General features: G+C 37.2%; 4 protein-coding genes and 1 pseudogene across 7 annotated transcripts; 2 read left to right on the top strand and 3 right to left on the bottom strand.

Moving 5' to 3' along the window:
* Nucleotides 1–34,221: 34,221 nt before the first annotated feature.
* On the bottom strand, nucleotides 34,222–34,452 carry LOC124989891 (uncharacterized; annotated as a pseudogene).
* A 24,537-nt stretch (nucleotides 34,453–58,989) lies between these two features.
* Wasf1 (WASP family member 1) lies at nucleotides 58,990–120,328 on the bottom strand. Of its 3 annotated transcripts, none has more exons than XM_047557079.1 (9): nucleotides 120,237–120,328; nucleotides 76,301–76,461; nucleotides 70,163–70,297; nucleotides 68,212–68,365; nucleotides 67,042–67,159; nucleotides 64,746–64,918; nucleotides 63,072–63,251; nucleotides 61,126–61,754; nucleotides 58,990–60,226 (listed from the first exon to the last, which is right to left on the bottom strand). In XM_047557079.1, the coding sequence occupies exons 2-9, from the start codon at nucleotides 76,431–76,433 to the stop codon at nucleotides 60,069–60,071; spliced, it is 1,680 nt and encodes a 559-aa protein (XP_047413035.1). In that variant the 5' UTR covers nucleotides 76,434–76,461; nucleotides 120,237–120,328; the 3' UTR covers nucleotides 58,990–60,068. The 3 variants fall into 3 exon arrangements, with proteins under 3 accessions (XP_047413035.1, XP_047413036.1, XP_047413034.1); XM_047557080.1 differs by lacking the exon at nucleotides 120,237–120,328 and adding an exon at nucleotides 119,772–120,206 and having other exon boundaries at nucleotides 64,746–64,915; XM_047557078.1 differs by lacking the exon at nucleotides 120,237–120,328 and adding an exon at nucleotides 119,772–120,205.
* Nucleotides 105,361–105,897, top strand: LOC124987969 (actin-related protein 2/3 complex subunit 3-like). The gene has a single exon (XM_047557081.1). The coding sequence runs from the start codon at nucleotides 105,361–105,363 to the stop codon at nucleotides 105,895–105,897; it is 537 nt and encodes a 178-aa protein (XP_047413037.1).
* A 241-nt stretch (nucleotides 120,329–120,569) lies between the features above and the next one.
* Nucleotides 120,570–163,210, top strand: Cdc40 (cell division cycle 40). Its single transcript, XM_047559142.1, has 15 exons — nucleotides 120,570–120,964; nucleotides 132,931–133,017; nucleotides 135,327–135,456; nucleotides 140,568–140,651; nucleotides 142,032–142,171; nucleotides 143,307–143,403; nucleotides 144,781–144,920; nucleotides 145,744–145,818; nucleotides 147,942–147,987; nucleotides 150,207–150,308; nucleotides 151,662–151,777; nucleotides 152,013–152,146; nucleotides 158,760–158,836; nucleotides 160,187–160,331; nucleotides 161,308–163,210. The coding sequence occupies exons 1-15, from the start codon at nucleotides 120,776–120,778 to the stop codon at nucleotides 161,483–161,485; spliced, it is 1,740 nt and encodes a 579-aa protein (XP_047415098.1). The 5' UTR covers nucleotides 120,570–120,775; the 3' UTR covers nucleotides 161,486–163,210.
* Nucleotides 163,211–168,535: 5,325 nt separating this feature from the next.
* Nucleotides 168,536–265,991, bottom strand: Mettl24 (methyltransferase like 24). Of its 2 annotated transcripts, XM_047558134.1 has the most exons (6): nucleotides 265,595–265,991; nucleotides 231,439–231,537; nucleotides 224,245–224,384; nucleotides 214,702–214,930; nucleotides 173,996–174,124; nucleotides 168,536–172,633 (listed from the first exon to the last, which is right to left on the bottom strand). In XM_047558134.1, exons 1-6 carry the CDS (start codon nucleotides 265,910–265,912, stop codon nucleotides 172,553–172,555), a joined length of 996 nt encoding a protein of 331 aa, XP_047414090.1. In that variant the 5' UTR covers nucleotides 265,913–265,991; the 3' UTR covers nucleotides 168,536–172,552. The 2 variants fall into 2 exon arrangements, with proteins under 2 accessions (XP_047414090.1, XP_047414089.1); XM_047558133.1 differs by having other exon boundaries at nucleotides 168,536–174,124.
* Between the last annotated feature and the right edge of the window lie 22,367 nt (nucleotides 265,992–288,358).

The following is a 288,358-nucleotide window of genomic DNA, read 5'->3' as shown; positions in this document are numbered from 1 at the left end:
GACCTGTGCTGTCTGGAGCCTCATGCGGCACGTGGCAGAAGCTGGAAAGGGCAAGGCGGAGCTTTGTCACAGTAAGGGCAGGGAAAGAGAAGAAAGCTGCTAGGCAGGCAGCCCCTGAGCGGATCCGGATCCCCAAGGAGTGCACCGGACTTCCTCCCTGGCCTGAAGCCCCCTAAGGAAGGCCAGACCACCCTCCATGCCCCTCACACACACGGCCCCCAAGCTGCTTCCAAGTCCCGCGTGCTATGGACCTTCTGCCCCCTAAAGCCCTTTATGTTATTTGGAACCCAGGAAAGAGCTGTGAAGAGTTTGATGTAGTCAGAATCAAAGGTTTTTAATTCATTTCAATCCAGCAAATCTCAAGCACCCACCACATTGCAAGTCACTGTCCTGGGTGACAAGATCTTCACTCTTGAGAAGTGTATAAGGATACATTGGACATGTCACAAATGTCCACAATTCCATGTAACACGCAGTAAATGCTTTCCTGGAGAAGCAGGCAAAGCATTCTGGAAGCAGAGGGGAGAAAGCCCCCCACCCCTACCCCACTAGACAGGGAATCAATCGGGGACAGCTGCATGACAGAGGCAGCACTTGTCCTGGCCCTTTGTGCCTGTCTTATTTAGTGTTCCATTGAATTTAGCAAGTTCTGGTTAAGTAGTGAAATAATAAGGTGTTCTGAGGACCTGGTTATTGCCAGTTGCTGAGGGTAGCCTGCAGATGCTGCGACTTCTTTTGTCATTGGGGAGTCACCCAAAAGGTGGTTAGAGGACTAAGACCTCAGAGTACAGACACCTAGGACCCTGCAACCTTGCACCCTGCTGGTCTTTCCCCTTCTTATGAAGACCTCAGGGCAACACGGGTTCCTCCACCCACTTGGGTACGGAAATAGGAGCACAGCCTGTGGCAGCACGTAGTGGTGAGTTACTGCTTTTAAAATGGTTTTGAAATGCAAGACAGTGTCAGCCACTTTCCCTGAATGCTATCAGCATTTTGTCATCAGCACAGGGGTTAATTGCTAATCGTTTTTGATGGAGAACACAAAAGGCAACCTTTCTGCATTCAAGGGGCAGCTAATCTGGAAGATGAAGCAAAGGGGATGTTTCCACCCTGACAGTTCATATGTCTGGAGAGAACTCAGGAGAGCAGGTGAGAGAAGGTGCGAGAGTGTCTTTAACCTGGAGATCTTGCAGACCCTAGGGGCAAGAGGAAACTGGTCAAGAAAATAACCCCACACACATGCAGGCATCCTCTTACATGCTACCAAAGCGGGACTTTCAAGAGTGTCTGGAGTTTAAACCTAGGCACTGGAGCTTGGGTCAGTAATGTCTGAGTCCATCCAGGCTGCACTTAACAAAGGCCTCTAAGGGTCCCTCCACCATCTCCGGTCACCAGGAGGCCCCAGGCCAGAGGCAGACACTCAAGGGACTTCCTCTCAGGGAGCTCACACCTGCTTCTGGTAGAACACCACACTCCGTGCTACAGTACAACTCAGCTGGAGTTTTACCCATGGACTAGATAAGGTGGGTAACCAAGGAGTCTGTGAAACCTGGGAATGCTGGCAAAGCTCTTTGCTGAGAAAATGGTTTGTGAATTGTGAAGTGCTATATAAATGTCAGGGCATTTTTGTTTTAAGGAAATTAGTGTCAACGTTCACTGCAGTTTGAGCAAGCATTGGTGGCCTCCCTCTTAGCAGCTAGTATCATTTTCCTTTCCACCGTTCCCACTGAAAATCAATCCCCTCCTGTGTTCCTTTTCTCAGTTCAGTGAAGACATGTTTATTGAGCACCTATTGTGTGCTAGGCAATGGGGCCCCCACAACAAAGACGGACAAAGTCTTCCAGTAATTCTTAGTCTGACAAAAATGTTCTAAAGATACCAGTGATGTCAAATCCATGGAAGAAAGTCAGAAAGGAAATAGACCAGGAGTATCTTCCTCTGAGGAGGAGAAGGATGGGGTGTCATCGAATTTATTACCAAGGAAAAACTTAGTAATAGTCCCAAACAGACCTCTGGTTTTGACGAATGACTCTGTGTGAGCAGAGTTTTCACAGGCAACCAAAGGAAAATGGGCTTGATTTTTGATTTTGGAATAAACTCCTGTTTCAATTAGAAGTTTCGTACAATGTTCCCAGCTGGCTTGCTAGTGAATGTCCCAACTCCGCAGGCTGCACAGCACCAAAAAACAATTAATTAGTTCCTACTTCACAAGGTCTACACAGAAGCTGCCTGGTCCTGCTTCACGTGAATGAAGCTACTTGGGCTCCTTTTAGAGAGAGTCTCAACTTCCTGCTGACCCAAATCCCTCTCTGGCCCAGGGGTTGAGACTCTGTGTTCCAGTTACATCAATTCCAAGTCTCAGAATAGCCACACGTGCTCATGGCTCTTTACCCAGTCCCCAGGCCCCTGAGTGCAGCTGTCCTGCTACCTCAGATGAACACAGCTTCACTTGGTCCTCCTGTGTGAGCCAGGATCAAGAAGGCTAGGAAAGTCCCCAACAGAGAGTGTCAGACGCCCCCAGCCTGGCTTCCTGACTCACAGTGCCTTTATAGGACTTAGGGGAAGAAGACTTCCTATGAAGACTTCTCTGAGAAGTTTTAAACATAAGCAAAAAAAAAAACCACTTAACGGTGGAATTAAAATAGAATTCATTGGTTCTTAGAATATGGTCCCAAGATCTGCAGCATCAGCATTACCTGAGAACTCTGGAGCAATACAATTCTCAGGCCCCACCCCGGAACTGCTAAATCAGAAACCCTGAAGTGGGGCCCAGCAATCTGTCTTGTATCAGGCCCTCCAGATGGTTCTAATACATGCTACAGGTAGAGCAGCACTAATGTGATTATTTGAATCTGAGATGAGCAATGTTTGGCTCCGGTGCACAGAACTTACTAAAAAAAAAAAAAAACTGCTCAACTTGACTGCCAACTGTAAGAGTGTGTAAGTGACCATTTCCTCAGACATGTAATTCTACAGATGAGTTAACATTTGAGAGTTATGTTCATTTGCCTTGGCTGCCATCACAAAATACCACAGGCGGGTGGCTTAATTGGGTGCCAAAATTGTTAGAAATACCAAAGTGCCGCTAGAAATCAAACATGTGCTCAAAAGTAGGTCAGCAAGGCAAAATTCCACGTCTGCAGCAGGGTGCGCCCCCAAGGGGAAGCCAGTGAGCAAGCACACCTGGGCGAGCAGTCTGCAGTTATTATCCCTAACGAAGCACTGCCCCTCACTCTGATAGGAAGTGTTCAGGGTACAATCTATGCCATTAGCTAATTTAAAACTGGGGAGAGCACCGAAACCAGCTATAGTCGTGATTGATACCTGTTAGAGAATTTTAAAAAGACTTTGTTCTGACCACATGGTTTCATAACTTAAGATGGCTCCATTATACATTTAAAATTTAGGTAAACATGCCTGTGTTGCAACACAGGTTTAACTTTGATAGAAAAGAAAACATAAACCTTACAATTTCCCCCCTGGATCCATATAAATTCTTTTCTTCATATTTGGGTAACATCTTTTGACATTCATGTTTAACTGTATCTAATACAGGAGGATTGTTTTGATATGGGACTGGAGTTTGTTGAAAGCCAACTCCATCAGTATTGAATAAGACCACTCATATGTGGAATTAAGCAACATCTAATTTCTCACTGTGGTGTGAACATACTTCCCAACCTTGAATTATGACCCCTCCCAAGAATACTTGTCCTAATTTGTGGTCTGTGCTTTAAGACAATAATTATAGAAAGTCAGTACTGGTAGGGACCTTTGCACACTATCCATCCTGACCCTTTATTTCCAACAATAAATTTGCAGCCCCACAAAAATATAAAATTGAATACTGAGCCCCTAAGCAGCATGTCTCCTTGTGACTGCCTGAACCCCAATTTCCCTGTACAAATGCCAGGCTGTTCCTGCTGACCTACATTTTTTACTTGGCAGAGACCAGAAAAGAAATTCTCCCTCTGTCTCACTGCCTTCTCAGAACCTTCAAACTTTGCCAGGCGTGTCCTATTATCACCTTTGATTTGAAAAGAATTAATTTCCTAGCACATGGAGCTCTCCCAAGGAGCCATGCCCACATGACCAAGGCCTTCAAACTGGAACACTGGAACACCAGTCCATACACAAAACTTTAGACCAGCCCCCATCCCACCCACTCCAGACTGGTCAAACGGTCACTCCCAAAGTAGTTTTGGTAACTAGGAAGTCGAGGGCTCACGGTTCCTGTATCTCAGCAAAGCAAATGGGGATTTAAAGTCATGCCAGGCCTTCTTTGCCCTACTGCCCAAGCTGAACTGAGAGCTCCCTGGATCAGGGGAAGTCTCATACAGGCCTGTCTTATCTACATATGTCTCCAACACAACTGCTAACTACAAAGCTATGACAGGAAGTCTCTGCTTTACTTCTATAGACACAGCAGCAAGAAGAGGTGGACTAATCCTGAAGGGACTGGAGTTTTAGTGCCAAGATGCCTCATTTCAAGGATCTGGGAAAGGAGTGTTCTAGCAATGCACTTATATGCCATGTATTTTTGTAAACTATGTAGACTTAAACCATCTTAACCTCAATGAAGATTCTCCCTCCTGACATCCTGTGTTAGTCAGCTTTCCACTACTGTAACAAATATTTGAGATAAACGAACTTAAAAAGAAGAAAGGTTTATCTTGATTCACAGTTTTGGAGGCTTCAGCCCATGGTCAGTTGACCCTGTTTCTTTGGGGCCAGTGAGGAGGCAGCACATTATTGCAGGAAGAAAGTGGTGGAACAAAGCTGCTCACCTCATGGAGACCAGAAAGCAAAAAGAGAAAGAGGAAGAAGAGGGGCTGGGGCTCCAATAATCCCTTCAAGAACATGCCCACGATGAACTAAGAAAGTTTTAAGTTACCTCTTAAAAGTTCCACCATGGGCTGGGGATATAGCTCAGTTGGTAGAGTGCTTGCCTCACAAGCACAAGGCCCTGGGTTCAATCCCCAGCACCACAAAAAAAAAAAAAAAAAAAAAAAAAAAAAAAAGTTCCACCATATCCCAATAGCACCAAGGTGAGGACTGAGTCTTTAACAATAGGCCTTTGGGGGACATTAAAATCTAAACCATAGCACAATCTCTCCTTCAATGTATTCTCTTGTAGAGTGATGGAGGACCTTCTGGGTATCTGGTTAAGGGAGAATGAAGAAAGAGAAACTTTGATTTGGGTGTTATGAAACATTTTATGTGGTCCATAGTTACTTCCTGAGTTGCTATATTCACACTAGCTGTCTTGAGCAATGACTTCCAGGAAATCTCCAGGCATTCCCACCCGCCCTCTTGCCTGGTCCTCTGCCCAGGGGCTGTGCAGCAGCGTGCACAGGCTCTGAATGTGTGGAGAAGCAAGAAGCAAGTCTGTGGGAAATCCATCCCGTCTTACAGCGCACACACAAAAGAAGCTCGAGAGCAAACTTCGGGCACTCGACGACAAGCCTAAAAATGTACATTTCATTGCCAATAAAGAGTTATGAACCTGGACGAAAAGGAAAAGGAAAAATTTAGTTCAGCCTAGTTTGAGGGAAAATGAATTTTTTTTATTTTCTCTCCATGAATTTTATTTTGGTGATATGTCTGATTCGTTATGACTTCTTTTCTCATTCTAAATAAATGCTTCAGAACTAGTTTTTAATATGTATTTTTAAGAGGATCCCCAAATTCTCAGGACCTGCAAAACTTGGATCTCGTTCTGGTAGGATTACTAAGGCAACAAACTAAACCCATCAGAGAGAAGTCAACCATGTAATGAAAGCAATGACATCCTCCCTTCTCAACCCCAAATAGCTATTACACTTAGGAAAGGCAATTTAGCAAGGAGAAGCTGTGGGCTCGAAAGTACTACAAAAGAACATGGTTAAAGGAAACAGTCTCACTTGCAGATGGATAATGCACACTCATTTATATGACTTAGCAGTTGGGACCTTAAAAGGAAGGTGCCATCCAACATCAAGTGAACTTGTCCTCCATTCTGGCAGAACAGGTCTGAGTTGTCCTCAGGGGAAGAAGGGAATTCTTTTCCCTGCAAAGAAGTCTGGAAGAGGGGCTGGGGATATAGCCCAGTTGGTAGAGTGCCTGCCTTGCAAGCACAAGACCCTGGGTTCAATCCCCAGCACCGCAAAAAAAAAAAAAAAAAAAAAAGTCTGGAAGAATTGGGAACTCCTTCTGAACTGGGGCAGGGAGGGGAAGACCATCCTTGGAATGATGGTCCAATTTCGAGAAGAGGTATGAGTGCCCTTAATCTCCTGAGTCTTCTCTGACAGATCATTTTTCCTTGACTTTCATTTTCTTTTCTTTTCAAGTTATTTCATATTTGGGGAAATAGACATCAATGAATAAAATCAACACAGCATAATCCTGCAGGGTGCGAGAGTTGCTGTGAGCTGGTGCCAAAGGGGACAGGGATCTTAACAAGACAGGGCCCAAGGAGGGCCCAACCTGACAAATGGCTCCCCCATCCTCTATTTTCAATGCTCAGTAGTTTTTTGTTTTGTTTTGTTTTGTTTTGTTTTGTTTTGTTTTGTTTTGTTTGCAGAGCTGAGGAGTGAACCCAGGACCTTGTGCTTGGGAGGCAAACACTCTACTACCTAAGCTATATCCCAGCCCACTAGTTTTTTTTTTTTTTTTTTTTTTTAAATAGTTTTTAAAATTACTATAAAAAAACTGAGCAGAGGCTGGAGCTGGAGCTCAGTGGTAGAGCGCTTGCCTCACACCTGTGAGGCACTGGGTTCAATCCTCAGCACCACATAAAAAAATAAAGATATTGTGTCCATCTACAACTAAAAAAAATTTTTAAAAGAAAAAAAAAAAAAAAAAGACTGAGCAGGGTGGCATGTGCCTGTAATCCCAGCAACTTGGAAGTAGGATCCCAAGTTTGAGGCCAGTGTAGCAACTTAGTGAGATGCTATCTCAAAATAAAACTAATTTTAAAAAAGACCAGGGATATAGCTCTGTGGTAAAGCATCCTCAGGTTCAATCCCCAGTATATGTTTGTATGTATGTATATACATATAATAAGGGAATAGCTATGTACATATATACATACATACATATATATGTACATACATATGAGTGTGTGTGTGTATATATATATATGTGTATATGTATACATATATATATATATATAGAGAGAGAGAGAGAGAGAGAGAGAGAGAAACTTCAACACAGGAAGACTCTGGGAGTCTTAAAGCTCTGTTTTCATGGTTTCTTACAGAAGATTGGAAAATAAATGCCAATTGCCCCTATCAGACACTGGCAGAGGAAGTGGGAAGGGGAGGCCAGGCAGGAAGTTCTGTCCACCAGGCACCACAGCCTTCACATTAGGCATTAGGTACCTCTTAGGAGCTGCCTAAGATCTTTAAGCTCTAAGTCTTCCTGCCCTCACTATTCATGTTCCCTCTGCAACCACTGCAGTGACAGATTCTGCCAGGCAGTTCCAGAGCTTGAGGCCAGTCCATCTCCTCTTGGGCCACTCCCAGACTCCTGTGGTTGGACTGGGGACTTAGAGCATCAGCTCTTGTTTCTCAGACCTTTGGACTCAGACTGAAGGACACCACCAGCTTTCCTGCATCTCCAGCTTGCAGACAGCATATCTTGGAATTTCTCAGCTTTCATAATTGCATGGTCCAATTCCATATATATGTATATATATATTCACTTCTGTCTCTCTAATACCAAGAGTGTTGCACAATTGGTTAGAATTGAACCATTTGGAATTGAAAGATCTAGGTTCAAATCCTGGAGGAGAGTTCACAAACTTTTCTAGTTATTGCTCTTCATTAACAACCACTCTGAGACCTTCCTCAAAGATGAGTTTCTCTCATTCGTACACTGTTTTCATATGCAGCAAAGCACAGTGGCTGAGCTTTCAGACTTTTGGACTCAGCTCCTAGATCCATAAGTTCCAACTGTGAAAACTGGGCAGGTTACTCAAACTCTCTGTGCTTCAATTTCACCACATATAAATGAAGACACTAATGTGCCTCCTCATAGGGTTTGGTGAACCTAAGAGAAATCAGAGCCACCCATGATAAATCCAGACATAACCAGTTTCCTAAGACATAAAGATCTCTTGCATAGGACTTAGTATATGATTAGCATTCAATAAATATTAGTGTTGTTACTGATTATTTTTATTCCCATGCTGAGCACAGAGGTATTAGTAAATGTTTTGAGAAAAAACTGAATTTGTGGAGACCTAAATCACATTCAATGACATAGAAGAAATCATAAATGCAAATCAAGGAGGGGTGCTTTGTCCCAGATTGATCATTGTGAGAGCTCACTGCCCATCTGTGTCCTTCAGGGATGCGCCTGTCAGCCTGCAGACATTCACAAGTATCCCTCAAGCTCAAAATGGGCAGTTGCCATGCTGTTTGTTGACCACCCTGATATGGATAGGCATCCCACGCAGTCTTTAGGATGTCCACGAGACTAGCAGACTGTCTGGGTTGCTTTCACTCTGAGGGTTGAACCCCTCTATTGGTGAAGCATCAAGAATCTGAGACTGTTGCTATTCCAAAGTGAGGAGTATAATTCCTAACCAATGACAAAACTCCAAGTCATTTCTCCCCATCCAGATGTTCACTATGAGCCATCTGGGTACAGGCAGCCCCATGGCAGCCAGACTATTGCACAGAGGCTGACTCCACACCGAATCCCTCCTCAGTCAGAGGACTTGGTCCTGTCTGGCTGTCCAGAGCAGACATAGCGAGCCTCAGCCTTATACCACCCAAAGATTCCCTCGGCTCAGGAGAGCTGGGATCAACCGGTGCCAAGAGTGTGGAATCTGAATCCTTGGGTTTATGCTTCCAATTTTGGCTCCATTGCTAATTACATGGTCAAGTTTCTGTCTCTGAAACTCCATATCTTAATCTGTCAAATAGACATAGCAATAATCTCCACCCCACAGAGGATGATATGGAATAAATGAAACAGTTCCCACAAAAAGCTTTCAACAGTGCCTGGCACATAGGAAGCCCACAGTCAATGCTTACTATCAACACTGCTATTTTTATTTTTGGCCTGGGGCACACAAGAAGGCCACAATGTGTGTCTCGGTGTTGTCTTCCCTTCTTCCTACATCCATATCTGACCTGGACCAGTCCCTTCAGCCCCATAACCCTGCTGGCTCCATCCTTATCACTAGACAGTGGCACATACTGGATAGGTCACCCCTGGGAAACTCTCCCCACAGCTCACCACCTACCTCAAGTGAGACCCTCTGTTTTTAAATTAAAAGCAAGGGGAAAGAAATATTTCAAGTCATGATTTAAATTGAACTTGAACAATCCATGTAAACCCAGCATTGCCTTCCTGTGTTCCCAACCCTTTCCCCTCAGAGAAAAGAACACAGTTCACTCTGGAGGAGTGTAATTTGCCAAATAGTCTTTTAGTAGGTGCTGGCTGCTAAGTGCTGGGGCCAGGAGCCCTGCCCTGCACTGGCTGGCCGCTCAGCCTGAGAGTTTCTTAAAAAGTCCTGTGATCAGTGTCTAACCCAGAGGCAGCAAGAGCACGCCCTCCTTGAGCCGGGGAACAGGACTGTCTAAAGCAGGCCAATACTGCCACCTGTTGATCATCCAGAATGCCTACTTAAGGCAAGAAAAATTCAGGAACTCACAGTTTTTGGACTCATCTAGGGACTGAGGATGCGGCTTGGTGGTAGAATGCTTGCCTATCCTGCAGGAGGCCCTGAATTTCAACCCCAGCAACACACACACACACACACACACACACACACACACACGACAATCCAGTCTCTTAGTAGTGCTGAACACTTGGAAAATACAGTAACCTTTATTTTGGGAAAAAAAATACACATATAATGCATAAATAGAGTTTTAAATTACTTTTTCACTTTTAAACAACTAGATGCTTATTTCATACACGGGTCAAGTATCCGTTTCTGAAATGCTTGGCACCCGAGTGTTTCAGATTTTGCATATGCATCAATGAGGTATCCTGGAGATGGCCCACAAGTCTAAACACACAACTCATTTATTTTACATAAAGCCTGAAGGTAATTTTGCATAATGTTTTAAAAATAATTTTGTGCATGAAATAGATTCATGGAATTTTTCACTTGTGGTGTCACACAGGTGCTCAAAAAATTTTTGGGTTTTGGAGCATTTCAGATTTTGTTTTTTCAGGAATGATCGATATCCATGTGTGTGTGTGCACATTCACCTGCATACATGTGCATGTGCATGTGTGCGTGTGAGAGAGAGAGAAATTTATGTAGGGTCAAATGAGTAAAGAGCTCTTGAACCTCAAGTCTGGAGTTCTGGGCTCTGTCCTTGCACAAGTAGCTGTGGGACAGGGCAAATCTCTGCTTCACAGTCTCTCTGGCCTTTACCTGGGGGATGCGAATTCCAGCTCCAATGCTGCATGATTCTGGTAACATGAAATGGTGAGACATTAGGAGTGAATTAAGTCTAACATCAAAAATTGTGCAGAAGACCTATCAAGAAAATTACCAGAGACATCTTCCCCAGTGTAGTGTTACTACACTGCTATAGTCCATTGAGCCCACAGAAAAGTACACCAAGACAGAGAGATTGACTAGGGTAACAGCTACACATCCACCCACCCTCTGTGTTAGCGGAATAGTTCGCCTCTCATCCTTTCTAACAGAGCAGGCTCTGCCAGAACCACCCTAGGTGGCTGCTGCCTCTAGGGTACAGTCCTCCAGGCAGAGCACAGAAGCAGGGACTTTCTCCAGCCTGAGGAACCCTTGGGGCCATCAGCTGGAGACCCATGGGAGCTTCACCTTTGACTGACAGCAAACAAGATCAGTCCCTCCTTGCCAGCCTGACACCTGTGTACATGCCCAGAGGTTTTCAGATGGGCAGCTACAGTTAAGACTTTTTCTCACATCTAGGAAAAAGGATCTTGCAAGTTGGCCAGTGAGCCTCTAAAATAGAGAACTAAGGGGATCTGAAGGTGCCTATACAGTCCTGATGTTACATCTTAAAATAAAAATGAAGGTTGCACATTTGCCAAAATAAAAAGTCAACTATAGATTATATTAATCAAAGGGGAAAACCTTATATGGTAAAAATTTTCAAACACTATCACTCCCATTAAACACATCAGTTATTTTTAACTGATGCTTCCTTATTTCACCTCACTCATTCTCAGATGTACTATTTCAGAACAGGGCTTCATTATACTTTGCCTCAGACTGCAGTGTTTAGAGTCTAGTTGAAGGGACTTGTCACTCACACTCACCATCAGCAAATCTCTGTTCTTAGTTAAGGCCATTCAGCCTGAATTGTGAGTCTGAGGTGTATTGTCCCTGAAGGAGAGTCTCTTTTTTTCACAGTTTCTGTCTTATCTTTCCACACCCCTATCCAGCTGCTCCTGCAGCCCTCAAAACTGGGTTGTACTGGGAAAGTTTAATGACTTGCTCTGGGGGAACAGGAAGTCCTGGTGTGTATAGCATTTGAAGATTTCTGTGTTATAAATATTCCTTTCAAGAACAATGAGCCCTGAAAGACACACACATATTTTCCCTATGCCTTTATTCATTATTTTAAATTTTTTTTGAGACAAATCTCACTATGTTGCCTCAGTCAGTCTCAAACTTGTATGTTCAAATGGTCCTCCTCCCTCAGCCCCCTGAGTAGCTGGGACTCCAGACACACAGTGCTGCACCCAGCTATATTATACCTTTTTTCTTTTTAGATGGAGTATAAAATAACATTCATAATATAAAACTTAGTATTTTAATAATCTGCAAAAAAGGTTAAGTTGTATTTTTCACACATACCCCGAAGCCTGGGAGTCTACACCATCCCTGCTGACTGCCAACCAATGTACGGGGGAAGGGGAATCACATGTTTTACACTCGAAATCAGGAAAATGAGACAAGAGAAGTCTGGCAAGTGAATACACATGCAGATAAGGCTGAAGAGGAGCTGGGGTTGCTGAACGTCTGGAGCTGGAATCTATCAAGAGCATAGATAGCAACACAGTCTGCAGTCAGGAGAGGCCGCCAGGGCACCCATGGAACCTTCAGGAAAATGAGATATGAAGAAGCTGAAGAAAAGTCCCAGGGACTCCATGAAAAGATGAAAATCAGTATGATTAAGCCCAGCAAAGTGGCAGCTTCTGGCAGATGGCATGCCCTGCTCAGGTCCTTCCTGGGCCAGGCAGGATTCTGGGAGAGAAAGGGCCCCAGACCAAAGTGTGAGAAGGCAGACTGTGTTCACTGTCCCACTCGGTTCCCTTCTTCCATGCTAATCCTCTCTCCTCTCTCCATTTGCCAAGCTTTGGCCGCCTTCCAACTAATCCACACAGGCCAGAGTCCGAGCAGATCTGCTTCCACTGAGAATTCCCTTCAAAAAGCAATTTGCATTTTATTAATGGATTCATAGAGACAGAGAAGCCTTCAAGAAATCAGCAGTCAGTGCAGGCGGTTGGGGGATGGGAGGCCCGGACTTGGGTCCGGAGAAGGCAGGCCAGGCAGAGGTGACTGAAACACAAATCCAACCATCGGTGTTCATATGAGAGTGACAACCTCCTCTGGAGGACCAAATAGGAGGCAAATGAGCTCACATTTCAGCACACAATATATAGTGGACCGAGAAACAAACCCCAGTAATAACAGTAGTTATTTTAAATGATCGAGCACTCTGGAGTGGGCTTTCCTATCATTGTGGTTTACTGCTAATTCCCCCCACTTTTCCTCCGAGGTGCTGTATTTTTAAAGTTAAACTGATTAACATATAATTTTGCTTGTAGAATCATCTTTTAAACTTCATCACATGGTGAGACATCTTCAGGCACCATTTGGAAATGACACTAGTTTTTTAAAACCTTGGCACAATGCAAATTTTCAACATCAACATGATTCAACAGAAACTTCTCCAGCAATGCATCTGTTCAAATGACTTCCATACAGCTATTTGAGTTCCACACACACGTATTTGATTATTTGTTCATTCATTTAAAAATCGTATTCCCTTATCTTCATACCAGTCTCCTTTTCTTCTCCCATCACTTTCACAAATATTCCAATCTTTTTCACGTACAGATGGCCCCTGACATACGATGGTTTGACTTAATATTTTTACTTTGATTCAGTAGAAGCTGTACTTTTGAGTTTTGATCATTTCCCAGGCTAGTGAAGTGCAGTACAATACTCTCTCTTGATTCAAGAAGCAGCAGTGAGCCCCCCCTCCCTGTCTGCCCCAAGGAGGGGCTGCGGGGTGACACCAGAACCACTGTGTGCTGTGTTGCTAAGCTATAATGTTCAGTAGGCAGGCATACTCCGTGCGTTTTCAACGTGTGATCATATTTTCAACTTACAACATCATAAGTTAAGGAGCAGCTATTTGTATTTTTGCTCGTCTGTGTTCCTATAAAATTTATGTTGTCGTTTTGTATATTGATACTTTATGTGAGTGACATTGTATTCTGTAGCACTGTCTTTTTTTTTTTTTTTTTTAAGTGGCATTGGGATTGAACCCTGGGATTTTCTACCACTGAGTTACAGTCCCAGGTTGGCCCTTATTAATTTTTTATTTTGACACAGGATCTTGCTAAGTTGCCCAGGCTGGCCTTGAACTTGGGATCCTCCTGCTTCCTCCTCCCCAGTTGCTGGTCTCACAGGCATGCGCCACTGCACCTAGCTCTTTCTTACTTTTTTTATTGAGCAGTATATGTTCAAGATCCAGCCAAGTTACTGAATAATAATAACTTGGTTGGGTAAGCTGCTGCAAAATAACCCAGGCCCTATCACATCTCACCTCTCTGCTCTCTGTGAGGAATGCCAAGTTCATTTCCAACTCCTTGCCACCACAAACAATACTATAAACAATCTCCTTAAGGATCTGACAAGAGTTTCTTTGGGATAAACATACAGGAGAGAATTAATGGGTCATGGGGGATGCACATGCTACATTTTTCAAAACAGGACCAGATTGCTCTCTACAGAAGGTTTGAACTAGTCACTGCTTCCCTCCAGCAGTGCATATGAGTTTTTACATTCTTATCAACACCTGGTGTCATCCAACTTCATATTGGTATAAATTAGCTAATTGGTATGGATTAGTATCACATTTTAATTTGCATTGTTTGATTGCTAATTATTTTAAGCATCACTTCATATGTATTACACAGCAGTATATAATCCGTTTTTGAAGCAGCCATAAATTGTCAGTTGGCTTCTATGGTGACTGTAAATTATCCCTATCCTTTAGCCATTTTTCTACTGGGGCTTTTGTCTTCTTATTTTTTATTTGCAGTAGGTTCTTATATTGTGTCAATATTAATCCCAGGTCTAGTTTAGCCATTGAAAATATTTTCTTCTACCCTTTAATCTCTTAACTTTATCTTTGGCATTTTTCTCTGAACAGGGAATGTTTAATTTTGATGACATTCAATGTGTGACTTTTTCATCTGTTCATTCTTTTTTTGCAATGTGACTTATGCCTTGGAAGTTTTGTTCAAAAAGTCTTTCTTTGATTTGAGGTCACAAAGTTACCTCCTCTATTTGCTCTGATTAACTTAATAGTTTTATCTTTTACATGTTAGGTTCTAGTCTATCTGCAGTATCACAGGGACATGCTGTCGAGTAGGGATCCTGTTTTTTTTTTTTGTTCTCCATATAGAGTCAGTCAAATTTCCAGATACAATTTTACTAAACCATCTGTCTTTTCCCTATTGATTTGTGGCATCACCTCTATCCTGTATTTGTTTCCACATGTACTTGGATTTGTCTCTGAGCCTTCCAGTCAGCTCCAATAAAGCAGAATGCTCTGTTTTTACTCCAAAACTACACTTAAATATTAATTATGGTAGAACCAAGGATGAAGTTCCATGGTAGAGTATTAACCTAACATGCATGAGCCCCTGGGTTTGATCCCCAGCATGATATAAAAAATAATAATAATTATGACCCTGTGTGGTGGTGCATGCATATAATCCCAGCAGCTTGGGAGGCTAAGTTAGGAGGATTACAAGTTCAAATACAGCCTCAGCAACTTAGTGAGGCCTGAAGAGACTTAGTGAGACTCTGTCTCAAAATAAAAAATAAAAAAGGCTGGAGATGTGGCTCAGTTGTTAAGTACCCCTGGATTCAATCCCTGGTACAAAATAAAAATTGATCATGGCTTTGTCGCATGTCAGTATCTAGTAGGAGTAGTCCTGTCCTCTTTCTACTCTTCTTTATTTGGGTAGATTAGTAGTCTTGAATTGTTTTTCTTCATACAAATGGAATTTAATCAAGTGTCTCAAAAATACCAAGTGAAATTTTGACTAAAATTGCATTTTATTTTCAGCTTGATCAGGGTGATAATTGGCATTTTACTAAATTGTGTTACCTCATTCAAGAATGTGGACTGCCTCTCCATTTATTGACTCTGTTTTTAATAGTTTTTTTTTTTTTAAGTATTCTGCTGTGAGTTATCATGCAGTCTTGGTTAAGTAGACTCTTGGATACTTCAGTTTTTCATTTCTGTTATAAATGAAACTTACTTTTGATTATGTAGTGTAAAGGATGCTAACTTTATAGGTTGAGTTTTATCCTGCAAAATTGCTGAGTTTTTATGACTGTTAATCATTTATTATTTCTGTTGGTTTCTCTAGAAAAAGGGTTTTCTCTTCTGAAAATATTGCAGGTTCTCTTTAATCTTTATACATGTTATTTTTAGTTCCTTTCCAATATTACGTAGCTTCCCCATCCCATACTCTGTAAGACAGCAGCCTTAAAGGGGGCATTATTGTTCTGACCCTTATCTTGGAGGAAATGCATCTAAACTTTCTCCATTATGTAAATATGTATTTTGCTATAAGATTTTGGTATATAAGCATTATCAACTTAAATAAGTTTTCTTCTATTCTCTAGTTTAATCAGTTTGTTTGTTTTTCAAAATAAGCATTAGACTTTTATAACTAAGTATTGGCACTTTTCAAAAACTTTTTATGCAATGTTTGAGATAATTACACAATTGTCCTTTAATCACTTAATTTGGGGATTTATATTGATTGATTTTCTGACGTTGAGCTGTCCTCTTATTACTCGGATAAGACATTTGATTTTAATGTTATTTTTTAAATAAGCTGTTGTGTTCAGCACATGTTTTGTTCTCTGGTTGTGCATCTACATTCATGAGTGAAACGAGCCTATAATTTTCTTTCTCTTCCATCTGTGGAGTCAAGATTATACTAAATTCAGAAACTGAGTTAGGCAGCTTTTATTTTTCTATTGGTACAACTGTAACAGAGTTCCCTTAAGATTAAAAGCCCCAAATTGTTTTTTGCTCCCTGATTTCCTGATAACCTGTATTTCTCCACCCCAGCTTCCTCTTGCTGAGAATGGAAAATGAAAAGTTGACCCCTGGCCTGGGCAGGGACCCATGAAAAAGGAATTGTCTCATACCTCTGGCTAGCACAGGCTGTCCAAATCTACATTATGTATTTTTCCTGACTTTTGTTCTTATGAATTATAACATTTCTATAGGATGGGTGGAGGTAGATAAGCTGCCTTTCCAATTTGGGCCAAACTTGATTACATTCATTTTCCCTTTTTTTTGGTCTTCTTTTAGTTCTGATGTGGGCAGGTGACTGAATCCAGCCTGTGGGAAACCCAGCAGGGCCTCTGCCCAAGGGTGCCAGTAACACAACTTGTATAAGATGGGAATCTGTTTTTCTAAAGTTTGGTAAAATTTCATCTGTGGATTGAGCCTGTGAGTTTTTAGAAGTGGAGGCCTCTGGCTTCTTTTTCCATTTGGTTAATGCCTGTTGGTCTAGTTCAAGCTCTCTATCCACCCCTCCTCCCACCCCATACTAAGGTTAACTGACATTTCATAGGGGCTGAGGTTGTGGCTCAGTGGTGGAGCACTTGCCTACCACATGTGAGGCACTGGGTTCGATCCTCAGCACCACATAAAAATAAATAAAACAATGGTAATGTGTCCATCTACAACTAAAAAAACAAAAGTTTAAAAAAAAGTCATACTTATTCTATGAATTTATTCTTTTCATCTATCTAGACTTTAACAGGCAGTGTCCGTGTACTCTTCTATGCCATTTTAATCTTTGTGTTATATTTAATTCCCTCTTTCTGTTCGGTATTTTAGAGGGTACCTCTTTTTTCTGTCTTTCTCTCTTTCTTTTTCTTGATTGATCTTTTCAGCAATCTGTCTCCTTAGTGCTTCAAAACATATTTTTTTGTTGGTCATCTTGTCAATCGTTTGGCGGTTTGTTGGTGGACAGCCCCAAACCCTACTTCAGGGCTGTTGACCTGAAGCAGCCAGGCAACTCTGGTCAAGGTTCCATCTTCAAACCTTTAGGATAAGACAGGTTTGGGAGGAGGTAGCTCTGGCCCTGGGGTGTGGAAAGGGAGAAGGTAAGGGTGGTTTCACAGCCCCTAGAGAGCTTTCGTGCTGCCATGAACTTGCCCGGCAGACACCTACCCTGTGTCCAGTCCGCTGTCACTGCACTCTGCAGGTAAGCCATGAGGGCCGTGAGGCTGCCTCAGGAAGATGCAAGTTCAGCTTCCTAACGGCTTTTCTCCAACCAGCCCCTTCTCCGCTGCCTTTGGTCCCCCTCCCTGGGGCTACAGCCCCCTCCACCGACTACAATTGCAGACAATCTTCCCAACAAATTATTGGGGCTTTTGTTTGTTTCTTTTTGTTTGTTCATTTCCCCAAGTGTACATTTCCTTCTTGCTTCTGTTTCTACAGGGTTAATCAGCCATCAGCCTGATCAGTTCTCCATCTTGGTAGGAACCTAACTGCATAAATATTTAATAAATGTTTGTGATCGATTCGCAAAGCTAACAAAGAAGCATGTCTCCTCCACGTTTGTTATTGGCTTGACTTTTAACAGGAAAATGTTTTCAACTGGTTGCAAGGTTCAGGTGGGTCCCCGACAAAAGGACACAGGAAAAGAGAAAGGAATGGATTTTATTTTTATCATGCACCCACTAAATGCTGAGCATTTGCTAAGAAATGTGTGTGGTGGGTGTGAAATGTACTCTACAAAAGATGTTTCATTTCTTAATTTCTCTGAATCTGGGAAACCACTCTGGGCCCCATCAACCTGGCTGGTAGAAAAATCCCATCTCAGTGATAGAGGGAGCTTTCCCTCCCTTGGATCATACAGGAGTTCCAGGACAATGAGTCTTCCGCAGCCTAGGATGCACCTGAAAGGGCTCTGCTTGTTAGTCCCCACTGGTCCCCTCTGGGGGCCTCTGCAGCCTGGAGACTGTTGGTGGGATGGGGGAGTTCCCTGAAGTTTCCAAAGCAACTCATTCCAAAATGCACATGGCAACTACAGGGGTTAAACAGAAGCAAGATGGGACCAAATGTCAGAGTCCATGTCCCCTGATCCTCTCCCAATTTTAAAGAATCCCTCTTCCCCTCAACCCTGCACTTTAAAATCTGGGCCATCTCCACCTCCCTAACTCTGAGCCTGGCCTCCATCCCCTCTGGGCTGGGGCCGTCCTGTCTCCTTCTTCTAAATTAGTTTGAAATCTAAAAGTTTTTTCTCTCCCCACAGGAAAGAAAAAGTAAGGACCACTCAGTATTTTAGAGACATAGCCCCACTTTTTTCCAAGGATGAGGCTGGCAAAGATGAGCCAGTGAGTTTGTTGTCATTGTTAAATGCTTATCTTACTATGTATGGGTTATGCCGTGATAGTCCCTCCAACAGCCCTGTGGGAGTTGACACAGTGCCCAGGCCTCCTCAGCTGGAGGGACAACGCGGAAGGAGGGTGCTGGAAGATCATACCCTCTCCTCAGGGGCAGCCAGTGTCCAGGAGCTGACAGACAGGGGACTGTGGGTGAGGCACAAAGGTCCTGTTATTCAAGGTGGTACAACTCGGAAATGCTATCCATCAGGCATCCATGACCTTGGGTGACAGCTTGTCCCTGATTATCCCAGCTGTTCCTCTGTGCTTCCTCCCCTGCAGGTGTTGGCCCCATCTCTGTCGCAGAGTCTGTTCCCTTGGTACCAGACCTAACACAAACCTGAGAGATAGAGACCAATGTTCCCATTTTATAGATGTAGAAACTGAGACTCTGGGTGCTTAAATAACTTGGGCAAATGGTATTTGATTATCAAGTCTTCCTGAACTCACATGGGCAGGAATGTGGAGTGATAGCCGTTTCACACCTCAAGCCTACACACACACACACACACACACACACATGCACACACACTTCTTTGTACCATGCTTTCCACTTCTCTCTTGTCCAAAATTCCCAAAGGGAAGTGGGACGCTCCAGGCCACTGAGGTATGTTTCAAACACCTTTACAACTTCAGTAGCCAAATACAAGACCCAGTGTCAGAAGGTCTGGCTGACTCAGCTGCCCCTCAGCCCTGAGGCTGTCTTCTCCTGCAGGGTTCTAAGGAGGAGAGGCCACCAGAAGGGCTCCAGAGATGGCTGTCTCAGTCACAGCTCCTCCGCAGCCCCTGACTTCCTCACCTCCCTCTCCATTCCTGAAAAGATCAGAGCCAGGGCTGCGCTCTTCTTCAGCTTGCATGACGGAAGCAGGCGCTGGTACATTCTTTAAGAACAAATGCCATCTGCTGTCAGAGGCCTGCTATTGACTCTCCTTCTGGGGCCTTCAGTACAGCACATTCAACTCACTCACCTGCTCACTCTCGTTCCCCCTCAGCCCCAAATTAACTTGCCAGGTGCTAAAACATTTTGTAGGTATAAACATGGTCATCTTTGCTAGGACCTTTTAAAGAGGTGGTTCCATTGGTGTAGCAAGAACATCATGGGCCTGGTTCAGAAAAGAGCCCTGATGTGACACCGAGAGCTGAGGGCCTGCTGAACCCACAGCAAAGCCCTGGGCTGTGGGAAGAAGATACAAGGAAGTCCCTGCTGGACCTCACAATTGCTGCTGGACTGGACCGTGGGTGACTGCCATCCTGAGACTGCCTGGCTGCTCTGGTTCTTCTCTGAGGGAAACCCCCAAGTGTCGGAGCAGAGGGGGAATGTGCTGTTGTTCTGTGGGGAATCCACAGCCAGCGATGTCCCGGACAGAGGCTCAGGGTCAGCATTTTGGCACTTGGAACCCAGGCCTTGCTCCTCAAGGCCGGTCAAGTATCCACAGCTTTGAGGTATAGTCTCCTCTCTTGGCCATGGAGGTGAATGTCCTGCTTGCTTTTGTTTTCCTAAATGTCTTTACAAAGTATTGAAAAAACAAGAAAGTTTACTTTAAAAGTTTGGAAGAGTTCCACCATTTTGGTAGCAGAGAAGACACTACCAATGTCACCCGCAATGTCAGAAGTTTGTGGGTACCCCAGTCTCAGCAGGATGGGCCAGCCATGGCTCCCCTAGTCCGTGTAGCCCCCTCCTGCTCCTCAGGACCCCGCCCAGGGCTGTGGAGCTGGGCAGCCGCCCTCCTGCTCCCCGAACACCCCCGACTCATGCGTGTGCTCAGCAAGATATTCACTGAGTCCCTATGTCAGGTTGGGAATGCGACAGTAAGGGGAAAAATAAATTTAAAAGCCATCACAGAGCTTACCAAGTCTAGGGCAGAAGACCAACACTATTTACTGAATTCGTCAAAATTATAACTGTACCAAGTGCCAAGAAAATGAGATACAGGGGACCTAGAGAGCATGTAGCCAGGGGACCTTAGCTAATCAGGCTTTCCTAAGAAGTGGTGACTGAGCTGACACCAAGGGAAGAGCTGACAATGCAGGGAAGTGCCCTCTAGGCAGGGGCGTGGCATGTGCTAAGACCCTAGGGCAGAGTTAGTGTGGCCTGCAGGGAACTGAATGAAGTCCTGCGGTGAAGGCAGAAAGGGGAGATTGATGGTGACATGTACAAGCCTAGGATCAGGCAGAACACTAGAGAGGGTTTTTGGTTTTGTTTTGTTTTAGTATCAGGAATTGGACCCAGGGGCACTTCACCACCAAGCCACACCCCCAGCCCTTTTTTATTTTTTGTTTTGAGACAGAGTCTCACTGCACTGCTGCAGCTGGCCTCAAACTTGCCACCCTCCTGCCTCAGTCTCCCAAGTCACTGGGATTACAGGCATGCACCACTGTGCCCAGCTGGAAAGTCTTTAACGTATTCAAAGTTGTCACATGACATAATCAGATTTGCATTTTAAAAAATCACTATTGACTGCAGCAGAGAACAAAATAGAGAGTGAAGACTGGTCAGGTAGTTACTACTTGGACCAGAGTTGTAGCTGTATGGATAGAGAAGGAAGCAGGTATCAGAGACCTTTATGAAGAAGAATCAGCAAGACTTGGTGGTAGATTTGATGTGTAGGGAAGGGAGAAAAATTCATTAAGGGTGATACGTGGATTTTGACTTCATAACTGGTTATGTAGAAAAAGAGAATCAAGTCTGGGAGAAACTAATGACATGTTTAGCTTAAGGTACTTGGTGATATGCAAGTCATATAGTCAGAGGTGGTTGGGTATCTGTGACAGGAGTGCAAGGCTAGAAATCCCATTTGTGATGAGGCCCCGAGTGTGGCTAAGTTCACAGGGAACACTCAGAGTGGGAGGAGAGAGCCCGGGATGGTGGAGGGAGCCCCGCAGTTCACCGCTAGCCAGAGGAGAAGGAGCCTGCAAAGCAAATGGTGGAGCTTCCAGAGAGCCAGAGACAAGCAGGAGAATGGCAGGTCTCAGACGTATCTAGAAAAGACAGTGTTTCACAAAGAAGGCTTCACTTGTGGCCATAACGCACTACCAGGGATCAAATTTACGCTCCCGCCTTAAATATGAACTAAAACGAAAAAAACCTATGGTTTTCAGACACTCAAAAACAGACAGCACAGGACCATGATCCCTGAGAGAGGAGAAATATATGAAGTGAGTCTTATAATTGACACAGTCGGCTGCCTGGCTCTCGGCAGGGAGGGAGAAGCTCAACAGAGCCAGAAGTTCTTACGGAGCTGAGGAGACAGAAAAGAGAGTTTGGGAGAACAATTCATTCTCTTCCCTCTCTTCTTCCAGAAAACTTAAAGTACTTTGAACTCTGTCTCACACTGGGTCCTCCCAAGGGTGCCATGGAAGACTATTTGGAACTAACTGCAAATAGCCCAGTTAGCAGGTAAAGCAGGACACATTGCCTTGGTGGGAGAAGTGACCAAAGAACCCATTCTGCCTGGAGAATGCACGTCCAGTGGGGAAAGTGGCTGAGTCTTCCATGGGGTGGAAGGGTTGGCTGGGCAGAGTGGCGTAGGCTGAGAGATGTGCACGGCCTCCAGAACTTCCAGGGTGCCGTCCAGGGAAGGTACCTCCTTCTTTTCCTGCTGGTGGTTGCTCTGATTTAGGTTTGTTTTTGGAACTCTTGTCTGGAAATTCAAGGCCACACTTAACACTTGTTGACAATGGACAGAAACTCACCCACCAGGCCCAGAAGCCCACCCCTTTGAGAAGAGAGATATGGCTGCCACTTCATCCAACTTTTACCCTCCAAACCACTTTAGCGTGTTTTGATTTACTCAGTCCTCAAGCTGGCCCCTTCCTGGTGGCAGCCCATCCTGGCATACCTCAGAGGTGGTGAAAGGTTAAAGCCCTCCTTTCTTTGGCATCTGTCACTAGTGAGGACAGAACATCTTCTGTCTACCTGAGGGCACAAGGGTAGAAGTCACAGAGCCAGTGCTACCATCAACAGCCCCTCTGCAGCAGTGCAACCCAGAAGGAGAAGCAAAGCAGAGCCTCCACCCGAGAGTCAGCTCAGAGTGACTGGACCACTTCACTGTCACTGAGGTAACCCAGGAAGGACAAGAGAGGATGGAGGTTGGGAACCTCCAGTCTCAATGGAGGGAAGAATCATGCTGAGCTCTGTCACCAATCAAACACTGCAACACCGAGCAAACTACAGTTCCAGTCTGTGATTGGTATGTGTGTTTCCTTGAGAGCTTGGGTGAGGGGGAAAAAGGCTATGTAATGTTCATATAATGTGCATCATCCACTACATTAGTCTTCTGAATTTATTCTTAGAACTTTGGTGCCTGTCAGATAAAACAGGACTCAATTAATCCCCAAACACCATCAATTCCAGTCATTACAGTTGCACAAACAATAGAAAAAGCTCAACAATGAGTCTGATTTGAAAATTAACTTTCAAAGATGCTCACAAATGAATCATTTCATCTACAATCAACTTCTATTTTATTTTTTCTCCTAGAGAAAGAAAATAGATAATTACTGAGAAAAAAAAAATTGGGGGAATTTTCCACACCCATAATTTGTATCCAGAAACAGAAACAAACATTTCTCTGGAATGTACGAAATGATTCCGTATACAATCTGCTATCATTGTAGAAAACCTCCTAACGTGGATTCATGCAAGAATTCCTACTTGAAGAACATCTGTGATCTCAGGCATGTCAAACTTGAAATATGTATGTGTGGGTGTGTGGGAGTCTGTGTGTGCTCCCCATAAGAGAGTCCCTGTACGTCTCACTGTCTATGTGACCCGTGCAGAAGTGGGCATGGAATGATTAAATAACAAAACCCCAAGCTGCTGTACCCACGAACGTCTAATAGAGAGACACAGAAATCTAGTCAGTGGGGAAGACTTGGTAGCTATAGCAACTTGCTTTAGAAGTTGTTCTTTCCTGCCAAAATCAGGTAGACCCTGTAAGCCCTCCTACGGTCTCTCTGCAGGGAAAGAAGAACCATTGAGGAATGCCAGCTGTGCAAAGGCACCCAAAGGGAAAAAAAAAACGCCTGAAGTTTCAGCACTGCATGGGTCTCTGAAAGAGCAAAGTGGGAACAAGAACGAGGACAACTGAGGAAGGCTGAACATAAAGGGTGTATTTTAAGCCCTTGCAAACAGCATAAGGATTCTTTGTAATGAACACATCAGACCAGCGGAGGCCATTCTAATGTAAACTGGCATGGAACCCAGGAGATCAGTGCACAATCAATAACCAGGACAACTAAGAGGACCTAGACAGGATAGAACCGTTTCCCTCAGGCTTCCGGATAAGCCTTAGGAAGGAGGAACTGGAATTAATACCAGAACTCCACCAGGTACAGGTAGATTTTTGTAGTTGCGGCAATTTTCTTTTTTTTTTTGGTGCTGGGGACCGAACCCAGGGCCTTGTGCTTACAAGGCAAGCACTCTACCGACTGAGCTATCTCCCCAGCCCGGCAATTTTCTTTTTTAAAAATGTTTAACTGTTAGTAAACAGCAGATAGTGGATTCCATAGGTCAAGTTCAGATCTTCTGACCAAATCCTTTACATGTAATTAGAAAGACTGGAGCAAAAAGAGACCCCCACATAGGGTTAGACAAAGGTTCCTGTGCCAGGTGAACCCCAGTGACCTCAGTACTCTGGTCTCTGGAGTGAGCAGCAGATTAAGCATCCTACCCTGAGCCGGGTCTGGCGTGCTGTATGTGACATGAACTTGGGCTCGGTTCACTCCTCTCACTGTGCGTCTGGAGCAACGATCACTGGAAGCTCTCGGCTGCGTGACTCAGTCTCCAACTCTCCTGCCACCTCCCTGGCTGCTCCAGCTCAACCCCCCCAGTATAGGACCCTCCTTCTTTTCCCTAACTCTAGGTGACCAAAGTCTTGAGAGTTGTCCCCTCTCATTGGTCCCATTCTCTAGGGGACCCCATTTAACATCATGGGTCTAAGCACACCTGCATGCTGATGACACCTCTGTAGACCTGGCACTTGAGACTGGCACTAGCAGCTACCTTCTTGAATGTCCCGGTGGATGTCTAACAGGCATTGCAAGCACAGCGTGCCCACCGTCTTCTTTAGTAAATGGGCAGCTCCATGCACAAAGCACCTACCACACAGGCCCTCCTCAGTCCCTCTCACTCCCATCCTGGTCCCAACGGCTGCTCCTGCTGTCTCTCACGGTTGCTCCCATGATCTTCCGAGTCCCCTGCCTCTGCCCCTGCTCTTTTCTGCAGTCTGTTCTCCACACAGCAGCCAGAATCTTTTAAAAACACAAATCGGATGCTATCACTACCTTGCTCAAACCCTTCCAGCATCTTCCTGTCACACTAAGAATAAAAGCCAGAGTTCTCGCCCCGCCTCTGAGCTCTGCATGATCAGCTGCCCCTCCCCGCCCTTCGCTCCCCCTGCTCCAGACACTGGTTTCCTCTGCTGTTTCAAACATGGCCTCACACTTGCTGTTCCTTCTGACTGCAATAGCTCTTCCCTCTCTCCCTGTTCTTTCTCCCTATCACCCCTGGCCTGCACCCCACCACCAAAACCCTCCGGGTCCTTCCCTTTATCCTGCTTTGTCTTCGCCACACTAATCACCACCTGTACTGCCACAGGTAATTTGTCTTTCCCAGCCTAATGTGAGGTTCATAAGCACAGGAACTTCTCGTTTGCTGTTTTTCTTTCCCCAAGGACACAGAACACTGTAGGGCCTGGCACATGGTGGGTGATCAGCAAATATTTGTAAATGAGTGAATAAACACATCCAGGAAGAAAGCAACTGCACATTTGTGAAACGTGTTGGTCAGGTATTGGTGTGATGGTTTTTAAACACTTGATTTTTGTAGCTAGATGATGTGGTTCCTTTAACAAATCTGGTTGTAGAATAAGTCACTCTGCCAGAGAAACTAAAACTTTGGGGATCAAAACATAGCACTACCCCCATGCCTCTGATATAAAAGAGATTTCAGAAAAACTTAGCTAATAGAGGGGTCTGAATAGATTGAGGACAATAGGATTTGGGAGCTAGACAATTTCTCCCTATGCCCTCCTCTCCCGAGAGCATCTAATATAAATGGTTCCTCCCAACCTGTGTCCTGTGGGCTCACCTGCACAGGCTCACTCACCTCTCAGGACAGGGGCCTGTTGTAGAGGAATTCTCCGAGTTGACAAAATAAATAAATTCCCTCCATATCATCACAGAATTTTCAATAATAGCTCACATTTGGAGCATTAACTGTGTCACACACTTGACATTCCCTGTTTAGTCCTCAGAGGGGTGCTGTGGGGGTATTATTAGTCATCTCACCTCCCAGACAGGGAAGCTACGGTCTGAAGCGGCTGACTGACTTGTCCAAGGTTACAGAGCTAGTAAGAGATGGAGCCGGGGTTCTACCCAAGGAGGTTTGATTTCAACCCACGCTTTTCATCACCTGCATGGGCTCTCTAGAAGAGGCCTTATGGACCCCTGGGTTCAAGTCCCTCATTTTAACAATGAGAAAGTTAAGGTAAGAGAGGTCGAGTGACTTGACCAAGGTCACGTGGCAGGCAGTGAATGGGTGATTCAGGGTAGGAGTGGGGTCCATGTCCATGTTCCCCGTCCTTTCCATTCGACAGAAAGATCCCAGTGAGCGTGAGATATTACTGTCGCTGGAGAGTGGGCAGCAGGGAAGTTTTATGGTAGAACCAGTCCTAACTGCTAACTGCCAAACAGAACACCATTGGCAGAAACTGCCTTAAGCATACTAGAAAGGGGAGTAGGAATAAATAAAGCAAATATATGGAACTTCATCTCAGCTCCATTTAAGTGGAAAGTAAGCCTTTTCTATTTGGAACATTTTTTTCCTTGTTACTTCCTTCATACAAGGTATTGCTTAGTGTCTAGGTAAAAAAAAAGTATGCTTTTAACTAAGTTTTCTTCCATTGTTTTCAATGAGTATTTATATTTATTTTAAATCTAGCACAGACTATATTCTCTAGGTCCTTTTAATTTTGCCGCATTCAAAGACCAGCTACCATGTGCTGTCCCTGAGAGTCGTGGTGACTGAATAGCATTGCCAGACACACACTAAGCTTCCAGTAAGTACCTAAACACACAGATGTGACCCTGAACAATTCATTTAACCTCTCTGGGTCCCAGTCTAACCCAGAGGGATGGAGCCAGATGTTCTCCATCTTACTCTCTGGTGTCTTGTGTGTCTCTCATAGAATAACTACCACAGTCCGGTGTGATATTCATTTAACTATTATGAGGCACTGTACTGTTTTATGTGCATTTCTCATTAACTCCGCACAGCACCACTATGAACTAGGTACTGTTATTCCAATTTTACAGACAAGGAATCTAAAGCTCAGATGTCAAGAAATTTGTCCAAGATCACACAAGCAGGCAAGTGGCAGAGCTAGGTGCAGATCCTATACTACTATACTACTGACCAGCTTGAGGTGGAGGGCGTGCCCCCCTGGGACCCTGAGAAGAGCGCCCACAGAGCTCCTCCCTTCATGGAACAGGTCCCTGGTCACACTGCCAGGCAGTAGAAGAGCTGATGTGAGTTCTCGTCTTGGCTGTTTACTAAACTGTCCGATATATCAGGTGGATTCTGGAAAATAGACATCTTCCCCATCAATTGACTTCTGATTAGACTCTGAGCCTGGCCAATTCGCCTGTTGTTCAGGGCCATATTATAAAGATTTTTGGAAGCTATATGCAGCTGCCATGCATTAGGTTTATACATTTTCATGATAGACTTGACCTTCACCCTGTGTGTCCATTTTTTTTTTAAACTAAAATTTTATTTGTAATTCAGATTCAGAATCCTCTCTGGGTTTTACTAGGAAATTATTTGGTTGTCAATATGAGATTCTAGTCCTTTGCTACAAGAACTTTCCCCAAAAGTGCACTGAAAGATGGGTCTGCAGAAGGTGGAATCTGAACTTGAAACACCCACTGCTAACTCCCACCCACATCTTCTCCACATGCTAACAATCAATGTTCTCCATCACACCATCTATACAGACTCTTGAGTCTAAGGCCACCTTTAGATTAGAGCAGAGTTCTCAATGCTGGCAGCATACTAGAATCATCTGAAGGACTTTTTAAAAATAGTCATAATTTGGTACTCACCCACCATTGAAACTGTTGGAAGTTCAAAAACCATTCATTGCATGTGTTTGAGTGGGAACGTGATATGGGGATAATATGTTTCAGGAATGCTGGCTTGGTTGCTATGTCACAATTAGATGGAGAGACTTGAAGTACTTTCTGAAAACATCCAGGTCTGCTTTCTGCTTAACTCCCACTGTAGGGTCCTCAGTTGTAGGTACCCCAGGCACCTTACCTTCTTTCTATAGGTCCCCCAGGCACTCATCTTTTTTTTTTTTTTTTTTTTTTTTTGGTACCGAAGATTGAACCCAGGGACCCTTTACCACTGAGCCACATCCCCAACTTTTTTAATATTTTATTCAGAGACAGGGTCTCACTGAGTTACTTTGGGCCTTGCTCAGTTGCTGAGGCTGGCTTTGAACTGGTGACTCTCCTGCCTCAGCCTCCCAAGTCATTGGGATTACAGGAGTGCACCCCCGTTCCAGGCTCACCTTTCTTTTTGGAAGTTCTCACTCCACATAAAACAGTTTATGGAGAAGTAGTGTCTTTATAGTGTTCTCTCCTTGTTTTTTTAAAAAATTAATTTTTAAATAATGTTATTGTATTTTTTATACCTTTGTTTTATTTATTTTTATAGGGTGCTGAGGATGGAATCCAGTGCCTCACACGTGCTAGGCAAGTGCTCTATGGCTGAGCCACAACTGCAGCCCTTAAATTAATTTTTAAAAGATGTTCACACAAGATCAAAAAGCATGTAACAGACTGCATTGTGAAATGTAGTCTGCAAAATAAAAAGAAAGATTTTAATTAAAAAAAAAAGGATATAACAGCATAGAGTAAAAAATGAGTCCCCCTACTTCCCCATCTCTCAGCCTCTTACAACTCCAGGGAGGTGTCCCTTCGGAGATGGTTTATGCACATAAGAGCAAACATTGTGCACCAGGAGTACCCTAGATAGCAACCTTTTGGACACTGCTCAGTGACTTGCTTTTTTCTCTTTCTTTTATCCCTGCAAACTGAGCATGCAGGCCCTTCTTCTTTGAAGTATTTTTAAGGAGAATGAAGAGGACAACAATAAAGTTGCAGAGGATCCAGAACCTCCCAATTCCTCAGAGTGCTATCTCAGCTCCTGTTCAGTGGCGCCTAGTGGCTCTTGTTAGCTTCCTTTCTTGTCTGTATTTGAGGGTGGAGCTCTTCAAATCTTACCCTTCTTGCCTCCTCCAGCCTCCTGAGTCCCTGACCCCACTCAGCATTGTGTTCTGCCTTCTCTTTGTGAAGGCACCTGTCACTGAGAAGTGGGCCTTCATTTACAGCAAGGGCAGAACAGCCTTTAGGGATAACAGGCCATCATTCAGGAACTTCCTAATCTCATTTGGAAATTGTACATCTCAAAGGAACTTATGATCCATGATCACCTGGAACAACCTTGCACATAGTACTTTAGGCACATGACAGGGGTCTAGGCCATGATGTTAAAAGTTGGAATCCAAAAGAAAAGGGACAAATAGAAGAAACAATGCAAAGAGAAATGCAATGCAACTTGATAGGTGACCAGGTTCAGGGAATGGAGAGAAAGGAATGAACAACTCTCTGTCTTAGAATCAAAACTTCAGGCTCAAGTGACCAGAAGAATGGCAGGATCATTGTCAAACAAGACATTCTTTGTAAAGGACTTTCAAAAGCCTTATTTTTTTCTAGGTTGCATACAGTACTCATCAAATTTCAGAGGTGGCCAGGCATGGGAAAATCTGTGAGGCGATGGTTTGTCTCTGGCCCTTCTCCGTACCTTTTCTGTCTCACCCTTCTGAGGGATCCCAGGGCCCTTCCTCCACGGGGCCACCCATCATCAAGCTCCTCCTGGGGATGAACAGTATCAGGTGTGGGCTGATAGAGGTAAAAGTTATGCCTGTCCTGGGGGGGAAGTTACATTTTAAAAAGAAAGAAGAAATAAAGCCCCGAAAGAAAAGAAAGAAAAATGCATTTCCAAGAGTGAAATTAATGGGCCCAGGGTTAATTTCTGTAGACAAGCTGGTAGTTCCTCAAATCACACAGTGTTTGGTTAATCACAAGGTTAACTTTGCTATTGGGATCACTTGATTTCAAAGCCTTTTTTGCCTGAACACAGACAATTGCCGACTGACGGCATATTAGACCTATTACGGTATGAAGCTCATAGTTATCTTCTAGCCAACCATTCAGTTATTTTAAAAGTCAGAAAGAGAGGTTGCATAATTCAGTTCCATATTTCCTTAGTCTCTTTTGGTGGGATTTTCTGTGGTTCATAATGGGCCTTCCCTTACTGGAACTACGTAACATTTAATGTTTTTGTAGAAGAGTGAGAAAACCCCATTTCTACATCCAAAACTTTAATAGAGACACATGGCTCTTCTGAAGAGACAATTCTCCATTCCCTAGTCAGTCGACAGTAACTGAAACAGCTGATCTGTTATCATGGCCATGTTCACTCAGACCAGAGCCAGGAACTCAATGAGGCCGTCATCAATTGCAATCCAGCTGGCTTAACAGAGGCCCAGCTAAAGAAGATACTCACTGCTTAACCCCCTCCGGGCAGTGGAGGCTGAGAATGTTCACGTTGTATCAGAAGCAGAATGGGCTTCTGGAGGAAGCATGGGCACTGGAGCCAGGCTATTTGGGTTCAAGTGTGAACTCTATTTTAAAAAAAAATTATTAACAACTCATATTAATTGTGCAAGTTAATGGATTTGCCTGTGAAATTCCCATACACGCATATATGGTACTTTGATCGCATCCACCCTCCCTATACCGTCTCTCTCCCTCCCCTCCACCCACATCCTTTTCCCTAATAGTCCCTCTCCTACTTTGAGGTCAGGTTGGGTCATTTTTTTTTCTTTTTTTTCTTTTTTTTTTTACAGTTTCCACATATGAGACAGAACATGTGATACTCATCTTTCTGTGTCTGGCCTATTTTGTTTAATATGAGGTAACATGATGACTTCCAGTTCCATCCATTTTCCTGTAAATGACTTGATTTTGTTCTTCTTTAAGGCTGAATAATACTGCATATATATGCCCTATTTTCTTTATCCATTCAACTGCTGACAGGCATGTAGGCTGGTTCCACAACTTGGCTATTGTGCACAGAGCCACGAAGAACACAGGCGTGCAGGTATCTCTTATGTGTGCCGACCAAATCTCCTGGGAGTGGTATTTAGTTTTTAGTGTGTTGAGATCCCTCCATGCTGATTTCCATAGTGGTTGTACCCATTTAATCTCACTAACAGCATAGATGGGTTCCTTCCATCTCACATCCTTGCCAGCATTTGTTATTTTTTTGTTTTGTTGATAATAGCCATTCTGACTGGGGTGAAATGGAATCTCAATATGGTTTTGATTTCTGTTTCCCTGATGACTAGAGATGTTGAGCAACTTTTCATATATTCACTGGTCATTTGTATCTCTTCTTTTGAGAAGTATCTGTACATATCATTTACCCATTTTTTTATTATATTACTTGTTCTTTTGTTGTTAAATTTATGAAGCTCTTTATATATTCTGAATATTAATTCTCTGTCAGGAGAAATGCTGGCAAAGATTTTCCCAGTTTGTAGATTTTCTCTTCACTCTGTTGTTTCCTTTGCTGTGCAGAAGCTTTTTAAGATGACGAGATCCCATTTGTCAATTGTTCCTTTTATTTTCTGAGCTAATGATGTCCTATTTAGGAAATTGTTACCAAAAGCTAACTCTACCAATAGCTATTTAGACAACCTTGTGACACTTATTTAACCTGCTATGCCTTGGTTTCTGTTAAGTGGGCACCTACACTACAGGTGGTTGAAGATGAAATGCTATAATACATGTGAATCATACAGTTAGTGCCATAAGAATGTTGGCTGTTCATGTTTTTACTTAATAACTGAAATATTTCATATTCAGGTTTTGCAGACGATTTGTAACTAATTTTAGTTTACTAAGATGTGAGTTTGAAAAAACATTAGCTTTTTTTCATTGCCATTTCCCCTTCTTCTACTATACAGTTTCTCTCTGATGTCCCAAGTTCTAAAAATGTCATCCCTGTGTGACAAGGAATCCTAGGTAAGTCACACACCAAGTGGCAGACGTCAGGAGCTCTGTCAGTCGTCTTTAGATTTCCACTGCCCATCAGGGAGCCATAAACCTCCTTTTTATACCCCTTCATTATCACAGTGCACGCTGGCAGGAGATCCACTTTCTACTGAACTCAAGCCAATGATGAGAAGCTGTTGCTTGTCCTTTTCATGCAAGTTCCTGGCAAGGGGACAGTCCTAAGCCACTGCATAGGACATACATTCCTCATTCATGTCATATCATTTTTTAAAAAATAAATGTGTGTACTTAAGTAAGTTTTTAGAGAGGTGACATGTAAACATGAATTCCTTCAGATAAAGGGGTCACAAAGCTCATCTGAATATCATCTTAATGAAAGGCAGATCTGTGATACCTCAGGATTTGGAGAAAACTGATACCATTGAGGACTTGGGTGACATCTGAATAGATACAGGATGAATGGGTCTTGTTCATCACACTTTTTTTTTTTTTAATTGAACCATGGAGCTATACAAATATTTGTTGAATATTTATGCTATGTGCTTTCTCTTTATATGAAATGCCTGTCACATAAATGTTAATTAATGTTTGTTGATTTGTTGAAGAGTCATGTTAATCTCCAGCATTTAAATTGGGAGGCTGAGAATATTTTATTTAAAAACATCTTCATTTAGATATTATGTCTTCTTGTGTTTGGGCATTTACCTAGAATGTCTTTTTTCTAAAATACCATTGCAGGAAAACTTTATATATATTCCATATTATTTTGAACAGTTTCTATTTTTGTGGAGATCAGCAGGATTCCAGTAAAAAAACAGTGAGTTTAGTACTTTTACCTTTTAACTTAGCTAACAAACATCAAATTAAAGTCACATATTAGCTTAAGACAGTTGATACTGCTATTGATAAAAAAATTGACTTTGATAGCATTATTTTTAGGTATTAAAAATAGAGCATTTTGAAAGAACTCCAGAGACTGCACATTTTCTTTGCAAAGACAAATCATTTCCTGCTGAAAATACAGGGTTGAATCAAGTAGTGATGTCAGAAGTCTAATAAATCTTGTTGATAAATTACAGAAGCACATAAAATATGTCTAAAAAGGTAGCTCTTGCTAGCAGAATATATTATATAAATCTACATGTATTTTATATTTATGAATATATGTATACATAGTTTTTTTTCCCTTTAACTTTCTGAGAAAGTGAATGAAGTATTTTAACTTTGAGTCATCCTAAGGATGGCTCTGTTTCACACCCTGTTCTTCTTTTCTAATCTTTTATTCTTTTAGTCTATTTCTAAAAGGAATAGATCTCATATTGGGTAATGGACTGCCTGCCATGATTTATCCAAACATTCAAAAGGCCACACCCAGACTATTATGAGTTTTACCAAAGAAAAATACCTTCTTCAAGGTCATAGAATATGCAACAGTGGGTTTGGAAAGCTCAGCTGACCACCACAGCTGGATTAAACACGATCGATGTTCCTTCCTCCAGAGCTGCACTTGATGTGACGTCACTTGTAGGCTCAGTAGGAAAAGATAAGACACCTCCACCATAAAACCAATCCACAATCTCAGCTCTTGGGCATGAGCTGAGAGGCATCCAGTAAATTTTGGCCCCAAACTTTTTTGAAATGCCAAAAATCACCTGTTAATTATCATTCTCTTGATTTAGCTTTTCTGGTCTTTAGTATCTTCTGTTGAAGATCCTATAGATAGTAAATTATTAGTGATAAAACTTTTTGGTGACTAGATTACCGATAGAATACAATAAAACCCCTGGAGCAAAGGAAGAGAGCTGGTGAGCTTGTTGATGAGATGGGGCGAAGCATTTGCTTCTGCTCAGGGAAGACAGAAATGGTGGATGCAATGGTGCTAGAAGGCTACAGAACAGTGCTGAGCATGTTTGAGGTAGATGGTAAGGGAATGTGGGGGGTGAGAAGACATGGAGAGGGGACTTGGGAAGGGGAAATTTATTCTGGAAAGAGAGAAATCAAAGTAATCAAAAGTAAAGTCTCCCTCTCTGCCTATACATATGCATGCACATACACATACATATATGTGTGTTTCTTCTTTCCCACCCCAGGCTGGATGTAGCTGGTGATTCTAACCCAGCATCAGTGTTGTCTTTAAAAGATATTCTTAAAAACTCTTAAATATGGTTTTAGAGTTTTTTGAAATGTTTTTACATGGAAAATGCATATTAACTTGTAGAAAAAAATAATCCCATGTTCTTGAAATATTTCAATATATCTAAGTGTTCTGTTTATATGTGCATAATTAGGATTATGCCTATAAGATTTTTAAGAATCTGAATATATATTTTGACTCTTAAAAAATCATTGTTTCCTTCCTAAAAAAGGGAATTATGATTATCTTCAATTTTTAAAAAATTTTTTATTGCAAAAATATGGACTGCTTCAAGAATTTGCATGTCATCCTTGTGCAGGGGCCATGCTAATGAACTCAGTGAGACTCTGTCTCTAAATAAAAATACAAAACAGGGCTAGGGATGTGACTCAGTGGTTGAGTGCCCCTGAGTTCAATCCCAGACCAATAAATAAATAAATAAATAAACCCCACTTCTTCTGTGTTGTTTCAATTTTAGTGTATGTGCTGCTGCTGAAGCAAGCACTTCAATTTTTTTTTTAAACTTTTTTTTTTTAACCTTGTGATAAAACCTAAGGGCTGCTTCCCAGTGGCATCCACTTTCCCCAATGTCTCGCCTTTTTGTCATGGTTAAATCATTTGCTTTTGGTTTACTTTTAGCTGCTATTCATGAGTCACCCCCCTTGTCTCCCCTCCCCCATCAAAGGGTGGCAGGGTAAATTCTTCCTATGAACTCCCTTTGGGTTCAGGATTTTTCTTCAGTTTCTCTTCTTAGTTGAACCCCCACCCCTTCCTCTTCCTCTGTAGCAAGGTGTGATTGTGATCTTTACTGTAGTAGGAAGTACATCTTCAGTAACAAACTTTTGGGGCAGATTAGACTGGTTCAGACCACCCTGTGCTTCTCTTTCCTAGTTTTCAGCCTTGTGGAGGATGGGATGGGAAAGGAAGGTGCAGTTTGCTTGCCCTGAGTGCTTTTTAACCCTGTGCTAGGTTGTTCTCCCTTTCAGACAGATTGCCTTTGTGGAAAAGAAGGATATTTTCCTGAGCCCAACCCTTTGACATCCAACTGCTCTCCATGCTGTCTAGCTCAACCTGCCTGTTACCTTCTGGGCTCTCCTAGGATACCACCCAGCAGGCCTTTCTCCCCTGGCCCCATGCCTGCAGCTCCTTACCTAAGGTAGCAGTCAACCATAGTGGTTTATAGCCTATAACTTTATTCTTCCTTGTCTGGGGGACAGGGAGTGAGGAGAGTATTGAACCCAGGAAGCTCTACCACAGAGTCTCATCCCAACCCATTTTTTCTTGAGACAGGGTCTCTAGATGAATTGGTCAGGCTGGCCTCCGATTTGCAATCCTCCTGCTTCAGCCCCCCAAGTCACAGGGATTACAGATGTGTACCACCATGTTCTGTTACTGTTAGGTTCTTACAGGAGTGAGCTGAGCGTCCCCAGCCTCTCTATCAGAATTCTCTCTCTGGTTCCCAGGAGTATAATTCTAGGCCCACATCTCTGAGTGTATCCCTGGTGCTGTACACCACCATCCCTGTCCTTGGAATATCTAAGTCATGCCAGGGAGCCCCATCCTTCACAAGTGTCATATTCTTCACATATGCATGAGAATGTTAGAAAGTTAATCATCTTTTCCTGGAAAACCAGAAATTTCATATGGCTCAACCTAAAAAATGTCATTAAGAGGAGAATAAATAAATCAGTTGCAGTCTATTTTCACACTGGGATATTATTCTGACAGTGACAATGAATGAACTAGAGCCATCATCACTGATGAAACTCACAAACCTATTGTTGAAAAAATGCAAGCCATATTTGTACCATGAATACAAAGTTTGAAAACTGTTCACAAAAAATGCTTCATATTTCTAAGGAGTATGCACCAACATTTTCCTGATCTATCTACATATACACACATATTATGAAATGTAATTTTGAGTACACATGTGTATATATTCATAATATATATATATATAGGTATGTGCATAACAAAATATTGGTTAGTGTATATTTCTTAAGGTAGGTAGATGATATACTCATAATACAGTTGATTAAATTTTATGTATAACAGAAAATGCCTTCCCCCTTTTTCTGTAACAAAGTAGTTGAGATATTTTCTTAAAGTTAGATAAAATTTTGGTAGAATAATATATTATTTGCTTTAACAATGTAAAATTATGGTAAGAAGTTCCTGCTCTATTTCTTAGGAAGATAGCCTGTGTCATTTTAAGTTAACTTGACATTCTCTTTTTCTTGTTTAAGTACATATCACAGCAGGGAACTTTAATCCTAATTAAAACCAGCTCTTCTTTTCCTTAAAATGAGCTGTGGAATTAATGTGGATCTGGCACTAAGTCTCTAAACTAGCACAAGCAACCTGGCTACAATTTCTGCCCATCTCTATCTACGTTTCAGTGTTATAATTCATTAAAATATTCAAAGAATATTTTCTATCTTTTTTACTTGACATTATAGTGGTGCCAAGGACATGTGCAGAGTTCCAGATAATTAAAATAATTAATCTCAATTATCAACTGGTTCATTTTAACCTTTTCTTTAACCTCCTTTTCTTTTTCTACATATAAGACTGGTACCATGCAGTTACTACAGGCCATAATTAATATAATTTGTATAGTGTTAGCATTTGCAAATGTTTTCAATGTGAGATAATCAGTTGAAATTCTTTTGCTGCAGGTTTTTAATACAAATCATACATTACCAACATACATAAAGTTCTTAAGAAAATTATTAATATTTAAAAAAATTTTTTTTTAATTATTCCAAATAATGGTATAAACCATCAAGCTTTAAATTATATCTTAATCTAAGGGAGGAACAATTTATTTTGTTTTATTACAATTTTAACATTTAATTAAAATTGTTTTATTACAATTTTAATGGCACCTCAAAAAAACATGTTTTGAAGACAGTAATGTATTATATTCACATGGAACCATAATGTAAAATGTAAAATTCCTGTGAGGTAGGAATGGTCATTTCCTTGCTCACACCCTCAACTACCAAGTTCCTTAGGTTCTCAAAGGCAACCCAAGTACATAAAACTTCAGGCTAGTATTATTTGCAACAGAATAGAATTAGGGAAAAGGTTGATCTCAAGTGTAAGCTTATATACAAAAATAAATGGTCTGAATGTGTATCACTCCCAGGTTTGTTTAAAAAGTGCAAATGATGATTCAGGAGGCTGAGGAAGGAGGATTGCAAGTTCAAGGCCAGCCTGCGCAATGTAGTGAGGCCCTCAAGTAACTTAGGGAGACTGTCTCAAAATAAAAAACAAAAAGAGCTGGGATGTGACTCAGTTTAAAGTGATTTTGGGTTCAATCTCCAGTGCCCACTCCACCTCACAAATGCATACAGGTACCTGCACCCCACACATGATCACAAATGTAGAGTAAATGATAAGAGAAATTAGGTAAGAAGTAAATAATAGGTATATCTGGATTAAGGTATAGGGCTGTTCTTTGTGCTATTCTTACTCTTGTAATTTTTCTGTAAGTTTGAAATTACTTCCAAATAAAACTTTAAGAAACAAAGTTAATGGCCCACTTTTTCAGTTTGGGGGGGTGAGGGCAGGAGGCTTCTGAAAATGGGTAGATGTTGTTTCCAACCTAGACCCCTGAGGCCTAGACCCAAAACAAATTCCAGTTCTAATACTGTCTGTCTTCTTTCATTTATTGCAGGAAAAAAAGATTGTATATAGCCATGTTTCCAAGGGAGAAAGTGTTCCTTTCTGGTGTGGGTTTAGAGACAAAACATTGGTTCTGAGAGTAAGGCCTCTATGATAAGCCCAATTTTCAGAATCTTCATGGAATGATGCAGAAAGCCTGAGAATAAAAAGGGAAAAGTCAATCATATTTGATGGATCCAGTTCCAAGCAAATCTCAGACAACCTGATCAACAGGATAGTCATGGTTAGTTGAGTATATCAGAAGGGTCTATGATTTTATTCTAATTTTGGGTTAGTTTCATGGATGCTGACAGAAGACCTGAGACACCTGGGTAAGAAATGAAAAGATTTCCTTAGAGTAAAAGCAACAGTCAGAGTGTCAGATGCTTGTAATGATTCCCTGAACTCCAATTCCCACAGGAATATAGAGAACTGGAAAGAAGAAATATTTGATGAGACGATAATGGCTGAGAAGTTTCTAAAAGTTCCACAGATGATTCTGATGATCAGCTAGGTTTGATAATCACTGGGTAAATAGCAGGCTATTCCTCCTCACTCTATGAACTGACAATGTAAGTGAACCAGAGGGTAGATAGAAGCTAACCAGAAGTATCTGCTATGCACTGTATTAGTGATGAGGCAAAAATCATGCCAACAGGTCAATATAAATAGAACAGTAAAGAAGAGGATTCTGTTTAAAACCAGAAAATTCCCTATGATAACCTCCCTAAAAGAGGTTCAGCTGTATACTAGCTTCAGTCCTCCATGAGAAAATGGCTAGAAGACACTTTGAATCTGTTTCTCTTATTTTCAAGCACACGGCAGTCTTATATGCCCAGAATATAATAACTATTAGTAAATATTAATTGAATGTTGAAAGAAATCAGCAGAAAGAAAAAAGCTACCTGGAACTTTTCTCAAAGAAAACAAGTTTCAAGAACAAGGATTGAAAACACTACCTTATATTAGATTTATGCACAATAATCTACATCTATTTCTACTTCCATATTTTTAGCACATCCCAGTAACTAATTTTGATGATAATGACACTCATTCATCCAGTTTTTCATTATTTTAACAGCCATTTACTGAAAGCCTCCTATGAACTATGGCCTATGCTGAGGTCTGAGAACACAAAAGTGATTAAGTTCTCAAGATTCTCAGTCTAACAGAAGACAGTAATACAAATAATTATAATACATTCTAATAAGTGCTACATTAGTTTCATTCTTAAATGGAAATAATGTCTAAAATATTCTTTTTATAAGTCCAAGAAATTGATAGTAGCTTTCAGTAATAATAATGCTTTTGGTCAAGAATTGTAGAGTCTGAGCTGGATTCATATCTAGGCCTTATTCAGTCCCTACACGATATAAGCTATGGGACATGAACCATCACAGCTCTGGACTGCAACTCCTTCATCTGTGAAATGGAGATTAAAACCATTTCTTATCTCATCGTGTTGTATGAATAAACTACTTGGAATAGTGCCTGAACAAAAATTACAGATTGTTGGTGGGGGTTGTTGGTAGTAATGATAGTAACATTTCCTTTACAGTACAAAAAATTTTAATCCTTAGTTATCTGAAAAGGAGATTTATCCAGAATGGTTTATTTCTCAAGGATTCTAGATAGCTAATATTTTAACATGCTTTGTGCCAAGAACTAGGACAGGAAAGATGAGAAAGACTCAGTCTCTGCCCTCTAGCAGAAGTTTTATCAGTGATACCTGTTAGGAGATCATTTGTAATCAACAAAGATTCTAGAGTCACTAAAATGTTAAAACAGTAGTGAAGTATAAATGATATTTCAAACACATTAGCCTTTCCTTGAGCAAGAATGCCTCAAAGTGAAGTGCCTTGGGGGATTCTGATTTATGTTGAAGTTTTTCCAAGTTGCACAGCTCCAAATAGCAGTCTAAGTCCCAAGCAGTAAATTTGGAGTCATTTGACAGGTCTGTCACTTCATTTTTTTCTTATTCCTCAAAATACTCCAGGGATGCACTGTCTCCATTTATATAAGCCTCTGTGTTTCTGCTTTTGAACAATTTGCTTTGTTAGTTAAAAATAACTTGATTGTTCACAGTTCTCTTTTTGTTTTGATGTGTCTTTAAATGCAGCTGCATACAACATACTGTTTACTTGTTAGTTTAAAGAACTCAGTTAAAAATTGTAAACTGCATTTTGTGTAACTCATACTTAAGATAAAAAATGCTTGGTTATTAATATTACTTTGTAGAAGAAGCAAAAAAGGGCTTTACACATTAATTTCCTTTTTGTTGACAACTGGGTTAGCCAAGGAATTTGGACTTACCCAATTGAAAAGGGCAATGAGAAAATCTGGAAAAATATTAAAGATAGGTGCTTCAAACTACCTGAGGGATAACAAGATAGGAAAGAATTACCAAGTCAAGATTTGGGGGTATAAAATGGTTCAGTATTTAGTCACTTTTCTCCTGGATGAGTTTAATGATTTCTGAGCAAGCTCTTGGGAAAATAAGCAGTACTTCTGTCAGTCTCAGGCTGCAAGGCGGATAGAAAGTGGTGTGGGTCTGGTCTTAGTGGGAGGCCAGAGGAACTTTCCTACTTTATATTGAGATCCTAAAGGGTTGCACAGGAATTATCAGATTCAGAGATTGTAAACTAGCTATCCTTACTATGTTCAAGGAGATAAAAGGCAAGATTAAAAATTTTGATAGAGAACTAGAAAATAGAACTAGAATTTTCTTTACAAATAAGAAATTCTAGAAATGATAAATACATAACAAGTTAGGAATTCAGTCGATGAGTACAATAGCAGACGCAACACAGATTAAGTAAATTATAAAAGAAGACAAAAGAAAACATTCAAATAAAACAACAGGCAAAGGGATAGACAATATAGAACAGGGAGTAAGAGGCAAACAGGAGACAGTGAGAAAGACTAACATGTAGGTAACTGGAATTCCAGGTGGAAAAAAAAAGAAAACAGAGCAGAAAAATTTAAGAGATAAGGACTGAGAAGGCTCCAAAACTGATGACAGATATCAAGCCACAGATTCAAGAAGCCTTTTGGATTCCCAGGACCATAAATAAAATGAAACCTATACTATCACCATATTCTAGTTATTACAAGGTCAATAAATATGTATTATTAACAATTTTATGCCAATAAATTCAACAAGTCAGATGACATGGACACAAATGAAAATCTTAATTTCTGTTAACAAAATTAAATCTTTTATATAATTACCCCATAAAGGAAATAGTAGGCCTAGGTGGTTTCACTGGTGAGTTTCATTAAACTTTTTTTTTAAAAAGAAATAATATGAGTTTTACATGAACTACTAGAAAACAGAGGTGGGAACACTTTTATAAGGCCAGTGTAAAACTAATAGGAAAATCTGACAAAGACATTTCCCGAAAAAGAAAACTATTATTTCTCCTGAACAGCAATACAAAAATCATTAATAAAACATCAGCAAATCAATTCCAACAAAATAAATCAAATCCAAATATATATGAAGAGGGTCATGGATAAAGTAAGTGTTTATTCTAGAAATGCAAAGTTCATTAATGTTTGAAAATCAATGTAACCAATCCTATTAATAAAATAACAGAGAAAAACCATATCAGGAGTTCAAAAGATACAGAAAAAGCATCACACAAAATTCAACTCTAAGTCAAGATAAAAACTTTTAGCAAATTTGGTCCAGAAGAGAACATCCCCATTTTGGTAAAGGGCATGGATAAAAACCCTGCAGCTGACAGCCAGCTTCTCCAGGTTCTCCGAACGGAACTGGCCAGCTAGTGAGAGCCTTTCTGACCAGAACAAGCTCCGAGTCCCGGAGCCACTGCAGCGCAGCGTACTCCGGCAACGAACCAGCGGAGAGCCTCGATCCGCAAGCAGCCTCTGGGATCAAGGCAGGGCAGCCAGAGACCTCTTCAGGCGGCTCTGCCCACTCCGGCTGCAGGCTCTCTTCACGGGGCGATCCAAGATGGCGGCCTAGAGGGAGACTGCACCCCCAGTCGCTCCAGAACCCAGGAGTTAAGAAGGGGAGGCATTGAGAGACTCGGACTGAAATAGAGCCACGGGTGAGTCTGCCCACTGGGTAAAGCTCAGCCCGGGTGGCAGGCCCAAATAGAGGTGGCTTATTGGAGCTGGGCAGGGCAGCTAGAGTCTTCCCAAGATAGCCTTCCACACTCCGGCAGTGGGCTCCTCCCACACGGCCAGCTGCACGGTGCAGGTCCACAGTGAGAGCATTTCCGCACAGAGCCAGTTCCAAACCGTGGAACCAGTAGGGGGCTAGGGGCAGTTTTCTTCGGATGAGCTGCTTTATCAGATTCCTCCAAGACATCAGGCTACTGAAGGCTGGGAGGTGATACACTGGAAATCGACCGGGACACTATAAGCCAATAGCGGAAAACTGCAATATCTCAGGGTCCCACTGACAACTGACCAATATGAGAAAACAAGGGAAGAAAATGTCCCAAACAAACCTAGATACTACATCAATAAAACCCAATGACAGCACAGCAGAAGAAATGTCAGAAAGGGAGTTCAGAATGTACGTAATTAAAACGATCAGGGAAGCTAATGAGGAGATGAAAGAGCGAATGCAGGCATTGAAGGAGGAGATGAAAGAGCAAATGCAGGCATTAAATGATCGCACCAATCAACAGTTAAAAGACCAAATACGGGAAGCAAGAGATCATTTCAATAAAGAGTTAGAGATACTGAAAAAAAACCAAACTGAAATCCTTGAAATGAAGGAAACAATAAACCAAGTTAAAAACTCCATAGAAAGCATAACCAATAGGATAGAACACCTGGAAGACAGAACCTCAGACATTGAAGACAAATTATTTAATCTTGAAAGCAAAGTTGGCCAAACAGAAAAGATGGTAAGAAATCATGAACAGAATCTACAAGAATTATGGGATATCATGAAAAGGTCAAATTTAAGAATTATTGGGATTGAGGAAGGCTTAGAGAAACAAACCAAAGGAATGAACAATCTATTCAATGAAATAATAACAGAAAATTTCCCAAATCTGAAGAATGAAATGGAAAACCAAATACAAGAGGCTTATAGAACTCCAAACATACAAAATTACAACAGACCCACACGAAGGCACATTATTATGAAAATACCTAACATACAAAATAAAGACAGAATTTTAAAGGCCGCGAGAGAAAAGAATCAAATTACATTCAGAGGGAAACCAATAAGAATATCAGCAGATTTTTCAATCCAGACCCTAAAAGCCAGAAGGGCCTGGAACAACATTTACCAAGCCCTGAAAGAAAACGGATGCCAACCAAGAATCTTATACCCAGCAAAACTTACCTTCAAATTTGACGATGAAATAAGATCCTTCCATGATAAACAAAAGCTAAAGGAATTTACAAAAAGAAAGCCAGCATTACAGAACATTCTCAGCAAAATATTCCATGAGGAAGAGATGAAAAACAACGATGCAAATCAGCAACAGGAGGCACTAGCCTAAAGGAATAGCCAAATAAAGGAGAAACCAAATCATGTCAAAAACAAATATGAGTCAATTGACTGGGAATACAAATCATATCACAATAATAACCCTGAATGTTAATGGCCTGAATTCATCAATCAAAAGACACAGACTGGCAGATTGGATTAAAAAGAAAAATCCAACAATATGCTGCCTGCAAGAGACTCATCTCATAGAAAGAGACACCCATAGACTAAAGGTGAAAGGATGGGGAAAAACATACCATGCACACGGACACAGCAAAAAAGCTGGAGTATCCATCCTCATCTCAGATAATGTGGACTTCAAACCAAAACTAGTCAGAAGGGATAAAGAAGGACATTACATGCTGCTTAAGGGAAGCATAAATCAGCAAGACATAACAATCATAAATATCTATGCCCCGAACATTGGCTCATCCACGTACGTCAAACAAATCCTTCTCAATTCCAGAAATCAAATAGACCACAACACAATAATTCTAGGTGATTTTAACACACCTCTCTCACCACTGGATAGATCGTCCAAACAAAAATTGAATAAAGAAACTATAGATCTCAACAACACAATCAGCAATTTAGACTTAACGGACATATATAGAATATACCATCCAACAAAGAACGAATACACTTTCTTCTCAGCAGCACATGGATCCTTCTCTAAAATAGACCATATTTTATGCCACAAAGCTACTGTTAGCAAATACAAGAAGATAGAGATACTACCTTGTACTCTATCAGATCATAATGGATTGAAATTAGAAATAAATGACAGAATAAAAAACAGAAACTTCTCCAATACCTGGAGACTAAATAATACACTATTATATGAGGAATGGATAACAGAAGACATCAGGAGGGAAATAAAAAAATTCTTAGAAGTAAATGAGAACAAAGACACATCATATCAAAATCTCTGGGACACTATGAAAGCAGTACTTAGAGGAAGATTTATTTCATGGGGTGCATTCAAAAAAAGAAGTAGAAATCAACAAATAAACGACAACACTACAGCTCAAAGCGCTAGAAAAAGAAGAGCAGACCAATACCAAAAGTAGTAGAAGACAGGAAATAGTTAAAATCAGAGCCGAAATCAACGAAATCGAAACAAAAGAAACAATCGGAAAAATTAACAAAATAAATAGTTGGTTCTTTGAAAAAATAAATAAAATTGATAAACCCTTAGCCACACTAACAAAGAGAAAGAGGGAGAAAACTCAAATTACTAAAATTCGGAATGAACAAGGAAACATCACAACAGACACGAGTGAAATACAAAACATAATTAGAAGCTATTTCGAAAATCTATACTCCAACAAAAAAGAAAACCTCGAAGACATCAACAAATTTCTAGAGACATATGAACTACCTAAACTGAACGAGGAGGACATACACAACCTAAATAAACCAATTTCAAGCAATGAAATAGAAGAGGTCATCAAAAGCCTACCAACAAAGAAAAGTCCAGGACCAGATGGGTTCTCAGCTGAGTTCTACAAAACCTTTAAAGAAGAGCTCATTCCAATACTCCTCGAACTATTCCATGAAATAGAAGAGGAGGGAACCCTACCAAACTCGTTCTATGAAGCCAATATCACCCTGATACCTAAACCAGACAGAGACACATCGAGGAAAGAAAATTTCAGACCAATATCCTTAATGAACATTGATGCAAAAATTCTCAACAAAATTTTAGCAAATCGCATACAAATATATATTAAGAAGATAGTGCACCACGATCAAGTGGGTTTTATCCCAGGGATGCAAGGTTGGTTCAACATTCGGAAATCAATAAATGTCATTCACCATATCAACAGACTTAAAGTGAAGAATCACATGATTATTTCAATAGATGCAGAAAAAGCATTCAATAAAATACAACATCCCTTCATGCTCAAAACACTAGAAAAAATTGGGGTAGTGGGAACATTCCTAAACATTATAAAGGCAATCTACGCTAAGCCCATGGCTAATATCATTCTAAATGGTGAAAAACTGAAAGTGTTCCCCCTAAAAACTGGAACAAGGTAGGGATGCCCTCTTTCACCGCTTCTATTCAACATCGTCCTTGAGACTCTAGCCAGAGCAATCAGACAAACCAAAGAAATTAAAGGGATACGAATAGGAAAAGAAGAACTCAAACTATCCCTGTTTGCTGATGACATGATTATATATTTAGAGGAACCTGGAAATTCCACCAGAAAACTTTTAGAACTCATAAGTGAATTCAGTAAAGTAGCAGGTTACAAGATCAATGCTCATAAATCCAATGCATTTTTATACATAAGTGATGAATCTTCAGAAAGAGAAATTAGGAAAACTACCCCATTCACAATAGCATCGAAAAAAATAAAATACTTGGGAATCAATCTCACAAAAGAGGTGAAAGACCTCTACAATGAGAACTACAGAACACTAAAGAAAGAAATTCAAGAAAACCTTAGAAGATGGAAAGATCTCCCATGTTCCTGGATAGGCAGAATTAATATCGTCAAAATGGCTATACTACCTAAAGTGCTATACAGATTCAATGCAATTCCAATTAAAATCCCAATGATGTACCTTGCAGAAATAGAGCAAGCAATAATGAAATTCATCTGGAAGAATAAAAAACCTAGAATAGCTAAAGCAATCCTCAGTAGCAAGAGTGAAGCAGGGAGTATTGCAATACCAGATCTTCAACTCTACGACAAAGCAATAGTAACAAAAACGGCATGGTATTGGTACCAAAATAGACAGGTAGATCAATGGTACAGAATAGAGGACATGGACACAAACCCAAATAAATACAATTTTCTCATACTAGACAAAGGTTCCAACAATATGCAATGGAGAAAAGATAGCCTCTTCAACAAATGGTGCTGGGAAAACTGGAAAACCATATGCAATAGAATGAAATTAAACCCCTATCTCTCACCCTACACAAAACTCAACTCAAAATGGATCAAGGACCTCGGAATCAGACCAGAGACCCTTCATCTTATAGAAGAAAAAGTAGGTCCAAATCTTCAACTTGTTGGCTTAGGATCAGACTTCCTTAACAGGACTCCCATAGCATAAGAAATAAAAGCAAGAATCAACAACTGGGATAGATTCAAACTAAAAAGCTTTCTCTCAGCAAAGGAAACTATCAGAAATGTGAAGAGAGAGCCTACAGAGTGGGAAAATATCTTTGCCAACCATACCTCAGATAGAGCGCTAATTTCCAGAATCTATAAAGAACTCAAAAAACTCTACACCAAGAATACAAATAATCCAATCAACAAATGGGCTAAGGAAATGAACAGACACTTCACAGAAGATGTACAAGTAATCAACAGATATATGAAAAAATGTTCAACATCCCTAGTAATAAGGGAAATGCAAATCAAAACTACCCTAAGATTTCATCTCACCCCAATTAGAATGGCGATTATCAAGAATACAAGCAACAATAGGTGTTGGCGAGGATGTGGTGAAAAAGGAACACTCATACATTGCTGGTGGGGTTGCAAATTAGTGCAGCCACTCTGGAAAGCAGTGTGGAGATTCCTCAGAAAGCTTGGAATGGAAACACCATTTGACCCAGCTATCCCACTCCTTGGCCTATACCCAAAGGACTTAAAATCAGCATACTACAGAGATACAGCCACATCAATGTTCATTGCTGCTCAATTCACCATAGCCAGATTGTGGAACCAACCTAGATGCCCTTCAGTTGATGAATGGATAAAGAAACTGTGGCATATTTATACAATGGAATATTACTCCGCAATGAAGAATGATAAAATTATGGCATTTGTAGGCAAATGGTCAAAATTGGAGAATATCATGCTAAGTGAGATAAGCCAATCTCAAAAAACTAAAGGACGAATGATCTCGCTGATAAGAGGATGAGGACATATAATGGGGGGTGGGAGGGGCTAGCATTAGGTTTAGGGTTAGGTTTAGAGTTAGGCTAAGGAGAGCGGTAAGAATGAAGGAAAGAAGGACTGTGTAGAGGGAAAAGAGGGGTGGGAGGGGTGGGGGCGAGGGGAAAAATAAAATAAACATCATTACCCTATGTAAACGTAAAAAAAAAAAATAAAAAATAAAAAAAAATTAAAAAAAAAACCCTACAGCTAATATCACACTTAATGGAGAAATAAAGAATGCTTTCCTACTGAAGATGGGATCAAATAAAGAATGTCTGCTCTCAGAATCATATCACTTTTATTCAACACTGCACTGAAGGTCCTATCCAGGGTAATAAAAGAAGGACAAGAAATAAAAGACACCCAGATCAGAAAGGAAGCACATAATGTCTATTTATAGATGGCATGATTGTTTACATTAAAATTTCTAAGCAAACTACAAAACAACTATTAGAATAAATGAGCTTATTAGTTAGTTTATAGGACACAAAGTTAATAAAAATCAACTGTACTTTTGCAAATTAACAGCAAACAACTAGAAAGTAAAATTTCAAAAATCTAATTACTGCTAAAAACATTTTAAAAAGGAAGAAAGAAAAAAAGAAGACATGCGATACCTCTATGTTGAAAACTATAAAACACAATGAGAACTCAAAAGAACTTAAACAGAGATAATCCATGCTCAAAACCTGGAAACCTCAAAAATTGTTAAGCTGCCAAATGTCCTCCAAGTTAAGCTATAGATTCAGTTCAATTCAGTCAAAAATGCCACCAATTTTTTTTTTTTTTTTAACAAATTGTCAAGCTTACTCAAAATTTCATATGGAAATGCTGCTAAGGACCTAGAATATCTAAAGCAATCTTGAAAACTAACAAATTGGAGGGTTTATAGTACCTGACTCCAAGACTTAGAAAAGGTACCAGTAATTAAAATTGTAGTGCTAGCAGAGGATGAACAAACCAATAGAACAGTAGAGAACTCAGAAATAGATCCACAATCATACAATCATTTGATTTTTGGTGAAGGTCCAAAGCAATCTATGATGGCCATGAAAATGTACCATTCACATCACCTGCAGAGGAAAGCATAGTTGACTGATGGCCTTGGCTGTTGGCCTTCTGGATCTACCATCACATTCATGTCAAGGCTAAGCTTGGCAGAGCACAGAGCAGGGTTAGGAATACTAGTCCATTCCTATAAGAGGCAACTTTGGCTTCACGACTCCCCATAGGCCTTGCTAAAACTTTCTTAGCACTGCAGTCTAAGACACTTTGCAATCAGTTCTCCTTTTCCATTCCTTTTCTTTGGCATATGAAGGTTTCCACATCCCTTTTCTGGCTGCTCTACCTTTTTTTTATCATAGGCACTTCTGTAATAAATTCCTTCATATGGAATCCTACCTCGGTATATTCATCTCTAAGGACCTAAATTAACATAGGTGGTGGCAGGAGTAGTCTGAAAATTTAAGTGTTAGAAAAGAATTTTATACTATCTTATTCATTGCCTGGTGGGCAAAGTGGGTAGCATCTTGGAGTTCTGTGGGCATGGAGTCCCTCCCAAGATAGTGGCCCAATTATTAGATTTCACCAATTTGTTGGGGAAAAAATGCTGGAGAGGAGAATGCCTTCCTATGTGCAATGTTTCAGCAATTTGAATGGAATGGGGAAAACAATGCCTACAAGGACAATGGGGCTGGCTGCTTACTGCTAAGTTGTGAGGCTCTGCAGAGGGATGAGAAAGTGAGGACTGTTAACAAGAGGTCAAAATCTAAGTGTGAAAGCTGAGTTTGGTAGCTTACAAGGAGGCCCTTATTTGTTACTGAGGAAGAGTCAACAGAGCTGACAAAAGATCTGCTCATTAGAGGCAGAGAATTCTGGAGACATTTAAATGTTCAGTTGAGGTAGGCCTACTGTACTAAGGCCAGAAACATTTGCATGGATATATAAACAATGAATACAGTGGCAAAAATGAAGGCTATATAATGGGCTCCCACTTACCCAAAGCCAATCCATTGCTCTGCCTCTGAATGTTAAGGAATTAACTTCCACCTGATTTTAAAATGTATATAAAAAAGTAAAGAACCAAGAATAAATTTGATTCTAGTCAATGGTCAAGAAGCAATGAAGAACCAAGAATAAAGAATAGTAAAGATAATCTTAAAAGAAAAACAAGAAGGACAGGTTTGCTTTCTGGATATCAATTATTTTAAGGCTGTAACAATTTTAAAAATGTGATACTGGTGTTAAGGAGAGACCAATAAAGTCTATAAATAGACTCGTGTATTTGTATATGTCTATGCTGTCATCATTATACAATCCATATTATACAGTCATATATCAGCGTAAATATATATTTCTTATCTGTATTTATGTATTTTTGATAAAATAGCCCTGGAGAACAGTGGAAAAAGGATAATCTTTTCAGTAGAATGACAATGGCTTGATTGGATACAAAAACAAAACAAAACTTCTACCTCACACCACACACACAAGCAAAACAATTCCAGATGGGTTATAATCTAAATGTAAAAGATAAAACAATAAAATCTCTTGAATACAGACAATACAGGATAATCATTTGTAACCTTAGCACAAGAAAACATTTCTTAAATAGGACACAAAAAGCACTACCCATAAAAACTGATTAAATGGTCTACATTAAACTTAGTAATAACCTCTTTTCAAAGGGCACCATTAAAAGAAGACAGCTGCCAGAGAGAAAGAAGATATGGCTAAAAAACACTTAAAAAGATACTCAACATTATCAGTAATTATGTAAAAGAAAATTTAAACTATAAGATAATGCCACATGCCCACAAGAATACCTAAAATTAAACAGAATAATTCCAGAGGGTGGCAAAATGTGAAGCAACAGGAATTCTCGAACTGCCAGTGGGAGTATAAATTGGCACAACTTCTTTGGAAAACACTTTGGCATTATATCTTAAGACTGAAGATATGCACATCTTATGATTAATTTCACTTCTTGGTATACTTAACAGAAATGTCTACCCATGAATAAGAAACACTCGCAAAAATGTTCAAAGCAGTCTTATTAGTAAAAACCCCCTAGTGTAAACTAAAATATCCATCAAAAGAATGGATAAATTGTGTATTTACATCATGGACCATGAAGATAAACAAGTCAGTTACATGTAAGAACATGGCCGAATCTCAGAAACACAATGAAGTAAATCAAACAAAGAAACAAACAAAAAGAACAACATATAATGAACTGATTCATTTCATTAAGCACAAAATTTGGGCAAAATTAAATGACAGTATTCCAAAACACATGCTTAGGTTGTAAAAGTTTAAATAGAAGCAAAGTGATTATCACTGAGGTTAGAGTTAGGGAAGAGGTGGGAATTAGGAGGTGGCATTCTGGAGCGATGGCACTATTCTATGTCTTGACCTGGATAATGGTTATACTACAATAGAAAACAGTTGCACCTTTCTGTACATGTTACACAATAAAAAAGATTAAACAACCAAAAGGACACAAACAGCACTAACCATAATGGATTGGTCTTTGATGTTAAGATGCAAAACCTAGTATTGGCTAGTAGGCCTTCTCTGAGTTATTTTATAATAAAGATAAGTAGTTTACATTGAATTATCCATATTCTTTTGCTGAGACCCTTGGCAGGACATTTCTGAGAAAGCTTGCTAAGGGTAAAGAATTTACTGCCAAAGAGCTGTGGAAAGTTAACCAATCCAAGAATTGAACCTTAAAATTTGGCCTCATCTTAATATGCTCTAAAACCCAAGGTTAATAGACTATAATATATAAGTATCATCTGAGTTAAGGGATACGTTGTCAAAAGAAAAAGGATTCCTGCTGACAGAGTACAATTAGGCAGATGAGATAACTCAGACATGAAAGAAAGAGGCAAGTGTCAAAATTCCAAACAGTCTTTTTTTGCTCCTCCTTTGTTTCAAATTACATAACCTTCATGACAGAACTGTCTCTGGAAGAATATTTAGAAGATTTCTAGATTGGAAAGATAACTGAATAAAGGGTAGTTAAACACATTAAAATGAGAAGATGTAAGTTATACAGGTTTAACAGGATAAAAAGGAGGGGCTTCATAATGAACTTAAGTAGAAAGAAAACCAAGATGATGTTGAGTTTAGGGGAACTAGAACAAAGTATTACAAAGACAGGAAGATTTGTCTGCATGACTGACAATCCAGGAGAACCTGTAAATGTACTTGATGAGAAAAAGAGATCAACGTTGCATTACAGCAATTTAGATAAAAAGAATCTCAACCCGGGAGTTCAATCATGGGAGTGAGGTATTAAGATCAGTCAATGTTCCCTAGAGATTGTCCTTGCATCCCACTCAAAACCCCAACCTGATGAATTGTTGTCTGACAATTGTCTTCAGAGTGCTGAAAACAAAAAGTCCCACATATTGTTTATTGAAGTCACTATAAATACATGGTCGCCAACCTCAAAATTGCTTTAATTCTGTCTGATAATTTCCTATGTCCCTAGAAAGCTTTCTCATTTTTAATAAGAACTATTTCACACCATCTCTACTTTTCTTAAAACTGTCAACACTCCTTCTGTTCCTCAATCATCCGGAGCACTGTTGTCATCTACAGAGGAAAACAGATGCCATTGTCTAACCATTTTTGGTATCAGATCTTCAAGTCTAGCTGTTCACAACTACCCTTTCTCTTTCCTGCAGAAGTTTCCTTCCACAAATAAAAGGTTCATGACTCCAACCACATCAGTGATCCTCTTCTAGTCTTAAGTCCCAAACTATATCACCCAACCTTCACGTACTTGCTCCTCCCCTAACATTCCTTATATCATTAACTCCAGACCCCAGTTGTCATCTTTGACTCCCATTTCCAATGACCAAGTCTAGTTTATTCAAATTATCTCTTGGATATCCTTATCTAACTCCTCTGCTACCAGTCTAACTAGCCTAACTATCCCTATTACTTGTCACCTGTTCTAACAGCTTGACTGGTCTCTTCTCAAAGCTGACTTCCAATTCATTCACCACTTCACAGTCATTCTAATGTCACGCCTCCAATTTTATTGCCTGTGGAATAAAATACAAACCCTTTAACATGATTCTTAAGATCCTCTCATTATTTGCTCCTGCTTACCTTCCTGATCTACTCCTGGCCCTTCCACTCCTGCATGCTCTGCACCAAGCCTTTCTAGATATCTAGGCTAGAAGATTCCTCAACATTGGTCTGTTTAAAAGTGAACCTTAAAACCACAGTATCATTTCCCTTAGAAGGCCTTTCCTGACTTCTTAGACTACATTTGATCTCGGTGCATAAAGCTTCCCTAACATAACATCCATTGTTTTTTGTTAATTTATCTGTATCTCAGAAAGGAGGGCTCTGTCTATTCACTGCTGTGGCCCCAATACCCAGCACCAGCAGTCTCAAAACTCTGTAGGCATCCAAAAATTTTCCTGAATATGTGGAAAGAAATATAATAATATATAATAAAAATAAATCATTAATAAGAGGAGTTATGTTCCTTTATTTGGAATGGTCTAAATAGTTCCTATGTATTTTAAAGTACACTTCATGGCTTTCCTAGGTAAGAATCAAATAGATGCTTTAAGTAATACTGGAAGATGTTATTATAGAAGACATATTGTGATTTAATGGCTTTTGTGTCTTTTAACACTGTTTCCAGGTCAGAGAGGTAGATGGGAAATTTTAGTACTTCTGAAGACATTTGGATCCTATATCAAGAGTAGTATTGAAAAATCTAGTCTAAAGGCAATATGGATAAATAAGAAATTTACCAAAAAGTCTTTGAATATAATATACAAATGGCCCACAAGGATCACATTCATATTGATATTCAAAATCATTACCAAATTTACAGAAAAGAAACTAAAGTATCCTAAAAAAGATGACTTCAATACATGCTGTTGTTTCTTTTTTTTCTAAAGGGGAAAAAAGAAAAGTCAGAGCAGCTGGCCTTACAATAATAAGAAAAAGGTATTGATAACTAGCCCTTAAAAAAAAAAGTGTCTGAAATGTTCATTCAAGGCTGGTATTCATTCTTTATTCAGAGTCTGTTTGTCAGGCTTGAAAAGCAACAGAAATGACTACTGAATTTTATAGCCAAGTCATACAGAACATAAATAAAACTGTTCTCAATACATCAATGAATAAAGGAAAAAACTTATTCTTTGTATTACAAGGCCCTATACATTTCATCTGTTTACAGTTATAACTTTAATTAGTCATATGACAAAACTTAGAAAGTCCATAATTTGATATTCCATTTCATTAGTTCAATGCAGAAAAGATATCTTTAAATCCTGATTTTTACATAATGAGCATCTTGTGTTGATTTATTTGCATTTAAAATTTTTTTTAAATATATTTTTTTTAGTTGTAGAGAGACACAATACCTTTATTTATTTTTATGTGATGCTGAGGATTGAACCCAGGGGCTCAGATGTGCCCAGTAAGCCTTTACCACTGAGTCACAAACCCAGTCCCAATTTACTTGCATTTCTATTAAGAGAATATTAAAGAGATAATGGATTCTAAAAAGGAATTTCTTGAACTATTTACAAGTTTTAAATATTTTATACTTGCTTCAATTTAGGGAGGTGGTTTCTTTTCCTTTTTTAAAAAGCTAGTATCAAGAAAATAAACAAAATTGATAAACCCTTAGCCACACTAACAAAGAGAAGGAGAGAGAAAACTCAAATTACTAAAATTCGGAATGAACAAGGAAATATCACAACAGACACAACTGAAATACAAAACATAATTAGAAGCTATTTTGAAAATCTATGCTTTTAACAAAATAGAAAATCTCAAAGACATCAGCAGGTTTCTAGAGACATATGAATTACCTAAACTGAATGAGGAGGACATACACAATTTAAATAGATCAATTTCAAGAAATGAAATAGAAAAAGTCATCAAAAGCCTACCAACAAAGAAAAGTCCAGGACCAGATGGGTTCTCAGTCAAGTTCTACAAAACCTTTAAAGAAGAGCTCATTCCAATACTCCTCAAGTATTCCATGAAATAGAAGAGGAGGGAACCCTCCCAAACTCATTCTATGAAGCCAATATCACCCTGATACCTAAACCAGACAGAGACACATCGAGGAAGGAAAATTTCAGACCAATATCCTTAATGAACATTGATGCAAAAATTCTTAACAAAATTTTAGCAGATCGCATACAAAAATATATTAAAAAGATAGTGCACCACAATCAAGTGGGTTTTATCCCAGGGATGCAAGGTTGGATCAACATCTGGAAAGCAATAAGTGTAATTCACCAAACCAACAGACTTAAAGTTAAGAATCACATGATTATTTAGATAGATGTAGAAAAGTCATTTGATAAAATAGAGCATCCCTTCATGCTCAAAACACTAGAAAAAATAGGGATAGTGGGAACATTCCTTAACATTGTAAAGGCTAACTATGCTAAGCCCATGGCTAATATTCTAAATGGTGAAAAATTTAAAGCATTCCCCCTAAAAACTGGAACAAGGCAGGGATGTCCTCTTTCACCACTTCTATTCAACATTGTCCTTGAAACTATAGCCAGAGCAATCAGACAGACCAAAGAAATTAAAGGGATATGAATAGGAAAAGAAGAACTCAAACTATCCCTATTTGCTGATGACATGATTATATATTTAGAGGAACCTGGAAATTCCACCAGAAAACTTTTAGAACTCATAAGTGAATTCAGTAAAGTAGCAGGATATAATATCAATGCTCATAAATCTATTGCATTTTTATACATAAGTGATGAATCCTTAGAAACAGAAGTTAGGAAAACTACCCCATTCACAATAGCTTCGAAAAAAATAAAATACTTGGGAACCAATCTAACAAAAGAGGTGAAATACCTCTACAATGAGAACTACAGAACACTAAAGAAAGAAATTAAAGAAAACCTTAGAAGATGGAAAGATCTCCCATGTTCTTGGATAGGCAGAATTAATATTGTCAAAATGGCCATACTACCAAAAGTGCTATACAAATTCAATGCAATTCCAATTAAAATCCCAATGATGTACCTCACAGAAATAGAGCAAGCAATCATGAAATTCATCTGGAAGAATAAGAAACCCAGAATAGCTAAAGCAATCCTTAGCAGGAAAAGTGAAGTAGGGGTATCACAATACCAGAACTTCAACTATACTACAGAGCAATAGTAACAAAAACGGCATGGTATTGGTACCAAAATAGACAGGTAGATCAATGGTACAGAATAGAGGACACAGACACAAACCCAAATAAATACTGTTTTCTCATACTAGACAAAGGTGCCAAAAATATGCAATGGAGAAAAGATAGTCTCTTCAACAAATGGTGTTGGGAAAACTGGAAATCCATTTGCAACAGAATGAAACTAAACCCCTATCTCTCACCCTGCACAAAACTTAACTCAAAATGGATCAAGGACCTTGAAATCAGACCAGAGACCCTACATCTTACAGAAGAAAAAGTAGGTCCAAATCTTCAACATGTCGGCTTAGGATCAGACTTCCTTAACATGACTCCCATAGCACAAGAAATAAAAGCAAGAATCAGTAACTGGGATAGATTCGAACTAAAAAGCTTTCTTTCAGTAAAGGATTCTATCAGCAAAGTGAAGAGAGAGCTTACAGACTGGGAGAAAATTTTTGCCACTCATACATCAGATAGAGCACTAATTTCCAGAATATATGAAGAACTCAAAAAACTCTACACCAAGAATATAAATAACCTAGTAACAAATGGGCTAATGAAATGAATCGACACTTTACAGAAGATCTACAAGCAATCAACAGATACATGAAAAAATGTTCAATATCTCTAGTAATAAGAGAAATGCAAATCAAAACTACCCTAAGATTCCATCTTATCAAGAATACAAGCAACAATAGGTGTTGGCGAGGATATGGGGAAAAAGGTACATTCATACATTGCTGGTGGGTTTGCAAATTAGTGTAGCCACTCTGGAAAGCAGTGTGGAGATTCCTTAGAAACTTGGAATGGAACCACCATTTGACCCAGCTATCCCACTCCTTGGTCTATACCCAAAGGACTTAAAATCAGCATATTAAAACAATCAGTTTTAACCTCTCCTTAAGAAATGGCTTCTGAGATATGATTTTCAATTTGGGGCCAGAAGATTCATTCCTACACTTTCTACTTATTAAAATACACATACAAACACACACACAGAGTTCTGATGAAATTAGGACTAATTTAACATCTACTGGTTTACTGAGTTTAGTGGAAAATGAAATTTCAAACAAGAGCAGTGCCTAGGAAGGAAGCAGCAAGAAGGCCTTCCACCAGATGCTAAACAGAAACTGGCATCATCCTCTGGAAATTCCCAGCCTCCAGAACTGTAAGCCACATAAACTTCTATTCTTTATAAATTAAAAAAAAAAAAAGAAAAAAAAAAAAAAAAAAAGCCCACAGGCAAGAATGAAAAAGAGGGTATTTCTGAACCTGTTTATAAGAAGATATTTTGAATTGCCTATTTAATAAACATTTCAGTTGTCTTGGGAGTAATCTATTTGGCAGTTTCAAGTAGATAACAACTGTGATGCAAAATAGTACAACCTGAGGCAGGTTTATAATAAAAGAATTAGAAAAATTCAAAAGGAATATGAATGTCAGTTATGGTGATCAGAGATGATTTTGTGAAAATATGGATGTGAAATAAGTTGGTAGAGAAAGGGTAAGATTTTCTAAAAGTGGAAATGGAGGTGTTTCATAATTTACATAGCACAACCCAAATGAATATTATTCTTATTTAAATATCTTCTAATAAATATTTATAACCTGAAAATGCTTTTGAAGTCATCTCATCTGCCCAAATTAATTTTAAGTTGGGAAAGGTAGCAGTGATAGCTTAAAATGCGTCACAATATGAAGCTTATGGCTATCCCTTACTTAGAAAAAGATGTAGAGACTTTCCCTCCACAATGACTGCATTTCATCCCACATACCACGGCTGCTAGGTACTGACTGCCCTCTCCCCCTTCTATTATTGGGAAGGAGAAAAGGAAGAAACAGTGTCACAAGTGTCAAGAAGGACTGAAAGTCTTGAAGAGGCAGAATAAACAGAATAGAGAATAAATAAGCACTAATGTATTCACTGGATTTAGTAATATGGGCATAAATGGATGACCTCAATCAACATAAGTGAGGCCAATTATTACCCCAGAGTACACAATTTTTTTCTAGGTTTATGTGTAACTTCCTGAATAATGAAATATTTCAATGATAAACAGCTAGCCATTATCCAGTTTCTTTCTTCTTATAGTAATAAAACTGACTTGAATGATTTGCTGCAAAATTATTTCAGCAGGTTAAGCTGAATATCTAGATTAAAAGATTATTCTGATTTTATAGTAAATACTACATATGTGGCCTCTTCAGCCTGCAGGCACTTTCTTATCTCCCAGAAAAGTTCTGAAAAAAAAAACAAAAAACCAAAAAAAACCCACCAAAATCTATCATTACCTATTTAGGATATATAATGCTAGGCTTTAGTGATTAATGCCTCTACTTTTACTATTAGAAAATCTTTGCCAACTTCCTTTCTGTTACCCTTAACTACTGCAACACCAGTAACAATATGTTTTCATTATGTGGCTGTAGTTGAGCTTTATTAAAAAATATATATATAAGTTGCCAGCTTTTAACCATAAGCACACTTGGGAAGACAGACTTTAATTGTGTCATATTTTCTTCAGTTAAATTTGAACCTGCATTTTTGTAAAGTTAGAAACAAACCTTGAATGACTATGTAGGCTCTTGGTGTAAACTAAGCTACCCAAAAGAGCAAGTCAAATCCTATTTGTTGAAGCCATGTGTTTTTTATAACCAAATTGAATTAGTACAATTGAACGTGGTTCCTTATTTCTGTTCTATGAAGATAATAGGTCATTAATTTTTTTTTTTTTGCCTAAATAACCAAGTGATACAAGTCACTTGATAATAATATTGAACATGTATCAACTATTTTCATTTATTTGGTACCAAGGGCTGAACTCAGGTGTGCTTAATCACTTAGCCAAATCCCCAGCCCTTTTTTATTTTTTAGAGACAGGGTCTCTAAGTTGCTTAGGGCACCAGGGCCTCACTAGGTTGCTGAGGCTGGCTTTGAACTTATGATTCTCCTGCCTCAAGTCTTCTGAGCTGCTGGGATTACAGGTGTGCACCACTGCACCCAGCTCAACTATTTATTGCCACAATAATGTTGCATGAAATAATTCACCTCAAAACTTAGGTGTAAGAAAATTAGCCTTTATTTTTGTGCATGAGTTAATGGGTCAGTGGTTAGGCTAGGCTAGGCTTGTCTTTTTTTTTTTTTTTTTTTGTGGTGCTGGGGATCGAACCAGCCTTGTGCTTGCAAGGCAAGCACTCTACCAACTGAGCTATCTCCCCAGCCCCTAGGCTTGTCTTGAATGGGCTTGCTTACCTGTCTACAGTCAGCCAGAAGGGGATCTTGGGCATGGCTGGTCTTACTTGGTATAACTCTCTTCCATGAGGATTCTGGTCTTCAGCAAGTGAGCCTGGGCTTACTCTCAGGGTAGAGAGAGAGTTCTGAGAGAGTTAACTGAAACTTGGAAGGCCTCTTGAGGCCTAGTTTAGTATTGGCATATTATTTTTGCATAGGGTAACGGCCAAAGCAAACCTTAGGGATACCCAGATTTAAGGGAGCAGGAACAGTACTCACCTCTTGATGGAAAGAGCTGTAAACTGTATTGCAAAAGAGGCAGATACAGGCAAGGGTGGAATACTGCAGTTACTTCTAAAATTCATTTACCCAAACTTCATTTAGTTTTTCAAACTAGATAATCTGATAATAATGGTGCTTCCCCTTGAACCCTGAATCTGCTTGTGTATATATTAACAACTCATATTATCATTATAAAACATAAAGAATGCAGTTAAAATGAAGACAAGGTATGCTGAAATTAGATGGCAAGTTGAGTTTTAATTTAAGATCACAAGAAGTCGGAAAATATAGATTTTTTAACCTAAAAAAATGACATAAAAGCTACTAGACAATATGAATATGTACAACAGAAAATTATATTGCTGAAGTAGTTTTTTAAATTTTCATTTATTATTTATTATTAATAAAGGAGATTGAATCCAGGGGCACTCTACCACTAACACATCCCTAGCCTTTTAAAATTTTATGTTGAGCCAGGGTCTTGTTAAGTTGTGAGGTTGGCCCCAAATGCAGTCCCCTTTTGCCTTGGTCTCCTAAATTGCTGGGATTATAGACATGTGCCATCGCCCAGCTTTGTAGTACTTAAAGCTACTTTGGAGTTTTTGATAAGTGGTCAGAAGCAGTTTTATTCAAAGAGCAACACCCATGAACCTTTAAAATGAACCATTTATTAAATCAGACTGTTATTGTTAACAGTTATGTAAGTTACATGTATGTTTAATTCAGAGTATTTCACATGGAAAATTTTTAAACTCCTATAGGCAAGCAAAATTGTATCACACAATATATAAGTGGGAAAGGAGTACTGCTAAACATTCAAATAAGGCAAGTATTTAAAACAATAAAATAATAATAAAAAATTTAAGCATTCCTTTAAGAGAATTCAACACTACAAGCTAAATGTACTTTCTGAGTGTATTCATATAATCAAGGCAGTGTTTCTTCTTTTAAAACATCAGGAAATGGAATAAGGCTCATTAACATTACAGCTGCCCTCAAGATTTCAATCTCATTCGCTTTCTTTAAATTAAAATTCACGAAGTGCACAATTAAGATATATCAAAAAACTGAATCTGCTACTCTAACAACAGCTGCCCATGCTTAATACTTAGTGGTTGTTGGACCAAATTATGTCTTTTCAGGGAAAAAAAAAAAAAAAAGATAAACCACTGTAAAATATTTAGTTTGAAATGTATGCTAATACTTTTCTTCAAAATCAAAAATTATGGAGGAAAAAGGTTATTTATTATAAGGAATAGAAAGCAAAACACTATAATGACCAAACATTTTCAAAGAACAAGCACCACAAAGGACATTTGCATTCAGTTTTGTAATATTTATCAATGCATTTTTCTTATTCCAACCAATCTACTTCATCAAATTCTGAATCATCTTCTGAATCACTATATTCCACAGCAATACGGCGAGACAGGATGGTGGCAACATCATTTTCAATGCGTTCATGCTTAGCTTCCTGTTCACGCTGTTCTTCTACTTTGCGTAGCTGAATACCTGATATAGTAAATCCAAACCATTCATTTTAAATCAAAAATGCTAAACACTAGACAGTATTAATATTTCTGGCATAAAATTAAATACATATGAGAAATACTATTAGGAAAATAAAAAAGCAAGATCTATTAAAATAATATGAAGTAATCATATTGAGAGAGGCATTAAATCTTTCATTACATCATTTATGAGTTAATTAGTAAAATTCACCCAACAGATATCTACAGTTCATTTATCTATCATGGTCTACTGAACTTCCATATTTACTACCCCCTAAAAAGTTAACCAGATGATACATTTCTTCTATTACCACTATGGTCAAATAAATTAAACACAATATATTTTCTGTCACTTTACTATCCTCTGTACTTGAAGGAAAAGCACTATTATTCATTTTATACTTCTGATGCCTGGCAAACAATAGCTAATTGAATAAATGAATAACTATCCTATCAAAAAGTCTTTCTTTTGTAACTAAGGGAAGAACCTTAACCCTTTACAGGCATCTAGAAGAACAATGTTAATGCTATCCCAAATGAAGAGCATTGACACTGAAGGAAAAAAAACATTTTTAAATGGGTGTGTGTGTGTATATATATATATACACTAAGCAAAAGAATTTAAGTTTCTATACATTTACATCTGATGCTTTAAATTTCTCATTAACTCAATAAACACTTTTTAAGAACCCCTAAATATGAAAATAAAATGATTAGATGTTTTAAATATTTTGTATTTAAATTATTTAAAAATAATTTAAAATATAAGTTGGACATAGCTTTACTTTTGTATAAAAACAATCAACTAAAATTTTATAAATGAGGAATGCATTGTTGTCTTAAATATTTAGAAAATTTTCAATGCTACCATAATGCTTTTGATGGCCCTGAGAAAATTACCTTTTCGTATTGCTTCCAGTAGTACACTCCTTGCGTCACTGATTACAGGTAGGGTTGATGGATGACGCTTTGGCTCAGAAGCAGGTATAACTTGTGATGGAGGAGATGGAGGCATTAATGGAACATGGGGACCTGGGGCAGTAGATGGTGTTGGATGTAGCCCAGAGGGAGGATGAGCAAGAGCTGCAACTGTGACAGGTGATGATGGTCGAATGCCAGGTGGAGGCAGAGGAGGCGGTGGTGGGGGTGGAGGCAGCCCCTGGACTTCACCTTGTGGGAGTGGATGAACTGGTACAGTCTCACAAACTGGGGCAGCTCTAGCTACTGGTGGAGAGGGCTGTACTAGAGGAGGTGCGATTGGAGGAGGAGCTGGGTGAAGAACTCCAGGGGCAATCTGAAGAGGAGCTGGAGGTGGTGGTACAGCTGGAGCTTGCAAAGCAGTGGTTGGAGGTGGAGGTGGGGGAGGTACTGGAGGGGGAGGAGTTGAAGTCATTGAAGCTCTTAATGAAGAAGTTGACAAGGCAGATGGAAGAGGTGGTGGAGGAGGTGGGGGAGTAGGGCTCACAAACACAGGTGTTCTGCCTGTGGCTGGTGACTGAGGGCGATTTTCTATCAAACCTGTAGCAGAACTGTAATGATAAAGAAATCCTAGCAAGTTATTAAAACAGAAAAACTGGAAAAAAAAAAAGCCCTACAGAAACTATTATTATTATTAATTATATCAAAGTAGATGCATAAACATGTTCCTGTAGAAATTTTAAATTCTTTAACACTATTTCAGAAGAAGTGAGAATTAAAAGTACATCAGTGAGAAAATTAGGGGGTGGTACTTTGGTTTGTAATATTCTATTTAGTTTTTTATACCTGGGATTGTACCCTAGGGGCAATTAACCACTGAACCACATCACCAGTACTTTTTCTTTTCTCTTCTCTTTTTTAGACAGGGTCTTATTATGTTGCTGAGGTTTGCTTTGAAACTACAGTCCTCCTGCCTCAGGCTTCTGAGTTGTTGGGATTACAGGCATATGCCACCATGCCCTGCTTGCTTTGTAATATTCTAAACAGGCTCATCCTCTCATGCACCTTTCATATCCACTCAAGCATTTTATGCTTACTTTGTCGATAAATAAAATTCTCAATTCTACTGATGAGTCTCTGCAATGACTCAATATTTATCATATTGCAATATTTATAGCAATATTTGTGACTAATACAATATTGTACTTATATTGCAGCTATTAAGACTCATCATATACCTTTTCAGTGAAGTCGATGATAGCTAATTAAAACCACAAAAGCAAATTTACAGCCTCTTTCTTCTTGAGGCTGGAGCAACAAATGAGCCAGTAATAAAAGGTTAGTTTTTTAACTGAAAATTGTGAAACTGATCTCTAAATTTCTTTAATATCTATTAAAAAATGTATACTTGGATAACTGAAGAGGATTAAACTTCAGAGTAGCAGTACTAAAAGATTATAACAAGCAACTGCTAATTGTCTTTGCCATTCTCAAACTATTATAAGTATTCATAGCCACATCTTTGGTTCCCATTTCTTAGATCCTTATGACATTCCAAAAAATTCTTATTTTTTCTTAATGATATGCTTGATAACAAAGCTATAACAAAATCAAACATACCTTCTTTAAAGCAAATTCTTATTAACTAAAATTTCCCTGGAGAATATATCAGCTCTAATCAAAGGAAAATTACATCCCACATGCCAAATGTGACCACTTCTTCATTTCCATAAGTAAAGTTTTACTGAGACACAGACACATTCATTCGGGTATATACCATGTATGGCTATTTTCATACAATGACAAAATTGATTACTTGTGACAGAAATCATACTCCCAGAAAGTCTAAAATATTTAGGATCTGATCCTTTAAAGAAAAAGTTTACCAACCCTTAACAATAAAACATCTTATGCTTGTCCCAACATACCTGATACAGGTGGGTATGGGTTTTGCATCTCCTGTTCCATGCATGGGTGGAGGTGGAGGTGGTTCATGTGGTCTAACTAAGACCCTTTCCTCAGCTCTAGTCAGAAGCTCACTCATCTGACTAAATGGCAAGGCAGAAAGTGAATAAGATCCATCCATATGATCCACATATGTCTGAGGTCTAAAAGAAATACACAGTATCAGTGTACTTTCTTGAATTACTGGAGAAATAAAGTGCTCTAAATAAAATATTTAGTTTACCTTTGAATACCAGTAGTTTAGCTATTTTTAAAAAACTTCTTACAGAAATGTATTAATAAATCCTGCTTTTAAAACAAAGAATGCCATTCATAAGGCAATATTTACTTGCTAATTTAATCTTATTATGGTGATCATCAGTTACTTTATTACTTTATAATGAAATATTAATTTAGTTTTCAAGAATTAAAAGCATTACACATATAATCAACACCAAAATAATTAACTTTGGCAAATCATGTTTAAATTCTGCCCATATTTCATTTTTTTCTTTATAAGAAGCTGCCAATGACAGCTTGAATATGAAAACTGAAATTTTCTCCACTATTTTTAAGAGAACTTGTTCCCTTAAACTTAGAGCTTCCAAAAGGCCTCCCTGAATTCCAGCATCACACAGATGACTAGCTCAATTCTTTGTGTCCTTTAAGTGTTTCAAAGGTGGGAAAGTCCTCAGAAAATAGCTGAGTAACATAGCAACATGCGATCCAGATCAGACTTAAGCAAAATTTTATCTTGAACATGTAAAGTTTTATATTTACAGATTGTAGTGCCATCTGGGGACAAAGTTGGATTTAACAGATATACCCAGATCAAGTCAGAAACACCTTATTTAGCTGTAATAGAAATATTCTGTATATAGATTATTATTTTAAAATCTCAATTCTTTCAGTTTCTTTCAATAATGCATATAAATATAATCTCTCAGATGTGTATTTCTCTTAAAATAGGCCAAAATATTTCACACTTATGGTCTAATAATTTACATGTATTATTCAAAACAAAACAATCAGTTCTTTTACATTAAATAGTCAATATGAAAACACATAAATTTCTTCAGAGGCATGCCAATGCAATGTGTTTGCTATGGCAGCTTGTTACATAGACAGGGCCTGTTGACCACTGACAACTGGAAAGGGCCAATTCTATATTTCTGCAAAAGAAGATGAGTAAATTTCTTTAAAGGTCCTGATGTGTCTGAGGTGGGAAATGTAGCTCAGAAAGGAAGTCAGTGGACAGAAAAGGACAAAACAGAACCCCTCTCAATTACCATTTTATATGCAATAAATCAATAAGACATTAAAAAAATTCCAGATCCTACTCTACTGTGAAATTCCAGTAAACCTGAAACATTGAAGAGTTAAGACTTCAGATGAAAGTTAAAACAACACTGAAAATCATTGACTCCAACTACCTCTTACAGATAACAAGACTAAAGTCCAAATACAAGAATGACCTGCCCAAGGTCAAAATTCAGAAGGCTCAATGGTCAGGGTCTTGATATGATTTTTATATTTACAACAGGGTCTTCCAGTTTAACAGTTGAGGACTCAAGACTCAGCAGTACAGATATTGTGAATTAAGCCAATGTTTTATCATTAATTTAAAAATAACAACAAATAAAAGAAATAAAAGAAACCTTGTTTCAAAATGAGAGGCTGGGCCATTAGCAACTTCAATATGCTTATGTAAGAGATTAGCATCATCTTCAGCCAGCTCTGGACCTTGGGCCAGCTTCTGCCATTCTCTCCTCCTGTCATGAGGTGCTCTTGGCACTTTTTCTGGTTCATGAGGACGATCTAGATTTTTCTGCTATAACAGATGTATTGAAACAAAGCCAAATGCTGAAATGCCAATTTTTAAAAAGAGATTACACCTATCAAAATAAAATTTGAAAAGTTCAAATACTGAAAAAGACAGTATCATAATATAATAAAAGTAACATGGACAGTTCACTTACACATTCAGAGTTCAATTTTACCTAGTTTGCTGTTATTTCAGTTTCTTGTCCTTTTTTTTTTTTTGCAATACTGGGATTGAACTCCCACATGCCAGGCAAGCACTCTATCACCAAGCTACATTCCCAGCCCTTTCTGTTCTTTTATTTTGAAATGAAGGTCTCACTAAATTGCTGAGGCTGGTTTCAAACTTGCCATCCTCCTGCCTTAGCCACCTGAGTAGCTGGGACTACAGGTGTATGGCTCTGTCCTTGCCATGTTTCGTAACCACAATTTTGAATTGATGTGCTGAATATATCAGAGTATGCTATTGTGGTTTGAATATGAAGTATCCCCCAAAAGCTCAGAAGATAATGTAGCAATGATCAGAGGTCAAATGATTCAGTAATCAAAGTTATAACCTAATTACTAGATTAATCCATTTGATGATTAATAATTTGAAAGGATTCCTATACTGGGTGTCCCAGTGTGAATGCAGGAAGTAGGTCATTGGGGACATGCCTTTGAGGTTACATTTTGTCCCTAGCACCTTACTTTCCCTTCCTGCTCTGTGGTTGTCATGAGATGAGCTGTTTTCCTTTCCACACCCTCCTGCTATGATGCTCCACCATCACATCAGGCCCACAGTAATGGAGTGGGCCAACCATGGGCTATGCCTCTGGAACTGTGAGCCCAAAATAAACTTTTCCTCCTGCAAGTCGTTATTGTCAGGTGTTTTAGTCACAGTGATATAAAAATGATTAACAGGTATGTCTGAGTAACAAATGGGAAGGTCAGAAATTTCTTTCAGGTGAAAACAAAACATCCAAAAACAAAAACTCCCTCTCCCCCAGATCTACTGGCTTAAAATTTCTGCCATGAATTAAATTGTTTGTCTCTAACCAAAATGTGAAAATTTACTAAGGTTATGCTAACTGGGAAGTGACCTATTAGCTGACTAACACATGGGGAAAAAAATCCTATTGTCCAACTAACCCATAATTGTGTCACTCAAAAGAACACAGGATATTTAAACAATACAACACAAAGTAGTTCAAATTAGGAGAGAAAAGTCTCGAGTAGTATAACAAATATCAAATGCCTAAAGGAGCCAAGCAGGTAACACACATGAATGAAGCTAGTCAGGTATTTGATGGGGTAGGCAATGAACTAGATAGACATGTCCATCTAAGAAATTCCAGTTCAAAAAATCTAAAATCCCTCTTTTTGGCAAATGAAACCTACCCAAAGGCATATCTGGTTTGCCAGTCACCAGAACACAGAGATACTGTCTAGCACAGAAGATGACAGCAAGAGGGCATTATAGGGACTGGAAAAGTCAGAAATAGCTACAGGAGAAACAAGAATGATGAAGACAGATTTTGTCTCCTTTACAATTTTGCCTAAATCCAAGATGCTTCTTTCGTCTATATTTTCTATTATCGTTAATGTTAAAAAAAAAAAAAAAAAAAAAAAAGCAGATCCAAGTAAATGTATGAAAGTGGAAAATGACAACACAAGAGACAGCTAACAGGAGTTTAGTAAGAATCTAACTTCTCCAAAACATTTGGAAAACATTTAAGATGTGCTCCTTGGCAAGAAAATATTAGCTTAATTTACTTACTTTACCAATATCTGCATACAATATTCCTTTATTTCTTCATACTAGAATGCTCTTCTCTTCCATAGTCCACTTAATTTCCATTTGTTCTACAAGATTCTTTATAAAAGCTTTGTCTCCTGGCTAAAGCAGATGCTATTTTGTGTTACCCAAACCCTCTATGCAAACCTCATTATGGCACTTATTATACCATACTGTAATAGTCTAATTGTTCATCACTTCCCCAGGAGACTTAGCAGTACAGTTATAATGATTTCGGTATAGGGACCCAAATAAAATAAAACTGTCTAAGTACACACGATTAATAAAGTTTCATACATGCAATAAAACATAAATATACAAAAAATAACTTCAATTTTTAAAATCTCTTATAATACCTTCTGTTTCCTCTTTTCCTTCCTCTTGTCCTCTGTGTCCTGCAACATTTTTTCTTTCCACAGATCAAAGAAATATGAAGGATTGGTATAAAACTTCAAACCTTCTTTACCATCATCTCTGAAATATATTAATTGAAATATATATTAGTAAGGCAAAGAGGCAATCATAATAGAAATAATTTTACTGAAATGTTTGTTCTTCTCACATTAGTAAAATATAATGTGTTAAAATATGGCCAAAATAGAAAATTGCAACAATACAATTTTTTTTACAAATGAGGAAGGAAACTAAGGAAAATGGAAAACCAGATACTTTCCAGAGTGAGTACTAAATAATTAAAAATATGGCTGGGCAACTCTCATCTCTAACTTCATTGAATACCAAATTTTCTAAAAGTTCTTTGAGAAATTTCAATAATTACAACAGTTCTGTCAAAAATAAAAGCCTGAAAAGGCAGTAACATCATTTAGAATAAAACAATTTTACTGTTACTTCCAGTAGTATAATTATTTGTAAATTTAATTTTCTAAACTAAAAGATGTCACCTAATAGTCATTTTAATAGTAACATTTATATCCAATAGCTTGCATACTAATGTACAGTTTTAAATAACTACTTTAATACCATTTTATTCAAGATATGCATTGTGCATCTTAAATTACACATTCAATAAATCGTGAGAGAACTCCAAAGAAAGGCTGAATAATTTTAGATTTTAAGTGGTAAAAAAAATTTTAAAAACAGATACTATATATTAATTATGCAAAAAGTTAACATATATATAGATATATATATAAATTTAGAGTAGACAGAACAAGCAAAAATAATAATACTTATTTTGTTAGTGTAGTGGAATTTTGAGCTCTTTATATTTTATTTGAGTAAAAATTAAGTTAAAAGGACAATAACATTTCCTTGACCCTTCATATGAAAAGGTTTGACAGTGGCTTTTTCAAGTAATATTTGTTTAAACAATCCCCTTGAATGACTTTTTCTTTTGTATGCCGGAACTCACCTACTTACTGAAACAAAGGTTTCTGAAGGTTGTGGGTAAGAAGGGCTCTCTGTTGGTCAGAAGCACAATAAAATTAAGAATGTGTGGGGAGTTTAGCATTTAAATCTGCAGTCTGAGATAAATAACAGGGCTTCTTATTTATTAACCTACTGACCTATAAGGAGTGAGTATGTTGAGAGGTGGAGGTTGTTCACAAACATCATATGTCTCTTGTAATGGAATAGGTAAAGTCTTGCGGTCAAAAAGCTGCTGATCTTGAATTGTAGAACTTCGAAAGGCTTTTCTCATTGTTATGTCTTGCAAAGACACTAAAACAAACAAAAACCAAGAATTCATTTTATTTTCCTAAAATAATTTAACCATAGAACAAATTCATATTCTGTATTTGTTTAAAAGTCAGAATGGTTCAAAAGGTTATGACCCTAGAGGCTTATGAATCAGGAATCATTTTAAATACTTTATCATTATATTTATCCCTATCATTCTGTGCCTAATTTTCCCATAAAATATGGGTTTTAACTCAACTCTTTGATTTCTAAGGCTAAGAAGGGCCTGGTGATTCCTGATGTGCAGCTAACTTTCCACCAAATATATCTTTTTTTTTTAATCTTTCATTTTTAGTCTGTACCAACTTAGATTCTCTTCTTTTCCTCTATAATCTTCTTTCCTATCTCCCTTTATTCCTTCTTTTTTTGCTGATAGCCAGAAATAACTCTGAAAGAAATACATTGTTGACCTCTTGCTAAAAGTACTATAAGCATTACACAAGTACCATAAAGGTAAAACAAACTTTACTATAAAGAAACTGATTTTCAAGTACAAGGTGATCTACATTAGTCTCTATTTCACTTTTATATGTACTATAGAAATTTTTACCTACCTAACCATAGCTTCTTGAAGACTGAGACTATCTTGTACATCAGAATCCCCAGTAATGGGCACAGCCCCATCACATATGTGGTGAATTAAAAAAAACTTCATTTACTCATTTTCTTTTGGACTAACATGTATAGCATGATAAAATAAAGAATGTATTGAGCTGGGCGTGGTAGTACATGCCTATAATCCCAGCGGCTCAGAAGGTGAGGCAGGAGGATCAAGAGTTTAAAGTCAGTCTCAGCAAAAGTGAGGTGCTAAGCAACTCAGTGAGACTCTGTCTCTAAATAAAATACAAAATAGGCCTGGGGCTGGGGATGTAGATCAGTGGTCAAGTGCCCTTGAGTTCAATTCCTGATACTTAAAAAAAAAAAAAAAAAAAAAGTATGTATTGAAATGCTGCATTATTAATTTTCAGAGTGATTTCCTTACATTAAAAAGTAGATTATTTTACATATTTAATATGGCTTTAAGTATACAGACAAATGCTTTACACCATAGTAGTAGATAAGTGAAAATTATATTCTTGGTAGTTCCATTGCTTTTTATAAATTAAAAAAACAGAGGCATTTGGGACATAACAGCATTCAGGGTGTTCTGCCAAGGCATGAATGTGCTTTTACCACTAAAGTTTCTTCCATAATTTTATCCAGTAGTGTGGTGGTTCCCCCCCATTTTTTTTAACCTGATATCCCTGATTTAATCTTGGCATAGAACATTTCTACCCTACATACTGGCAATTTGTTTTTGAAATGTTCATTTAAAGTGGTAGTAATATTCAATTAAACAAGTAGATGAGACTAGCAATAAGCACACAATAATAATAATAATAATAATAAGCACATTAAAAGGAGTCACATTCTTATAGAAGCAAACCTTAGGATTTCAGATACTTTTCAAATTTTTTTTATTTCTAAGACAAAAATACATAAATAAATTATAAGGAAGAAAAGAGAAAGAACTGAAGAAAAGGTCTGGTTAAAATGTCTTCTTCATGTCAAAAAATTAAGAGCTAAATGGTATATGAAAGAAAGAGATTTTTTAAAAAGGTAGAAATGAAAAGCCAGGAAAGTCCATTGATGGCATTTATAGATAATACCCTGATTGATTATAACATGTATTACAACAGGTAAAAAGATTTATAATAAATTCATGTTTAATACCATTCTTAAATACAATATTCATCTAACTAAAATATATACATGGAAGAAGATAAAATATGAACTTACATTCTTCTTCTTTAGGGTCAAGCTGTGTAACACTAACAGATAAACGGTCCACACGTTCCTGCAATGAGTTAACTCTGAAGGAAAAACTATGTGCTTCATTAAATAATTCTCCAAATATATCTTCAGCATATTTACCTAAGTAAAAATGAACATATTTCATAATATTTAATGTGATCATGATCATGGAGATAAATACTGAACAAATAGAGTACTGTCCTGTTAAATTTGTCATTTATTTGGAAATATTTTAAACTTTAAATCCTACCCTACAGGCACTAAGTCATGACAGAGTGGGAAAATAAACCCACAAACTCTGGGAAACCTAATTTTATATCCTGCTCTACCACCTCTGTTCAATGACTTGTGCCTAAAGTGGAAATAATCAACTTGCTTTACTGATATCTACCTACCTGATGAGAGTTAGGGAAGATTATGATGTAAAAGTACATACAAACGTTTCTTTTAATCCCAAATCAACATTTATACAGACTCCATACTAGTCTCAACTGAATTTCAGGACAGGTGGCAGAATGCAAGATTCTTCTAGTGGATGCCCTGTCTCAAACATGTCCAAGCCCAAGACACAGATTCAGAACACTTACAAGAGATATTTTGCATTCTTATAAAAATTTCTTTAAAAAATCATCAAAAACTTAAAAACCGTGTATTTCTCTAGTCACGTAAATTCCTCTTATTGAAAAAAGCAAGTTGAAATAGAAGGTTTCTACCTTTGGTAAATTTTGAACAGAGGGAGAAACAGACATCTAAGTAAATATGAAAGGCAATTTAATAAACAAATCCAAATCACTCTGAGACCTTGATACCAAATTTCTTATCTGTAAAATAGGAATAAAAATGTATGTCTCAAAAGGAAATTATAAGAATAGAGCAAAGGGTCTGACATTATACTTGATACAGAGTAAGAGCTCAACAACAGGTAAAATCACAAAACAGTACCTAACTTTTGGGAGTGGAAAGGTGTTCAAGAATTTAGTTTAACACAGGGAACCTTAAGTTTTAGTCTATGTACCACCTGAAATTATAGACAGATTTATAATGCATTTGCACTTCTCTGGAGAGTGGGTTAATAGCTTTTTTCATAATTAAAGAAAAAGTTTAACAGCCCCCCTACCACATTTAAATGCCAAAGCAGTTTAGCAGGTAAAATCCCATTCATTCTTTTTAAATCTAACTCTGCCTCCTCTCCCAGAGAAGTGAGAAACAACTGTGTACATATCTGAATTTCAACTCTTACATTATACCACTTCTCTACTCAAGAACCTATGTCTCATTATCTATGAAGTTAAATCGAATTCCCTTCACCTAATGTTCTACCTCCTCCATAGTCAGTTTCCACCACACTTACCTAGTATCAGTTGTCTTTTTAATCCCCCTTATATACATATATTTCTTTTTGCCTCTATTTGTTTACCTAGGTCACACATGCTGAAATGTCTTCCTTCGCCATTCTTTTCAAATTCTTTTGGTCCTTAAGGGCCCAATTTACCTTTCATTTAGCAGGCCTCCCTTAAGGATTTCACCTATGACTATCTCTTTTCTATCAGTTCCTATAATTTAAAATTCACAATGTTAATATCTGCTCATACCGTTCAGAATGTTTACCAATCTAATTTGTGTTATCAATCCAGTCTATCTATCCATCCTTCTACCCTTCCAGCTTATTACCTATCTATATGCTGTGGTTTAGATATGAACTGTCACCCATATGTTAGAAGCTTGGTCCTCAGTGTGGTAACATGAAACAGTTAAGAGGTGGGGCTGTGTGCAAGACAATTACATCATGGGGGCAACACTCTCAGAAGGGATTAACATTGTGTCTCACAGAATGAGTTAGTTCTAGAGAAAACAGGCTATTATAAAGTGAAGCCACCCTATACCCTAAGCTTCTCTTGCATTCGGCTTATTACCTTTCTACAGTATTTCTCAATCATGTTCAGTTCCAGTAAAGAGGTCCCTCTCCAGAGGCTGAATGAATGAAGTCACTTAATCTTGGACTTTCAGCCTTTTAAACTGTGAAATAAACCTCTTTTGTTCATAAGCACCCACATTCAGATATTTTGTTACAGCAACAGAAAATAGATGAATATATTATCTGTCAAATTATCTATGATTAATTTGGAAGAAGTAGACTTTATTACCTTCTCTTGGTAGCACAAACTAACTATATTTAACAAGAGAAAAGCCATGGGCAGAGAGAACAGTAAAAAAAAAAATCCCTGAAATAGAGTCCAAGTGGTTAAGATAATAAAATGGGGAAGAGGAAATTTACATTAAGTGAACTTTGGGTTTTCAGTAATCATCTGTTAAAAAGCAAAATTATTTTCTAGTAGGAAAAATTTCATAAATACTGGGATGTACACTTTTATAAAGAGACAAGATTGTCTAGCTGAGAGTGTCTAGCTCTAAGCCTATATTCTTTATTTTCATTACTGTGTTCTCAAGAACTTTTGGTGCTAACAGTAGTGCTGAAGTGAATACTTCAATTACTGAGAATCCTCTTAGATAGCTGTTTTCTAAGTAGTTAAGAGTATATTAAATTCATTAATTATTATAACTACTTTGGATAAAAATTGTTATGAAACATTCTGAGCTTGTCTTCTTAAATGGAATACAAAAATGAAATATAATTTCCCCTTTTCTTGAAAACTCATGGCTATGAATTAATTATAAAAATCAATTATTTTAAGTTATTTTTTAATCCAAGCCAGAAACAGCCTTGAAAAGTAGAAGTTATGCTTTTACATTAAATGGTCTTCTTCCAGTTTTTGGGTTGTTTTGATCAATTCCTCCCTTTGCTGTAAACTACCATTTCTGGTTGGCTTCTGTGATGCCTTATTCTATTATGTGCTCCCTCTACCTTCTCTTTTAATCTTCTGAAGCATAAATGTTTGGAAATAACATCATCAAATCTGTCTGAACTATCAAAGTAAAAGTAAACACACTCTAAGAGAGGGATTAATTGGTTATTTTTATCTTTAGTGTGTGGGATTATTTATTCTGGCTATCTAGAGGCCTTTTAGACTTAATTCCAGGTTATCAATCACATCAAGTGGAAAAACTGCCAGGAAAATTAATTTCTGGGTAATCACTTATTGTGACACTTTGCTACACTACCTTATAGGTTTTTCCTCTGTTTTTGAATTTTTACAAACTGCTTAGAAAACATCTATTTAGTCTCCTATTCTAAATATGAATATTCTAAAACTAAATTTAGTTATATTTTACAGTATGTTTATATTTCCAGATTTGGCTAGCTTACTGACAGATGTTGCTTACATGGACTCCATTAGACAGACTTGAAAATTCCTTTTATTGTCCTCTTTAGATTACACAAAAAAATGTTAATTATTGTAAATTAACACATAGTCATATTAGTTTTAGATTCTATATTGTGTATAAACAAAAAGCAAGTACCTACCTGTTAGACTGAAAATTCATTTTTTGTTTAAGAAATGTTTTGTCTAAAGTTATTAATATCATTTTTATGCTCTTAACATGTATCTTAATAAGTTGATGTTCTCACATACACATAAACATTTTGTATAAAGTCATGTTACATTAGACCAATCATTGCTAGGCCACAAAAAAGTCAGCAAAATATCTTTAAATAATATGGTTAATTATAATGTTAATATTGTGAGTTAAAAGACTTTTCTTTTGACTAGACTCAAAAGTACCAACCATGTTATATGCATGTATAAATATACCACGGTGAAACCTGTTATTCTGTATATTTGAAATGTACTAGTTTAAAAAAAAGATGGAAAGAAAAAGAGGTACATTGCATATTGACTTTCCTATTAAAGAAACACTACAATATCTGAGTGATTCACTATCAATAACTAACCTGAAAAAATAACCACCAACAGGAACAAGGAACATAATTAAAACAAATTCAAATAGTCTTTTATTTATTCTTACATCTATTTCATAGACAATGCAAAAATTTAGTATACCCCCAAAGAGCATTCAAATACAGAGATTCTCCAACTTATGATGGTCTGATTTAACAATTTTTCAACTTTACAAAGTGACATGCATTCAATAGAAATCATACTTGGAAATTTGAAGTTTGATCTTTTCTTAGGTTAGTGATATGTGGTACAATACTTTCTCATGATTCTGGGCAATGGCAGTGAGCAACGGCTCCCAGTCATGTGATGATGAGCCATGTAATAGTGTACTGTGTTGCTAAGCTATGATGTTGGGTAGATTGGTTAGGTAAATTAAATACTTTTTTTTTTTTTGGTACCAGGGATTGAACCCAGGGATGCTTAACCACTGAGCCACCTTCCCCACCACTTTTTATATTTTATTTAGAGACAGGGTCTCGCTGAGTTGTTCAGAGTCTCACTAAGTTGCTGAGGCTGGCTCTGAACTTGCAATTCTCCTGCCTCCGCCCCCAAGCCTTTGGGATTACAGGCAGGTGCCACCATGCCTGGCAATTAAATACATTTTTGTCAAGGTATTTTCAAGTTATGATGGGTTTACTGGAAAATAATCTCACGGTAAGATGAGGAATACCTGCATAAGCACATAACTTTTTATGATGTTCTAGCTACAAGGATATATGACCAAACTCTCACCTAAAACAAATTATATTAACAACTTCTCTTTATCTTGTGCTAAGTACAGTTGGCCCTTCAGATTCTGTATTCATGGGTTCAACATTGCAAATTCAACAAATTTTGGATAGAAGATACTTGCAAAAAAACATGGTTCCATCTGTATTGAACACATACAGACTTTTTCCTTTTTAGTTTATTCTAAATAATACAGTATAACAGATATTTATTTAAATAAGCATTTACATTATATTAAGCACTGTAAGTAATCTAGATATGATTTAAAGTGCAACATATGGGAGGATATTTGTAGGTTCCATGCAAACACAATGCTGTATTATATAAAAGACTTGGGTATCTATGGATTTTGGTATCTGAGGGGGGGTTCTGGAACCAATCTCCCATAGATACCAAGGGGTGACTGTACTCAAGTTATAGAAAGGGAAGACAAAATTTAAATGGAAAAGACAGGCCAACCCTGATATTAGGAGAGTCTATGCTAATGGGTATGACTGATATGAAAAATCTTGGACTCCTTACAGAATATATTTAGGCCATGAATACCTTGTTATATCTTTAAAATGAAGTGTAGGTGTCTTATTAAAAAACTAATCCTTTAATTCAAAACTAGATTGGATTTAGTTTTAAATGTTCTACCTGATTAAATTTAGAATGGGAAATAATCCCTTAACTAGCTCTGTTCTGTAATCTTTTTTTCTTTCTCTTTTTTGGTACTGGGGATTGAACCCAAGGGTGCTTTACCACTGAGCTACTTCCTAGTCCTTTTTATTTTTTGAGACAGGGTCTCACTAAGTTGCTTAGGAACTTGTTAAGTTGCTAAGGCTAACCTTGAACTTGGATCCTCCTTGTCTTAGCCTCCAGAGTTCCTAGGATTATAGGTGTGTGCCACCACATCCAGTTTCAGTTCTATAATCTTAAAATGGGAACACACTGCATGACTCCTTTTCCCCTACTGAACCCTTCTATAAACCTTTCTATGGCTAATCTGTTTGCCTTCTACCTGCCAGCAGCCAAATTCACTTGCTTTTTCACATTTTTCTTTATATCAGACTCTTGATTCCCATTTTAATGTCCCTTAGACAAAACTCACTTGACTAGCCCAATCCTTTCACTTTAGATCTTTGATGATATGAAAACATTTTCCTAGGCTAATAAAGTACATATATATATATAGAGATACCAGTGTCCTCAAACACAAATAGTTGAAGCTTCTAAAACTAGTAAACACAGGTAACAATCAAGCAAGAGTATAACTCTGGTCTTACATTCATAGACTGGATCATATTTTTAAAAAGATTTTAATAATTCTTATCCAATATGTGATTATGTTCCAAAGATTCTGCCTGTATTTCCCTTTCCCAGAAATAATCCTAAAACTCATTAATTTTATTTAAAATGACTACATTTTTCAAGACAACTTTATAACTCTACCACATATCCTCCCTACAATTAATTGCAAGCACATTTTCTTGAAAGTCTAAAGCATAACATTCTGGTTTGTAAGTAATTTTTTAATAGATATAAAACTTACTTAGGCTACTTAGCTGTCTAATTATATTTGCCAAAGAAATATTGGTTACACATTCCAGTTCATTCTTAATGCCTCTAGGCAGTGCTGTGTGGCACAAGTGCCTAGGATCGATGTTTCTTTTCACTAATGGCATCTTGAGATCAATCTCTGTGCCAGTTCACCTGTAGGAAATCAGAAAAGAAATTAACATTATTCAACTTCAACCAACATAGAGACTCTATCACATTTAAATAAAGTTGTATGCTTGTATGAAGACAAGAAAAATAGTTATCTGACTAAAAGAATCAAAAGTGACTTGTTAGCTTTGGTTTATTTTCAATTATTAGAACATCAATATAACATAAAACACTTTTTAAAAAAACTTACTTTCAACATCAGATGCTACATCATGGTGAATTTACAATTACCATTCCTATTATTCTCCTAAAATCATTTTTTCTATTTACTACATAAATAGAAATTTACTACATAAATTTTGCTTTAGAAAGTTGGTGTCAGAGCTCCTCTCTAAGAAATAACCTAAGAATCTTAAAGAAGTTAGGTACTATCAAATTTACAATTTCATATAAAACATATCAGGTGTTCAACAGGTCAGAGATCAAATAGTCCAAGTGCCTACCTAGCACCTAAACTCTCATCAAACCTGCCAAAATTTTAACTGATAAAAAATTCATCTTTGAATTATAGGTTGTCTTCACTTTGTATGCTTCCTATGTGTGCCAATTTCAGCAACCAATGTTAAGTTAAACAGCAGCAGTCTCCCAACAACATGGTTCAAATTTCACTTAAAACAGTCTATGAACTCTACCTGCATAAATACAAACTTCACTGTTAGCATTCTAGTCCACAAATCACTGTTAATATGAATGTGCATCATGATCAGTGGCCAATCTTTCCAAGTCAGTTGGTTTTGTCAGACTTCATGTGTTATTCAATTCTACCACAGATGGCAAAGTCAATACCTGTTTTGACTTCTTCTTGCTTCCCACTGCTAAACCCATATGAAATTTTATAAGACAAATAGTAGAAAAAGGGAATTGGCTAGTAGAGACGAAAGAGCAGCAAAGAATCAAAAATTGTTAACACTGGGAATGAAATTCGTAAGTGGAAGAGCTGAGAGTGAAATGTTGCTATTATAACATACAACATTTAGCATGAAACTCTAGATATGCAGCCAGAGGAACTTAGGGAAGGCAAACTTACAGTCACAAGTGAGGAATGTGGTTTTGACAAAAAGAAGGAATATGTCCCAGGAAGGGATGCTGGGAAAAATTAAAGAAATTCTTGAAGTTATTTCACCGCACAGGAAGTGCAAAAGATAAAATGCCTTAAGTAGATCCAAATTTAGTAGGAAAGGAGTGTTATAATTTGCCAAGGCACAGAAAAGATGCTTCAGCTGTTAGTTGTGGCTCTTTTAAGTTACACAAGATAAACACTATTCAAAGTGCTCATTTTTTTTTTAAACAAGAAAAAACAATATTGTTTCTAAAGTTGTAAATTACACTGAACTAAATAAATGTTTTATTTTTAAAAAAACTTTCCTTATACATCTTAACCAAGAGTTTTTAATGTTTTGACAAAAAAATTCAAGAGCATGGAACAATTATAATTTTCCCATGACAGTTTTTCTGTCTTAACTTGAATGATCATGTTTATAGTCCAGCCCAACTGCTGAAAGTGAGGACTGACTGCCCATACTTACCTACTGGTAAACACTGGTTACTTTATGAAGGAAGAAATTTACTATTTACTGAGCTTTAATGACTAACAAAACAGTTCTGGACAAATTTAACTGCACTGAAGTGGTACTTATACAACACTTCAAAAGCATGTCAATTAACATACTTTAAAAAAAACAAATGAAATTTGTCTCCTTTGACCTATCTGCACAGCACTCTGAACATTTTAAAATTGTGCAATATTAAGCAAACAGAAAAAAGGCACGTACAAATTGTATAACTTAATAATTTAAGTAAATAGTCATATAACTCCATAAAAGAAATAAAACATGCCTGGACCTCAGGACTCTTCTACTTTGGTCTCCTTCACAATCATCCTTGCTCACCTCCTTCTCAAAGATAATCTTTTCTTTAAAAAAAAAAATATATATATATATGTATATAATATTATATTGTATATATGTGTATAAAATAAGCATTTTCTTGTTTTCTTTATATTTTCACCACCTAGGCAGGCAACTCTAAATATGAGTATTTGTTTTGATTCCTTTCTGAAGTAAAGGGAATAATATCATATATATTATTTTATTCCTTGCTTTTTCATTCAACATTGTATTTTTATCATTCATCCATATTGCTTTGTATAGATGCTGGCTGTTTGTTTTCATTGTAGTGTAATACTCTACTGGTCTCATTCAAATGTTGGTATGATTTGTTTTCAGTTTGAGGCTGTGATGAATAGTACTATAATCGACATTCGTGTACATATGTCTTAGTATACATATTTCTGTTGTGAATATACTTTAGGAGGAGAACAGTCTGGTTAATGATAGGCAGTGTAAGAGGCTACTGCTGCCCCACATTCTTTTTTTTTTTTTTTCTAGCTATTTTTTTTTTATTGTAAACAAATGGGATACATGTTGTTTCTGTTTGTACATGGCGTAAAGGCATACCATTTGTGTAATCATAAATTTACATAGGGTAATGTTGTTTGATTCATTCTGTTATTTTTTCCCTTCCCCCCCCACCCCTCCCACCCCTCTCCACATTCTTACAATACCTCATACTTTCAGTTTTTAAAAACCATTTGTTTTGGAGAGTATGTAGTAGCAACTTAGTTTAGTGTTTTCCTAATTACTAATAAGTTTAGCATCTTTTCATACCTTCAATGATCTTTTGGATTTCTCTTGAGGAAGTACCTATTTGTTGTATAAGGACTCATGGGATATGAACCACTTAAAGATTACATATGATAAAATATCTTCTGTCACTCACTGGTTCTCTCTTTTAATAAACAGATGTTTCTACAGTTAGTAGGCTAAAATTTATCATCCTTTTCCTTTTAGGTTTAGTATGAAAGCCTAATTTTTGAAATCTTTTTTATACCAACAGCATAAATATGATCATCTATATTTTTTCTTAGTGTTGTTGCTTTTGTCTTGCATTTTAAATCTTCGAATGATATGGAATTAATTTTTCTGAGTGGCATGACACTGCAGTCAAGTTGCTTATAATTCTTTCAGTACTTTTGTCATAAACCAAGTTACTATATTATGATTTCTGAATCTATCCAATTTTAGACTTTGTACTATTCCACTGAAGTCTCTAACCTAGAGCTAATGATACACTATTTCAATTAATGGGGCTTTGTATAAGTCTTGATATACAACAGGGCAAGCTCCACCTTGTTTTGTTTAATCTTTGTATTTTCCTGTAAATTTTTAGAGTATTAAGTCACATATACATACATACTAGGAATCTGGTTGGAACTATACTAAATCTATAGATCACATTGGGGAGTACTAACATACATTTCTTCCTATATATGAATATAATATATCCCTCCAATTATTTCAGGATTTTTAAATGTCTCTCAATGTCTTATAGTTTTCTGAAAAGCTTCCAAATCCTTAGATTTGTATATATATTATTTTTTATTATACTGAAAATACTATGTTTTTTCATGTTATTTTCTACAGAAAATAAATTAATTTCTGAATATTTGCCCTATATCCAGACACCATTCTAATCTCTACTAATTATTTTGGATTTTAAAAGTATATGCAATTATATCCTAAGTATTAACTATCTATGCCCTCCTTTTCAATGTATCTTACATCTTTTGTTTCTTTTTCCTGCTTTATCACACTAACTAGAACCTTTAATACAATGTAAAATAAAAGTGACATCAAACAAATGGATGCTGATCCATAATGGAGATAGGGTAGGGAAGAATGGAGGAACTTTGGACTAGGCAGAGTTGAATAAGGGGAGGGGGTTTGGGGGTAGGAAGTATAGTGGAATGAGATGGACATTATTACCCTACACATGTGTGATAACATGATCTGTGTGACTCTGCACCATGTACAGCCAGAGGAATGAGAAGTTGTGCTCCATTTGTGTACAATGTGTCAAAATGCACTCTACTGTCATGTATAACTAATCAGAACAAATGTAAAAAAAAAAAAGGTGACATCAAGCATACTTCTATTTTTACTGAACTCAAAGGAAAAGCCTTCAACATTTCATAAGACTAGGGTTTCTGTTACACTGTTTTGTAGACACCTTTTAATAGATTAAGGAAGTTCCTTTCTAGTTCTACTTTACTAAGGCTTTTTAAAATTATGAATGTTGATTTAACTAAAAGTTTTTCCTATATTTATGATGGTAATCATATGACTCTCTTATTTTGTTAATGTAGTAAACTATATTGATGTTTTTCTCTCATTGTTAAACAACTTTGCATTCTTGCAATAACCCAAACTTATTTATAGCCTTACTGATTTTTTGTTCTGGTTCTACCAGAGAGCTATGTTAACATCTCCTATGATGACAGAAGATGTGTTATAAATTCTTGATATGATTTCTTATTTTAGACTATAGTATTAGGTATATTTAACTTTAGGAAGTTCCTTCCTCTTCATCACTAATAATATGGTCCTTTGCTTAAAAGTCTACTCTGTTTGATACTAATATATACCAGTTTTCTTCTGGTTGTGATTGCTTCATATAGGTTTTCCCATTCTTTTCCATCTTCATGTATCTTCGTGTTTTAGACATGTCTCTTGATAGATTCAATTAGGTGTTTCTTTTATATTTACTTTTCTTTAACTCAGATTGATAACTTTAAACACTTATTGGTATGATGCTAATAATGTTCCTGCTGCCCAGGATACTCTCCTTGCTCACAGGCTCTCTTTTCCCAACTTTACTTTTCTTTAAATTTCAGCTCAAATTAGAGCATTCCCTGATCCTCCAGCCCTGACCAGATGTGGTCCCTCTGTTAAAATTCTCTCATAGCAATCTATCATTTTTCATTATAACAACTGCCTCAGTTTGTAATTATACATATCCATGATTGATTTGTCTCCTTTATTGGTCAAAATGCAGGTTTTGTGTAGTTTTTTTTCTCACAGTATGTTGGATGCCTAGTATATGCTTGGCACATTAAAAAAAAGTGAACATGTATTTGTTGAGTAGCTAAAAAAACACTTAACTACAATTCAAATTCCTCTTACTAAGCCACAGATGTGCCTATGCAATTGCTGCCTGGACATCCATACATGTATGTCCCATAAGATACATCAAATTCAGCATGTCCAAAATTAAACTTACTGTATTTCCTTTTCAAATCTAGGCATCACCTTGAATTCTGCCCTACCTGCTAGAATCTCTACCTATATCCAATAAGAGATCAAGCCTTACTAATTCTGTCTCATTAACATATCTCATATTCTGACCTTCCTTTTCTATACTTTTCAAACCCTAGTCATCTCTCACTTGGTTGGACTAGAGTTTCTTTTCCAGTGTTATAGTTTCTCCATTCCATATATATCACCATTCCCACCTATCCATCCCACACCACAGCTTTAAGAACATAATTAAATTTTAAATTTGGTAATGTCCTTCTGCAAAAATAAACCCTTCCATGGTTTTTCATTGTCATAAGAAAGTCCAAACATGATATACAAGGTTCTTCAGATTTGAGTCCCCACTTCTTCCTCTAGTCTCACTTCTCACCATACTCCTACCTTTAAACACTCTTTTACAGTCTTGCCTTTTCTCATGCTTCTCTTTGCAGAGAAGGTCTCTCCCTTTCTTATCCTCAACAGAGAACACTTAATTGTTTCATACTAGACTCAAGCATCACCTTTTCTCTGAAGCCTAACTAAATCCTCTAGTCAGATGTGGCAATCTACTTTTGGTGCCCTCAACATAGATCCACTTTTGCATCTACCTAAATTTTACCAATTATACTCTATTACACTGTACTTATTTGTTTATATATCTATGCTTAAATGATAGACTCTAAAGGGAAAAATCTTGCCTTATTCAGCTTATATATCCAAGATTTAAAAAACAGGAGATAATTGATAAGATCAAGATCAAAACATAAAAAAAGAGAAAAATCATGAAGTATAAGGAGGAAAAACAAAACTTTAGGTAACTTACACACACACACAGTTGCTTTTCTAAAGCAATTACTAAATTATGGTTTAAGGAACTGCTTGCTTTATTTGTATAGAAAAGGAATATATTTGAGAAAAATTAATACCTTACAACTGTATTGTGAAATCACAGGCTTGCTTGTGTTTCACCCTCCCAAGAGAAAGCTTGGGTACTATCTTACTCACTTCTGCATCTTTAGGGTCTAACTCAGAGTTTAAGGTATAGCAATCATACCAATTTCAACTGAGGACATGGTGAACAGCAGATAAGGTAGTTTTAAGGTACTATATTCTAATCTCAAAAGAAAAATGAATTTTGTTATGATTAAGAGTGCCTTTAGGTATAATGCAAAAGCTTTCTGGAGAGAAAAAACTTTCCTCATTTTTTCCTTCAGTTGTAATACCATATTCATTTTCATATTTTTCTATGATTTTTTTCTCAAAAATCTTAGTAGCAAAAATTAAAACCATACAAAAATTTAAATAAAGTCTAACAAACTTCATCTCCTACGTCCTGAAAAATACCTGATCCTTTGTCATATTAAGAGTAAAAATTAAACCCTAAATTTAAAGGTATAAATTAATTATCAAGTAAATAAGATCAAATTTATTTTAGTATTTTTAATACTGCAAATGATATATTTTGTTTAAAAGCAATTTAAAAACTGCATAGAAAAATTGCACCAATCACCTACAATATAATATCTTTTAATCTATCAATGCCTAACTTGCTTATTCAGGAGCAACTCATTTATCTATAAGAAAGCTAAAATATACCATGCTAATACACAATTTTTTAAATGGTTAATCTACTCCATAGGTGACAGTTAAAGATACTAACACAGCAACCAAAACTTTCCCAATTAATTTATAACCCATTTGGTTCTAAAAGTAATTGAGCTTATTGGAGATGTAAAATGCTAAACCAATTCTCAGGTTCCTTAATGTATTTTCAGCAACTGAACTGTCAATTACTGAAGCAAAAATCAAGAGATTGTTAGAACATGCAAAAAGAATATATCATCTAAAAGAAGCAGATTTTTAAAATTAATTTTAGGTTAAAAATTTTACCTAGAATCTCAACAATATTTTTAATTATAAACACTTTTTGTGGTTATAATTTTAAGTACTGGTACAGGTTTTAAAATTAAAAATAAATTAGCTACAATAATACTTAAGACTTCATGTTCATTAAACTAGTAATTGAAAACCCTCTTGTAGGAGAACAAGGAAAATGAAACTACTGAAATCTACAGCATTCTAAATTAAAACATTATTTTGGTGAGTACTGTTAATATTAATTTGTTTTTTAAGTTATTTTAAGAATGTCTTCTTTTGAACCCAAGTGAGGCATATATGTGTATAAGAGCATAAAGCAATATGTAAATGCTAAAAATATCTCAAGATCAGACATTATGATGCTATGACTTTAGAAAAATCAGAAAAACAATTTATCAAGTTCTTATTTTCAGAATTCAAAAAACTGCCTCTAAAGCTTATTTTAAAAATTTAAAGGATACCTTATAGTTACTAATGCAGACAAAAATAAAATTGTTTCTGATTTTAAAATACCAGAAAATTGTTATAGTTATATCACATATGGAGTACATAAGAAGTTTATATATAACTAAAAATCACAATTTTTTTTTTTTTTTTTTTTGTGGTGCTGGGGATTGAACTCAGGGCCTTAGTGCTTGTGAGGCGAGCACTCTACCAACTGAGCTATCTCCCCTGCCCAACAAAAAATTTTTAAAAAGAAGTTTAAGAAAATTATTTTATTATATATTCAATGAAAGGTATGTGATGACAAGCAACTAATTCTTTAAACTAATGTCAATGAAATAGCCTATGCTCATTTAAGGGTATTTCCAAATTTTAAAAATGGCATTGACAGAAAATGAAAAAAATATGTGAAATCATAGAGATACAGTATTCAATTTTCATGACAGTATTAAATTCAAACTAAAAGATTCAATTATATGATTGAGGGAACAGGTTAGCATAAAATAACTATTCAAATAAAAGCTAATTTCAATATTTTATATACTTTTAAGAATTTTTGAGAGAGCAAATACATTTTAAGAAATGCACCACCTTCCTTCGAAGTTACTTAATTAGGCATAACAGACCAATTAAATAATTTGGGCATGGCAGTAGTTAAATGGAGACACAGTCTTCACAGAAATAGTTTTATTAAACTACAATCAAATGACAAAATGATGTATAATTCTGACACACAAATGATTAAACACAAAAAATTTAAAAGAATGCATGAAATAAAGAAATTCATATTAACATAGATTAAATCTATTTTAAAACAATTATGTAAAATCATAGGTCTTTGAATAGTATTATAACGTATTTTAAAAGATATTACTCTGAAGCATATCAAAACAATTTTGTAACTTCCCTCTATATCTTTAATGTACATATTCCAAACTTTTATTATTGTGAATAAGTAACTGAGTTTACCAGTGGAATAACAAAAGCTTGTGCAATATAACCTCAGGAAAAATAATAAATTTCTCTTTCATTCTGAGCAGTAAACTTTAAAACTACTTACTATTCCTGACTCTTTAAAATTCTTTACACAGGGAGATGACAATGCCAACTGAGGTACTTGCAGGTCTAAAGAACTATTAATCATGCTGAATATCTCCAGTAACTTGATTGCTCTGACATGCTGGGGCCTTTGCTTAAAGAACCTGCCCTAAGAACAGTGCTATCATTACAAACAATAAATAGATAATTACATTTTGCATTGCAAGCCACAAGAGCAAAGTATTAAATTTTGATAGGCTGAGGTTGAAAAAAGCACACCGATATACAAACTTAAGTAAAAGAAAATGAAATAAGTTACACACTCAGCAATTCACGACACTGAAAATGCTGACAGATTTAAGAAAACTGGATGCTAATAAAGTAATAAATAGTATTAGACACCTATAGAGGGGAAATGAGACTCAGTATAGTCAAGTTGTAATAAGATACACTAGGTTACTAGCTTATTCTGAGATTCCAAGTTACTCTCAAAGAAAATATGTATTTCTTTCAAGTTAATGCAACCACTACTAAAACTGACAAGTTTATTATGTAAGCATAATACTGTATCAAGACTGTTTTGAGACGTTAATTTGAAATTTGAAATATTTATATCACAAATTCAGAATTAAATCATTTAAAAAACAAGATCAAGGGTTCTTTATATTAAAAAGTAATACCTCTAAAAAATATTTACCCATCAAATGTACTATATGTGAAAAATGGCAACGCTGACACATTGCCATCCATCTACTGAATACCAGTGATTCAATTACTGTGCTAAGTGCTAAAAATAAAGGGGTGAGCAAAAACAAATAGCTCTACATGGACTAGCTAGAATCTAGTATCTAATTACATAAGACCTGGTTCCATGACATTTAAATTCAGACCACAAGGATTATTAGTAGTTAGTTATGTTGGGGCAACTAAACTGTGTGTATGCACATGCTTTTACTCTAATCCAGAAGGTGTATCATATGCTAAAGGCCCTAAATTGGGAAGGGGTTTGTGAGTTTGAAGAACTGGCAGATATGAAAGCAGGCCAGTATGTGTGAAGAGATTGCAGTGCTAGGAAGGCGTCTGTTCAAGTAGGACCCTGAAGGTCAAGTGGAAGATTTTCACTGTTATCCTAATCGGCAGCCTTAGAAGGATTTTAAGCCAACGATTACCAAGATCAGGAGTGACTATTCATTCTCTCTATGGAGACTTGGGTAGTGGGGGTGGCAGAATAAAGAGGATGTAGGCCAGTTAGAAGACAAATGCAGTAATCCAGGTAACAAAGATGGTAGTCACTGGGACTTAGTGATACAACATCAGTGAGAAGATACATCCCATAAGTAGAAGGAAATAGGACTGATGATTGATTAGATGTGAGTGAGGCCCAGTTCTTGGCATAAGAAACTTTCTAGAGATAGCTAACTGAGATCATGGAAAAAGTGAGAAAGTAATTAATGGTATTTAGAGTCTGGGATAGCAGAAGAAAGATAAGTTTTAAAGCCAAAATCAATTGGGAAGGCCAAAGAACATTAAGTGGTTTTATTTCCTTTACTTCCCTTTAATTTTTTCCTTATATGATTCTAGGCTCATTTAACTCTTTTGTTTCTACATTGTTCCTATTTACTATATCCTGTAACTTGAGTCCTCTGGACTTCTAGACAACACAGCCAAGGTGAATATAATATTCCTAGCAATTTACTTTCAATGCCACCTCAACCTGTATGACATGTCCAATAACATCATCTTTCTGCAGGGAACAGCATGGCAGAATACTATTTGCATTACTAACAATTTCTCCAATGTTTAACTGTACCTTTCTTTCACATATATGTGAAGAAAATACAATGAAATAATGAAAACAATGGATGTCATATAGCAATACCTAACTATTCTATGGACACAATGGGACAAATTTCATTTATCTTTTGTTGAAATTCAAAGTAAAGAGTTAAAATAATTCCCTGAATATCTTAAGGTTAAGATAGTGCAGTAAAACACAGTATTGAGAAAATTTTAATGTTTACAAATTTATAAAAATCTTTCAAGATTGCTGTATTAACTTCAACTATTTTAAATAGTTTACTTAAAATTATGCAAACATAAAACCAGTATAAAATCCTCATAACCCTTATACAACTATAAAACCAAAATAAATACAACAAAACTACAAACCAACAAAATTCAAAATAGCAGCATTTAGTTAATATGAGGAAATTCTTTTGAGCTAAATCATTGTTTGCCATATGAATCTTGTACAATCTGCCTTACTTTGTTCATGCCTGTGCTGCTATATGTAATCATAGCCTTTTCTCTGCTTGAAGAAATTTTATTCCTACATTACCTGGTTGACGCTAATTAGGTTTACTGTGTGCAAATACAACCATTATACAGCAAGCATGCCTGTATATAGTTAGTAGGCTGAAAACAATTCAAGTTATACTGTTTGATACTGGAGCTAAGCTAAACATAAACAAAAAGAGACACAAACGAAACCAGATATTAAGATTACTTGACAGGTGTACTTTCGAAAGACTGAGAATGTTTTCATTAAATCCTTTAAAAACCAAAATTCTATTTTCATAGAAAACTCACAAATATCCAAACATGTGCTCAGGATGAGAACCACTCTAGGCCAAGCTAAAGACATGACTCAAAGAGGAGAAATGTGTTGCTGAAGAAGTAGGGTTAGGAATAGAACCTTTTTTTTTTTTTTTTAAATCACACTCTATTGCTTCTTTCATATTAAGCTGAATTTATACAATGTACACTTTATGAAAACATTTTAATAGTTCATTATTCAGGGAATGAGCAAGATTTCACTGAAAAGAAGAAACACAATTATTCTTTTCATCAACCAAAACAGAGGAACACATAATTTTTTAAAGTAGCAATGTACATCAATATGCATCAGAGATGAGAACAAGTCCACCCACAGACTCCTACACATGATTTTTGCCAAGAAATGGGAAAATTACACCTCCCCCCATCCCCTGGTCTTTCTCTCATCTTCAGGCTAGGCATCCTCTTTTCTGTGGATATACATTTCCAAATATTGGCTGGTTGTCTCCTTCTCAATATCTCTATGCAGGGGAACACCTTAAAATCAACAAGCCTGGGGCTGGGGAGATAGCTCAGTTGATAGAGTGCTTGCCTTGTAAGCACAAGGCCCTGGGTTCGATTCCCAGCACCCCCCCCAAAAAAAAAAAAAAAAATCAACAAGCCCTAAAGTTATATATCCCCCCAGCAAAATCCTGGCTCTTTATTTCTTATATTAACAGTTCTATCAAACAATAGCCAACTCAGAAATAATGTAATCCTTTATCTTATTCCCATCTTTCCATATCTAATTTGTACAAAAAGATTCATTAAATTCTCAGCAGAACTGTTGGCATCAAATTACTGACATATGCTTTAATATTTTTGAAATGTTGACAATCACTCAAAACTTTTCTATGAATTTATACCTTTCACATCCTCAAAATCATGACAGGGAAACTACTTTTTGATTCCTACATTAAATGGCTGTGAAATATGCCATAATTTATTTAACATTTTCCTAATGCTGGATATTTTCTTGACTTTTAATTTTTTACTATAATAAATACTAGGATAAGCTTTCATTATATAATCTTTGTTCAAGTTTCTGGTCACTCTTCTTAGAATATGAAAAACTCAAGGCCTCTGAAACATTTTAAAATTACTTCCCCTAAGACTACACAATTTTGATTCTTCTTAATTTCTCATCTCTATTACTTACTATCTATGAAACTCTGGAAAATTAACTTCTCTGTGCCTCAGTTTCCTCATCTTAAGAACAAGGATAATGACACCACCTACTTCAAGTGGTTTAATGTGAAGATTAAAGTGGTTAGTTAATACATGTACAGTTTTTAGAAAAGTCCCAGATACACAGTAGGTACACAATAAATACCACAGCTATTATAATTTATCACCAACAATGAATGTTTGGAGATAAAACTGGTAGTACTCTGACTCACTTTAAGTGGGAATAATGTTTGGAAGCGAAGATCTTTTCCAAAATTAATATATGTGGGGACGCAGGGATACAAATAATACATAAGATGGTGTGGATGAAACTAATTTTAGGTCAATCTTTATATAAGTAGATGAGAAATTTAAGCTTGGAGAAAAGACTGAAAATAATTACATGTAGGGATGTTTGCAGGTAATAGAAGAAGAAACTCTCTGAAACACAGTGGAAGGATGTGAAGAAATAAGTCAAATGAGGAGTGCTGAACGCAGTATGAGTTTGTGAGTTCAGAATATTTAAAAAAAACAAAGGCAGCTTGTCCTTTTGCCACTTGATTGAGATAAACTGACATGAGGCAAAAAAGGATTATTTCTAGGTCTTCTGAAAGCATACAGACATTCTCCTTGGTTTATCTTATGGTCTGAGGATGCATGCCATGGTACACAGAAATAAGTATCCTTTCATACTTTACAGCATGTAAACAATCAACTAATTATTGGTCCTGCAGGGATAGGGATCTCAGTTGTGACCTCCAATTCAGTATTTCCTTCACTACAACATACTGACACTGTCTCCTAAATCTTCTTTCTGAATTTACTAACTAATTACTTGGAATATACAATCATTTAAATTTGATTTTATAATTCCTTAGTTTTATTCATTGACTGCTACAAAGAAGTTCATTTGCTATTTTCCTGCCCACTCATAAGTCTTTTTAGATCACATATTTTGTCATCTTGGCATCTCACTACACAGAAGGGTTTTATCATTTCAAACCTGGGCATTTTGATGTGTACTTTCTCTTTCTGAACATTTTCAAAATATAAAATAAAAGCAGTGCCCATATTAATTTTTTATTGTTAATAGTTTTCAATTCAGAAAAGCCTATCATTTTTAAGACTGGTAGAGATATTAAAAACTAAATGACTCATCTCTTATTTTGTAGTTAAGCAAACTTACCTGAAAAAGTTAAGAAACTTTTTTAAATTCACAAGATTAATAGCAGAGCTGAGACCAGATTTTAGGTTTACAAATTTTATATCTACTGCTTGCTCAATTCTCTATCTGTTACTATTTTTAAATTCATTTTACTTTCTTAACAAATCAGTCTACCAAATGTCACAATCTCCTAAGACTTTCCAAGGTATTCTGGGTATTTCCAAAACCCAAATGACTACCTTCCTTCAATACACATTTGCAGATTATATGCTAGGATTAAAACATAGGTAAAGAAGATTTAAAAGAAGTAAAATAGCTTCATCACCCAGAAGTTTACAAAATAATAAGCAAACATGTACCAAAAATTTAAAAATAAAAATTCACATATGACTAAAGTCTAAAATAAAATGATACCATTAAGTAAGGAGAAAAAATGAAATCAAACCAACCTAAGAGGTTAAAGAAGATAATGCTAACATAGACCTGTGCTATCTAATACAGTAATTATTAGTTATATGTGACTAAATTAAAACTTTAAAAGTCCCCCGTTCCTGCTGATGAGCAGAATCACAGGTCTGTGACAGGAGTCCCCCATGTTTCTCCTTTGTTTCCTTCTTTTTCCTTTCTTTTAAACAAACAAATTTTAAAAGTACTTTAAAAATCAGTTCCTTAGTCACACTAGCACATTTCAAGTTCTCAAAAGTCAACATGTGGCTTATGGCTGTCACAGTGAATAGGGTAGTAACAGAACCCGATCATCACTATAGAAAGTTCTATTTTAAGATGACCACATGATCCCCAGTCTCTAGTGCTACTCCTATGATGGATAAACTGACAGGGACTGAGAATATTTTAAGTCAAGAATAAGAGGAAAGTTGGGCATAGTGGCATACACCTTTAATCCCAGCAGTTTGGGAAGGTGAGGCAGGATGGTCTTGAGTTTAATGTCAGTCTTAGCAATTTAATGAGGCCCAAAGCAACTCAGAGAGATCCTTGTCTCTAAATAAAATATAAAAAAGGGCTGGGGGGGCTGGGGAGATAGCTCAGTTGGTAGACTGCTTACATTGTAAGCACAAGGCCCTGGGTTCGAACCCCAGTACTGCCAAAAAAAAAAAAAAAAAAAAAAAAAAAAAAAAAAAAAAAAAAAAAAAAAAAGCAAAAATAAGAAAACTAGCTTGAAAGGAATACAGAAGAATAAAATATAAACAAAAAATGCAGCTAAATTTAAGACTGAACTTTGATATGCAATGAAGAATAAATAATTCTCTTAAAAAGGAGTAAAAGATGACAAACATTTGATCTTAAAGAGATTATACACAAAAATATGCACAAATTTAGCAAATACTGCCAGTTTTCCTAAGCGCTTAAGTCAATTTATATCCCTACCAGCAATTATGAGAGTTCCATAATGAAAATCTCAGTTGTTGACAACCTTGGTAACACTTGGTATTATACATTAATCTCATCATCCTCATAAAGTTTTATTTTATTTAATCTATTGAAGCTCTTAAATTTCTAAGATCTTTGGCCATTAAATAATAATAATAATAAATTAAATATTTAGTCATTTCTGGGAAATAAATAAGGAGTTGACAAAACTTCTTAAATGCCATAAGAAGAGTATTCCCTGCATTCTGTAAATTAAGAATTCTATAAAATTGTCTGGGCATGGTGGCCCACACCTATAATCCCAGCAATTCGGGAGGTTAAGACAGAAGGATCACAAATTCAAGGCCAGTCTCAGCAATTTAGCAAGTTCCTGTTTCAAAATAAAAAAAATAAAAAAAAAAAGGACTAGGGATATAGCTCAGTGGTAACATACCTCTGGATCTGATCCCCAGCACACACACAAAAAAATTCTTGAGAATTCCTAGACTGTCTAAACAATAACAGGATCAACAAAATGCCACCTGCACTAATTCCTCTATTGTAAAAATTTAAACAACAAAGTAATAGGAATTTTTAAATATTAAAAATTTATATGCTATAGAGGGAAAAGAGGGGTGGGAGGGGTGGGGGGGAAGGAAAAAATAATAGAATGAATCAAACACCATTACTCTAAGTGAATGTATGATTACACAAATGGTACGCCTTTACTTCATGTACAACTAGAGGAACAACATGTATCCCATTTGTGTACAATAAAATAAAATCATAAAAAAATTTATATGCACAGCATTTACCTCACAGTATGCAAAATCACAAATTTGAGTCAGGAATTTAAGAAACTAACAAAATCACCTGTTTTTGTTTGACTTTTAGCTACGTCCTCACCTTTCTATTGTTCATTCTCATCATAGGTAAAAGAAAATACAAACATAGAAAAGATACTAAGCATACTATCCTCTTAGATTTATTCCATGATTTGGCCATGGAAATACTATGCTGAATCAAAGCAGTGAGAATATCAACTTACATCTTGAGTTTCACAACCATTTTCTTTGTATACAGAGATTATTATATCTTTTTGTCCTGTTTTTAGAAAATATATATACTTTATTGAAGTATACTTTATAAACTTTATTTACACTTTATATATGTTAGCACAATGTAAGTCATTCGGTAGGCCAAATTTTAAGATGGTCTATCTCTCTAGCCCCTAGTGCTACTCCTATGATTATGTCATATTACAAGTTAAGAGAAATTTGAAGACGTAATCATAGTTGCTAATCAGCTGACCTCAAAATAGGGAGAGGATCTAAATGGGTTTAACAGAATCTATTACATAAGTGGTTTTTTTTTTTTTTTTTTTTGGGGGGGTGCTGGGGATCAAACCCAGGGCCTTGTGCTTGCAAGGCAAGCACTCTACCGACTGAGCTATCTCCCCAGCCCCTACATAAGTGTTTTAAAAGCAATGTTTTCTCTTGCTCCAAGAGAAGAGGAAGTCAAAGATTCAAAGCATGAGGGAGATTCAGGATACCACTGCTGGCTGGACTATAAAGGGTCACTTGAAAAGAACCTCAAAGTGTATCTCATCGCTAAAAACAACCTTTGGTTAACACTTGAGGGAAGAAAAGGAACTTCAACCACTAAGCCTATAAGCTGATTTCCCTTTTTCAGTCTACAGAAAGAAATGCAGCTCACTCAATGCCATGATTTTAGACTTATGAGTTCCTAAGCAGGGAATCCAGCCAAGGGCACAGAGACTTCTGACCTATAAAACTGAGATAATTAACAGGGGTGTTTTAAACTGTGGCTAAATTTGTGGTAATTTGTTAAGCAGCAATAGAAAGTTAGTAAACTGAACATTTGATCAATTTTAGAAGTTTAAAAAAATTTTTTTAGTTGTAGAAGGACACAATACCTTTGTTTATTCATTTTTATGTAGTGTTGAGGATAGAACCCAAGCACTCTACCACTGAGCTACAATCACAGCCCCTTAGAACAGTTTTAATACAGCTTAATACTGTGAAATCACCAAACATCCCCAACATTTTGTTTCCCTTTGAAATAACTTCCTCTACTCATGTCCCCAAGTACCACCAACCTAGCCTTCTGTCATTATAGATTAATTTGCTTATTACAGAGTTCTATATAAATGGACTTGTAAAGAAATTATTCATTTTTGTACCTTCTTCAGCCTAAGGATGTTGAGATTCATCCTTGTTGTTGCATGTATCAGTAATACATTCGTTATTATTGTTGAATAGTAGTGTTTCATTGTATGAATGTGTCATAACTTGCTTACAGACATGAAGGTCATTTTCAGTTTTCGACTATGACAAAGTTACTAAGAACATTTTATGTAAGTATAGGGGGAAAGGTTTTTTTTCTCTTGGGTAAATATTTAGGATTAGATTGGTTGGCTTATGTAAGTACGTATTCAACAATTTTAAAGACTACCAACCAGACTGTTTTCCAAAGTAGTTTTACCATTTTATATCCCCAGCAACAGAGTTTCAGTTTCTCCATATCCTCATCAAAACTTGGTATGATCAATCTTAATCTTAGCTAATCTAATGAGTATACAGTGGTATCTCATTATAATTTTAATTTATATTTTCCTATCCTTCCTAAAGTTAGTAGTAAAAAAAAGTTAACTTCTTCTTTTACAGCAAAATTTATGCTATAAGTTTGCATATAAATACTTCATTAGATATAATGGAATATTGAAAATTTTTGATAAAATGAAATGTCTAATTTAAATATGAAAACACACATTAAGACTGCTTTTAGGAGGGGAAGTATTGAGACTACTTTGGAGTGAAAAATGAGAGAGATTTCTTTGAGTTCCAAATGTAAATTTCAGGAGAAGTTGCAAAATCATCTTTTCTATAACTGAAAAAATGGTAGAGGAAATGAGATTCTATAAACTCTCTCACTGACAGTGGCAAAGAAAAAAGACTGAGAGGCAGAGACCTAAGTTTCTTTTTCATAAAATCTACTCTCTCTTTTTTCTTTGGTACCAGGGATTGAACTCAGGGGCATTTGACCACTGAGTCACATCCCCAGCCCTATTTTGTATTTTATTTAGAGACAGGATCTCAGTGCCTCGATTTTGCTGATGCTGGCTTTGAACTCATGATCCTCCTGCCTCAGGCTCCCGAGCTGCTGGGATTGCAAACATGCGCTATGGCACCTGGCATAAAATCTACTTTTTTCTGACACATTTTTCAATGTGCTTTGTTGTTGTTGTCTATATATCTAAAATAATGTAATATCAAACAGATTACATTGATGGGAATAAAAAATGAACACTCCATGTTCTAAAGTACTTAACAATATCTACATATATAAACATGGAACTTAAAAACAGCTTTTAATATTTAAGTAGAAGAAAACAAAGTAATTTATCAACTTCTTTTGAAAAAGAATGCTAAAGACAATACCAAAAATATACTGATATAATTTGAGCCAGTAAAGTAACTATGCATTACAAGAAAGTGCCTTAAAATAAATATATAAACAGAAAGTTCTACAAAATTTCACTTAATTGAATTTTCATAGGGAAGCAATGAGGATTAAAAACTAAAGTGTTTTGTCCCAAGTTATCTCCATTAAGTTATTATTCAAATAAGAAACACTTTCTGCTGATTAACTATTCAAATGATATATTGAATATATAAGTGACATACCTTTATATATTCCAATATATTTATGATATATACATTTATGAAAAATATATATTTACAATAAATGATAAATATATATATATGTAAATATATCTCCATCAAAGGTAGATGTAATTTGCTGTAAACAGAGGCAACCAAGCATTTTACAAATTTAGAAATGTTGCAAGGGATCCTTTTCTTCTATCTCAAAGATGTTAAAAGATTTTTCAGTCATTGCTTCTAATCTAACTTTGCTGTGCTAGGAAAAAAACAAAAACAAAATACAGAATTTGGATAAAAATTTAAATGCAAAAAAACTAAAGGGATACAAAGCTTGACTCTTATGTAAAATTTTCCTGGGTTAAAGTCAGGCATATGTATAAAATTCTGCTAAGAACATCCTAATACCTAATAAGGAACAGAAGGACATAATATGCTGCAATTACAAATTAGATGCCTAGTATTGATGAAATAGCTCTTAGACACCTTCATAGTGGATTACTTCTTGTCAAGATACTCAAAAGCTATGAACTGTGCACTCATGTAACAAACCAATTAGACTCTACAAATTCCCAATTATATCCCAATTCTCAATTTCATCTACAGTGAAATAAACATAATTGATTGAATCTACAGCTCTTGAATATTTGGACTTAACATATTATCACAGTGAATATTTAGTCTTTTTATCTGATATAAGGTCAAACTGGTTCAATAGAAACTAAGAGGGCAAGTTTGGTTAAACTCTTTTGTCATTACTGTTTCCTGATTTGGAAGGAGGTTGAGAGTTCTCTTAAAACAAATATAGACCAAAAGACAAAAGTGATGAGGAGACATTTAAGCTGGACATAAGAAAACTTTTAATATCATATATGTCCAAAAAAGAAATAGGTTGCCTCTGAAACAGATGCTTTTACTAGATGAGAAGTTGTACTACATTATTTCTAAGATGTCTTCTTGTTTTAAAATCTCTTATAATATAAAAGGGAAATTTTAGAGGATGAATAGAGAAAACTTCACATGAATTTCACTGACTCCCAAGATAAAGTTCACTAAGATTATTATTCACTAATAATTCACTCAGGTGGGTTATTTGACTCACCTCAGCAAATTTCTTAAAATGATCTAATTCATGTTGGAGTTAATGAAAATTAGAACCAGCTATTATTCTCTTGAGAAAGGATGGCTACTTTCCTCATGTAGCTCAAGCCAATTCATTCTTCAATGTCCTGAATAAATTCTTCCTTCATCATGAAAATCTTCTCAATATACCTAGTTCATGAGTTATTATTTACTTAATCTGAATTCATAGTTCTGTTCTCTATGCCACTTATTATTATTATTACTAACCAAATAAAGACTTACTGCCTTATAACCTTTCTTGAATTGTTTCTTACTTTATTGCAATTTTCCAAGCTAAGCTCCCTAAAGATAATGACCATATCTTAGTATTTCTTTTCATGTACCACAGGAACTAATAGCATTTTGCATTTTGACTATTTAGAATTGGTGCAATAAGAAAAGGAAATTACAGATTACTTTAAAAACTGAAAAGAAAAATTTGGTAGAAGAAAGAACAGATAAAGAGAAAAGAGAATATAAGTAATAATTATGTACAGGTTAGTAGCTAGAGTCAACCTTGCATTGAGAGAGAGAGAGAGAGAGAGAGAGAGAGATGCTGTTTGTTGAGTTGAAGAAAGCAGAATTCTAACCAAGTTCCATATGATCTTGTCACATCATTTGGTAAAGAACATAATAAATTTGAGAACCACTGATATGGGGGATAAACATGAGATACTTCCAGATTCTGAGAAAAGAAATGTTATCAGTGAATTGGAATGACATTACAAGACTCTTTCCACATCTTTGATTCCATCTTTTGGCATTTAATCGGGGTCTTCAAGTATCAAATCCCATGAAACCAGATGGTATCTGGTTGAGCCTAATATTTGGCCATGAGCAGCAAATTGATAAAGTGGCATTACTCATAAGATCACAATCACTTTGGGAAAAACTTATTTCTTTAAATGGTTTTAAAATAACCATGGCTTCAGCAATTTTTCAACTCATATTTGGTATTATAATAACCTTCAAGAATACCATCTTGATAGTTTTATTTAATTAGAATACTGTCTAATTTTAAAAGATACTTTTCTAATATGTATGAGAAAGTTATATTTGAAACTAAAAGTTATACTGGTTTAAAACAGTATTTATAAAATAGCAATACAGTAAGAATGTTGATTCAAAACCAAGTGTCCAGTGAAAACTACGAGCAAAAGAATAATATGTTACCTAATTATAAGACAGATAAAGTAATTGAAAAACTGGATATAGGACCTTATGGGGGGAAAATTATATTTTACAACTCATGAACTGATAAGGATTTGAACTAAGACTGCTGCCAGTTGGAAAGAAGGGGAAAAAAACTTTCAATATGGAATAAGGAAGATTTGCACCTGAGAGACTAGTGCAACCTTTATAAGAAATGGAGAAAATTGAGAAATCAGTTTCAAATCTATTTTTAAAGCCACTAACATATTCTGTCACCATACACTTAATTTTGAAAGCAGATGTTTCCAAGACTATTTCACTTTTATTAATACATAACTTCTAAAGTAAAATTTAGAACTAATTTTAAAATGACACCAACTATCTGGAGTTGTTATTGAGACAGAGTACTCAACTTTATCTTGAAGATTTTGAAGTTTTTTTTTCAGTCATAGCTATCATCAATAGCTGTTTTAACATACTGAGTTCTACAATTTTGAATAAAAATGAGAATTAAAAATCTAATATTTATTATTTTTTTCCCTCATACTCAAAGAAGCAATTTTTTTCCTTTGAGTAAACAGGACAATGAAATAAATGAGGTCTAAGGAATAATTTAAGATTAATCAATTATTTTTAGTTATAATAGAAACTAGAAGATCAATATAGTAAAATCATAATTAATAATATTCTATCAATTATGAATTGAAACCAGAAGTCTGATATATGTTTTGCTTGGAAAAATCTTTAGCTATTACTACTAAGGAATTATCTGACTCAAAAACCATTAACTCTAAAAATCAAAGCTCCAAAAGTCAAAGAATCCTTTCACTGAGTCTTTTTCCAAGTTCTAAGTTGAGAAGACAAACTGTAGTATTCTATATCCATTCATTTAACAAATACGTGCTTTTTATTTTTTATAAGTAGTTTTTTATTCATGACACATCGTTGACTACAACCATGTATTTATTTTCAATCCACTAACCTCATTTTACCTATTAATATCATCTTATTTAGGAAAAATATATTTATCTAGAAGAAAGGTTCTAGTTTAATGTTTCAGTTAACTGGCAACCTAGAAATTTAACCTAGAAACCCTATCAACAGCTGGATGACAATTTGGGTATCTTCTCTTCCCTGTGTTGGTCCCCAGAATATGTTCATTATGCTCAAGTAAGCTTGTTAGATAGAAAAGGATCCCCAGTCAAGGGAACATTTAGCCTATTGCCCAGATATTTTTACCTGCTCAAGATTTGCAAAATGTTCCTACCTATTTACAGCACTGCATTTATGTTCTTCCTAAAGAAAACTGATGTATATTGTTGCTTTCCATATCTTCATTAATTTTGTTTTGTCAAGAAAAACTTTTTAAAAACTTGTAGAAATGTATTTCCTTGCCATTCAGTAAAAAAATTAGGAAGCAATTATACCTTTTTGCATTATTATAATGATGTCTGCATTCTGGATTTCTCACTTACTATGATGAACAATGTAATTTTGTCCTCTAAAACCTGGCTACATGACAGGAAGAACCATGTCTCAACTTGACCTCTATGAAAGGACCACATTTCAGCTGAAATCTAGTATGTGAGGAATCTTCAATTATTATGTATTATGCACATAAGCATATAAAAGAAAAGGGGTCTTAAACAAAATACACAACAGGGGAAACTATGTTATCACCAGTGAGCACAAAAAATATAAAGCATGTTACCAAACAATTTTTTAAAGAGCTATAAGAATGGTGCAATTCAGAATTCTATCTCATTGACATATTGGGCACTTCAGAGAATATATTTAAGAAAATACAGTCAATATGTTTTTAAAGAGTAAAAGTAATATGAACATATCATATACTACTTATGAAAAACTTTTTTTGATTTTTTAAGGACAGGTTCTAGAATACTTTTCCTGTGAGAGTCTATTCAGATCTAATCACAATTTAACTTATTGTTCAGAATTCTTAAAACAAGCAAGACATAAACCAAGATTTATCACTCAAGAAGCGTATCTCTTGCTTCAAGTCATAAAACAAAACAAAACAAAACAAAAAAGTCATAAAACAAAAGACAAGCAGAGGGAATGCTTCCTAACTCAATGTATAAAGACAGCATTATCCTACTACCAAAAACAGACACAGGTAATACAATAAAGTACATTTTTTTGAACACAGATACAAAAATCCTCAACAAAATATTAGCAAATTGATTCTAATAATGCATAAAAAGAATTATACACTAGGACCAACTGGGTACATTACAGGTATGTGAGGCTAGTTCTACATCTGAAAATCAATTAACATATTTCATTGTATCAACAGGTTATAGAAGAAAAAAACCACATGATCATATCAAGAGATACAGAAAAAGCATTTTACAAAAACCAACACCCATTCATTCCAAAAACTCTCAGCAAATTAGGAACAGAAAAGATCTACAACAAACCTACACACCTAATCATACATAACGAAGAGAAACTAAAAACTTTCCTGCCAAGAAATTTCGTACCAGAAATCTCAGTATATAGATTGGGAAAGAAAAATAAATTCTTTGTTCACAAATAACATGACTGTATACAAAAAAATTGACAGAACTATTCCTGAAACTAATAAGCAATTATATAGTAAGGTTGCAGATTACAAAGTTGCTATACAAAAGTCAACTGCTTTCCTATGTTCTAACAATAATCAAGTGAAATTTAAAATTAAAAACGTTATTTAGGAAAAAAAATATATATATATATTCACACTGTACTCCCCCCCAATTAAATATGCAGAAACCTAACAAAATATGTAAAAGATTTATATGGAGAAAACGAAAAAAAAGATGAAGTAAATCAAAGAACTAAACAAATGGAAACATATTTCATGTTTATGGATAGTGCCTTATTTTGGGTACTGTAACAAAGTATCATAGACTAGGTGTCTTGCAACAACAGAAGTTTCTCACAGTTCTGAAGACTGGAAGTCTGAGATCAAGGTGTTATCACGTTCAGTCTCTAAGGAGGGCCCTCTAGGTTGCAGACTGTTTAGTTAACATGTTATGGAAGCAAGAAAACAAAGTTGGAGGACTGACACTATTCAACTCCAAGACAATTTGGAGCTATAGAATTTAAGACAGAGTTTGGTTCACAGGCAATACAATGGAGAAAAGACAGTCTTCAATACAGTGTGGAACTGGACATCCACACGTTAAAAAAAAAAAAAAAGAATCTAGACACAGATTTTCACAAAAATTAACTTAAAATTTATTATATATCTAAATGTAAAATGTAAAACTATAAACTCCTAGAAGGTAACAAAGGAGAAAATCAAGAAGACCTTGGGTTTGGTGATGATCTTTTATATAAAACACCAAAGGCACTATCTATGAAAAAATAATGGATAAGCTGGACCTCATTAAAAATTTGAAATTTCTGCCCTTTGAATAGATAGGAAAAATATTTGCAAAAGACTATTAATTGGCAGTGCTAATTTAAAGCATGGTCCTTAAACCAGCATCAGTAGCATCAGCCTCACCTGGGAACTTGTAAGAACTGCAGAATTCTGGTCCTGCCCCTGATCTTCTGTACCAGAATTGGCTTTTTAACAAGATTCCCAGGTACTTAGAATGTATGATAAAATCTAACAACAATAGACTAGAAGACTGAGCTTTAGAAATAAAGAAAGCAAAATGCAACAAGTAAAATAGGTCGAATTTTTTAATAAACAGAGAAGAGTATGCAAAACTAAATTTAAAAGGTTATGTGGGGGAGGGGAAAAAGGGGATGGGAAGCTTGCTAAGGGTATTGTTGAGAAAAGAGCAACATTCATGAGAAAAATCACTGATAAACCAAGTTTAAACAGAACAAGTCATGTATCGTACATTATATAGGGAAAACAGGAAAATAGATGAACACTTACAAAAAAGAAACGTTTTGATGGATAAAGAAGCTACGGACAAAGAAGACTGGGAAGAAGGATTACTAACAAGAAAAATGACGTTGATGTCTCCTAATCTGAGTTCTCATTTTGACCAGAATATTTCTGAACTCTTTTACCCTCTATGGATTAGATTATAATGTTTTAAAAATATCAAGGGTGTTCCCCATATTATATTTATACAACAAAAGTATAGTCTTTATGTATAATATTCAGACTACGAGAGAAGTTAGTATCCTCATTCTATGGAAAACAAGACTCAAATTATGACCAGAGACACTAAAAAGATAACATGAAATGAAACCTCTCAGATTTGGTGTCACTTGCATTGTTAAAATAATAAACAATATTGCCACTTTATACTTTCTTAAAAAAATGAAGACTGTGGAACCAACCTAGATGTCCTTCAATTGATGAATGGATAAAGAAACTGTGGTATATATATATATATATATATATATATATATACACACACAATGGAATATTACTCAGCTATAAAGAATAATAAAATTATGGCATTTGCAGGCAAATGGATGAAATTGGAGAATATCATGCTAAGTGAGATAAGCCAATCTCAAAAATCCAAAGGACGAATGATCTCACTGATAAGCGGATGATGACACATAATGGGGGGTGGGAGGGGGGCAAGAATGGAGGAAGGAGGGACTGTATAGAGGGGAAAGAGGGGTGGGGGGGGAGGAAAAAATAACAGAATGAATCAAACATCATTACCCTATGTAAATATATGATTACGCAAATGGTATGCTGTTACTCCATGTACAAACAGAAACAACATGTACCCACTTGTTTACAATAAAAATAAATTTAAAAAAAAGAAAGGTTAGATTCTAAGATCAGAGACAAAAATCCCTAATTGTAAAACATACTCTCAGAAATCCCTGTGTAATTTCCTCGTTCCTGTTTTATAAATTATTTCTATATGTTGATAAAGCTTCCCTTGTCTATTAAAAAAAAAAAGAAAACATTTTAATTTACTTTGTTCTCTAGCAAAAATACTGTTAGCTGTTCTTAATCTATAAAATATAAAAGGCAGTGCTCTAAAATGTTGGGAGTATTGAGTCTGAAGACAGGGTTTGAATCCTGGCTCCATTTACCATTTGTGTTAAGGACCTTAAGGACCTCCAGAGTTAATCCTACCTACTACTTCTGGTCATTTAAGAGGATCAAATAAGATAAAGACTAGCATAAAGCCTGGCTCACAGCACAGAAGAACTCAAAAATATATATTTTTTGGAGTGGGGGATGAAAAAAATGTTGAAAGTTTTTGTTTGTTTTTGGTACAGGTCATTGAACCCAGATTCCCTTAATCACTAAGCCACATCCCCATCTCTACTTTATTTAGAGACAGGATCTTGCTGAGTTGCTTAGGGCCTCACAAAGTTGCTGAGACTGGCTTTGAACTTGCAATTCTCCTATTTCAGCCTCTCTTCTGAGCTGCTGGAATTGTAAGCAAGTGCTATCGCACCCAGCTGTTGAAAGTATTTCTTAAAGCAGACTCTCCCATGGATAAAGGGGCTATTCTATCTTAATATAATTGGAATTGTTTGAAAGGACAATATTTGAATCAAATCCTGGATTTCTGCCATCTTCCCTTTTACGAACTATTATTTTGCATGACCACAAAATCCATTATGTAATAAGCTTGTAAAAAAGTGCTTCATCAAATCTTCAGACAGATTGTTCTGATCTTTAACATAATCAATAACCAAATCTGAATGCTAGTTTTTAAGACTCAGCAGAAGAGAAGCAATTTTGGAATTAAAATGCATATATACTTTAGTCATTTATCCTTGTATCTATATTCCTAATATTTCAAATGTTTATTTAACCAAATTGCCTTAGAGGCTATAAAATCAAGAGGTACTGTTAAATTTTCACTTTGTTTTTCTATCAAGTGATGACTAAGTACAGAAAAGAGAGAGAAAGATCCAGTTCTCAGAGTTCTCAAAGTTCACTTGCATCTAACCTGCCTTAAGACAAAACTATGAAACTTCTCTTTTGTGAGGATTCATTCCTTGCAAATTACATTCCTTTGGGCTAGTATAAGTTACTGAAGCCATTCTGTCCCATTGTTTCACATGTGGAACACCTATAAAAATTTAAATATACCACTTATGGCAACTTTGAAATAATATTTGAAAATTTATTATGTTCAAAGAATTGAAAAGTAAATGCCTCAGTCCCAATACTCTCATCACCTCCCACATTGCCTCAAGGCTATCTATGGCCTCTTGTTTATTTAACCAAGTAACCCAGTCATTTTTTTGTTCTAGTCTGTAAATAATTATACATTATTACTTATATGGTTTGCATAATATTTGAGAGTGCTCCACAATGATTCATATGATGTATTAAGAGGGCATAAACTTAATCCAACAACACTCTTTAGAAGTGAGGTCTTTAGAGGTAATTAGGATTAGATAAGGTCATCAGGGCTGGGCCTCCATGATTCAATACTGATAGCCTTATAAGGATAGAGACATATGGATATTCCCTGTCTCTTGCCATGCAATGCTTTGAGTTACTTTGAGTCTCTGCCAGCAAGAAGTCTATCACCAAATACTCTCAATCTTGGACCAGCACCATGAGCCAAAATAAACTCTTCTCTTTATATGTACCCAGCCTTAGGTATTTCATTATAGTAACAAAAAGGAACTAATACACTTACTCAGAGGAAGTGTCCAGCTTATGAAATCTTAAGTGCCTTAGAACCTATAATAAATTTAAAATGGTCACAAATTCTTTGCAACTCTAATAAATTATTTCCCATGTTCTGGAATACAAGTTATCTTATGGCTTGCTTTGACTATATCTTGTGGTAAAAGTAACATCATTCAACTTGCCAGCCTAGGCCTCAAGAGACCTTGCAGGTCCTATAATTGCTCTCCTGGAGTTTTTCCAGATAACCTGTTTGTCCTCTCAGAGATACGTGGCCCCAATAATAGCCAGAACCAACTGCCAGATATAAGAGTGAGGTCTTCCAAGACTATATAGCCTTAGTTAAATCAACTGATAACTGCAGCTATGTGAGTAACCTTGATGAGATTAGGAAAGGAACTGCTCATCTGATCCCAAGCCAAATTGCTGACCTGCAGAATCACAAACAAAATAGTTGCTTGGGGTGGTTTACTACCCTATGAGATATAAACTTTTAACCCCCCTACTAAAGAAATGAGATTATTTCTATGTAGAGCAAAACTGATGAATTGTACTATTTTGCCTTCCATGAAATCAAACTTGCTAATATGATCACGCCACTAGATTAGTGTTTCATCTAAAAACAGACACATATGACAAGACACAGGCCAATAACATAGAAAGTTGACGTGGCATACAATTTTGCCTCCATAGAAGATTCAAATTCTATCAAATCTTTCATTAGGTAAAATGAGGGCAAAATAAACATTTTAAAAAAATGGGTCACTGAAGCTGCTACTGTGTCCTGAACAACCTAATGTAAATCCTAATCCTGTAATCAACAGGACTCAGGGCTATATGTATGCTGAGCCTCCTTACTTCCCTGTGTCCACTTTAGAGTGGACCTGAACATTTCTTTTCCTTACCACTTGAAAGGACTTAATATATCATATTTATTTCAAGGTAGTTACTATTTATTTCTAAATAATCTCTTTGAGAAACATTGCATAGTGGACAAAGCCATGGAGATTTAAGTGCAACCATACTAACTGCATGATTATTAAGAGTTAAGGATTAAAAACCAGAGAAATAATAGACATTTTTCTTCAAAAATATATGGCAAATTATACAGAATTCAAAAAATTCTATTACTTAATAGGAGTTTTTAAGGACATTGATTTTTATCAGTTGATTTTTGTTAGATAATAAACACCTCCTCAAATTTACAGTTTAAAACAACTGATTTCATGGGTCAGAAATTGAGGCTGGACTCAGGTGGGCAGTTCTGCTAATCATGCATGGACTCACTCAAGAGTTTGGGGACAGCTGCCAGGTAGATCATGGACTAGCTGGTCTAAGATGGCTCAGCTGGGATGGCTTATCTCTATTCTTCATGATCTTTCATCATCAATTTGGCTAGCTGAGGCTGATGTATCATGTGGAAACATACAAAGCTTCTTAAGGCCGAGGCTCAGAACTAAAAATATTACTTCCATCAAATTCATTTGTCAAAGCACATGAAAAAAGAAGATCAAGACTTAGAAGGGGAAACCTGGCAACACCAAGATGCCGGCTTACCACTCTTCTTTCATGGACCCTGACACCAAACTCTTTGGAAAAATGTCCCTGTTACCTATCAGAAGTCAGTTCAAAGGACCTGCCCCCAGAGAGACAAAAGATACAGATATTGTGGATGAAGCCATCTATTACTTCAAGGCCAATGTGTTCTTCAAAAACTATGAAATTAAGAATGAAGCTGATAGGACCTTGATATATATCACCCTCTACATTTCTGAGTGTCTAAAGAAACTCCAAAAGTGCAATTCCAAAGGCCAAGGTAAGAAAGAAATGTATACCCTGGGAATCACTAATTTTCCCATTCCTGGAGAGCCTGGTTTTCCACTTAATGCAATTTATGCCAAACCTGCAAACAAACAGGAAGATGAAGTCATTCGAGCCTACCTACAGCAGCTAAGGCAAGAGACTGGACTGAGACTTTGTGAGAAAGTTTTTGATCTTCAGAATGATAAACCCAGCAAGTGGTGGACTTGCTTTGTGAAGAGACAGTTTGTGAGCAAGAGTCTTTCAGGACCTGGGCAGTGAAGAAAGTCTGGGCAGTCACTGTCTCCAGCGCCTTGGACAGCATTTTACAGCAAGATGTATACAATCCTTTTTCTTTATTTCATAAAGTTTTATACAGAAGAGAGAAGAGAGCATGTCTTTACTTGAAAAGTTCTTGATCAAGAATTTGGGGGTGTGGGGGTGATCTGTTGAAAAGTGATTTGAAATTTTCTGTAGTATTAAGCTGGTGCTTAATAAGAATGAAAAATAATAAATTTCTAACTTCATGTCAAAAAAAGACTTAGAAGGTAGATGAAAAGAAGATAAGCTGAGAACATATACAATGGACTATGACGCTTTTAAGGATGAAGAGTTTTCTTTAATTCTGGAGAAAAGGAACAGGAAGATGGAAAAGTATCTTTCAATTCAGTGAATATACTTTGGCCTACTTTTTTTTAATTAGAATTTTTTTTTAATTTTTACAGACTGCATTTTGATTCACTGTACACAAATGGGATACAACTTTTCATTTCTATGGCTGTACACAATGTATTCACACCATTCATGTAATCATACATATACATAGGGTAATACTGTTTCACTCTACTATCTTTCTGTTCTCCATCCCCTCCCACCCCATTTTCCTCTACACCATCCAAAGTTCCTTCATTCTTCTCTTCCCCCTGCCATCCCCCCCGCACTGTTATATATCATTATCCGGTTATCAGAGAAAACATTAGGCCTTTGGTTTTTTGGGCGTGGCCTATTTCACTTAGTATGATATTCTCCAGCTTCATCCATTTAAAATGCCATAATTTTATTCTTCTGTATGACTGAGTAATATTCCATTGTTTATATATATACCACAGCCTCTTTATCCATTCATCAATTGAAGGGCATCTCAGTTGGTTCCACAATCTAGCTACTCTGAGTCGAGCAGCTATGAACATTAACGTGGCTGCATCACTGCAGTATGCTGATTTTAAGTCTTCTGGGTGTAAACCAAGGCACTGGATAGCTGGGTCAAATGGTGGGTCCATTCCAAGTTTTCTGAGGATTCTCCATACTTCTTCCCAGAGTGGCTGCACCAATTTGCAACTCCACCAGCAATGTATGAGTGTGACTTTTTCCCCACATCCACACCAACACTTATTACTGCTTGTGTTCTTGATAATAGCCATTCTAATTGGAGTTAGATGAAATCTTAGGGTGGTTTTAATTTACATTTCTCTAATTACTAGGACTGATGAGCACTTTTTCATATATTTGTTGATCACCTGTATATCTTCTGTGAAGTGTCTGCCCAGTTCCTTAGCCCATTTATTGAATGGGTTCTTTGTATTTTTGGTGTAAAGTTTTTAAAGTACTTTATAAACTCTGGAGTTCAGTACTCTGTCTGAGCTGTGTGTTGAAAGATTTTCTCCCACTTTGTAGGCTCTCTTTTCACATTACTGACTGTTATCTTGAGAAAAAGATTTTTAGTTTGAATCTATCCATTTATTGATTATTGCTTTTATTTCTTGTGCTGTGGGGGTCTTGTTAAGGAAGTCTGGTCCTAAGCCAACATGATGGAGATTCGGGCCTACTTTTTCTTCTGTTTGGTGAAGTCTCAGGTCTAATTCCTAGATCCTTGATCCATTTTGAGTTCAGTTTTGTACAGGGTGAGAGAGAGGGGTTTAAGTGCAGGATATAAAATCAACATGCACAAATCTAAAGCATTTTTATTCATAAGTGATGAACATCTGAAAGGGAAATGAGGAAAACAACTTCATTTACAATAGCCTCAAAAAACAAAAATAAAATACTTGGGAATAAATCTAACCAAAGAGGTGAAAGATCTCTACAATGAAAACTACAGAATATTAAAGAAAGAAATTGAAGACCTTAGAAGATGCAAAGATCTCCCATGTTCTTGGATAGGCAGAATTAATATGATCAAAATGGCCATATTTCCAAAGGTGCTAAACAGATTTAGCACAATTCCAATTAAAATCCCAATGACATTTCTCATAGAAATAGAAAAAGCAATCATGAAATTCATCTGGAAGAACACAAGATCCAGAAGACCCAGAGCAATCCTGGGCAGGAAGAGTGATGTAGGAGGTATCACAATACCAGAACTTAAACTCTACTATAGAGCAATAGTAACACAAATGGCATGGTACTGGCACCAAAATAGACAGGTAGACCAATGGTACAGGATACAAGACACAGAGACATATCCACATAAGTACAGATATCTCATATTAGACAAAGGTGCCAAAAACATACAATGGAAAAAAGATAGCCTCTTCAATAAATGGTGCTGGCAAAACTGGAAATCCATATGCAGTAAAATGAGATTAAACTTTGTGCCTACTATGGAATTCCAGACTTCTATTCATGCCATCCTCTCTTCACAGAATGAATCCAACCTCAAATGTACTCACCTTTATGACTGAGGGACATTTAACAACTCTGAGCATCAGTTTCATCACAAGATTTCTGCTGGAATTTAATAATGCACATCACAGCCTAGAAATTAGGTGCTATGTAAACATCAGTCATTGTTACAATTTACAATGTAACAATGGAATTGTTGGAATAGGTGGAATTTTAACAAATTACTTCAGTCCTTCTTTTATACTGTTTGTCACATTAAAATGCCTCCACATGACCAATTCATGTTTTCTCTCCCTCACTAGCAGGTACTAGATCTCCCACAACTTTACACTACCCATAGTATATATAAAAACTTAAGCAATTCAATAATATTTTTTCACAATTATTACATGTAGGTCATTGTGCAGGGAGAACCAGAAATGAACAATAAGTTTCAATTTTCCTTCCTTAGGTAGCATGTAATCTTGTAGAAGCAAAGAAATATTATTTAGTGTAAATGACCAAAGGCCATAATAAGGAAACAGATAAGCTTGCAATACTGGTGCATGCCTGTGGTCCCTCCCAAGTACTTGGAAGGACAAAACAGGAAAATCGCCTGAACTCATGAGTCTGAGACAAGCTTGGGCAACACAGTGAGAACCTGTCTTAAAAACAAACAAACAAACAAAACAAAACAAACAAACAGCTGCCCCCACAAAAAGAAAAGAAAAAAAAGAGAAACAACCTAACAGATAAATGGGCAAAAGATTTAAACAAATACACTGATAAAGAGCATACAAAAAGACAAGTCAAAATCATTAGTCTTTAGGGAATTGCAAATTAATGTGAATTAAAGCCACAAGGAAATACTATTACACACCTCTTAGAATGGCTAAAATTAGAATAGTAAGGTTATGGACCAATCAAACTCATACCTTCCTTGTGTGGTAAACTAATATTACACAACCATTATGAAAAACAATTTAGTAGTTTCTTGCAAAATTAAAAACATGTCTAGTACATGACCCTGTCATTCTATTTCTAGGTGTTTATTTATGAGTCATGAAAGTATATATCGAAAAACATGACTTGTAATGAATGCTAAAAGCAACTGTTTTGTCAGCAAAACCTGAAAACAATCTATATGTCCATCAACGAATGAATGGGTAACAAACCGCCATCCATTGGAATAGTATTCATACAATGGAATAGTACTCAGCAATAAATTAAACTAATTCTGTAGCAATACAGATGAATTTCAAAATCATTACGCTAAAGAAGTCAAACAAAAACAGGTATATTCTACATATCCCATTCATCTAAAGGTTTTAAAAGTACAAATTAACCTATAGTGGCAAAAAGCAGATTAGCTGTTGTTTAGGGAAGGAGTTGAGGTTGGTGGAAGAAGTAGGAAGAGGTAGGACACAGGGATTACCAAGGGGAAATAGAAACCTTTGAGGGTTCATTATCTTGATAGGTGAGTGAATCCAAAAGTCAACTGTACAATTTATTTCCTAAAAGTGAATTCTCAGGAAATTGATCCAATTGTACAGTTTATTATATGTCAATTATATTTCAACAGAACTTTCAAAAATCTACTTAATAACATTAACTATTTATTTCAACTATAGACAATATTCATGCTATAAAATGCTTATTTTCTATTACCCACACACAAAAAATGAGTTGAACATATTACTACTAGACATCAACTTTAAATGTTTAAAAGGACACAATATAGTATTTCAAAAATATTTTCAGAAATACACAAGCAGAAAATCTTGGATTCTAATGGATTAAAGCAAATTCACACAAGCTCTCAGGTAGACCAGAGAGCTTTGTTATCTTCTACTTATAACCAATGGTTAATTCTCAGGATTCTCACTCAATCTACTAACAACATCTGTCATAGTTGTTCAATCCTTTAAGCATTTTCTTAGTTTGGCTTTCTGAACACTTCCAGTCTGTGGCTTTCCTTCTATTTCATTCTCAGTCTGCATTCCTTGAAAATACACAACGACTTTAGACCCGGTTCTTTTCTCTTAATTTTATGTACACTCACTCAAATGGATTTCTTAAAGTGAGATACATCTTAAGACACACATCTCTAAAGGTAAATGTCATCCCCAAGTAAAGTCAATTACAGATAAATTCTAATATTATTTGATGAGGCAGTTGCAAATGAAAAACAATTCAAATAAGCACACACAAAATAAAAATAAGAAACAATTTTCAATAAATCTCACCACCTTTAAGTTCAACATGACTGGTGCAGAGTCACTTAAAATTTTAAGGTAATAAAACTAAATTGATAAAAACAAAATCAAATATTCATTATTTATTCTAGTCATTAGCTATATTAGAAACATTTAAATGCCATGCTGGATATTTCATTAAAAATGTAAACTATGGCCCTGTCTATGATCCTAGTCCAAGGGCTTAAAATAAATCAGTAGCACCCATGTTAATATACTCATTTCAAAAGCCCTTTTTAAAACAATTATTTTCTTTACCTCCAAAGATTTCATAAAGAGAGTAAACACTATTTTAATCAACATATTTTGGTCCTAACATGTCCTCTCCTATAACAGATTTTCAATGAGTGAATTTAATGAATTTAAAATTAGTTGAAGAGTAGGCAAAGTAGTACACACAAATAGTCCCAGCTACTCAGGAGGCTGAAGTGGGAGGATAACTTGAGCCATGGAATCCTAGAATTTGAGACTAATCTGGGCAACAAAGCAAGATTTTGTCTCAAAAATAAATAAATAGAAGTGCCCTCAACAATGTGGTCCAGCATCATCCAATCCATTGAGAGCCTGAGCAGAGCAAGAAGGTGGAAGAAGGGTCAATTCTCTTTCTTCTTGAGCTGGACATCAGAGATAATGGGTTTTTTTTTTTTTTTCTTCTTTTTTTTATTTATTTATTTTTTTTTACGTTTACATAGGGTAATGATGTTTATTATATTTTTCCCCCTCCCCCCCCACACCTCCCACCCCTCCCACCCCTCTTTTCCCTCTACACAGTCCTTCTTTCCTTCATTCTTACTGCTCTCCTTGGCCTAACTCTAAACCTAACCCTAAACCTAATGCTAGCCCGTCCCACCCCCCATTATATGTCCTCATCCGCTTATCAGCGAGATCATTCGTCCTTTAGTTTTTTGAGATTGGCTTATCTCACTTAGCATGATATTCTCCAATTTCGACCATTTGCCTACAAATGCCATAATTTGAGGGCACTTCTCTTTACTCCATCTACTGGCTCAAATGCTAATCCTTTCTGGAAAAACACATAATATGAAAGTATATCTCGTATAATTCTTTTTTGTAAATATTTACAAATCTCTTTACATAGATATGCACAGCAAAAGTACAGGGGAGAAAAATCACACAGTTGTTAACTCATTGAGATGAGACTGTAGATCTTTTTATAACATTCTGAGCTTTCTATATTCATTATGATAAAAATAATTTTTATAATCATAAAAGTGTATTTTCATATGAAAGTTACATTCTTTAGCAGTCTGATTTGTACTCAACTTTCTGTATTATACCTATTGAATCAAAAATAGCTTTGTTTAGGGCTGAGGTTGTGACTCAATGATGGAGCACTTTCCTGGCATGTGTGAGGCACTGGGTTCAATCCTCAACACAACATAAAAATAAATAAATAAAATAAAAAAAAATAAAAAAAAATAAAAAAAAAATAAATAATAAATAAAATGAAATTAGTTGAAGAACTCATAAATTTATTCCTACCTCAAGAAATACATATTAAAATTCATGTTCAACTGATGATACAATGTTATCTTTCTGTACTTAATATGAGCTAAAAAAAACTTACTTAAATGTAGACTTAAATGAGTTGTAAATAAACTTTAAAAACTCTAGGGCAACCACTATTTTTTTTTTAAAAAGAAGTATAATTGATATGCAAAGAGTAGAGAGAAAATGAAACTTTGAAAATATCCAAAGTCAGAGAAGGGTTAAAAAAAAAAAGGAAGATTTTTTTTAAAAGGAAACAGAACAAATGTGAAGAATGCAAAACAGTTACAAATATGAAAGCTATTAATTCACTTATATCAAAAACCATTTAAAATATGAATGGTCCAAATACAACAGCTAAAAGCAGAAATCATCAGTAAATAAAAAAGGGGGAAAACAGACCTAACTATATGCTGTCTACAAGAAACCAATTTTACATATAAAAACAGTAGATTAAAAATAAAGGGATGAAGATATCTTTATATACCATACTAACATGAATCTAAAAAAAGTTCGAGGTATAGCAGAATCAATTTTAGACAAAGGAGATTTCTGAAAAAGGGAAATTTTCAGGGATTTAAAAAATGGATTATATTATGATAAAGGGGACAAATTCTCCAAGACAACATAACAATCCTTAATACACACACTCTTTAACAATTATATCAAAATATGTAAAGCAAAAACTGATAGAACTGCAAGGAGAAATAGCTGAATCCACTATCTCAGTTGGAAGTTTTGACATCTTCTATTAGTAACCGACAGATCTACTGGCAGAAAATCAGTAACGATACAGTTGAACTAAGTAACACTATCAATCAACAGGATCTAATTGACATGTACACAGTTCTTCACCCAACAATAGCTTGAGTTTCTTTTCAAGGTCACATGGAACATTCACCAAGACAGACCACATTTCAGGTCATAAAATGCACCCAAATTTTTTTTAAAAGAAAAGAAACAATACACAGTATGGTCTCAGAAGAGATGATGGAATTAAACTGGGGAGCAATAGCAGAAAAATAGATGGAAAAAATCCCAAAATATTTGGAGATTAAACCCCACACTTCTAAATAATGCATAGTTCAAAGTCTCAAAATGTTTTTAAATACTATGAATTAGATGAAAATGTAATTTAACAAAACTTGTGTGATTTATCAAAAGCTGTGATTAGAGGGAAATTTATAGCACTGAATGCCTATAGTAGAAAGAATTATCTAAAATCAACAATATAAGTTCCCACCTAAGGAAATCTGATAAAGAAGAGTAATATAAACATTAAAACAAGAAGAAAAAAATAATAGCAAAAATTAGGACAGAAATCAAGGAAATTGAAAATAGGAAATCAACAGAGAATATCAATCAGATCAAATGAGGATTCTTCAAATATATCAATAAGTGACAAAAGTTCTAGCCACATATTATATTACACAGAGCTTTTATTTTGATTTTTTTAAAATGTGTTAGACTTTTCCTCCACTATACTACAAAATGCTCCACCTCTTCTTTTTGCTTAACCTTTCCACAGTTCTGACATAACCTCCAATACTTCTGTTATAAAAATTTATGAGAAAGAAGAAAACAGACATCACTATGAAAGACTACAAAAAGCTTACTTTTGTAGCAAAATATGAAAAACAACAGACTTCATAATTTTTGGTAGAGAAGCGAAACAAGTGAATGTATGTCCAACACATAAGCCTTTGTTCTTCTTTTAAAATGACTTACAATCATTACAAAACACTTTAACTTATTGGAGCAGACATGAGCAACTGCTACTCAGGAGGAAAAGAACAGCAAGAAGCTTGAATACTGTCAAACATGTACACACAAACCAAACAAAAAACAAACAAAAAATCCCCACAAAACTTTGCTGCACATCATCCAATAGATATCAACACACCCAAAATCCACCTCTCACAAAGACACCAGAGTGTCTCTTGAAACTCTATCTCAGGACCATGGACAAAGGCACATGCAGTCAGGACTTTGCATGTGCTTCTCTTCTTATCTAGTTCATGTGGCAAGAACAGGCCAATTAAAGAGTTTCAGAATTTTCTATCTTTACCAAGTAGAGATAAAACAAATGTATTTACCACCTGGGCATTTAGGACCCAGAAAAAAACTGAGTGACCCAGCTCAGTGCAAATGTCTAAAACTGAATCAATAAACTACAGAAACAGTCTCCCTGCCCCACCCTCCCAAGCCAGAGTGATCTTTATAGAACATAAGTATAATCCAATTATTAACCTCTTCATTGGCTTCTTGAATAGATTTATGATAAAAATCCATAACTCTTGTAGAACCAGGCTTTATGTAGGCCCTGTATATTCTGGTTCCTGATTACCTTTGCTAGCTTCTATTAAATTACTATTAAATTTTATTCTATTAAATTTATTCTAGACTTTTTTTTTTTCAGTTCTTTGAACTACCAAGTTCTTTTCCACCACAGAATTGTCTCACATGTATTCTTTGTAACCTCTTCCATTTCTACCTAGTTTTCACTAATCTTGCCTCCAAAAAGCCTTCCCTGACTCCCAATGTAAACTAGTTTCCTTCTTTTCTAGTTTATAGCATGCACCACAACTTCTAAATGTGAATGTATGTATTTGATCATTATGTGTCTCTCTTCCTGCACTGTTAACTCTAAAAGACTAAAGACCTACCCTTTTGAAACCTAGTTGGCTCTCAATAATTATATGGTAAATGAATAATTGGTTTAGCATGTCGCTAGATTAATCCATTGCAAATGAAGGGAGGGTAGCAGGTAGGCATAATTGTCATTATCCAATTATTAAAATAATTAAATAATTATTAAAATATTAAAATGAATTTTCCAAAGGTAACTTATTGAGGAAAGGGGAAAGAAAGCAGTTCCCATAGAACCTGAGCTACTACTGGGAAGAACAAAAACCTGTTCAATTCAGTTACCTTCTCCCCTCAATTCCATAAATCTTCATAGACCTATGATATCAATAAAATAAAATAAATTTAATAGTACCTGTAAAGTGACTTGCAATATTACTTCCTTTCCTCTTAGGAGACCATGCTACACATTAGCAATGAATATCATTAATCTCCAAATAAAAAATTGTTTAAAATTCTACAAAATAATGTATATGACAAACAGCTGTTTTATGGCCCCTTCTCTTACAGCATCCTTATCTTACAACCCGCTGCCCAAAAGAACAATTTCTATAGTAATTCTGTCTACTCAAAATCCACTTATCTTAAACTAAAGAACAGGTATGGGAGAAAAAAAAAAAAAAAAAAAAGCAAAACAACCAAACACCAAAATCATCTCCTGTCTTTGAGGAGTTGAGAAACTCTTTTTTGTCAATCTGCCTCCAACTCTACCCCACCTATGTCAAAGACCCCATGCCATTCCATTTCTTAGTTGTCCTGGAAGTTGTTTTCTTCTTTTTTTAATTTAAAATAAAATAAAAATGCGAACATAACAATAAAATAAAAAGTCTTGCTTATAAGAACTGTAGTGTGTAAAAAAAAAAACAGAACTACAATCTTTTTTAGAGGGCGATACAAAATGGAGAAATTCCCTAATAGGAAGTATATAAGCAGCAATATTAAAAAGGGAAAAAGAACTCTTAAAAAAAAAAAAAGAGGAAGTTACACAGATCTTTCAAGAGTCTTAGAATTTTATTTGTAGCTAAAAGGGACCTCAAGTCATCAACCTTTTCATTTTACAATTGGCAAAACCAAAAACCCTGAGAGGTAAAGTCATGTAGAAGACCCTACCTCCTTCCAATTTCTATCATGCCCAACTTCCTGCCCCAGATGATATAAGGCTAGACTACCCAGCAACAGAAGAATATCCTCCCCTTCACATCCAGTGGGTGAAAGAGAACAAGTTCCTAATGTTGTCATGCCTACCAAGATAAAACTGTCATAGTTATAAATATTTTAAATACAGTATTTATTAGTATAATTTTATAATTATCTAGTATTCCTAGTATATCCTATAATTCAGGTATATTATAGGCTAAATATGGTTTAGTGGGCTGTCTGTGAATCTACATACAAGCATAGTTTCTGAAGAATAAGTTCCATGTTCCAAACCATTTTACAATTACATTTTAAGGATATAATAATCCCATTCTAAATTAGGACTACCAACTCACAAAGACTCAAAATTCTAAGCTGAATATGATAAACTAAAAACACAAGATTCTTAATTTTATAAGTTCTACTTCAAGGATCATTTATTTTTTAAAATTAGGTACTGACATTTTGCACAAGATTTAATTTATATCCATCTTTTTTTTATTAACATTTCACCAGAAAACTTAAGTCAAAAAGAAAAACATTTCTACACTCATTCAGTAATTTTAAAAAGTTAATATACATTTTCACTAAGTGAACTGTAAGAGGTAAGAAGAAAATTGTTAATATTTCATTTAGGTAACCAATGTATACATTATTCAGTATCTAGTACCAGTTCAAAAACATGTGGTAAAAGGATTATAAAAGGAGGCAGAATAATGCAACAATTTAAAAAAGAAAGTAAAAGTTCTCAAAGAACCTCCAAATAGAATATTCATTCTTTTTTTTAAAGATAAAACTGCTGCATTATTTAAAATGTTTGATAAATCTTTTAATGGTTTTCACTAGGTATATTAATTCAGTGGCTATTCCTTACTCAGTCATTTTATTTGCTCAACAGAGAAAACTGAATCCCTGCTATTTGCTAAACACTATGCTGTCACCTTTGAATTTACGACAATGAGCTTCAGATTAGTTCCTGTCCTCAAAGAGCTTAAGAAAAACCACTAGTTAATTGCATTTACCCATGTGATAATGACTATTAAATTTTTGCTCATTTTTTAAAAACTATAAAATGTAATCAAATTATTTGTGAAAAAACCCCTATATAACAGTAATTTATTTATTTATCTGTTTATTTGGTACCAAGAATTGAACCCAAGAATGCTTAATCACTGAGCCACACCCCCAGTCTCCCCTTTATTTATTTATTTGTGTGTCTGAGACAGGGCCTCACCAAATTGCTGAAGGGTAGCTTTGAACTTGAATCCTCTTGCCTCAGTCTCCTGAGTCGCTGGGATTACAGGCCTGCGCCACGGCACCCAGCCTATAACAGTAATTTTAAAGACACTTTACAAGTTTTATTATCTATATGAAGTTCTCCCACAAAGTAACCAAAAACACTGTTTTGACAAAAGTTCTAATAACAATCTTTTAAAAGTAGTTTTGCTATGAAAGTTGACTGAATTAACTCTCCAATAAGGAAATCAAAAACTACTATCTACTATAATAATTAAAATCAAATACTTGGAAAAGATATCTTAAATTATTCCTAAAATTAAGCAAAATGTATACTTATAATATTACCAATATTAATACATTCAATATGAATATATGGCTATGTACAAACCCAAAAAATAAACAAAGTAGCCCCATACCTTACAAATGATCACAACTATGTATTTTGGATTGTGCCATTTGAATTTTTTTGTTTCTTTTTTGCATGCTGGGGATTGAACTCAGGGCATGCTAGGTAAGTATTCAACCACTGAGCTACATCTCCAAGCTGATTCATGAAAATTTTTTAATGAAAAAAATCTTAACATTTTCTAGATATTTTATTTTTCACAAACTTGATTCAATTTTCTACTTATTACCAAGTCATATAATGTTTTCATCAGTATTAACTATTTATACCTACAACTATAACTATATACATGTGTTTGCTACAGTAACTAATTCTAGAATTAAAAATGCTTGATAGATAAGAAATTCTTCAATTTAGAGCCGTATCTCTCTAAAGCAAAAATCAACGTAAATCAGTACATTTTAATGTGCCAAGGAAATTCTAAAAACATTTCTAATGGTATTTTACCCTGAAATTGTCATTATTCACTAACTAAAATATTTAAATTTTCTTTAAAAGCACTAAAAAATATCTTTATAGAATTTATAAATACTACCTAGTATTATCTCCATTTACACATAAAGAAATCAAGGCAAAAGGTGTCCATTTTGTAAATTGCAAGGTCATCTCCTAACCAAAGAACTGATTCTACACCATCAACTTATGGGTGCGCCACTTCTAAGTTCCATTTAAACAATTACTGTACCTTAAATCTGCCTCTGCAACGCCTATGTGCAATTCTGTTTTTATGAAAAGGGTTAATGCAACAAGTTTAAAACAAGAAAAATGGAAAAGGTGGATTACAAAAAGAAAAAGAAAACATTTTTGGTAGTGAATCATTTATTTTAAAACCATGAGACTTAAATGATAATCTTTAGCATAATAATCAAGTAATCAACAATTGTTTCTTATGCTTTCAAAATAATACCTCATTTTTCAGGTAGATCATGCAAAACTGAAGTCTACTCATTCTTGTAGAAAGAAGTTAGAAAAATAAGAAAAAAATTCGTAACAAGTAAATACATGATATTGCAAAGAAAATAAATGAATAAAAATAAAACTCAGCTAAATTAAAGAATGTTCTATTAAAACCCCACCTTAAATATTAGATCCTTCCTTTCATTCAACTCAAGGCTATAATTAGTAATCCAATATTCTGCTGCTAAAAAATAAACACAAAACTTTACCTATTCAAAACTTGATGTAGTTTGTTTTCAAATATTCAGTACAAATACTTTTTCTAACAGAAACTTAGATCATAAAGGATTAACTGCTCCTGAGAGTTCAAACTTAATGTTCAAACTTGCATTGGTAATTATACAATGCTATCAACAATTATCAAATGAAAGTTATCTACTATACAAATTGAAGAGCACAGACGAGTTGAATAGCCAATAAGTCGATTACATCAATGACTGAACTAAAATATAAGCCTTAGTTAATATGTAAATCTAACACCTTCCAAATTAAAAAAAAAAATAGAACCCAAGGCACACCTTATATAGAAAAGGATAGTATTAGAACGAGTCGTATCAAAGTACCTACTCCAGTTGGGGATTAATTAATTAATCGGTTACAGGACAGGTCATGAATGCTCAGGTCGGATATGCTTTCTTTTCATCATTATTCTAGTTCATCATCTGTAAGTGCAAGAGGTGTCAGAGTACCGAAGCTAGGGGGCATGCTGTAGCAAGGGGAAAAGAAAAATGCGAAAGGTGCAATGGATGCTGCATAGTTGAATAATTATCTGGGTGGCACAATGGGCGAGTCCTGTCGACATCAGAGCTCAGTGAGCGGCTCCCCAACTCTGCCCGAGGCACCACCCCATTAACAGGCATCAGAAGCGACGGCACCGCTTAGCCTCTTCAAACGAAAAAAAGGATGTTCGCACTCGCTTTACCGTTCGGTCTTTAGATAGACCCACGGCACAAACATGCAAAGGCACGAGCTTTCTTCACAGAGCCTCGGGCACGTACAGCCAGCAGGGGCTTCTCCGTCACCCCCGGCTGCAGCCACTCCTAGGGCGACAAGGCACGGGGGTGGCTCGTGGGTGCTGGTCGGCAGTGGATCCCAGACCATGGCACCTCAGGTGAGACCCGCAGTCTCTCCGCCCAGAACAGCCTCCAGCCAGTCAGTGCAACCGAGACCCAGACGCACCCGCCGCGAGCTTCCTCAGCACCCAGCCCGGTGGCTGGTGGGCGGCAGGAGCTTGGGAAACCCGGAATGGGGGTGGGGGCCATCGCGGGGGAGGCGCGCCCATCAATCCCCGCAACCTTTGCGGACCGGAGATCCATACACACCTCTCGGCTCGGGTCGGCAAGAAGAGTTTCTTTCCCAGGGCCCCCTCCCCCGAAAAAAAAAATTCCTGAGAGACTCGCGCTCACCGTGAAATCGTGGGGGGCTCTAGCCTTACCCCTTCTTCATGCTTTGGCGGCGGCCGCCGGTCCCGCTCAGCTCGGGGACTCCACCTGCAGCCCACAGGAGCGTCGGGCTCCCGGGCGGAACCCGCTTGGGCAGCGGCTGAAGCGCAGGGCCACCGGGAATGCCGCCTAGGGCGCCTGCCGGTCGCCGGACCCACGGTGTGTTCGATGCGCGAGCGAACAACACCGCGAGCCGCCGCTGCCCTCCGCCCGCCCCCTCCCCGCGCGCGACGCTCCACAACCGGGCGCGAGGATCCGTGCCAGAAGCGGGGGGAACCGCGGCACTCTCTTTATCTAATCTTCCATTCTTTCCCCCAGCAGGTACTCCTGGCCACCCATACGTTTTCGAACTTAAGAGTCTCACTTTCTCCTTCAGCCCCCAGAGCCCAGGTGCAGCGGTGGTGGGAAACTCAGTTTCCGCCCACTCACCCATCAGAGGGGGCGAAGAACGCTCTTCCCCCTTTCCTGGGTCTCTGTGGTATTACCCAATCCTTAGTTTGGGGGAGGGGGACGGAGAGAACCGTGCTTGGCTAGGGAATGAGGGAAGATGATAGCCAATTGAATGAACCATCCATTCAGGGGCGGGGTCTAAGGGAGGCCTTCCTGTACCGCACCGCCCCCTCGCTCCAAACTACACTTCCCACTGTGCCTCTTCGCACTTCCCGCCGCGCTGCAAGCCGGGAGTGCAGGACCTCGAGGCCTCAAGGTATTTCAGAACTGCTAGTCTCTAATCGAACCAAATAGGTCCTGAAAGTTATAAACTATTATAATCCCCTCTCCTTTCCTAAATGTTTCAAAATTCCCCGTCCGATTTTAGTTATCCTAATGATTAACTTATCGTTTCAAAATGTTATGAATTATTTCTTAGTAAAGGAGGTAAATAATGTGTTCCGTGGTAATCTGCCAGGACCTGGGAGCCGCTGCTTCTTCCGCCCGGGCCTTGTCTGTACAGAGGATCTGTTGCCGTGATGTCGGCTGCGATTGCAGCTCTGGCCGCTTCTTATGGTTCGGGTTCAGGGTCCGAATCGGACTCGGACAGTGAGGGCAGTAGGTGTCGGCTGCCAGCCGCCGACTCCCTCATGCACCTGGCTAAGTCGCCTTCGGCAAAGCCCACTCTGACAGTGGCGGTGGACTCGGCTCCGGAGGTGGCAGTTAAGGTAAGTGTTTTGGCCACTGATTCGGTGCCGGAACTGGCTTCAGCTCCAAAATCCGCGGTAGCCTGTTAGGTCCTGAGTTACCTCTTAGCGCAGAGAGGTAAGTTTAACCTGTAGATCTCTTGTTCCCTCATGCATCTTCCTCCGGAGAAGCAGAGAACTGGAAGCTCGGGACAGCTCTCCATTGCTCTCTGCCCTGGCTTCTCACCTTCAGAAAGCAAGTAGGAAAAGTGGGTAAAATTTGAGCTTGGGATATGGGTGTAATTCCATGAGATAAATAAAATTCGATCAGGACTTCGCAAACTAAATATGTGCTTTCACTCGAAATGAGCAGTGGTGTGACTTTGTTTTAGAAGAACTAGGTTTTACCAGAGTTTTACTACTTGTGTGAACTTGGACAAGTTTTACAACCTCCTGTTTCCTCACCTGTACAACTGTGATCATTTTTAAAGCACTTATTTATATGAGAGAATTATCGAAAAGATTAATTGAAATTATACAAATAAAGCTTATACCCCAGAGCCTGCTGTCTAATGGGAATGCAGTAAGTGTTAGCTATTGTGATTATGTATGTTAATACATTGAGGAAAGCCATTGGGTTTAAAAATAATGCATGATCCTAATGGAGGAAGAGGATAAGAGAAGAAATTGGGTCCTATAGTTCTTTTAACAAACATTTACCAAGCAACTATTATTCATCAGGAACTAAGGACTGAAGCTGCAGAGGGTGGAGTCATCTTTGCCATCATGATGCATACATATGTTTTAATGGAAGAGGGAGCTAAATAATTGTGATCAAATAAAATAGTTACAGGTTGAATTGACTACTATGAAGGAAAAAACAAGGTACCATAATGGAGAATAATTTTGATAGGAGTGTAATTTTGGTAGGTTGGTCAAGGAAGTCCTGTCTGAACAGCGTCCTTTAAAGAACAAGAAGCTAGCCCATGGAAGTGAAGGTAAGAGTTTCTAGGCATAGGTGACTGGCAAACCTGAGAAAATAGAGAGCTTAGTTTGAGGAACTGAGGAGAAATTGATGTGTCTAGAGCTGGGTGTGAATATTTACTTGTTGATAGTAGAGCTCCACGTGGCTGATCCAAAGCTCATGGTGTGGAGGAGAGACTGTACAAAACTTCCTTTGTAAGATGTTCCCAAGTCTGCTGTTATGACTAAAGAAAAATTTTACAGGTTTTTAGTGAATTTTACTTTTTATTAATGGACATGAAAGAATGCTTGGAATTCTGTCTTTATAACAAAACTTTCCCAAATTAAAACCTTCCAGTAGCCTCCTGATCTTGATTCCTTTCACAGTCAACTCTTTTGGAGCTCTCTTCACCTATTTCCATTCTCCCTAACCCAATGCAGTATGACCTGAGCCTCTTGGAAAACTAACCTCCCAGAATGATGTCCCAGGCCTTCCAGTAGTCAACTTCTGCCATCTGACTTGAATGTGCATCAAGTGACACTATTACATACTTCCTCTTTCTCAAAATGTTCTCTCCCTTTGATGTCACTGGTCTATCCTTAGCTTTCTGGTTCCATTATTCTGCCCTCTCCTTCAATATTGATGTTTCCAGGTTTCTGCCCTTAGTCCTCTTTACACTTCACGTATTCTCCAGGATCTTTACCCTCTCTGCCAGTGCTTCTGATAGCTCACAGGTGACCACTGTGGAGTGAAAAGCACAGGTTTGTGTCAAGACTCAAGGATTCAAATCCTGCCTCCAGTGCTTACCCACTTGGTGACCTTGGATGAGTTACTTAAGGATTCTATGCCAATTTTCTCATTTTTAAAGTAGATTTAACATTAACTTCTATCTCATGGAGTTACAAGAATTATCCTTAAGCTTGTAAAGCAAATTTAACAGTACCGTGCGCATACTGACTGAATGTTATGTATTCTTATTTCCAGTCTGAACTTGCTATCTTTAGACCTAATAAGTATCTTTCCCATAATGATTGGATACCTCCAAGTTAGTATGCTGAAAAATTTTCTTTCCTTCAAAATTCACTTCTCTTTTTCCCATTTTGATTAATGACTCCACAACCCACCCATTAATCCAAGCTAAGAGCAGAAGGGTCATCCTTTTCTCTTTCTTTTTCCTCTGCCCCTGAAGCTAGTCATTCAGCTGATTATAACATTTCTGCTTCATTAATTTTTCTCAAATCACTTCCTTCTTCTCTATAGTCACTGGCACAGCCTTCATAGTTTCCTTATTTCTCCCAGGAATTATTATTGACTTTTGTTTCTCTCTCAGCCTTTGCTTTGGGGTAGTGGGTCCTTCTCATTGTAACTCAAGTGATATTTATCAGATCTCTTTCCTCTTCTGCTGCCACTGTTTAGTTCAGATTTTGAGCTAAACAGATTCTGATCACTTCTACAGACAACTATAGCCTTGTAACTGGTCTTTGTACTTTCTCCTTTTTTATCTTCCATACCACAACTCCATTCTTTCTTCCACAGAATTTAGAATGTTCTTTCTAAATTCTAGTTTCATCATGTCAATTCCCTGCCCAAAGACACCTTGTTGCCTATTAGATAATTTGTAAGTTCTTTATGTAGCATGTGAAGCCTGCCATTATTCCATGATGAAATCTTTATAAAGCCCAATTTTCTTTTCACCTTTCAAGATTTTGCCCACACTAGTCTCTTTGGCTGCAAATCCCTTGCTTCATGCTACTCCCACACCCCAAACTCTGGTGCTCCTCAGTCTCAGTGCACTTGTTTCCTCCTGTGTCTACCAGAAGCCCCTTTTCTTATCTCATCTGTAGCACTTGCCACATTGCTGAGATTTAACTTTTTACTTTTCCCTGGACTGTGAGACTCTGAAGCCCGGAGATTGTTTTGTCTATTCCTTTATGTTTCCAATGCCTATTACACTAAAGGAAATATATTTGAAAGGAGAATGGAAGAAAAAAATCTTAGTAAAGTATGTGCATTAAAAATCTGAATTTTAGAGCTGAGCGGGCAGTGGTAAGATTGGAGGGGGTCTTTAGAGCTTACTTAGTTCAGTCACTAAGGAATTAGTTCAAAAAATAAGGAAATCCAGAAGGAAGGTTGCATAAGATAACCGGAGATCTATTAGAAGCAGAGCTGGTGCTAGTCTCCCTAGCAATCTTGGTTGCAAACTGAGAAATTAGTAGTGTCCTTACTGTTGGTTTGAGAACCAACACTTGCTTATATGAAGTGGTGATGGTGGTGGGGACTGAATGGAGGGTGGAGCCTATACACTGTAAATGTAATGATTGCAAGTGTTTGGGAAATGATCAAGGAAGGAGATGTGAATTCAGCATGCAGATAATTTCATCAGTATTTAACTAATTGTGTTCTGACTAATAGCAAGTATTTTGGCAGGAAATAAATTTATGCAGTGTTTTTCATCCATCTTTTCCTAAACATTAATGAGATTGAGCATCTTTTCATTTTTGTGTTGGTTACTTGATTTTTTTTTTCTTTTCCCTTTCAAAATGACTCTTGAGTTGGCTTTTCTCCTTTTGATTTGTAAGGGATACTGTCCTTTGTCAGTTTGTGGCAAAAAAAACTTTTCCAGCTTATAACTTGTCTTCTCATTCTTTTTTTTTTTTTTAACTATCTTTTTGTTAAACAGAATAGTTTATTTAGTCTTATTAAATTATTCCCTTATGGATTGTGATTCCTGTTTTGTCATTTCAGAAATCCTTAACCCAAAGTCATGAAAATATTCTCTTTTGAAAGTCCTACATGTTTGCTTCTCACATCTAATTCATTCACCCACGTAAAATTAATTTTTGTATATGATGCAAGCATTCCTTCTTCCTTTTTTTCTTGCCTTTGTGGGGGAGGTTATTGAGGATAGCGCATGCTAGGTAAGCACTGTACCGCTGAGCTACACCCCCAGCCTGATATGAACATTCTTAATGCTATGACTTGATATTTGGTAAGATAATCCCTCCACACACACCACCACCTTTTTGTTGTTGATTTTTAAGAATATTTTGGCCCTTCTTGACCCTCAAAATTCTATATACTGTTTAGAATTAACCTGTAAAGTTCTGTTAACACCCAGGTGGAATTTTATTTGCGATTGCATTGAGTCATAGATCATTTTGAAATCTACTCATTAATTGAGGTCTTTGGGTTTTTAATTTCTTCCAAACTTTATAATCTTCTCCATCAAGATTTTATACAGTTCTGTTGCAAATATTTCTAAGGACCTATTATTTTTATGCTATTATATTAATAATAGCATTGTTTTTTCCAAGTATTTAACTTTCAGTATTATCTTAACTACTTACAAAATCATACCACCTGTAAATATGGCATTATTTTTTCTTTCTTTCATTCCCTATTTGATTAATTTTATTCTTGCCTTGCCATTCTTGCTAAAGACCTCCAGAAAATCAAAAACAAAAAGATAGAAAGAGGATATACAGGCAAATTCTAACCAAAAGAAAGTTGTTACTGGTTGTATTAAGGTCAATAAAATAGACTTTAAATAAAGAAAATGTTAATAGAGACAAAAAGGGTTATTTCATAATGATAAAAGGTTCAATTAACAAAGGTATATAACAGTTTAAACTCAAAATGTTTAAGCAAAAATTGACAACTGCAAGGAGAAATCAACAAATGTATAATCATAGTGGGAGATTTTAATACACCTCTCCATTGTTGATAGAACAAGCAAAAAGTATCAATAATGACACAGGAAATTTGAACAATATCCAAAGATACAGTTTACTAATCTGTATCTGTACTAGTAAACTGTATCATTTAACATAGCACTTAATATAGACTATAGTTTTCTAGTACCAATGAAACATTTTTAAAGAACTGATCATAAACAAGACCAGGGATTGGCGAATTTGGGTGAAAGACCAGATAATAAGTATTTTAAATTGTGTTGACCACATATCTTTTTTTAAACAATGCTTTTAAAAAGTAAGTGCCATTCATTTGTTGTAATTTGTTGTACATGACAGTAGAATGCATTTATACATTTTGATAGATCATACATAAATGGAGTGTAATCTCATTTTTCTGATATACATATTATAGGATCACATCAGTCATGCAGTCATATATGTACATGAGTTAATAATATGTCTCAGCAAATTTTAAATCACATATGCTGACATTCTCTGACCACAGTGAATATATACTAGAAACTAGTCACAAAACAATAATTATAAAATTCCCATATTTGAAGTTTGTGAAATTGCACTTCTAAGTAACCCATAAGCCAAAGGAAAAAAAAATGACAAAATTTTTTGAACTGAACAGTAAGAAAACATTACTCAATAAAACTTGTGAAATGCAACTGTAGCAATAATTTTTTTAAAAGTTAGTTTTATGTACATTTAGCAAAAAAGAAGAAAGGCAGAAAGTACAGTATGCTAGACATCCATTTTTTTTAATTTTTTTCCCGTTCTTTCCTTGTCATCATTTATAAATTATGCACTCAGTTTCTGTTAAGTAGTTACTTCTATAAATTATACTGTGTCTGAATTAATCAGTACATTCACCTTCTTAAAATCCAAAAACTAAATCCTCTCACCCTTATTTTAGTTATTTTTATGTGGGGTGTGTGTGTGCGTGCATATTTGTTACACATACATAACACATGCCCTACACAAGATGATGGTGAAAGAAAGATATGTCAGATTTTGCACATTAATAGTCATCACCTTAACTAGGAATGGAACCACTATATGACCATCAGGCGTAGCACTCCTTGGTATTTATCCAAAAGAATTAAAATCAGCATACTGTAGCAATACATGCATACCCATGTTTATAGCAGCACTACTCACAGTTGCCAAATTATGACTAGCCTAGTTGTCTGTCAACAGATGAATGGATAAAGAAAATATGGTGTATAAATACAATGGCGTTTTACCTAGCCATAAAGAAGTACAAAATTATGTCTTTTACAGGAAAGTGGATCAAATTTAAGAACATTATGTCAGGGTAGTATGTTTTCTTTCTTGTGGAAGCTAGAGAGAAAAGTGGAGATAAAGGGGGAGAGAGATAAGGAGTGTCTTATGAAAATAAAAGGGAGACCAGTAGAGTAGAGGAAGAGGATCAGGGGGAAGGAGGAGGGGAGGGAAAGACCAGATAGTGGGGAATGAAATTGGCCAAATTATGTTATGTGTATGTACAGATACGTAACAACAAAGCCCCACTGTTATGTACAATTAAAGGGCACTAAAAATGATTAAAGAACATAAATAATCACTTTAAAAATGTAATAAGCCCTTTTGGGTTACCAGAACTGCTTCTTAACTTGCTTTAAAGTTAAAAAAATAAATAAATAAAAACAACCTGGCTTTCTCTCATTTCAGTCAATGACTACGTTACTTTCCCCAAGTGGCTTTCCTGCTTTATTTAGCATCACCAACTTGAATAACATGAAAATTGTGCATCTAAGTTTGAAGCACAGATTTAAATTTCTTCTTGGGTGATATTTCTTGCTATTCGTGAACTCCCAATTGGCCTACTGTTAAGAGCCAAACTCAAAGGACATCCAAATTTCTGTTTTCTTATTTCATCATCTATACTCCCATTTTAAGAAAGTCTCATCATTTCCAACTTCTGGGGGGATAAAACTATGCCATAAATTGAGAAGTACTTTATGATAATGATCAGTAATTGTCATCTGCTTTGCAGTGTACGTGGTGATTTCATGTCTGTTTTCTTATTTGTACACAGGCAGAAATGTGAAAAAGACGGAAAAGGAATTTTGTTTATTCTCAAATTAATATGAGTCAACAAGAGATAGTGTTTAAACTTACTGGACCCACAGGATGCCCTTCAGTTATACTACACTTTAATTTTTGTGGATAATTTAAAAAGTAGAAATCTTTTGTAATTCTGTGGTAATTCCAGTTCCTAGCCTAATTGGTATTGAACTCCTCGTGGGTATTAAAACAAGGTTGTGGTATTGTCCATGTTCTTCTAATTAAATGTAAAATTAACAGCCATTCATTTTCTGGAGAGTTGTTCTGTTCTATAATTTTAGTAGAAGCCAGACTAGTACCTATTTTATATTGTTTATTAGTTGCCATCATTGCTTATATAAAGGGTAATTTTTAAAATTGTACTTTGCATTTAAAAATTGATGTCTCATGATACTCTGCTGAAACTCTGCTCAATAGAATTCAAATTTAGAATATTTTAGATACCTTTAGTTGGAAAGATTTGGTAACCCATATGATAAAGTGGTTCTAACAACTGTACTCTATAATCCATGAGGGAGGTTTGAAGGTGGCTAAACTTCTTGTTCTTTTAAGCAGTTGAGTATTAAGAAGGAAAAACTTAATTTAGTTTTCATGCAGTTTAAGCAATTTGTATGTAACCCTTTTAATTTTACAGTAATGAGTTTGTTTTGGGCTCAAGCAAGAAGCTATCTGTAACTGTAATCTTTTAGGTGACCTAGCATTTGCACCCCCTTCATAGAGAGGCTTAATGTAAAGAACATCCTTGTTCACCACCCAGTCCCCTTTCATCTTAGGCTCAGGGCTATAACTTGGGCTTAGCCAAACAGACGTATCCACCTAAACTTTTCTAGTCTGAAACTGCTCTGCAAAGAAACAAGGAGTGAGGATTTTAAGTGACAGTGTTGGCCAATATTTTCTAGTTTCTCACACCAGTAGCTTCAACAACCAGCATCCAGTGGCAGCAATAGCAACTTAGCATTGATTTTGAGAAATAGTAAACTGTTGTCTTCACTGAATTGGTTCTGTGATATAATTGATTGAATTGTGATTCCAACTGCAGACTCACCTTTTATTTCTGCCTGCTTTTCAAAACTGATTCTTTGTCCCTCCTGGCAATTTTAAGAGAAATGCATAAGGATTCAATAGCATTTAATCTGCCTATGAGAATTTCTGTTGCTTGCAACTAAGAACCCTGACTGATAATACCTAGTTCCTATGCCAATGATTTTTCTTCCTTTTGTTGCTACTTCGGTCTCTGTAACATTGTTGTGGTTAATTTAAACTCTCTTATCCTTATCGTTAATTCTTTTAGTACCTTGGGCTAAGTGACTTAATCTTGCTAATACTTAACTCACAAAAGTGTTATAAATATTATGTGAAATAATGCATCTACCCTAATGCTAACACATTAGTGTTTTCTTTTCATAGTACATAACCTCTTTTAGCAAAAAGTATAGTTCATTTATTTATCAAATGCGTTATGGTCTGTCTGCTCCACCAGAATATAAATTCTACAATGACAGGTATCTTTGTCTATTTCTATGGGCCTAGAATAGTGCCTGACACATAATAGGCATACTGTTAATATTTGTTGAATGAAAAATGAATCTGAAGGTATATAGTTGCTTTATTAAGGTGCCTATGCCCTACCTACACAAAATTAAATGAACAATGACGACTCCAAGCATCTCCCAGCACCTCTAAATATCTATCACTCATCACATCAAAGAGAGCCCTCTTTTCGGAGTTTAATCTTCCATCTCTGTCCTGGATTCTGTCATCTCTTCTTCCAGAATAGCTTTGATTATCTCCTCATTCTTGTTGTGTTTCTTTCTGCTGTCTCCTTTCCTCTAGCAGTACGACTGACTCTGCCTCAGACTTAATAGTTTCTTATCTAAATTCTTATATTAACCAATACCCCTTGCTGCTGACTTTCTGTGGTCCACCTCAGTGCCCAAATCACTCCAGCAAAGGTTTTTTTGTGATGTAATTGCCAAATGATCTTTAGTTATCCTTATCCTACTTAATTTCTCTGTGAATTTGCCTTTTCTTTCTTCCCCTTAACAAGTATTTATTGAACATGTGCTGAATGTCCTGCATTCTAATAAGTAGTAAGAATTTAAAATGTAAGTAATAGCTATGTGAACCAATAACATATCACAAGTACTAACAGGAATGAAACATTTAAAGGACACTCTATTTTATTTATTTATTTTTATGTGGTACTGAGGATCAAACCCAGTGCCTCACACATGCTAGGCAAGCGCTCTGTCACTTAGATACAACCCCAGCTCAAGAAAGCAACATTCTTTAGAACTGTGACCAGGAGGTGGGAACAAATCGGGGACAATAAGATAATTTATTATCAGATAACAAAATGAATGACTGTGATAGACGGTAGTAACATTGCCAGTAGCATAGAAAGGATTAGAGTATTTGCTATTAAAAGAAAATAGCCATCAGTGTAATATGTTAAAAGTGGGGGTATCATAAACTAGAAAAGGAGGTGCTATAATAGACTAGGCAAGATGTGCTAAAGCCCTGAATGAGGACAGTAGTAGCTAGGATGTGGACAGAGAGGATAGAAGTGGGATTGCTGGAGAAGATTCACAGGCAGATTGAGAAAGACTCAGTCAGTGCCTGGCTTATTAATGAAGGTGCCATGGGGGAATGATATGTAATGATTTGTTCTGTAGTATGGTGTTTTGTGCTGTCACATCCATATATAATGAAAATCAGTAGGAATTTGGATTTGAAGATCCAAAAGCCAAGAGTGGAGTCAGGACTGCAAAAAAAAAAAAAAAGGTTGGGGGGCAGTAACTGAAGTCATGAGAAGGATGAGAAAAAAGTAATGATAGTTTTAAAACTAGAGAGGAGAGAAGTTTTAGGGTGAGAGCTGATACACTGTATAGATCTTTGAGAATAAATAGCCTGCTTTGGTAAAGGGGCTTTTGTAAGATGTTTTAAGAGTGGTAAGGTTTTGGAACAATAACTTTGTGCCTATAGTATTATTTTTCTTGTTGGTTTTTCTTCAGTCTTTGACTAGCCTAAGTACCAGACATTCATTTGTGGTATTTCTTCTCTATATCACTGTCAACTTTATTAAGTTCTACCTGTTCTGCAAACTTTTCAGAGTTTACATTGGCCTTGTATGTGTTGATAGGTGTACTGTACCATCAGCAAGAGGTCAACAGTAAAGAAGATAACATGATCATAGTAGTTCTAGGAATCGATTTACATTTGTGCATACAAAATCTACCTTGAATAGCTTACATTTTCAGTGGAGGGAGATTGATAGTAAACACATACATGTCAGGTGTTGGTAAATATAACGAATAGAAATAAAGTAAGGTAAGCAGAAAAATAAGGGTAAAGCAGAAAAAAAATGAGCAAGAGATTTTAAAAGAGAGAAAAATATTGTGGATATTCAGGCAGAAACATTCCAAAAAGAGAGAACAGGTGCATAGCCCCTGAATCAGGATTGTCCTTTGGTATAGTCCAGGAATAACACATGAACCAGTGAGGCCAGGTTAAGTGAGCACAGGCTTAGTGCTAGATGAAGACAGAAGTTGCTGGGGCAGGACAGATCGTGGAGGGTTAATTCTCAATTTATTACTCTAAGGTTCCTTATTTTATAACAGCAATTTTATAAGCAAGCATTGCTGAAATGTGATTCATAGATGATATTTAATTTCCTTAAAATTCTTGGTATAACTTGAATATCCTAACTAAAGGAAAAATACTTACGATCAAATAACATGTTTTTAATATGTGAATGGTTAGGCATTATAAAACAGGATGACAAAAATGCCCTGTAAAACTAGGCTAGGGAATCATGCTTACTTTCTGAGAATAACTATAATGGGCCTGTAGGTTTTTAGTAGGCTTTTACTTTGAGTGGGGAAGATACTTGGGGGGTGGGTTACAGCAATAACTAACATAATCTGACTAATATTTTGGAAGAATTGCATTAACTCCTATGTGGATTGAGGCTGTGCATAGACAAAGGCAGAAAGCAGGGAGACTGGTTAAGAAACTATTATAATAATTCCAATGAAAGATACTAAGTTGAATTGAGGTGATGAAAAGTAGTTGAATTTGGACATTCATGGAAGGCACATTTGCTGATGAATTGAATGTAGAGTGTGAAGAAAGAATAGTAGAGATAACTTGAGATTTTCACCTGAGCAACTATAATGATGTAATTGTGATTAACTTAGAGAAGGCCAGAAGGGTTTGTTGGGGGCAGGGAGACCAGGCATAATTTGAGAGGTCTCTTAGACACCATGGAAAAAAGATGCCAAGTCCAGTGGTTTGACTATATAAGTCTGCAGAGTTCAAGAGAGAGGTTCAGGCTGGAGAAACCAGTTTGGGAATTGATATATATTTGTTAAGTGGTAGGTTAAAAAGATAGACTGCCAGTGATTCTGCAGTGAAAATGAGACTTTTATAGTGTTCGTTAACCTGGGAAATGAATTTTAGAAGGTTGAAACATTGACATAGATTATAAGACTTCAGATTTAGAAGATTGAGAACCTGCTATTTCTTTTGTTTCCTCTGCCATATCCAAGAGAGTGCCATCTGTTTACACATCTAAAAAGTTTGCGGAATAAATAAGAAGTGCCTATTTCGAATGAATTTGGAACTAGAGGATCTTTTTTTTTTTTTTTTTAACAGTACTAGGGATTCAACTCAGGGGCGCTCTACCACTGAGCCACATCCCTAGCCCTATTTTGTATTTGATTTAGAAACAGGGTCTCACTGAGTTGCTTAGCACCTTGCTTTTGCTGAAGCTGCTTTGAAGTCCTGTCTCAGCTTCCTGAGCCACTGGGATTGCAGTTGTGTGCCACTGCACCTGACCAAGGATCAGGTTTTTTGAGTTAATAAAAAGAAGAGTTAGAGGCTGGGGATATAACTTAGTTGGCAGAGTGCTTGCCTCGCATGCACAAGACCCTGGGTTTAATTTGCAGCACCACAAAAAAAGAACAAAGGAAGTTTTAGACTTTTGTAGTGTTAATAACTTCTTTAGAAATTTTTAATTAATAAATTCAGTATTTTGAAAATAAAATGATTGTTACATATTTTCACCTCTAAAATTAACTGTATATAATACTTATATATTTTATTTATCTCTGATTATTAGAAGTATTAACCACATGGTACTAAAGTAATAATCATAAAATCAGTGTTAAAAAAGACTGATGTGAGTTTGATGTAGTTTCTAAAATAAAATAATTGCTTATCCAGTCTTTAATATTCATTTGGTTTTCTTTTAGGAAGATTTAGAGACTGGAGTTCACCTTGACCCTGCTGTCAAAGAAGTCCAATATAATCCTACCTATGAGACTATGTTTGCTCCTGAGGTAAGAAAACATATTCAAGGTTCTGCCTTTTGCTAAAGGATTTAAGTTATGCATAGGAAGATAAACAGTTGGTGAATTTTAAAGTTTCTTCACAAAAGTATATATTTAAACTTTTGGAAAATATTTCTTTGTATTCTGCAAAAATCTAAATAGTATGCTTTTGTGAAAATATTTTTAAAAATCCACTGCTTCTCCTTCTACATAGAAATGTATGATACCAGAGATCTATGTCTTTTGCAAAAGATAATCTGAAAATATCTGATGTGACTGTAACTGTTCCTTTCCCATTGATAAGGAAGTATTGTAATTAACCACAAAGAAAAAGAATTTGATTTATTAGCATCAATATAGAGTATAGTAGAAAACATTTGGTTACAAATGCCTCGGAAATGTCATTCTAACATACTTTGATGCCGAGTGAAACAAAGGATCATATTGGATTTTTTTTTTCTCTTAGTATAAATGATAATAGAAGCCTTAATAAAATGGAGGGGGAGAAAAAACAGAAACAATTCCCTATTGTCTGTTTAAGGAAGTCTTGGAGTATTATCCATGTAGGACAGTTTATAGAAGACATTACATTCTTAGATATTAAATGGATAAGAGTGTTTAATTGACCAACAGGCCAGAAAAGTATAAAATTATAAAATAAAATATTAGATTTCAGTGGCAAAATCTTTAAGAAGCATGTTAAAGTTGAATGTGAGGAGCTATATCATGTTGCATCTTGGAAAATTGGGCACTTTTTAAATAATTTTCATTTGTGGCATATACTTCCTGATATATCAGAATCCTAGAGTAATTTCATATACTTTACCTGCTCAAGTTTCTATAGTCACTTAAAAGAGAGCCACTGAATGTGTAGCACAACCGAGATGTCAGTGCTCCAGCTGTTCTCTGAGCATTCAGTAAGCAAAACCTATAGTACATTTTAAGTTTTATCCTGTTATTTCTTAAATCCTTCTAACCTGTCAAACTGGAGGCTGTTTCATATCCCTTGGCACTATTTCAGCTGGCCCATTGAAGAGAGGTTGTACATTGTATATGTGCTTCATGGTTTTTTTAAATGAAAAATATTTCAATAAAATCGAGCTACTGAATTCAGAAAATGAGAAAATTGGGAAGTACCATGGTATATGACATTGGAATGTCAGCCTATTTTCTGTGAAGTCTGCTTTTGAATTTTGAAATCTTATGCATAAGTAAACTATTGTTTAATTATAGTTTTCAGAACTTACAAGAAAAATTTAAAAGGTTAGTTACAAGTTTTTGTGGTGATATTCACAAGGTAATAGGCCTATCATTCTCATGGAATTATCAATGCTTTAATGTTCAGCTTTTTTTTTTTTTCATATTAGGGAACCTCACCTTAAATATATTAACTGGTTTATGTTTGGAACAGTTCCACAGTTGTTAACAATTTAAGAAAGAAGTGATGGGATCTAAAACAGAAGCCAAATTATTATAATTTCCCTCACTGCCAAATGAGTTAGTCATCTGTGATATAACAAATTATGAACTTTGCTTTATGACTAGGATCTGAATCACTTGGCAAAGTCTGGAAAGGTGCCACCAAGGAACTTTGTGAGATTAAATTCAAGTTTCTATATTTTGAGTGTCCACTGTTAGAAATAAGATATAATCCCTCTCCTCAAGCTAGTATTTTATCAGAGAGAATGTGCTGTGTTTTTAAAAAGGTAGAGACCAGACTATTTCCTATAATGCCTCTAAAGTATTATTCAAGTTTAAGGAGAGATTGCATCTGGTTTTAAAGATTTTCTTTTTAAAGTTCCATGAAAGAAGTAGTATTTGAAATGAGCAATACAATCCAGGTCAAAAGCATGAGATTTTTTAGTTAAATAGACTACATGGTAGCTCTTGTGTGACCTTGAATATTCTAATGGAAAAGAAACATGACTTTTAAAAAATTACATTATAGTACCATTATTGGCACAGTGTCATCCAAAATTTCCCAAATCATGGATTAGAAAACACTATAGTCATTCTCAGTTATCCAGAGCAATATGGTCAAATAGGACTTTGTACAGTATCGGATTATAGTAGCTAGTAACCACATGTGAATGCTAAACTCTTGAAATACATAACTGGGCTCTTCTCTTTCAGTCCCAGGGACTGACCAACAGTGCTAATCAACCATTTCCCACTTGAACTAAACCATGTGAGGCTACCATGTTCCCAAACAGGTTAATTAGCCCCTGATTTAAAATTGAAAAGTATGATCTAGTAGTTTTAGTAATTCTAGCTTTCATATAGTCAGAACTTATGTTTTTCTTCTGATAACATTGCAGTTTGGACCAGAAAATCCCTTTAGAACACAGCAAATGGCTGCTCCTAGAAATATGCTTTCTGGCTATGCTGAACCAGCTCATATCAATGATTTCATGTTTGAACAGCAAAGAAGAACTTTTGCCACATATGGTAAGGTTATAATAAGACTTAAACAGTTTTAAATTTGACCTTATTGAAGTATGAGTTGTGTGTCCAGTAATCCATTATAGCTTCTGACTTTTTTAAAATGTATTAATCTAGAGTCTTTAAAATGGACTTCTTTTCTGTATCTACAAATGTTTACATACATGAAAAGGTGAAGTAATATTTTTAGCTCTCATTTTTAAATCCACTATGATTTCTGTGTACTGAAATATTCTGGGATCTCAAAATTGGAATGCTTTTTATAGTTGTTCTTGGTAATGAACCTTTGTTACTGAATGTGCACTATTGTGCAGATTGCTGTTAAAGTTGATAAATGAAGAAATACTGTTAAGAGGTTACTTTTTTTTTTTTATCTTACACCCTAGTTAACTTAGTAACTCTGTTCTCAAATCTTGTCTCTAAAATGTTCTCTTGATCATAAGGAATATCAGAAAATAGGATAGTCATAAATTCATTGTGTAAAATAATTACATTCTATCATTGGTAGGATTGTAGAAGTATTGTGCATGGAAACTGTGGAAAGGGATTATTATTTATTAGATTGTTTGACCATGGCAATGTTTTAATTGATGTTCAGTGGCCAAAAGTCATCCTTCAGATTGTATACCACTAAAATCACCCAAAAGATTTCAGTCACACTCCCAATTACTGGAACATCATTGCATTGTACCCTTTACTTACATAAGGGGTCCATGTAAATCTAAAGGTGCTGCACATAAAAATCAACTCTGTTGCATCATGAATTTATTGTATTTTAGCCAATACTAAAACAGGGTTTTAAAGAATAGCTTATTTTCTTGGATTTTATAAAGGACTTAAGCAATAATTTAGATAAGTGTCTTCAAAACAAAACAAGGGTAGGGGAGCTAAATTAAGTTTATATTGACCTTTCTTCTTAAGCTACCTTATGGGAAGAATAAGCATTTGAAAGTATTCAGTTGGCTTTAGACTTGGGTTAGAAGTGGGCTTATTTAAAAAAAAAAAAAAAAAGCCAATGATTTTTGCCTCTCCTACTAGAAGGTCGACTGCGACAGAGGTTGAATCAGTGAATTCAACATAAAAAATGAATCTGGGACCATAGTATATTAACCAGTCTGGAATAGAGGGAATGGCCAGTTGCAAAACTAAGAATGTCATGGTCTCGCTCCCTTATGAGAGATTTTTAGAACTGAGAGCAATTTGTTTGAACTTAATAAGTTAACTAGCCTCAGGTTTAACACTGTCTCTTTTTTTCCTTACACTCAAACAGTGATCAAATATAGCTTCTGTTAGTGAAAATCTTACACTTTTCCCATAGAAAGTTCTTACCTGACCAGATAGTAATTTCTAGGCCAGCTTTCTATTTACTTGTTTGTTTTTTCACTCTTACACACTGGGGTTTCTGTTAAACAGTCCCTCATTTACAAAGTACAAGGGAGTACACCTTTCTTTATATCGTGTGCTACCGTTATCTATGAGACATATTAAGGAGATGGCACAGAAATGCAGTTTTACCTAAGTCTCATATTTATAACTCTGGGATATCACTGCATAGATGTAGAAAAAACGTTGATCCTACTTTTCTTCTCATTTTAAATGTAGTAGCATTGTTATAATCTCAGTAAATAACTTCTGGAAGTTGTATATTCTACAGTACATTTAGTTTATCATAGAACCAACCAACCTGTGGAGTCCTTGTCTGTGAAGGTAGTCTCATTTCCTGTTATCACCTCATTTACTGACAGTGTAGTTGGTTTTTAGTTCCTGTTTGTGGTGTTTCTTCTGACATCTCAATCCTTCAATGGATGTGTGAATTCTTTTGTCCTATTTTCCTCCCTTTTCTCATGAGTTCTCTCCTGTTCCTTTTTTGGTCTTATTTAGGGTTTCTTCTTCTTCTTCTTCTTCTTTTTTTTTATTCCTCAATTTTATTTTATTTTATTTTTTTTATTTTTACAGCCTGCATTTTGATTCATTGTACACAAATGGGGCACATCTTTTCATTTCTGTGGTTGTGCACAATGTAGATTCATACCATTCATGTAATCATACATGTACATAGGGTATTGGTGTCTGTCTCATTCCACCAATTTTCATACCCCCGCCCCCTCCTCCCTCTCCTTTCCCTCTACATAATCTAAAGTTCCTCCATTCTTCTCTCACCCCCTGCCTCCCCACCCCCATTATATGGATGATGATCCACTTATCAGGGAAAACATTCAGCCTTTGGTTTTTTGGGATTGGCTTATTTCACTTAGCATGATATTCTCTAATTCTATCCATTTATCCACAAATGCCATAAAATTATTTGTCTTTATAGCTGAATAATATTCCATTGTGTATATATACCAGTTTCTTTATCCACTCATCTGTTGAAGGGCATTGCTGGTGGAGTAGCAAATTGGTGCAACCACTCTGGAAAGCAGTGTGGAGATTCCTCAGAAAACTTGGAATGGACCCACATTTTGACCTAATTATTGCACTCCTCGGTTTATACCAAAGGGACTTAAAATTGGCATACTATAATAACACAACCACATCAATGTTCATAGCAGCTCAATTCACAATAGCTAGATTGTGGAACCAACCTAGATGCCCTTCAACAGATGATTGGGGCTTCTTAATGAAGTTTTTTCCTGTTGTTCAGATTTCACTCAAAATGTTTACTACATCATTCTATGGAAGTGGAAAATAAAATTTAAATAAATATGTTTAACCTCACCAGTCATTATTAACACTGTGTTATCTTCAATGTTAGAAACTTTTAATACTTCAAAGTAATTATATAAAATTCTCTGCTATCATAGTTTAAGGATCCCTTGTATCTTTAGATTTCAAGTTGGTTCCAGTTGTCACTATTAAAAATGTAATGTATGTATTATACTTTAGTAAAATCCCTCTTAAAATGTGACAGTAGATATTATTGAGAATAAGACTATAAGACTTTATAGGCTTTTTTCATTGTTGTTTTTTTAAATGAATTCTCAAAAGTTGGTCAGAGTTCTCTCAATTCTGCTACCACCATGGATGAAAGTTCTGTTTCTCCTTCTGTAAGGATCCATATATGTGATTGTTTTTCCTGTGTTTGATAATCAAAATACTGTCTCTTTATTTTGAGTTGATTTTTGTGGACTACTGATTTTGAAGAATTTTCCATTTATTCACAACCATTTCCTTGCAAAGTGTTTATAGTGCCTATACTGTTTATAATGTAAATAATCTGTCAGAATATTAGTATTTATAATCTTAAGGGTATATCAATAAAATTAGTATTATTATAGCCATTTCAGATGCTACTACCAGAAGAAAGTAGATGTGAATTCCACTGAAAAAGTGAATTGGAAAATGGGCTTCTGAAAAATAGATAAGAATCTTTAAGAACTACAGTGTGGATACATTAATTTATTTGAGACATAGAGTAATATAAAACCATTTGGACTGAAATTTCACAGTGTTAAAGTTAGAGCTTATTCTGTCACTGGCTGATTTGTAGTAGTATATATGGATAAATATTTAATGTCTCTTATTTGTAAAAGGAGACTAATTTTATTCACTAATCACCTGGAGTAGGAGGGAATGGAGGGGATGATAGAAATGGCAGTTAAAGACCTTTACCACAGAGAAATACAGGAGGAAAGCATAAGTTCCTTTAGTTGAAACAAGACTGTGTATGGCCAGATGAATTGGGAATTGGTGCTTACAAAGAGACAAGAAGGACCAGGGCCACCCTTCCCTCTCTTTCATCTTCCACCCCTCCAAACACATCAAATAATGCCATTTATATAGACATAATATCTCCTTTCAGGATAGAATTTACATTCTAGATAAGGTTTTATGGTTGAGTTGGGAATTTTAATTCAGGGTATGTTGTTCTGAATTTTATATGAGCCTTATAAAAGTCTCATTTTCTAAAAAAATCACACATAGAACAAAGAGGTAAAAACTAAAATAACTCATGGGATTTGAACCTGTGATTTCAGAGATTCAACTCCAAAGCTGCTTTTCTGCCATCGAACTCTGCTGTAAGCACATATTTTAGTGCTGAAAAAAACTATATCCAAATGAATTAATAGCCAGGTGGTTGGTTCTATTCTAGCATGTCATGTGTAAGTTGAGCACCTGCATCCTTAGCTTGTTTTAAAAGTATGTTTCATAACAAATCTTTTTCCATTCCCCAAAATTAGTTCCCTTTAACCTTTAGCTGGAAAATAAAAATGTTAAATATGTCCATTAGGATGTGACCTTTAAAAAAATGAGTTAGTACTTTTTATGCATTTTGTGATTGTGCATATGGGCTGTAGGCCAAAGACTAATGAATGATCAGCTCTCTTTTGTGAATATGTCAGATTATTATGAAATGGATTTTACCAAACATTTATTATCCTAGCATACCCATTGGAGGAGAAAAATAAAACTGATTTCAGTTATTTAGGTAGGCTTTGTTCCCCTTCACTCTCCTAGACCACTGGAGACCACATTCATATGTAGGTACACCCTTGAACTAGTTGAAGGAGTATATCCATACACCAGCTATCCTTACTGTCTTCTTTTACCAATGAAATATTACTACTGCTTACCAAGAAATATAAATAATGATTTATGAAGTAGAAATATATTATTTTAAGATTAGAGGGAAGACTGTCCTTACTGGGAATAGCATTTTCAAAATAGTAGCTAGACATTATGTAATTAACTTTATACCCTACTTCTTTTGTAATTTAATAGTTTATGTATTATAAACTATAATATTCATTACCAAAAAGAAAAAGGAATTGGTTTCTAAATTTCCAAACATATAATGCACATGTATTTTTAAGCTCTTTGATTTTTTGAAACTAAAGTTTATTTCATAGCCAGAAAGGCTGTTAGTAATATAATAGCTATATATTAGATTCATCCTCTAAGATATGTTTTATTCTGCTGAAGTCATTCAGGGTTCAGCCTAAGATTTGGATTAATTGTGGTAAATGGAACTCAGGAAAGAAGACTTGGTTCGTAGTTAAAGAGAACATTTTTAATATCTGGGAAGGAAAATGTGAAGTGGGCATATTGAATAGTAGTTATAAAATGAATTATAAATAACAAAATGGAGTCAGTAGTTTGCACTTTTTTCCTTTCAGGTTATGCATTGGACCCTTCATTAGATAATCATCAAGTATCTACTAAATACATTGGTTCTGTAGAAGAAGCTGAAAAAAATCAAGGTAATTGATTTAAAATAGCTAATATCATGTAGTTATATACACTTCTAATTAGTGTCTTTCAATAATTAGACAACACCCATATTTAACTCTTGACTTTTTAAGTTGAGACAATAGAGTGATATAGTTTAGAGCAGTACAGTTTAGAACCTGTATGGTTTCAAGCTTGCTTTTACCATTAGATGTGTAACCTTGTAAGGAAGACAGTGGTTATGTATCACTTTGGGTTATTTTGAGTACTTGGCACATGCCAACCTTATAAAAATCATTCAATAAATTTATAATTAATGTATAGGTAATTTTGGCTGTTGGCTTCTCCACAGTAATATCAAGCTAAATTTTAACAGAAGTAAAGTTTCATTTTGTGTGTCTGTGAGGCTTGACTCTGAAGGGTTTCTTTAATGACTTGATTTTGAATATGTGTTTTCAATGTTTGTGTTCATATTCATCTTTTATAATAAGGCATTATAATTGCTAAATGCTAACTTGTCACAAAGCTCATCAGACCATTGGAATCTTATCTATAAAATGCCATTAAAAAAAGAAAGTTCAAGTAACACAGGGACTCTTCTACTTAATAAAGGTAGACCCTATAAGATCAAACTGCCTTCTGTGTTTATGTTTGATTATTGTTAAAATAGTTTTAAATTCTTTTATTGTAACACAGGCTAAAGGAAATTGATTTGAATTAATATGAACTTTTTTCCTTTATTTATGTATATGTAGCTAGATTCTTAGTTAACTTATCACCATGACTCCTATAAACCTTTCTTTTTCCAGCTTAACAGTATAACCTCCTACTGATCAATTGAGAAATCTTAGAAACATCCTTCTTCTTCATTTCTTTTTACTAAGGTTGATATTGGAGATCAGGTTTACATTGAGATCACATGAAAGAAATACAAGATTCTTGTGAAACCTTGTTTAATTTATATTGTTCTGTTGCAAGCATAGTAAAAATACGTTACCAAGTACTTACTGTAGTTTTAATTCAGCTGTTTTTAAGCAATAAATGACAGTTCTTGCTTTCAAATGTAGCTTTATCACTATTTAGCAATGTCAGATTGTTGAGTTTCTTTCAGAATTAGTAAAAGTCCATTAAAAAGACTGTGTACCATTGTAGGGTCGCATATCTTTTTTTAATTTTAAATATATCAAAATTTACAAGACACAACAGGGTTAGAAGGAAGCATCTTTCCCCAGAAGGTTCAATCCCTTTTATGTAGTTTGAGCTAGTATATATGGCGGATTCATAAACATTTTATTTTTGTTTTTGGTCACTTGAACAATCACCTATCTTTAACTATATAAAATCATTTATATGGTGATATTTCCTAAGAAAATGTATATATTTATATATTTTTTTTGTGGTTGTTAATGTAGGTTTAACTGTATTTGAAACCGGTCAAAAGAAAACAGAAAAGAGGAAAAAGTTCAAAGAAAACGATGCATCTAATATTGATGGTTTCTTGGGACCATGGGCAAAATATGTGGATGAAAAAGATGTAGCCAAACCCTCAGAAGTAAGCTTTGATGTTTTTCATTTCCAATTCAAGTATATGCTATGTCTCTACAAATCATATCTCTATTAATAAACTTGAGATTCTCTTAGAGAACCAAATGACTCATCAAAATTTCTCTGCCTTGGTTAATTAAGAAAATACAATAAAATTTCTTTGGTTTTCTTTGCACTATTTTTATTTACTTTTTTTCTGCTTTACTTTCTTTGGTACTTTCTTATTAAAATAGAATATTGAACAATTTTTAATAAAAATTGCCTTTATAATGCTCTTAAGCTGCCATAGGAGAGCTGTTCTTCTGGTACTAGGCATTTAGACGGTAACTATAGGATCAGTTTTTTTTATCATACTGGAATTGATGGTGGTTTTAATTATTCATTTATTCAAAATCTTAAATTTTATCTACAATATTTTTGAAAAGTATTACTAAGAAGTTGGTAAAGTGAAACTACAGAACTCCACCCTTCACTTCCCCACCTCCATAATCCCATTTGTCTCTATGAACCAGGCACCAGCATAGGTCCTGGGATATAGCAGTGGACAAGATCAAGAAAATTCTGACCTTGTGCAGCTTATCTTGTAGCTGTTCTTTATGCCTGCATATCTTAAAAATGTACATATGCTGCTATTTCTTTATTTATTTTAGACTTGTTATAATAGACGTAGATTTACAACTCTCCCACTTCCCTCATGCCAAAACAGTTACAAATATATAGTAATTGCTTATATACCCTCAAGACTATGTAAGAATTATTTATTGAAGAACAATGTTATGTACTCAAATTCAGTTTCCTTTCCTTTCTGGTACCAGATTTTCTAATTGCCTTGTCTTTTAGCTTAAACAATTAGCATAACATGTTCAATGTTATTTCTAGATGTTCCAGAAGGATGAACTTGTATAAAATCAGTTTAAAATTATTATTATTAGTATCCATTATGTGTTTGTTGCCATTTTGTAATTTGTGGAAGAGGTGATCAATCTCTGCTTATGGAAGAGTTGAGATTATTGTTTGGGGAAGTACATTTACAGCAATTGCTTCACATAAATGAAGACCTCATTATAAAGAATTTATAACCAACTTTGGACACAGTGAGGTTCTCATACGTTTGTTTTAAGTTCACTCCTTCATTTTCTTAGGAAGAACAAAAAGAATTGGATGAAATCACAGCAAAGAGGCAGAAGAAAGGCAAACAGGAAGAAGAGAAACCTGGGGAGGAAAAGACAATCTTACATGGTAATATATTTTTCATACTTCTTCATTTCATGAAAAGCTCACATGTCTGTTTTCTGTTCATATAATACCAATTGCCCTTACTGTCAGCTGCTGTACAATCATACTATTAAGAATAACTATATTTTAGTTTGTATCCCAAAGAAATTACAGCAGACTTTTCCTTTACCAATAAAAGTAAAAAAGTAGCATGACTAGCAATAGCCACATACAATTTTTGTTAAAATGTTAGTGAATTTTTAAAAAATTAAAAATAAAGAAGAAACTTGTATGGTCCATAATATGACCTTTCTTGAGATAAAGTTGACTCTTTTCATGTATTAATGATGCCTCAGTCATTTAACTGTTCATTTTTAACACAATCCAAATATTCAGGTATCTTTACAGTTTATAACTGTTATTAAATGTAAATAGACTGGAGATGAAGACTCATACTTATTTTGACTTGTGGAAGAAAATGCATATTCACCAAAATAAATTACAAATGTTCTAGTATGTACCTATTCATTAATAATTAGTTACATTTAGGAAATTACAGTGATTATCTGAAGCTGTAAAGAATAATTTAGCACTAATAGTGTTACTTATTCCAATGTTTTGTGGCATCAGATGTTTAGATATGATGAGGCCATATTTTGTTTATCAAGCTCCAGCTTTATATTTAAGGAGTCTGTTTAGTACTGTGGCACTTAGAATAACAATAGCATTCAACATTAATTGAATACCCACTCTGTGCCAGGCATACAGCTAACTGCTTTCTATATACTATGCCATCTAAGTCACCCACATGCCTTTTATTGTAAAATTTGGGAAAGAGGAATGGAAAGGAACCAGAAAGGCATAAAAACAGAAAGCTGGGGGAAAGTATAATTGATATTTTTTGTTTTAATTTCTTTCTTAGCTAATTTGTTTTGCTTCTGATTCTTTATCAGTGCTAATGAGGCCTAAGTATTATTTTCTCTTCACTCAGTACAATTATGCTGCTGTGAAGTCTTTATTATATATCACTAAAGTGTATAACTGAGTGAAAGAAGTATAGATCTTATTTACAGGTGTAATACTCTCTGGGTATTTAGGAATCTAAAATACTGCTTCTAATTGTAAATGGTAGAAAGGATTTCAGGCAGCTGAATTTTAACTAACTTAAGATTTTTTTTTTGTTTTTTTGTTTTGTTTTAGATGGACACACACCCTTTTTTTTTTATTTATTTTTATGTGGTGCTAACTTATGATCTTAACATCACCAAAGTTATTATCCAAGCCTTGATAAAGGCAATAGCCCTACAAATGAAATATTTATCATTTTAAGAATATAGATCTCAGGACTGTTGTGATTATGACTTACATTTGTTTATTGCCTTCTTTGCTTTCTTGTTTTAGTTAAAGAAATGTATGACTATCAGGGCAGGTCCTATCTTCACATACCTCAAGATGTTGGTGTCAATCTACGGTCAACTGTGCCACCTGAAAAGTGCTATCTTCCCAAAAAACAAATTCATGTGTGGTCTGGACATACAAAGGTAAGCAAGTTAGCTGTTTCTATTTGCTGTAATGTTATAATAGTGAAGACAATGTAAAGTTTCAGCCATGAATGTGGATCATTCAGTTTTTCTCGTAAGGATGTAGGGAAGTAGAGAGGACAGGGGAGTTATATTGAAGGTCAACTTGAGTTAGGCCTTGGAGATGTTCACATGTATCAGTCATGAAAGCTTTCTGGATTGGTCATGACATAAGTGTTTGTGGTTGGATGTCCTGACCCCTTGTAGCCCAGCCCTTTCTCTGCAAGTTCCTGCCACAATCTGCTTCCTCTTGGGCACTAAGTCAGTTAGTAACATGCTGGTCCTAGCATCAAGTCTCCTGCTCGGCTTCTAATGTTGCCTTGGTTTTGGGGGGTTATTACCCTTCAGAGATGAGACGCTCTATGGTGTATAATCCAAGCTAATATTTTAACTAACACAAAGACAAGATACATGAAAACTTTCGATGTTGGTATTCTTTGTCGTTCGCACAATTCCAGCTGTTCATTTCCAGCTCTTTGCAAAGAGCAAAGGGACTATGTAAAAGAAGGAAACGAAGTGGAGGTGTTAGCAATTTGATTGACTCAAGATTCCCTTGAGTGAGAAAGTCAATATTAAAGGTTAAAAAAAAAAAAAAAAAAGTCAAAAACTTAGTGTCAATAAGACCTGCTCTTGGAATACTAATGAAAGTTATTTTGGGGCATGATGTTTGGAATGAAGAAAAATAGAAAATTAGGTTGCTTTAAGTTTACTGTCTTTGTCTTATGTTCAGTTCTAGCCAATATTCAGATTGTTTCTGGTTTATAACTGTGATACCTTTTTACAGGGTGTCAGTGCAGTCAGATTATTTCCTCTCTCTGGTCATTTATTGCTGTCTTGTTCCATGGATTGTAAAATTAAGGTGAGTTTTCAATAGCAGTGACAACTTTGTCACTGATTAAATGTTTGGTTATTGTAAATAAATTTGGGTGTGTTGAGCAATTAGAGGCTAATTATTTTCTCTTAGGTCCTACAAATGCAGCTATTTATGAACTGCTCCCAAACTTGTAGATTCAAATATAGCTGTGTGATCCAGTTGGCTAGATTCTTTTTAAAACTTAGAAAACTTTTAGAATGTACTCCAATCAGTTTGGTATTGGACACATAAATATTTAATCACTAATAATGCATTTTTATAGAGGTTTTAGACATGTAACTGAGTTCATTTTTTTCCTCAGAGCCATATGAGGTAGAGAGGACACATTATAGAAATTCCATTCAGAATAAACAGTATAATTTATCCTTTTTCTTCTGAATACTAGTAGACAACAAGTTGCAAAAGCATTCACAGCCTCTTCTTTCACTGAAGTCTTAGGAAGCTCCACCTTTACCTTCTGCTCAACTGTAGAGTATGTGGTAACAGAAAACTTAGTTGTCATGTGTATGGCATTTTGATACTGAACGGCTTTATTTTTGAACTTTTCTGAAGTGAAAGATAATATAGAAGCTGTATGAAAATAATAATCTAGACTCAAATAATAGGCTCACAGTTCTCATCATAAGTTTCATGTCCACTTAGAATATGGGGAAAGCCTTGAAATAAATCTTAAATCTAAAAGGATAGTTTTTGTATTTTTTGGTCTTCACCGTGTCTCTGTCTTTACAATGGTTCAATAAATACCAATCCTATAGTGCTCTTGTGGTTTGGAAAGTTGAATCATTAAAGCTTTTTCCCCTTTTAATAATTCATGAATATTAACAATATATAAAGGCAGCTTCTTTCGATGAGAGCAACCATTTGGAGGTTTGTCTCTAGTAGAAAAAATTTGTCACTAATTGAGTCAGTTATTGTAAAAATCCTTACTTTAACCCTCATACAAACTTTGTAAATTGAGATTATGATCTTCTCTTTGACCAACTTAAAAAAAAAGAAAAAAGCACAGAATTCAATTAGGTTCACTTATGTAAACACTCATTAGGTACCCGTTACGTCAAGGGGGTGAGGATAAAAAATATATTAAAGTATTGTCTCCACCCATAGGTTGATCATTGTATTATGATGTAAGTGATCATTTTAGAGGCAGGCACAAGGTGCAGGTATTCTGGTTTCAAAAAGGAAGCATATCTCAGTTGGAAGGTTAAGTAAAAGGGAAGGGATAGAGTATGTTTGAGAAGAGTGAATAGAACGAAACAGCAAGTTTTGTGGTTGGCAAAGCTTAAAATTTAAGAGACAAAGAATGATTGTAGTCACAGGCAGGGACCAGGTCCCAGAAATGCTCTCCTGGCATGCTATGGGAACTGAGACTTTATCCTACTGGCACTGGGTGGCTCGGAAATGCTTTCTGTTTTAGAGCAGTAGCAATATTGTCAGGGACTGGATTTGAGGCAGGCAAGAATAAAGGTAGTTTTGAAGTTTTTGTATTCATGCACTTTGCATATGATAAGAATTATGAGACTGTTATTTTTGTCTAGATCATTATTTTCCCACTTTCTATTATACTCGTAACTTCAGAAATGTATTTTTAAAAAACTTTTCAGTATCAAAATGTTATATATATGGCAGTTGTAATAAAGTAGTTTGTAGTATTACAAAAGTAGAAACTTTTTATCAAAGAAAATAACTGAAGTATAGAAAAGAGCAATATGAAATGAAACCACCTGGATTAACTCCTTCTGTAGTCAAGGTCTCTTGATATTTAATGCAGGTGTTTTATATCACTTCAGATGGAAAGATCTTTAAAACTCTAGTTATAAAAGAAGGTGTATGTGTATATATGTGTGGGTGCTCCAAGTAATATAACACAAACTAGTAGTGCTGAGTAAAATTTAATAATTAAATCCCCTGTACACACACAGATATGCACATACATAACTGGCGTATGACTGCTATTGATTCAAAATTTTTATTAAATAATCTCCAGGGGAGTTTCTCCAGGGGTGTAGCTCAGTGGCAAAGCACGTGCTTAGCATGTATGAGTACCTGAGTCCAGTCCCCAGCACAAAAAAAAAAAAACTAATATTTCCATTTATGTGTTTTTTCTTCAGCTGTGGGAGGTTTATGGTGACCGGCGTTGTCTGAGAACATTTATTGGTAATACTTCTTTTTTCCCTGGCTATAAATCTGTTTGGGGGAAGACTTTTTAATGAGAGATAACATCAACAACAGTAATTTTACTACACTGATGTAAAAAGGAAAGTGTTCACAGACTTGAACTGAGCCTGTTAGAAGGAGCAAATCTGCCCAAGTAGACAAAGAGAACTAGGAAGCAAGAATAGCAGAAGCAAAGGTGTTATAAGAAAGCACACTGCTTTGGGTGAACCACATATATAGCAGAATTCCAGGGTGTATGTGAGAGACAAAAGTGCAGAGAAAAGTAGTCAAAGAGGAACTAGAGTATGGAGTACTGTGTGTACCATTAATAGAGTTTAGACTATCGTAAGGGCATCAGAGAGCCATTAACAGTTCTTATAGCAAAGTAGCATGATTGGAAGTTTGCAGAAACTTACATACTAGTCTGGAGAGTGCTTTGATTAGAAAAGGTCTAGAAGAAAGGAAATGAATTTGTTATTTCATTAGTCTGGATCAGAGATGGTGAGAGTTTGAACCAAAGCAGCAGAGATAGAGAAGAAATGACCTATTGAGTATTGAAATCAATGGGATCTGGTAACATGGTGTAATAAATGAGAGGAGGGAATCTAGGATGACTCCCAGGTGGCTGGATGAATGGTGGTACTGTTCACCAAAGGAGGGAACAAGAGGATGATGAGGGTTTAGACTCATTGAATCTGAGCTGCCTTTAGGACGTCTAAGTTAAAAAAAAATCAGTAAGTGGTCTGGGCTTGTGGCTCAGTGGTAGAGCGCTCGCCTAGCACGTGTGAGGCACTGGGTTCGATTCTCAGCACTGCATGAAAATAAATAAGTAAAATAAAGCTCTTAAAATAACACAACAAAACAGTAAGCAACAGCCAGATGTTGAACTTGGAAGAGAGGTTGGGAATTGGCAGCTGAGGCATAAGAAGGACAAGATCAAGAGAACTTGAAGTAAAGAGGACCAAAGGGAGGACAGCTGTGTGACAGACTAGCCTTCATGGTAGAGAAAAGTTTATTGTCTTTGTCATTTCATATGAAAGCTCATTACTCTTTCCAAATTTAACCAAACCACATTGAAACTCTGTTTGTGTAAGTCATGGTAGCTCTGTTTTTAGATTAAGTGGGAGTCTGTTCTGCTGTGCTTTGTTAAGATTTTAGGAACTCTGCAAATATATACTATCCAATGTACCATGCAGCCTAAAGGAAGACTTATGGCAAAGCTGTTAGCTGTGTCAGGGGAACAAAATGTCTCTGTCAGATACAGTGGGTTTGGTCTCCATCTACTTCCCCTGTACCGGCAGACCATTTTTCAATAGAAAACTGAAATTCTCCTATGTAGGAAGATTATAGCAGCTTTGACTGGGACTTCTGCTGTAGAATATAATTCCTTATTGCTACGGTACATACTGCCTGACTGGAGTTCAGTGGTATTCCAGACTCAGGGATGCAACATGTGGTTGACAATTTGTGCCATATACATTTTGTACAACTGTACATGTCTTGGTCTTGGTGTGAGTGTGGTGAGAAATAGGAAAGTTTCTGCTTTGTTTGGCCACCTTTGTTTGTATCTGTTAACTTTCAAAAGAATTGATTAGTCTGGCAAGATTAATTTCCAACTAAAGCATAATCAGCACCTTAAAATTAATTTATTCTCAAAATGCTGTCTTAAAATAAGAGCTATATCATATTTAAACTGCTCATTTATCTGGGAGATTCTGAATAACTTTCTGTAAAATTTGATAATATGATCATAATTATCCAAACATACAGTTACCAAACAAGGGCTACAGTTTCCTGAACTTTAGGTTTAAATCATTTTATTTTCACCTGCAACCTAGTGACCAACCTGATAGTGAACCTCCAAATTTCATCATCATTTCTTTTCATTGGCAATAATCAGTCAATTATGTTTCCATAAATTCTTGGCTAGTTGGTCTTCACATGTCTGGACTTCATATTAAGAGTTTTCATGACAATTTAGAAAAGAAGAACTTAGACCTTTTCTCTTGGTGCTTACCAAAATGTTATGCATCAGAATCATCTGAGGAGCATCTTGAAGGGAGAAAAATACCAGTGCACACCCATATTGAATTGTAAGTCAGTAAATCAGAAGATGGGTTCAGTGGTCTTGACTCACTCCTTTCCTTGGGAACCATTGTTTAATGCTGTTTCTGAAGATACAAATCTTGATCTCACTGCCATTTCTGTTGCCTCTGCAGGTCACAGTAAAGCTGTTAGGGACATCTGCTTCAATACTGCAGGAACACAATTCCTTAGCGCTGCCTATGACAGATATCTTAAACTCTGGGATACTGAAACAGGTAAGAATGCACTAATAGGACAGCTTTATCTTCTAAGTTAGCATTTATATGAAACAGTATGTGCTGACTCTGATAAAATGGCACCTTCTCTCACTGCCGATCCTCCCATTTACTATCAGCTAATGTCACAAAATACGTTTGAAAGTTAAAACTCAACTTTATAAGTAGCTCTTTCACTGTGAAACTTTTCTGTATACAATTTATAAAGCAAACGTATTGATAGACAAGCAAATTTGAAGTATTCCCTAGACCATCTAATTGATCTTTTTGTCCTCCTATGTTACTTAGCATGGCACATTACATATAAAGAAGCTCAATAAATGTCTATGAGCAGAATTAAATTTAATTACTCAAATTGATTAAAATGTAAGTCTAAATTCCTGTTGGCCAGCTGGTTTTACATATTGCAGCCATATTAATTGCATCAGTATTTTGTGTCCACTATAATTTTATACTGTTAGAAAATCATCTTTTTTCTTACTGAGTTTTAAGATTATTGATAATAACTAATGTTTAGCAACACTATGCTGAGCATTGATATGCAATAGGTCATGCAATCTTAATATTATCTGTGAGGTATATACTAGTATTACATTATAGATAAGGACACTGAGGCTTAAAAATAACTTTCCAGGGTCATACAGCTAGTAAATGGCACAGTTGGGTTCAAACCAAGATCTCTGATGCCAAAGTCCATGTTCTTCACCTCATTAGCAGTGATTCTCAATTCTGGCTATACATTGTAGTTATCTGAAAAGCTTCAAAATTATTGATGTATGGGTCCAACCTTCAGAGGTCCTTATATGATTGTTCCAGGCTGTGGACTAAATGATTCTATTGTGTAGCCAGGATTGAGAGTGCCCCACTCTGTGGGCTTTTTTAAAAGTCAAGGAATAATACACACGAAGTATATGAAATGCATAAATGTTCAGTGATTTTTATTTTTCCTTTTGGTAACTATATCTATGAACTTGTTTTAACTACCTCAAAAGTGAAGATATAGAACATTTCCAGCATTCAGTAAGTTTCTTATGCCCTTTATCTATTCAACAATTGGTAGCACAGACATACTTTTGAAAAACTATTTTTAATTATTGAAAATCCATGGAGCGGGTCTGGGGATATAGCTCAGTGGAAAAACACTTGCCCAGTATGCATGAGGCCCTGGTTGAATACCCAGTACCATAAACTGAGAAAAGAACAATGCAGTTTTTAACAAAGAATAAACAAATTAATTAAGCAAATGACCTTTCCTCCAAATTAATTAAGCAAATGACCACTAGATCTTAATGCCCCTGTCATCCTCAAGTAGTCAAATTTATTTTTTTATTTAATTTGAGTCTTTTGTTTTAGGACAGTGTATATCAAGATTTACAAACCGAAAAGTACCCTATTGTGTCAAATTCAATCCTGATGAAGATAAGCAAAATCTCTTTGTGGCTGGGATGTCTGATAAAAAGATCGTGCAAGTAAGTCTTTTCCTTCAGTATTTTTATTAAGCTTTCTGAGCTTTACATTGTATCAAGGAATGGAATACAGAATGTTGACACATTTAATGTTTGCTACTTGTAGGGACTGCTGATGCTCTGTTAGTATCTACTAGTAGAAAATAGTTAATTTATAAAAATATGTTAGAGATCTTTTTCTTTTTGACTTTCCAGAATTATATCTCTGTCTTTACCTTTGCTCTTGTTTGCTGTACAGTGGGACATTCGAAGTGGAGAAATTGTGCAGGAATATGATCGGCATTTGGGAGCTGTTAATACCATCGTTTTTGTTGATGAGAATAGGAGATTTGTGAGCACATCTGATGATAAGAGCCTAAGAGTTTGGGAATGGTGAGTTTCCATCAGTAAAAATCTACTTCTTTGGCTAGGCATGGTAGCACACACCTATAATCCCAGCTGCTTGGGAGGCTGAAGCAGAAAGATCACAAGTTTCAGGCCAGCCTGGGTGATTCAGTGAAACTCAGTCTCAAAATAAAATAAACAAAATAAAAATTTTTTAAAAATTTTTAAAAAAATAGGACTGGGGATGTAACTCTGTGTTTACCTAACACACACAAGGCCCCAGGTTCAACCCCCAGTACTGGAAAAGAACAAAAAAGAAAATCTGCTTTATATAAAACAAGCAATTTTAAAATGTGTAGCCAAAGACAAAGCCTGATAATATGCAGTTATTTAAATATTTTTCACAGCTGTGATCCTAGCTTGCCAATCCGTATTTTAACTATTTAAGTACCACAATTCAGAAATAAACTCTAAATTGGCTGCCTTCATAGTTTTGGGATAATCTTTCCAAAGAATACTCAACTGTAATAAAATATCCAAAGAATATTTACCTTGAGTGCTTGTCATATGGTGATAATAGACATTATATTGTGCTATCTTACATTCTTTATTGGTTATTTTATTCATCTTTGCAAAGTAACTGACTGACAAGAAGTAGGGGCCACAAATATATAAACTATATTGGTTATGTAGGAATCCTTGCCTCAGAATAAATGCAAAGAAAATACTGATTATTTCTCAGTTCTTTAAGTGTCTATTTTATGATTATTCAATATTGAAAGTTCCCCCACATCATCATCCTTGTACAAATGTTTTAATTATAGAATATAATCAGAGTATATTGGTTAATTTTGCTTTCCTAGAAGAAAAATCATTTTTCTAAAATCCAAAAATACTAAAGCTAGTTTCATTAAATGTCATAGTTGTTTTATAATTTAGTTGTAAAGAGATACATGATAATCTTTTGGTTAAAATGGATGTGCGCATGGAACTCAGCTTGATTTTATAGCCATTTATGAAGCACAACTCAACGGTGATTACAGTATTGCAAGGACTAGAAAGTGCTTCTTTCTACCCCTAGAAATTGTTATGCTTTAAGAAAGTGGGAAGACTTGAATGATTTCCTCCCCAGACTGAGTCCCTTTGGAGAGCTGAGCAGGCCCTAATCATTGTCAGGACAATTTGGATAATTTAAGAATTAACATAGTTTAATAGCAGTTTCTCCCCACTCCCCACAACTACCACATGCCTGTTAATTATTCCCAACTAGTACAATTGATTGTACTTTGTAGTCACATATAGCATTTTGTTTTTGTTTTTGTTTTCTAGAGAAAATGAAAAATTGTTTTATTGCTTTGCTAGCAAAGGAGAAACACAGGGAACTCCTGTCCCCAGGCTGTTATTCTGCCTATCAGGGTTCGGAACAGGAGGTTATTAAGGAGGTGATCCAAAAGGAATCCTGTTTGGAGAGATTAGGGAGGCAAAATCAGGGAGGGAAAGATTGAAGAGGAAAAGATCAGGGGGAAGACGATCAGAAAGGAGACATCAGGAAGAGAAAGAAACATGTCCATTTTAAAAATAAGTCTCAGTGGCAGAACAGCAAGGGCTATATTCAAAGTATAAAGTGAACTACTGTTGTATTTCCCTACTGTTAATTTCTCCATTCCATTTCTATGGAAAAATAGGCAATGACATCTCCAAGCTGCAAAGTTGAGGGAAGTAACCCGAAGTCCTTGTCCTCTGTCAGGTGGGGCATGGATACTTAGGGCTCAGCATCAGAGCAGTTCCAGAGGTCCATGGTAGCTATTGGCCGGTGATTGGAAAAGGCATATATAGGGCAGGGATCATACGACAACAACAGTAAATAAGACAGCAAAGCATTACTTTTTTGTAAATAATTAGCACAAGAGCAATTTATATTTCATTTAGTCTCTGCTTAAGGTGGACTCCAACATGTCATTTGGACACCAAGGTTTACATAAATCATCTTTTTTTTTTTTATTTTTTTTTTTAGTTGGCAATAGACCCTTGTTTTACTTACTTACTTATTTATTTTGATGATCCAATAGAGGCTTTAATGAATGAATCAGAGAATAAACTCCCAACCTTGAAGCAAAACAATTTCTTCTCTCTCCACTTACCAGGGAAAACATTCGACCTTTGGTTTTTTGGGATTGGCTTATTTCACTTAGCATGATATCTCCAATTCCATCCATTTATTTGCAAATGCCATAATATTATTATTCTTTATGACTGAAAAATATTCCATTGTGTATATATACCACAGTTTCTTTATCCATTCATCTGTTGCAGGGCATCTAGGTTGGTTCCACAATCTAGCTATTGTGAACTGAGCTGCTATAAAATTGATGTGACTGTGTCCTATTTCAGATGCTTGTGTTATTTATGAAACACCATGTTCCCCAGATTCTCTACAAAGATGTTTGTTTAAAAATTCAAATTACTTCAAAGTTCACTGAAAATTTTGGAATGCACTTGAGAAAATGGAGCCCCCTAGGGGAATTTCAGAACTGAGACTTGAGATTGCTCACCCTAGGGGAAAGCTGAGTGGACTCCCATTCATGACAGTCCAAGTTTGTCAGGCCAGAGCTTTTTGAGGTGACTTGGTTGTTGGGACGAGAAAGCCACAGAAGGTGATATAAGGTGGGGAGCTAGTTCAGTGGTAGAGTGCCTACGGAGCATGAAAAGGCCCTGGGTTCCATCCCCAGCGGGAAGGAAGAAATGAAGGGCTTTCATTTAACCAAATAGTTGGACCACCTTCAACACTAGCTGGAAAGTTCTATGTGAATATAGTTACTGTGCCAAATCACCAGTGCAATGTTTCCTACTAAAGAGAAGATTAAAAGGGTTTCCATGGGTAGTACAAATAACAGCAACTAACATATCTGTTCTCTAAATGTGGATATTGTATTACAAAGAGGAACAGGATCAGAGGCTTTGTGGTCAGAGCCTGTCTGAACAGCTGATTTTTCTATACATCTTTGAAGGCTGCTAGGTTCTCCAAGATAAACTGGCTGAAGCTTTTAACTTCAGGGTTTAGACAGTGGGTAAGCTTAACATCATGGTCTGGCTTCATTTGAAAACAGTGAAACATATCAGCCAATTCCTTTGCTACAGAGAATACCAACTTTCCATAGGCCACCGGAGAGATCTTTGCATCTCGAACTTCTTTCCCCAGTCTCTTGGACAAAACATCAGCATATTGCTGCGTTGTTAGTGCTTCCGCACTGAGACCCATAGCCTTGCCTATAAACTCCTCTGGAGAATTTAAAATGCTGGAGACAGCTGCTCCAACATCGGCAACAGAGAAACAATGCATTGGTTCATCCCACCTGGGCAGTGCTAAGGTGTAGTAATCTCCATCAGGGGCTTTCACCAGCTTCCACATGATGAGAAGGGTTTCAAAGTAAACCGGCAAGTAGACATTGGTCATGGGAACACCAATGGACCAGAAATACTACTCCACCTCTCCCTTCCCATCAAAGTGTGGCACCTGCAACTTGCCCCTAATCAGCAGCTTCATGTTTTCCAGGCCACTGTACACTGCATGCTTCACCCCCAGGCACTTGGCGGTGTCTGCCACCCACTTTCCCTGACACTGTCCTTGTCTTTGCTGCAATGCTCCCAGAAGTTGGTCACCATGAAGGCCCCATAGGCTTCTTTTAAGGCGGCCTCAACTAACACTTTGTCATTCAGGTTGCATTTTACCACCTCAGTATCAGGACTTTGCAGCACCTAGGTGCTTGGTCGAGTCACATCCCTCATCAGTGCTCTCACTGCAAAATGTTTGCTCTCCAAAAGGGCATTGGCCATGGAGCCTTCCAGAGTCCTGTTGCTCCACACACTACAACTACTTTCCTGTTGGCCATATTCCTGGGCAAAGGAAGAACTAATGGAGTAGCAGAACTTTCCCCTGGAGCAGACACAGCTGAAAAGTAGTCTTCTTTCTTGTGTCTATTTTATTTATTTATATGTGGTGCTGAGAATCAAACCCAGTGCCTTGCACATGCTAGGCAAGCGCTCTGCCACTGAGCCAGAACCCCAGCCCTACATAAGTCATCTTAAATCATTTGCACAGTACTCTTTCTTAAACATGGCTTTTTTGTTTTATATATGTTAACAGGTTAATTATACTTAAACATTTAGATGTTTCTACTTTCAGATGACATTTCAGCTCCCTTTTTAAATGTAGAGTGGTGTAAAAGAAATTGGTAAATATTTAAATGTTAGCTTTTTATCCCCCTCTTGTATCTTAAGAAATATTGCTAAAAAGTCATGATACTATTTTGTTACAAATGATGACAGCCTTAAGATTTCTGAGTAACCTTTACTTAATATTAGAAGTTATCACTGTTGTAATCATTAGTGATGTTACATTTGTGGAACCCTTTTTATATGCCAGTCACTATGCTAAGTGTTTTACCTGAACTCTGATTTAATGTACAATCTTATGAGATAGGTACATTTTTTATTCCCATTTTTAAGGAAACTGAGACAGGTTAATTGATTTGCCCAAGGTTACATGGGACAGGAAGGGACAAAATTCAAACTGGGGTCAAACCAATTCCAAAACTCAAGTTCTTAATTATATGGCTGATTACTAGATAAATGAAGGGACTGATAGAAAGAGAATGCCACTCATATCTGGTTTGATTAGTGAGAAAGCAATAAATGTGAGGATCAGTCTTGTTACAAAGGCAAATAAGAAGCAAAACCAGTACAGGACGCCCAAAAGTCTTATAGCCACCACCAAGAGTAATTACTAGTGATTCTGGCAGCTTGCATAGAAGGGAAGCCCTCATGTCCTCAGAGAGAGAAAGCTGACCCAGCTGCAGGAAAATTAACAGCACTAGGGCCTTTAGACAAGTGGTGCTTACCAAGCTTATCTTTCCCTCTTCCTGCTTAGAGTAGCATAATGAGACAAGAAAACAAACCAAAGGAACCCTGGCTTTCTTAAACAACACAATCCAAATTAAGACTATTATGTAGTTCTGAAGGAGAATTGGAGGTTATATTCAGTATTCAGCAGCTGTGGCATTTTAACTGGCTAAATGCATGAAATGTCAGTGTCATGTTTATTCCCAAAGGTGTTTATTTTGGTAAAATATTTTTAAAAGGAAATTTTACAGAGGTTAACACTCCTGTTTATCTTTTATTCTTAAATTTTCAGACTTGTTTTTTATGAATACATTTCCAAACTAAAGATTATTTGAAGATGAGTTACTGGTTTATTATACTGCATTACAGTATCTAATTAGAAAAGTGTTGTGTTTATTAAATTTAACTATGCCTAGCAGACATTTTTACTAGAAGTAATGAAGTCCACAGAGGAGTTCAGATTCAATTGTTGTTCTAGACTTTGTTGTACCAAGATTCTTTAAAATAAAGATCCATTTGAGTTTTTGTTTATGTATGATAAAACTGATTAATATGAACCTGAAATATGGTCAGTTTAAGTTAGAAAATGTCCTTATATTTCAATCCATATCATAAATTTTTTAGCAACTAATATAATAAATACGAGGAGAGAAAAAACATGATTTTTTTTTGACCAAGGCTCTTTTTTTAATAGATGTCAGATCTCACTGCTTCCTTAGAGGTATGAGAATTGGTGATCTGATAGTGTTATTTCCTATTATGCCTGGGAATTTTTTTCCTCTAAGACCCAAAGAGAAGTTTTCTCTAATCATTTGTTCCTTCTTAGAGATGTTTGTATAAATGAATAGAGAAAATTCCCACATGAAGCAAAGTATCATTATTATTGTTGTTATCATTATCATTATTTTCTAATTAATCAAAGTATTGAAACTTGAGTGATAGCTTGAAATTGAAATTGCTGTTTCATATTGTATTATTCATCAGATCACATTTTCCAGACATTACTCTGTAAAAAACATTTTTAGTCTCATGAGAAACAATAGGATCAAACTCCTTTTAGAATTATTAAATAATTTTTATGGAGAATACTAAAAATGAAAAGGCTAGAACTTTGGATGGTTCTAAATTTAGGTGACTGTGCATATTTGTTGACTTTGTTTTATCCTTTGTATCACTCACATGAGAAATTTGGTTTTGTTTTTATTGGGTTTTTGTTTGTTTGTTTTTTGCTGTACCATACACTTTTGAAATGCTCCACACGTATTTTGAAAACAGTCTAGGCACCAAGCACTAAATCTCCCTAGCCTTGGTCATTATTTCTGGATGGAATAGGCCAGATCCCTACAGGTCTGCCTGCTATCTGCTTGCATTGATGAGGTAAAGTAACATTCCCTGTAGGCTTGCTCAGACATCTTGTTCCCACCTACCTTAGTACCTTTTAAGATGAGTTATTAAAGATGTTTTAATATTTTTTTAACATTAAGGTCAAAGTTGAATTCTCAGAGTTTGAAAATAAAATCAGTTGTTTCATGGAAAGTCATTTAAAAAGTAAAAACTTTAATAAGGGATACAATGTTAATTTATGATTATCCTTTCTCTACGAAGTTTAATGAAAAGGTCTAATAAATATGTTATTTCAAGAGTTCGCTTTTATTTCAATACTGTACCTTTAATTCTATACCTTTATTTCAGAGATAATTTTCCTACTAAAGGTTTTTTTTTTTTTAATTTGCTTGTATTGATATGCTATTTTAAAATTTAGGGATATCCCTGTGGATTTCAAGTACATAGCAGAACCCAGTATGCATTCAATGCCTGCAGTGACTTTGTCTCCAAATGGTAAGTTTGTGCATAGAATGTGATCTTAAATGAGTTCCTAAAACAACAGTGTAATTGCCATATTCATAAGAACTTTGACCTTTCCCTCCCAGAGGAAGTTTATCTCAATGTCATACTTACATAAGGAAATTCTTTCAATATTAGAAATAATTACTGATTTTCATATGTGAGTCACCTCACCCACTCTCCTGTTTTGAAAAAATAAACAGTTTTCAGCTAACATTGAGCATCTAAGAATTCTATCTCACTAGGGTTTTGTCATTGTTGTTTTAATCTCCCAATAGAATCAGTTTCCATAAATCGTTTAATAAGCTTCACTTTCAAGGGGTTAGGAATTTTGGTCTGAGTTTCACTAATGAGAACACCTTAGCAATTTATTAGGATTTTCTCAAATAAATATTTTAAAAGATAAATTATTTAGTACTGTTTCCTACTCAATAGTCCATTGTCTTTTAAGTGCAAGATAATTTGTGCTGCAGACATACTGAAAATACATTGATATGATTAAAGCTGTATATGAGGATATTAAAGTAGAAGGTCTGAGGTTTGGGGAACATCATCTTTGAAGCAACTGTTAACTCACATAGTTACTGTAAATGTAAAACAAGGTCAAAGAGACAAAGAAGTGTCTGTTCCTCCATTGGGACATCTGCCACAGGCAGGGTGAAAATAGTTATTAAGTGCCCTATCATTCTTCTGAGAAGAGCAGCCTTAACGGGATCCTTCTTTGGTAATCACAATATTATGTACTTTTCTTATCATGTTTGTGCCCATCTTGAACAGGCCAATGGTAGGATTTTTCTTAGTAATGTTTACAAATGTGTAAGACACAAGTAAATATTGTAATTTAGGGTTTAAGGACTTTGGTGAATCCTGGGTACATAAAAGCACTTTTAAAAATAATTACTGTAATTTTGTTAATCATTTTTTTGTAGCCGTTTTATTTGATAATCAGAGATTTTCTTACCAGAGTAATCTGTCTTTATTTTATAATTATCAGAAATAGGTTATTTTTTCCCTTGCTTCTGTTATCTGTACCAACTACAAATTAATTTCACTTTATAAATTTTAATTTAGTTCTGTTAAAACTAAGCTTGGAATTTCTGTATTTCCTTTTATTTGAAGAGTACTCAATGATAATGGGATCATAGGAGCAGAATACATTACTTAATGTATAAATAACTCTTGCCAGTGACATATTTGTCACACTTAACAGATGGCTTGGTAAGTTTTTTCCTAATATAATAAAGTACTACAAAAAATAATAATGACAGCAAACATTTAAAATAAAATTTCTTATTTTAATTTTTTTAGTCTTTCTCTAAAACATCTCATTTATTGACTTTACAGGGAAATGGCTAGCATGCCAATCAATGGACAATCAAATCTTAATTTTTGGAGCACAGAACAGATTCAGATTAAATAAGAAAAAAATTTTTAAGGGACATATGGTAGCAGGCTATGCTTGTCAAGTGGACTTTTCACCAGACATGAGGTAAATTTAAATCTTCTGATCTGTTCTCATGTTCAGATATATGATATAATATAAACTGTCATTGTACAAATAACAATACTTCACAAATCACTTTCACATATTTAATTGTATGAGAACTGTTTAATCTATCAAAATGCCAGATAAAAGGTAATAACAAGTTACAAAAATTATATTTTGCTTTTCTGTAGATTTTATTACAGTATATATCCTTATATTACTTAGTCCTATGCCCTTTAACCACCTATAAATCCCTGTTTGTATCAACAATGCCTTATTCTCTCTTTGCTTTTCTAAGCAAGGCCAGGAGTGTTACAATTACTATATTGCTATGATTGGGTGAACACCAGAAGAATAAATTGTATATTATAATGTTGACGGGAACAACTTTACTACAGCTTATCTGTGCTAAAAACTGAAACCCAGCTTTTGAATATTTCTAGATCACACTTGATTCATGAAGCTTAGTTTTGTTAAAGAGTGAAATTCCACATTTCTTTCCCATTCTTCATTAAAATATATAGATAAAGATAATTCAGAAATTCCTATAATTGAGCATTGACTCAATCTTAGATTTATTCAAAGGATATTGAAGATAAAAAGTAATTATGAAGGTAGTAAAGTTTTCTGTGGTAGAATGTATCTCATATATTCACTGACTATATGTGAAAATTGGTTCTTCTACACTATTCTGACTGGCCAGAGACTGTGATGCATCATTTATTATGGTCCCTGGGATTCCCAGTGTCCCAGTTAAAAATAATTTTCTACTCTTTGATTGGTAACTCAATAGGGACATTTTTGTAGAAAGTCAAATTATAGACTGCTTTATGTTCTACCTTATTATTCTGAGTTTTATATATTTACCTTGTTTTTTTATGTTAAAGTGAAAAAATGAGATCTGCCTCTGTTCTTCATCCACTTTACCATTTGAAGGTATTTGAAAAGTAATAATTTTGAACTTTTCTTTCTGTTGCAGCTATGTGATTTCAGGAGATGGAAATGGAAAATTAAACATTTGGGACTGGAAGACCACAAAACTCTATAGCCGGTTTAAAGCTCATGATAAAGTGTGTATAGGTGCAGTATGGCATCCTCATGAAACATCTAAAGTCATTACATGTGGTTGGGATGGTCTCATTAAATTGTGGGATTAATGGGATTAGTCCTGAAATGATCTAGGATCATTTTTGATCCAATGTCATATTTAACTATATTTAATTATTAAATGTGTTGGATGACAACTTGATTTATACATAATGTTTTCCTTATGAAGTTGATCCATTGTTTAAAAAAAGCTTTGTAAATTTGCTTCATTTAATTTCATTGGCAACTTCATTTTATTCTTTATAGTTGTTATTTATACAAAGAATGACCGTTGACTTTCTATTCAATGAGTAGCTGTTGTTGGCAGGCAGTTGGGGTTTATCCCCATGGCATTGCTGAAAAGATCTCTTTGAGGTCAAGAAAGAATCCCTAGTGGTTTGGGATCCTAGGGGAAATAATGTAATTAATGACTCAGAAAGGCACCATTTAATCATCTATTCAAAAGGGCAGTAAAGACCAGGGATGATATAATTTAATATGTATCAAAGAAGGATAAAACTCCCACAATTACTGTTCCCATTATTTTCAGTGTGTCCAATTCGAATCCTTTGACTTCATGAGTCCCACTATTTGTTATGACATATGTTATATATTTTTAGTTGTAAGTCACTAACCTTTGACTGCAGCATTCCTATAATTTTTAACAATGTAAAATAAAAATCAGAATTCTTTTCTCTATTTTCTAAATGATCAATATAGACAGGGCTACTGTAAGCAAAAAGTTATATTATTTCTAAAGATAGAACTCAAGAGAATGCACCAAGGCTTTGAATTTTATTACTATTCACTGTCAGTAAGGACCTGGCTACACTTCCAGAAATCAGGATCTCCTAAGATCATTGTTTCTACCATGTCACTACTAAAATACTCCTTCTACAATTTAGGGTATGAGGGCATAATCCAGAATGTCAGTTTGTAATTTCTGTGAAGTCGTATGTTTTGTCTTTAAAATTATTCTGATTTTACGTACAACTGAACTTTTTAAGGTTAAAAAGTACTAAACTTCTTTTAAAATCTTTGAAAAAAAAATAATGCTAAAAGAAGATGGCTAGACTTTACCAGTTTGAGAATAGCGTCCTGGTTGTGAAAAAAGAAAAGTTTAAAAATTTCAGATTATGAAATCAAGGTAGTCTCTCAAATACAGTGGCTAATGGTACTTAAAGTTTGACAAGCCATTTCTCCTGTTTCAAGTCTATATCAGATTGGTTTATAACTGTGAAGAGTACTGACTTGAAGAGCAAAATCATGTCAAATGTTGATAACCTGAGTCATGTGCATTAAGCTCTGAGTCATGTGCATGTTCCTTTCCCTTAGAGAGCTTTCATTTTTAAAATTAAAAATTTTTAAATATGACCAGACCTTGTACCCACGTATAAATGAGCTTCAAAGAAGAAAATAGAAAAAGAGAATAAAAATAAAGATGGAGGAGGTATAGTTTTTGATACACAGGCACACAAAGAAATAGAAGCACACTGCCTAGATGCTGCCATTTTTGTATGTGCCCAGGAAGGGTGGCAGATAAGAGGAAAGAATTCAGACAAGACCTTTCTTTAGTCCCAATCACGGGTAAAACAAATGAATTATTGAAATGTGACGGGACAAAAAGAATCCATACATTTAAACTGTTGTTCAGCACTAGTATTGTATATGTTACAAATCGTAATTTCTAAATCTGGATTTATTTTATTGTTTTTTGACTGTTTCTAAACTAAGTAACTGTATATAAAAGTTCTCTTTTTTGAAAAGATCCTATTTTTGAATAAAGCATTTTTTTGTAGAAAGTGTTGTTGAAATGTTCTTTGTTAGTTTCCTTTTAAGTCTTAAGTCTGTTGAGACACCAGAGTAAATGTGTCAAATGGAAAAAAAAATGATACTTTAGAGGTGGTTGCAGTATGCTTAGTAATGTATTTATTTTAATTAAGTGATAAAAATAGAAGGCAGTACCCTTAGAGCATTTAGTGGTGTGCTAGGTCATGGTTACACCCAATTTTAGAGTACATAAACAAGTGGGGTTCTTTTTCAGCATAAAAAATGTCTCTAGATCAGTTGTTGGTCATACCAGGATAGGTTTCTTCCTAAAAGTTAGAATAAAAGTGATGGTTTAGTGAAAATGTAATTGAGTAAATATTCAAATATTGAAGCACAAGCTGGGAATATTTTGTCTTAAATAAGGAGCCAATTTTAAGATAAAGAACTGTGAGAAGCATTAAACAGGCTCATTTTTAAGTAGAAACATAGAGTGGTTTTGAGGACACATTATAGGGCTGCTTGGTATCCTTAGCATGTTTATAAATTAAAACCTAAAAGAAAGCATTCACAGTTAGGTATCAAACCCTTGAATGGCAACCATAAAGATCATACACCAGCAACAAATTACAAAGGCTGTCCTTGAAGACCAGTGTGAACTGAGTCATCTCCAACAGAATCAGATAGGAATTGTGTTGCTTACCCAGATATAAAATTCAGAAGAAAGAAATGTATAGTTACAGGAGCCATGATGAATTCAGGTATGGGGTAAAGTAGCATCCAGGTTACAATATCCATCAGCAGTCTTAAATGTGGGTCTCAAGGTGAAACCTGGGTAACACTGATGTCATATTTTATCAGAGGCATGTATTTTTTACATTTTGACATCTTTGAATAGGACTACAGTTAAAATCAAGGATTCATCATTTTTAATTGCCAGCATTCTTAGTTGATCATAAAATAATTAATTAAATACAGTATAAACAAAGCAAGTACTAAGGGTCCTGAGAGGAAGAGAAAATCCAATAGTAGGAAGCTGTCTATCACAGCGCTTGGTTCAGAATTCATGTTATGAAATGTTGGTTTAATCCATGGATAAATAAACTGAATGAACTAACAAAAGATTACAATAAAAATGAGATGATTGATACATAGATACAAACACATATATATGAAATCCCTGGGAATCTTTTTTAAAATGCATAATTCTTATTTCCAATGCAGTCCTTAGAAACTCAGCTGGTGAAAAATACATACATGTGTGTTTGTGTGCATGCTTATATTTATACCTTCCATATGCATAGTCACTTTAATAATTGTGGAAACAATTTTTTAACCCTAAAAACTACAATTTTATCTGGAACTTAAGGTAATAGAAATCATAGACTTACAGCCAGAGCCCTTGAAATGGCTTCATATTTAAGGCAGTAGGTTAAAGAGATGACTTTCTGATTCAATAGCTTCCTATAACTGCAAAAACTGTCTTCAAAGGAACTTTTAAATTCCCCACTCCCATCTCTCCAATCCCCAGCATTTTAGATTTTTAGATGTAGAGGACTATCTCAGAACTCAAACATTTTAAATTTATGTTCAAGTACAGTGCTGGCCAATGGAAATATGTGGGTCATACATGTAATTTCAACTTTCCTAATAGCCAGTTTTTTAACGGAGAATTAATCTTACTAATATTATTTTATCTAATATCCAAAGTTTTATTTCAGCATGTGCCCAATTATTTTAAAAATTAATAACTCTCCTATTTTTCATACTGTCTTTGAAATCCAGTATATATTTTATACTGACAGTTCATGTCAATTCAGACACGAAATTTTCATTAAAAATTTTATCTTTCATACACAGATTTACCTCCCAAATTATTCTAAATATACCTAATTTTTTTCCAATAACTCAAATATAGAATTTTTAATTTGAAGTAATTAAAGGAAATATCATTTTAAATGAGTGGAACTCAATGGTAGACCACATGCTTTGCAAGTGTGAAATCCTGGATTCAAATCTCAACACTTAAAACAAAATTCATTTCCTCAGTCAGCCACATTTTAAGTGTGTCTAGTGGCTACCATATTGCATGGTATTATCTTAGTGCCACTTTTTTACAGAACAGCTCAGATATTCAGCTTTACTGCCTCATCTTCTGAAAGATTATAAGGTTAAAACAGTTCATAAAATAACTTTTATAAGGAATATAAATGTCCACTTTTTTTTTTTTTGCTATATTTTGTGTAGTTTCTTCAAATCTGTTGTCCAGTTCACTTTAAGGTCTCTTCAACTGTGTCTAATCTGCTGTTTAATCCATTTGATTTCTCATTTCAGCAACTATTTTCCTTTTTGGAAGGTACTTGTTTATATCTACCTATTCTTTTTCGTAGTGTTTTGTTTTCTTATGGTTTCTATGTAGTCTTTTAGGACTAAAATCATGTTAAGCAGTTTATATTATAGTTTAAGATTGTTCAGTTAAGTACTTGACTGAAAATTCCCATATTCCTTATGTTTGTAAACTCTACCTCACTAGGGACCATTTTCTTTCCTTACCACTTGTAATATTTGTTATAAACTCATCTTAGCTGAGTCTTATTTTTCTGAGTAAATAAATCCCTTGTAGCCCGGATTGGCATATGTCCCTTCGGAGTGGTTTTGCATCTGCTTCTATCATGGTACCCTCAAGGTGTCAAACCTAGAACCAGGTTTTTATCATAATTTCTCAGTTTATGGTTTCGCTCACCATATGATTAGGACAAATTCAGTTATTGAATTTGAACAGGTCTGAGGTTTTAGTTTCTCAAGAGAAATGTTTATTTGCACTCAGAGCTATAGTGGAGATTAAGCTTCTTTATGCTGTAGGTATGGTAATTTAAAAAAAAATTTTTTCATTTGTTCTAATTAGTTACACATGATAGCAGAATGTATTTTGACATGTTATACCTATATGGAGTATACTTTCTCATTCTGGTTGTACATGATGTAGAATTACATTGGTCAGGTAATCATATATGCACATAGGATAATAATGTTCAATTCATTCTATTCTCTTTCCTACTCCCATTCCCTCTCCCTTCTCTTTATTCCCCTTTGTCTAATCCAAAGTACTTCTTTTCTTCCCTTACCCTTCTCCCTTTATTGTGAATTAGCATCCACATATCAGAGAAAACATTTGGCCTTTGGTCTTTTGAGATTGGCACATAAATTGGAGAAAAGACAGCCTCTTCAACAAATGGTACTGGGAAAACTGAAAACCCATATGTAGCAAAATGAAATTAAACACCTATCTCTCACCCTGCACAAAACTCAAAGTGGATCTGGTTGCTCACCATATGATTAAGGAATTAGAACAGAGATCCTACACCAAATAGAAGAAAAAGTAGGCCCAAATCTTCACCATGTTGACTTAGAACCTGATTTCTTTAACAAGACTTCTGACGTGCAAAAAGTAAAGTTATGTATGGGATTTTTAGTTCCCTTTTCCATTGAAATTGTATCCCTCCAAATGTCCCAATCGCCCCTACCCCTACCACCCCGAACGCCAGGCCTTATCTCTAGTGCTCTAGGCCTCTAACCATTTCTGTTACACTAAAGCCGGAGGGTGGCTGCCATGTGGGTTCCTGCTGTACCCCCTGCTCTAGGCTCCCTCTGGGCTTTTTGTGTCTGAAGATTTTTCTTTCTTGGACATTCAAGCGCACACGTATGCACTCACACACGTGTGGAAGGATGTTTGGGAGGATATGAAGTTTATTTAGTATTTAGTATATGTTTAGATGCTATCATGTTATTGGGACAGCTTAAAACAAGTATAAAGTTAGTGCAGTCTGTGAAACCTGATTCTGATTTTAAGAACCATGAGTTTAATAAGTACATGATCTAAACAAAGTACTTTTACCAAGGGCATTTCTCTTGGTGACTGAAGAACTATCATCATGGATTCATTTTCTCTCTGGACTCTGGAATTTCTTATGCATAAGCACACCATTCAGATTCTTTTGAATTTTATCCAAAGACTTCCCTTATAGCACATCTTGGTCCATTTGGGCTGCTAAAAGAAAATACTTGAAGACAGGTAATTTATAAATAACAAATGTATTACAGTTCTGGAGGCAAGGATGTCCAAGATGAAGGTGTCAACAGATTCAGTGTTTGATGAGGGCTTACCCTCTGCTTCAAAGATGGTACCTTCTTGCTGTTTCCTCACATGGTGAAGGGGGAAACGTGCTCATGAAGGCGCCAACCTCATGACCTAATCTCCTCCCAAAGGACTGGTCTATTAATACTAACACAGAGGGGATTAGATTTCAAGATATGAATTTTAGAGGGACAAGCATTCAGACACTAGCAGCACACAAATTGAGAAATAATCCTATTGTCTAATTCTCCTCTGATCACAAAATCAAAATAATGAAATTTTCAAGCTAGAAGAAACTTTACAAGTTAAATATTCTAACCTAAGAAAAGAAAATAGTCCAAGAAAGGCAATGATTTACTTGATATAATGGAGCTGCTTAGTAGCAGTGTCAAGATCGCCTTTTTCTTTCACCCTATTATCCTGCCTGTACATAATGTCATTTAATTGTGTATTCTTACAACTCAGACTTGTGACATAATCTTTGTGGCTTCCAGCTTCCTGTCTCTGTTAGGTTGTTTAAAAGAAACAGCTACTTAAGATAATGTTTCATTCTTCAGTGAAACAGAGTCTGTACCCGAAGACATTCTCAGGATTCCTTCCTTTAGAGTAAGACCCCCATCGCTATCTCTGTGCCCACAGGGAAATTTTCTTGATTCATACTTTAGTCTTGAGAATCTATCTTTTCTCACCTTGATTTTGCTCTTTCAACTATCTTTATTATCCATTTTGTCCTATAAAAACAATGTAACTTGATTGGTTTTTATAAAAATACCAGGCCCTATCCTCGGTAGAAATAGTCTCCCATCATCACATATTCCTTGTCTCATAAAACAAAATATATGCTCTATGCTACTATGAATTGTATATATTGTATTATATGTTATATACTGATTCTTAAAAAGATTGGTGGAGATTGGTACAAAGAAAGGACAATGAGAAATAAGAAAGGAAGATTGAGATTTAATATCCTAGGACTTAGATCTATCTTCAAATAATAACTGAGCCTTCAATTGTTATTTAACATACTCAGTTCAATCATTATATAGCTCTCAATTCCCCAAGGTCAAAAAGATCTCCATTAGCATGTTTTAATCGGGAATGGGGAATACCACATGCAGTGCAACAGTAACTGTCAATAAAAAGAAAAGGACAAAATATGTCCAAATTTAAATTAACAAAATGAGAGACATTGATTCATTTAATTTCCAAACATCTTTAATGCAAGAATAGAAAATGATTATGAAATAATTTCATAGAAAAATTCTGTATGAAAGAGCTTTTAAAAATTTATATTCAACAAATATATATTGAACACCTTTTAACTAGCAGTTTCCACAGTAAGCACTGGGGCTACAGACATGGCCCTTACCCTCATGGAGCTTACAGTCTGCTGGGAAAGACACACATTATACAAGCAGATACATTGAGGCACAATAAGAGAAAATAGGAAGAACAGAGGTCCCTGGGAACACAGAGTGGAGACCTTAAGGAGGGAGTCCCTGAGCAAATGATGTTTATTCTGACATCAATCCTTGAGAAATAATATTTTTACACAGACAATGAATAGCATATTTTTACTAGTACATAATTGTAGTTTCTCATCAATGTTACAGAACTCACTTGAACCTTCGTTTCTTATCTATGTCCACACAGGAGTAGATACTGATATGCCCTATATCCAATGACAAGTAAGCAGAAGACAAACCAGTTAGAATATAAGCTAGCACAGTGCTGAGTCAGGGTCCAGGAGGCCGCCTGTTGTACTGTACATTAACCTCTGATTGCTCCATCAACTGTACATTAACCATTACCCTATGATGGAGAGGTCAGGCCTCCTGAGAGACACCTAGAGTGGAAGGACCACTGTAGAACTCTGGAACACAACCTTTTTACCAACCACTGTAGTTCTACTGGTGGTTGGATTTTGTTTGTTTTGTTTTTCATGAATAAAAAGTCCAAAATATTTCATGGAACATACTTTTTTAATTAACAGGTAAAAATTATATATGTTTATAGTGTATAAGATATTTTTGTATACATAAACATTGAGGAATGACTAAATCATGCTAATAACATCATTTTGGGGAGATGAGAACATTTAAAATCTACTGTCAGCAATTTTCAAGAATACAACACATCATTATTAACTATGATCACCATGTTGTACAACAGATCTTTTCTACTTACATACAGATATCAGTCTTGCGTGTACTTGGCTTCTCTATTGAAGTAGTCTGGATTAGAATTTGAAGTCACCCCACAAAAAAAAAAATCCTATTCCAACCCTACTGTACAAAATCAATCACTAAATTTTTTAAAAAATTTTTGTAGATGGACATAATGCCTTTATTTGTTTATTTTTATGTGGTGCTAAGGATCAAACCCAGTACCTTGCACATGGCTAGGCAAGTGTTCTGTCATGGAACTACAGCCTCAGCCCAGTTATAATATTTTATATGAGAAGAATAGGAAATTGCTGATTGTGAAAGCATTTGTTTTAATACATTGAGAATGAGCATTTTTCCATATAGTTCTAAAAATGACATTAAGCCTGCTTGATTTATTTTTCTAAAGACAGCAATATAACAAAATTATTCAAAAAACTTAATAATCTCCAAATTTCGGTAGTTTTAAAAATACATTGAATCTTTGGGTTATGATTTCATAAAAATAAAATTAAAACAACTCTTTTAAGGTAAATAAAAGGAAGAGACTTCAGCATATAGTGAAATATATTATCAAATTCCCAAAATGCCAGCAATTGGTAGGCATGAAAATAATTATTGCTTAAAAAACAAACATAAATTTATTGCCAGCAGAAAAGAACAATTACATTAATTGAGTTTTGGAGGTATTGTTGTATTGTCAAGTAAAATCATCTGTTCAGACAAGGCCTGCATTTTTAAACTGGCAAAATATTATGAACTGACTTCCTGGTTTAATCTGAGCTTTGCAAAATCCAAACATTTAATACTTAAGAAAATCAAATCTAGGGTTGTATTTACTAAAAGATCTTATAACCAATGCAGAAATGCTTACATGAATAACAGATTTGGACTAAGCACTGTAAATTCATGCATTTACTTTTGTTCTACCCTGATGTAAATATTAGTGAATCTTCAGTTGATTCTAATAGAAGTTTGTTCACTTTTCCCTGGTTCTCTTCATGTGAACATGTCAAATGGTTACAAATATTTATATGATGACCTATTATAACTGTATCCAACACAATCACACTAAGAAAAGAGGAAGGAGAAATAGTTTTTCTTTGACTTTCAACTCAACACATGACACAGAGTTTGTGCTTTAAAAGTTGACTTCTGAATCTCTTACATTCTCATATGTCTTTGCCCCTAAAAAAGTGCAAATTTTAAAAAAATCATTCGATCAGAGCATCATTAAATTTGTATTTTCAGAATCATTTATGAAATACACTACTCTGGTAAGAGTTGAAGACATATATGTCAGATGTTCACATCTTAGCTCATTCATTTGCAGGTCAAAGACAAGTTTTAAAGAAGGGAGGAAGTTCACACTATGCCCTTTCTAAAGCCTGGGAGGAAAGTACCAAGTATTGGAACAAACCTGGGCAAGAGTCCCTCCAAGGCCTGGCAAGAGCTCTTCTGGCAATCTAATTATATTAACAGAAAAGTCATTGGGTTCCCATATTTCTTCACTAAGCCTCCATTTGATGGGCTCACTTTGATTACATAGATGGTTCAAATAAAACAAATCTATATGCTACAAAATTATCCTAATGCTAACAGATTTTCAGGTCTGGTTTAAGTGTATGTTATTCACATACCCACCCCTTTTTCACTAATAGGCCAAAAAAGTGCCTTTCCAGTGTGGCATCTTACATTTGGTAATGGCTACAGAAGCCATGGTGGGAACCAGGTATAGTCTTTGTGGGGATCTGACAGACCAAAGGGTTGGTTTCTGTTCCACCATCTACTAGTAGAATAATCTGAATAAGCTATGTAACCTCTCAGAGTTTCTTTGCCCATACACTTGGTAAAATTATACTTAATTTCTGAGTTGTGGACAGAATTTGGAATAACCTATGCAAACTACATGGCACATTGTAAGATCTTGGTAAGATCTTGATTTTGTTCATTTGCTGCATTTTGTTTGTGCTGCTTTTATGTTGGTTCTGGTGGTGATGGTTATTGCTTTGTCTCTTCCTTCCAAGAGGATGTTGTGTTTGCTTGTTTTTTTAAAGCAAACACCCATGCTGTGGTAACCCGATCCCCTTCTTATGACCTACACCACTACTTCTCCACACTGGATGGTTTTGCCCGCTGGGAGACATTTGACACTGTCTAGGAGCTACATCTGGTTGTCACAGTTTGTGAAGAGGTTCTTGCTCCTGCCATCTAGTGAGAAGACAGGGATGCTGCTAAAAATCCTATAGTGCATGGCACAGTCTTCCATCGCCATCAAAGAATTACCAGTTCAAAATGGCATAGTGGTGAGGTTAGGAAATCCTGACCTATATGACAAACATAACCAATTCTAGAGACAGAAACCATGGCAGTCATCAGAATATTCATTGTAATTTCCAACTATCCATGAAGAGAAATAAGCATAAATAAGTATGGATTACTATTGAACAGGCTGCCCAGTTGGTGGGTATGGGTAGGTGTGTTTGTGGTTTATTTTTTTCAATAGTACATCCATTCTTGCTTCAGATATAGAGAGTGATGAAGTCAATGTTCTGCACCATCAATCTGGATCAAATGGTTAACTGGCCTTATACAAAGTAGCTTTCAGTAATGCCTTAAATTAACTCTTTGAATTAAAAATCTTGATATGGTTGCATACACATCTAAAAGATGATCAGACTGCATACTTAAAGCTAGCACACTCCACACTTTACGATATAAGAATATATACTAAGTATTTCCGTGTATAAAATTTTGTGAAAAAAAAATCTGTAACATAATTCAAATGGAATTGGACTGACCAAAGTGAACTTAGCTTAAGAGAGGGCAGCATACAAAGTAACAGTTATAAACCACTTTAGAGTGTTTATGGACCCTTCTGCACACTTGAACTGCCTATGCACATCAAAGAGACTGAAATGCCATTTCAAATTACACTTCTTCAAGCTGGTTCTCTCAACCCAACAGCTTTTATTAGTGTACTGTGAGTTTTCAAATCAAAACTTTGTTATATTTTTAAAAATCATCACAATTAATTCAGAAAGTCTGTTCTCTTTTGAACTCAAGTTAAATCATTCTGTTCTATCTTGGTTTCTCACTTGAGGAATGGTATTTTCAAATTGTTGCAATAAAGAAAAATCCAGCCAGGGAACCTGAAGGCAGAAACAAGTAAAAACCCGTAAGAAGGAAAAACCATGACAATATTCAGTGCTCTACTCCTCCCTGCAATTTTTTGAACAAACAATACACATAGTTTTCACACTCTTTCAGTATGTTAAAAAAAAAGTCAAAAATAGACCTAATTTATAATAAGGCAATTATTTAGTTTATTTTTATACTACCTAATTTATTTAAAATAGAATTTTTAAAAATCACTCATAGAACTCTATTCCTACAAATAGGAATGGAGGACATCATATGAACTATTGAGAGCCTACATTCTCTGCTTCATTTCTAAAAATGTAAAATGGTTTAGAAACTCTGAAACACTATAATACCATTCTAGGGAAGACAGATACTATGGCCCCTCAGGCTGCAGTCTTATAAATAATGCCCTGGCAATAAAGAAAAATGTACTTAATACTCAAAGTAGTGTATTTAAAAAAAGATTTGACAGCATGGGCAAGTACGGGGTGGGGGTCATGTCTGCAGATCGAAGAGGTAACAGTCCTACATGTGCTAAATTTCACAGGAAGAGAGAGATTTTGAGACTGAGAATCTTGATCGAAGCCCTTGAAAGTCTAGTTTTTTTAAACTCAGTGACAGAATTTTGTGCGTCTGATTCTAAGAAACCAGAATCAATGAATTTTATAAAGCCACAACAAGCCTCAGCAAAGGCTGAGAAACAACGATTGAAATCCAGCAGGTGGTAAAGAATATGATTGATTTGTAAACAAAGAAAACCTTGAAAGAAATGAATCAAAGTCAAATTTTAAACAGTGGACAACAAACTTAAGAATTCTCATCAACCTACTAAAAATGGAAAATTTACATAATTCCATTTTAATGTTGGACTACAGATACATGAGGACTTTTAGGAATGAGTGGGGGATTACCCTTCATGTGAAAGTGAAGGAGGACAAACATCCCCACTCTGTTAAAGGCAAAGAGCCTGAGTTTAAGCAACTGGGGTCACTGTATCCATCCCTTCAACTGTGTCCTTATCATATACCAAGCACCAGGCTACACACACTGCACAGACAATATCAAAATCCCTGCCTCGAGCAGGTAATGGACCAGTGGGAGGCTGGAGGCAAATCTGGGATTAGAAACACAGACATGCTCTATTTTGCAAATATTTCCTTGAATTCTGGATGAGGTCCTGCATCCTATTTCCATCTTGTGTTCACCCAACTCAGAGTGTAACAGCTACTAGCATTGAAAATGTCTTTCTTCAGAAATAGCTGAGGTTTAGATAAGTCTTTATAACTGTAAAAAAGCCTGAAATCCTTCTGTTCTAACTCTTTGAGGAGGCTGTACCAGAACCGCACGACGCTACTGTCACTGCCGCTGACCTCAAACCCAGGCCAGTGGAGATGGATCTCAAAGATGAGCTGTCCAATCTGTTCAAGGACATCTTCCAGAATAAGATTTTCCAAAACTTTCCATTCTGCACTTTCCAGATCTGCCTTGAGAACATCAATCTGTAGTTAAAAAATGAAACGAGATTAAAAGATTTGGAAATCACTATGAAACATACCATCTTTGTATCAGGAGTCTCACATCATAACTCCCTCCCAAGACAGCAGAACTTTTAAAATTTTAGAGTTAGAGGTCATTTTCAACACGATGCCACCAAGATACCAGGTAGAGCTGGGCACTGTGGTGCACACCTATAATCCCAGCAGCTCGGGAGGATGAGGAAGGAGGATTGTGAGTTCAAAGCCAGTCTTAGCAAAAGCAAGGTGCTAAGCAACTCAGTGAGACCCTGACTCTAAATAAAATACAAAATGGGTTGAGGATGTGGCTCAGTGGTTGAGTGCCTCTGAGTTCAATCCCTTGGTACCCGCCCCCCCCAAAAAAGATGCCAGGTGGAAGTCATAATAGACCCTTTTGCTTTCTGTCCAATTAAATGGTTGCCCAAGAAGAAACTGGAACATGTATATCATGGAGCTCCATGCCTACAGCCTCTCCCCACAGCCTGGTCAAGAAACACAGCCAAGTCCTAACAGAATGGTGACCACTGGGAGGGACTGACAGAGCACGACTGCCTATAGGGACCATCTCACAAGCCTTGTCCCCCTCCAACTTTATCAGGACTGGAAACCACGGAAGGGATTCCCAAATGTCTGAACATTAGACATGTAGAAAAATTATTATCCCAGGATTTCTTTAAAAAACATAAATACCAAAATAGCATTCAAAAAAAACAAAACAAAACAAAACAAAAAAAACACCATCCCTGCCCATTTACTGAATACAAGTTTACATCCCAGGTAAAATGGAGTACAGCAAGAAGCTAGGATAGGAGAAAACTTTTGCCATTAATCAAGTTATAAAAATCAGCTCTGTTCTGCTGGCTTTGCAAACAATTCCTTAGACCAATGGAACCCTCCATACCTTATGAAAACAGGACTGGGGGTGTGACTCAGTGGTAGAGCACTTATCTAGCATGCACAAGACCCTGGGTTCACCCCCCAGCACCAAAGAATTGAAAAAACAAAAATAAAAAGCAATGAAAGCTGCCTTATCAAATTATTTATATGTGCCTGACACCAATTTAACTGTTTCCCTTTGCAGTATCCATTTAATTACATCTTAACTGCTGCAAAGGTAATCCTATCAGGATTCCTTAATAACATCTGGGAAATCAGACTCAGTGAGTAACCCATCCCAATCACACAGCTGGAGAGAACAGTGGTGAAATTTAAACACTAAACCGTGTTGCTTTTCCCAGTGAACCACAAGAGGAAAAAATGGTAACTCAGAGTCCCAAAGAGGTTTTGGGTTTGGAAAGTGAGATGTTATTTATGGAGAATGAATATGGGTCAGCAAGTAGCATTTTGTTATCAGTATCACTACTTTACATTTGCAGAGCGCTTTTCAAGGGGGATCATTTTACCTCAGAAAGGAAAGCTGGAAGCATTCAGACAGGAGTTGGGACAGTTGAAATGGAGAGAATCATACAAAGGAACAAAGGCTGTAATCCCCAAGAAGTGACAGAAGAACCATAAATAGTCCTTCAGGAAGCTGCCAACTGAAGTCACTAGTATCCTGACCCATGGAAGTGAAAATATCTTTGCTGGTTTTAGATGGCTAAACCCCAAGACTGATCCTGCCCAGCCTCTCCTCTCTCCCAGTGCATGTCTGTTAGATAAGTTTCTCAACTGAGGCTGAAATGCAAGGCTCCCAATGCCATGGAAACATTCCTTGTGTGATTTCAGAGTTGGGCAGAGGAGAAGATATACAGAACTAACATATAATTGCTCCAAGAAAATGGGCTTTGCCTAATGTCCTGACACCCTGCAGGAGAGGGTTTCAGTAGAGTACCTCCTGGTCCACCAAGGAAAGAGCAGTGGTAAGATCCAGTAAGGTGTCTTGGGATTCTTGGAATCTTAAAACAGCTTGGGGGCAAATGGTTTCAAAATCAAAGAGAAAAGGTAAAAAAGAAAAACAGTGCTTCATGAAAGTAACTGAGCAAGGTCAGGTTCCGTGGGAACATATACCAGGCTAATTAATTCTTGAAAATTAGACACAAAGAAATTAATTCATCCTTTTTTTTTTTTCCAATCTCTGCTGCCCTGATACTTCCATGGCTTTGTTTAATCTTGGCAGTTTTAAGCAGCATATTCCCAGATTAAGAGTAATTAAGCTGCCTAAAGAAATATTTAATCAAAATTTCACAAAATGTTCCAATTAATACAGAATACATCCAAAATTCAAAATCAGCATTTGTTATATCAATTTACAGACCTAAGAATTTCTTCAGTTTTTTACAGATTTACTTTCAACATTGTTTTCTGTGAGTTTGCATCTAATGAATATCATCAGTAGATCAAAGTATTAATGGGACAGGGTAAAGTTAATCAGCTTAAAATTGATCTAAAAAAACTATTCTGGTAAGTGTATAGGGGAATACACTTATAGAGTTTTCCAAACATTTTAAAATAAAACTACCAATCAGAAGTTATGTACAAGTAGAAGAGAATCGAGTTAACAGGTTGAATTATAATAATTATAAAGTTTCTTTAGAAATCAAATTTTATTTATAAAAATGCAAATCGATTCTAAAGGACAAAAAGTACTTCCAATTATGACAACACTCCCACCCTGTCTGATCACAGTGACCAAAAATTCTCCACTTCAATCAGAATTGTCCAGGTTGATCTACGTCACTCAGCCTATGGGTGGTACAACCTGAGGCCCACATAAGCTCTCCCCTGTCCCCATCTTGAGATCACAGCCACCCAAAAGGCAGTGAATTAAACATTTCTCTCTCTCACTGTGCTTTTTCTATTTCTTGCATTTCAGAATGTCCCATTACCATTACTATTTTGCAAATGTAATTTCCATTATTACTGCATAATGCATCCAATATTATTGTTATTATAAAGCACTAAACATTTCTGAATAAGATATGCCACTTTTAAGATTCTAATATAAGCTTTCAACAATTAGGGCACTAAAAAATCATGCAAATGATTATATTGGAATAATCAAGTGCCAATCCTAATATAGTTAGATTAGATTAAATCAGGTTTCTAGAGAAAACAACCAAGTGTTAACTCCTTAAAAATTTCAGAATAAGTGAAGACATATTTTGGGTAGAAGGGGTTCAAACAACTTATTTGATGTTAAAGGGGTTGTATTTCCAAGGTGTTAAAGGGGTTCTCCTATCAAATATTATCTCCTTTTCCTTGAAATAGCCAATAAATTGCCTTTCATAAAACTTTTTGAAGAAATGAGAATTTTAATTTTAACTGGATTAAGATATGATTGGCAAATTCCTCGTGGGCACAAGTTTCTCCCTGTGATCATCCACCCAGATCTGCAGATGAAATGAAAGGGGAGGAAGGGGGATAGGTGTTTGAGTGAGTACCACAGACTGGGTGGTTCAAAAAACAAAAATATACTGTCTGGTAATTGTGAAGACTGGAAGCCCAAGGTCAAACGTCAGCAGGGTTGCTTCATGTGGAGAGTCCTGGGGAAGAAACTGTCTCTCCTAGTTTGGGGAGGTTTGCTGCCAATCTTTAGCATTCCTTGGCTTCTGTATCACCCGTTCTGCTTCCATCTTTATATAGTGTTTTCTGTGTGTCCATTTGTACGTCCAAATGTCCCCTTCATATAAAGACATCAGTCATATTGGAGTGGGCCCACCCTACTCCACTATGGCTGCTTAACTAACCTCGTCTTTAACAACCTTGTCTTTAAATAAGGTCATATTCTGAGCTACTGGGGATTTGAACTTCGACATATTCATTTTGGGGAGACACAATTCAACCCATAACAATGTTCAAGGCAGCTATCTCAGTAGGCTTTCCCAAAGCAAAATGTGTTCAGGAGCCAATGCTAGACAAGGTGCCCTGCTAAGGAGATCCAAGGACTAATGACTATGTGAGGCAATTATGGCATCGCCCTGCCAGGCCCTACATCAGCCAACACTGAAAGCTCCAAGTTTGCTAAGCACCAAACCCAGAGCAAGTCGACCTGCCTCCAAAGACAACTGAAAGTACTGTTGTGGAAGCCCTGTACTTCATTCCTTGGTTCCTCCTCAGCCACACAGCCAGATGTAGCCGGTACAACCTTTCCCTTCCCTGCATGCTTCCCTCCTCCCTCTGGAACTCCTTCAGGCACTCAAGGGCTTCCCCTCTTCAGTTCCACATCCAAGACGTTTCCTCTTGAATAGGGCTGTCCCACAGGACAAAATCTGTTTTGTTGTTGTTGTTGTTTTGTTTTTTATTTTAGACAGGCAAATTTTGTTACATCTTGGATTGCTCCCAAGAGGGCAAAATGTAACTGCATCACCTGTTTTTTGTTTGTTTGTTTGTTTGTTTGTTTGTTTGTAATGGGTATTGAACCCACTGAACCACAACCCCAGTCTTTTTTAATATTTTATTTAGAGACAGGGTCTCGCTGAGTTGCTTAGGGTCTTACTAAGTTGCTGAGGCTGTCTTTGAATTCACAATCCTCCTACCTCAGCCTCCAGAGTCACTGGGATTACAGGCATGTGCCACCGCACCCAGGCACCTCTCTTATAAAAAATAATCTTTAATGGTGCACTCTAATTAAACATCATAGTGGGATCCATTGTGATATATTCATACATGCACAAAAAATAATTTGGTCAATTTCATTGCCTAATACCTCACCTTTAGCTCCTTCCTCCCACCCCCAATCCCCATTCTTTATCAAAATCCCTTTATTTTCATGCGATTACCACCCCCTACTTCCCCTTTTTCTCTTTTTTCTCTCTTTCATACATAAGATAAAAATAAAACACTTGACTATGAATCTGGCTTATTTCATTTAACACAATGTTCTCCAGTTCTATACATTTTCCTATGAATGACACAATTGTGTTCTTCCTATGGCTTAGTAAAACTCCACTGTGTATATATACCACATTTTCCATATCCACTCATCCATTGACAGACACCTAGGCTGGTTTCGTAATTTGGCTACTGGGAATTGTGCCGTTATAAACATGGTACATATATATCACTATAGATGGAAAGCTTTAATTCTTTAGAATAAATATCGAGGAGTGATATAGCTGGGTCATATGGCAATTCCATTCCTAGTCTTTCAAAGAGCCTCCATAGAGATTTCCTTAGTGGTTGTACTAATTCACAATCCTACCAACAGTGTATAATAAGTGTTTCTTTTCCCCACACATCCTCACCAGTGTTTATTATTATTTGAATTCTTTTTTTCTTTCTTTTTGGGTACCAGGGATTGAACTCAGGGGCACTTTACCACTGAGCCACATCCCCAGTCCTATTTTGTATTTTATTTAGAGACAGGGTCAAACTGAGTTGCTTAGCCCCTCACCATTGCTGAAGTTAGCTTTGAACTTGCAATCCTCCTGTCTCAGCCTCCCAAGCTGCTGGGATTACAGGTGTGCGCCACACGCCCGGCTGTATTATTTGAATTCTTGGTGAAGCCACAACACCTTTCCAAGTAAGGCCTAGCTATGGGAGTCATACAGCATCACTTCCATGGCATTCTCTTGTTCAAAGTAAATCACAAAGCCAGCCCAGAATCAAGGCAAGGCAAAATAGAGTCCATTGAAGAGAGGAGAGGTATAAACAGGGTGAGAGGAGTTGTTCATGGCAATATTTGCAGAAAATTAGCCACAGTGATTAACAGTAATATTGCTTCATACAAATCCATAAGGGAGCTACAGTATTACATTAGGCATTAACCTTTCCTGGACATATGCAATATTCAGGAAAAATAAATAATGAAGCCCTTATTAATCAGAATATCACTAAAGAAGGGACGTTAAGTAAAGCATGACATTAAGTATTAGATTTGACTTTCTTTGGAAGTTGACAGAACCTAGGATATCCAAAGGATTAGGATGAGCAAGAAAATACTAACAAAGGCAACTGAAGTATATATTTGTAGAATCTAGATATTATATTAGCCTGCTGGGGTGCTATAACAAAACATTGCACACTTTGATGACTTAACAGAAATTTCCTATAGTTCTGGAGGCTGGGAGTCTAATGCCGCTTGCCAACGACTAGTGGGACAAACAACACGTACACTTCAAAGGTTCATGAAGCAGCTTCCGCTTTATTCGGATAACACCCTCAATATATAAGCAGTCTCATGCATAAGCAATTGTAACCAGATGTGTCCACCAATCCTATTAAAGGTCAAGTGATCACGAGGTCAAGCATACATGTAAGATATATCTGTCCACGCGCTAGGGGGCTGAACTAATTATCATACAGCCAATGGTAAACGCTTCCTGTTTTTCTCAAGGCGCATTCAGCATGCCTTTGGCTCTCTGCCAGTTGCCATCTTAGATGCATGTGGCATAACCCTGGGCCCCGGGTCTCACCTGCCACAGTCTAAGATCAAGGTGTCAGCAGGTTTGATTTCTCCTGAGGTCTCTCCCCTTGACTTACGGATGACTATCTTGTCACATGACCTTTTCTATATGCACAAACCCCTGGCATGTCTTCCTTTTCTTATAAAGATGCCAGGCCTTTTGGATTAGGGGTTATGATCTCACTTAAGCTTATTACCTTCTTAAATGCCCTATCTCCAGATAGAGTCAAACTGAGTGTTATGGTTGCATCCTATGAAATTGGGGAGGGACAAAATTCAGTCCCTAATAGAAACAAAACAGGTACTTTTGCTATATTTTAAGGCAATCACTATTTCCACAAAGAATTGTAAAATACATCCCCACTACAATTATGGCAACCTGAAATTTATCCTTTGTAGTTTATGGTCAACTATGGTTCTAGGTAGTAAAAATCTGAGCCAACAAATTAGTTGGAGGTGAGTCACAAAGACTGTGGGAAATATTACTCTCCAAAGATGGTCACATGAGTATCTCCTGTCTCACATGCTTTCCTACAATGTAGCCTTGACCCTTCTCTGCTTAAGTGATGAGGTCAAGGTTCCCTCCCCAGGATCAAATTCATGAACCTGCAACAGGGGCCAGACACACAGGGCCCTGCATGCAGAGGGGCTCCATGCTTACTTTAATGCTCTGTTGTCACTGTCTTAAAATCCTTAATTAACTTTGAGCAAAGGAACCCTCGTTTTCATTTTGCACTGGGTCCCACAAATTATGTAGCTGGTCTTCTTGACTCTTGGTGGGCCAAGGTGTTTGACTGCCCAAGAATTTGCCATGCTCTGAGCAAGTCCCAATTGCAGAGAGACCACCTGAAGAGGCCTAAGTTCTTATGAAGAGAGAAATACCTGGCCAGACCCTGGCTACATAAGGAACCCTGAGAGAGAATCACCCAGAAGAACCCTTCCCAAAACTCTGGTCCACATAAACTATGAAAAATAATAAAATGATCAATAGTTGTTTTGCTTTTTGACAGGGTCTAGCCATGTTACCCAGGTTGGTCTTTGTGATCCTCCTGCCTCAGAGTCCCAAGTAGCTGGGATTACAGGTGTGTGCCCCCACACCTTGCTTCTTGTTTTAAAAGTTAAGGTTTGGGACTGATTCATAGTAACAAGTATGTTACAAACATACAAACAACATACAAATATAAATACAGACATACAAACAGGTATGTTACAAACATACATAGTAACAAGTATGTTATAAACAAGTAACATAGTAACAAATAACTAGAACAGAAACCAATTACTATTTATGCAAATCTTCTTTTTAAAAATTAGAAGTCATTTGTATTGTCAAATACTACATATTCCAAAGTTATGATTTCTAGAAATTAACATATTTAACCAAAAATATATTCTTATAAAAATAAATCTTAATTATTTTCAAATTAAACTTTTAAATAAGCAAAAATAAAAAGAATTTTAAAACCTATAATCCGGAGTTTAAAGCATTTGCTCCTAAAATCCAAAGCATTTTTCTTTGCCATAAACACACATCACACAGGCACACATATGCACACACCCACACAATACAGATTAGAATATGCACAAGCATAAGTGAAACACATATTTTTATAAAATTGGAATTAATGTTGTCAAATATGCTTTTTTTTTTTTTTTTTTTTTGGTGCTGGGGATGAAACCCAGAGCTTCTGGGGCACTAAGAAAATGCTCTACCACTGAGATACACTCAGTCCTAGATTTAAATCTACTTTTTAATATAACAGACAATCTTTTCATGTCAATAAGTTTTCACCTAAAATGTCCTTTCAAACAGGGTCCCACAGAGCTTGCACAAGAATTCCATAGAGGTAGTGAGGGGGCTCAGCAGGGATATGGGTGATGTCAAGTGGGTGAGGTTCAGATCTATACTCCAATTCACCAAGAGCAGCTCCCCCTCTATTTCTTCTATATATTTTGAATTTCTCAAAAAATTCACATGGGAAAAGAGCTCTTCTGTTTTGTTTCTTAAGTTTGAAAGACTCTGTCTATAATTTATTTTTTAAACTTTTGTAATGGTTTACTTCTTTAACCAGTCCCCTCTTCTGCCCTTTAGTTTTTCCAAATGGATGATGTTACAACTGATATGATCAACAAATCACATCTAAGTCTTTGAATAAGTTCTACTATTTTCTTAGCATAAATAAATCCCTGGAAGTAGAATAGGTTGTTCGAAGGACAGATGCGGTTTAGAACTTTAAATAATTTTACTAACCTGTAGCCTCTTCCTGTCCCTGCACTTGAGACCTTGAGGACCAACCAGTTGCACTAAGTCTGGGAGCCCTGAACCACATGAAGTTCCTCCACTGGTCAGCAAGCCAGGCTGACATCCAGTTAGTTTTCTAACACTAAAGCCATGTGACATTCTGGAACATCTTAAATCCACTGGTGGCTGTACGTCTCCATGATTCAGTAGGTTACATGAAATAAACTTCATGCTCTTTTTAAAAAAAGTGCAGAAAAAAATCTATTTTAACTAAATACATATAAAATTGTCTTTATGTAATTTGTTATTTAAATAACTTCTTAAAATGTTTTAATCTGTTGTTCAACATGAAATCTTTAAAAGGATATAGATTCATTTTTCAACCTGAAAAATGCATATTACAGCTTAAAATGAGCTATTACCATCAATTATAAAGAAACTAATCATTATATTAATCAATATCCCTAGTTAATAGCTAAACCTACATAAGTAACACAAATAAAATGTCAATATGAAATGTCCATCTTCTTGATTATCTAACCAAGAAAAAGGGCATTTTCACCTGGCTTTCCCTGATCTGCAAACACTGTTGAATAAGTTCTACTATATCAGCTATCTGTATTTGGGGCAAGAATTATACATTAGAAGGCATTTACTTAGGCACTTCACATTTCTTGAAAAGAAGTGTGGAAATTGAGTTTTGCAATTGAGCTCATATTTTTTAAATTTTTATTTATTTTATTCATGTATATTTTAAAAAATTAAATTATCATGTTACCTACCATCCCAACAAATCAGGTTATATTCATTCTCTATTTTCTTTACAGTTTGGGTCAACATTCAATCATAAGTTAAAAGTAATTGTATCAATACTTCTTCCCTCTTTTTAGTTTAATTAAGAAAAGTAGTTATCTAATGATAAAGTAGTACAAATTCATTTTTATATATCAAGTCTAGTTAAGGGAAGATATATCTGCACCTCCAAATCTGGGAGCTAAATCCATTAGCAAAGGGATCTTGTTGCAGAAAAATAGAACAAATTAATCTATTTAAATGAACAAAAAGGATCAAAAGTCTCTTTGAGAGTTTTAAACTCTGAACACACTGACTCGGGTTCAATTATCACCATCAGCTGACAAAAATGTAATGTCACAGAGTTTCTGCTATCAGTAAGGAGCAGAATGAGGTTTTCTCTGCACATTATGAGAAGTATGCAGGGTCACTCTAAGATAATGTGAGACCAATTCTAAACCAATAATGAAAGAAAATATTTTTTATGTAGTAATCAGCTCACAGAGATGACCTCTGCAGGGAGCAATACTCTGGAAATGAATTTAAAAGAAAATAAGGGAAACATTTACAACCAAAGTCCTACTTTATTTTTTGCCTACTTTATTTTGATATCTAACTTGACCAAAGAATTCAACTTGAGAGCCTGGGTGGTAGCTCAGCAATAGGGTGCTTGCCTAGCATGTGTGAAGCACTGGGTTTGATTCTCAGCACCAAATATAAATAAATTTTCAAAAAGTTCCATTGACAATTAAACAAAAAATTCAACATGAGGCTGCTGAGCAAGAAACTTCTGGGCTGTGTGACATGACACAGAGGGTAACCCCAGAAACCTAAGTCAGGGACAAGTAATGGGAGAGCCAGTGACAAGTCAAAATGTCATCAGTCAGTAGGGTTATTGTTGACATGCACTAGCAAGGAGCCAAGCAGCACAAGTTTAGGCAGGATTGCTGTTGTAGCCAGGGACCTGGCCAAAGGCAGAATCAGGCAGAAAGTTGTGGCAGGACCAAGGACAGCGCCAGGCAACTGCTTTTATATTTTTCTACCCTACCTCCTTGGGCAGAGATGGAACATAAAACATATACATTTATAGAAGTGAACATACAGAACATGAAAGGAAGTGAGGGTGAAATGATTTAAAAAGACATTTCTTGGCCAGATATCCAGCTTGACCAAAAGATCCAAGTCAGGGCAAAATTAATGGATGTATAGACAAATAATGAAGTGAGCCAACAAATAAAATGCTCTTCAGAAATGCTCTCTTGACCTTGGAAAGTCTATGGTGGTTTTCTAACCAACTGCTTTCTTAAGTAAGATGCCATTATTACATCAGAGTTTCCTAAACACATGGCCAAAGTTTCATTGAGGATTGTATTCCCTGGAACTGTGTTCAAAAATGTGTGTTTGTGCATGTAAGCACTTTAAGAAGAAAAGTGTGTGGCCAAGAGCCTTGTCTCTGGGGCATAACTGTCCCATCAAAGGGCCTGAAACAGGTTGTTTAGCCTGTCAGTGACTCAGAGGAAAACAACAGAACCCACATCGTAGGGTCATTTTGAGACAAAACAACATGTACATGGCAGAAGGAGGGCTCCATCAGTGTTGGTTGCTGTTATTTTTACCAATCCTCTATGTGGTCTACAATCAAAAAATATTAAAGAGTATCTGATTTAAACTAATATCAAAATATGCCCTGTGTGCATCACAGCAGCTACATTTTAGGAGATAACTCAAATGTGAAATTAAAATTTGGCACAGGAAATATACAGACATAATCAAACATGCTAGCCAAAAGTCATCTTTATATAGCACACTGGCAGGTGAAACTGGAACAATTCACTTAACTGCATTTTCATCTGAAAAGAGGCAAAAGAGGTACATTCCCTGAGACTTAGACTTGTACTATAAGCCTCATAAGGACTGATTATTTATTTTTGAATCCCTAGAGGCTAGCACATTGCCAAGTAATTTGCAGGTGCTCAAAAATATTTGATATGTGGATGGGTGGGTAGATGGATGAAAGGATGCATGGAAAAACAGACAGAGGGTAGATGGATAGATGGGTGATGGGCAGATAGGTGGATGATTAAATGAACCTCTTGGATTTGGGGCTATGGAAGAACTTTGTGAACATCTGGTTCAACTTTCTCATTTTGCAGATAAAGCAAGAGATAAGCTCAAGATCACAAAATACTTACTTATTGATAGGGATTCCACATCTCAAACATCACTCATCTGCTCTGAGTTGTATTCTCTCTCTCTCTCTCTCTCTCTCTCTCTCTCTCTCTCTCTCTCTCTCTCTCTCTCTCCCTCTCTCTCATACACACACACACACACACACACACACACACACACACACAGCTTTACAGTAAATCTACAACTCTAAGCCTCATTCTCTGTGGGACTTAAGGACTATCCAGGCAGTCACCTTAAGGATAGATATACTACTTCAGAAAGAAGCACATTCCCTTTCTTCTCCAATATCCCTCTCTGCCAATAATCTCTACACCAGAAACACACAGAAAAGCACAATCTGTTGTTTTCCAAATTTATTTCTAATCAATATCAGTTTTCACATTAATAAAAATTCAAATGCCATAAAATGCACTGAGAAATGCATTTTATAAAATGGGAAAAATAGCAACATATACCATTGTTTAGTTGAAAGGCAAATATACCATAAAAGAACTGTTGCTCACCCATGCATTCATATTCTTCCTTGTTCCAGTAACAAAACCATAGCTGACCAAAATGTTGTTGAGCTAAAACACTATTTTCTAGTCTCTCTGTGGCTGTGTGGCCCTGTGACTAAAATCAGATAAGAACACCATTTTCTAGCCTCTCTGTGGATGTGTGGCCCTATGAATAAAATCAGATAAGATATATAAGTAAAAGTGTCACGAAGAAGTCCCGGAAGTTTCCTTAAAAGGTTGTAGGATCTCTGTGTAAGATGGGTACAAATTGCCTCCAGACTTCTTTTATGTAAGAGGAAGAAATTTTTCCTGTTGTTTAAGCCACTTTGTTTTTCACATGCAGCTCAACCTAACCTTATGTACATTTAACACATTCTAGTATTCTTGGTTACTTATTAACAACAATGCTACTATTGAAAAAGTTACTCAGAGTTGAAAACTTCTGTGAGGAAGTGGTGAGTGACAGGATAATAGACCAACGATCCATGTCTATTGAGGGTTACAGGTCCCAACCAAGAGGTTCACTGATCTTTACAGTACTTTTGAATTAGTAACTTTCCAATTCTGGGGTATCTATTCTTCCTCTAGATTTCCTACATATTTCCCTCTTGCCTCGTCCCCCTTTGCTCCAGAACCACAGAAATTCACTTCTTTCCCCCCATCCTTTCTTCTACTGATCTCCCTTGGATTCTCATGAGATCTCCCTCCCCCACCCCACATTTCTTTTCCTTTTTCCCCTCTAGATTCCACATATGAGAGAAAATATACAATCCCTGACAATTCACTTTGCAGAGTTCCCATGACCACCACACTACACTCTCCTTTCTCTCCTATCTAGAAATTTACTATATATCACAAAACCAGATTGCAAAATCATGCTTGGTCACTTCCATTAGTCTGAAAACTCTAAGTTTGAGGCATCGTGTTAATGAAGTAAGTTCTTTCCTTTCTATTCTAGAATATATCTAAGAAGTCAGATACTGATTTAGTGTGACCAGTCAATGGATTCCACATGTCTGTGTATTTTTAATGAATGTACTAATGTTCTTTGTCTCTTTGAAGTGACCAAAATTTTATCAGCTTCAAGTGAAACAAGAAAATAAAAATATTCTTTGTCTCAAAATGCTCTCATAAGAATAATTAGACAATTTTGCAATCCTTCACAAATGTGTTTCTTCCTTTCTTTCCTTCTTCTTTTGGTGCTGGGATTCAAACCCAGGGACTCAGACAGGCTAAGCACACACTCTACCACTAAGCTACCAACTCAGACCTTCACTTCAGACAATTTTAAGTTGAAAGGGTCAAGTCTTTCATCAGTTAAACAAATTTAACTTGTAATCTGAGCATATTTAGATTTTGTGGAGTTTGAAACTTACTTAATTTGAGGGGTCCTAGTTTTGAAAGAAGAAATACAAAATTATAACTATACATACTATAGAATTACATGCAGGTCTTGGAAGGACCTGTGACCCACGCAAGTGAGAGTCCCTAAAACTTGAGTTTTATCAACTGCATAGTAAAGCCACTCCTGCATATAAGCACACACACACACACACACACACACACACACACACACAAACACAGCTCAACCCAAGAGAAAGGAAACGATCAAGTGAAAGTAAACTGTAAATGGACGAATGGCTAAAAGCCAGAAAATAAGGAAAAAATTCCTGCAAGGAAAAATTCAGCCAGTAGGAGTTTTTAATTTCCTGTTAAATTTATATAGCAACTGGAATGGAGGGTAATTTATACACAAGGAGATCAGTACCTATAAGATACATATAGGTTCCACACAAACAAATGTGCTAGAGACTCAGATATGGGTTATATATTAAAAAACTCATCTTAGTAAAAATGGTTAGACGACTTGCAGAAATTATTCATTGGTTCTCAGTGATATTGGTTTAAAAGTTTTGATGTACCATCCCTTAGAACATATCATTTTATCTTGTATCTACTGGTAATGATAAAACTAACAGCTAACTGTAGTAAAGCACTTCTGTGTGCCCAGTCAAGCAGCATGTTTAGCACTTTACATGAAATGCCTCAGTGTATCTTCAAACAAACAAATGAAATAGGTACTTTTGTTACACAGCTTTTGAGAGATAAAACCAAGACCCATTCCAAGCAGTTTCCAGAGAAACCTGGGAATCGGAGAAATTAAGCAACCAAAGTCACAAGCTCCTCAGTGGCAGAGTCAGGAGTCTTAATGGGTTCTGACTACAAAATAGGTGTTCTCACACCCTCACCATATTATAGGACAAAAGCCTGAACAACCTTGTTAATGGTTTCTGCCTTTCTGGTTCCTTTTGCAAGAACAACAGGAGAAAAGCAAACATGAAGTATTTATAAATTTAATAAGTCCTTGTTGAGCTTCTAACGTGTGTGGTCCACCTGCTGTGTGTGGAAGACAGCAATCAGGCCTGACTTCAGACAAGGCACACACATTGAGCACACATTGCAGTTTTTTTTTTTTTTTAATCTTTGGAACTAATGTCCCTTGACCTCCCGTTCCATGTACTTTTTCTAGAATTATGGCATTGTCATTTATATTAATTTCATCGTCTCTCTATGGTATAATTTTGGGCTGGGACATTTTCTTATTTGTTTTGTAAAGTTCCATATAAATTTATGTGATTACAGAAGAAGAAAGTCATCATTTTCACCAATAGATACTGAAACAACTGCTGCAAAACCCCCGTTCCTGCTATAGAAGGTTTCCTCCCACTAATTCATCTCCCTTCATACACACACACACACACACACACACACACACACGGATTATGTTATTCCCTTCCATTCCTAAAGTCAGGTTCAGGTCCAGTTGGAAGGGACCAGGTCTAGAGTCAATAACATAACGTATGTTACATTGTTAAAAAGGAAAAAATTACTCACTTGTATACAAAGAGACTATTATATGACATCCCAACCCACCCAGGGCTCTCCATTCCCTAGAAAGAGACACTAATTTGGGAAGCTAAACATTTATTTCTGCTGATAAAAACAAGATCTGGTAATTATTAAAAATTAAAAGAGTACAAAAGGCTTTGGGAAGAAGAAAAAAAGTGTTAAAAATCCCTGTCCCAAAAGGAAATGACTACTATATTTTAGTTCTGTTTCTTACAGTATTGTATCTACTTTAGAAAATAATTGAGATCAAATAGTACATATAACTCTGAAATCTCTTTCTGATGAGTTCTGCTGTTGTTTTCTTTAAAAGGACATCTGTTTAAAGCTCACAGATAATTGTCTTTTTTTTTTCAGACAAAGATCAGTTCAACATCATAACTTGTGCAATTTCTAGAAACATCTTCAAAGAACTTGAGTTTCTCATAAGTGCAATGGGATTTTCTGATCCTATAATAGTGAAGATACACCCATACATTTTAACTACATAGAATCTCATGACAACATGCTGACCTTCCTGGAAAATATGATTAATTGTATTTTCATCCTAATCTGAATTTAGCAAAATGTTTTGATTTTTTTCATGTTTTAAAACATCCACTGCTTCACACCTGGCAATCTTTGAAATGCACAGACAGGAAAGATTGCTAATTCAAAGGGGGAAGGAATACATGCAGGAGTGGAAGAGTCATCAAAAGATTTATTTGATGTAAGGAGCCTCATTTGTTTGCCAAAAGGGAGATGGAAGAAGATGCAGAGGAGGAAAGAGAGGAAAAGGAGTGTTCTACAGGACTTCACATTATGATATATCCTCTCTTACTCCATAAAACCTTTCTTATTCTTCAGTCCTACAATAAGGAAATAGTAGAATGGCTGCCTAACAGTTAGAAGAGATACTTTTACTACTCTGATTTGAGCTGACATGTGGAACTTTTGGCAAAAGATCATCCTTTTGAAAATGATCCAGAAATATGCTCTTCTAACTGAATCAAAGAGATCAATATATATAATGGATTTTTTTTTAAAAAGTGTGCATGTTGGCTCAGAACAGAGAAAGGGAAGTAATCATCAAAGTTTTAGGGTTGTCAGCCAAGAACTTCGTCATCTGGTCTGATTTCAGTGATGGTGGTTTTATAATTTTAAAATTGAAGCTCCCAGGATTCTCTATCCTCTTGTTTATCTTCCTTTGTTAGAAGAATTGCTGATGCCTGGAGGCGTCAGTCATGAGGCGATGCAGTGTTACTGGAGTTTTCCAAATAGCATTTTATCAATGGTGAGGATGGTAGAATGCAACTTCCCCGGTGTGCAGACACCTTCTATGGCGCTTAGCTTGTTGACCTGTTGCCATGAACTCCTTCCCTAAATAAGGGTATGCTCTGTATTTCAGGCAGTGAGTGATTTCAGACAGACATGTTTCAGGCACCAGGGAAAGCTTTCATGTTAAATAGAATGGGAACCATCACATCTCAGACTAGGGGCGTCTTTCCTGGATACCATAATAACATTTGAATTCCTGGACTGCAAAATCTCTCATAAGACATTATGCTAGCAAGTTGAAGTTACTGTAATTTCAAGCTACCAAAGATCCTCATTCCAGGGTTTTCCATAAATGTCTTAAAGGAGACAAATGTGATCTTATTGTTGTACCTTAGATAAGGGGAGAGAAAACAATTCCATGTTGGTTCTTGTAAAGTGTAGTTTCCAAATTTGATTATTTAACTTCAGTAACAGGAAGGACATTTAATGAATAAATTCATGCTGTAGACAGCTTCCTAATATTCTTGCTGAAGAGCATACATTTTCAATTGGTTGTTTCCAGAAAAAACTGAGTGTCATGTAGCTACAGCAGTTGTGAGCTTGATCTATGTGCCAGAAAATTTCACCCTGATAGGTATTTGCACTTGAAAAACAGTACTCAAGGAAGATTCAATGAAAGCGTGTTCTTAGTCCATGTAAAAAAAACTTACATAGTCTTAATTTCAAAGAAAAACCAATTCTCAGTTATCTATGAATTGATTCCCAAACCCACATTCAAAAGCAGTTATAAGTGCATAGTTCATAGCTAAATATCAAATATTTATTTGGAGTTATCTATAATTTGTATGAACAGGATCCCTGGAAGAAGATGATGAATTGCTGATAATGCAAAAATAGCTTTCATTGTTTCTGATGAATATGATATATGTCTGTTTTCTCCATAGACAAAAAAAAAAAAAAATCAAATTTCTTTATAGCAAGCCCCCAGAGAGATTTTTAAGTGTTTTAGGAACAAACATTTCTAAATGAATTATTAAACAGACCTTTTAAACATTTTGTGCTGTAGTTTTAATTTTATGGTATTGGGATTTGATATTCCTCTTTTTCAGAAATATACTTGTTATTATAAAGATGACTGTAAAAATATAATTAAGACAGAAATGTCATGCCTGGCCACATTTTAAATTTTGATACCTATTGATAGAAGTAATAGCTATTGCTAAAATGCCAAGCTTGACTAATGTCACCTTCTCCAACACTGACTGTGATCAATCTTTTTAATGTTTGTTCACCCAATATTTTAATGAACTTGGTCCACTCTCTCAAGAGATCTTAACCTTGAATTGTTCCCCTTCTGCAATATTTCCAGAATTATCTAATTTTAATTCTCATTATTTAAGTCCCTTGCTTAAAAACTCTGCCAGCTCCCAGAGCCACAGAATGAAATCCAAATCCCTTTCTAGGGCTCGCCAACCCAACCTTCCTTTCTCACCCCATGCCTTGCATCTACTGTTTTCCCTCCCTCCTTCTACCTTGAATTCCTATTCAACTGCCAAGAGCCACCAAAAATATCATCTCCTCTGTGGTCCACACTCTGACCTCCCAAGAAAAACAAACTGCTTCTGTTCTGCTTCTCTGTAGGAGCACTGAGCACACTATTAGGTTTTTCTTGTGCAAGTGTTCATCTCCCCCTATACACCACAGTGTGTCTGAGGGTCATTGACTCCCTGTCTTTGATTGAGTTCCTGATTGGCAGGACACCTTCCAAAAGTGTTTGGAATACTAAATCATTTTCAATGTTATCCCGCAAAAACAAATCATCAAAATTCAGTCTCTCTTCTTCATCTGTGGCAGGGAGTAAGAAATACTTGATAGGTGTTAGTGCATGCAAGCATTTCCAAACTCTGGCTGGCCAGCTCAAGCAAAGCATGCCTGATCTCTGCAGCTGGTGTTTCCACAGCACCAGCCAAAATGCAAAGAAGAAAAACTATGTCCAAGCATTTCTCCTTTCCACCTTCCTCTGTATTTCTCTCCCACCTCTTGTGACTTCACCCCCATAGCATTCACCTTTGGATGTCCTGTTGGTCAGAATTTCTTATTATAGCATGTATACCAAGCCATATATAAAAATTTCTCCCTTTCCACCTTGGTTAATGTCCATCTCCTTAGCCAAGTACCGAAAGACACCTACATGAGGCATCAATAAGATTACCTGATTTAAGTAGTTGATATTGGCAAGAACAAGATCAACCTCCCAGAGAGGAATGTTTTTTTTTTTTTTTAATTTATACTTGTCGCTTTATTAGGACACTTTTAATGCTGTGTAGTATAAGTGGGGTATAAAACAACAACATATTACAATTATACCTATCATAATTCTTTTTTTAAATTTATTTTTATTGTAAACAAATGGGATACATATTGTTTCTGTTTGTACATGGAGTAACAGCATACCATTTGCATAATCATACATTTACATAGGGTAATGATATTTGATTCATGCCATTATTTTTTCCTTCCCCCCCACCCCTCCCACCTCTCTTTTCCCTCTATACAGTCCCTCCTTGAGAGGAATTTTATTTTAAACATTACTAATGAATTCAAATAAAACTACCAGTAGAATAAGTTGAAGAGATATTTTTTTGGGAGACCGTCTGTCTTTGACTCTCTGGGTCATAAAATACCATCAGTCCCAAAGTGTTGAAAAGATTGTGTCAATAACCAGAATCCCCATTTGTGAAAGGTTGCCCGCACCTGACCTGTCTTCAGGACTTCCCAGTGTGCCCTCTTTGAGAGATCAGTGCTCTGAAGATCACAATCACTGTCCCATTGTGACTGGATGTACACCAAGGTACAGACACTGTCCACAGTATATATACTATATCACTAGATCCCCAGAAAATGTCACTGAAAGACAAAACTTGGACAAGAAAAACAGAGGAAAAAAAAAAAGGTTGAGAGCAAGGTGGCAGATGAGAAAGAATCACAATACACAAATAGATGGCACTTGGCACTTGCACAAAAAGCTTACTGAAAGAATCAGAAGTGCACCCATTCCAGTATTTTTTCTATTAAAATATTTCTAATCTAAAGCTGAGGGCTCTGTACCATATTAGCTTAGTAAAAGGGGGACAGAATTCAAAAAAAGATTGAGCATTTTTCTTCGTGAAATTATGAAACCCTCCAAATGACTGGAAATGTCTCTGCTCTACACTTGCTTCTCATGATATAGTTTCTGTCCTCAATTTGATCTTATTTCCAGGGAAGCCATTTCTCTAATAGCCACACATGCTGAGATCAAAGGATGGAGAGGCTAATACATACAAGACTAACGTTACCGAGAGAGGAGTTAGAAAGGGCTCAGACTCCATTACATAAAAGAATAATTTCAAGAAATAAAAACCATTTTCAGAGGAAGCTGAAACCAAAAATAGGAGCAACCTTAAACTTCATTTTAGGAGCTCTGAGGGATGTTATACCCTCCTTCTGGTTGCCTAGGAAACGGGATCCATTTATCCTTTGCTGTCCAATAATTTCTTGGAAATTGCTATCCTATATTATATCTATGGTTGTTAAATTCACACTAAATGGGAAAACTCTTCAAAAAATGCAGTTTAAATTATAGTAGAGGAATCTTTGTCAGGAAAATCTTGTGGAAGCTAAAGCTCCTTTAATATTTTTTGCTATCCTCATAAACTAATATTCATCTACTTGGACAGGATCTTCTTACCCATAATATTTTACTCTTCATTTTGATTCTTGAATGTGTGCAATTTATAAATAAGTAAATTCATCTTGACTAAAATCACTTCTCTTAGCATTTCTAAAACATAAGTAGGAATATTCTAGTCTGAACTAAAGTACAGAAAATTATTCTGCCTTTCCTATAAATATTCAAGAAAGGATATTGTTGATAACAGAATGTGTAAGAGCTAGAAAGAATGATGTTTAGCTATCTTCACATGATAAATTTTCTTCAGATTTTGTCTGCTATAAACCCAACCATGAGAGAGAAAATATCGGTATCTGTCATGGGGAGGCTTATTGGAAGAGCCACCAACAGTGTGTGTGTGTGTGTGTGTGTGTGTGTGTGTGTGTGTGTGTGTGTGTGTAAGAGAGAAAGAGAGAGATTTTTAAAACAACACTATTGGCAGAATTTCTGTCCTTCCTACTTCCGGTAATTCTTTCAGGCCAAGGTAATTATTTCACAGGCATGCTGAGTCTTCCATTTCTGGCTCCCCCTTGTTAATTGAATAAAAGGCAGTCTGAGAGCCAACTCTCCAGCAGGTGGAATATCCCTTCTGCTTCTGGCCCTTGCTAATGCTTTTGGCTTCTCTAAACCTTATCATTTTTTACAAGACAAGATGCTAAACTTTATCTCTGCACTTTCCTTGTTGAAACAACTTGTGTTAATTTAGATTGGGGGTAGAAACTGAGGCAAGAAGCTAAGGAGGGAGTGATTTGACAATCACCTATTTAAGTTTTCTGTGAAATTTTCTGTGACCAGACAATGCCTGAAACCAGGGATTCTGTGACCCAACGAATGCCCTCTAGTAGGAATCTCTAAATCTTAATTACCCAGAATTGAACCATAAGAAGAGAATTCCTATTTGTCTTAACCAGCACTGTCTTGGGCACCATGGAAATTAAAAATATGTCAAAACATTTTTTTTCTACAAGTTCATGTTAAGGGAACTGAATTATAACAGGACAGATTCATGTACGAAAATCTTGTTTTAAAAAATGAGAACAGGGCTGGGGATATAGCTCAGTTGGTAGAGTGTTTGCCTCGCAAGCATGAGGATCTGGGTTCAATCCCCAGCACCGCAAAAAAAAAAAAAAAAAAAAAAAGAAAGAAAGAAACAGGGAATGTTCTCAAATCAGTGCATATTCAGTTCTATCTTTTTTTTTAATTTATTTATTTTTTTTATTATTGTACACAAATGGGCCAATGTTGTTTCTCTATTTGTACATGGCGTAAAGGCATACCATTTGTGTAATCATAAATTTACATAGGGTAATGTTTGATTCATTCTGTTATTTTTTTCCCTTCCCCCCACCCCTCCCACCCCTCTTTTCCCTCTATACAGTCCTTCCTTCCTCCATTCTTGCCCCCCTCCCTAAACCTAACTCTAACCCTAACACTAACTCTTCCCACCCCCCATTATGTGTCCTCATCCACTTATTAGCGATATCATTCTTCCTTTGGTTTTTTGAGATTGGCTTATCTCACTTAGCATAATATTCTCCAGTTTCATCCATTTGCCTGCAAATGCCATAATTTTATCATTCTTTATGGCAGAGTAATATTCCATTGTATATATATACCACAGTTTCTTCATCCATTCATCAATTGAAGGGCATCTAGGTTGGTTCCACAATCTGGCTATTGTGAACTGAGCAGCTATGAACATTGATGTGGCTGTATCTCTGTAATATGCTGATTTTAAATCCTTTGGGTATAGGCCAAGGAGTGGGATAGCTGGGTCAAATGGTGGTTCCATTCCAAGTTTTCTAAGGAGTCTCCATACTGCTTTCCAGAGTGGCTGCACTAATTTGCAGCCCCACCAGCAATGTATGAGTGTACCTTTCTCCCCACATTCCTCGCCAACACCTGTTGTTGCTTGTATTCTTGATAATCGCCATTCTAATTGGGGTGAGATGGAATCTTAGGTAAGTTCTATCTTCCATAATTAATTACTGTATCATAAAAGTGAAACTCAGAATGACTCTACAGGATTGTCAAACACCTTACTTTCCTCACTCTAATTTATTCATAAGGGCCTAAAATGACTGTTTTAGGTTCCTGTAAATGCTGTATGTGTTTGAACACAGAAGTGAATTGCTGGTACAAATAAAGCACTTCAACACAACCTGATTAATTTTAAGTTTTAAACTGGCAATGTGCATTTGTGGTATTTGTGAATATTCTTTTGCAACATATATTAAGAATAGAAAAGTCAGTAACTTATGAGATTAGGTAAAATTTAAAAGTAGTACATATGTGTGCTAAGCATAGAAAGTGATGGAAATACTGATTAAACACTGAAGTAGTTACTAAACATCAAATATAGAGGAGATATGTACATCCCTCAATATTCATGAGGTCACCAATTGGCCACCATTCTAGCCCCACAGATAAAATCATAGCTATTCATAGTCAAATTGATGAGCTTACAGTTGTGACCAGAGCACTTACCCTACATCCCTTCCTTTCGGCATCCTTGATCTAAACCTTATTTCTAGTCCTGCTAGCCACACCATGAGCAGGTGAGGCATAAGAGAAGAAGAGGGAAGGGGGAAGAGAAAGCTGAGGATGAGTATGAGAGAGAGGGAGGTGATCAGCCAATCAGGAATCAGGCAGTGTCCTCCTTCCACTCTGTTTGTACTTACTCCAGCTCCCTGCCCTTCCTTCCCACTGTATGTTTCTAATCGATTCAATAAACCATGTGATTTGAGCATCTTCTCTTGTGATCCATAACCTCTGGGATAGCTTAACCAGTAGTATATGTGAGGTTATTGCATCAAGGTAATTTCTCACATGACGAAACTCATCAGTGTTTCTTAATCCTTCATGCTGACTGCTAATTGCCTGCCTCCAAAAGCCAACAGAAGAAAAATAAATGATAAGTGGCAACCAATTACTAATGAGAAAACCTGAAGTAGTCAATATTGCCTAATTCTGTGGCTTGTTTACATGACTTTATGTTGCATACATATAAATAGTCATGTTTTCTCTTGGTGAAATTACACTAGCTCAAATCGTTACATTACAGACATTGGTATTTCATGATATTCCACAAAGAAGATACTGGTATACAAAGAGAACTATTATCTCAGGATGCTCCGCCCAATGAACAAGTTTAACTGCCTTTATGTTAAAAAGATTCTAACGGAGTGAAACATTCATTTCGATGCATCTAATATTTATTTACTGTATAGTTTACATGAGCCAGGCATTATTCTGTGTGCTATAGTGGGGGGGAAAGGTGAATATGGCAAACTTACTATCTCTGCAATTTCATAATATGTGGCATAGATACACAGTATATCAAAGAGATAGATACATAGTATATGTATACATAGAGAGCTCTCTAGGAGGAGGTAAGAAACTAGCTAACTTCCACAAAATACTTGCAAACAAAGTTTTATGGGAATTCAAAGAAGTAATCAATCACACCCATTGGAAGAATCTCAGTGAAGTAAAATGGCACAAACTCTCTCGAAGGTAATTTAAGAATGCATATGAAAATTCCTTAACAATACATATGAAAAGTTTATGGTAGTTGTTTTTGTCAGCTTTTTCACTGCTATGACTAAAAGACCTGACAAGAACAATGTTATGGGAAGAAAGGTTTATTTAGGGGCTCATGGTTTCAGAAGTCACAATCTATAGACAGTGGGCTCCATTCCTCAGGGCTCAAGGTGAGGCAGAAAAGCATGGTGGAAGAGTGTGGCAGAGCGAAGCACCTCATATGATGATCAGGAGAGAGAGAGAGAGAGACAGAGAGAGAGACAGAGAGAGAGAGAGAGAGAGAGAGAGAGAGAGATTCCACTTGCCAGATTCAAAGTATATATATCACAAAGGCATGCCCCCAATGATCGACCTCCTCCAGCCACACCCAACCCACCTTCAGTTACCACTCAGTTAATCCCTACCAGGGGATTAATTCATTGATTGGGTTAAGACGCTCATAACCCAATCATTTCTCCTCTAAACCTTTTTGCATTGTCTCACACAGGTGGGAGACACCTTTCATCCAAATCATGATAGTAATCAAAAACTTAAAACACTCCATATATATCATTGGGAAATGATTAAATAAATTATGATACATCCGTTGAACTAGACTATATGCTACTATTAAAAATTAATTGTGGATATATATTTCATAAGACTACATGAAAACAGTATAAAATACACATGGCGTAAAAATGTTCAAATCCCTCAAGAGAACAAAGTGTCTCCCACTCCAGAATTCCTAGTACCTGTACCCAAAATATCTTTTTTTTCCCCAAAATATCTTTACTTAACACACCACTTTACTCAAAAACCCAAAGGTCCCAAAGTACCTTTATCTAAAGACTCTCCAGTACATTTACCCACTATCTTTACCCAAAGATCTATGCTCTAAAGTACATATACAAGCATTTATTTGTACATACACATATTGATTGTTATTCAAATTTGGTTGTAACAGTAGACCTATTTTCTGGTACTTTGGTTTGAGTCCTGAACAATTTATCTCAGATAGCTCTCCATATTAACAAAATGTAAATATAGCAGATACTTCACTAGTCACCAAATATTCAATTGAATGGGTTTTACTATAGATCATTTATTCAGTCCCCTATAAAAGGGCAATAATATTATTTTCCAGAATTTTGCTATTACAAATAATGTTTGTAATATATCTAGAAGAAATGTTTAATAATATGTAAAGATGTTCAATTTTTTATTAAGAAATAAAACAGATTACAAAATAGCATATATATATATAACACAGAGGAGAAAAGTTGGGAAGGAGAGATTATGTATGCTAATAGTAGCTGTTATGGTTTGTCTGTGAGGGGTCCCCCAAGAGCTCATGTGTGAGATAATGCAGGAAGGTTTAGAGGAGAAATGATTGGATTATGAGAGCCCTAACCCAATCGGCAAATTAATCCCCTGATGAAATTAACTGAGTGGTAACTGAAGGGAGGTTGGGTGTGGCTGAAGGAGGAAGGTCACTGGGGACAGCCTTTGTGGTATATATTTTGTATCTGGCAAGTGGAGTCTCTTTCTCTCTGTCTCCTGAGTATCATATGAGCCACTTTCCTCCACCACACTCTTCAGCCCTGATGTTCTGCCTTGCCTCGAGTCCTAAGGAATGGAACCAGCCATCTCTGGATGGAGACCTCTGAAACTGTGAGTCCCCAAATAAACTTTTCCTCTTCTAAAATTGTTCTTGTCAGGTGTTTTAGTGATAGCAGTGAAAAAACTGGCTGAAACAGCATCTATCCAGTGGTAGAATTATTGGTGACTTTAATTTCCACCCTTTTACTTTCTGGGCTTCCTATTATCTGAATTTTCTACAGAGAACATATGTCATTTATGAAATAAAAATTAAACTAAATGCTTTTGGGAAAGATTCTGTGCAAGAGATGGCAGTTGGGAAAGGACTTGAAAGATGAGTGACATTTTTCACTTGCTCAAGTACAGAGAAAATATTAGAGCTAATAGCAAGTGTGATTAAAGCTACATGGGATCAAAGTGTTTAGGCAAGTTGGAAGTAAAGCCATCCAGCTAGGTTAAAGCATAGAATACCTTTAGGAAAGTAGTGGGAAATAAGCAGGTAGGAAGATTGAATTCAGACCTTGCACTTCAAAGCAGAAGTTCATGTTTAACACAGTAGGTAGCACAGGAGGGGAACAACAAAGACAGGTGAGCAACAAAGCCTCCTGGATTTGGTTGAATAATTTAAGTCATCCAGAATATTCCTTAGTAGTTAGTTCATACAGCGAAAAGTCTTGAACTATTGCTACCTGAAGTATCTTCAAAGATGTCAACACCACCTACTTACTTCATAATAATATACTCAGTAGGTCTGTGTAGCTTCAAGTACTTATGCCCAAGAGAGGCACCTGGCAAGAGCACTGGATTACATGATCTCTACTAATGCCATGAAACAGGTGACTATCTGAAACACACAATTGTGTCCATGGTTGTTCACTGCAGAAAAACTGGTCCCAAGTACATCAACAGGATGTCTGGACATCCAATTCGCACCGCTACCATTCTAAATACTTCCAACATCCAATCCAGAATACTGACCCTCTTCAGCGTTTTCTGGAGTAAATGGTTGACCTACTAGAAGTTACCTACTATCACTAAGAAAGTAAGAGAGCAATAAAATATACAAAATCATTCATACTATAGTGCTCCATCCCCAGAATTTGAATATTGTCCTAAAACAATTGAAATCAATGTAACCCAATAACTATTTGATAAATAGCTTTCATCTGGCGAACACCTGTGCTAGGTTCTTTATAGTCCTTGTTCTTAGTCCCCTGCAACAGTTTTGCATGGAAGGCATTATTCCAGTTTTACAGAAATCATAGAATGTGGCTTACAGAGCTTAATTTACCCGTTCCATTTTACACAACTAACAGGTTGTAGCACTGGTATTTAGGTCTCTTGAGAGCCAACAGTTCATTCACTGGACCCCATGGACTGATATTTACTATCAGTCCCCAAACCAGCATCCAGAAAATGTCATTAATCTTTTTTCTCCTGTGCCAATAATACTAAGACCAGAGCAACCGTGTAAAACCCTGAGACTGGTTTAAGACAGATAACTGATCTCTTTGCTAATGAGAATAATAACAACCCAGCAAACATCAAAACTGATATAAATTTCTAAGGAAAGAGCAGTGCCAAATATTTCTGTGGCCAGCTTCTTTCTTTGCCTCAATTGCTAGCAAAATTAAAAATTGGACAGAATAACAGCTATGCCTTTCACTCGTTTGAGAATCAAATAAGCAGATTTCTTTTATAAAACCAGGAACAAGAAGTTTAAGTCTTCAAATATAATGTCAATATATTTTAAATATCTGAAATTCTCTTGAAAAATCTCAAGACTGAATTTCAATTTAAAATAGCTATAAATATCGTGTAACTGAGCAAAATATTACTGATTGAGTCAAGTGAGAAAATGAGAAGAGGCCTTTTTTCTATCTTAATAGAACACAATTCTTTAGAGAATAAGGTCAATGTTCTAAAAATAGAAAGAATATTTTCTCCCCGAATGTCCCACTACTTCCTAATATCACTACATTTTAATATCCACAGGCAGCTTCCTTCCTCCACCCCCAAAGAAAAAGCAGGGATCTGATGGAAATAATTCAGCATCTCTGAATATTAGATCATATTTGAATGAGGAAAGGAAGAATACTGAAAAAATGTTATTCAAAGGGTCACCAGAGAGCAACAGAGACAACCAAGGGGGAAAAAGATCAGTAATTCTTTTACAAGTGCTCTGTTGTTCCCCAGTGCCATTCCTATAGAATGGAAGGTGGCTGAGAAGCAGGAAAGAAACAAAGGAGAGAGACCTTGTCCCCAAAGGCTCATTCACCCTACCACAAAAGCTTATCAAGTCCCTCTGCAGACTAGGCATCAGGAGTAAGAGATTACATTGGATTTCTCTATTAAATACTCCGGTAGCATACCAAACATTTTCTTTTTAGCATCATTATCACATTTCTATTTTTTCAACTGCATGTTAATCTGAGACTTGTTTATGGGAATATAAAATGATATATCCACTATGAACAACAGTATAGTTGTTCCTCGAAAAATAGAAAATAAAGTTACCATATGGACTATAATCCACTTTTGGGTATATATCCAAAATAACTGAAAGCAGGGTCTGGAAGAGACATTTGTACACTTGTGTTCATAGTAATATCACTCGCAATAGGCGAGAGTTGGATGTAATCCAAGTGTCCATTGCCAGATGGATAAACAAAATGTGGCGTATACATACAATGGAATATTATTTGACCCTAATAAGGAAAGAAATTCTGACACATGCTACAACATGGAGGAGCCTTGAAAACATTATGCTCAGTAAAATAAACCTGATACCAGAGGGCAAAATATGATTCCACTCATGAGGTATCTACAATAGGCAAATTCATAAAGATGGAAAGTAGGGTAGAGGTTACCAGGGGCTACACGAACAGAGAAAAGGGAAATTATTGCTTAATGGGTACAGTCTAAAAAAAGTCCTAGAGAATGGATGCAAATACACTTAACACTACTGAACTAATACTACTAATTTAAAGTTATCAAGATATTTAAAAGTGGTTAAGATAGTAAATTCTATATGTATTTTACCACAATTAAAAATGAAAAACTAAAAGGGAACTTGTTTATCATGATATCTTAATTATTTAAGCATAGGATCTAGTTTACAGAATATGCTTAATAAATATTTACTTTATGAATAGGCAGATGGATGGGAATGTGAGCAGAAGTTCAACATATAAATTCATAATTACTCTACCATGAGAACATAGGAAAATGGGCCCTGTGGTTGGGAAAAAATGAAGATTTCTTGCTTTGGTTAAAATTTGACATTACATTTATCATACAGAGTTACTTTGTTTTATCTAAAATGCTATACAAAAATTTTTTTTTTTTTTGGGGGGTGGTGGGGATCAAACCCAGGGCCTTGTGCTTACGAGGCAAGCACTCTACCGACTGAGCTATCTCCCCAGCCCCTATACAAAATTTAATATAGATTTAATTGTCTAGTGAAGTAATCCTTATTTTTTATCGTATATTGCTTGTATATCACTTACACTATAGCAAATCCTTTGTCCAAGTGATATTAAAACAAAGAAATTGCATTTTTTTTTCACCTTTGCTCTTTCCAGCATCTCTCTTAATCCAAAAGGGCAATGTGAAATAAAGCTTATGCTTAACAGAGCTGAAGACAAAGCAGAGTAAGTTGCTTGCCCACAGGTTATTAATCAGCTCTCCTCTGGGGCATAGAGTTATGAAGCTGTGGTGTGTAATAAACAGCAGGCAAAAAGAATAATCTCCATTTTCCGACTCTGAAGTGCAGGCATGTGCTATAAAACTAAATTGACATCTGTTAGCAGGCTTGTCACATGGATGGTTTTTCCTGCAGAATCTGGAATAAATTAAATCTTAAAATAAAATTTGGAACAGAGAGGCTGTTTTACATAATTCCTTCTAATGGTGTGCTGTGAACCCATCGCACTGATTTTAAAGAGAAGTTCTTGTAAGAAATGTTGCATTATCATTTTAATTGCAAAACTGTTGAATGCCACTCCATGCTAGGAAATTTGTGTTTTTGAAAAAGTCCTTATGCTTTTAACTAAAAAGGGGTGAATGAAATCTTCCTTTCCTGGCATTTTCACTGACTGGAAAATAAATCAGGTTTTACCTCAAAATGAAACTTTGACCACCTTTTCCCAAGTACTTGGAACCTGATTCTGCATGTGTCTATTATTCTCAGGCACCATGAAAATTGGCATGGCTGAGCTCCTGAGGCAGAAATGGCCAGCATGGGTGTGACCTGGAAGAATTTGCTCAGGAATACACTCCCTCAGAGGATTCGCTAATGTGATAGGGAGTTCTCAGGGCTCTTACTGTCAAAAGGCATTAAGCTTTTATTAAGCACACATAAAGGGATTGCAGAGCTGTGTGACCCTGCAAATCAGAGCTGTACAGCATGGGACGTGACATTCCTCTACGGATGCACAATCCCCTTTAGGAAGGGAAGTCACACAAAGGGAAACCCAGGGCACTCAGGGGCACCTGGAGTTTATAGTTCTCTACTCCCTCATAATTCACTTGGCTCTTATTCCCCAAACTTTGTCAAAATGGCAAGATTCTCAGACAAGTCCGCCCACTCCCAGTACTGAGCAACAAAGAAAAACAAATGCCAACTCCCTGGAGGCTAACTTCCTCCATATGTGAAACCTTCCTCTTTCGTAATGATTCTTTTTTCTTTTTCTTTTTTGTATCAGGGATAGAACCCCGGGGTGCTTAACCACAGAACCACATCCTCAGCCATTTTTTATATTTTATTTAGAGACAGGGTCTCACTAAATTGCTTTTGGACCTGGCTAAGCTACTAAGGCTGGCTTTGAACTTGTGATCCTCCTGCCTCAGCCTCCTGAGTCACTGGGATCACAGGGGTGTGCCACCACACCCAGTCTCTTTTGTAATAATTCTGGACCCCTTCAAAAATCTCAAAGAAGCAATAGTCATAATTCTCCAAAAATCAAAATGCAATCTGTAAAAAATAAAAAAAAATTATTAAAATAATAATTCTCCAAAAAGTATAATCATAATTTGGGTCTCATGAAAACTCTTTGCTCCTTTCTCTCCCTAACATGAGTTCATATGCTTGCACAATATCTCCAGTGGCAGAGAGTCATGCCACACACCTTATGATAGGGGAAACTGAGGCACAGGGGACTCAGAGACTTGGTGAGAAGACAGGGAAAATGCCGAAGAAGCTGACAGTTGGGCCTCTTCCCCTTCCTCCTTACATGGTTTATGTACACTAAGAGGGAGGGATTTGCATAAGGAAAGCTGAACCATTCACGTCCTTGGAAGAACACGATACACTGAGGTTCCTCAGAGTGGTGTTATCAGTCAGCTTTTTGTCATTTTAATAAAATACTGCAACAACCAACTTAAAAGGAAGAAAGGTTTATTTTGGCTAATGGTTTCAGAGGTTTCAGTCCATGGGCCATTGGCTCCCTTGTTTGGGGGCCTATAGCAAGACAGAACATCATGGCAGGGAGCACGTGACAGAGCAAAACTGCTCCCCTCCTGGCAGTCAGGAGAGAGAGAGGGTCTCGCTGTCCCCTCTAGGGCATACCCCAGTGACCCAACTTTCTTCCACTTCACTGAGCCCCACTTCCTAAGACTTCCTCCACCTCCCAAGAGCACCACAGACTGGCAAGCAAGCTTTTAACATAGGAGCCTCTGGGGGACATTCCATAACAGGAGGTCTTCATGTCACCTGGATTAGAGTGGGGTGGGGCTGGTTAAAAATGCAGGTTCCTGGCTCCGTGTCCGACCAACTGCACTGGAATCTCTGTGGTTGGGCCTGGGTTTGACATTTCGATCAAGCTCCCTTTGTAGTTAGAATTCTTCACTTGTGGTGTGCCATTGCCACTATTTTGGTTTATCATCCAGTGTCTTCCATCCTAACATTAGAATCTGAGGACCACTTGGTCACATAAGTGAGAGTGGGTCTCCAGGTTTCAGAACATTGTTCTCACACAAGCTTATCAGTACAGCTTCTGCCCAAGGAACACAGATGGGAGAATATATCAAAGAAAACACAGCTAAATCCTGATATACTCAGTTCTCTCTTTAGATGCCTTTCTAATCTACTGAAGCTCCATGTTAGCTGAATACTAAATGGTTTGAAAAACACTAAGAAGAGCTAAGACATTTTTCTCCGTGGTAAATCTCACCATTATAGATGAGTAAGCAGAAAGGATTTAAAAAAAAAAAAAAAAAAAAAAAAACTCGTTTCCTAAGTGTTGAGTTGAGAAGTTCTGGACTCTCTCTCATTCCCAAGATGGCTTGTCCTTAGGGTCCATTGCAGATTGATGGGGATGGAAAGATGTCTCTGCATTTCAAATTGCAATTCAGCACCATGAATGACTCATTACTGCTAAATTGCCACTGGCTTATTTCACAGAAACACAGCACCTTCGTGATTAAATAGCAATTCCACAAGATGAAGTTGCCTTCAAATATGCTAAATGATACACACCTCTCTTTGAAAAAGGAACATAAATGAATTTAGATAGAAGACACTGGAACCTAAAAGAATCACTTGCATCTGCATTTACCACACCATATTAGGTTTTCTGTAAGGTTTCTGTTTTAGTCAGCTTTTTCATCACTATGGCCAGAAGGTCTAACAAGAATAATTATAGAGCAGGAAAAGTTTACTTGGGGCTCAAAGTTTCAGAGGTCTCAGTCCATAGAGAGCCAACTCCCTAGCTCTGGGCTTGAGGTGAGGCAGAACATCATGGCAGAAGGGCATGGAGGAGGAAAGCAGCTCAGGTCATGGCAACCAGGAAGTAGAGAGAGCTCCATTCACCAGGAACAAAGTATAAACCCTAAAACCATACCCCCAGTGACCCACTTGCTCCACTCATACCCTACCTACCTACAGTTACAGCCCAGTTAGTCCTTATCAGTAGATCAATGCACTGATTAGGCTGAATCTCTTATAAACCCAGTCATCTCACCTCTCAACTTTCTTGCATTATATCAAACATGAGCTTTTGATGGACACCTCATGTCTATACCATACAGTTTCCCACCCAAACATTCTTCTGAAATATCAGTAACCTCCCATAAGATTCCTGGATGCTCAAGTCTGCTCCTTATAGTTGTGGGGCAGATTGTGTCTAAAGACAAGATATTCAAACCCTAGTTCCCTACACATTTTATTTAGGAATGTGCTAGATAGAAAGTCAGGTTGACAAGCATCCTAATTATTTCTAGAGCATTTCATTAGGAATCTGGAATGGAAATCCCAGTGATAAGGGGTCTCTGCCCATATATGGCACAAGCTCAGTTAGGAACACACATCTCAGAAGTAGGGCTTCAGTTCAAGGATAAATCATTAATCACCTAAAATTTAGGTATGCCTGAGCCTTGACCTGATTTGGTAGGCCAGCAAGGGACATTTTGAATAAAAGATCTTCCCTCTTGGGGAAGAATTTGTCCCAGTATGGTAGCTCCGACAGAAATATTGGGTTGCAGATGGGAAAATGATCTGGAGAAAGGCACGGCATCTACCCTTCACACTGCCTTGGCAGGGACTATGCTGAGGGCAGAAGACATTGATGGGTCACAATGTGGCCCAGTGCTCAGGTTCTGGGGGACACCGCCCTGGTTCAAGATCCAGTATTGATAATTACAATTAAATAGCCTCTGGTCCTGTGTCTCTCCAAGTGTGGTACAGACCTTGCTACTCATAGTTTCCCAACCAGCAACATGAGCTTCAACTCAGACTTCACTATAAATGCAGAATCCCAATCCCATTCCTGCGTTACCACTTGCATTTTAACTAGATTCCCCAGTTGGTTCACATATATATTACCTTTCGAAATAATGATATATAATATGATTTGGAGGCAATATAAATAAACATTTCAAAATCATTCATTTACTAGGTATGTTTAATATGTACTAGTAAACCAGAACAGCCAAACCATGAATGAGCCCAGGAACATTATTTCTCCAAATGATTCTAAGAAAGTTGAATTCATTTAAAGTGTATTTAAATGAAAGTATGCACCCCCACCCCTATGTCAAACACAAAATTAAAAGGTAGAATTATTTCAAAGAAAGACAAAGAAAAAAAAGGAGAAAGCAGAGCTCAAAGACAAGTTGAATATCTGATTTGACCAGAATACAAAGCAGTGAGCAGCACTAAAGTCAGGAAGTGCTGGCTTCCATCTTAAAGCAGACGACAGTGGTGCTGGGGTGCATGTCCTACAGGGAATAGGAGCTAATGCTGCTCCCTTGGGATAGCAGCCAGAGCCAGGTTCACTAATGAAAGCCAAGGGCTAGGGTGAAACTCCCTAGCTCCAAAAAGGAGCTGAAAGTAAATTGCTAATAACCCCTGACTGGAGTTTGGCTTAAACTAGTCACTGAGCTGAGGAGATAAGAAAAGAAAGACAGACCCTAGGAAACATCAAATGTAACAGCCCCTAGATGGTTCCGTGATGGAATATTCCCAGTGACACCAGGGGAGTAGCAGCCTCCAAATGCTTATATAAGACCAGGTCCCAAAGGCTATTATAAAATCACTAAGCAGAAAAGTTTAAGTCAAAAAAGAAAGAAAAAAGCAAAGCAAAACAACAACAAAAAATCCTTCTACTGAAAATGAGCCAGCAAACCAAAATTCCAAAATACACATAAAATCAAAGAGAAACAAACCAAACAATAACAAAAATATCAATTTATTCCAAGATTAAATTAATTTTATTGAACAGTATGTTTAGGATACTCACAGCAATCAAAAAGAATACTTACTTCCACAAGCACATAAGCCATAATGATATATTTTTAAATAAAACACGAAAAACTACAAAAGAAAGAATGTACAGGAAAAACATCAATTAAAAATCTTGGAAGTGAATATGTAGTCTTTTTATATAAAACTATCAATAAATGATGTAAACTCTCAATTGGATACAGTTGAATAGAAAAATTAAAGAACCGGAGAATTGGAAGCTTGTACTGAGAAATTCACCCTGAAGTAAGACAGTGAAAGATACTTTAAAATATGAAAAAGCAATTAAGAGAGAAGGAAGATAGATTGAGAGACTCCAAACTATATCTAAAGGAACTCAAGAAGTAGAAAATAAAGAAAATTGAGAAGTGTATTATTCAGCTTTCCATCACTGTGACAAAATACCTGAGATAACTTGAAAGGAGGTGAGGTTTATTTTGGCTCATAGTTTCAAAAGTTCCAGTTTATGGTCAATTGGTCCCATTGCTTTTAGGCCTGTGGCATGGCAGTACATATGGCAGGAGCACATGGTGGAGGAGGCTACTTACCTCATAGCAGCTGGGAAGCAAAACAGACAGGAAGGGATAGAGGTCACAATATTCCCTTCAAGGGCACACCCCCAATGACCTAACTTTCCGTCACTAGGCCCACCTCTTAAAGGTTCCACCACCTCCAGATAGCACCAAGCTGAGGACACACGGGCTTTGGGGAGACATTCCAGATTTAGACTATAGCAAGAAACCATTGAACACACACACACACACACACACACACACACACACACAACAACTGTGTGGAAATTTCATAAGAAGTAGACTTGCTGAATTTGCATTTGCAATGTGATAGATATTGCCAAATTACCCTAAAGAAAGTTGTACCAAGTTAAATTCCTGCTACTTTTTATCTTTGATAACCTGATAAAAACATGTCTAAGTGCACCTTTATTTGATTTTTTTTTAATATGAGCAAGTCCGAGTGACTTTACACATAAGCTAGATTTTCTTTTCTGTGAACTATTTTTGCATCAGGTGTTTGTTTTATTTTTGCAGTGCTGGAGATCAAACCCAGAGCCACATGAATGCTAAGCAAGTGCTCCTACCACTGAGCTACAGCCTCTGTCCCTTATCAACTGTTTCTTTATCCAATTTTCTATCAAGTTGTGCATCTTGTCCTTATTGATTTATTGAAGCCTCTTTATACCAGTGAAATTAGCTCTTTGCTTATCAAATAAGTTGTGATCATGTTAAATAAACAGATTAATATAAGAAAGATTAAATCATTATGATGATGAATCTTCCTCTCCAAGAATGTGTTGTCTTTAAATTTGCTCAAGTTTTCTTTTAAATTCTTGAATGGTTGTAGTTTTTTTCTTGTAGAACCTATACCTGAATTTTAAGATTTTAATCTTTTGTTGCTTTTAAAAAAGGTTTCTTTTCATCCTTTTTGTATTTGAGCTGATTTTTATTCATAAAAGTTTAGTTTTAAAATTTTTGTGTACTGTGCACTAAATTCTTATAGTTTGATATTTTTCATTAGATTCATTGAGTTTTCCAGTATATATTATCTCCAAATCATATTATCATATTATCTCCAAATAAGTCCTCAAATAATAATACATCTTCAAATAATAACATTTTTACCTCATTCTTCCATATTTTTATACCTAAATTTTTTCTCTTTTCTAATTGTACTAGCTATAACCTTAAGAAATATGTTACATAGCAATGGGGATTTCACACTGTATAATTCCAATTATGTAACATTCTTGAAAATGACAAGATTATAGAAATGGAAAAGTAGATTAGTGATTAGTGGCTTCTGGGGTTAGGGAAGGCAGTAAGTGATGAAGGTAGGTGTGGCTATAAAAAGGCAGCATGATCCTTGTGGTGCTAGAAAGTTCAATATCTGACTTACATCAATGTCAATGTCCTAGTGGTGATATACTACAGATTTGCCACTCAGAAAAATTATCTGAAGGGCACAGGGAATCTCCATGTTATTTCTTATGGCTGCATGGGAATCTATAATTATTTCAAAATAAAAATTTTTAAAACTGCTCTAATCTAGTTTTATTTTTTAAGAGGTAATGATAGACATCCTTATTCTTCCCTGACTTCCACAAGGATATTTCTACTGTTTCCACATTCATCATGCTACGAGCTCTTAGTCTGAGATATATCAAAATAAGAAGCAATTAGTTCAAATATATTGGCAATAATAATACATAGAAATGAAGTTTTCATTTATAATGAAATTTTTCATCCATTCCTTTTTATTGATTTTTTTAATATGGAGAGATAATTGTTGAAGAGAGAGAGTAAATATAGCAAAATATTAACAACAAATGAGTCTCAGTGAAAAATATGTGCAAGTTTTTTGCATTATTCTAGCAACTTCGTTTTTCAAAGTAAAATGATTTTTTAAAAAAGAATGGTAAAACTTCAGATAATAAAAATATAGGAGATCTTTGTCATATTTAGGAGGAATTTAGAAAGACTGAATTATTTAACATGTTGTTTTAAAAATTTTAGAGTTAATTATGTGAATTTAAAAGGTAAGGATAGAAATGGGGATGTAACAGTAGTAGAGCATTTGCCTAGAATTCACAAAGCCTTGAATTTGATCTCCAGCACTGAAAAAAATAATAATAATACTAATAAAGCTATCCATAAGGAACAAAATTGTTCCTTATGTTATGTTCTTCTTTGACAAGAAGAGAAAAAAAGATACAGAAAACCAAAAGAACAGAAATTAGTCCAAATATATCAATAATCACAATAAACATAAATCCAAATGAATTAAGTACAACTGTTTAAAGACAGATTATCTGATTAGATTTAAAACACTCCAGACTTACTTTGAATATGTTGCCTTTACAAGCTACACAAAAGCTAAAACTCTATCAATAGAAGGAAAATAAAGGGTATTTCATATAAATACCCCAAAAAAAGTGGGTATCATTGAACTAATAGCAAACAAAATAGAATTCTGGGCCAAAAATATAGATTTCTAAGAATAAAAAGTGACATATACATATGGTCAAATTTCCTTCCCGAAAGAACATATTATTTTCTATTTCCAATAGCAAAGCCTGAGTATTATTCCCAAAAGTATTTCAATACAAGGCAGTATCAAATTTGTATTTGTCAATTTGGTAAACAAAAAGAAAAGAAAAGATCTTTTTACAGTTTAAATTCAAAGCCCATGCTTTCTCAAACACAGAAATCACACAACAAAACTGATGGTTTGGAATCAATGGCAAACTTCCAGCCCAGGGAGGCAGAAACTGTACTTCTTTTAGGGCCCAAGGGGACACTGGGCCACCGCTGGGTAGTGAGGGGTAAGGGAGGGAGGAAACCTGGAGTTGACCAGCAGGGAGCCCAGTTCCTCTAGGTCTTCAAACCACTGAGCCCCTGCCCCTGAAGTCGACTTCTGCTCATGTGGAACAGATTCCAATTAATTCTTAGCAGCTTATTTAATTTCTATACAGCGAAGTATTTACTTTCTATACAATCACTAGCAAAGCTGTTCGGTGCCCCAGGCACAAACACTAACAACTCTCTTACAAGGAAGTCTGAAGGACCAATTGCCCTTTGGTTTCACACAAAGCTTTCATTAAAAACTCGACAGGAATTAGGTGCAGTTAGCAATTTCCAGAGAAATCTCTGATACATTTTCCCTGAAAACAAAGAAAGAAAGGAAAAAAAAAAAAGGCAAGATTTTCTATAAAATTTAGCAAAAGGTTACTGAATTTGTTGATAACAATTCTTTGAATTTACTGAAAACACATAAGTGATTAATCCATGCCAGGCTTTCCACTGGAGACTTTTTACCCTGTGTTCTCAGATCTAATTCTCCAAACAAGTCACAATTTAGGAGCATTATTGTCCTCATTTTACTGACAATCAAACTGAGTGTCAGCGAGGTTAAATTACTTGCCCAATGCCAAACTCTAATAAGCAGATTCATGCTTCATATTGAGATTGATGGGTTCACAAAGGTGAACTCTCGGGCAGCCCTGTTATTCATGTTATCAGCAGCGTTATTAAGACTGAAAATAATAGTAATAGTTATAATTTCTCATTAACAAGCCCAGATCATTTAGGAAACTCTGAAGATGTAATAACATTGTGGGGAGGCATACACTATGATTAATGCAAGCAGAAACTTTCAATAAGTTCTGGAAAAATTCATATGCTCAGTTAACAGCAACAATCACTTCAGCAGAGTAGACAGTTAATCATTCTCAATAATGCTGGATCCAGGAGATATTATTTCCTGACAGGCTGGGCTGCTGGTTCGCCTGGTTTTGCTGATGCAGCTGCTCCTGCTAGATGCTCTAGAAAGGTTTTCTGATTTATTGTTTGAAGTTAAAATTAGCAGAGTTTTAAAAGCAACACAAAAGCCACATGCATCTTTCTGTCACTATTGCCTTCATTCTATTCACATTTTATCCACTTTTTGCTTGAGTGGCTGGAATCTAGGTTCGGATATAGAGAAGATAAAAAAAAAATAATCCCATGGAAATTATTACAAAACTAGATGAGGCATTTTAAAGTCATGCAGAAAAATAATTTTTTTTAATTGGTTTGGTTTCTAGAGTCACTATCAGAATCAGTGAGTAAAGAAAGCAAGGCAAACACACGGACATTTTTTAGTATTCTATTTGCTTCCCCTGGCACAGCCACATCCTATTTGCCAATGTCTGTATGAAAACAGACCGTGCCTGCTACAGGCCACAAACAAGGTTTCCTTTTATCTGCACTGCATAGTTCCTAGAAGCAAGCTCCTAATGGAAGCAATCGCTCACCAATGAATTTAGTTTTTGTTGTTTTGTTTTGAAGCATTTCAGCCAAAAAAAAAAAAAAAAAAGAAGAAGAAAAAGAAAAAGTATCCCTTGAATTCGTCAATGAGGGACATTTTTAGAGTGGCAAATATATACCTGGCAATTCTGAGCCAGATCACTCTCAATGTTATTAATGTTTTTAATAAAAATGAGTAACCTTAGGAATATAAGCAATCTTTTAAAGCATTTTCCTTTTTTCAGGGATCATTGTAAATACTTCTGCTATCTCAGGGGCAGTGTTGCAAAAAGGCTTCATACTTTATTCCCAGTATACAGGTTTGCTCGCTGCAGCTCCCAGGGAGCTGAACAAACATAATTCAGGTATGAACATTATTATCCCAAAATGCATTCTCTGTTGGAAAGGTAGTTATATAAATTATACCCCACAGATCACTTTTTCAAAGCCTTATTTTATCCTCACCTTTAGCAAATCATTTGCTAAAACATTGAAAAATGCAAAAAGGCATCGAATTTCACTTCTTTTCCCTTTTCAGTCTTTACTTGGAAGAGTGAGGGAAGAAAGGGCCAGGAAGTAAAGAGCATGAAGGAGGAGCAGCAAGACTCCTCACTGAATACAGAGAATAAGTATTAGATCTTTGAATAATCTAGATTTGATATATTAGAGAATCATTTACCAAATAAATGGCAACAAATAAAATTCTGAAACAATGCTCTTGCCTCTTTCCACACTTACTAAAAAATTCATAGCACATGAAAAAAAAATTGTGTTCAGAGATTTTACCCAAAAAGTACTATGTAGGTTTCATTAATATTCCTGACTATTAAATGTTAATTACTCTCGTGGCAAAGGAAAATACAAATCAACAGTTAAGCACATGTTAAAAGAACAGTAAATTCTTTGATGTTGGAAGAAGCTTTAGCTATCTAATTCAAGGGAATTTTTTAAAAAGAAGCAAAGGAGGAGAAAGAGTAATGCAGGGAGAGAACCCTTTTGCTAAAATCAAGAAGCCAACTCAAGTTCCAAGTTGAGTCCCACACACCCTGTTTTTCAGGTAGACAACCATTTTGACATGCTCTGAATCATGCACGTGGCATCTCTGGCTGGGAAGGATAGGCCAAGACAGGCCAAACCCAAGAAGGGTTGGAGATCGAACACCAGCTAGCTGCACTCAGAACTTCTTGAGCATCAGCCTAGGACTGCAATTAGCTCTGGTATATCATGCTAGAAATTGCTTTCAAGGAACACAGTTCAAAGATCGAGTTTCTCTTTTGCTGTCCATTCACAGCAAAATATTTGCAGAGATTTGACATCCTTTGACATAATTATATAAATAGCACATACAAAATGTCTATTCAATTTCATAAAGCAAATTTTAATCAAAGCTACACATATTTCTGAATACTAAGAGCCTGGAGGCTCAAAAGAGTGAGAAACATGTTACAATAGTGAGAAATACTATACGTGAGTACTCTTGTCAAACGGAAGCATGACCAATGTAATCCTACTGTATGTATGATTTATCAAAATGCATAAATGCATTCTGTCAAATTAAAAAATTTAAAAAACCATAAGCCTGGCTCTGATTATATTTTTGTATATGAGGCCAACAAAAATAATTTGCTCTTTCTGGAAATTTTAAATCCATTCCTAAACAGAAAAGACACACTCCAGCCCAAGCATTAGCTCTCTCAGTCTTCTTGCCCAATCTTGACCAAGATCTTAGCATTACTCAACAGCAACTAAAATTCAAATCAATTTAAATATCTCTATTACTGCCACAACTTTATGTCTCAGAGCTGACTCTATAAATAATGGCAGGCGATCAGTAAGATTAAAACTGAACCTTCAACTTTGCAATGTCACTGTTATCCTTGGTTTGCATTTTTAAGGGAAGAGAGTTTATAGGTTTGTTCAATTAATTGAATTATGAAATTGAACAAAAAGTCTCACCTTGTGATGCCCAAATTCATTCAAAATGCTTCCTAGTTTTCTGGTATTGCTATGCAGCTTTTGGGCAGCAACAGCTGGATGGGGATCCCGCCAATCGATGGACAAGCGGTGATACCAAAGGCGCTGACTTTCCAGAATGTGAGCTGATTTGACACTAGGATCAAAACGATGCACTTCACATCCATCATTGGCCATGCTCACCTCAAAATGGGTATCATCACTTCCCAGCCTAGAGAGAGGATGGAAACCAGTAACAACAACAGCAACAGAATCCAATGAAGCAAATTGTTGAACCAACAGAATGACAGATCCAAGGCCAACTTTCTTAGTCATCTCAGACCTTCTCTGTTTTTGAATATGTGTCTAATGTACACATTCAACAAACTTTCTTTCACAAAGAAAAAAGTATTATCACTCAAAGCCTTTGGATACAAGACAGAAAAATTATCTGCTCAAAACAGACCAGAAAATCACAGACTCAAACGTGTAGAAGCATAACAAAATGATTTTTAAAAGATGTAAATCATAGTAGCAATGAGACAAATAAGAATATTCACTAATCTTGAGATTTTTTTCTCAGACTATGCCAAAAATATAAGCCCCACATTAGTTCCTCGAGGAGAGTTGCTTTCTACTAATGAGGTAATTTGTCTCCATTCTAATGACCCAAGTGCTGTGCATGCAATTTGACTTAAAGACAACAGCTGTTTTCTTAGAAATGGTGTGTATTTTAAAACAGTATAGTTAAAGAAAAAAGGCAAATATATGTAGTTCTACTATATCCAGGACACAAGAAGGAGAACAGTTTCCTCACCTCAATTCACATTCACAAAGGGAAGAAATTATGAATTAATTAGAATTAAGTATCCAATTGGGTACTTACAACATACTTACAAATATTTGAATTTACTTAGAAATATTTCTTATTTAATGGCATAAGAATCATCACTTTGATTAAAGCACTGATTTGAATGAAAAGCATAAAATTAAGCCAGAAAGGATGATTTTAAAAAATGGTGATTATGGCTTCTCTGCCCAAAATACTATAATTACATGTGATTTAGGATACCAAAATTTCACAAAGTATCCACAATACATTGGTCATACCTGAACCTAGTGCAGAAATTCTCTTAGACTCTATTTCAGACTATTGCCTAATTTCAAAATACACAAGTTCAGTGGGATAAGAATTATTTTTCAGATTTTAGTTGATTAAGCCTTCAGTGTAGATGTCCTCCACCTAGACATTCTTATAGTCTTATTGGTCTCATCCTCCCCCTTCTCCCTATGGCCACTGGAATCCATGATGTGTCAAAGAATCAGAGAATTCTCTGATGTTCCTCAACAACAGTTCTTTCAACCCTCTTTGGCTAAAAAAGAAGATTCAACAGTCCTCTCAAACATTCCCATTTCTGGGGCTGGGGAGATAGCTCAGTTGGTAGAATGCTTGCCTTGTAAGCACAAGGTCCTGGGTTTCATCCCTAGCACCACCCCCCAAAAAAAAAAAAAAAAAAAATTCCCATTTCTTCTACCATGCTGTCTTGGTCCCTATTTTCTATTTACTTTTGAATTCATACAGTTCAGACCATTGTAACTCTACCCAATTTCCTCCCATATTTTCCATTATTAATGTAGTGTAGCAGATTGACTTGTTGGCCTTAATTCTTTACCCCTCCCTCATCCATGCTACTGCCACACTCATCAAGAGGGCCTGTCCTTCCTACCCCTTGATTTTTTGTCTTGGTCATGTGACTTCCTTTCTGGGAGGAAGTGACAGTAGGTCACTAGATCCTAGATATTGAGTGCTTCTATTCACTCTCATGTATCATCACAGTGATAAAAGGAATTATGAGGAGCACAGACAACCCCAACCAGCCCCCCAGCCTTCTGTAAAAAACAGAATTGCCCTTAGCCATCTCATTATGAAATAAATTCTCCCAATTGAGCAGAGCCTGGGTCAGCTGAAGGCTGGATGACCTAAAGACATATTAGCATTAATAAATAACAGTGATTTTAAGCCACTGAGTTTTAGAGTGATTTGTTACACAGAAATAGCTAACTGATACACCTGGCATTAAATATGAATCCAAGAGTTTCAGTTGAAACTACGAAGCATTTTTTAGTAGACAGACTTGTTTCCATATAGGTCAGAATGTTGTAGAAGTTGCCTGTCCCAAAGGATTTTTCATCTCATTAACTTTGTTGAAACTTATATGAGCAAAATAGTATTACTATAGGAATGCAATAGAAAGGATAGTTTTGTAGTTTCAGTAGGGAACATTATGTCAAAACTTACTAGTTAAATACAATTTGCATAAAACCTTCTAGTGTAAAAATGTGCATACTTTCTTCCTCTGAATTTTCAGAATTTTTTTCAAGCAAATATTCTCTATTCTAAAATACATATATGTGATTTTATACTTAAGTATAAAATTTATTTTAAGTATAAAATCACATATGTAATATATTTATATATAAAATCATATATATATGATTTAAATCAAGATCTAAAAAATCTTCATCATTAAATAAGTCACATACTCTTCTTTAAATTTTTTGGTAAGGCACTTCATTATATATTGATATCATCACTTCCAATTTAAACTAGTTTCCTGTAATTAAAAACTAACAAATATGCGTAAGAAAAATCAAATGGTAAGAGGTATATACATGAAAAGTAAAAGTTTTCTACCATTAGAAATTTTAGCCACTAATTTCCAGATTAACATGGTTAGTAGTTATTTGTGAATCTTTCCGGAAATTTTCTACACATACACAAGTGTCTTCTATTATAAATTATTACAAGAAAACACATACATATGTAGTGGAGGAACCATTCTGTATGATACATTAGGTAACATGAAACTAATTTGCAATTTTTATTAACTTATGTTACTTTTATTCAATCCATTTAACCTTAAAATATAAATATGTATTTGTAATGGAAAATAATATACAACATTCACTTAATTGCACCTATAATATTTATTTCTATTTATTTGAAATGGTACTTCTTTAGGCTTAAATTAGTCAAGTTTGTGGTAGAGATAAAAGCACGAGGAAGAATAAACGGAATATACAATGTTGTCACAAGATATGATCCAAAGTAGTGAAACCAAGAGTCAAATCCAATCCTGGTCGTTCTAAGATGTGCTCTCTACACTCTACCTCACTGCAGGTGAGTACAGCATGCAAGTTCATGGAGGGAATATTTACAATCTCAGGGGTCTAGGAAATTGTTCGTTCCTAGATAGTTAAGCTCCATGAAGAAAAAGCTTGCTCATTTCCAAATCCCCAGTGCTGTGTAGATAAATGATGTTAGAGAGACCTGCAGAATGGTGCCCTGAGTGAAATAAAACTTTTAGATAGGTTCTGAAATTGCCAGAATATACAGGACAATATCCAAACATAGTGCGTGATAGGCTACATTTTGCTGACTCAATACCATAAATAAAAGTATTTAAAGCGTACTTCATATGTGCACGGCACTATATTGGACACCAGGGACAAACAGATAAATTAGTAATAAAGGAAGATTTTTGAACAAATAACTAAAATAAAGTAACAACTATTATTTGTAGCAAAGAACTTAGTCTATAAGGAAGCCATGTTCTGCTGTTATTTAACTAGAAAGAGAATTCATTGTTCATTTTAATTCATAGAAATATTTTACTTAATACATATTCCACAAAGCAAGAAGTATAGATCATATGGCTTCCATCTCATGGCCTAAGAGAGTTGTTTCATTTTTCTGCCATTCTTTCTGTATTCCAGCCTCAGGAAAGGTAAAGGGGAAGCCACGGTCACATCTTTCCTCTTGAGGTCATGGTCTAAAAGTTGCACACATCACTTCTACTCACATCCCATTGCTCACACTTAGACATGTGGCACTTACAGCTTTAAGGAAGGCCGGAAATACAGCCATCTGCAAGGTGGCCATGTGTCCTGCTAACCTTGGGAGTTCTGCTACCAAAGGAACAACAGGAGAATAGATATTGGGGGACAATTAGTACTTCCTACCCACTTTGAATTAAGACTGCAAGCTTTCCTTCCCATTGGGATGGTAGAATTGTATAATTCATGATGATAAATATTATTCTGCCTACATTACTGGTGGAGTTGGAGGTCACAACAAACTTTTCAGTATAGAAGGACCATTAAACCTAAGAGCTATTGAAGAAAAAGGAAGGGGCAACTTGATTTTCAATGGTAATGTAGAATATCAGAGTAATCACTTTAGCTATTCTTCTCTGATGTCGCAGAAAAAAACCCACCAGGATTCCTGCACACGGTTGTGTGGGCTGTGTACTCAACAACTCTAGGAGGTATCATTCACTTCAGAATGACTCAGTGATGAGTTCCTGGCAGATGGCAGTATGGCTCTTGGGAGAGAGGGGTACATTATCACGAGCTGTACCAAGGGGTTCTTTGAACTAGCTCTGGGTAGTCCTGGCAACCACCTGCCATTTTATACCTCTGAAGGGTAAAAGGGATGGATTGTGGCACTGTGTCAGGTCTTTGGTCACTCTTTTAAAAATATTCTTGAGTATTAAAGTGAGTGACTTTTATATTCCCTAGAAATTAAAAATTCAGAGTTTGAGCACATGAATAGATAGATGCTCAAGACCATTCACCAGGAGGGAAATACAAATCAAAACCACAATACCCTTTTAGTAATTGTCTCACTGTTTCCAACACCTCTTCCTTCAATGATCAGGGTTTAAAACTTTCCCTGTTTCCACTACAATGGATATAATAATAAAAAAAAAAGACCAAAATAATAAGTGTTGGCAAGGATGTGGATAAAATAGAACTCTCACAGATCACTGGTGAGAACGTAAAATGGTATATTCTCAAGATAAATGAAAATGTCCACTCAAAAGCTTCTACATCAATGTTATCTCAACTTTCATAGTAACCGAAAAGCAGAAAAACCCAGACATTCTTCAACTGATGAGTGGATGAACAGAATGTGGTATATCCATACAATGGAGTATTATTCAGATATGAAAAGGAATGGAGTATTGACACATGTTACAATGCAGATGAACTCTGAAAACATGATGCTAACTGAAAGAAAACAGTCACGAAGGTCATAGATTGGGAGTACCTGCTCCCAGTTACAGGCCTTCTAGGGGGATGACAAAATGTCCTAAAATTTTCTGTAGTGACTAGAATACCATTGAATTATGCACTTTAAATATGTAAATTTCTATTTCCATAAAGCTGTTTAAATGCTAAAAAACATAAAATAAACCCAGAGCAGATACAGGGAAAGTTTTAAACCCTGATCACTAAAGAAAGAGGCGTTGGAAACAGTGAGGCAATTACCATTTTCCCAGGGCTTTCAGAACTCCATTCTCCAATCCAATAGGAGCCAGAGAATCTGGCCAAAGGGTTATCTTAATCTCCAAACTGCCAAATACTAAAGGGGGAGAAATAGGCCTTGCAAAGCATAAATGACCCTTAATAGTGTATAAAATATTTTGTAATTATTGATTTTTGTTAAATAACATGGCAGGATTTCATCTGAAACTTATATTCTCAGCAGGGACGTCACTCCTAAGGAGGTGAAAATGGATTCTGGGGGAATCTTCCACTCCTTACATACAATGCACAGCTATTATACTTTACATAAGCAGATATTCAGTACATCTATGGTTTTGCAAATTCATGGAGGGTGATTAGGGAAAAGATATCTAAAAAAGGGGCTGGGGTTGTGGCTCAATGGTGGAGCGCTTGCCTAGCATGTGTGAGGCACTGGGTTCAATTCTCAGTACCACATATAAATAAATGAATAAAATAAGGTCTATCAACAGCTAAAAAAAATTAAAAAAAAAAAAAAGATATCTAAAAAGGAATCTTTGAGTCCACAATTTCCTGATTCCTCATTCACATATACTATGCTAACACCCTTCCTGCTGTCTTAATTAAACTACTGTAAGATAAAAATGTTTGGCTCTGAAGCTTGTTCCTTCTTGAAATGCTCACAGCAACCGGAAGAGCCAGATTTTCTGTATAAAATATTGGCTCTTATTGCCTAACCATGTGTCACTTATGAAATCTTCTTCTGTCTTATACGAAGAATTTATGTCTTGAAAACAAATACTACAACCTATCACAGAACTAAGGAAGAGATGGAGAAGGCTTACCTATGTGCTAGCTCAGCTTCTCCCTTTCACATCCAGTTCTACCCCTAAAATATAATCTTTGACATGAACAGTAAAATAGGCGATATTTCCCACCTTATCTACCCTTCATCCCCTGTCCTCCCCACCACTGCCTGACATCTCTCCTGTACCTGCAGGGAAAACCCTGCCTGAGGCTGCGAGGTGGACAGTGTCATCCTCCAAATGCACAGCCTCTCCTTATTTCTTTTCTCTTTCCCCTTCCTGTAATATTTACCTTCCCCCGTCTTCACGGGTCAAAGTCATGAAGGATCCTATTTTAACTTTCAGTGGAACGTCACACAGAGTACACGGGACAAGATAAATGCCTTTCACATTAACTCTGGAATAAAACATTTGACTCCTGGTGAAGAAAATTCTCCATGAGAGAGACAGTAGTGGGGACACCAACTTTAGCTATTGTGGTGGAAAAAATCAGGTGGGACAGATCAGATAGAGGGCCACTGGTCTTTGTCTTCTGACTGCTGTGTCCTCATTCCAGGAAGGTCACTCCTGCCTCACAGCTGCATCTTTAGTTTGTCCGGGAATTACTGGGCCCAGCAATGACCTGTTCTTCTTGCTGCCACACCCTGGGAATTTGCATCACATCCCCCCATAGGTAGGAGCCACTGACTCATCACCTGACTTCCTTACCCATCATGCAACTGTCCCAACACTCCCAGATGCTGGGATGGGGCCCACATGCCCTGTGGCTGACCTTCATTCCGGTACCACCACTTCGGGTCCAGGTCTTCTCAGTATCAGTTGAGATGTTGTCAGCCAGCTCTCTGCTTGTGCCCCCCACCCAGTGTGTAACTCACCTCAACAGGAGGTGCTTTTCTGGATCCTGGATCCTAAGTCACAGGTCAATCAACATTATCACCCACAATCCAAAGCATCCTTTTCCAGCCATCAAAAATATTTTCTTTAGTTTCCAGTTTTTAACTAAGCTCTTTCATGTTTTTTTTAATCAAATATTGACCCTTCTAATCTATTCATTTCTCTTCTCAGTGGATTTCAAATGTCCTCATCTGCTCTTAACAAAGTTGATTTTGAATGGTAAACATTGAAATGAAAGTAAGAAACTATCTTTTTATATGTACTAATCTGAAATCTAACTATACAACCATCTTATCTAACAGCTTTGAAGTATGAGGAAAAAGGAATTTAATGTTTTTCCCTAAAAACAACTTTTCAAGTTTTATTTTACTGTTATATGCTTTAAATGAAATTATTTCAGAGCGTAAAATATAAAGGCATTTCAGAGCAGAAAACAGGACCAAGCTGAGATTTCCAATTTGCATGCAATACTTTGCAATTATTTTTTGACCTACTTTCATACATCTTTAATATGACATAAAATAAACTCTGCTGTCACAACTTCCTGTTCTTCCTACAGTCTTGAAGCTGAGCTGGTGGACTCCCAGGATAAGAGCTCATTCTAACCATCTGGCTGAGCAACTCATCATTTAAACCAAGTCTTCAAATTTAATGAAGAGCTTCCCTTCCTAGCCTCCTCCCCTCAGCCCATCATTTACATAGCAAACATGTATTGAGTGCCTACTGTGTGCCAAGCCCCACCGATACACGCCATCATTTAACCTATATGAATCCATTACCTCTAAATTCTTTTCATTTAACCTATATGAATCCATTACCTCTAAATTCTTTTTTTTAAAGAAATTTTAAATTCTTTGGATTTTTTTTTTTTTTATCCACAAAGACTAGTAATTCTTATTTGTTATGGTTTGACAGCAATGGTGATCCTTTCTCCATCGGCACCTTTGGGGAGCTCTCCACATTGCCTTTGTCTGTTCTTAATCCTGACCACCTATAATTCTGGTTATCTGAATGTATGCCATGGAGGTAGGTAATAAGGACCAGAGGCGAGGAACAAGCATGTGACCTTATAGTCCCAAGCACTTTCTGAAAAAGACTTCAATGGTCTAGCCTGAGAACCTACATATTTCCTACCAACGAGTCTTTTGGAAAAAATGTTTTAACAAAAATAATTTCTTCCTGCTTTTCCTTTGAGATATATATTATCTGTAAGTTTAGGACCATTTATAAAAATACCGATATATTTGGTGAAATAGTCTCATTTCATCGTTATGTTCATCTATTTACAAAAGCTCTCTAGCCAGGTGTTGTGATGCATGCCTGTAATCCCAGTGGCTTGGGAGACTGAGGCAGGAGGATCGTGAGTTCAAGCCAGTCTCAGCATATCTAGTGAGGCCCTAAGTATCTTACGGAGACCCTGACTTGAAATAAGAAATAAAAAGCGGTGGGGAGGTGGCTCAGTGGTTAAGCGCCCCTGGTTCAATCCCTGGTACCAAAACAGAGAAAAAATTAAAAAGCCTCTCTAAATTCATTTGTACGTATAGGTCATTTTCCACCTAAATAATTGAATATCAATTTTTCTGTTGTGACAAAATTACATGGTTTTCATAAGAGTCCCCTTTATTTTTTAAAAATGTACAAAACTATACATAGATTTAACATTTGTTGTTATGGTTTGGATCCCTCAAAGACTCCTGTGTTGTCTCCAGTGCAGTAATGTTCTGAGCTAGGGCTTTTAGCACACAATTGGATTACGGGTGCTCTAACCTCATTATTGAATTAATCCCTATGATTGATTAGTAATTTGAATGGAGACGATGGAAACTATAGGCAACAAGGTGTGGCTGGAGGAAGTAGGTCACTGAGTGTGTGCCCTGCAGGGATATTTCTTGTTCCTGGCCCCTTCCCCCACCCACGCTCTACTTCCTGGCTGCCATAACCTGAGCAGCTTTCTTCTGTCATGCCCTTCTACCACGATGTTGCTCACCTCAGGCTCAAGGTCATGGAGCCAGCTGACTGAAACCATGAGCCAAGATGAACTTTTCCTCCTTTAAGTTGTTTATGTCACAGCAATGAAAAGCTGACTAATCTCCTGGTACCAAATATAAAAATCCAACTGTAACCATTATTTGTCTTGGGTCACTCATAATTGTGTATAAAATTTCTAGCATACTCTTTTTCTAGCTATATTCATTAATATTCTTCTCTCTTTATAATAAAGGTGTTCTAATTCTCACTGGAAACCATTGGTTTCCTTAAGAGGATCATCCTTATGCTGAGAACTGAAGTTGCCAACTTACTACCAGCAAAATGGGAGAGAAAGTGACTCTGGCCAAGTGGCCCCAGTGATCTGCCTGTGCCCACAGTTTCACAACAGATCAGTCTGCGACAAAGGCATAAGGCAAAGCACAGCACCTGTATACAGTGCAGAGTCAGAATTTTGCATTGCTGAAAAAAAATCATGATTGCCTGCAGGAAATTTTGTTTCCTTCTGCTATTTAAAAAAAATAATAAATAAATAAATAAATGTACTTACCCTAAAGAGTAGAGGCGGCACTGCTTGTTGCGGATTTGATGAGCTAAGCCAAACCTGTCATCAAGACACACCAACCAGGGCTTCTTTGCAGAGCTGGAGTCAGTAGCCAAGCTGTCTGTACTCATGTGATCACATGCAATCTGTAAGGATTGGAAATCAATATGAATAATTTAAAAATGTTAGATGATAAATAGTAGGTAGAGACTGATTGCTTCCCTGGTCCATGAAATTCTTAACAGAAGAGTTATGTCCTCCACTTCTCACTATTTCCCTCCCTAGGGAACCACATGGCTGCTGTAAAATGTTTAGAGGAATTTCAATTACATACCACATAATGAGTAACCTCATGGAAACTCAGCCCAGGTTTGAAGGGAAGTTAAGAACTGCTGTCGCCGTTTGTTCTGAGAGCAAATCGGAAGTAGAGATGGGGGTGGTGTCAGGAGGCTTTGCAGAGGTGCATTAGTCTTAGAGGGTGGACAGAAGTTGCCAGAGAGGCTCAGACCAAGAAGAGCATTCCAGACATGGAGAACAGTGCAGACAATGTCCCTACCATGAGATATGCAATACAACTACAGGCACAGACCTCAGAGGGACACTGGCAAGGTTATCTATTCCTTATCTCAGGCAGATAAGATGGGGCCACTAAGGTCAGAAAGGTGGCATGTTTTATCCAAGGTAGACAGTTCAAGGGAAATTAATAGGCAGTCCCTGCTGATAAGATGGCATTCTGAGTGATAAGGTGCTCTAATGAGCCTTCCTTCTGGGAGAGAAGGACAGGAGCTCCAGGCAGAAGGTCCTTCCCCAGCTAACCAAAGCACTTCTTTTAACTTATCCATCAAAACTAGATAAGAAAACCAAAGAGAATGTGGGCCTAAGTCAAGCAGAAGTTAATCTCAAATTCCAAGTGCACATTAAGCAGATGCACTTCATGAGGGATTCTGACTTGTGTTTGAGGCCAGTATAGTTTGCATGGCTGAGCTGTTAGAATGGCCGAGATATTCACCTTACTGAGCAGCAGGGTCCCCTTCCCAACCCTCAAAGTTCTCATAGTTATCACGATGCTCTATGACACAGCAGCTCTTGCTGTCACACCATAGACAATCAGACCACTCCACACACAAAGGATGCTTTCAGGTTTAGTGCCTTAATTCATTGAAAAATACAACAGCAAGTAATTTTCTTTAGATGATTTTTCTAAGCTTGCCCAATTTTTTTTTACTTGATTTTTCAAAGCTCTAATCTAAGAAGAGCATATCATGCGAAGCCTATTCAACTAGTACAGCATCTTTGCTTTTGCTATACAAGGGCTGGCCTAGCAAAACCATCCTGGAGATATTTATCAGCCACTGTGAGAATCTTCAACTAGGATTTAACAATCTTAGAGGAAGGCTTAAAAAGCAAAATACTAGGTATTCTTTTTCCTTTCTACTTCTCTATCTCCAACAACTGTTTAAAGGGGGAAAATACCAATACAAAATTTGAATTTAATTTTCTCTCAAGCAACTACTATAGAATACATTTATTAACTGAGTGCATTAGCATCTTAATTTGTGTAATTCATCTTTACTAGTTTCCCACAGAGAAATGGAAATTATGTTTCTGCTTGCCCCCCTCCTCTTCCCCACTCTCCCACCCAAGAGCAGGGAAGTTTGCTAATCTAATTCATCAGAGCTCAATGTGTTCACTGAGCCCTGATCTTCTAGTGGGCAGATTACTATGCCTTAAACATGGGCACCTTCATTACTACTCTGCCCCATGCCCTGCCTCCAGCAGAGCAGGTCTGTGGGACCCTAAGCAACGCCTTTACCAAATGATCCTAAGCCATTGCTCCAGGGCAGCTTCCTGGACTTTTTTTTTTTTTTTTTTTTTTAATCTAAAGTGGTATGAGGATTCCCATAGTTATTGTTCTTTGTGGGCATGTCTCCCTAAGAACCTCCAAAATGACAGATAGAATATGGATATTCACAGACCTTTGTATATAGTTCCTTTCTAGCATCATCACAATCTAACTCCAGCCTCTTCCACAGAGTTTCTTAACGGTGTGGTCCACCTGCATCAGAACCACCTGTGAGGTACTTAAAAATGTAGGTTCCCGGGTCTCACTCCACATTTGCAAAATCAGAATCTCTAAAACTGATGCCTGGGGATGTGCATTCTAATAAGCTCCCTGGACTGATTCTTATGCAGATGGTCCTGGATGTTACTGGAAGGTTCAGCCTTTTGTAAAATCCCAGGAAATGTTCCAAACTGGTCTCACCTTTGCCTTAGTGAATTAAGGCAAGAAGCTACATGTGGGCCAAGGCTTTCAACTGCAAACAACTCACCCCTACCAAAGAGCCAAGGGGGTTGGCACCAACAATTAGTCAGAGGCCTCCAAAAGTCAGGTATGAAGAGTCAAGAGGGCTTCAAGGTCTTGTTGATCTCCTTTGTCAATACCAGGCAACAGGGTTTTATCTTATTAAAGACAGCACTTTGTCTAAGCATTTCTTCTTATTCTAAGATTTCATCTTGCACAGACATGTCCTTGTAAGAAGAAACATTCTTTTCCATTCAATCTCTCTGATAATGTGCCCCCTTCTTTTTCTTAGCTTGAAAATAAAACAGGAGTTATCTAGTTTTAACCATTTATTAACCATCTCATTGACAGACATGCGCTTTTGAAAGCAACTAGGAGTCCTTCATAAATTCTACTCCCAAAATTTAATTAAATATTGATTTTTCAAACTTTCTAGTTAAGATTTATGGCCAGGGCTTACATAAACTCTCTTGCAAGCAAATAAGTGAGGGTAACAACTTCAAGCTAAGCTTCAACTCAAGTAATTATGTCCTCTGTCTAATACCCTTGTAATTTTAGCCATGTAAAGAGAATTAGGCCTGGACAAGGGAAAACAAACTTCGGGAAAAAAAATTCTGAAATGTTCTTTTTAGTTATTTAGCTTAAAGGGCTAATTTATTTTCAGTTCACTTTGTATCCCAAAGCTTGAACAGTATTACTGCCAACCCATAAGTGGAATGTAGAACCCTTAAAATCTGGGGACTTTTAGCAAGAATCACTTCAACGATTGACTGTATAAACAGTATATACACACAGTCCCATTATTTTGAAAGGCTCAAGGATATTGTATTTCTGTTGCTTTTATCCTGGTGTGTGTGTGTGTGTGTGTGTGTGTGTGTGTGTGCGTGTGTGCAGCAGTAAAAATAATGGATGCTATTTCTATGGTGTTGTAAAGTTATAGTGTGAAAATTCAGAGCCTAAACTCAGGTTGTCTTAACAAGTATATGTGTAGATAATTAGATAAATAGATAAATAATAGAAAAACAGGTCAACTTTAAAACATATTTTCTCTTTTCCTAAGCCACTATTGCTTAGATTAATTTTGCACAGCAAGGCTTGCTTCCTGGAGGCATATGGTTTGGGGGTTGCCATAAAAAGCTAGATCTGGAGCCTTCCCTCAGAACAGAGCACTGTATTTATGATTTAACCATTTTTTGTCAGCAGCAGACAGTATCATCATTGACTACAGAACCCTACATGTAAATCATGGTCTTTAATGTTAAAAAAAAATACCTAATTAGACTGAATTTGATGTTCTACATTCTCTACCCAAATGCCATATCCTCTGGTGTTTCATTAAAAAGTGAAATATTACAGCTCCAGAGGCTAAGACAGGAGGATCACAAGTTCAAAACCAGCCTCAGCAACTTAGCAAGGCCCTAAACTACTTAGCAAGACCCTGTCTCAAAATAAAAATGAAAAAGGGCTGGGGATATGACTCAGTGTCTAAGTACCCCTCGGTTCAATTCCTGGTACTGAAAAGGAAAGAAAGAGGAGAGGAGAGGAGAGGAGAGGAGAGGAGGGGAGGGGAGGGGAGGGGAGGGGAGGGGAGGGGAGGGGAGGGGAGGAGAGGAAGGGAGGGGAGGGGAGGGGGAGAGGAAAAAACAAAGAAAGAACTAAGATCACTGCAATACACAGGCCCAGGGTCATGCCTATGGCTATCTAATGCCATGCTGTCCTGTGTGCCCTGTGTCTCTATTCCCAAGTTCCCTTGGCCTAGGAAGCCTTCCCCATCCATCTGTCCACCCCCTATTGCCATACCTCTCTTGCATGCTAACTGTTTACCAGTATGTTGGGGGCAGGGTTTGGATATTCCAGAGCCCAGCACACTGCTGGCCATCAGCAGGTCCTCAGATACCTGCTGCACTGATGCACAGATAAAGCAAATCAACAATGAACATATCAAATACCAGGCCTAACTGCAGAAGTTTGAACACAGATTTGAGGGAATTAATTTTCTTTTTTAATTTTGAAAAGCAGCATAAGAGGATGGGGGTGGAATTCACTTTAAGTACTTTCAGAGATTTTTTTTTTTCCCTAGCCCATTATGACTCAGTACTGCTAACTGAAAAATTTTAGGTAACAGTGACTCTAATATTCTGCCAGTTTTACAGACATTCATTGTCAAGATGAGCTCTAAATGGGGCATAAGCCACCAAAGAAGCCCCAAAACTCTGTATTACATAGGGGATGGGAGGAAGCAATGGTTAGCAAAAGAGTGGGATAAAGAACCACTTACTGTCATTTCTGATGGCTCCCCACTGCTGGTCTCTTACTAACCCGGAAGTGCATCAAAGCACCAATACTTTTCCTGAATAAAATGACTCTTGATTACAAAACCAGTAAGTGGTCTGGAATTTTATCTCATTCTTTCTAAAGGATAAAAATCCTTCTAGTGAACTTTGAAGAAGTTCAAGGCATGCCATTTCAAAATATGCCCAACTGGTATATTGATTACTTCAAGCTGAAATCAAGTTAGTAACTGTAACTTCAGCAAGGATCATTTGGCCTGTCTTTTCCCACATGCAGCAAAATATTAAGGTTCTTTGGGGAAAGATGTCTTTTCCATACCAAAGCCAGAAAAGAGTCTTGATCACCAGAGACCGGTAACTGGGACCGCAATGAAACCAAATAAACAGTTTAAGCTGATCCCTACCTTCTACTAGCTCTTGCATCCTCATCACTACCACATCTCTTTTGGAAGCATCCAGAGAATCTACTGCCCTAGTCCAGATATCCATTTGTCCCATCATTCCTTTACAAGCTTATTGTTCTTTGTCTTAAAGAAAAAAGCATCAGGCTTTGGTCATTTTTTTTTTTTTTTTTTTTTTGGATCTTCTCTTATGAAGATCCCCACGTATATGTAAATTTAATAAAACTTTTATGCTTTTCTCTTATTCATCAGCTCCTATATTAATTGGGATCCTAGAACCAGCCAAAGAGTGCATGTGGGGACTGCAGTGGGTGAGGAGATCTTGCTCTTCCCTACAGCGTCAAAAGTCAAGTCTCTCTCATTGCACTCATCAAACTGAATAATAAGTACGCATCCATTTATCTGCCTTCACAACTCATTTGTTAGCTCTTGAGGGTATAGATTATATTCCCAGGATCTAACACAGTTCCTAGTATGTTGCCGGTGTTCAAAGATCCTTGCTTAATAAAAATCCTATTCTTCTCTCTGAACAGGACTCAAGATCTCTGCACAAGATCACAGAACTGGGAGAGACATTAGAAACAATTTAATCCAATTTCTATTTTTTCAAACCAGAGAAGCAAAGGAAAAGGAAATTGCCCAGGGTTCCAGTATCAGACTGCATCACATCAGAGAACATTGTTTTATTTCTTCTTCTTCTTCACTTGTCTTTTTATTTTTCAGAATTTTTCTTCTTTCAGATCATAGCTCATGAGAGGAGTCTGAAGTGACCATTGCATACTTCAAGATCATCTTCTAGTAAATATGCTTTATATAAGTTACTTAAAATACCAAAAAAATGGCATTTGGAGTCTTATACTCAGTAAATTAATTTTGGAAGGTGGAGTCCATAGTTCTCAAATTCAATTTATAAATTTAACACCTCTCCTTTTTCTCTGAGGACTTTAAGAGCTTTTTAAAGTCATCATTAAGAACTTCCTATCTTTCATATAAAGCCAAAGTATAAAATTAAAATTTTAGTATTTTAATTAAGTCTGCATAAGTCCACCAAATTAACTTGCTGCAGCAAAATAAGATGAAATTATGTAAAGCACAGGGACCAATTCATCACTCCATCATCCACGATGAATTCCATAAGCTTTTAATTCCATGTTTGGGTGACAGGTATTAAAATCTCTGTGATCGTCTGACTGCATCATATGAAAACAGGACTTTCTTTTACCCCTACACCAGCATCTTAAAGACCAAGAAATACATTCCCTCCATGGATTAAAAAAATGGGTTTTGCTGACAGTGAGATTTAGGAAGAGGAGAGAGGTGCCAAGAGTCAGTGGGATGAAGGAAATAAAAAGAATCCAGGATATCCATGCCCGGGCCACAGCCAGGCCAGAGGGAAGTTCCCCAAGTGGGTCTATGCTCAGTTCCCAGGCAGTCAGGGTTCTTAATTTACTAGCACTTCTCAGATCAGGGCTTAAGTGTCCCTTGGGCCTGTATCTCCTCTTATATCTGTCTTTTTCCCAGGATCAGGCAACTTGAGAACGGAAACCTCCTGATTAACGTGTCAAGAGCCATAGACTCTCCTTAATGGACAGTCTTTTTGCCTGCTCGGGGCACTGACTCAGCCTGAAGCTGGGCCGGAGCTGCCACTATGTGTTAAGTCACTAATAAAGGCTGTTGCTCGGTAATGATTTAAAGTGCTCCAAGGAGAGGGAGACTTTGGATTCATTAACTTCCCATCCTTCTGCCTCAGAGACTCCTCTGCTCTCTTGCCTACTGCATCCCTGACTGCCAAGCATCTGTGGCGGAGAAGTGAAAAGGCAAATGCCTCCAAATACGAACCGGAGCTCAAGCCTCCAGATGACGGTGTTGTTTTGTGACACACATGACTGCCTACTCACAGGGATGAATCTGTCACTTCAAATGGTTTTCCAAAGCAATTTTCTAAAGTGGATCTTTAAAACACTTTGGGATGAATCATTAGAACATTTCAGGTTGATGAGACTCCTGGAGGAAAGAAGATGCCCAAGCAAATGGAAGGCATCTTATTTGCCTCCAAGAGAGTGGATAAATTTAAGCAGCAACACCTCAGAAATCAGGTCCCTGTCAAGTCCCTATCGGGAGTCACTCAGAACCTCCCCACCCTTCAGGAACTTCGGTTTCAAAGGGGCAATCAATATTCCAAACCCATTTGAGCCTCAAACACAACCTGGGTGGTGCTGATGTATCGCAGGAACCTCAAGGCTTCTTCATCCAGGGACTGAGCAGGGCCTGCCCAAGGCTGGAGCTCTATATGCCACCGGGGACCCTGTGAGAGACAGAGAACACAGTGTGTAAGGAATGAGGAGCAGGGCGGGGTGGGCAGAGTATCAGACAGGGTCAAGGCTGCCAAAACAAGCACGTGTGCACAGAGGCAGCAGGGGGCTCATTGCAGCTGCTGTCATTAAGGTCACATCAATCACGGGAGACAAATGAGACCTGAGGAAGCCCAGTGCCCAAGGTAAGCAGGAGACTGCAAGGGCTCTGGGGACTGTCTAAGCTTTTTATCAGATGCCACTTGACCTCATCAGGTTGTCCCTTAACTGCAACTTTATGTTACCTGGTGCCAATCCCCAGTCAGAAAACAAAGTCCCTAACCTACTATGGTTACCCAAGTTTAGCGCTCCCTAAGGGAGTTTTTTACGTTGGTGGTACCCTAAGGGCTGGAATCTCATCTTTGTGGGGAACCAACACTCAGGCACTTGGACATTTTCCCCAGCCCAGGGAGATGGGTTGACACCATCTAGTGGCTGAGCTCATGCACACGGGGGATAAGAACTCTGGAACTGTCACCACCAGGACCAGGAGTGTGGTTTTCTAGTACTGTGATGTGGCCCTCACTTTTCAGCAGAGAACACAAGTAGGTAGTTTGGGACGAGCCCCTGGACCCTCTTTTGCACCAAGGTTGGGTAGATGAAGGACAGGAGGATGGCAGTGCTTAAGAAGAAACGAAAGTGGGAACTCCTCCAGTCAAGAGGACACATAGGTTATGATGTCCTTGCTAGACAGTTTGGAGCTCCTCACCTGTATTGTCACCACCTGGAGACCTCCAGGAGGTTTACTATGTGTGATTCCAAGGGAAAGGGAGGGCTCAACCTGCAGGGCAGGAAAGGGTGGGGGGGAAATGCTCCAGCAGCTGGCAGGTGAATGTCCAGCATCAGGAAGGTCTTCAGGGATCATGGCACTGGGGTTCCTGCAGAGTGGCCACTAAGCCTCCTTCTATAGTGAGGATGGGCAGGCAGGGTTCTGGGAACAAGATAAGGGGAACACTCACACATTACACTTTGTCCTCTGGGTGCGTGTTGTGGGAACCATCTGTACCCAACAAAGAAATATCTACACAGCCTGACGGTACAAATGTGGTTGGTGGCCCGTGAGGGGTGGCCCAGGTGACTTGGGGTTAAATGGAAAACAAGAAGTCAGGGAGAAGCAAGCAGGTTAGTCACTGTGAATCCAGGTATCTGGACTCGGGGAAGGGAAATCCTCTCCCATGTGAGGGTCTGAGATATGTGCAAACATTCTGGAAATGATAAAGCGTTGCCCGAGTTAGGCAGCATTAGACACACGTCACTGCAGAGTCCTAGAGCCCACAGCCTTAGTGGCCCCTCCCCCTGTGAGGCCCTTGTTGTGGCTGAGCACCAGGCTCTAGATGGAAAGAGCCTCCCTGGCCTCCCGCAGGCTGCCTTTTCCTCAGGGATGGACAGGCAGGGCTGGCCTCACAGGCATGTCCCGTGCAGACATAGGAGGGCCATGCTAGGTTGATCATTCTACTGATGCTCCCTTAAAATTCTTCATCATTTTTGAACAAGAGACCCCACATTTCCTTTTACATTGGGCCCCATTAATTATGTAGCCACTCTGCCCCAAGGGGTACCTTTACTGGGAGGAAGGCCTTGTCTTTTTTTAATTGTTCTTGCCCTGGGAAGGTTGAACAGGTAAAGACTCGAGTCAGAGAGAGCAAGAGAATACCAGCTAATATCTCGGCAGGATATCCTGTGTTCCAGCCCCTTAGTTCATCTTTCATTCTCTGAATACCAATATCAAACGACATTTATTGAGCATCAGCCATTTTGTGCCAGGCACTGGTAAATATAGGTCTGAATAAAACCTGAACTCTCAAAAAAAGGCCCCATGGTCGGGAGGGGTGGGGTGGACAGATGTGTATAGAAGAATTTCAATAGGGAAATTTGAAAACAGGAGAGTGATTCTTTTCAGGAAACTATTGAATTCTGAAATCACAAATTATAAATACATTGAAACACAAATGCCTCCTCATTTTTCTTGGTCACGTTCTTCCCATGTGGTCATAGCAATCAGCACAGCGACACAATGTTCCACAGGCCTGTCAGGGTGGGTCTAAAAACCTCCTACTCACTGTGCTGGGGCCACTCACAAGTGCCCCCAGCATCTGGTCCAGGAACCTCTTGATGGAAATGATGCAGTTCACATGTATGGTTTTTCTCTAAATCAGGGGCCAGCAAACTTTCTCTGTCATGGGTCAAATAGCTAATATTTTAGACTTTGCAGGCCATACAGACTCTGTTGCAACCCCTCACCTCCCGTCACAGCTCAAAGGGAGTCACAGACATTAAGTAAACAAATGGTCGTGGCTCTGTTCCAATAAAGCTCCATTTACAAAAGCAGGCCAAAGACTGGATTTGGCCTGCAAGCTGTAGTCTGTTGACCCCTGTTCCAGTTGATTTTAAGTTTGAAGTTGGCTGGCCTAGGAAAGAGCATTTACTTGAAATAATGCAAGGGAGATTGACTGTGATATTTAGATTAAACCAACATTTTCATCTAGGTGAATTGGGCAAATATCAGAGTCCCATAGGCTATTGGAGACCTTCAAACTAGCTAATTGGGGAGAATTTCACCAAAAGACTACTTACAAAGGTGTGGGCAGGGTTAAGGAAACCAAGAAAGAATAATGCTATACCTGTGGTTGGTAATACAAGAGAGGCTTTACCAGCCCTAGGGAAAACAATATGGAAAGAGCCTTTCAAAAGGCACACAGCCAGTCCTATTATAGACTTCTCTGTCTATCTCACCTGCCAATCTCCTGCCTCCTGCCTTCTGCTGGCCAAGTCCAAAGGGTGCACAGACAAGAGGGAGGCTGTGGTTGGCCCATGCAGCCAGCCTCCCAAGGTCAGAGCAGGTGGAGCAGGGTGAAGATTGGACCTGGATGGGCAGAATTCTTTGGAAAGAGGCAGTAAAGTTTGGCCAAGGAGTCATTCATTCATTCAGCTGGAATTTGTGCCTCAGGCCAGGCTCTGTTAGGATTTAATGTAGGACATGGCTGTGTCAACCAAAAAATGCAATGAAGTGATCAGGAGCTGTGACAGAGATTTCTGTAGGGCACAATAGGGGACACAAAGAGATGGAGTGTATGAGTATTACTCTATAATAAATGCCAGAATTTTACAAATATAGACCATGGGAAGTAGTCTCCACTACTTGAAGCTCAAAAGTACATCAAAGGTCTTTCTAGCATCATTAAAGGGATACCTTAAACACAATAGTAGCATTTAAGAAGGCTAACATACACAAGTAACTTCACAGATCAAAAACTCTGAATCCATTTGATGAATCAAGATGGTAAGACTATAGAAATTACCTTAAAGATCCACAAATAGTATCTTTTTTTGCAATCTGCTATTTCTTATTTCCAGCTGAGTTTTGACCACAAAAAAGCCAAACACAGCAGCTGGACTAGTGTATAATATAAATTGAGGAATCTCAGATGGGGATCTAATAGAAACACACAACAAATGGATGCTCTCGCTTAATGCTTTGGTTGAGCTATTTAAAAAACATTTCACATAAAGCACTCTTCTTATTGGAATCAGTCTGACAGCAATTCGTGATTATTTCCCCATGGAAACCACTAGCTTTTATCATCTCTTTCAATTATCATTTGTTTTAATTTTTTAGTATACACATCAACATTTGTCCTTTCCAAATTTCCACAAAAAAGAATTCTCTGTGCACCTTCAAACACCAATGGCAGATTTAATAGAAAAGAGCAAAACCCATCTTTTTCTTGAAATTTTTTTTATTATGAGGATTTTAATTCAAATGGTTTCCTAAATACCAGGGTATACTAAATGTCTACTATCCATGTGTTTCAAGTATAAAGTGGCCATAACAATGCTATCCCATCTCTCCCAGGAGGTAGAAATATGATTCCTAGTCCTGTATGTCCATCAAACTTCCTCTCTACACAGGTAAAACAGAGGCTTAGCAGAAGGGGGCTGGAAGTACCAGTATTTTGGACTTGTCTGACTTTCTGTCCTCAGAAGGCCTGCACTGAAATGTCAAAAGGGGTATTACAATGCGTTGTCATAGAGCCTCTGCAGGGATGAGAGCTCCTCTACTCTTTTCAAATCCAGTACTGCTCCCCAAACAGCAGACATTGACACAAAAAGCCTTCCCTTATCTCAGACAAATTTTTCAGGGCAAGCAGAGTTCTGGATTTCCACGGAAAGGAAGCACAGCCTCCTTTTGGCTTTGCAAGATCTTATCCGGTACTTTCTCCAGGATTGTGCATTGCAAAGCTAGCTGACTTTTTCTAGGTAAAAGTCTTCATAAGGTAGGAAAAAAACTTTATAAACTAAAAATTACGATTAGGGAGAGCAGAAGTTTCTGTATACAACCAACTCATGTCATGGTGGCTATCTTACAGACATCTGAGATTCTACTTCTTAAAGGGCAAAGAGATGACCACTGAGTCATTCAATGAATAGAGATAATGGATCTGACTCAAAAAGACTGCAATGAGCACAGCCATGAGACTTCTGTGTATTTTTATCCTTTGTGATCTCAGCATTAAATTGATTCTTACAAAAAAAAAAAAAAAAAAAAACTGATTCTCTCAAGCCATGAAACTGAATTCCAAGATTTTGCTCCTAAAAGATAAAGTAAAAAATAAAGCAATTAAAAAAATACTTTTTTGCCTACCAAATTCAAAACTATAGCTCCAAGCAAAACTGGTGGCATTAAAAAAAATTTTTTTAAGTAAAAATGCAGGCCTACTCATGACCTAGAAAAGAGAGCCATCTCTGCCTGTGTAAAAGCTTTCTTTGTCTCAAAATTTGGAAGAACAGCATCTTTTTTCACAGTCAGTTTCCTTACACCCATGAATGACCTCATGCAGCCCATGAAGAAATTGTCAAACTAAGAATAGTGCCACCATCAGCTTTCTAAGCAATTTTTATAAAAGCATTTTTTTTTACATTTTTGGGGAAGGGGATATAAAAATTAAAGATAAAGTAAGTTGAAAGAAAGATCCCAATGGTTCATTCCTTTGGGTTTCAATGCTGTAGCTCTTTTGGGGTTGAAATTGTGTAAGTGATTTTAATGATCAGTTTAGTGTGATGGAGAATTGACAGAATGTTTGAGATAATTTTGATAAGATGCCAATACACCCAAATAGACATTCCTACTGTTATCAAGCTCCAAAAGATTTCAGATCCAACAGTTTTCCTGTGAGAGAAATCTAGCAATTGATTCTCTGTGTTATGGTTGTGCCCATGGAGAAGAACAAGGCTGTAAGTTCTCGATTCAAACTAAACAAGATACTGAATGTGTGTCGAGTTGATGTTGGAGAAGCCAAGGTTTTCTGGAAGAAACAAACCAAAACAGCAAAATAGATTTACTTAGTAATTTTGCTGCAATTTTGTCCTAATTAAGAGCATCTGTTACTGGGCAGGGAACAATGACTGGAGGAAACTGTTTATTCCTCTTTAGAAAGAGAAGGGGGAGCTTGCAGGAGTTGTTGGGGGAGGGGGATGCACAAAATGGAGTGAGTACAGCTCACACGCCTTTCCCTCAGCATCCTCAGACTCAGCCCTGCTTCAAAAAGAGCAGGGGTCAGTTTTGTATTGTTGCTTAAAATTCAGGTACTTCATCAAAAATCTCATAAAAATAAAAAGAACCTCAGTTTCAGTTTTGGGTCAGAGGCACAAGCTCACTCCCACCCCCACATCTCCTGCTGAATGCAGCAATAAAACCTGGATGGAATGCAAGGAACACTTATTTGAGGAATCTGAAAAGTAAACATAAGGAGGCAGATGGGAGAAGACCAGAATTCTGAGTACCCTGGAGCCAGCAGTGAGTGCACTATTATTTTTCCTTCTGGTGCCCCTCCCACCCCCACTCAAGGCATAGACAGAGGCACAGGCCCAGACAGAAAGCCCCAGAGTAGCCCTTTAGTTCAGAACCCAGTAGGGAAGAAAGAACTTAATGTTCATTAATGGGGAACGTTCCCATTTCCTTCTTTTCCCTATTTTCTCCATTCTTGCATCCTAAACCCTGGGCAGTCCCACTGAGGTCAGTGGTAGGAGCCACAGTAGGGACCCAAAGGCACCTAAAACTCTGAAGAAAAGCCATCTTCCTATATCTGAGACTGTGGCCCCAGAGGATGGCATGAAGCCTACCATTTTCTCTCTTGTCTCACAGCTTCGCCTCGAGCTCAGCCACAGTTAGAGGAAGCATGTGGCCAAGCATGGGCAAAGCAGAGGTACCCAAAGCCCAAATGTATCCAGAGGTTCAGAGATCTCAGGGAATGAGATAATACTGGGGCAACTGTAGAGGAGTAGCTCAGGGAAGCAACCCCACAAAGAGACTCATGAAGCACTGAGCTCACCCTAGAACTGCACATGCATAGATCTGATCCTGCTTAGTATTTCAGACTTTAAGAACTGAGCTAATATGGAACCAATCTAGGTGCCTTTCAACAGATGAATGGATAAAGAAAATGTGGTATAGGTACAATGGAATACTACTCAACTGTAAAGAAGAATGAAATTATGGCATTCACTGGTAGATGGATGAAACTGGAGACTATCATGCTAAGTGAAATAAGTTAGTCCCAAAAAACCAAAGGCCAAATGTTCTCTCTGATATGTGGATGCTAACACACAACAAGGGAGCAGGGAGGAGAGAATACAAGTTCATTGGATTAGACAAAGGGGAATGAAGGATATGGAGGGGATGGCAATAGGAAAGACAGTAGAATGATCAGGACATAACTTTACTATGTTCATATATGAATACCTGACCTATGTAACTCCACATCATGTACAACCACAAGAATAGGATCCTAAGTTATATTTCATGTATGTATAATATGTCAAAATACACTCTATTGTCATGTATATCTAAACAGAACAAATTAAAAAATAAGATATCTACCCCACTAAAAAAAAAAAAAAGAAGAAGAAGAACTGAGCTTACACAGACCCCTGCCCTGGTCCCAGACTAGCCGCTGGAGAGCAGGCACAGGAAGAGACCTGAAATACACTGCAAAGTCTTTGGAAACAGAATTGACATAGAAGTCACAATCCACAGGAACTCAGTGCCTGAACCCAACTAGGCTGATTGTCGGATAAAACAAATGTATCAATATTATTCATAGTCTTCAAGCAAAAGTCGGAGTCTCCTAATAAAACATTTAAAATATTCAGAAAACATTCCAAAACTACTAAACATATGAAGAATCAGAAAAATCCCAACTGGTATGAGACAAAGACAATCACAGGTATCAGTAAAAGCATGACACAGATGGTGAACGTTTTTGATGCTGACTTAAAAGCAACTATTATAAGAATACTTTAAGGCTGAGTAATATTCCATTGTGTATATATACCACATTTTCTTTATCCATTCAGCTGTTGAAGGGTATCTAGGTTGATTCCACAATCTAGCTATTGTGAATTGAGCTGCTGTAAACATTGATATAGCTGCGTCACTGTAGGATGCTGATTTTAAGTCCTCTGGGTATAAACCTAGGAGTGGGATAGCTGGGTCAAATGGTGGGTCCATTCCAAGTTTTCTAAGGAATCTCCATGCTGCTTTCCAGAATAGCTGCACCAATTTTAAGTCCCACCAGCAATGTTTGATTGTATATTTTCCCCCACGTCCTCGCCAACACTTATTAGTGCTTGTATTCTTGATAATTGCCATTCTGCTGGAGTGAAATGAAATCTTAGAAGAGTTTTGATTAGCATTTCTCTAAATGCTAGAGATGTTAAACATTTTTTCATATATTTGTTGATATTGTATATTTTCTGTGAAGTGTCTGTCCAGTTCCTTTGCCCATTTATTGATTGGGTTATTTGGTTTCTTGGTGCTAAGTTTTTTGAGTTCTTTATATATCCTGATGATTAGTGCTCTATGTTACTCAACCTTAAAGAAGAATGAAATTATGGTATTTGCAAGTAAACGGATGGAGTTGGAGAATATCATGCTAAGTGAAATAAGCCAATCCCAAAAAACCAAAGGTCAAATGTTTTCTCTGATATATGGTTGCTGATCCATAATGGGGCGGGGAGTGGGGTACTGCTATTAAAGAATGGAGGAATTTTGGATTGAGCAGAGGGAAGTGAGGGAGGGGAGGGGATGTGGGGTGAGAAGGAAGGTGAAATGAGATGGACATTTTTACCCTATGTTCATGTATGATTGCACAATTACATTGTGTACAGCCAGAGAAATGAGAAGTTGTGGTCCATTTGTGTACAATGAGTTGAAATGCATTCTGCTGTCGTATATAACTAATTAGAACAACAACAACAAAAGAATACTTTATGAAATAGAGGTGTATGCCTTTGAAACCAATGGCAACGTAGAATGTCTAACAAAGACACAGGAGTCACATGGAAATTTTAAACAAAAAGTATAATAACCAGTCAGGTGCAGCGGCACGCTCCTGTAACCCCAGCAACTCAGCAGGTTACAGAGAAGGATTACAAGTTCGAGGACAGGCTGGCAACATAGCAAGACCCTGTTACAAAATGAAAAACAAGACTGGGGAGGTCAGTGGCAAAGCACTCCCGGGTTCCATCCCCAGTACCAGGAAAAAAAAAAAAAAAAAAAAAAAAAAAAAAAATCCCCTGTACCAGAAAAGAAAAAGATAATAACTGACATAAAAATCTCAGTGGGCAGATCAACAGTAGAATGAATTTGACATAAGAAAGAGTCAACAAATTTGGGAGTAGAACAATAGAAAGTATTCATCTAAACAACAGAGAGAAAAATGATTTGGGAGGAAAAAATAAATAAGCCTCAGGGACCGATGCAATGATACCAAGAGGTTGAATGTTCATAGCATTGACATCCCAGAGGAGGAAAAGAAAGAAAGCAGGGCAGAAATTAATATTTAAAGAAAAAATGACTAAAAGTTCCCCAAATTTGATGAAATATGTAAAACTAAAAATTCAAGAAGCTCAGCTAACCCCTTCGAGAAACACTCTAAGAATTCCACATCCATGCACTGAAAACTAAACACAACAAATAGTGAAGTTGAGTCTCTATTGATACTGTGACAGATGGGACAGGGGGCCAGGGTCAAAATGGCTAGGTGAGAAAGGGCAGAACCAGTCCCATACCACCGGGCAAATGCTTCCCCAGAGCCCCTCCTGTCAAGGCCCAATCTACCTCTCCAAGTCCATCTGCTAAATGTCGCTGGCAGCAGACAGCATGCATGCTGAAATCCACATCCAGAGCAGCATTTTGAATGCTTTCCCCATCAATCTGCCACCCCTGCATCATTACCCAGAGTGTAGGCTGGGAGGCAAGGGGGCCAGAAATCAAATCAACTCTGACAAGAAAAAATGCACCACAATTCAAGCAGGCCCTGATAACTTTTAAGAAGGAAGGGGAAAAAGGACAAGGAGGAATAAACACACACTTCTAGATTTATCATCTAAGTTTTCATATCTGGTAAGTCAGCAAGAGAGGCCAAATCAATTAAAACAGGGTTTTTGTTCTTAAGCTGACATTTTCAAATTTACCAGTTTTTCTGCGTGTGTGTCAAAATGGTTCAAACCTGGGAGAGATAGAACCTCCCCCCGGGAGATGGCTAAGAGGATAAAATATCATGTATTTTGGGGTTTTATCATAGGCAGTAAAAAGAGAAGACAAATGCATGAAGTAGATCCAGTGAAATCCAGAGGTTTTCATCTGTTTTCATGAGGTAGATGCTTACACAGTGTCTGCATACAGAGTAGGGACTTGAATGTCAAGTCAGGGATTTCACTGAGGTGGCACATCAACCAGGAGAGGAGAGGAGAATATCGTTTGTCTTATGAAAATACGTTTACATAAGAATGTTTGCCTAGGAAAACAAATAGAAATTTAGAAAAGCATTAACTACATTTTTAAAGATTCTCTAGCTCTCTGAGTCTCCACTTGTTTTCTGTGTTGCCCCTCCCCCACCAACACACACACCTACACACACACACACACACACACACACACACACCCCTCCATTGCATGCACAACTTCTTCAAAATATATATAATACCTGGCCTTTCTGGAGCCCAGAATCTTGGGAGCTTAATGTCATCTATATCAGTATCTATCTCCTATGTTCATGGAATTACTTCTGTCAGAAAACTCTGATTGGCTGGGTTGCGGTGGTGCAAACCTGTAATCCAGCATCTCAGGAGGCTGAGGCAGGAGGAGCATGAGTTCAAAGCCAGACTCAGCAACACAGCGAGGCCATAAACAATTTATCGAGACCCTGACTCTAAATAAAATACAAAAAGGACTGGGGATGTGGCTCAGTGGTTAAGTACCGTGGGTTCAATCCCCAGTACCAAAAGAAAAAAGAAAACTCCAATCAGTTAACCACTCCTCTGAAGAGTCACCAATTTCTGAAACATCAGTCTCTCAGGTTGGAAGGTCTGCTGTGTATACCCATTTCAAGGATGCTCAGAATCCTGAGTAGCTGTCACAGCCAAAGGAAAATGATGTGGCCAAGGGTGGGGAGGGACAGAAAAGGCACTGGGAAGGAAGGAAGGGGAAAGAAAAAGGAAACAGGGGAAAAGGAGTATAAGGGAGAAGAGAGGAAAGAGGGGCTCCCCCTCAGTACTTGTATGGTCATCTTCATTTCCCCCACAAGTTCACCTGGGACCTAGAGTAGTCCACAGTGGGGTTCCCAGACCTTTTGTGGGGGCTCTCAGCCCAGACCAGTCCTCAAACCTCATCCAAACCAAGGAGAGTGTTCAGTTTTAGACTCCAAACAAGAAGAATGAACATGCCTCATCCCTAGTCTCCAAAGGTAGGAGGACAGGAGTCATGGCAGAAAGAGTGTATGGCCGAGACCACACAGAGCATGTGACACAGAGCTGCAGCAACAGCCCAAGGCCACCCGAAGGCTGACAAGTGGGATGGCAGCCACACGTGGCACAATGCACTGATGAGAAGCACTGAATTTCTGGAAGTCAGCCTAGACACTTATTTTAGTCAGCTTTTTTACTGCTGTGACTAAAGGACCCGAGGAAGAGGTCCTTTGTAGAGGAAGAAAGGTTTATCAGGGGCTCACAGTCTCAGAGGTCTCAGTCCATACACAGCAGTCTGCATTCCTTGGAACTCGAGGTGAAGCAGAACATCATAGTGGAGTGTGTGGCAGAGGGAAGCAGCTCACATGGTGATCAGGAAGCAGAGAGAGAGACTCCACCAGCCAAATACAAATATATACCCCAAAGCCACACCCCGAATTCCTACCTCCTCCAGCCAAACCCGACCACTTCAGTTACCAGTTAATCCCTATCAGGGGATTAATCCACTGATTAGATTAAGGCTATAACCTAATCATTTCTCCTCCAAATCTTCTTGCCTGAGTTTTTGGGGAACATCTCACATCCAAACCATAACAACACTGGATGATGCTCGAATGATCTCCTGTGAGAAAGGGCATGAACAAAGACACAAGTTGCCCTGTTATGAGGAGGACAGCCCAGGGTGGCTGCAAGGAAAAGAGCAAACTGAGTCCCAGAAGGCCGGCCACATCACACAGCATGTGCCACATGACTAAAGAGTAGCCCCAGGTTCTCATGAAGCTGTCGCATCCCTTGAATATGTCATTGGGTACACATAACTGTATGCATGTGTGTAATTTTCAGTTTTAGGCATGGATCCATTCATACTAAGTTTCTCATTTTCATATTGTCCATATTTCATATTGCCCAAACTCTCTCTCTCTGACCCTTAGACAGTGAAAGGTTTTGGTTGCCTCAGTAAATCCTACCTGACAATTAGAGATAAGGCTCTGGTTCTGGGACATTCCTTGCATAATTCTATATTTATAGAACATTTTTCTGTCTAAATGCACTGTAAGTTATAGCGCCTGGCAAGTTAGAAGAAGCCCACTAAATGTTTCTTTTTAATCTGTGGGAAACTGCCAGCAGTGTAAATCAAGGCAGTCAGAGCTGGCTGGACTCCTCTAGGACCAAAAGCACTTAAGCCTCAAATCTAATGGAAGGAAAAAATCTACCGATCTTTATCACTAAGTGGTCCTTTTGAGGAACATGGAGAATTGCTGAAGGAAGCAGACTTGTTGGGAAGTCAGTTGTTATTGGGCTTGCTGCTGGGTGACTCTCTGGACTCAGGGCTCTTTGCTGAATAGGAGTGAGACTCTCCACGATTGGAAGCTAAGCTGCTGAAGTGGCAGCTGACCTTGGCCTATTCCCTTTTCCCCACTGCAGACTGGAAATAGCAAGAGCAAAGGGGACAAACTGTGCAAATAAATATAGCAAATCTCAGCTGATGAAATTCTGAATACATTTCTTAATGGCATGAGAAAGGATTAATATTACTTGCATTGAAGAAAAACATACACACTTCCTTCCACAGGGAGAACTTAAAAAACAAACTACAAAAAAAGATACAGAATCCAGAAAATGCAAATGATGTCTAGCTTTAAATTTTACATGTGTCATACTTATAGAAAATCAGTGCATTGAAAGAGAACTTAATCTAGACCACCCCTTTATATTATAATTGAAGAAAATGAAGTTCAGAGAAATAAAATGACATACCAAAGTCACATGGTAGGAAGTAGCAGGGATGAGATTCAAGCAGTTAGTTCCATACCTGCTCTGCTACACTGGGCTGCCTCCATCCCATCTCTCAGAGACTTATCCTCCCTACACAGAGTTTTCCTGTTCATAAAGACATGACATGCTAATATCAATTCACTTCCAGGTAAAACCGCAATGGCTGTCTTGTATTAGCAGACTCATTGATGCAATGAGTAACGAAATTATTAAATTCTTTAACCATAAGATGTGAAACACACTAAGAAATTTACTAGTAGCTCTAAAAAGGTCATGGCTGATGAACCCTTGGAGAGTTAAAGAGAAGGGTTATAATAAACAGGTGAAAGGATTCAGGCCTTTCTGATGAATAACAATTGTTTATGTAAGTACTGGCAGGGGTCAGTATGAGTCCCTGAATGATAGTAACAAGCTAAGACCTTACCTTTCACTATAACCATCAACCCATGCTGGACATGTAGCATGAGCAAGAAAGAAAATTTTTTTTTCTTTGAATTCACTGAATTGCATTTGAAATCCAAATATCTACAAAGGTGTTTGTTACTATAGCCTATCCTGACTAAGACAAGCAACTAAAATGTACTCAGAGCAAGATGATTGTCATTATTTTGCCAGCATTCACATAGAAGATTCCCAATTCCACACCATCAAAGATTAAATGGAATGCTTAAACAGACCACTGCCTTTTGAAAGTCTTGGATAGAGAAAGAAAAAATATGTAACCAAAGATAATTCAGGGTCAAGCTTAGACTCAGAGAAGTTAGGTCCTCAGATAAAGACCATAAGGAAATTGTGGTTACAAATCCTACTGTCTGGCCTGTTTTCTAGGCCTCTAACATACTCTGCCAGGCCTTTTTCCTCCTAACTAGAATTCTCTTGCTTACTCATTAGTTAGTTCAAATTCCACTCGGTATTCGGGGTCCAGTTTTAGTCCCACATACTATCCTTAAGTGACCTAATCCTTCAAGCTTCCCCCAGTGTAAAATGGCATATGCCAATGAAGTGCTTCAGAAATTATCTATTTCTCACTTTATACTTATCAAACGTTTGGTATAATCTGATTCAAGTGTGTTGAACTAACCAGAACTAGAAGCCTTATGAAGTTACCACATGTTTTGCTTCTTTTACAATTCTCCACAGAACTGTTCCAAGGGACATTTTTACATTGATTTAAATGCCAGGGAGGAAAGAACTTGCTATAACTCTTGGGGCTGAGGACAATTGTTTTATTACTTTGGAAAAAAGTAGGGAAATTCACTAAGTGGACTTTATAGTAATAGCTTAATCTAGCTAAATATACTCTTAGGTAGAAATAAATTTTTACAAATCCTGCTATGGTTTGGATCTGGAATGCCTCCCAAAGGCTCACAGGCTGAAGGCTTGGTCCTCAGTGCAGCAAAGTTCACAGGTGGGGCTTCAGGAAAATGATCGGATCACAAGGGCTCTGATTTCATCGATGGATTAACCCAATCACAAATTCAGAAATGAATGGAATTATCGGGAGGTGGTAGAAACTGTGAAGGTAGGGCCCAGTTGGAAGAAGAAGGGCACTATGGGCATGCCCTAAAAGGGTATATTTTGTCTCTGGCCCCTGCCACTCTCTCTGTCACTTTCTGCTTCCCAGTCACCATGAGGTGACTTGACTACCACACTCTTCTGTCATGATGTTGTCTTACCACAGGACAAGAGGCAATGGAGCCAGGATATCACTGTGAAATTAAGCCAAAATAAGCCTTTGCTCCTTTAAATTATATTTTGTCACAGAGATGAGAAGTTGAACTAATACAAATCCTAAATGTCTTTGATTTAGTTTTGTTCAAATTAAAAGAAATTTTAAAATGATAAGCAGTTTAGCAGATACTGAAACTGCAAAAAAAAGCATTTCTGAGAATTTAAAATACTCCATTAAATATTAGCATTTGTTTTGATAGATTTTAAAAAGTTAAATATTTACATGTCAGTTATTATAAACTTTAAGCTAAGTTTCTATACCTTGAAAACATATTAGATTTCATCCATATCTGTTTATGGAGAGCACAGAGCTTTTCTATAATATTGAAAGTTTGTTTTCGCAATTCCAGAGAACTGAAAACTACAAATACTTGTTCTCATAAATTTTATTCGTTAAATGCAGAAAATGTAGTTGTTCAGGCAAAGATAAAACTATCTTTGTCATCAGGGGTTGATCCATAGGCATCACAAAGATAACCTTCTGATCCCAACTGCTCTGGTTTAGTTCTTATCATTCATCCTGCACAAGGCTGTGCAGATTCTCTTGAAGTTCAGTAAGTGAGTAGTCCTTGTAGGAATTTATTTTACAGGTAAAGTAGAATCAACATATTTTAAAACATGGCACACAACATACTTTATAAGATACATTTGACCTGTCTGTACAAAACTAGCTCAGAATTTCTCTCCCTGTACTTTCCTGTTGTTAACTGGTTAGTTTATTTTCAGCAGGAGTCACTTGGTTTGTTCCTAAACAAGTTCATATCAGCTGTATATATCAGTTGAAATGACATAATTTAATTGAAAATTAGGTAAATCCATGAAATATGTGCACTGAAGAAAACAGGTTTTTTTTTTTTTTCCTATAAGAACCAAATCCATAAAAGACAGGTGCTATTTTAAAATGTTGTTGTATTTGGTATGGGTGAAGTAACTGTAAAACGAAAGAGCAAAATCACTAAAATCTCAGAGTGTTCTACAATCGAATTGCTTAGAAGTGTCAAGTTCTTGCTCCATTTTTAAGAAACCAAAACTGGAAAGGATGGGTGATGCCGTTCAGATGGATTTTTGCAAGACCAGAACTCCAACCAGGGGACCACACACACACACACACACACACACACACACGCGCTCGCACGGGTGCACGCAAGATTGGCAAATGAATATGCATGCGTATGTTTTCAGTTAAAATAAACTGTGCGTGTACATGTTTTTGTGATTCCTTGCTTTAACCACCTTTTATATAACTGACCCAATTACTACAAATGGGTGACTTTGATATGAGGCTTCTACTCAACTTGTTAATTAAATGTTGTAGAGATTACACAAGTGCATAGTCAGAGGCAGCGCAATGTTATTGATCGACTTAGAATGCTGGTAGGCTAGTATCAGTGTGTGGCTGGAGGAACAGAAACATAAATCAGAATGTAGACAAGATGGAAGAGATGACCTATAACTTCCTTTTATATATTTTCACTACAAGAGAAATATTTCCACCTTCAAAAATTTAACATTGGCCAGTTTTACAGCACAGAACAAGAGCTTGTTTACAAATGAAATAACATAAAAATCAATGGTAGGGATGGCTACTATTCTGAAGAGAAAACATGGCTGCCCTTCCAGATGTAGCTTAAGGAGGCCAAGACAGGCAGACCTGGCTGTCTTTAACATGCACATCACAGTGCCTGCCTGGAGGAGGTAACTGGGCCAGGCCTTGGGGGTGGAACCCTACTCTCCAGACCAGAACACTGGGCTCCACCTCCCTGAGGACTCCACTCAGCTCACAGTAAGATGATTCCAGAAAAGAAAAGCCCATAATATTGGGGCAGCTCTCAGTGAAAGGTGAACACTAGTTATTGAACCACCGACCCCAAGTTTAGGAATCAGTCATCCCCAAAATAATTGTCCATATCTTGACCAACTATTCGCCTCCCAGTGGGAGTGGCCCTTTACAGGAAGCCTGGATCAGGAGAGGTATCTATATTCTGAAAACTGCTAAGAGTGATTCTGATTCACTCTCACATGAAGAGTTTAGTTTCACAAGGACCATGAACGCTCTGAAATCAACTACCAATGAATGTGCATGTGTGCAGATGTTCAGTATTTCTGCAGTGCTTTCCAGAGCAAATTTTCATATTAGAAAAATATAAAGAACCCCTGTTGTGAACTCAGTTCAAGTCTTAACCGCCTGGTTATCTGCATAGTCCTGAGGAAATCTGAGAAGAGCTGAACAGAAGTGTTCCCTGTACACAGCCTCCCTGTTGTATTTCTCTTTCTCTCTCTCTCTCTACATTTTTTTCCCTCTAGTCTCCAATCTGTTCCTATTTCTTCACTTCTATTTTTAAGTTGAAAAAATTTTGGTTTCAAAATAACTATAACCTAAGAATTCCTTGGATAAAAGACACAGAAAATTGAATTTCCAATTTCCCTTGCCCCACTTCTCCCATTCCTGTATGGTTTTATTATTAAAACTTAAAAAAAAAAAAAAAAACACCTTAAGGGCACTTTCTGGTTTTCCTATTAAGCTAATGACTTGACCAAATATGCATGTCTTTAATTCAATTCTATGCATCATCACTTACCTGTAGTTTTAAGACCACAAATTATACATATAGATAGTACTTCTTTCCTGTTTCTTGTCTCAACACATCACTATAAATAAGGAAGAATTTGATGTTGTATGTGTTAAACAGGCTCCAATCTGTGCTGGTGGTTTGCTTTTATAAATAAGAACATTCCTGGTCCAGGAATAAGGCCCAGGCATTCAGATTTTCCAAAACAACTCTCGTATCCAGGGTACCCAAATAAATTCAAGCATTTCAGTTTCATAACTGATGTAGTTCTCTCCTCTTGATTGAGGTTTTTCTAACTGCACATTAGTTAAATCAGCTATTTTTTACTATTTCAGTGCAAAATGAATATTCACAATTCAAAAGAACATTCCCTATCATAATTATATAATCAGTTTGAATTTGTTTTTAAGCAATGTAAGACATACTTGAAATTCCCAACCTGACAAAAATAGCTAAAACTAAACTCTTAAAAAATATTAGTTGATTTTGGAAAATAGCTAAGAAGCCTTAATAACAAACCTAAAATCTATAATAATCAACATTTTTATGAGATTTAGATTTTGACATAGAGTAGGTATAACAGAGTAGAAACAACACTAAATCTGACCTCAGCTGACCTAGGTTATAATATCAATTTATCTTGACCAAGTAATGTGACCAGATTCCCTGTTGACAGAAAGGAAACAATGTCCATCTCACTAATAAGACTATTACAAAAACACTTGGGATAACAACAGAGCCAGTCTTCGTAAGCTAGGAAAAGCTGTCTAAGTTCACTGCTCTTCTCTTTAACACAAATGCCCTCAAAAATGTAACAAAATGCTCCCTGCACACAAGTCATTGCAAGTGAGATGATAGTTGTCATTGGGTAGGGATGAAAGTGAGGAAAAAGAGCCAAGGTAGCTGAAGTCCTGAGCAGAGTAAGAACCCACTTGCTTGGGGTTTACTCATGGGATGCAAGTTTGGTTCAATACACAGAAATCAATAAATGTAATTCACCACAAGAACTGTCCTAAAGACAAGAATCACAAGATTATTTCAATAGATGTAGAAAACACATTTGACAAAATATAGCATCCATTCATATTCAAAACACTAGAAAAACTAGGAATAGTAGGAATATATCTCAATATTATAAAAGTTATATACATTAAACCCAAGGCCAACATCATTCTAAAAGGAAAAAAAAACTGAAAGCATTCCCTCTAAAAACTGGAACAAGACAGAGATGCCCTCTTTCACCACTTCTATTCAACATAGTCCTTGAAGCACTAGCCAGAGCAATTAGGCAAAAGAAAGAAATTAAAGGAATATGAATAGAAGAAGAGCTCAAACTATCTCTGTTTGCCCACGAATGATTCTATATTTAGAAACCCAATAATTCCACCAGAAAACTTCTAAAACTCATAAATAAATTCAGCAAAGTAGTGGAATATAAAATTAACACCCATAAATCAATTGTGTTCCTATACACCAATGATGAATCAACTGAAAGAGAATTTAGGAAAACTATCCCATTCACAAGAGCCTCAAAGAAAAAATAAATAAATAAAATACTTGCAAATCAATCTAACAGAAGAGGTAAAAGAACTCTATAATGTAATAAACTACAGAACACTAAAGAAAGAAATTTTGAAGAAGACTTTAGAAGATGGGAAGAGCTTCCATGTGCTTTGATAGGCACAATTAATATTGTCAAAATTGCCATACTACCAAAAGCAATGTACATATTTAATGTGATTCATTAAAATTCCAATGAAGTTCTTCATAGAAATAGGAAAGCAGTCATGAAATTCATTTGGGAAAATAAGAGACCCAGAGTAGCTAAAGTAATCCTTAGTGAGAAAAGTAAAGCGGGGGCATCACAATACCAGACATTAAATTATTATTCAGGGTTATAGTAACAAAAACAGCCTGGTATTGGCACCAAAACAGACATGAAGACCAATGGTACAGTACAGAAGACACACAGACAAACCCACATAAATACAGTTATCTCATATTAGACAAAGGTACCATAAACATACATCAGAGAAAAGCTAGCCTCTTCAACAAAGGGTGCTGGGAAAACTGGAAATCCATATGTATTAGAATGAAATTGAACTATCTCTCACCCTGCACAAAACTCAGTTCAAAGGTGGATCGAGGACCTAGGCATTAGACCAGAGACCTTGCACCTACTGAAAGAAAATGTAGGCCCAACTTTCTTATGTCAACTTTGGAACCAGTTTCCTCAACAAGACTCCTAAAGTGCAAGAAATAAAATAAAAAATCAATAAATGGGATGGTAACAAGTCAAAATGTTTCTTCATGGCAAAGGAAACAATCAAGAACATGTGAGAAAGCCTAGAGAATGGGAAAAAAATCTTTGCCACCTGTACCTCAGATAGAGCATTAATCTCCAGAATATATAAAGAATTCAAAAAATTCAACATCAGAAAAGCAAATAACCCAATCAATAAATGGGCAAAGGAACTGAAAAGGCACATCACAGAAGAAGATATACAATTGAAAACAAATATATGAAAAAATGTTCAACATCTCTAGTAGTTACAGAAATGCAAATTAAAACTACACTGAGATTTCCATCTCACTCCAGTCAGAATGGCAATTACAAAGAATATAAGTGACGATAAATGTTGGCCAGGATGAGTGGGAAAGTTTCAATCATACATTGCTGGTGGGACTGCAAATTGGTGCAACCACTCTGGAAAGCAGTATGGAGATTCCTTAGAAAACTTGGAAAGGAACCACCATTTGACACAGTTATCCTACCCAAAAGACTTAAAATAAGCATACTACAGTGATGCAACCACATCAATGTCTACAGCAGCTCAATTCACAATAGCTAAGCTATGAAACCAACCCAGGTATCCTTCAACAGACAAATGGATAAAAAAAAATGTAGCATACATACACAAGGGAATATTACTCCACCATAAAATAGAATGACTTTATGACTTTTGCGAACAAATGGATGGATCTGGAGACCATCATGCTAAGTGAAATCCCAAAAAACAAAGGCTAAACGTTCTCTCTGATATGTGGATGCTAACACACAATGTGGGGAGGTGAGAATCGAAGTTCAGTGGATTAGACAAAGGGGAATAAAGGGAAGGTATGGGGGTAAGGGGGGAAAATAAAAAAAAAAAGAACCCTCTTGCTTAAGAGAGATGCAATGAACCGATAGGTGTTTTGTTGTTTGTTTTGACAAACCCCTGGTGTTCTGTGTCAGTGCTTTGTGCAAAAAATGGACACACCAGGCGGCCAACAAATGCACAGAGATGACAGTGTGAGGTTCTCTTCCATCTACAACTAGCAAGTTCTCTAGGTCCCTAACACACATGGCTGTGTATGTATGTTTCTGACAGATGCCTGCCAGGCTTGGGGGGCTGTTGGGAGAATGAGCACCTGAAGCTCACCAGGAGCCAGGTGATCACTCCTGAAAGGCCAAACCAGGTGCTACCTACACAAGCAAATGCATGGACTCCACATTTCTGCTAAATAAACATGACTGCACCCTTCAGTGAGCACCACCCCAGACCCGGGTAGCAGGGCTCTCTCACAGTTCTTTTATCTTTATCTGTGCAGAGCAAAACATGGGGTTTCACTACCATTCCTTTCATGGGCTCCTGGGCATTTTTTAAAATTCACATACTGTAAAATTTGACATTTTAAAGATATAATTCAGTGACTTTCGGTACACAGGTTGTCCAACAATCACCACTATCTAATTCCAGAATATTCCATCACCTAAAAAAGAAACTTTGGAGGAGCAGTCACTCTACTCTTAGCCTCTGGCAACCACTAGTCCACTTTCTACCTCTATAGATTTGCTTCTTCTGAACATTTTATTAAAATGGAATTAATGCAATATGTGCCCTTTTGTGACTACTTTCTTTCACTTAGCATAATGTTTTCAGTGTTCATCCACGCTTTAGCATGTATCAGTACTTCATTCCTGGATTAATAAGATTCCATTTTGGACATTTGAGTGGTTTCCAGTTTCTGGAAATTATAAATAATGTTGCTATAAACATTTGTGCACAAATTTTGTGTAAACATATGTCATTAACTCTCTTGAGCCTATCTCTAGGGGTGCAATTGCTGAATCTCTTGAACCCTAATATTCATGCCAGCACTTTCTATGTGAACCCTTTCCACAGCAGACTGAAGGAAACAGAGTTCACCAGAAAAACCCAAAAGTCAAAGAAAGAAAGGAAGACATGTATAAAGGAATACAGGGGTTCCACATGAAGCAATATATTGCTGCTCACAAAGCACCACTAATAATATCTTTCACCTATAAGGAAACACAGCAGTGGCTGTAGCCAGAATGAGGGGACCAGCACTGGACCTAAATCGGTGCAATCTTCTTAATAATAACAATCTACACAAAATGAGTGCTTACTATCTTTGAAGCTCTGTGTTGAGCATATTATGTAGATTGTCTAATAGTAGAGAGGATGGGGGAAACACCATTATTGCAAACAATGTCTGATCGCAGCCACGTCTGCCCTCTGCCAGAGTGGCATAACTCATCTCTAGGCCAGACCTGGAGGGAGAGGGGAAAACAGGAAGCTAAATGCCTGTGGGAATGGGGAGAGGCATATATTTGGGATTTGTTTGCTGGAAGGTCAAGACACTGGGTGGGGAGTAGGGTTTGAAGGCTTGATCATGGAAGAGAGGTGCTTATGAGAAGGCAGAACAATGTAGCAGGAGTCTGGGAAGAAAGGGCACCCAGTAAAAAATCTCAAAGACCAAGGAAACTTTGAGGAATCGGTGTTAGGTTGGTATTTGTTTTGAACTGCATTGACAGCTCCCTCTATTTCTTTGAGACCTTAGATCAGGCCTATAGATGTCACTCTGAAGGATTAAAGAGGTGCAGTGCAGGCCAGAGATGAAACACTAACCTTGCAGCAGGAATTCTGCAACAAGTGATCAGAAAATGTAAGCTTCAGAAATGTCAGAATATTAGATGGGACGAAAAGTATGAACTCCTACTATAGGGCTCAAGCCATTTTCAAAGTATTAAGGGAAAAGTGACTCCAGAAGCTGCACATGATGGGATCATCTGACTTTCACAACATAATCTGCCCAATAACCCTACTGTTGCATTGGGAAAGGAGTAGCAGGTTGGAGCAGGCAAAGCCAAGGTCCAAACCACCTTCTTAATACTCACTACGTGACAATGGCACAGAATAAAGACCTTCAAGACCTCATGGTAGCACTACCATGAAGGCTTAGAGAGTACCAGAACATCTTCTCAGCACCTGCTGGAAGTCTAGGACTGTTCTTCTCAGGCTACATATAGAAAATTCTAGCATGGAAGTCTCCTGGAATTGATTGTGTTCACTGAAGTTTTCTCTCACCCCCACCTGAAATAGTCACATTCAGTGGACCTGAGGTCACTTCTGCAACAGGGGTTGGCAAATATTTTCTCAAAAGAGCCAGATAAGAAAACATTTTTTAGTGACTCAGGAGGTTAAGGCAGGAGGATCATGAGTTCAAAGGCAGCCTCAGAAACTTAGCAAGACGCTAAGCAACTCAGCAAGACCCTGTACCTAAATAAAATACAAAAAAGGCCTGGGGATATGGCTCAGTGGTTAAGTGCCCCTGGAAAAGAAGGAAAGAAAGAAAAAAAGAAGAAAAAACGTTTCTTAAATTTTTAGACTCTGTGAGCAAAGAGGCAAAATCAAGGAAATTAAGTAGGTATTATAGAACAAGAAAGAAGACAAATTTCTACAATGTTTTTAATGAAGAAATGTAAAAAATAATAACACACAATTTGTAGTAATACAGATTTAACAATAAGAAGAATGGATTTTTTACACTATTTTGTTTCAGAAGTTCAAAGTTAATATTTCTAACATCCAATTGATTGCAAATGTTTATTGTAAAAACCATTCTTAGCTCATGAGCCATATAAAAATAGGTGCAGGCTCAATGTGGCTCTCACCCTCTGTTCTGTAGTCTGAAGCAAAGTGAATGCTGGGTGTTCTTGCTAGGAATCTGCAGCACCCTTACTTGGAAATCAGAACTCTTGAAGGGACTTAGGTGTTGCCTTTGAAACATTTAGAAATTCCTCAAACCCATTTTCCTGGTACCTAAAAGAAATGACCATTCTTCCAGTGAGTACTTGCTGAATACCTACTATGTGCCAGTACTCTATCACTGAGGACATAGTGGTGAGCAAGACAGATCATCTACCTGCTTTCATGGGGATGTGACTGAAAACAAGAATTGAAGAAAAATGGTTAGAAAAAAATGGTAGTTCTATGGAGAAAATAAGAGAAAGTATTAGAAGGATGGAGACAGGGAGCTACTTTGTGTAAAGCAATGTAAATAGGAGTTCCTTCTTCTCCACATAATTACCAATCCTTGTTTTATCAGACTTCTTGTGTTTCTTCCCACAGGATGTGGGTGAAACTGAATCTCATTGTTTTGATTTGCTTCCCGTCTTGACCTTTTTATGTGTGTATACATTTTTTCTTCTAACTTTTATTTGTCCTCTTCTGTTAATTCCTGGTAACTCCCTGTTGGTTTTCTGCTTGTTTATCTTATTTGTTTTGTTACAGTTTTATATTAATCCTTTATTGGTGATATGCATTGCAAACATCCTCCCCTAGACTCTGACTTGTCTTTTAGATTTGTGGTGTCTTTTGTTTACAAGACTTTCACTTCTATCTGTTAAATAATCTGTTCTATGTGAGAATTAGTTGATAACTGCCTGTCTCAGCAGGCAGATGGGAAACGGCATAAATTATGAGTTGAAGCCTTTGTTTCATCTCTTATCCAAATTTATTAATGTCCCTGAGTCTTGGCTTCCTTGTCTGTGAAATGAGAACAATTCCTATTTCATGGGTTGGTTCTGAGAACTAGAGAATAAATGAACTCCTCTAGGATTATGATCTCCTCCATCTCCACTTAAATTACAACTTCTTGAAGGACTTATATTCCCCACAATACCAGGTGCAGCGTTGATACTTAATATTTTGCTTACTATATTGACTAAATTGAACTTACCTTTAAAAGGCATATAAAGTACCAACTACAATAATATTCACTTAAATTTAACTAAAATGTGGAAGACAGGAGCATTTACTAATTAGCTCTTTAACCCACGATTACTCTAACTGACCTCCCTTGAACTAAAGAAGTAATGGAGTGGTAGTAGGTGACCCACAACGGTGGTAGTTATGGGAGACTTGTAAACATTCTTTTGAGGGAAAACTATCTTTCAACTATCTTTTTGGAATCACATTTATACAGTCAATCCTCATACAAACAAAATTATTTAACAGCATTTTATAAAAGATACTTGTAATTAGTTTTAAGGAAAAAAGAAATCAAACTGATGCAAATAGGTAAAACAACTTCATAAGTGGGTTCATATGGGGAATAAATGTACAATGCATACACTAACAAAAATGTACTAGTTATAGCTAGCCTTTCAAATTTTAAAATATATATACATTCTATATATATAAATATAATTCATATATGTTATACACACATATGTATATTCCAGTTCCTCTAATCCCTGAGTATATTACATATGTTTTAGGTTTCAAGAAGAATAAAAGAAATACTAAAATATTTAACATTTTAATATTAAAATCCCAGCAGCTCGGGAGGCTGAGGCAGGAGGATTGAGAGTTTAAAGCCAACCTCAGCAACTTAGTGAGGCCCTAAGCAACTTGGCAAGATCCTGTCTCTAAATAAAATACAAAAAAAGGACTGGGGATGTGGTTCAGTGGTTACGTGCCCCTGGATTCAATCCCTGGTGCCAATAAATACTGGGCTTTATACATCACAGGCCACTTGCCTATAGCTTCCTGGTACTCATAAACCAGTGTTGCAGTGGTGAAACACCAAGTTGAACACAGATGACCCTCATTTGCTGGACTGTTTCCCTGTGCCAGGACACTGCCTGATGTTTTCACTTCTGTGTTCTCATTTCATCTTCACAACAACCCTGTGAGTTATGTACTACTCATTTTTTACAGAGGAAGAAACTCAAGTTCAGAGGAGGCATGCCACATATCCATATTCAGAAAGCAGCAGAGAGAATTTAAGCTTCCGACCTCCAGTGTAAAAGCAGGACTGGAGGAGTGTCTCAGTGGCAGAGAGCTTGCCTAGCATGCACTAGGCCCTAGGGTCCATCCCTAGCAATGCAAACAAAAACGACAAATATGAGCCCATTTTACAGGTGAGTTTGCAACATTCTCAAGTATTTTCATGCCATTTGTAAATCCACATAAACTGGTATCCAAAGATCCCCTGTATTACCTTTACTGGCTTTTCCCATGTTCTACTCCCAAAACTGCTGACGAAAGAAGCTGCTTTCCACAGCCTAATCATGCTGAGCTCAATGAGCATGTATTTTGCTAATTAGGATTTTTAAGTGATTTGTTGTGCTCTACTCAAAGTAGATGAAATATAAACTAAAATTGCTTGCTGTCATATTGTGCATAAGAGTAAATGCTATTCAACACGAGTATTGCCTCTGATTTGTGGTTAGATTCTGAAAATACATTTGGAAGTCTTTCAATAAGCTCCAAATAAAAATGAGGAAGGGATCGCCATGAAGATGGATTTAGACACAGAGTTTGACTCCTCTCATCAGAGGCCTTGTGCTCATTTGCACTTCTGGTTTTATTTTTTTGAATAACTTGCTGCTTCTCCCCATCCCCAGGAAGGAAAAAAAAAAAAGAGAGAGAGAGGGAGAGAGAGAGAGACTGGCTTACCATCCTTCCATTACTGCCCTGTGCAAAGAACCTAACATAAACAATGTCAACAAGAATCATTGTATTTAACAAACTCCAGGATGTGCCCCAGCACTGTTTGTAAGATGTAAATCAAGTCTGGTTTTATTTTAGTATGCTGCTAAATTCAGATGTCTGCTTCATTTTAGATCTCAGCCCCCTAAAAAGAGCCAACCATGCTTTATCCAATACTGTCAAATGCACAGATTCAGCGAGACATCAAAACACAAATGTGAAACATGACCTACACAATGTCCGTTTATGTATGGATGATTGAAAGGTCACCATACTATGGTGGCCCTAAGCGCTGCTCACCAAATATTTCCAATTCTGACTTCTGATACACAGCAGGGTGGTACGTCTGGCTTTGGTGGGACTGAGAAACAAGCTCTGGCCATTGAATCTAGAACAGGTGTGATATGTATCACTTCCAGGCCAGGGTTTTTAATACTACCACATGAGCCCCTCCAGAGCACTCCCTCTTCTGCCAAGGTGACTAGCAATGTTCCAGATGGTGGCTGTGCTGCCAGCCTGGAGTCCAGAGAGAGGCCAATAAATGCACAAAAAGGTACCTACCCCCTAACCAACCCTGCATGAACCAGTGAATACACAGCACCAACAAGAAATAAATCTCTGTCAGTGTGAGACATAAGATTGGAGTTTTGTTTATGACTGCAGCATAAACTGGCCTCTTCCTGCCTAATACTTCAGGCAAATGGTATCATGAAAAGGACTTGGTGACTCTAGAGATAGGTTAGCAGATTTGTGTAATTTAGTATCTGAAGCTAAATGTTATTATCTTGTCAGAGAAAGGCTCCTCGGCCCATAGTTCACATGGCCCCAATCATCATGTTCCAAAATCTGAATTAAATAGACCTATTTAAAAATTGGAAATTGAAAAGGGAAAGTTACAGTTGTAAACTTCCGAACTGCCAGTTCTAATTTATTGGTCTGTCAAGGTTCTTAGTTGTAAACAATAGAAACTACTCTGGCTACTTAAGCAGAAAAGGAATTGATTAAAGATTTATTAGCTTGCAGAATCGACAGGGCAGGAACACCACCTCCTGACACGCAGGTGTAGACCACACTGCCTCATTACTGGGCAGATGCCACGCACAGCTCGTTTCACCATTGCTAGAACTCTGACCACCAAGCCATTCTGTGGTCCTCATACCATCTACTTTTTGCATCTGTAGGGTACAATCCAAACTCTCATGCAAGTGTATCTAAATGGTGATGCTTAGGTCCCGTGAATATCCTTTATTTATTTATTTAGGTACCACGAATTGAACTCCACTCCAATTTTTATTTTTATTTTATTTATTTATTTATTTGAGCCAGGGTCTCCCTAAGTTGTTTAGGGCCCTGCTAAGTTGCTGAGGCTGGTTTTAAACTTGTGATCCTCCTGCCTCAGACTTGCAAGCTGCTGGGATTACAAGCATACTCTACCACATCCAGTCATGAATGCACTTTAGGTGCAAGGGAAAATGGGGCAAGGGGTTGGTTCTTTTCATGAAAAGGTAGAGAATTCCTCAAATACAGGAAGGGAAGATATGGTCAAGAAAAATTGTAAGTACTCACTAAATCTCTGGTACTATATAACTGACTTCCTCAAGGCTGGTTTTAGTTCATGATTGGGTTCCCGGAGATCTGGTTTCTCCAGGTCTCCTTTTTCAGCTGGTACCTGCCATTTCAATCAGTCTCTGGTTTTACTACATCTAGCTGGGTCTGCCACTTACAACCTGAAGAGTCCTAACTGATATAGAAATAACCATATGTTTAGGAATCCCAAACTAGCCAGTTGGAAAGGAGACTGTAAATAATCAGATGCCTGAAGAATTATTTGAGTGCTTTTTCTTAAAAGTAACTCTCCATTGACAGAAAAAGAAAATCAAAGAATGTAAGACTCTGACTTAGGTTTGAGAACTCTAATTGGAATCATGGACTGATACTTTCTCTACAAGTCTTCACAAATAACTTTTTACTTTAAAAAAAAGCAAGGGGGGCAGAATTATATATACATATACATAGACATACATTCAGTTGTATATTGTAGGCATGTACACTGAATAAAAAAATCTTACATATAATCATATATGCAAGGTGCCAACTTATTGCCAAATGCTACTTGGAAATAGGGTTATCTATAAGGAAACATCTCGACAGAAGTAATTAAGCAATAAAGATACATACATATATACATACATATACAAACCCACATTCACATAGATGCTAGGGTCTGAGATTATTAAAACACAAAAACAAAACCCAAATACTGTAATCTGTTCTAGGTGCTCAGGTCCAAGAGTTCCAAAATGGGCTAGTTGAAATAAGAGAATAAAATACTGCGTAAAAATGATACTCAATAGTTAGGGAATGCATGGACTTGACTTTTTTGGGTAAATTAGATGAAGTTTCCCTGTCTCTAAGAATGGTGTCCAAGACAGGGAGAGGTACCATTTTACCATGTTTAGGGAAAGTGGCCAGAACCAGTCAACCCAAGGTGAACATCAGAGACAGCCCTGGAGAGGAATCAAGTCAGTCACTTTGGTGGCATTGGAGGAAGAAGGAGAAGGAACTCAGAAAGCTAGGATTTCCTGAGTAGCCCTATTCCTCCCTCCCTCCACAGGATGGTGACTGAATTCTTCCTCCAACTCAATGAGAAATCTGCAAGGTCCCATCAAATTTCTTTAATTCTTTTCTTATTTTTTGTTTAAGCTACACTAGAGTCCATTTTTGTTGTTCACAACCAAAAGAATATTACATTAATAATGTATTAATATTAATACTGTTAATGTCAATAATATTTATATATGCCCTTCAAACTTACCCTCCCCAATGACCACTTCCAGTCTTATGTAACTGTATTATAGGAAGAGTTCAAAAGGACCTTCAACTTCTCTCTCTACCTGTTATGTGCCACGCTGCAACTGAGCAGCATTAATCTTGCTTAACACTTTTTAGGAAAAACAACTGCTAATTTGAGAACATCTGGCTCACGGTTGTAACTTCAAATGCCTTTAGAAGACAGGTAATGTAAATGGAAAGAACAATAAGCTGGATCCCATTAGATGCCTCATCTCCTCATCTAAAGATATTCATGATATGGTTGGGGCTGGAGGGTTATAGCACTTACCTGGCAGTCACAAAGTCCTGGGTTTGATCCTCAGTCCCTCTCCCCCAAAAAAGGATATTTATTTTCAGAAACATAAAACACTATGTGGCTAGAACAAAAATCATAGTCCAAATTTACCTCCTACACCATCAACTAACAGCCCAGCTTGCTATTCATTTAAATTATACATGGCCCTGGATCATAAGGCTCCTAAAACTCAGTTTCTTTTCAGTTATTTGGCAGGATAAAAATGCTTCTTGAACAGCAAGTTTTCCCACCCTCTTTTAGCAGAAACTCCACAGGTCATTAATGGAACCAATGTAAGATATTCAGAGGACCCTATTGCTGCTTTTCAAAGCTTATCAACCCTGGTAGATTCCTGCCTCTGTGTGTGTCTCCTAGCAAATTAAACAGGCGCCTGATACTTTCCACGAATCATAGAACAAAGAACCAAACTCCTTATAAACACAAGAACTCCAAAGGTATCATTGCACAGATGGAACAACTCAAATGCCTACCAGCCTTGACAGGGTTCGGTTTAACTCTAAGGCCCTGATTCTCTTCACAGACTGAAAAGGAAATCCAATTCTATTGGAGAGCACCGACAAGGCATTCTTTTCCTTAGAGAAAATGGACCCGGACAAATTACACACAAAAACCTAAAATCTCCACCGGCAGTTGTTGAAAAACAATACAGCCTCCATTAGCAGTTCCTTTGCCCGCAGAGTGCTCTCTGAGAACTAACGGCAGGGTTTGGAAAGAGTGCAGAGCCCTATTCCCTGTCGCAGGCACATCAAAGTTGTAATAAAAACCTGCTTTTCTTTATGAAACTAAGCAACTGCTATTTCACACCCACATATTGCTGGAGCTCATTCAATTACCCTCAATGACTTTGTTTAAAATGGAAATACTTTGCCTCCTGAGGACCGTGTGAGAGGACTGATTCATGCTGCTCCCTGAAGGACAGAAGTGTAGGTACATGTGCAAAAACCTGAGGGGCCGTAAACTACTGCTGAGCCATATTTCACAAGGAATTCAAACCTGCCTCCAAGTATTTTTTTAAAGAACAAGGACTCTCAATGCGGTTGGATATATTGGGGGGCATGCTGTGCCACTTTTCCTCATTTTTCTTGCTGACAATCACAGAATTAGAAAACTAAGAGGAGGATGACAAGAAGTGAGAAAGACCAAATTTTGCCATATGGGTTTTCAGAAGAAGAGGAAACAGCTCCTTACCCCACACACACACCCACCCTGACACATTGTTCCAAAGGATCAGTAACTCACAAACCAAGCCAGCACATTGCTGGGTTCTGCAGCGCAGTGACTCAGAAGTCACTTTCCCAGCCAACATATTAAATGTCAAATTACGTGTCTCTGATAAGGGAGAAGACATTTCTTCAGGAAGCTTGGCCCCTGAGCAAGTATCTCTCCTGTGCATATGAGCCCTCTGTTTTAAAAGCTGCTGTCTTTTAGGTGGAGTGCCAACCTTTAAGAGTTACAGCATGCAGAGCTGCATGAAGAAACATAAATCATGGAGACCATATCTAGTCCTCTATGAATTCACAACCCCACTCAAAGAACTTCACCTATGGGAACCATAGTAAATGTGTGAAAGAAAAGAAAAGAAAAGAAAAGAAAAAAAGAAAGAAAGAAAGAAAGAAGGAAGGAAGGAAGGAAGGAAGGAAGGAAGGAAGGAAGGAAACATAGAAAAGAGAGAAAGGAAAGAAAAAGAATCACAGTGGTGTTTTATGAATATTTAGTATGCAAAATTTAGAGATTAAGAACTCTGATGGAGGGCTTAAAGGAGTCTGGAACATACAAGAATATATAGGTTCCAGGGTAGTCACAATCAAAAAGGGCAGTATTTATCCATCATTTCTCATTTGTTCTCATTTCATAATGTTCTTAGATTAGAACTCCTGATGTGCAAGAGGACTTAATAATAGCTAGCTCCTATGCAGCTCGGTGAAAAAAAGGGGATGTGAGAAGAGGGAAAGAATTTTATGAGGACTACACTTTTCTTTTTTATAACAGATTGTTTTCTTTAAGAGTAGCATAAGCTATGATTAAAGTGGCAATATAATTGCTGAATTTTTGTGCCTCTAACACCTGCGAAGGAAGCATGGTGACAAGAAATGCTCGGCAACCCAATTATTTCATGCAGGTTTTCATCCACCCAAAAAGCTGTCCTCAAAATAGAATGGAACTTGCTCTCCTTTACCAATCTGGCAGGTGCCTGGGGCAAAGTAACCAAGAACTTCATAACATTGTTGATCAGTATTCCCAACAAGCAAAATTTAAATAAAATAAAATCCAAAGAGCCTGACAAATGCATTTCAATTATTTAATGGTGCATTCAGCTGATATTATACCATGTCTTGATGTGAGGCTCAAAAGGAACAAGATTTGTCCCCAGAGAGATATAGAATATTCAGCTTGGTTCTCAGAAATGGGAAGACAGATTAGATAACTGGTCTTTCCAGTTTTGAGGAATATTTTAATTCAACTGTCATATAATGGGAAAATGAAACAAATTCAAGATCCTAACTATCTAGGAACTTGGGGAAGTAAAATGTATATTTGAAAATAAGTAAACATTTAGAGAGAAGGCAATCCAGGTAAACTTTTTCTTTAAGAGGCTAAGAACCTAATATTTTTACAGTAATACTTAGCCTTTGCTTCTTTCTTACATAATATATAAAAAATATAACCAAAGGCATACCCATGACCAGCTAATAGTAAGATTTTTATATTTTCACACATTTCAATCTCTGGAGTATTTGCTAGAGGTTACTATGGGAAATGTGATCCTTTCCATTGAGAACAACTGTGGAGACAAAACATTCCATTTGAAATGGATTATCAGGTCTTAACATGCACAAAGCAACTCACAGCTCACAGAAGGTATAGCCGTTGTCATTCCAAACTGGGGCAAGATCAGCATGGAAACAGGATTGACATGGGATGGTTTCCAGGTGATAAAACTTGACCTGAACATTCAAGGATGGAGAGGGGAGGAGGATGGATGACCTTACAGGAAAAGGAGGATGGGGACCTTGCAGAAAAAGGAATAAGCATGAGTCAAAGGAATAGAAATAAATGTTAACAAATCACATTTGAAGAATGGTTGAAGCTATAGAGCAGGGACAGATATGTGAAAATTAAAGCTACCATTATTGAGTGCTTGGACGTATCAGGCACTATACTAAATATTTTCTTTTTATTTTCTTTCTAATCTAATTTTAATAAAATTGAGCTCCAGGGTTCAGACGTGGGTCTTTTGTCCTTGTTAGCCACACTCACTCCCTAGTTGATCTCATTCAGTCTCATGGTTTGAGTACCACCTGTACATGGATGATTCCCAAATAACTACTTCAGCCTGGACCTTTCCTCCAAGCCCCAGATTCATATGTCCAACTGCCTATTTGATATTTTCACTTGAATGTCTAAAGGATATCCCAAACCTAACGTGCCTGAAACCAAGCTTCTCCTTTCTGTCCATCCACCAAAGCAAAACAAACAGAAACTAACCGCTCCTTCATGGATCTTTTACATGTACCCAGGGTCACACAATTTCTCATCACCTTCACACCTATTTCCCTGCCTGCACCATTCCCATCTACAGTCTGGATCACTGAGGCAGCCTCTTAAAGGATTAGACGTGAACTTGCCCCCTAGTGATTCTGAGTTTATGCATTCCAAACCTTGCCATTTGTAACCCGGGCTCCAGGTGTCTGAAGTAGAGACAAAGACTTAAGAGTAATTCTTGGATGGGTGATAGCAGAAACAACAGATGTTGACAGTGAATCTGAAAGAAAAGGTACAGGGTGTAGTGAAGGGTATCAAGGATAGGACATTTGAGGACATCTACAGAGGGACAAAAGAAGTCAAACTCGAGAAATGTCAATTCCTGGCTCAAATGTCCCCTCCTCTGTCTGCCTTCTTGACTCTTCCTTCTGTAGGTTCCAGGTCTGAATGTGAACTAGCAGACTGGTCACAGCACTGGATGCTTTTACTAAGTGCCTCCTCCACTGGACTCTGAGCTCCCTCCAGCACTGGGTGCCTGGCAAGCTCCTGGCAAGTGTGTTGAATGCATAATACAGCGCCATGGAAAGTGCCTGAGGAGCATGAGAAGAAGTGGTTGCTTCTGTTCAAAGAGCTAATTAAGGCTTTACATAGATGTGCTGTTTCAGAGGGAAAAAAAAAAAAAAAAAGAACTGGGTTTATCCAGGAAGATAACATGGATGACCTGGAAAGAAACAGCAGTGGTGTGGGAAGACAGAGGACAAGGCCTGCAGAGGAAGTGGGAAAAGGAAAGCAGGAAAGAAATGGTGGAGGATATTGAAAAGTAGGGTAGAATTGGGCAGCTGAAGAAAGCAGCAGAGCCAACAGAGAGTACGGGTTGTGCAGGATGCAGGTTTGGGGCGGTCGTGATACCTAGAAGAACAGAGGAAATGCCAGGCAGCAGAAAGAGGTTGCTTTAGAGGATGTGATTGGTGTTGGGATCCGGCGTGATGTGTCTAAGAACTAGGCAAGCTCATATGTGCAGTTCTTAATCTTTTCACTCTAAAGGTCCGTGTAAACTACGAGCACCGAAAGAAGGGTGGGAGGCGAGGGGCTTAATCAGAGGTTAAAACTGGACTATTCAGTGAGGTGTGAGGCGAGAAATTAATGAGGTAAGAAGAGCAACACTGTTCGGTGCTAAGTCGGACACAAGGTATTATTTCGGTCCTTAAAGATCGATTAATTTGCCATTAAGTGGTGCTGGGGGCTTGATTTCTCACCACCATCCAGCCATCATCCAGGCCTGGGGTGGGATTCCAGGGAAATTCGGTTGGAAGGTGGAACTTCATCGCTGAGATGAAGGTGGGAGACAAGCCACTCACTGTGGATACCCACCCAGCTTTATCCAGGCCTCCATGGGGAAAGCACATAATGGCAACCACGACTGCTTTCTTTCTTTCCCTTTCCTTGCCTGTCACTCAAATCTTCTCTCACTAAAGTAAGCAGGGCTTTGTTCTTCATTGCTGGATACCAGGAGCCTAGAAAGGGGCCTGGCACACAGAGGATGTTCAGCAAACCCTGATTGAATATGAAATAAACTCTGCTCAGTTCCACTTCATTCCATTGGGGCACTGAAGGATGCCACCAGTGAAGTCGCCTGAGTGAGCACAGGAAAGAAGGGAAGACTCTGGAGATCCCAAGTAAGGCCGGCTGCCATGCCCGGGGCGGAGGGCTCCTTAGCGGGGTCCGGGTGGGGGATTCTGATCCAAGGCCCAAGACTGCCCGGTTTGCAACTGACCTTCCGGCGGAGCCGCCCGCGAGGGGAACAGCAGCTCGGCTCCGGTGTCCGGCTCCCGCCGCCCCCCGGCGGTGCTCGGCGCCCGCTGCGCACGTAGGTCACCTGTCTCTTGCTTGCGCCGCGCGGCGGGACGGGCGCTAGTGGCAGGTGCGGCCCAGGCGGTCGGGGTATCGGGCCTCGCGAGGCGCTGCGGACTGGGGGTCCCGACCCGGCGCGTCGCAGCTCGACGCAGAGTCGCAGGCCCAGCAGCAGCGCGGCGCCAAGCAGGCACCGGTGCAGGGCGCCACAGCTCCTCCCCTGAGGCCTCTCCCGGACCATGGCGGGGGCCTGGCCCGGGACTTCGCTCTGGGTACCGTAGCGCAGGCAGCTCCTGGCCCAGCAGGGATGGCCCCGCAGGCCCGAGCTGCCAACTATGGAAACTCCCCCTCGGGCCGGGGCGCGGGCTCGGACCCGCCTCCCTCCCTCCGGACTGTGGAAGCCCCAGCGTAACCTTATCCTGCCCAGCCGGGCTCAGCCCGCCGTTGGAAGGGGCGAGGCGCGGTCCCCCGGCTGCAAGCGGCTGGACTAAGCAAGGGACTCCCAAGGAGCGCCCTCCACCCTGACCTCCAGAGCCGGCCGAGGTGAAAGACACAAGGCCAGGAAAAGCTTATTCCTAATAGACTCCTCGGCCATAACTTCATTTTCTGGTATTGGTATTATTAGAAGTCACGCAGGAAGCCGATAGGTGAGCTGCCAGGTTTTGCTACAAGGAACAAGTTCTGATTGTGGAGCAGTTTGTGCCATTAAGTGAGATATAAAAATAAATCATACTTATGCTAGGGTTTACAACTTCTCTCCCTTGAGAAGGGGAGTGGGGGTGGGGAAGAGGAGGAGAGAGAATAGCACTCAATGCAGAATAATCAAATTAGTTATTCCATTTCTAAATTCTGCCTGAAGCCAATCCGTGCTTTCTCCCTGTGTTATGAAATGTGTGGGGGTGAAGAAGGAGAGGGAAAAGCCAGCTAAGACATCTGACAGCAGGGAGAGAGAACAGAAGTTACCATGGCATGATGTAAATCAAATTAATTTAGCTCCAAACACACACCTCCCTGCTGTCTTGCAGAGATACAGAGGGACAAATTTATCTTTGGGCAAAATGCTCCCCAGCTGGTATGGCCATCATCACCTTGACCTTAATTAATCAGACTGAATGCTCACAGCCTGAAGTCCAGTGTTACATGTTCCATTTTCAGTTGCTGGTAGAATTCTTTCCCACCATCAGTTTGGAATGGGTTTGAATTTTAGGTTTAGGTTTGGGTCATTTTTGTTTTTTGTTTTATGAACTATGACCAGGTCCCCCCCCACCCTGGGGCTTTATGCTTGCATTTTTCATGCTACTGTGTGAGGCTGCCCCTTCTGACCTCTCTTCTCTTAAGCCTCTCTTCTCTTCCCCTTAAGCCTATGCACTGGACAACAGAGACCAATACTGAGTCCCAGCCCCCTCCCCGTTTGAATTTTGGGAATTTTCCATAGGGAACTCTCCTCCCTAAAGTCCTCTTTCCTGGCTTAAGAAAGACCCAATTTATTCTTTGTCACTGAACAAAGCACTTATGCTTTCTCTACATGTGACACAATTTCTCCACCCAAACTAGTCCTTTCTCTCACCATGACAGGTCCTCAGGCTCCTGAACCTTTCATTATGATTGACTTTTACAGATAGGCTTTGTTTTAATGAATTCAAACAAGTACATTTTCTGTACACTAACTATAAGAGACAGTCTTACATCTTGTGTCTAGTTACTTGAAATGTATTTGAATCAGGACCCTACCATTCAGTAATGTGATGCTTGTAGACAAAGTGCTTAACCTCTTTGAGCTTCAGTTTCCCTGTGGATAAATATATGGTAGGATTATAAATATTGCAAACTCTTACATGCTTAGTACCTATATGATACCTGACCCACAAAAAGAAATTCAATAGCGAATTTTAAAATTACTTATCATTAAAGAAAATCCAAAATGTTGTCATGAAAAACAAAAAGTAAGCATAGTTTAAGGTCAGTAAATATAGGAAAGTATAAGGAGATTTGTAAGTCGTTTACACAGTTTTCTTTAGAATTAGGAATCTCTAACAATTTCATGAAAACAACCAATAAGACTCAAGAAATCACAAATGTACTCTATTAAGTTCTATAATTGCATAATACTATTTGAGACACAATTTGTACAATGTTTGATAGACTTGGATCAGCAATGTCTGATGTAGACTTTGCTAGAAGTTTTATTTTCTATGCAATTGATAGGAGTACTAAAGAAGTAATTTTTTTAAGATCATGATACCACTGTTTAACTTCTGTTCATTTGTTGTGTTTTCTCCAGAGAAGAAACATGAAGAATATTCCAAATCATTAAAATGGGGGGTATTTGATAAGACTCTGGACTGGGGGTGGAGAACAGGCAGTGGTGGAGAGGCAGTGATGCATGCAGAACAGTGCAGCTCTTGAAAAGAATGGGCAAGATGAGCTCATATTTTCCCTGTCTCATTTCTATGGTTCTCCAATAAAATGTTTCCATTATGAAAAAAAATTAAATGCAATATTTAAATACACTTTCCCTTATCTTTTGCAACTATGTCTATGTTTTACTACTAATCAAAAAATCCTGTTCATATGTAGCATCGTTCATTTTCTAGGAAGAAATCTCCCATTTTAAACTTTCACACAATATGTCCCTGTGTTGTGGATAATAATGAATAGTGAAATGGGTCTGTTGGTAAGCTGGAGAGGCAAATCTAACTGATCTCCGCCATAGCTGACAAGCAATCTTTCATTCATGACCTCTGCTTTTCTCATAGAGTTGAACTTGTCTTGGTCGTTTCTGGATATGTTTCAAAAATGCAGATGATCATTAACTGCTGTGTCATAGATTGGTTAATTAAATGTGCAGGTCAGTTAACCACAATAACAGCTTTCATCAGAGCACAAATTACATCCTTCTTGAGGTTTCAGCTAGCAAAACCAGTGAAAGAGAAAATTTAATGCAATCTTCTAGACACTGTGCATGGTAACTTGCACAGATGCTATAGTGCAGTGGTTCCCAACCAGGGGCAATTTTGCCTTCCTTGGGACATTTGATAATATCTGAAGATGTTTTGGGTTGTTACAGCAAGTGAAGGGAGGGCAAAGATGCTACTGGCACCTAAGAGATAGAGACCAAGGATGCTACTAAACATTCTAATATGCAACAGATAGCTTTCCACAATAAAGAATCATCCAGCTCAAAATGTCAATAGAGCTGAAGTTTGAGAAACCATGCTGTAATGTTAGATGCTAATGTGGCTAACTTGTTGTTGTTGTTACCAGGGATTAAACCAAGGAGTGCCTAACCATTGAGCCACATTCCCAGCCCTTTTTATTATTTATTTTGAGACAAGGTCTTGTAGAGTTGTTTAGGGCCTTGCTAAGTTACTGAGGCTGACTTTGGGCCTGCTTCTTGCCTCAGTCTCCAGAGCTGCTGGGATTACAGATATGCGCCACCACACCCAGCTAATATGGCTGATTTTTAATTATAGACTCTCAAAGGAGAAAACAGGCTGACAGAAAGGATCCTTACTTCTGTTGAGTAGTTATTTCTGTTTCACAATGTGAAGTACCCAGCCTGAATTAAAGTAATCAAATTTACAAGAGAAATTGAGTTGGAGTGTCAGCATCAACATCTTCCTTCTTCCCCATAATTTTTTCTCACATGTCCACTAGTAAATGAAGATATCAATAATCATTCCCATTATCATCGTTCAGAGATCACTATTCTGTCAGGCTTTTTCCTGTGTATATATATATTTACCAAAATGAAATCATATTAAGCATATTTCCTTGTGATCTGCTTTTGTAACATAATGTATTATATAATTGATATATTAAATAATGCAATGCCTGATATTTGCTTTAAAATAATCCTGTAGAGAGAAGACAGGTGGGAAATAAGTGGGGGTATAAATGAAGCAAGAATGATTGTGATCATTGTTGTAGTTGGGTACTCCTGTTTTGGGTTGTTACAGCAAGTGAGGGGAGGGCAAAGAGGCTACTGGACTCTTTGAAATTATCCATAATAAAAATGTCCTTTAGCAGTAACCTATTAACTGTAACATCATTTTTAAAAACAAACTTTAGTATATGTATTAGGGGTTTACAACATGATGTTATGAGATATAGAGAGTAAAAGGATTACTATAGTGAAGCAGATTAACATATCTATAATCTTACATTGTGGGCTGGGAGCATGGGAGGAAGGCAAGAGTAGCCAAATTTATATAGTAGTCTCTTTTTATCCACAAGGGATGCATTCTAAGACCTCCAGTGGATACCTGAAACCATAGAACCCTATATGAGAACACTGAATACCATGTCAATCTGTTATCTAAGTATCTAACAGGTAGGTAGCATATACAGCATGAATACACACTGAACAAAGGGATTATTCATGTCCCAAACTGGATAGCACAAGACTTCATCATGCTATCAAAACAGCATACAATTTAAAATTTATGAACTGTTTATTTCTGGATTTTTTTTTTCTGGTATATTTCCATTTAATATTTTTGGACCACAGTTGACCTCAGATAACTGAAACCAGGGAAATCAAAATCCAGGTAAAGGAGCAATACTGGACTGATTTAATAATACCTAATGCCATAGAATTTTATTAAACTGTAGTCCTCATTAGAACTTTAGACTTGTTTTTCCCACGTCTATAGTTTTATATCTTCTGACCTACATCTCCCCAATTCCTTTCCCTCTCTTCCTCCACCAGTGGTCGCCATTGTTTCATTCTCTATCTCTGTGTATTTGGGCTATTTTATCAATAGTGAGGTCATGTAATGTTTTTCTATCTGTCTTATTTCACTTAGCATAATGTCCTTCAGGCCAATGCATGTTATGGGAAATGGCAGGATCATGTCCTTTCATAAGGCTCATAATATTCATTGTATGAATGTACCACATTTTCTTCCTTCATTCATTTTTTGACATTTTCATTTCCTGGCTATTGTGAATAATGGTGCAAAGAACATGGGGATGCAAATATTTTTACAAGGCAGTGAGTTCATCTCCTTTGGGTGCACCCAGAAGACGAATTGCTGAATCATATGGCAGCTCTTTTAACTTCTTTAGGAGTTTCTATCCTATTTTCCATATTGAATGTACCAATTTATATTTCCACCAACAATGTATTTGGGCTTCCACACCCTCACCAACAGTTGTTATCAACAGTTGATAAATCATGTTTGTGATAACAGCCATTTTTATGGGTAAAAGATAATCCCTCACAGTGGTTTTAACCTGCTTTCCTCAGATGATTAATGATTCCAACTTCATTTTTAATAGTAGCATGTACCATACTTTAACCATTCTTCCACTGTCGAGTTAGAACACTTACAAGTTTTCATTTTCATAAACAACACTGTAATGGACATCTTTGTAGCTAAATCTGATGGATTGGACATGGAGTAAAGAGAAAGAAAGAAGTAAAGGATTTTTCCTGAGTAAGTAGAAGAATGAAGTGGCCATTATCTGAGAAGGGAAAGATTCAAGTAAGAGCCTTTGGGGGAAAAAAATAAAGAGATTGATTTGGGTGATTATGTTAAATTTGGGACATCTATTAGAAATCTAGGTAGAGATGTGAGTAGGCAGTTGGAGTTAAAAGACGAATTCGTAGGAGTGGTGAGGGCTGGAAATACAAATTTAGATTATCAACATATAGTTGTGAGGGAGGTAAGAAATATTTGGAGGCTTAACTCTGGCATTCGCCAATTTAAAATCAGATGAGGAGGCTCTAACAAAGGATACTGAGAAAGTTACACAGTGAGGTAAGAGAATGTGGTATCCCAGAAATCAAATGAAGAAAATATTTCTCAAAGGAAGAAACTAAGACGTTTAACATGCTGTGGACTAAAAAGTGTCAGTGAGGTTTGATCACATGATGCCTTGTTTATTATCTTTCTTCCCAAATAGAATGTAAGCTCCATGAGGTCAGGGACTTTATTTCTATTATTGCTATATTCCTGGTGCTTGGATTGGTGGCTGGCATGTGGTATGTACCCAATAAATAATTGTTGAATGAAAGAGTGAAGTATGGATCCAGTCCGTGTACCTTTATAATTATTTTATCACATTACATTCTTAAGCATAGACTGCTAAGGCAAAATTTTAAGTCTTTTGATGATAAATGCTATTATTAATTTTGAAGTCCAACAAAAAAGAACATAATCCCATTTAAAGACCATCAAATATTCCTCTGTACCATTGGGAAGCATGAAAGGATAGCCTTGAGCCAGCTCCTAACAGAAGCATGAACTCAGCAAAGTTCATGTTGGTTTTCCTCCTACTTATTTCATCGTTGCACTTAAATCCACTTTTGAACTCCCCCCAAATGCCTCTCTTCCAAGCGACATCCCAGATGGGATTTGGTTTCACTGGATTGTCCATTAGTTTTCTCTTCCCTTTCCAGAGATGTAGCTAAATAATAAATACTAGCTCAATATGACTTATGGTCCCTCAGCTGTATCCACATTACAGAAAAAAACTCCCAAGATGGAAGCTCTAGGACGTAGAGGAATACCACTATAATAGAATGACAGACTGGATCTGCTACTTGAGGCTGGGAGCTCTGCCTAAAATAACACCACAGCCCACTCCACAACCTAATGAAGCTGGCTCTGGACTGGTCTGAAGGAACATGGCTGGGGGATGTCTTTGCCCTGGCCTTCTTTGGAGAATCTGGTTTGCCTCCCCTCACACTGTGTCCTCCCAATCTATCATCTGTGGACTTGCTTTGCCTTTCCTCTTCCTGGGATGTTTCTCAAGCACAGAGATGAGGGTCCTACTCATCTGGTACCCCCAACCATGTCTTGCAAGGGATGGGCTTCAATCATGTCTCAAGAATTACTGACAAACAGCAGATATCACACCCCAATCCTGCTCAGGTCAGAGGCAAGAGACCACAGTTCTTCCAGCAGATTCTGTTGCTCATTTAAGTCAACCAAAAAAAAGAATCATAGTCAAACAGATATGGCTGGCTCACAAGAACATCTCCAATCTGGTACCTTTTTTTTCCCCCCTGCATCACCTTCGGAAGAATCAGGAAATGTGTCACAGAAGCCCTTGGCGAAAAAAAACTCCAAGGTTATAGATGCGAGTGTGGATAGCGCAGTGCCCAAACCAGATGAAAACTGCAGTGGTTGATGGCTCTGAGCTAAACCCTCAGCCCTTGAGTCGCTGACCGGAAGTCCTTCTGACAAAAACTGCAATGTGCACATGTGCAGATACACTTTCCTGCATGTGTTCTGAAAACACATCTCTGGCATTGTTAAAAAGATTTATTTACAGACATTAGCTTTCACAATGAGACATTCCTAGATTTTATGACAATACAGGAGCTTAGGTTAACAATGATCAAAACATTGCCAGTTTCATAGGACCACCTATGGAGCACTTCCCCTCCCAAACCTGAGACTCATCACTATGACACATGCCAGAAATAATCTCCCAGCTACAGATCACTTTGAAGTCAAAAACATTCCTGATTTAAACTTTTCCAAAGTCAAGGGCTTAAAAAAAAAACAAACCTTTTAAGGTCAGAAAAGATCACCAGGGAACTGACAGGATAAAGTGAGGCACAGCATGCCCAAAGGCAAAAATCCCAGGGCCTGGTCTTTTCAAGTCAGCATGTGAATATATTAAAAATCCTGAGGTCAAAAGCCATTTTCCTTTCTCATCACATTACTGCTGTAGCCCTAGGGAAAGTGAAAGGACTATATTATTTTCAGATCAGAATACAGAGGCTCTCAAGCTAAGTGTGCCTGAGAATCACCCTGGGGAGTTGTTCCACTGCAGCTACAAAGGCCCCACCTCCAGAAACTGTTCCCCAAATCATTATTTTAACAAGCTCCAAGTGGCCCACCATCAAGCTCACAGAAGCCTTGGCACCATGGCTTCCCATGGTGGTGATGGTTGGGGGTGGGAGGTAGGAAGTGGTTATTATAAGGTATCCTTGTATCCATGGGTACAAATGTTCTCCCTCAATCTTCTGTGTAGTTTCAATATTTCAGGCATCAACAAGGGGTCTTCATGTTCAAAAGTTCAGCAGTCCCCTTGGCAGCCCTTACTTTCCTTCCTTTCTTCCCTTCCTTCCTTCTTCCAATTTGTTCTGGGAATTTTCCAGAACTGTGGAATGGAAGGAAAAAGTGTGGTTAACCATAGGCATCTTGTGCAAGAGCCTGCTCCTTGATTCCCCTAGATGAGACAGTAGCACAGGAAATCAGCCAGCACCCTGACTGAGATGCAATGACCTGCAGCTCACAAGTTACGTTACTCTTGGTGCCTCCATACCCTCATCTGTAAAATGGGTGCAATAATCATAGCCAAAGGTGGAATTAATATATTTGAAGAATTTAGAGTTGTGTGCATGGCCTGTAGTGCTCTCATGTGTAAATGATTACTGCTGCTGCTCACTATTAATCAGAAAGGACATTTTTCATTTTCCAGCAGCAGTTCATATTGCTCTTTCCCTTGCCTGCAGGTTGAATTGTTCAGGGCTGGGGCTGGGGCTTACTGAGTCCTAACTGGACTGAAATGAGAAATGCAAAGCGGCCCTGGTGTCACTGCAGAGCCCAGCATCTTTTTCCTTGGTGTCATCGCCTGCCAAGGGGAGTCTCTAAGGTTCCTATCATTTCTGGGAAAGCATATTGATTCCATTAACTGTTGAATCCTTTCCTGTCCCCGTCCACCTGCACTACTGTGAAACAGTTCTCTTATTATTATTATTTCTGATAACTCTGGATTTTGTGCGCCACATAACCAACACCACGTTTCTCTTTTATTTTTCCCATTGTTTTCTGTGCTCACTTCACACTTCATTCCTCCTTAAAGCTTGCTCTCTCTCCTCTTCCAACTCCATCACCTCTAAGTCCACTTCACCTGCTCCTCTGAATGGCCTCATCCCTGTCATTGGACCGTGTGCTTGCACTGTCACAGAGGACACATCCCCAGGCACTCCCTCTGGAATTTTCCAAGTGCTGAAGACTGAGAGCCGCTTCCTCCCAGAGGGAGCAGAAGGCCTGGAGCTCCCCTGCCCCCGTCCTCCTCCACCTTCCCCAGTGACTTAGGCATTTGCTCAGAGAGGGAGATAAATGCCATCTGAAAGAATGCTGCTGTTGCTAGGAGAGAAAGAAGGAGAAATAGTTCCCCGTCACAAAGGGTAGCCAGGAGAAAAGTCACCCTAGGCTGGACAACAAAGAGGAGAGGGGCAGAGTTTCCGCCAATATTGCCGGTGTGCGCACATTAGCTGTTTCAGCTGCTAACTATGAGATCATTGGTTAGGTTTTTAATAGCAGCAGATCTTATTTTAATGACTTTGTGGCTTTTTAATTCTGTCTTAATGTGACGAAACTGTATGTAAAATTCAGGAAACAAATTCCCATTATTGCCAGAACTGTGGCCCAACCAGGTATCAAAGCGGTTAACTGCCTCTGCAGTGATTATTTACCAGCCCTGAATCCCACAGCAGATGCAGGGCTGGGGATGTGGATGGTGAATTATTCATTTTTGCCTCCCTGCTGCTAGCCAGTCTCTGGCACAGAGAAGAGTTCAGTAAAATGTGTGCAACATGAGACGTGGTGTATATGGACCAATCTTCAGGTGGCCTCGTTCACTGCCCCCCAGAATACACAGTGCTTTCCTGCATCTAGAACTTTGCTCTTGTCATGCTCCCTACCTGTCATGGAGGTGGGACAGTCCTGAGTAGGGTTGGAAAAGAGCAGGTCAAGGAGTTTGGGTTTTACAAAACAGGCAATCAGGAGTCATTGATGGTTTTTGAGCAGACAATGACATGATTTGGAATAGGGCCTGACTGAGACCTTCAAAGACCCTGAGAATGCAGGTTGTGGTCTCCCAAAGCCCCACTTGACATTGAAAAGGCTTGATTCTAGATCTGCTGAATGTAAAGTTTTGAATGCAAAAAATAATTCTTTTCCAAGTCTTTCCCTACTTCTCTTCACCACCCAAGACTGAAATGACTCCCTTTCTTTACTGTAGATTATTCTTCCCAGAATATATAAGGTTTGAACATAGCAGTTAAGCAAAATAGAGTGGTCACTGTCCAACTGTTCATGACAAAATTAGATAATGGTGTAGCATAATTATTTCAGAATAAATCCTCTCACTTTTGCTTCAACTGCAGAGAAAGTACAAGAATAACTTCATAGCAATGCTACAATACATCTAAAGTGTCCCTTTTGAAGTCCTTAAAAGCTACACTGATGAAATTTTAAGGGAATCTTGATTTTATATATATGGTAGATGAGATTAGAGTCTTGCTAAGTTTGGTGGACAATGATGAAAATGGTTCGTGAGCCACTTTGTCATTTTCCAGTATTCAATTTCAGCATAAGTGAAAATCTGGCGAGCATTGGGCACTATAAATGACCAGTTAAATCCTTCATTTTGCCTAACTCTAGTTTAAAATCAAAACGGTATTGACTTCACAAGGAAACTCAGCCCTAAGTTTATTGTAAAAATTAAATATTAAAAGGAGATAAATTAAGCATTCATTAATATGTAACAAAAATCAAAACTAAATCCACAACCTGTCACAGTCAGACCCCTTTAAAACAGAGAAACCCTCTTTAAACACAAAGGCCTTTATCTTGTATTTCATCAAAGCAAGGTGGTCAACAACTCTTTCTATGTAGTCTGTTTCAAATCCCATGTTAAACAAAGGGGAGAAGTTCCATTATCTTTGGGACTTTAACAATCCATGATAAATTGGCTGTGTTTTTGTCTATTATTCATTGCCATTGTTAGAAATTAAGCCTCTGTTACTGACAAAGGCAAAACTTAGCTGGGCAGATCAATACAATTATTCCTCTTCTCAGACAATACAAGGTATGAAGATAATGACTAGCATTGAATTAAGAAAAAATTCTGCCTTTCACTAGAAATTCATGTTCCAGGAAAACCCTTTGAGTTGCCCAAAACAAACTACTTCTAAGGTTCCATAGCCTCATGTAGCAGAGAAATTTTCTGCAAGCCTGAAACCTAGTCAAAAAAAAAAAAAAAAAAAAAGAAAGAAAGAAAGAAAGAAAGAAAGAAAGCACAGTCCACAAAACCATACAAAAGCCTTCATAATTAATGCTCTTATGGATCCATTACAGGTCATTGCTAAGCCCAGCATTACTATGTTGAATATCAATAGCCACCGGATCAGAATGGAAGGAAGAGAGCGCAGACCAAACAAAATCTTCAGTAACAAGAATAATAGCTTTGCTCTCAGAAGACAGACTTCTCTGGCTGGCTTCACACTTTGGCCCCACGTGCTTTCTTTGGAAAATACTTGTCATGAAATTTTATGATCTGTTAAAAAAAAAAAAAAGTGTAAGAATATTCCTTCTTACCTACCTCACAAGATTGTTGGAAAGATTAAAATTAGATAGTTGTGAAATTGTTTCTAAGTCCCTTAGGGAAGACTGGAGAGAGGCTTTGTGGATAAACTTATTCGTTGCCACCTTAAAATAATTGTAATGATCCCATCTCAGCCATCTCCCATTAAAAACCCAGAATTCTACTGACCAAGCCACCAATTTGCTTGTCTCCAAATAGCTCTTTAAAATCATTTCACCCACAACCCAAAAGTATTTAATACCTGATTGACAAAAAGAAAAAAAACAAATTGCAGCAGCCCTCCAAACCCTTCCTGGATTAGTCAGAAGAGAAATTCCAGCAGCTCTGCCCTAAGAGTGGAATTATTCCCCTATGACTCCCTCACCTCCTGTCCTTTAAACACATTTTCCTTTGTCTCCTTCCAAATGTAAGAACTGGCAAATGCATTGCCCACTGTCCTTACACCCCCTTCACATTTCTTCATGTCAATATTTTCTATTCAGTCACTTTACTTTAATGGGAAAGGTATGGCCCACCTTCTGCATAACACGTCTTCACATGCCTCCATAGCCCGAGCACCATTGCCCTTGGCAACAAATGCTTCCAGCTCTATGGATCCAATATATGTGGATTTCCCAAACATGAGCACCATTTATCCCTCAACCCTCCCCACCCTCAAATCTATGTTACCAAAAGTAACCCTTCAACTGAGACCTGAAACATGTTCATATGAAGTTGTAAATTGTAGTGTCTGCTTCAAGAGTTATGTCTTCTACAGTAATTTTACTTCCTATATGTCTCCTTCCTGTATGCCCCTAATATACCTTCCTCCCCCCAACTCCTTTATTTTAGTCATCTTTTTTGCTACTATGACTTAAAGACCCAACCAACAAAATTGTAGAGAAGGAAAAGTTTCAGAAGTCTTACGGAAGGCCAGTTTCATTCCTTAGGACTGGAGGTGAGGCTGAACATCATGGCGGGAGAGTGTGGCAGAGGGAAGCAGCTCACATGATGATTAGAAAGCAAAGAGAGAGACTCCACTCTCCATATACAAAATATATACCTCATAGCCACATCCCCAATGAATCACTTCCTCTTGCCACACCTCACCTGCCTCTATTTACCACCCAGTTAATCCCATTAGGGATTAATTAACGGATTAGTTAAGGCTTCTTGCATTGTCTCACACATGAGCTTTTGAGGACACCACATCTAAACCATAACACCCTTTCAGGCATATTCTCTCCAAGAACATACTCCCAGTTAGCACAACAGGAAATTCTCTTTCTGTTAAATGTCCCTACGTACAATCAGAAATGGACCATCAGTTGTGTATGGCACTTAGTAATTTGGAGGAAGGAAAAAGGTCTTAAATGAAATCAAGGAGTGGAATTTCAGGTGAAGTTTAAGGGCAGTATAGTCAAGAACTTGGGTGCTATCTACTCTACCTACAGGCAAACCTCACTGTGATAACAGGGTTCTGTGGTACCAGATTTTAAGAACTGAATGGTGGAGATGAGGGCAATGGCTTCTCGGGCACTTGGCATGGGTGTGTGGTATTCAACAGCAGACAACAGGAGCTCAAGTTAATTCAGTACACAGGTACTTATTGCCAAGAATTCAGTGGCTTGCTAAATCGTGCAGCAGTGGGGGGACAGGTGCTGACTGAGCTATTGGGACCACTACCAACTGCCTCTACCAGGCTGAGAAAGCCTTTTCATGACCTCCAGGTGCAGTGGAGGCAGGAAGTACTGATGTGAGCAGCAATGCCTCTGCCCCTTCTGTACCAGCCCAGTGGACACTTCCAGTCCTGCTCTTCCCACACTTCATTCGGTTCCAAATCCAAGTTTCATGCACAGGTATCAGTCTAAAGGAAAGGAATTCCCAAATGAAACCCAGCCATAAGGAAGCCTAGACTCTATAGTTTAGAAAGGCCCAAGATAAGGAGGTTAAAGTAAGTGTTCAACAATTTACAGAATCTACTATATCATATTTGTAATTGGGGAAGTTTTAGCACAACTGAAGACTAATCAAAGTATGCTTTAGCTGTGAAATAGTCTCAAGTACTTTCTACTTTTCCCAGATTCCATTTCTGAAAAAATGCTAAATATAATTTATTTTTTCTCAATCACCCAAAACCATAACCATAAACATGCCCGATTTTACTGTAGCAAAATTGCAATGCCCTCAATAACTACTACTGATACGTAGGATAGTTTTCCCTGAGCTGAACGCCCTCAGAGTGCTGTATTGCTTTACTCTCTCTTTCCTCATCGCTTTCTTAGTTCTCCAATGTTTCTCTGTAGACTGTAGGCCAACTGTGCATTAAGCTTTCCTTATTAAAAAGATAATGAAAATGCATTCCTCCAAAGTTAGAGAACTCTTGTGGAGACTCTTCAGACAGGAAGGAAGGCTGCACCAGTGGTTTGTGCCTCCATCCCTTGTCTTCCCAGGGCTTCTACCATTTTTTCTGAGGCCTGAGCATGAACTCAAGTCTCTTTCTTTGGATCTTATGAGAAAAGCTTTTGTTTTCATCAGCTTTTTCACTGCTGTGACTAACAGACCTGACAAGAACAGTTTTAGGGAAGGAAAGGTTTATTTAGGGGTTCAAGGTCTTAGAGGTCTTAGTCCATAGAAGGTTAGCTCCATTCCTCAGAGCTTAAAGTGAGCCAGAACATCATGGCGGAAGAGAGTGACAGAGGGAAGTAGCTCATATGATGTTCAGGAAACAGAAATTCCACTCGCCATACACAAAACATATACCCCAAAGGCATGCCCCCAATGACCTACCTCCTCCAGCCACCCACTACCAACCTTTCAGTCACTACTCAGTCAATCCCCATCAGAGGATTAATTCACCGACTGGGTTAAGGCTCTCATAACCCAATCATTTCTCCTCCAAACCTCCTTGCATTGTCTCACACATGAGCTTTTGGGGAACACCTCACATCCAACCCATAACAGCTTTCATAAGATGTTATTTCCAAAATCACTTACTAAAAGCTGAGGTAAACTAAAAACAAATAGTACAAAAGTAGTCTCACTTCCAAATTACCAAAGACTGGTCTTAAAATATAGTAAAGGTAAGAATCTCTCTGGGTTTCCAATTCTCTTAATCTAAGAAAATTATACTCGGGCCCCAAGGGAAAAAACATCATAGCCACCTCCACTTTCCTCCTTCTCTCCCAGTTCAATTTTTCTCCTCAGCCAAGAACATCATGGCTACCAGCTGACATCTAGACTCTCAGAAATTCATATCTGATCCATTAGAAAATACAAAAATTTTTCTTTATAAAATATCAAATATTTTTTTCACTCCAAATTCCAATACAGGGCCCCTTATTTGTTTCTATTTTCCATAGCATATCAGAAAGTCAGTGAGTCATTTAATAAATGAGTCAGCATTCCCCAACTCAGGGGGACAGTTCTGCCCTATCAGGTATATTATACTATGGTTATCCCAGATTCAAGCCATCCTTCCACATAATGAGAATTCGTGCTACAAATGCCCTCCTTGGAAGATTCGTAGTAAAACGGCTTCTATACCACACTGCAGTAAAACTTAGGATACAGTAAAAGAGAGTTGTTCTTATGTTTCCTGCAGCTATCTGTCACTCTCCTTCTTTTCAGGTATATTCTATTTTTGTCCTACTTTATTTATTCCCTGCGCATGGATCATAGAAGTATACGGTCACCAAAAGCCCTCTTCCAACAACTAGAAAAAAGGCTGGATAATTACAAAAGTCCTATTTCTAAAGACATCAGATGAGGTCTGTTGGATTCCAGAAAAGAGAGAACTCCTGAGGGCTTATTTCCCTTGGAAGCATTTGTTGATTTGATGCATGGGTTAAGGCAGAGGAACTTTCATAGGGGGAAATACATGAAGTTTTTGGTGGTCCAATGAGGCTAATATAACTAATTAACGTAAGCCTGAAATGCTGCTGCTTTTTCCACAAGACATTTGCTGAATGCTGTAGTTGTGTGCAGGAATCTGGAAAGCTAGACTAAGAACTTTGAAAAACCAATGTGAAATTTCTTGCAATCTTGTGATGCTTGAAGTCAAACTCCTAGTACAGAAATGATGTCTCTCCAAGTATGCAAACTCTCCTTTGAGATATTTGCCAGGTTTTTAAACAATAAGGACATGAGGATGAATATGAGAGCTCAGAACTTCAAAAATCTCCCATAGCCAACAGCTCCAAAAGGCAGAATCTCCCATAGGCTGTCAGGGCTTGAAGACAGTGAACCTCCAGGTTGTCGATCACAAGTTCAAAATGACCACACCTAAAGAACAGCCAAGAACCAGAGATAGTCTGAGTTTTACTAAAACTGAAATACAATTCCAATGCATCATATCCCTAATTGGGTTGGGTTAATCAGCCTTTTACTTTGTATGTCCTACTGAAGAAAGAGGAAAGCCCTTCCTAATGGAAAATACCATTTGGAGTATCTGTGATTCTTTATACTCAGTGTCAGGGGTATGATTAAACATTATCTGATATAAAAAGAGGCAGAGAAATAAGCCAATAATTAAGAGAAATACACTCAAAATAAATAGTCCTACAGATGATGTGGATGTGGGTTACAAACAGGAATTTTAAAGTAATCATAACAAATATGTTAAATAAAATAGAGAAAATGAACAAAATGGATTTTCAACAGAAAATTAGAATCTATAAAAGGAATCCAATGTACAATCTAGAACTAAAAAGCATAATTTATAAAAATAACTAATTGAATATATAATATTTGACATAGAAAAAGACAGAACTAGCAAACTTAAAGACAACCCAAACTAAAATAATCAAAAAATAAAAATAGCCAAGTTAAAGCAGAGAGAAAGAAAAAGAATGAAATAGCACAACAAAATATGAGAGAAATGTGAGACATAGTCAAAAGATACAGCATATGTGCAACTGGAGTCCTAGGAGAAAAGAAATGAGAGCATGGGCTAAAAGCAATATGTGAAGAGATTATGACCTAGGATTTCCCAAAATTCCAAGAAACCATCAATCCATAGATTCAAGAAGTCACACAAACAATAAGCAGAATAAAGACAAAAAGCATCCTCAGACACATCAAACTTCTGAAAACTAAAGCAAAGGAAAGAAATCTTGAGACAAAGAAAAGAAGATATATTACTTCGAGAGAAGCAATGATAAGACACCAAACTTTTCACCTGAAACTGTGAAAGCTGGAAAGCAATGATACTTTTTAAAGTCCTGAAACAAAATCCCTAATGGTCTATAACCAACTAAAATATCCTTTAAAACTGAAGATGAAATGAAGATATTTTCAGAAAAATAAAAGCTGAGAGAATATGTTTCCAACAGACTGTAGTATAATAAATGCTAAAGGAAGTTATTATGGTTGAAGGAATTATTCAAAATGGAAGCATAGAACTAAAGAAAGAAACAATTCCAGAAAGGGAAATAAAACAGAATAATGACTGTGTAAACCAACAGCAATAATACTAATGAGTTGAGAGGTTTGTAACATATATAGAAGTTAAATATATAGCTATAATATTCCAGAGGAGGGGTGGGGGTACATGGACTAAAAGTGTTGTAAGGTTACTGTGTTATTTGATAAAAATACTAATTTAAGGTTTGTTTTGATATTACAGGGAATCACAAGGTAAATCTCAGGCAACCATTGAAAAGAATTATGGAAGAATTCAAAAACTGCATGTGCTTAGCATGCATGAAACCCTGTGTTCAATCCCCAGCACCAAAATGATTAATAAAGTAATTGCAGCTAAGAGGAAAAAAATGACATAAAATAATATATAAAGAACTCCTACAAAAAAAAAAAAAAAAAAAAAAAAAAAAAAAAGAACTATAAGTTGCAAATTGGAGCAGCCACTCTGGAAAGCAGTATGGAGAATCCTAAGAAAACTTGGAATGGACCCACATTTTGACCCAGTTATCCCACTCCTTGGTTTATACCCAAAGGACCTAAAATCAACAAACTACAGTAACACAGCCACATCAATGTTTATAGCAGCTCAGTTCACAATAGCTAGATTGTGGAACCAACAAAGAAACTCTGGTATATATACACAATGAAATACTATTCAGTCACAAAGAAGAATAGTATTATGGCATTTGCAAATAAATGGATGGAACTGGAGAATATCATGCTAAGTGAAATAAGCCAAGTCCAAAAAACCAAAGGGCAAATGTTTTCCTGATAAGTGGAGGATGATATATAATGGGGGTGGGGTGGAGAATGAGAGAATAAAGGGGGAACTTTAGAATATGTAGAAAATGAGAGGGAGGGGGGTATGAAAAATGGTGGAATGAGACAGACATCATTGCCCTATGCACATGTATGATTACACGAATGGTATGAATCTGATTGTGTACAACCATAGAAATGGAATTATGTACCCCATTTGTGTACAATGAATCAAAATGCAGTCTGCAAAAAATTAAAAGCCAAATAAAAATAAAGAAAGAAAGAACTCCTACAAACAACTAAGAGAAAAACTTGACCAACCTAAATTTTCAAAACGAACTACATATGTAAATAAAAGATGCTGCATGCAAAAAGGATTTGAAAAGAACAATAAGCATAGCACAGCACCATTACTTATTAAGCAAATTTAAATTAAAACCTTTTGAGACACAAGTACATTCCCAAGAGAATGGCTAAAATTGAAAAGTCCGACAATACCAAATGTTTGTGAGAATGTGGATCAACCACACGTTTATACATTGCTGGATGGAATGCAAATAGAAAACTGTTTGGTGGTAGTTGCTAAAGCTAACCATACATGTATCCTAGGACCAAGAGAAATGTATGTTTAGGCTTTCAAAATACTTCTATAAGAAATAGTCATAGTTTTCAGCATTATTCATAATAGCTCTAAACTGAATACAATACAAATGTTTATTGACAGCATGACTAAAATTGATATATAGTTATACAATGGAACATTACACAATAATGAGAAAAGAATAAAGTGTCACTATACTAAAAACATAGGTGAAGTTTACAGACTTATTAGGTGAAAGAAACCAGAACCCCACTTTCCACTAAAAAAACACAAATAATATGAATCTTATTTGGCCCAAGCAGGCAAAATTATTACATGTGATAGATATTGAAATAGTGGTTACCTTTGAAAGGATATGAAATGGAAGAGGCATGACAGTTTTCTGGTGATATTATAAATGTTTTATGTTTTAATCTGTGTGAAAATTATGTGTGTTGTGTGTGATTCATAAGCTGTACATTTCTGATTTGTACCATTTACTGTATACCTCAGAAAGAAAGGAAGAGAGGAAGGCAGAGGGAGGGAAGATAACGAAAGTGCATGTTCTTCAGAGCCAGGCAGAACCAGTTCAGTTCTGGACATTGCTAGCTGGGTCATCTTGGGCATGTAATCAGCCTCTGAGTTACAATATCTGCAGGTGAGAAATGGGAATTTTTAATACTTGAAAGAGATTGTACATGTAAAAGCACCTGGTCCCTAATAGGTGTTCAACAGGTATTCGTCCCCCTCCTCCAGGCATTTTTTCCCTTCTAAACTTCTTACTTCTTGATTGATCCTCCACATTCACTGTTTTTTATTTATTTATTTATTTATTTATGTTTAGTGGTACTGGAGATTAAACGTAGGAGCACTCTACCTCTAAGCTATATCCCAAGCCCTTTTTAAATTTTTATTTTAATACAGGATCTTGCTAATTTGCCCAGGCTGGTTTTGAACTCGCTAGCCTCCTTCCTTAGCCTCACAAGTACCTGGGATTACAGGTGTGCACCACCATATCATGGCTCTTCCTCATTCTCTAGGGCTTATACTCCACTTAGGAAAACCATTCTCAATGCTACAGTAAAGACTTTGACATCAACTGCTTAACTTTGTTGGTCCTAAATTTCCATATACTCCTCTAACACCACAATGTCCTATCCCTGTGTTCCTTCACCTCTTTCTTCCCAAGTGTCTTGGTTCCTCCTCCTTGGCCATCCATCCCATTCAGAGGGGCCTGCATTTGGCATCCTGAGTAGGACCCTGCGTGGTTTGGCCCCCAGTCCCTCTACTGAACCCATGCTGCTGTTAATGGGCCTAGTCACCTACCATCTTCCACACCTTAATGCTGAGGGCTTCCAGAGAACAACTCACCAAATATCTGCAAGCTCCCTCTTCCAGCTACTGCCTTTCTCTCTGTTCCCCTTCATGGCAAAACTCCTTAAAGGTATTGTCTCATAGTCAGAATTTCTATATCCTTTCCTCTCACTGTTTCTTCAACCCACTCCAATCAGACCTTCTCCCCACCACTTTGGAAAAACTGCTCTTCTCAAGGCCACCGGTGATTTCCACTTTGCCAAAGCCCAGGGTCGATTCCCAGGTCTTGCCTTTCAGCAACATTCCAGACAGGTGACAATTCCTTTTTCTGACACACTTTCCTTATTCAGCTCCTAAGACACCTCACTCTTCAGACTTTCCTCCTATCTCTTTGGAGGTTCCTTTTCTGTTTCCTCATCTGCTCACTCTAAATGCCCACTGGCCTCGGGCTCCATCCTCAGGCATCTTCTTTTCTCTTTTAGAGTCACTACCTGTTTTGGTCAGTTTCCTGTTAGGGGGATGAAATGCCTGAGAAAATCAACTTAATAGGAGGAAAGACTTCATGGCTTCATGGCTTCGGAGGTTTCAGTCCCTCGTCACTTGTCTCTGTTGTTTCTGGGCCTATGCTAAGGCTTCAAACAGCATGGCAAAAGAGCTCACCTCATCATGGCCAGAAAGGAGGTGAGGGGAGGGAAAGAGGCAAAGAGAGAGAGAGAGAGAGAGAGAAAGAGAGAGAGAGAGAAAGAGGGGGGGTGGGAGGAGAGGAAGAGGAAGAGACTGGGGTGATATATGCTTCAAGGACACCCCCTCCCAACGAACTACTTCCTTCAACTAAGCCCTGCCTCCTAAAGTTCCAATATCACCAGTAGCTGGGTCCAAGCCTTCAACACATGAGCCTTTAAGGGATATTTAACATCCAAATCATAGCACCTCCCAGGTAATTTTATCAAGTCCTGTAACTTCAAATATGCTGATAACACCCATATTTACCTCTAGTCTGGTGCTGTCACCACCCTCCAGACCCATATATCCAACTGCACGCTCAACATATCCATGTGGATCTCTAATAGATGTTTCAAATTTAATATCAAACTTCTGATTATTCATACCTCCCACCTCCCAAATAAATTTTTTCCTCCTTCAGGGTTCTCCTTCCCACAACACAGCAGCCTCATTCTTTCAGGTGGTCAGATCAAAAACCTTGACATCAGTGTTACCTCCTCTTTAATTTCACACCCCACATCTGATCTATTAGCAAGTCCTATAGTTATGGGTATGGTGGCACATGCCAGGAATCCCAGTGGCTCAGGAGGCTGAGGTAGGAGGATCGTTAAGTTCAAAGCCAGCCTCAGCTTGGCAAAGTCCTAGGCAACTTAGCAAGACTCTATCTCAAAATAAAAAGTTAAAAGGACTGGGGATTTGACTGAGTAGTAGTCCCTGGGTCCAATCCTTGTTACCAAAAAAAAAGAAAAGAAAAGAAAAAAATTCAGAATGTGGCCACTTCTTATCATCTCCACCATCCTTTTTCACTACATCACTGCAGTGACCTCTTTTTTGTTCTCTCTCCTTTTTCTTTCTGTCCCCCCTTCAGTTTATTCTCCATAAGCAATCAGAGTATCATCAGATCACGTCATTCCTCTATTCTCAACTCTCTAGAAGCTTCCCATTGCATTTAGTACACAATTCAAAATGCCTACCACAGCCCCAAATCCCGCATGAGCTGAATGAAGTCTACACTTGTGACTTGGTCTTCTCCCATTTTCTTCTTGCACTTCGCCCTCAGCCACTTTGACCTCCTTGCTGTTCTTTATACTTACCAACCATGTGTCACTTCCTCTTAGGGCCTTTGTACCTGCTATTCTTTCTACCTGAAATCTTCATCCCCCAGATAGTTACATAGATCCTCATTTTCTCACTTCATTCAGGCTTCTTTTCAAACATCACATGCTCCAAGGCCTAACCAAAGTACGCTATAAAAAAAAATAGTAGCCTTGGGCTGGGGATATAGCTCAGTTGGTAGAGTGCCTCACATGCACAAGGCCCTGGGTTCAATCCCCAGTACCACAAAAAAAAAAAAAAAAAAAAAAAAAGGTAGCCTTTCCATTCCCCTTATTTAAAACAAAGTGTGTTCTTCATAGTATTTAACTCCATCAAACACTAGAGTATGGACTTACCACTTTGTCTCCCTCGATTGAATATAATCTCCTTGGAGACAAGATTTGCTCTTTCCCTTGTCTAGGAACATTCCTAACATACCATTGGCATTAATAAATATGCCTTAATTAATTAATTAATTTTGCAGATTGCAGTTGCCACCAATTTAAAGTTACTAACCTCCAGGCATTGCTTAACAATCTATTTCATGAACCTCTTTCAGATCTCTTTCAGACACCTCTTCTAAAACTGACCCCTCTCTTCAAGTTGCTTCCATATTCCACAATTTCTCACTTGTTATCAGCAAAAGATTTTGCTTCCCATTGTGCAGGGAAAAATCAAGGTCATCAGGGTCCTTACCAACACCTATGATGTGCACACACGGACTGCCCTCTTTGCCAGCTGTCTCAGTGGAGATCTCTCTACCACCCCCTCCCCTGCCTTCCCAGGAATCTTGTATATCAATCAACCTTCTGTGGCTCGAATCTCCAATTTTCCCCATTCAAAGGCCTATTGTTCAGCATTTGAGCATTTCAGGCCTCTCTCATGTTAAATGCTGTCCTCTGCCATACATCCTTTAGAGACTAGGAGACAAGCTTCTTGAAAGCGTTGTCTTGTTTGTTGTCTCCATTTCCACACAACATATTCACTCCTCAGTCCTTTCATTTTGATTCTCACTGGTAATCCCCCACTGAAATTGCTCTTAGCAAAGTCCCCAAAGTTCTCCTAAATATAAAAAATAGTGAATTCTTTTATTTTTATTTTATTCTTTTTGAATTATTTAATTATAATATAAAATATCATTATAAGTCTATATACAATAAAAAATAAACATGCTCCACAATTCTTCCCTAAAACAATTATGGCTTACATTTTGTGGATATCCAAGGAGAAAATAGAAAGGAAGGGAGGAAAATATTTTGATGAACATTGACAGAAAATCTTCTAGGATAATAGTGATATAAAAACCTTAGATTGTAACCAAAGAGGTGAAAGTTCTCTACAATAAAAACTACAGAACATTAAAGAAAGAAACTGAAGAAGAACTTAGAAGATGGAAATATCTCCCATGTTCTTGGATAGGCAAAATTAATATGACCAAAATGGTCATACTTCCAAAGGCAT

The sequence above is a fragment of the Sciurus carolinensis genome, chromosome 7, assembly GCF_902686445.1.
Source record: "Sciurus carolinensis chromosome 7, mSciCar1.2, whole genome shotgun sequence".
Lineage (NCBI taxonomy): Eukaryota > Metazoa > Chordata > Mammalia > Rodentia > Sciuridae > Sciurus > Sciurus carolinensis.
The sequence above is the reverse complement of the archived record's forward strand: the minus strand, read 5'-3'. Positions and strand labels throughout refer to the sequence as shown.

Bases quoted from the DNA above. Each gene is read 5' to 3' on its own strand.
- LOC124987969 (XM_047557081.1), top strand. From the start codon at position 105,361: ATGCCGGCTTACCACTCTTCTTTCATGGACCCTGACACCAAACTCTTT.
- Wasf1 (XM_047557079.1), bottom strand. From the start codon at position 76,433: ATGCCATTAGTGAAAAGAAACATCGATCCTAGGCACTTGTGCCACACA. The intron at 64,919-67,041 runs GTATTATAAGAG...CATCTGTTATAG, and splicing joins AGGAAAAGAGGAAACAGAAG to CAGAAAAATCTAGATCGTCC. The intron at 63,252-64,745 runs GTTTCTTTTATT...TATTTCTTTTAG, and splicing joins GCCTCTCATTTTGAAACAAG to ACCTCAGACATATGTGGATC.
- Cdc40 (XM_047559142.1), top strand. From the start codon at position 120,776: ATGTCGGCTGCGATTGCAGCTCTGGCCGCTTCTTATGGTTCGGGTTCA. The intron at 120,965-132,930 runs GTAAGTGTTTTG...GTTTTCTTTTAG, and splicing joins CTCCGGAGGTGGCAGTTAAG to GAAGATTTAGAGACTGGAGT. The intron at 152,147-158,759 runs GTGAGTTTCCAT...TTTAAAATTTAG, and splicing joins AGCCTAAGAGTTTGGGAATG to GGATATCCCTGTGGATTTCA.
- Mettl24 (XM_047558133.1), bottom strand. From the start codon at position 265,912: ATGGTCCGGGAGAGGCCTCAGGGGAGGAGCTGTGGCGCCCTGCACCGG. The intron at 224,385-231,438 runs GTTGTGTTTGAG...CAATCCTTACAG, and splicing joins GATACATCAGCACCACCCAG to ATTGCATGTGATCACATGAG. The intron at 174,125-214,701 runs GTGAGACTTTTT...TTTTAACTACAG, and splicing joins ATGAATTTGGGCATCACAAG to ATTGATGTTCTCAAGGCAGA.